Below are 288,358 nucleotides of genomic sequence, written 5' to 3'. Positions count from 1 at the left end.
CCAAGAAGTTGGGCTAAACTCTGTATTTTTGTGTCTAGAATTTCTTTTCAAGCTCTCTCAGGTTTTATGTGGATGTAGTTGTCCACGTTGATATCATTTTGTTGATGGAAGCTGCTTGTTCATTTCCTGGCCACCAAGACCTGAAATAATTACACAGAAACTATATTAATTACAGCATTGCTTGGCCAATAGTTTATGTTTCTTATTTGGTAACTCTTACATCATAAATTAACCCATTTCTGGTATTTTATATTTTACCACTAGGTTTGTAATTTACAAGTAAGGTTCCAGAGCATCTGTCTCCTTTAGCAGCTACATGGAATCTCTCTGACTCCTCCTTTAGCTCTGCTTGGAATTCCTGCCTTGTTCTATTCTGCCCTGCCATAGGCCCAAAGAAACTTCTTTATTAACCAATGGTAATAAAACATATTCACAGCATATAGAGGGGAATCTTACATCACTCCTCTTTATATATTTAATAAGATCTCTGAACCTAGAGCCCACCAATTTCAACTAGCATAGCTAGACAGCTTACCTACGGAACTCGGGTCTCTACCTCCCAGTGCTTGGATTATAGACAGCGGTCATATCAGCCTAGAATTTACAAGGATTGAAGGATCTAAACTCCAGTACTGATACTTGGATAGAGAGTTCTTTATCCATTAACCATCTCTCCCACCCTCCATATTTCTTTATATGGCATCCTCACAAAGTCTCATCTCACATACCCGAAGTCCTTCTCTTGCTACTCTGAATGTTTATCTTAATCTTGCTTTCTTTTGATCTCTTCCAAAGATCTCCCAGTTCACTTTTTTGGCGGTCATCCTCAGTCTGCTACTTTACATTTCCAACATTTTCATTTTCTATTATTTTATGTTTTAATCTCTGCTACTTCTTTTCCCCAAACTGGCTGGTAGCTTTGGTTATTTTTAACTGCACTATTTAACCCTTCTTGACTCACACTTTATTTAGAGAACACAGCCAGTAGTGTGGGGAATTCTCTTGTTGCTCTGCTGACTTTGACTTGTGGTGGAATGGTTGCTTGTGTGTTCTGTAATTTGGGGGCTGTGATCTCATATTTGGCAGAGTTTTGGCTGCAGGAATCCCATAAATCTGGTTTTAAGGCATTTTCCTCCAGAATTTCCTGGACCACAAGAAAAAAAAATATAACAAGATCATTCTTATGAATTCTCACAGCCACCTCCCCCTGAAGCCAGCTCAGCACTCACTTCAGACATTTTGTTTCTCTTGCTTTGTTTTTAACCATTGGGTGGATTTTCATACACCATTTTACAGAGAGTACACACCATGAGATTTTTGTGTGGGACAAGAATCTTAGGTTAAATCTCCGGCTGCAGGAATTGCTAATACCTCTGCCCCTTTTTCTTGTGGTTCTCAAGGAGAAGCCCTGTGCCTAACTGACCCTGGCAGCTCCTCGTAGGTTAGTAAGTACCCACCCAAAATGCCTATTTCAGGGTCTCTACGTTTCAGTTCATAGACTTTTCCAATCCTTGATTCCTAAAATCTGTACTAGGCGCTCAGAGTAGTGCTCATTCTGGTTGGTTTCACACTTTCGGGTTGTTTGGTTTGGGTTTTGGTTTGGGGGTAATTTCACAAGTGGAAATCTCCATAGCCATTTCCTCTACCTTCTTTGAAGAATGAATTGCAGGTTGACTCTGGCTCACATATTTGGGCAACCAAACTTTTTAGTAATTGCCATTTGTTAAATATGCAAGAACTTGTTTTGTATACAAAGATTGTGGGAAGGAGGAGAGGAAAGAAAGAGGAAGACAGTGAAAAGGAAGGAGGGAGGAAAGGAGGGAAGGACAGAGGGAGGGAAGGAGGGAGGAAAAGAGGAAGGAAGGGAGGGAGGGAAAGGAAGTGTTTGGCTATGCTAAACACTGGAATGGTTTTAATTTAATTTCTTGTTTCACTTTTCTTCAACCATGAGATGCATATGAGTGAGATCCATAGCTGTCAAGTTCCTCTCAGAATTAATACATCCCAGGGAATTCTTCGGGCAGACTCCAGTATTAATTATCTTGAACTAGGGCTGGAAGTGTGGATTAATGTAGAGCACTTGTTTATATGTGAGGCTATGGGTTTGGTCCCCAACACTGCAAAAAAAAAATCAAAATATAATCATAAAACTGTGGATATATTTTGTTAATAGTCTATGCTAACAACTAGGAACCGATTTAACTTTTTATTCCTAATGGTAATATATAACTCTAGATAGACTTAATTGGCCTTCCATTTAATAATTCATTTAGTGAAACATTAGAGGTGCAGATGAAATTTAACAAGAAAAAGGTAAAGACGTTAGATAAAATTAGGTTTTTGTAATAAAAAGCTGTGGATTTCTATTACTCAGATTGCTTCCAACACAAATCAGCTTGGCTCATTGAAAGATGAGAAACTTTGTCTAGCAGCTCCAAGCCTTCTCTACGTTTTCTGTCCACATTCCTCTGATTCATGCTTGCTGCACTCTGTCTGGACAGCCACATCCTTGTCTCTGAAATATATAGGGATTATCATCACATCTTCCTTTCTGATATGTTAAATATATAAATAAAAAGCCAGGCTTACCACAGAATTAACACCTAAAATGTTTGCCTTAGGGACTGTGGAATTTTTACCATACAGAACCCACACAAAAGCAAACTAAAGTTGATACGTTGTGCCCTACCCCACCGTCCAAACTCTTAGCAACATGGAGAAAGGGAATCAGGGTTTCCAGCCTCTCTCCGGTCTCCACAGCTGGCTTTGGGCTAGAATCCAGGTAGATGCTTGATGACAAGGATTGCCCTGCTCATAATCATCATTATCATCAAAACCCCTGCTATCAATTGAGCACATGCTTCTGCAGTGCAGTTTGGAGTCCTGAAATAACCCCAGCAATATTGTCATTGTCATGATTATCTTCCTTTTTATACATGAGAACGCTAGAATACATAATTCAATCAAGGTCACACCGACCATACATGGTGGCTTGCGTCACACTTTCGTAAACTCTTCTGTACAAGCAAAGCTTTGAAAGCTTTTCTACGCAGCGGAGAAGTTAGAAAAGCTTGTCACCCCTCTGGGTAGAACGACGCTGTGGGAACACAACTTAAGCAGGGTTCCACGCACAGCCGCTTCCCCTGGGTACAGAAGTGGAGGAGGCTGCCGTGGAGTCTACAATAGCATGCATGAGCCCACACATCTCTGCTTTCGAACCTTATGACCTTCCCAGCTTCTGTGACTCCAAGAAATGATCATTTAAAACCTTCTGGGTTTGCCCCTCAAGTCCTTAGGATTTCTCTTGTTTCCTTCCAGCCAATTCCAAGCAATTTGAACTTTCCTCTGTGGAGCATTGGTGTGGCTTGAGCTTTAGACTGCGATGGTTGATTTTAGCCATTTGCCACCGTCTGCTGTCAAAGACGGCCCACGGTGCATGGTGGAAGGAGAGAACCAGCTCCTGCGAGTTGTCCTCTGACCTCTTCAGACACACAAACACACACGGTAAGGAAACACATGTGAAGACAAATGCTTTAAGTAGTTCCCACAGTGCTCTCTTCACTACGCAAGCCACGCTAGTGGCAGGATCGGGAAAAGGGAGTACGGATGGTGCGGCTTCGCCTTTGCTACCATAGGCGCATGGTTTTACAGCAGGGCTATAACCAAGTAAGCCAGGCCTCCTATGCCCACCCTGGAGAAGCAACATGGCTGCCCAACAGCAGCCCTGCACAAGGGCTCACTAATGGAAACCCTGACAAATGGCAAAGCATAAGCAGCAATAGCAGGCACTGGGGTAATAATTTATTTTTAATGCCATGCTGTCTTTAACAGTGCAATTTCCTCCAGGGTGTTTGCTTTGAGATTGCAAGATAATTACATCTCAGAAACCAGGCTAATTACAGTTAACAGCCTGAAAACCAAAGGAACCCTCCCCTCAAAGCCCCCCCATTCTTATTTTCCACTAGACTACTACACAAATTCCAGTTAAGCCATGGAGCATCACTCAGGAAACCCATTTGACGAGCACTAAGAGGTCTTTTCCCCGTTCCTCATGGCACATGGATCACTCACAGTTGTGTGGAGGAGCAGGACCTGGTTGACATTGCCTTGGTGATTCAAATAAATAGTGATATGATCAAGAGAAATAATGACAAGAATTTCCCACCAAAAAGGAAGCCTGTGTCTAGGGGAAATCTGGGAGCAGGAGTGAGCAGGTGTTTGTGTGGCAGGGGTGAGGTTACCTGTGGTCTCCAGACACAGCTGAAAGGCGCTGTGGAATAAATAATCAACCAAATGGGGTCATGTATAGAACTAAGGACTGAAACCGATGTGAGAACTGATCCAGCCAGCTGCCATCAGTTCTTAATATTTAAAACCTAAACCGAGTTGTTATGGCTATGAGACCCTCAGAAATGACAGTGCCATGGCTTAGCCGGTCACTGAGAAAATATTCCCTATCCTTTCATAGACACTGAGCAGGGTTATACATGTAAATGTCCTGACAATATTTTTGTCATCTTTCCAATCCTAAATTGTAATGCACTCCCCAGACTGCTGTGGCATGGATATGGTTTGTCCTCCAGGGACGCATTTGCTGAGGTTGGGTGTACAGTGTGGCATGCTAAGGTCATAGAACATTTAAGAGAACAGGCCTAAAGGAAGGCAATTAGGTCAAGGGTGCCACTCTAGGAGGGATTGATGGAGGTCTTGAGGCATCAAGCTGTTTTAAGGGAGTCCTGACACCTCAGCTGAATCCTTCTTGCACACGTACCACTCACCTCTTTTACACATAATTCTGCCATGGTCATACACAAAACCCTCATCAGAGTCAACTAGATGCCAATGTCCTTCCCACAAGCCTATGAATGGAGCAAACCTCTTTGCTTGATAAAGTACCTTAACCCCTGGAGTTTTGTGATCGCCAGCTAAAACACTAAAACTAAACTCCACTGTGTCTTAGCTGAGATAAAGACTCTCTTCTGGGCTGTAGAGATTGATCAGTCAGCTAAATGTTTGCTTTGCAACTGTAAGGAGCACAGTCCTGCATGGTGCATGATAGGGAGGTGAAGCTCACTGGCCAGTTAGCCTAGCCTTCTGGTGAGATCCAGGCCAGGGAGAGACCCTGTCTCAAAACAACTCCCGAGGACCACCACCCAAGGTTGTCCTTTGACCTCCACATACATGCACACACACCTTATTACACACGCACTTTCACACACACAAATACACATCCATGAAGACTCTCTCCTCTGAATAGCACTTCTACTCCCAATACTCACAACTTTTTAATAATCTATTTCCTGATTTGCCCCAAGTTTCTGTTAGTTTTAAAATATGAATGTCAAACCCCACAACTGCCCTGGTTTACATGACATCTCATGCTAGTTTAGGGCTACATTTTCTTTACTTTTTCAATTTATTGTTTAATTTATTAGTGTGATTGTTTTGTCTACATGTATACCAGTATACCACTTGCATTCTTGGTACCCAAGGAAACCAGAAGAAGGCATCAGATCCTCTCAGACTGGTGTTACAGACAGTTGTGAGCTGCCGTGTGAGCACTGGGAATTGAACCCAGGTCCTCTGGAAGAGCAGCCAGTGCTCTTAACTACTGAGCCATCTCTCCAGCCCCAGAGCTTGTATTTTCTTTGGTCTGTTTGTTAGGGATGGGGAACCAAATTAGGAGAGAGAAGAGGAAATCCACATTCTGAACTTAATATGGAACCCATTCCTCTCCCTCTGATAACCGCAGAACTTTTCTACTGATGTTTGTTGCCAAATTCAAACCTCACTAAGCCCAGGCTTCTCTATCAGGTGCCTACAGAGCAGTTTTCCAGCTGCGCAGATCTCACCAGAAGCCCAGCAGAGTGGTCTGCCCATCAGCCTCCTTGCTAAAGGCTCCCAGTTGCTGATCATGTAAAGTCCCCTAGCAAATAGCAGTGACAACTCCCTGGTGATACCGCCTGATCATGCTCATTCTTTTAACAAACATGTCCTGATTGCTGAGGGATGGGAGGTTCCACCATCTTTGCTCCAGTTTACCTGGTTTTCCTCTCTTCTAGAAGAAAAACTCCTCATCTTGGCTGATGAGAACCCCCAGTGGGAGACACACATTGCACTAGTGGGCAGGATGCCCTTATTTTTACACTAAGTTGGGACCCCTTGCCTTCCTGCCTCAGACCCAGATAGCTCCTGGTGCTAGAGAAAGGTGAGCCACTCACTCTTGTTGATCATTCTCTGCTACTCCGAGAATTTCCTGGGAAATGGTCCATCTTTATCTGCTCTTCATCTCCACATAGCCATTCCTGACCATTATGGTCCTCCTAAGATTTGTGTGAAGGCTGATGAGAAGCCAAGGACAATGGCACTAGGTTTCGATCCTAACACATGAACTAGCTTTGTGGGTGCTTAGCCTGTTTAGACGCTCACCTTCCTGGACATAGATAGAAGACCTTCGTCTTCCCGCAGGGCAGAGAATTTGGACTGCTCTTCAATATCGAGAGGGAGCGGGAATGGTGTGGGGGGAGGAGAAGAGGAGTAGGGATAGGGGGAGGGGACTGGGGGAGGGGGCAATATTTGGGAGGAGGGGAGGGAAATGGGAAACGGGGAGCAGGTGGAAATTTTAATTAAAAAAAAATAAAAATAATAATAAAAAAAAGATTTGTGAGATTCTCTTTATCCTCCATTTTCCGAACCAGTTTTACCAGCCCTAAGTCAGCATTGCCATCCAGCACTCTTTCAATTTCAACTAACTTGTTATAAATTTAGCTTCCCTGTAAAGATTTTGCGGAGGTAGGGAAGCTAGACAGGATATAATTTGACTATCAAGCCAAAAAACCATCACAATAGCCAAAACCACTAAACAAACATCCTTCTCCAAAACTCATTGTCCCTTGTGTCTGATCCTTGACACAAAAAGATAAGAAGCCCCTTGAAGGGACTCATGAGCTAGAAGAACATTTTGCCTACCTTGCAAGTTAAAATTCCATCATCATTATCTTAAAGAAACTGTGTCTGCCATGAAAGAACATTTGAAATGAATTCTAGGATGTTTAAAAGGGATTTCATCACAAAACTTTGTAACAAGGAGGTCAGGGCGACTAAGTAACAAGTTATAGGGAGATTTTTGTTTTTTCAGATGGGCCTCAGAAAAAAAATGATTCACTTAAGAAGGGGAGACATTAAATGGGAAGATAAAGGAAGTGATTCTCCTACTAGCTGCAGCATCCACACACAGTTCTGGCCAATGAAACCCCCAACTGTGGGTTGACTGGTTTTTCTGTAAAAGTGCCAAGAGACTGCCCACAGCCAGGAGGCTCTTCCTTCCCCCACCACACACACACACACACACACCTCAGATAGGAGAGATGGGTTTGTTAGCGTCTATTATGGTCTCAAAGGCCAAGTTTCTACTTGAAGCTGCGAAGGAGAACACCGTGCTGGACAGTTAAAGCCGCTTTCTTCGTGAGAGTCTCCATGTCTCAGGCCTCATTCTCTTGAACAAGTTTAGGGCAGAGAAAGGGCAGGTTTGCTGTGTAACAAGAATACTGTTTCTGAATCGTCCTCATAAAGTTGGGTCAGCAGTCAACCACAGTTAGCCTGTACTTCCGTGAGCAGAGAAAATCCCATTACCGGGGTCTCTGCTGGTCACATAAAATGGGCAGGCCACAGTGGGAGGCTCAGGCTGAGCAGTTCCACGGCGACCTCACAAGGTTACGCTGAGAAAGGAAGAAAGCACAGAGTGAAATGCTGAGGCCGAATCTGAGTAGGATTAAATTTTAGTTGGTAGCAATAATGAGAAAGGAAGTAAATGCTTTGTGTAGAATTTTAAATACTTTCGAAATACTGTATTTGAAGTTGGATTTCTGTTCATCATCTAAATTAGACAATTTTAAATATTTTAACATATTTCAAATATGTTAAATATTTTTAAATATTTTAGACAATATCTAAACAATTTTAAATACAAAGCTGTGTTTCAGATGTGTCTCCTTCAGTCTGTGTGACTTACATCATATAATTTAATTAAAGCTTATCAAATAGTAGTTCATTTAAGCTGCAGGAAAAAAATGCAATAGAAAAATATAAAAGGCCTACACCCATTAAGCTCCAATGGGCTGGCAGATGATGTCCCTTTTAGGAATGGTCCAGGAACAATTTTAGGTGAGGAATAACCTTCCCTAATCATCTTTTCCCCCACGAATCGTCTTGAGTTCAGCTGTAATCCCCTAAAGAGACACTCAAGGCAAGCACACGGTGCCACGTGACTGCGGTGTGGTGCCGCTCTGCCCGCATCAGGTTTCGGCCTCCGTGCTGTCACTGGTGATTTTCTGTTTATGAATCCATTAGCTCAAAAATCCTGTTTTTCTGTAATTGGACCTCAGATGCACGGAATTGACTTCATCATAGGCCTTGATAGATGGCTCTCCTGTCACTGGTCAGTGCCTGGCTGCTTTTATTTAGTTATTTTTAATAAGTTATTAAGAATTCATGAGTGTATAATCCAAAAGCCAAAAGGACCTCCAGCCGGCCATATGCTCCCATCTGTCCCACTCCACCTGCCTGCCTCCTTTCCCCATTCCACACAAGCATCCTTTAGAATCTCAGGGTGATTCCCTCACTTTCCTCTGCATATAGCTTCACGTATTAAATATTAATATGTATACACATGTTCTACATTAGCATTTTAACTAAATTTTGGCATCACGCTTAAAGTAACATTTAGAGAAGTACTTTATTATAAGCATGATATTGTCTAGACTTATCCGTGTTGTTGGAACTTGTCTTGGTTTGCTTTGTTGGGGTTACTGTGACAGTCTGTAGAATGACTATGCTATCATTCATTCTCCGTGTCCTCGTGCTAGCTAGGCACTGCAGGCTGCTTATAGGTTTTTGCTATAGTAAACACTGCTGCTGGGTTATTGCCGTATGTGTTTCCATACATGCCCAGACTTTCTCTTGGGTGTGTACTAGGAAATAAATTGCTGGTTGGAGAAAGCATGAATCATCTGCTCCTGAACACAGCTGCAGACTCAACATCACATAATGTCACACTTTCCCAAGATTATTATATTCCTGGTTGGCATTGTCAAACACTTGTGCTTTTACCTAACTAAATAAATACATTAAACAACTGTCATTGCAGTTCTGATTTTCCTTTTCCTGGTCACTGTCAGGAGCCATGTCCCCCCAAAATTTACAGGAAGCACCGCCGTGAGGAGTTTTGCAGAGAGCCCCACTTCCCAATTGTATTGAGAATAGTTTTATTGACCAAGCCTATCCCACACTCAAATTAACTGTTAATAGAGAGCTATCTGTTAACGGAACCTGCCTCACATTCCAAACTATCTAGAGACCTAGGTGTGTCAACTTGTGACTTCCTGACCAAGGAATCGTGACCTGACCGATCGTAACCTCTTGGCCTACGTGATGGGCATGGACCACATGGCAAGATCCCGTGCCCCAGCCCCCCAAGCTCCTCATCCAGGGGCTATATAAACTGTAACCATGACTCTAATAAACGAAGGCTTCGACAAATATGCTTAGCCTCATTCCTCTTATCAGCCCATGTCTTTCAGGTGGTACCTCTCCGTGACCCTGGAATAACTGACCAGCCAGGCAGGTTACAGACCCTAGACAGAGTAACCCGTCAAGGCGGTCAACAGGTCACCAATGCTGTTGAATAACCCTTTACATGTACATTGGCTGTACAGTAAAGTTTTTTTTGCCTGTGTGTTCCTTCCACTTTTCTACTGGGTTGTGTGTGTGTGTGTTCTTAATAACTTAGAGGAGTTCTTTACAAATTTAATGTTAATCCTTCATAGTTCTGCATATTCTGAATACCTTTCCAAATTTAAACTTGCTCTCATTGTTTTTAGTATCATCAGATGGTCAATCGATTCTGAGTTGCTACTGGGGTAGGCAATGCCCCAACTTCACTCACTCTATGTAGATAATGGATAAGCAGTTTTTGGTGACTTTCTTCCTTATTGATCTGTCATCACTGATAAAGCATGCAGTTCTCTGTTCCTTTCATCTTTTTGCCTATCCCTGCACCAACCCATAATTTCTTTTGCTTCTATTTTTCAGAACTATTCTAACTACTTCTGGTTCTTTTCACCTCTTCCTAAAAAGTTTGAAATCATCCTAGAAAACACCAGTTTTCAAGTGTCTTGCGTCTATAGGTGAAATCAAAATCTGGGGGCTTTCTAAGATTTTTTCTTTAATTCCTTGAGAAGTTCATATGCATTTGCAATGAAATGTGATCGTATAAACCCTCCACTTCCAGCTCTCCCATATCCTCCCAACAGTTTCCCCACAGCTTATTTTTGCTTTTAGAAGCCACGAAGTCCCACTGCTGCTGTCCATATGTGCACAGGTGTGGGACCACCCACTGGAGCATGAGAAACCTGCCAGGGGCCACAGCCTCAAAGACTGATTCTTCCTTCCCCAGAAGCCTCTATTAATCACAAATTTCCTCTAAAGAGATCGCTCCTTGGATCGCTCCAGATGTATTACATTTGATCATTAGAATTTTATACACCTGCTTTCTCTTTAGTTTGCTTTATAGTTATATGGAGAAATGCAAGTGACATTGTTCTTGTGCCAAGCCACCATATTGAAGTCTCTTATTGCTTGTAATAATTTGTAGATAATTTGAATTTTCAGCATAAATTATCACTAACTGCAAACAATGACTGCTTTTATTACCTCCTTTCCCACTCTCATGCCTCTGATAGCCTCTTCTTGCCTTATTGAGCTGTCCGGAACCATCCATGTATGCTACAGAGGAATAACAATAGGGAGCATGTATCCTTCTTCTCCGAATTCTTCCTGCTCCAGCACACATTCTAGGTGGTCTCTTCATTTCTGTGACTTACTCCAAACAGTGTCTGAACTTATCCTGACATCTGTCTGCTGTGGCCTGGATCTATTGATCTTAACCCTTAACACTTTAAACCCCACCTGTCCTCTCATCATCTAGTCTCATCTCTCACCTGATGCCTTCCCTCCTTAATTTTATAACTAGGGATTGATGGAGGAAGGTCATTGGTTAAAAAATAAAGAAACTGCTTGGCCCTCATAGATTAGAACATAGGTGGGTGGAGTAAACAGAACAGAATGCTGGGAGGAAGAGGAAATGAGCTCAGACGCCATGCTCCCCTCTCCCGGGCAGATGCAGGGCAGCTCCTCTCAGAGGCAGACACAATGAAACAAGCCGCCAGGTCAGACATGCTGAATCTTTCCTGGTAAGACTGGTGCTACACAGATTATTAGAGATGGGTTGATCGGGATATGAGAATTAGCCAGTAAGGGCTAGAGCTAAAGGGCCAAGCAGTGTTTAAAAGAATACAGCTTGTGTGTTATTATTTTGGGGCATAAGCTAGCTGGGTGGCGGGAAGCCATGCAGGAGCCGGAAGCCAGGTCGGCTGAAACGCAGCCCACCGCAGCTCCCACTACAAGGGATGGTACCACCATGCGTACGATCCAAAGGAGAGAAAGGGAATCTTTTTGACCCTGTCTTTCCTACTGAGTGCCTTTTCCACCAAGCGTATTATTTCTGCTTCATTAATTTTTATTCAACCTCCTTTCCAGCCGTTCACTCACCCCCTCAGCTCTCATCTACCTTATTAACTATCATGGGTTCCTAAGCTATTAACGACATCCACTCTTGCCTACTACGTTCTCTTCCATACCCAGCCAGAACACTCTCCCTAAACCTCAAACCTGTCAGACTGAACCAATGTTAAAATTTCCTGAAGGTTCTCCAATAATGAAAGGGAAATCACGAGTCCATTTCACAAGGGCAAACATCTGCAGCTAGGCGTCTTGGCAAGGTCCCGTGGCCCTTCAGCTCTGTCTCCCGTTCTCCCTGCCCCAGCTCCATCCTCTGGTCACCTTGGGCCCTGGGAAGCTCGCATTCTCTCTTTGGAAGGCTTTTCTGTGTGCGGTCACTCCTCTTTTGCAACACTTTCCTGTCCCGCTGCCTTCCTTCCTGTGTAGACAGGCCTGCTTCAGCACTCAACCTCCAGATTGCCTTCTCCAGGAAGATTTCACTCTGCTGTGTTTAGTCTTTCCCGTTTCTCCCACTCCTTGAGAACAACAAGAGCCTTCATCCTGCTCCTGTGTGTAGCCCTAGAGGCCAGAGGGGGACATGACACAAAGTCAGAACAGGGGGAATGCTTTAGAAATCCGTAGCAAATTTGTGGTGACAGTCACCACGATTTCTGATCTCCATTGGTTGAAAATTATGTTTTGGGGGATTAAAGAGATGGCTTAGTAGTTAGCACTGGCTGTTCTTTCAGAGGCTGGAGTTCAATTCCCAGCACCCACTTGGCACCTCATGGCTGTAACTCCAGTCCCAGGGAATCCAGTGCCCTCTTCTGGCCTCCTCAGGCACTAGGCACACAGTCAAACATGCAAGCAAAGCAAACACAAAGTGAAGTAAAATAAAATTCTGCTTTACAAAGCTCTTCTTCATGGCTTGCTAATCCGTCCCTCACAGTACTTTGTTCACAACTCTCCGTGTCCTGTTGTCTTATCCACCAGCTGCCTGAAGGCTGGAGTCGTCCTCATCCATCTTGGAACTCTGACCACTGTATAACCAGAGCATAACCCAGCACTGGTGCCAGCCAGATACTCAGAGGGAATTCCCTCCTGGAACCACAACCGGCAGAGAGCGTGCTTTGGATTCTTTTGTGAGCAGATAATGTTCAACACAGTCGAGGCTCCTGCCAGCTTCTCCACCTGCACATTCTTCAGCCCCGCCTTTGCAGCAAAGCTTCAGTGTTACACCAGAAGCTTCCTAACAATGTCGTTCCTCTTACGGAAGTCACCACTGGCAAGCCCTCTTCGTCTTTCCATTCTGTGTGCTTCCTTGTCTATGACTGGGGCATTTTTTTTTTAAAGCGAGAAGCCTCGCTGTGGCATGGAGTCTGGATTTTCCTCTATTGAATATCACCCCACTCCTCCACAGCTGTTTGGAGTATCACACGCTGTCATTTAAATATTAATATTATGGGAACAGAAGAGGAGAAAGTCTTTCATCAGTTATGCAATGTTGAAGGAAATTGAGATTAACAAATGGTGACAAGCTCTAGAGAGGGAATAAAAGCTGAATGGCCCCGGACTATTTTCAGAAGTTGTTTGAGCAGTGAGTGTATCTTGTGGAAGGCCCCATGACTGTGATAGCTCTAAAGACCTGACTTCTACAGACAGATCTGAAGGGGTAGCTCAAACCTTGGCTTCCCCTCAGAGCACTTGTACTCCACATGTGCACATGTGGGGGAAACTTTGAAGGCAAGAAGCTGGGAAGTGTCTACAATTAGGTCTTCTTGATCGAATCTCAAATAACTACTGTCTAGAGGGATAGCAAGTTTGAGGCCTAAAAATAATCTTTTAATGTAGTACTGGGGATTGAATCCAGGGACTCGTGCATGCCTGCCAGCCCTGAGCTACATCCTCTAGACCTACATTTACTTAATTTTAAAATTTTTTCTTGAGAATTTCATACATACATGCTGCACTTAAGCCACTTCTTCCCATCCTTCACCCACTCCAACCCCGTTCACGTCCCCTCCCCACTCCTTTTCAAATCCATGACATCGTCTTTAAATATAATTGTCATTGTTAGGGTTACTATAGCTGGGACAAAGCAACACGACCAAAGCAACCTGGGAGGAAAGGATCTATTCAGCTTACACTTCCATATCCCTGCCCCTCATCAAAGGAAGTCAGGACCGGAACTCAAACCAGGCCAGAACCTGGAAGCAGGTGCTGTTGCAAAGGCCATGAAGGGGTGTTGCTTACTGGCTTACTCCGCATGGCTTACTCAGCCTGCTTTCTTATAGAACCCAGGGCCGCCAGACCAGGAATAGCACCACTCATAACATTCTGGGCCCTCCCTCGCCGATCACTAATTAAGAAAATGCCTTGTAGCCAGATAAGATGGAGGCATCTCGTCAGCTGAAGTTGCCCTCCTTTCAGATAACTCTAGATTGTATCATGTTGACAGCAAACTAACCAGCACGATAATATATTTATTTATTTTATTTGGGCTCTTAATTGCCAATAATAATTAATTACCTGTAATTCTTCATCTAGGACTAGGACTTTCTGAGATTCCCCCCCCCCATCCATACTGGAATGTCTACTGGCGTCACTGTGCAGTTCTTACTTAGGCGACTGTATTTTTACAATTTCGTGTATGCAGTGTCCCATCGTACACAGAAGTCATCATCTCACGGCAGATATCCCGGTCCTCTGGCTTATGATCTTCCTGGCCCCTCTTCCATGGCGTCCCCTGAGGGTTAGGTGTAAGGGTTGGTTGTAGATGTATCACTTGGGGGTGGGCACCCCACACTCAGTTGCCCTTTGCATTTTGACCATTTGTTGAGTTCTGCAATGGTCTCTATCTGCTGCAGAAAAGTGGTTTCTCTGATGAGACATGAGAGCTGCATTTATGAGTGGACACAGGGTAGGTGTTTAGAATGCAGCTAGAAACTACAGTGACTTGTGGAACTGGAAACCTTAGCTTTTTACATAATAAAATTGTGTAAATTTTTCACTTTTTCAGGGAGGTAAATGACACTGGCATGCCCCAGGTCATAGCTGGACTTGGCTCAGTTAACCTCAGAGGGAGGGGTCCCTGTATGTTCTGTCTAGGATTCTCACAACTTCTCCTCTGCTAAGATGTCAGTAAAAACAGAAGACAATGTACCACACACACACACAGCTCCCTGGACCAGCAGTATCGGCACCACCTGGGAACTCAGGATAGGAATTCTCAAGGTCCAGACCCAGTCTATGTACTCAGAAACTGGAGGTGACACCTCAGTAGATCCTGTGCAGTTTTTCAGAAAATTCTAATGCATCTTCAGGTTCAAGAATCATTGACTCTCAATCTTGGCTTCACAATTGTATCACCTGGAGAAATTCTCTTAAAAAACTAAAGCCAGAGTTCCATCCTCCAAGATTCTGACTGAACCGGCGTGGGTGAGAACACTGTGCTGATATGTGTTCAAAGTTTCCAGATGACTATAAGCACAGTTGGGTTAAGAGTTGTGGGTTTCGCTTTCATTTCTGATGGAGGAGGGTCATCTAATTACACGGAAACTCATTTCCTTCCTTCCTCCTTTTCATAATTAGTATATACATTTTGTAAAAACTGATACATGTATGCATGGTATTTTATCATTTTTTCCTACATCCCCTTATTTCTTGTCTTCCTCCCTCTATCCACTCCGAAATAGATACCCTCTACTTTGATGGTCCTTTACAAAAAAAAAATCTAGATTATACATATAAGAGAAAACATGCAATATTTTTCTTTCTGAGTCTGGCTTATGGCTTGACATGATTTTGTTCTTTATGGCTTAATAACACCCATAACATTTTTTATATATAATGTACTTTCTTTAACTACTCCTCTGTTGATTGAAATCCAGGCTGACTTCTCAACTTGGTTATTGTGAAGGTGCATGTGGTTCTGCCATTATGTCTGTGATAAGCTGATTTGGGTGCCTTCAGTTATATGCCCAGGAGTGGTAGAGTATGTTGACAGTAGTTTCTATCCTGCCCAGTCCCACAGCTGTTCAGTCCCAAAGAAACACACAGAGGTCTACATTAATTATAAACTGGTTGGCCTATTAGCTCAGGCTTCTTATTAACTGTTATATCTTACATCTTAACCCACAATTCTTGTCTGTTAGCCCATGGCTTGGGACCTTTTATCAGTGAGGCATTCTCATCTTGCATCCTCTGTGTCTAGGTGATGACATAAGAGCTAGCTAGCAATACACTTAAGTGATTGGCCAACTAGTGACTTAAATAATATAGTTTCTGTGTGATTATTTTGGGTCTAAGTAGCCAGGAACAAACAAGCCGCCGCCAACAACAAATTGGCACGCCAATGCGGTCAACTATATTCATGTAAAACCTGAGAAAGCTTAAAAGGGAATTCTAAACACAAAAAGACAGAGTTAAACATGACTTTTTGGTAGCAGCATTTTCTCTGGTGGTTCTGTTTGCTAGAAGCAAGCAGAGGCACAGTTCTTTTAAGAGAAGACTCCCTGACTCAGCTATAGCAACAAAAAACTGCATGGCTCCTTTAAGAAGGTTTTCTTGTTTGCCAGCAGGAATGGCTCTGACTCTTTCAGGAGGTCCAGCTACAGAGCATTTAAATGGGATCTGTGCATTGAGCCTATAATTCGTGATCCTAGAGAAGTTAAATAAGAAGGTGTACCCAAAGAAAAACATATAGGCATCCTCCTGGATATTAACCTTCATCAGGTGATGAAAGGAGACAGAGACAGAGACCCACATTGGAGCACCAAACTGAAATCCCAAGGTCCAAATCAGGAGCAGAAGGAGAGCGAGCACAAGCAAGGAACTCAGGACTGCGAGGGGTGCACTCACATACTGAGACAATGGGGATGATCTATCGGAAACTCACCAAGGCCAGCTGGCCTGGGTCTGAAAAAGCATGGGATAAAACTGGACTCGCTGAACATAGCGGACAATGAGGACTGCTGAGAAGTCAAGAACAATGGCACTGGGTTTTGATCCTACTGCACGTACTGACTTTGTGGGAGCCTAGGCAGTTTGGATGCTCACCTTACTAGACCTGGAAGGAGGTGGGAGGTCCTCGGACTTCCCACAGGGCAGGGAACCCTGACTGCTCTTTGGGCTGATGAGGGAGGGGGACTTGAATGGGGGAGGGGGAGGGAAATGGGAGGCGGTGGCGGGGAGGAGGCAGAAATCTTTAATAAATAAATAAATAAATAATAAATGGGGTCTGTGAGCAGAGTGCAACAACTTGCTTAATGGCAACATAGACCTGCTGTGTACCTAAAACTGGGGCAATGTGCATGGCTCTCAGAGGCAGTCTACCATGTTGGACTGTGCAGAGCAAACAGGCAGGGCCATGTTGTCCCTAGGCACGCACATTTAGCATAAAAAAAAGGGTGCTTCTGGTCAGAAAATAATTACAGATACACAGTAAAGACAAATTCAGATTTTAAAAAAGACCTCTAGATGGATCACAGTGTTGGATAAATGTACACAGGCTTGGGAGAGAGAAAAGGTATAAAGAGATATAAAAAGAAGAAAATCATTTTTAAAAAAACCAAAGCTTTAAAGATACAGAGTACAGACCGTCATAGGTTAAAAGAAGTAAAGAAAAATAAGCCACATAAAAATGGAATAAAAACAGAGTCTAGATTATGTATATTGTGTTTTCTTTGAATGTTTTGGCTGCAGAGAGACATTTGATTCTGGGGACTGCTATGCTAAACCAACATATGTGTTTAAAGGTTTTTGACTCCAAAATTTGAGTCTAAGGATATGTTGCTATGGAAAAGAGGTTCTTCTTTTGTTTCCACAGAAGATGAGAACCTATGGAATCCATCCAGACTAATGTGGTTTGATTAATCAAACCTCCCCCCCAAAAAGTCACAATAAAAACTCTCAAAAATACATCACCCAACAAAAAGCAGGAAACAGTTTGAAGAAAACTACGCCCAAATTCCAAATATTATTTATAAATGTTTGTTTACGTTTAAAAGAGGATATGCTATAGAGATGGATACTTTGCATTGGTATCTTGGTTTATTTGTACAAATTGTAGATCAATTTTGTTGCATGTATATTTCCCTTCTTGATTAAGGTATTATGTTTGTTCAGTTCGTTTAAAAATATATTGTATAATTATGAAATATAAGTTAATAGAGAGTCATCTATAATAGTCAAACTTGTAGTCATGTTAGTTAAGTTTTCTAAATGTACAGAAATGTATTTCAGATGGATAGATATTCTTCAGATCTTTCAAAGACTACTGAATATGGCATTTAAAAATTTTAAGAACTTAGGACTTTTCATGACATGAGACACATCTGCTCCTGACAACACCAATTACTTCAAGAGGAAGATGGGCATTGAAGAGGCTCCTTATGGGGTTTATTGGCCATTTGGGCAAGAAACTGCTCTTGCCTGGATTGTTTGATGAACTATACATGCAGGACCCACAGAAAAATGACTGCTAAAGTTGCCTAATATAGGCGAGACAATCCTTCAGGGTTCCTGCTTCATGAAAGAGTCTTCCAGACATTCTGCAGGACACAGAAGAAAGTGACTGACAAACTGCCAATATAGGCAGAACTGTCTTTGAAATTTCCTGCTTTGTGGAAAAGTCTGCTGGACATTATGGGCCTGTAGGCTGAAGATGGATGCTCCAATAATACAGAAGAACTTTGGATGACTGTCCAGGCAACAAAATATCTCTGTCAACTCTAGAGTTTTAGAAGTTGCTTACAATGAACTTCCTGTTTACTTAGGTAATATTATATCCTTCTGGAGTCTTTGATAGAGTTGAAGAATACAAAGTTATAATTATAGTTTTTCTTAGTTATGACAAAAAAAGTAGATATAAGTATTGTAGCTGTAATCTTGCTTGATACCTGTTTTTTTAATGTAATTTTACTATGTTAAAGTTAAAAACCTTCCCTTTTATTTAAACAGAAAAGGAGAAATGGTGTGGGAAGTCATTCTGTATATGTGTTGCTTTTATTGGCTAATGAATAAAGCTGTTTTGGCCAGTGGCTTAGCAGAATAGAGCTAGGTGGGAAAACTAAACTGAATGCTGGGAGAAGAAGGCAGGGTCGGAGAATCACCATGGAACCACCTGACAAGAAAGACATGAGCTGCCAGCCAGAACCTTGTCGGTAGGCCACAAGACTCATGGTAAAATATAAAATAATAAAAATGGGTTAACCAAAGATATAAGAGCTAGCTAGCAATATGCTTAAGTGATTGGCTAAACAGTATTGCAAATAATATGGGTTTTGTGTGATTATTTTGGGCTCGGGCAACTGGAACAAACAAGCAGCCTCCTGACTACAAGAGTAGAATCACATGGTAACTCTACGCTGATTTCCATAATGGTTGATCTGGTTTCTTTCACTACCAATAGTGTATAAGGCTTCCTTCTGCCCACATCCTCACCAGTATTTGTTGCTGTTTGCTTTCTTGATGAGATTCTGATTCTGATTTCTTACTCTGGGGATGGCAACAACCTTGGAAATAGACACTTGGTTTTCAGTCTTTTCTGGCCTGACTTTCACCATCTTAAGTCCTCACCCTCCATGCAGGGATTTATTCAGACCCAACAGCTCTCAAACTTTGACATACACACAAATCGCTGCAGACCATGTAAAAATGATTTGCAGAGCCTTGACACAGACCTGATTTATGGATTCGGAGCAGCCTAAGTATTTGCCTTTGTAACTATTTCCCAGGTGATGCAATGTGGAATATCCCTTTACACTGTGTGAATATGTGTCACTGTGATTTGGGTTAATAAATAAGCTGACTGGCCAATAGTTGGACAGCAGAAGTTAGGTGAGACTTGCAGACAAAAGAGAGCATGAAGAAGAAGGGACATCTCAAAGAATTGAGAGGAGACACAGAGAGATGAACTTGCCATACTAAGGTAACAAGTCACATGGCAGAGTATAGATAAGAAATATGGGTTAATTTAAAATGTAAGAGTTAGCTAGTAACAAGTCTGAGATATTAGTTGAGCATTTAGAGCTAATAATAAGTCTCAGCCTGGTTTTTTGGAGGTGGCTGCTTGGACACAGAGAAACTCTGCCTACAATGCCCCAGCTGCTGAGGCTTCTAACACAGGGTGCTCTAGCCTTGCTGTCTCAGGGAGCAGAGGAAACTGTCATAGCAATGAACTTGGCCTTCCAGGGCCTCCAACTCCTGTTTTATGGTGTTCCCTACTAATGACAGAAGCACTGTATGGTCATAATTGAAAGTGTGACTTCAGGGTACTGATAACAGTCTAATGAATTCTCTGTACCTTGTGACTCAGTGTCTTATTTGTGGAAGGTGGGGTAACACATGACTTCCCTGATGGGAATTCTGAAAGGGTGAGGTAAAATGGCATAGCAGCACAAGTAAAAGTGCCTAGCTAAAGGGGTCAAAAGCACTCACAATTAATTACAATCATAAAGACTTATAAGGAAACATAAGTTATAATTGCAGAGGAAAAACAGCTATAATTTATAGTGCCCTTCTTTCCTTAGACACCAATGCCTACGGTCCATGCAAACAGATGAGTGTAAGGGAAATACACTTTGTTATTTGTACTCAGAACCACTTGTCCCTTCTCTCCTCACAGAAATAAAAAAAAAGAGTAAGAGTTACTTACAAACTATGAGTCTGATAAAGGATGCTCCCTAGACATACCCTAAAACCGCAACATCTCCTGGAGGGCGAATGAGCACCACCCTAAATAGGTTGAAAGATCCATAGTACAGCCCTCAAGCCTAGTACAATTGAATCAGGAAACATTAAACTATTTCATGGTTTGCCACCACCCTCAAAATAGACAGCAAATTGTTTATCATGGATTAATGACTTCTGTCTCTTTTCAGTTTCTTATTACGTAATGAACCACTTAGATTTTTCCCCAAAATCACTCTGTCCTATAAAATTACAGTGCCTCCACCCACATTATATTCTCTACCTGGGTGCCTTTCCGCCCACTTATATCTACACCCAATAAAATCATGCTTATTTTTAAGATTCGCTCAGTCATATCTGTCTTTGAACCTCTTTTGTCTTCTGGTCCCACATCTCCAAGGAGCATTTTGTCATCCTGTATTTCATTTTTGTGCCATGTGACCCACTATCATGCTGGTAAGTGCCACATCCTACTGATTATTAACAGCCTCTCTCCACCACAGCACTGTGAGCCATGCCAAAAGCTGGGCCCTCACGCGGAGCACAGTGCCTAATATGTCATGGTTGAGGCCCCACGACTAAGTAAACCAGTGAAGGACAGAGGAGGAAGACACATCCAGGGGATTAGGAATCTGTGAACTGAAGCCAATTCCTGGAGGACCATGCAGAACCAGATCAGATGAGAACCAAGGCATGGTGCAGTAGAAGAAAGGTGTGGTCATACAGCTGATTCAGAAATCAGCTCGTGCGTGGGCCTTAGAGCTGGTGGCTGAAGATCAGCCAGAAAGCCTGACTGCCTGTATTAGTTAAATGATGGTCCTCAAAACGTTTTGATCTTAGAACTTCTTTAAGCCCTTAAAAATGATGCTTTTGAATATACGACCTACAACTTTCCATATTTACTGTATGAAACTGAAATGGAAAGAATTACTAATTGCTTCACTAATTCTAAAATTGCATGGAGCTTGGGAAATGGCTCAGTCATTAAAGTGCTTGCTGTACAAGCATGTGAATCTGAGTTCAGATCCCCAGCTTCCACATTCAAAACTGGACATGTGCCTCCGATCCCAACTGGTGTGGGCAGAGACAGGAGGATTCCCGGGACTTGCTGGCTGCCTAACCTAGCGTACTTGGTGAGCTCCAAGTCTAATGAGAGACCCTGTTTCAAAAGTTAAGATGAACAGCAATTGAGGATGATACCTGACATTGACCTCCAGTCTCCACAGGCATGCATACAGATGTGTGCGCATACACATGTGCACATACACACATATAAACATGTATCCACATATATACACAGAGATAACAAAATAATCATAAAACAAAAAGTATTTGAAATAATTTTACCTTCAAAAACACTTTTATTGAGAGGCACCACATTGCTTTGTGCCTCTACAAGGCTTTTCGGCGCCTGGCTTTGTAGGAAATGGCCATACTTTTGCAGTCCGTCTATGTCATCTCTGGAAATCTTAAGTATCCACTGGTAAACAAATGAGAGTGACAGGGAAAACAGACTTCTAACACGTTTATGAAAATAGTGCTGGCCTTGTGGACTCTGTGAAAAGGTGTCAGAGATTCCCCAGGGGTGGATCACACTTTGAGAACTGCTGGGTTAGATATAGGTCATCTGTGGTCACAGATACAGAAATGAATGAGTCTTGAAGAAGATAAATCTCTCTTCATGATTTGTAGAAGTAAGGAGAACCCCTCAGTCCCATCCTTATTTTATTCTTTCTGGTTATCCTATCATCCTGGTACACATGGTTCAAAAGGACAACCTGATCCGAAGTCACCTCTGCATCCCAGGCAACTGAGAGGAGAGAGCTCCTCTGATGGAGGAGGGTCATCTTTCTATCTGTTGCTTTCATTGGTTAATTAATAAAGAAACTGCTTGGCCTTAATAGGACAGAAAATTAAGTAGGTGGAGTAGGAAGCAAAAAAAGCGAGGAGGGAAGGGGCCACTTTTTTAAAGAGAGAGACCACACCCCAATGGGCTGGTATCTCAGCGGCTATTGGGTGGAGGAGCGGAAGGATCTCCCACAACCTCCTCCCTGAGGGGGAGATTTGGGCAAGCCAAAGCTTACCTCACCAGCTTCCAAGAGGTCAGAAGAGCCAGCCCTGGCAAGGAGTAAGACTCATACATGACGAGGTACATTTTCCGATGAGGCAGCTCACATTAGGAGCCACGGACAGGAACGAAAGCAATCACAGTGGAAGCGTATGATTTCAAAGGAAAGGTGCCAGACACCACCCAAAGCAAGGCTCTAATTAGGATAATGGCCAGACCCTCCCAATACAACTCGTGTGGATGCATAATCCCAGGCTTACCCTCACCAAGGCCTTGGTCCCAGCTACATCTTATGCCAGAGTCTCTTCTTGATTTCCTTATTCTAGGCACACTCAGCTCTTCAGCTTGTAGGACGCATCCTAGCATTTCTTGCCCCAGAGTCTTTGTATATGCTGCTCTACCCCCTAGAACACTCTTTCCCAACCACTGTCTCACCTATGCATTCTCACCTTTCAGGTCTGCGGGATAAATGAAGACCAGACAAAGGAGAAAAAAATTCATTTATTCCGAACCTGTTATAGCAAGGCAGCCACCGTTGCTTAGTTCTGGCAGACAGAGGCTGGCAGGGGAGGAAGGAGCCTTCATGGTGGGATAAAGGAAGACCTTGGCTCTGTCTCAAATGGAGACTGTTGCAGAGAGGCTAGCTGAATGGGCTGGACCACAGGAAGGATGCTAAGGGATTGGTTGGGGTACATGTTTGGTGTTCTCTATTTGATAGTAAATTGGAAGTAAGGAAAAAAATGGGAATGCTTTTAGCTACTAATTGAGTCCTGGTCATTGCTGGGCTTTCTAGGCTAGTGAGTAGAGAATGGGTCAGAGTTCTCTATATTGACCGTTTGTATACTCTGTCTCTCGGTGTTAGTTTGCAATATTTCCTCCTAGAAAGCAACTCCCAGATCAGAGCAGATCCTTCCAGCTCCCAGATGAGGATAGATCATTCCAGCTCCCAGGTAAGGGCAGATCTACCTATGTTATTCTTAGAACTACCTAAACTTCTTTCCTGGGCTTCAACCATTTGCCCAACAGACTACAAACACCACATGGATTGGAACTATTTTCTTCTTCGTTTCTTTCTTTCCTGGACCAAGTATAATGCAAAACATATAGTAAGGACTCAGTTAAAAAATAGTAGTGCATGGATAGAAGGATGATGCAGGTGGATGACAGGTTACAACAGCTATTGGATATTTGCAAACTGAGTGCAATGTTCTGCTACTGCTTTTCAACTAATAAATTTCTAGAACCCTCTACAAAGAGTAGCTGAGGGCTTATTTCTGCCTGCTGAGCCTGTATAGCATTTGAGGAGAGCTACTCACCAGGCAAAATAAGGTTCTGCTCTAGCTATGGACGACAGAGGTGTGAGCTGTTTCAAGTTTAGTCAATTCTCTCCTCGCAGGTCCAACCTGTCTGGGATTTGACATCTGCCTCAGAGTGTCATCCTGAGGTCCACTTCCTCCTAAACATGAATCACTGACAGTATCCTACAAAATATTCCACTGGGCTCTGGTGCTGCCCATTTAGCAAGAAGATTGCTTGTGCTCAAGTTCCAGCATAAACCTGCCAGCTGTAACATATCCTGCTGGTCTGACCCAATGATGACCCATAGCACTCTATGTCTGGGCTGTTTTCTTTTATTTTCCATCCTCTGAAGATTGTCAGAATTCTGCCTGGCTAAGCATTAAATCCATCTTTTCAGGGATCAATTGTCGTGACTGGCTGCAAAACCTGGAAATCCAATTAACTGCAAAATAAATAAAAAAAAAAATGAAAAATCCACCAAAGCTGTGGCCTGAGTCAGCTAGGAAATGTTCTGGATATTAAAACAAACAAGGAAAAACTTCAAATTCATTTGTCTTTTCTTCTTTTAAAAAAAAAAATCTTGTTGTTGATAAATTTAGCCTTGGTTCCAATTTTATCTTAGCCACAATTTGCTCAAATACAGATCTGTTGGGATGGCTAGCACTGCGCTAATTATACCCCGCAGCCTCTCTCCAGAGAGAAGCCAACTCGGCTAGGATTACCTTGCTACCATATGCAAAACTTTAGGCCCTCTCTCCCTTCATCTTTTTACACCACATGTGTTCTTAAAGGGACATAAATCTGCTCAAATGTTATGTGGGAAATATGAGTTATTTTGGCTCACTGGGACATTTTGAAAAGGACAGGGTTTTCATCGACTGTGAAAGGCTTTGTGCCGCACTGCCACTGAGGTCTGCCAATCTGAAAGCATCACAAATGGAGCCAATGGGCACTGGGCAGCCTTCCGGATGTCAAGCTATATCTAGAACCTCATGGTAGTGAACTGCACACCCAGCTACACCTCCATGCCTTGTCAGTGTTCCGGGAAGGACCCAAGCAGCCAGGCAACCTGAAGGTAAGAGAATGAGCCAGAGAAGGTACTAGAGGAAACATCTACTTGGGCTCCCAACAGTGCTGGACACATTTATTTCCTGTGGGTGTCCTAGGGAGGATAACGAAGGGGTTGAGAGGCCTGATCATCTAGGATAGCTTAGGACAACACAGCAGTAGGCAGGACTCACAGCTGGGATTTAAATTAGAGTTAGGACTCCTCTGGCCTCAGTCTTGAGTTGACTTCAGTTTCCTTATACAGAAAAGGAACAAAAAAAATAAAAAAAAAAAAACTTCCTTTGGGTTTCAGTGCCTCCAAGTCCAGGCTTAGTAAATAAGGGGAATTTTTATCATTATTTAAAAGATTTGTGGGAACAGGACGATGGTTCATTGGGTGAAAGAGCTTGCCACACAAGCCTGACAACCAGATATCAGAACCCCAGAGTGCACAAACCAGAAGTGGTGGCGTTCATCTGTAATCCCAACATGTCTAAGGCAAGATGGGAAACAAAGACCGAAAAATCTCTAGGGACTTAGTCCTGACAGTTGTCCTCCGACCTTCCCGTAGATTCTATAGCGCAGGTTCACATACACGAACACACACACACACAAGGTGGGAAGAATGTTCTTGCTTTAGTGAACTACAAACTAGTTCTCTTCTTCCTTTCATTCTGAGATCCTGCCCTGGGCATCACTGAATTTCCCAGCTCTGGTCATGACCGTCACACAGACAGGAGTTGGTCAGCCCATGCCACCATGAGAAAGAAGAAAACCAGGAGGTTAGTGCTTCTTGGCATTTCCTGTCAGAAAGAGGAAACGATGCAATGTTATTTAAAATATGATTCTTTGTATCCTGTCTCCAAATGTTCCTTGACTAGAAGATGAGATCAACAAATATGAGACGATCCCCTTGGCTTTCAAATAGGCCCATGTGGAGTGCTGAGTTTAAACCACAAATCATCCACTGGCTACTGATTTGGTTTTTCTAAGAATATTGCTTTGCTTTCGAAATTTATTTTTTAAAGTCTATGTACCCAGAAACAAAGCAAAAAGAAAACGATACAGGAAAGTGTAACCACTAGGGGCAGGATCATTAGTAACTACAGGATCTTTATGCTTATAATTTATAAGCTTGATGTCAGGGAAATAGAAAACACAGGGTTCAGTGTATCTCCTCTTCAAGGAAATTACTAGAAAACAACCCCATTGTGACACGTGAATAAATTCACCCCGTTAGGCTTCAGCCCAGAAGCCACATTATTTATTCAATTACCTATTGAACAGATAGTTCTTAGTTCTTGGGTAGTGAGTCTATTCCAAGCACTGTGCATAGCATTATGAAGACAGTGGTGCGTGCCACAGCCCAAAGCCTACCCCCTGAATCTATAGAAGACGATGCTTACATCCAGAGGTCATGAACACAGTGGGCTGATTCCATGGGAAGCACGGTTATTCAGAATAGTGTAGACACACATCTTGTTAACCTATGGCTGAGTCTTTTCATTTTCATCTAGCAGTGTTGGCATCAAGAAGGCAGCAGATGCCTGAGGCTCTTATCTTTCCAATCCCTCTTTCTTCTCCAAGGCAGGTAGTTACAAGTACCAAATAAGTTTCTATTCTCACTGTGGGGATTTTGGTTTAAAACTGTTTATTGATCAATAAAAAAAATAGGAAATCACAAAGTCATTGCCTGGAGAAGCTGTACTAGTAATTTTACAGCAGGCTAGATAGTAAGGAAAGATTACAAATGTTAGCAGGCGGGAGACCTAGCTCTTGCAGAAAACAAGTCAATCCTGACAGAAATCCAACCCACATCACTGACCTTGGAGAGTATGCACAAGGTCAGTGCCTGCACAAGGTCAATGACACAGTGAAGACATTATTGTGTTTCTGGTCCCAGTCTGTTTACTAGCTCTATGGAGAAGTGGACAGCTATCAGATGTATTCCCATATGTTTAAAAGTAATAAACTGTAAGCAACAGACATGATTCCTTAAAGGAATGCAAAGGAGGATGCACACAGGCTTTAGAATAACATTTTGAAATAGATTTTGAAGTTGGTTTCTAAAATAGAACCATCACTAGGATATACAGTTGCCACTGTAACTGTTTATATTAATAACTCTGAATCCACCCATCCTTGTACGCTCATACACGTAGGTGTGTATTGACAATATTCGTCCATTCTTTCAGTCATCCTTCCTTCCATCTGTTCACCAGGACCACTGTGGGTGTGAACACCCAGAGGACTGTCACTGCCTTTGTCTTTTTTCCTAGCCATGACCTCAACCTCACGGGGGAACACTCATCCTGATGCACCAGCTCCTTAACCCCTTTGCTTAGCTTTGTTTTCCTTAACCTTCTCTATATCCATCAGCCAGACCTACCTAAAATAACTGGGACAGATATATCCAATATTCTCTCCTGTCTACATGTACCCTTACCTACCTTTATTTTTTCACTATGACTTTGTTAGGCAATATGTTCTGGTCCTAAACAATCACCCAACCATATGTTGTGACATAAAAATTGACCTAAAGAGATGGCTCTTTAAGAGTAAGGGCACTGGCTGTTCTTCCAGAGGATGAGGGTTTGATACCCAGCAGCCACATGGTGACCCACAACCATCTGTAACTTCAGTTGCAGGGGATCCAATGCTCTCTTCCGACCTCTACAGGCACCAAGCACACACATAGTGCACAGACATTTATGCGGGCAAAACACCCACACACATACAACAATCATTTTTCATTTTTAAATGAAATTTGCCAAAAATATCATTGCCGTGTGGCTGTAACACATCTTTCCTTGCTTTATGGTCTTTACTTGTCACTGAGCTGTATCAGAACTGTAATGGTGTGACTCAGAGGATTTCCTTTCCCGGGGAAGATGGAGAAGCTAATAAACTCGGATCATCCTGGCCCAGCAACAGTAGCAAACCTGTGCTGCTTTCTGGGATACTGATTTTCACTTTTTGTAATAGGATGTCATTGATGTCTCTACAATTTTGTTTGTGTGTGAGTGTGTGCGCGCATGTGCGTGCACATAAGTTTGAAAACCACATCACACACAGCTAATCCTGAAAATGACACAGAAATAAAATCAAAATAATCCCGATTACACCGATAAATCTCACAAGGGATCAGCTCCAAGTTCCCAAGGAACATGCGCTTTGTCTAGAAGCGTAACAAGAAAGGCCTGAAGAAGACGCAGGCTAACGGTGGGAAGGCAATGAGTGCAACTACAGAGGTCATCACGGCCTTTGTGACGCCTAAGGTGGTGAAACTCAAGATGCCAAAGGGCCCCAACTGTAAGCTTTGCTGGCTTGCTTTCACTGAAACGCCCACTCTAACACTTGGAAGTGGATTTGTGGCTACACGGCCAAGGGTCCCAGGCTCAGACAATCAAAATCGAAGCCCAAATCAAGGCTGAGGTTGCAACTACACTTCAAACCCAGCCTCCTGCTCCAGCTCAGGCTCCCAGAGATGCCCGGGCCCCTGTGAAGGCCCCATAGAAAAGGTTTTTATCTGCCAATGTGAAGACATACAGATTGGTGTGGCAGGCATGCTTACATACTGCTTAGTGATGGGTGGAGTTCTGAGGTGTGTTTTCACACAGAGTAAGGTTGGGGTGGGAGAGACATAAAGTAGTTAATAGAATGCAAAGGGAAGGTCTAGCTACTGTCTACAGGAAGTACACTCTAGCTTTAAAGAAACACATAGGCTGAAAGGAAAGGAATGGGGAAAGACACTTCACATAATGGTAACCAGAACAAAGGGGGGTAGCTGTATTTACCTCAAGTAAAAAAAAAGTTCAAATCAAAACTAATCACAAGAGAAAGAAAGAACGTCTATAGTGATATATTGTCTACCTTGAGTATGTATCAAAGGAAGGCATTAAAAATGCAAGCCTTGATAGAACTGAAGGACGAATAGATATTAGGATAACAATAGATAACAACAGTAAGGTACTTACTTCAACACCCTACTTCCAATAAGGGTTATAACATCCTTTAGATATCAATTAAAAAAAAAGAGGGGCGCTGGGCGGTGGTGGCGCACGCCTTTAATCCCAGCACTCTGGAGGCAGAGGCAGGCGGATCTCTGGGAGTTCGAGACCAGCCTGGTCTACAAGAGCTAGGTCCAGGACAGGCACCAAAGCTACAGAGAAACCCTGTCTCGAAAAACAAAAACAAAAAAAAAAAAAAAAAAAGAGGGGCCGAACAGTCCTATAGACAATGAACTTAACAGATTTGAACATATTCCACCACACAGCAGAAGAATACACATTCTCCTGATTCACTCACTGAACATACTTCAGGACAGACCACGTATTAAGTCACAAAACAAGTGTTAAAGAAGACAGAGATCATTCCAAGTATCTTTCCAGATCACAACAGAGTGAAACTAGAAACCGACAGCCAACGGAAACCCGGAAACTTTACAAACATGAGTGAATTAAACAACACATTTGAGAACAACCACTGGGTCAAAGGGGAAATAAAGAATGAAATCAGAAAATGCATGGAGACCAATGAAAATGAAAACACATCGTTAAAAACCACAGGAGCAGTAAGGAAAAGGGTTGTTGCAGTAACTACCTACACACGTAAGCAAGTGTGCACACCCACACACACACTCTCTCTCATCTACATACACATAAACATGTGTGCACACTCCCCCCACTCTCTCTCATCCACCTACACACATAAGCATGTGCGCCCCCACACACCCACTCTCTCTCATCTACCTACACATAAGCACGTGTGCACACTCCCCCACTCTCTCTCTCATTCTCTCAAACATGGACTCAAACAACCTAACAATAAATTAAGGAAATTTTTTTTTAAAAGGGAAGAGTAAACTAAGGCTAAAGTTAGCAGGAAAAAAAAAAAGAAATCCTAAACAAATTAACAAAAACAGTAGAAAAAACAATGAAGTTAAAAGTTTTGGGGGGAATATAAACAAACTGACAAATATTTAACTAAACTAAGGGAAGAGAATCAAATGATGTCCCGAAAAAAGACATTATACCTGATGTAAATAGAATCATAAGAGAACAAAGCTATAAGCAAATAAATGGCATCAAACTGGATAGGCTAAAAGAAACTCAAGAGAAAAAAAAAATAAAACAAAACAGATACAAACTCATTCTACACGTCAGCATGACACCGCTGATAAAAAGCTGATGACGACTACGCGGACGTCTGGGTAAGTGGCAGATAGAGGCTGCCAGTGTGAGCTGGCAAAAGACAGACACAGAGGAAGAGCTTCCGCAGAAAGAAACCCACGAAGAAGGGATCAGAACAAGAAAGAGAGTAGGACGTGATGCGGAGGAGCTTCGGTGGTACAGCTCCCCGGAGGGGGAGAGGAAACAGTTGCTCCTAAGAGAAAGCCAGGCAGTCCTATGCTCAGGACAGGCCCGCAACCCCAGTGAGTCTCAAATCCAATTTGGGCTTTTGTGAGACCCTGTCTCCTCCAGCACTATGTGTCAAGCTATGTGCTTCAGAGAACAGCTGGGTGTCGTCCCGAGAGAAAAATCTATTGCCTAACACTCGAGTATCTCAGAAGCCTAAAATCAAGAAACATCCACAAGTCAAGGCATCTCTGTTCACTTGCCACATCCCCCACAGTGAGGGGAGTCCCAGACAGGCAGCTGCAGAGAGCAAGAACTCGAAGAAGAACAAATGCCACTGCCCCCTGTCACCACTTCCTGCAGCCATGGTCAGCCCCATGTTCTTCGACATTTCGGCTGATGGCAAGCCCTTAGCTGCATCTCCTCAGAGCTGCTTAAAGACAAAGTTCCAAAGGCAGCAGAAAACTGTTGTGCTCTGAGCATGGGAAAGAAAGGATTTGGATATAATTATTCATCCTTTCTCATAATCATTACAGATTCATGTGCCAGGGTGGTGACTTCACATACCATAATGACACTGGAGGCAGGTCCATCTTTGGGGAAATATTTGAGGATAAGAACTTCATCCTGAAGGGTACAGGTCCTGGCATATTGTTTATGGCCAGTGCTGGCCAAACATAAATGATTCCCACGTTTCTGTTTATTGTTTTTGTTTTTTATCTGCACTGCCAAAACGGAGTGGCTGGATGGCAAAATGTGGTCTTTGGGAAGGTGGAAAAGGGCATGAGCATCGTGGAGGCCATGGAGCATTTTGGGTCCAGGAACAAGACCAGAAAGAAGATCACCATTTCCAACTGTGGACAACTGGACAACTCTAATTCTTTCGACCTGTGAGCATCTTACCCACCAGACCATTGCTTCTGTAGCTCAGGAGAGCACCCCACCCCATTTACTCACAATACCTTATAATCTCTGCTCTCACTGAAGTCCTTTGGGTTCCATATTTTCCTCATTCACCTCCCAGTCTAGTTGGATTGTGGAGTTAAGTTTATGATTATGAATAAAACTAAATAAGAAAAGAAATTGAAGAAGAAACTAGGAGTTAGAAACATCTCCCATCTTTGTAGAGTGGTAGAATTAATACTGTAAAAATGTTTGAATCACAGAAAGAATTGATAATTCAATATAATTGCCACCAAAATCCCAATGACATTCTTCACACCAAAATCCCAGCAACATTCTTCACAGATGTAGAGAAAGAATCCTAAAATTCATATAGAAGCACAGAATACTCTAGAGAGCCGAAGTAATTCATAACAAAAAACAACTCTAGAAGTATCATAATACTTAACCTCAAGTTACATATAGAATCATAGAAATTTAAGAGCTCAGTCCATTGCTCCAAATTGGGTCTCTGTCTCTATCTCGATCCATCGCCAGATGAAGCTTCTAAGGTGATATGCAAGATATTCATCAGTATAGGATCGAGATAGAGACAGAGACCCAATTTGGAGCAACGGTCTGAGCTCTTAAGGTCCAAATGAGGAGCAGAAGGAGGGAGAACATGAGCAAGGAAGTCAGGACCACGAGGGGTGCACCCACCCACTGAGACAGTGGAACTGATCTATTGGGAGCTCACCAAGGCCAGCTGGACTGGGACTGAATAAGCATGGGATGAAACCGGACCCTCTGAACATGGCGGACAATGAAGGCTGATGAGAAGCCAAGGACAATGGCACTAGGTTTCGATCCTAATACGTGAACTGGCTTCGTGGGAGCTTAGCCTGTTTGGATGCTCACCTTCCTGGACCTAGATAGAAGTGGGAGGACCTTGGACTTCCCACAGGGCAGGGAATTTGGACTGCTGTTCAGTATCGAGAGGGAGGGGGAATGGAGTGGGGGGACGGGGAGAGGAGTAGGGAGAGGGGGAGGGGAGTGGGGGGAGGGGGCAATATGTGGGAGGAGGAAGAGGGAAATGGGAAACGGGGAGGAGGTAGAAATTTTAATTAAAAAAGAATAAAATAAATAAAAAAAAAGAAACATAGTAACAAAAACAGATGGTGCTAGCATAAAAACAGACCTGTAGGCCAGTGAAATAGAATAGAGGACCCAAAAATAAACCCACACAGCAACCAAAATTTTGGCAAAGCTGTCAAAAGCATACACTGGAGAAAATATGGCCTCTAAAACAAATGTGGAAGGGGCACACTCATCCATTGCTGGTGGGAAGGCAAACTTGTGCAACCACTTTGGAAATCAGTGTGGCAATTTCTCGGGAAATTTGGGATCAACCTACCCCAAGATCCAGTAATACCACTCTTGGGAATATACCCAAGAGATGACCTATCATATGACAAAAGTATCTGTTCAACTATGTTCATAGCAGCATTGTTTGTAATAGCCAGAACCTGGAAACAACCTAGATGCCCTTCAATGGAGGAATGGATGAAGAAAGTGTGGAATATATACATATTAGAGTACTACTCAGTAGTAAAAAACAATGACTTCTTGAATTTTGCATGCAAATGGATGGAAATAGAAAACACAATCCTGAGTGAGGTATCCCAGACCCAAAAAGAGGAACATGGGATGTACTCACTCATAATTGGTTTCTAGCCATAAATAAAGGACATTGAGCATATATTTCATGATTCCAGAGAAGCTAAATAAGAAAGTGAACCCAAAGAAAATCGTATAGTCAGCCGCCTGGATAGGGGAAGTAGACAAGATTGCCGGGCAAAAACTGGGAACTTGCGGGTGAGGTGGCATGGGGCTAAGGGGAAATGGGGTGAGAAACGTGAGAAGGGGAGGATGGGAGGAGCTTGGGGGATTGGGATGGTTGGGATATAGGAAGGGTAGATACGGGAGCAGCGAAGTATATATCCTAACTAAGGGAGCCATCATAGGGTTGGCAAGAGACTTGACTCTAGAGGGACTCGAAGGTGTCCAGGGAGATGTCCCCAGCTGGTACCTTGGGCAACTGAGGAGAGGGAACCTGAAATGACCCTATCCTATACTGATGAACATCTTACATATCACCTTAGAACCTTCATCTGGCGATGGATCGAGATAGAGACAGAGACTCAATTTGGAGCAACGGTCTGAGCTCTTAAGGTCCAAATGAGGAGCAGAAGGAGGGAGAACATGAGCAAGGAAGTCAAGACCACGAGGGGTGCACCCACCCACTGTGACAGTGGAACTGATCTATTGGGAGCCCACCAAGGCCAGCTGGACTGGGACTGAATAAGCATGGGATGAAACCGGACCCTCTGAACATGGCGGACAATGAAGGCTGATGAGAAGCCAAGGACAATGGCTCTAGGTTTCGATCCTAATACATGAACTGGCTTTGTGGGAGCCTAGCCTGTTTGAATGCTCACCTTCCTGGACCTAGATAGAAGTGGGAGGACCTTGGACTTCCCACAGGGCAGGGAATTTGGACTGTTGTCCAGTATCGAGAGGGAGGGGGAATGGAGTGGGGGGACGGGGAGAGGAGTAGGGAGAGGGGGAGGGGAGTGGGGGGAGGGGGCAATGTGTGGGAGGAGGAAGAGGGAAATGGGAAACGGGGAGGAGGTAGAAATTTTAATTAAAAAAGAATAAAATAAATAAAAAAAAGAAACAGTAACAAAAACAGATGGTGCTAGCATAAAAACAGACCTGTAGGCCAGTGAAATAGAATAGAGGACCCAAAAATAAACCCACACAGCAACCAAAATTTTGGCAAAGCTGTCAAAAGCATACACTGGAGAAAAGATGGCCTCTAAAACAAATGTGGATGAATGAAATGAGATCCACATCTCTCACCCTGAAAAAAAAAAAAACTATTAAAGTGGACCAAAAATTTTAATGTAATTTTAATTTTAATTGAAACTTTGAAAATGTTAAAGGAAAACCTAGGAAAAAGATTTCAACATTCAAACATAATCAAAGATCCCACAGCACCAGAATTGGCAAATACTATTCCATGAAACTAATGTACTTCTAAACTACACAATAAGAAACCACTGAAACACCTTACCCGAGCTAATAGGAGCCCACCAACTCTGGCCAGACAGGGAAGGAACCAGCATAGGACCAAGCTAGACCCTCTGAATAGGGGTAACAATTGTATGACTGGGGAAGACTGCAGAAACACTGGCAGTGGCACCAGGATTTGCCCCCTGATGCTTGTACTGGCTTTTGGAACCCATTCTCTTTGGATGGATACTTTGCTCAGCCTGGACATAGTGGGGAGGGCTTTGGTCCTTCCTCAGAACAATGTGCCTTGCCTTCTCTGGGGAGCGAGTACGGGGGCGGAGATGGGGGAAAGGTGGAAGGAAGGGGAGGATGGGAGGGAGTGGGAATTGGAGTTGGTAAGTAAAATTTAAAAAGATAGTTTGGTTTTTTTAAAAAAAAAAATAAATCTATTGATAAATAGATAGGTAAATAGATACCACCAGAATGAGGACAGCTTATAGAATGGAGAAAGTCCTCGCAAAGTACACATCAGAAGATGGTGTGATATCTAAGATACACAAAGAACTTCAAAGTTGAAGCACACATAAAAAATGAAATCATCTAACCAATAAATGGGCTAAATAATAATAGATAGTTCTTGAACGGAGAAATACTCATGACCAATACATACTGGGAAAGGTGCTCAGCATCCTTAGCCTTTGGGGAAACGCATACTGTCTCAGATTCCAACCCTCCCCAGTCAAAACCCCGTCACCAAGAAAGCAAATGACGAGAAATTGCTGAAGGAGGAAGAAGGAGCCCTATTCACTGCTGGTAAGAAAACAAACTCACATGGCTACTATGGAAACTGGTATGGAGGACCCTCAAAACCCTGAAAGTAGAACTAGCAAAGGGCCCAGTTATACCACTTTGGATGTGTATCTAAAGACTCCACACAGCACCCTATAGAGACATTTGCACATCTGTGTTTACTGCTGTACTAGTCACAATAGCCAGAGAATGGAATCCGTCTAGGAGTCCATCATCAGATGACTGGGTAAATAAAATGTAGAAACATACACAATGGAATTTATACATCTATAAAGAAAAATGAAATCATAAAAATTTGTGTAGAAAATGGATGCAACAAGAAATCACTATGTTAAGTGGATCTTGCATATGTAAGATCCATATGCAAGAAAAAATGTTGTATAAATCCATATACAAAACTTTATTTGTATATGGATTTATACTTGTGGGGGTCCCAACACTAGAATGGGGATCACAAGAAGGAGGAAATACAGATGGCAATGAATATGAGTAATAAGACAGCTCAAGATGTCTGACCGAGAAAAGAAAGGGAAGGGCCAGCAGGGAGGGAGAGTGGACCAGGGCAATGGCAAAGTGAACAAATGGGAACAAAGTACAATGACACACGTATATAAAGTCGCCATGGTGATACCTACTGCTTTAGATGTGAACCTAAAAAAATATTTTAAAAAATCTTTAAAAGATGCCACAGGATTAATTCCTAATAAATATAGATGCCAAAAAAATTCTCACCAAATGCTAATAAACCAAACCCAATAGCACACAAATAGAAGCATACATTGTTACCAAATGGGCTTTACACCTTGAATGCAGACACTTTTTATCATAAAAATGAAAAGTCACGTGAACCTTCCAACAGGTGTGAAACAAGTACAACATGAAGACAAACCAGAAACTGAAAGTCTCTCAGTGCCACAGAAGTCACTATGTGAAGACCCCACAGACACCAACAACAATGCCCCATGGGGGAAAACTGAGTATTTTCCCTAAGATCAGGACCAAGGCAAGTCAACTTTTATTCAATGGAATAGTAGTAGAAGTTTAGCCTCAGCAATTGATCAAGAAAAGGAAATAAAAGGGCACCCAAGCTGGAAAAGAAATAAAATGCTCCTGTTGACAGGCACGACAGACATTAAGTATAAAAAGACTCCATCTTTAAAAAAAAAAAAATGCCATGATGCTGCCAAGCACGGTGGTGCATACTTGTCCTCCCAATAGTTAGAGACTGAGGCAAAGAGGGTCCCAAATTCAAAGCCAACCCAGACTCTGCCAAAAAAGAAAAGGAGAATAAGAGAGGGTGCTAGAAGAAATTAATTAGCTAGAACTAAAAACATTACTTAATGAAGCTGCTGGACACAAAAATCAACACACAAAAACTGTGCTTCAATGCACTAACAATCATCTGCCTGAAACGGAAACCAAGAAAATTCCAAACCATCATCAAAAGGAAGACAATACTTAAAAATAAACTTAGCTAAGAGGTAGAATACTTGTGTAGTGAACGCACAAATGATGAAAGAAGACTCGGGCAGATGGGAAACACCCACCGCACATGTTGACAGCAGCTGTGAGGAGGAACATGGACGGAGAATGGTTGTCAACAGAGCCATCTCATGGGGAAACCAGTGACTTCATATGAGCTTTCCCCACATATACAAGCTCCCTTCTCACGTGCCTTACCCAGCCAGTCCCACAAAAGACACCATAAAGATGCAAGAGAAAATTGTCCTTTGACTGACATGCACTTCAGTAAAGAAACAGATCTTTAAAATATGGGTATATCTAAAAGAATGCCATTCTGCACTAAAAATAACTAATCTATTGACTGACGGTACAGAAAGCTATACAGGGCTAGGGGGATGGTTCAGTGAGTGAAGTGCTTGCCACACAAACAGCAGGACTAGAGCTTGGATCCCTGGAGCCCACATAAATGCCAGACAAGCATGGTGCCCATTTGCAATGTTGGTTCTTAAGAGACACAGGTGATTCCCCCAGGCAAGTTGAGTACCTGAACTGGGAAGCTCTGATACAAGCGAGAGACTCAGTCTCAGTTAATATGAAGAACAACAGGAGAACACACAGCAGATGTCAACTTCTGGCCTCCACACCATGACCATATGTACTACAGAGGGCGGGGGGATATTACTGAGAAAGAAACTAATCCACAAAGGCCACCTAATATATGGTTGTAACTCTATGACATTCTAGAAAAAGCAAAACTGTTCACAGGGGTTGCAAGGTAGAAGAAAAAGGAGGGACAACCAGGCAGAACACAGAGGGTATGTGTGGCTATTTCAGGATGCTTGAGTGTGGCTTACCTGACATGACAAATCGGTTGTGGATTTGACCACAAGTGGACCCTAATGTAAAGTACGAAGTGGGGGTTACAACAATGTGTCAATAAAGGTTCATCTATTGCAAACATTTGTCACTGGGGAGATGTCACTGGTGCAGAGGGTGGATGGGGGAGTGGCAGTGTCTAGGACACCTCTGTGTCTTCTCTACAGTTTTCCTATAAAGCAAAAACTGCCTTATTAAAAAAAAGTTTTTTCAAACTTCCGTTAAAAATGATGACATCATTCTCATTCTGATGTCTTTGACCATAGCTAGTGTTGATGAATTCCGGTCAAAGAACTAAAGAGTCTCAAGAAATTGGAAAAACACATAAAACTGAGGAAAATGCCTCTGACAGACTCCTGTGTGGCACAAGCCCTGGAGCCAACTGAGAAGTTCACCGTCCTCTGAAAAGTGACAGTCACCTTGTTCTCTAGTTCACTTCACAGACTCCTGTGGCTCCTTCCAGTCACAGCACTGAGAGGTTTAAAGGATGCAGCCGCCTTTTGCCAATCCTGGTGTGTCGTACGAGGCAGCATTTTCTCAAAGCATAGCCACTGTTTTCAGCCTCTGTCTTCCTTTCTCTTTACAGATCTCAAGTAGCTGGTGCCCATTGATTTGTCTGGGGTCACACACAGCCTGTTGAAGACAGTCTAAGAATGGTCACTAGAATCTCTTGACACATCTGTACTCTCCCATGAAACACATCTGGATCTAATAGGCAATAGCAAACATGACCTACTCGAGGGGCCTAAAGAATGCCACTCTTGGGATGGGCGAGATGGTTCAGAGGTTAAAAGCACTGGCTGTTCTTCCAGAGGTCCTGAGTTCAATTCCCAGAAACCACATGGTGGCTCACAACCATCTATAATGAGATCTGGGGCCCCTCTTTCGGAGTGCAGGCATACATGTGGGTAGAACATTGTATACATAACAAACACATCTTTTTAAAAATATTTAACACCTTAAAAAAATCACTCTCGACAAAGCAGCCTTCCAACTCCTCTCAGCATTGATTCCTACTTGGTGATTTACAGCAGTGAACTTGTTTTTCCCCGTCATTAAAGTAGCACTGGCTTGAGGAGCGAAAGGCTGATTTAAGGTCTCCACCTTTATAATCAAATCCTCATCTTGACCTGAGACCTCTTCCTGAAGGTATCTCTGTTGCCCACGGCAGGAAATTGTCTTTTCAGTTTGTGTCTTTTCATGTTTTTTACATAAGTCTTGAGCATCTCCTACAAAGAAAATTTTAAGATAATTGGTTTCAGAGCATCCAGGAGCCTTTTAATTACCCTCTGAAAGATGCTTAGACAACAGCTTGCCATTAGGTTAAACAGTGTCGGCATCTGCACCGCAAACACTCACAGGTTTATTACAGTTTGTCAGTCAACACTTGTTTTCAAATGCTTTCTACAAAGAGCCTCCTCTGGGCACGCTCTCCAGACCAGTGGACAAATCCCACCATGCCAACAGCAACACCGTCTTCTCTCCTCCCATTCCCCATCAGTGCTGAAGCCTGGAAAACTCAGATCACACCAGGAAACTGTAGAGCATCTTGTGATCTACAAGAGCCAATTATGCAATGATTATACAGCCAGATCCCCTGGCAGGCCCTCTCCTCTCTTCTGGAATCCAGTGTCTGGTCATTTTACTGCTCATTAGCCCCTTTTCCAGAGACTGAGCAAGGAAAACAACAGAAGATGGACTCCAAGCTCACCCATTTGTTCCCTGCTACCTGCTGTGGTTACAAGTTTACTGAGGAAGCAAACTAAAATTCTGAACTAATATGAAGTTTAAAGATTGCTTCTGAAGCTCATCTTTTTGTCTTTCCTCCTAAAATCGTCTGTAGAATGAAATGTACTGGCTGGGATTAGGCTAAGACAGTCACCATGGTCATGGTCAGAGGAAAATGATCACGACAGATGATTAAAGAAGGCTGACGGTGGGTCTCCTTTGTAAGAGTCCACTTTGCACGCAAGAGGTAAAAAGAAGACTGTCGTAGGATACAGCTCCACCACTCCTGGCATGTGCCCAAAGGACTCTGTAACCTGCCACGGAGATATTTGCACATCCGTGTTTATTGCTGCTCTATGCACAATGGCAAGAAAATGGAACCAGCCTAAATGCCCGTCAACAGATAAATGGATAATAAAAGTGTGGTGCATATACACAGTGGAATTTTAATCAGCTATTGAGAAAAATGAAATTATGGGACTGGAGAGATTGTTCAGTAGTTAAACTCATATACTGCTTTTGCGGAGGACCCAAATTCACTCCACAGCACCCATGTCTGGCCACTTATAACCACCTATAACTTCAGGGGGTCTATCTACCTCTAAGTCACATACCCACACAAACACAGACATGCTCACACAGACATATGTACACACAGAAACACACACATACACACATACACATACATGACTTTAAAAATATTAAAATAAAGGAAAAGTGAAAATTTTGGGAAAACGGAGAGAATTGTAAAGGATTATATAGTGAGTGAGCGACCAAGTCTCAGAAAAAAATCAATTTATCTCTCGTATACGGATCCTAACATTTAATATTTGTGTGTGTGGATGTGTCAGGAAGGGTTTGGGAGAATGGGTAAAGATTGTGTAACTAGATAGGAGACTGCAAGAGGGAACAGGAGTGCTGAGAAGGGGGGGCAAAGGTCACATGGGTGTGAAAGCTGAGGACAGAGGCACAAGGAAAGGAGGAGGGAAGAAGTGTTGGTGGAGAAAAAACAAATTAGCTATTTTTTAAAATTCCGTAGTAAAATCTAATTCTTCATAAGCTAAAAAATTTTCAAAATAAACAAATAATCACCCTAAATTTAGCCAGGTCAAGTATGCCATGCTTATATTCCTAGCCCTGCTTATAAAAGGCCATGCTTATACTTCTAGTCCTGGGGGACAGGGGATGAGGGCTGAGTGAGTGTCCGATGGAGGGGAGTCACAAATTCAAAGCCCTCCTGATCTACACAGCAAGATGTCGAAGGAAGGAAGGAGCCAATCCTCTCATACCACCTTACAGGTTTTTAATTAAATTATAAGATATGGTGTCTTATGTCTAGTGAAATATCAAACAGTTCCTGTGTTTATCTATGCCAATTGCAGAAGCCTCACTATAGAGAAAATCATACTTACAGAAATAATCTTAATAACGCTCTCAGGAAAGATGATTTCAATGGTGGAGAATTTACACAAGACACTAAGCAAACATTGCAGCAAGCTAACCCAGGTAGTTAAATAAACAATTAATACTGACCATGAAAGATAATCACGGGAAATGGAAGATAATCAAGAAATAGATGTTTGAGCTTTTCAAAACAGATATTTACTTACAAATAGGTATATGTATATATGTTGCATTTAAAGAAGTAGGCTGACTTTGTCTTCCTCTAGACAAAAGATTCTTGCTTCATGCTTTAATATTTGTTGGTTTATCCAGGTCATTATTTTAATATTTCATCTGAAAATTCTTTTTCCCTTAAGCGTGTACCTTTTCTATTATATCCTAGTATATATCCAAGGCTGAAAACTTTTACAGAAAGAATACAGTTCTAAGCTTAGAAAAACATGATAAGATGTATAATTTACTGTAATTCACTTTATTATCAAATTTGCAAGAATATAATAGCTAAGGCATGAAATGAGGTCTCTCCATACATGAGCTACAGGCTCAACCTCCTAAGCTGTCTTACTCAAAACTCAAGGACACATCATCCACAGAGCAGAAACAGACTGAACTGGAAGTCAGCTGGCTTCCAGCTCCGCCCTATCACCCTGTAGCCCTGAGACCTGGGCCAGTCGTTTCTGTTCTAAGACTTCTGCAACAAATGGTCGCTGCATCCCTCCAACTCTTCACTTGTCGTCTGTGGGGAAGAAAGAAAGAAGTTGTGCCAGCAGGGGAAAAGTCCAAATGAGCTAAAGAAACGCAAGCTCCAAGTTCAGTTGAGGATATGCGTGGCAGTACATGGCAGATCGCTGGCCAGATACCTCTAATTAGCAGGAGGGGTGGGGGAGGGCGTGCTCAGTCCGGGGGCTGTCACACAGAGCCGCTATTTCATGAATTTTATAATTCCACCTAGACACAGCTAAGCTCTGAAACCTCTTTTGTATGAGGGAAAAGATTTGTGAGCCAAAATGGCAATCTAATAACCTACCCAATAGGAGTAGATATTTATAGCATCTGAAGCACTCTTCGCTGCTATTTAGAGTGCCAACTCCTGTTATTAAGGTAACTAGAGCCCTGAACCAGTCAACAAAACGCTAGTCAGTGCATACAAAATTAGTTAGAGCTGAGCTGGTGCTGAGAGAGCAAGGAATCACATAGAAACTTCCAAGGTCAGACTAAAGAAAGTGGTTTATTTAAGTTGTGTTTAATTTTTAATTGTGTGTGTATGTATGTATGTATGTGTGTGTGTGTGTATGTATGTATACAGGTGCACTCAGATACTGTCTGAAAGGTATTGGATCCCTGGAGCTGGCGGCATAGGCAGTTATGAGCCGCCAACATAGGTGCTGGGAATCGAACTCAGGTCTTCTCCACCAGCACTCACTCTTAGTCACTGGGCCATCCCTCCAGACCAAGAAAGTGTTCTTACCCAAGGGTTTGAGGTATCAGCCTGGGCTTCAAGAGATCTGTAACCTTGTGAAAACTGTATGCAAAACTCCATAAGAACATGGTCGTCAGTGTTCTTCTAAGAAGAGTGTCCGTTCTTCAGCTTCTTGAGGAGTCTGTTTATCTCCTGATCACTTCAGAAATTCTAAGAAACACTGGAGAACCAAGGCAAGCTAGCAAAGGAGGGGTTAAAAGTATATCTGAAGAGTCAAATAAGAGCCAGAGCTGAGTCCCAGGGTAAATATAGGTAAGAATAGACAAGCTGTGGCCTGGTCCAGTCCACATGAGATGCTACTGCACTGATCCTCCAAGAGTCATGCCATAGGTCGGCCGCAATGACACAAGCGTCTCCAAGAGGCCTTGCCCACATGTAGAGTTCAAGGCCTGATAACCCCCAGGACAGAGCTCATGTAGCTCCTCCCTAAAGGTACAAACACTTCTCAGGCTTGCTCACATTCAGAAATAAGCATCCAGCGCAGTTCCAATTCACCCCAACGCAATGGAGCTCACAAACAACTCCCTTTAATTGAACACTGTTCTTCCATTTTGTCTTCTCTTGATTTTCCCATGGGCAGGGGAATACCTCACAAAGAGAAGATGAGTGTTGGCCCCAGGAAATCAATGGAAACACATCATAATTACTTCATGAATGGTTGATCCACTGGGCTAAGGTTTAATTCATTCAGATTAAATTAAATTTAAATTCCATTTTAATCAAAGGAGCTACATTTCCAGTAGTCAATAGACATGTGCAGCTAGTAGTTACTGTACTAGACAACATATTTATAGGGCATTTCCATCCTCACAGGAAGTTCTCATCTATATCATCCACCACTAAACTCTATGACATCAACAGTTTATAGCAAGGATTCAGAGAGAGTCCAAAGTGGGCAGGAATCATCTTAGAGACCGCTGTGGAGGAAGTGGGCCTCGGTCGAGTCTCCATGAATAAAAGCGAAGTTTGGAAAGATCATTTCATCCTGCAGCCACAGAAAGAACAGAGGTGAGAATCTGGCAAAGAAAGTGGGTACAGGCTTGGATGGAGCCTGATGCGTACATGTTCTCGGTGAATGCAGAATGCAGAAATGAAGGAATGAACACAAATCACTAGGGTGGAGGGATGAACAGATGCTAGTACAAAAGAGAATTATGAAGTTTGGACAAAGACAGCATAAAGATTTCAGTACCTGGCACAATGAAGTAGGTGTGACAATGACAGCTAGGAACACTCGCCATCTCTTATTTAATGTTTCCTGTGTTTCACACTCTGTATCAAGAGATTCATATAAATTATTAAATGTAAATTATTAAATGTACTCCTCATAGCACAAAGAGGTAATTATCTTTAGCTCTGTGATAGGAATGACAAAACCGGAGGCCTGGGGATGTTACTCACTACAGAGCACTTGCCTAGCATGCAAAAGGGTCAACACAGAGAGGACCGACAAAGGCTGTTATTTGTGGAATTTAGATAACATTCCCAGGTCACACAGCATGGCCATGGTAAACTGTGTCTAAAACCAGTGTCACAGTGTTTTGACTCTTGTTTTCATCTCTCCTGACTCTCCTCCAGCTAATTCTGTTTCTGAAGTGGTGTTTGCCTCTGCCCTTTGCAGAGTAGACCTGCTGTTTCCAAGGCATTTCCCCCATTTCGTCCCTTTACATTTTTCCAAGACTCCTAGCAGGGACTCCTAAAAAGTTAAGAATGCACAGTACAGTAAAAGCCAGAACATGGTAGGAAGAGGCGCAGGAACGACAGGAAATCACCAGTGGTATGAATAAAAGGTATGAAGGAAAGAGGCTGGTTTACTCAAGGCCTCAATGCTTCAATTGATGACTAAGTCTAAAGTTGTCTCCCCGGCTCTAGAGCGCCACCTGTCCTGACCCTGTGGGCTTCTGCCAGCTCTGTGGCTTCTCTCACTTCTCATTCCTTCAAGAAAACTGTTTGTAATCTTCTGTGGATTTGGGGTTCAGAGTTCATGCATATGGAACCCCCCGCTTTTAATCACAACCACAGTTCAGCTGACTGCTCATGTTGCACCTGTGACCACAGACTGGAACAAAGGATTCCACGGGAGAGAAGGAAGTCCACATGCTCGTCCATGCTGTTGTGCTGTTTCTATGAAAATAGAGTCGTTTATTAAACAAGCAAAGCCTACTAATTCATCTATAATATCATAGATAAAAATGGCTGCAGTGTTTAAAACAAGTTTTAAAGAAATACATGTACCTCGTTATTATCTTTACTGGTAATCGCTATTTGATTGGTCTAACCTCAGCATTTAATTTGCTCAACAATTAAACTAGAATCCAAACTGTGCCTCTCCCGAGAGTTAAAATTCTGTGTGGAGCTGACACTTGGTTCTTTCTCTAGGGCATTAGCAATCTCAACACCAACAAATAGTCCACGAGGTTCCTTTTTAGCTTTTCACAATTTCAGTTGCCTTCACATAGCTAGCTTATCAGGAAGAAGGTGGCCATGGCAGTCAGCATTCTAATTAACAGTCTCTCTGTCTAATCACTTTGCTATTCTACATGACAGAGACTGACCTTCTACCTCACCCCACTGCTGGCAGCCAAGAAGAGAATGTGACCAGAATCCAGCCATATGATATCTATGGATGGGATACATACATAGACTTACAATACACACACAATATACACATGCAATATACATGATACACACAACATATATATACACTTATAAAACACACATATATATACTATATATACACAATACACAAACACACACATCCAATACAAACCTACATATACATATAATGCACACATACATAATACACACAATACGCACATACATTACATACACATACAATACACATATACATAATTGTAGTAGGAGCTGCGGGCTGTGTTCCTGCCGCCCCAGCTCCTGGTAGCCTGGCTAGCTTATGCCCCAAAATAATTACACGGAAACTGTATTCTTTTAAACACTGCTTGGCCCATTAGTTTCAGCCTCTTATTGGCTAGCTCTTACATATTTATCTAACCCATTTCTAATATTCTGTATAGCACCATGAGATGGTGTCTTACCGGGAAAGATTCAGCATGTCTGACCTGGTGGCTTGCTTCATCGCGTCTGGCCCTGAGAGGAGCTGCCCTGCATCTCGTCTGCCCCTGAGAGGAGAGGAAATAGCATCTGCACTCACTTCCTCTTCCTCCCAGCATTCTGTCCTGTTTACTCTGCCTACCTAAATTCTGCCCTATCAGATGGGTCAAAGCAGTCTTTATTGACCAATGAAATCCCACATCACATAATATACACACAATACACATACAATAAACACAAGCATAAAAAGAGATACAATATACAAAACACACATATAATACACAAACATTCATACACAATACACACACTTATATATATAAACAATATACAATATCCTTATACATACAATACAAACACAAGACACATATAACACACATATAATATATACATGACACACACTTACATAAATACAATATACATATAATATACACATACAGTTTGCATACATACACATAAAATACACAAAAAAAATTTGCTTTTCTAGAAGGAAAGACATGATCTGACTCAGGGAAAGACCTTTTCCAAAGAACCACTTCGCCTTTCCATGATAGTGAGGTGATTGCCTACAGCTTGTTGCTTGTTTATTTAGTAAGTCCTGGACTTCACTTACCATCATTGCTCTGTCTGTCTCCAGATAAAGCAACATTTTGAGCCAAGGTTGGGAGCTTTCCTACAATACCTTTATTTTTGTAGGTTGTCAGATGTAAAACATCCTATAGCTATGTACAAAAATAGAGTCCAACTGTGTGCATCATGGGAATCTGTCTTCCCAAAATTCCATGAGGAACGTTGCTTTTCTCCCAGAAGCAGAACACATGGGATGATGCCAAATGCCAGCTAGTAACTGTGGGAGTGTTTGGAGGTGGAAATTATCATTTTGCAACCACTGGGGCAAAAACTGGTTCAAGTGTTAGGCAGCGATAGTTGCTCAATTCTGAAGGGGATGTTGATGAGGACCAGGGCAGGCATGTGGTCTGCAAGAGTCTCTTTAAAGGTGGGTGATTAAAACTAACATCACAATGAGAGGCAGCAGATTCTGCCTCCAGATGTGCCTCAAAGGTTAGGCCTGGAATGCATAACTTGCAGCTAAGCACGCAGAAACATCAGACAAACCCAAAATGAAGAGCATTCTTTAGGGAAGAAGTCGTCTTAACTTCTAAAAAACATGCCAACATCTTCAAAGACAAAGAAAATAAAAAGGTACAGAAATGTTCCAGATTTGCGAAGAGTAAAGAAACACAACACAGCAATGTCTGACATCAGACTGCATCCACGTCTGCAGCAGGGAAGAGTACAAAGGACATTATTGGGTCAACTGAAAAAAAAGAGGGGTTAGATCAAAGTGTTGTATCACTGTTCAACTTAATGAAACTGATAACTGTATTATGTTTTAAAGGTATCCTTATCCTTAGGAAATGTATCCTGAGGTATCTGGAGATAAAAGGCCATGGCATATAAAACAATCATTGAAACTGTTTGGAAGAAAAATGTGTGCATGTATGGATGTATTAGAGTGTGCAAGTACATGACACTGATAACAGTTACATGTTTAGCCAAGGTGGTGAGAAGAGAGTACAGGAGGGTTTCCCATGTCTCGTCTGCTCACCTTTTCTATGAGTTATTTCCAAAAACGTTTACAGCAACAACAATCCAACAGATAGAGACAAAGGGACAGACAGACAGGGTGGGAGGAGAAGGAAGGAGATAGGAGAGAGGGGAAAGGGGAGAGACTCCTCAAGGGCCGGGAGGACCAATCCAATCCCAGTCCTTTGCCAGTGGCTGCTCTGTGTCACTGGCCCCAGCCCTGCACTTCTGCAGTAAGAAGAATAGCCACAATCTCCATCATCCCTACCTTGGCATCAGCTTCTCTTCCCATCTTTTTTTTTTTTTTTTTTTTTTTTTTTTTTTTTTTTTTTTTTTTTTTTTTTTTTGGTTTTTCGAGACAGGGTTTCTCTGTAGCTTTGGTGCCTGTCCCGGAACTAGCTCTTGTAGACCAGGCTGGCCTCGAACTCCCAGAGATCCGCCTGCCTCTGCCTCCCGAGTGCTGGGATTAAAGGCGTGCGCCACCACCGCCCGGCTCTTCCCATCTTTTTAATAAGCTCCTTTAATAACTGTCTGAGACAAAAATGAACTTTTAAAAATTGTTGTCTTGAAGTAACTTCTGCTGCCAGAAACAGATGTGTCTCATTGTCATAAGTCCTAAGTTCTTAAAACGTTTTAAATGCCATATTCTGAATACCTATCTAACTGAAATATATCTCTATTCATCTAGAAAGTCTAACTAACATGACTTCAAGATTGACTATAAAGAAACTGCCTTGGCTTGTTTTAAAAAAAAAAAAAATGTTGTCTTAAAAAAAAAAGCACTCCATGGGAGAAAGAAACAGAGAACATGTACACACAGCACATTGAGATTACAAGTAAGTCTTCATCATTAAATTACCAGCGGCAGTCAAGGCAAGAACGTTGAGCAGGTGAAGTTCCTGGCCACCAAGCCTAACAACTGAGTTCGGTCCCCAGAACCCATGTAATTGAAAGAGAGAACCAGTTCCTGCAAGTTGTTCTCTGACTCCCACACACACATTTACATGCACACACCCATACATACATACTCACATGCATACACATACAAGCATGCACACACACACAGTAGGAAGAAATTGAGTTTCCAGAAGTTTGACGATATCACTCTGGCCAGTTTATTTATTGTGCTCACCTGAAGCTACCACCCCTCCAGTTTGCTTATTCTAACTCAGCATGTTTTCACCTTCTGTTCTCAGTAGTTTGAGCCTAGCTTCACAGACAACCATGAGACCTTCAGAGAAGGTACCATTAACCTCAAATTCACTCTACTTTATAAAAATGCTTCACATAAAAAAAAAATTTCTTTTCACTAAAAGTTGGGTGTCATCAGTGCTCATAACCGAGGCCTAGCTGCATAAGAACTGAGTGTCTATTATAACCTCTTAATGTAAGCTGATGGCACTTTTGCCTGATTCATGAATTGTGTAGGAATAAATGACTAGTTTGACTGATTATAGATAATTTTTATAGATAAATTCTAAGATTACTGAATTCAACTTATACTGTTTAATAACAAATCTTTCCAGGAGCTGGTGAAATAACCCAGACAGCATAGTGTTTGTTGAATGAGTGTAAGGTCCTGAGTTCAAATTCTTCTAATATCCACATAAAAAGTTGGGCACAGTGGCCCATGCCTATAATCCTTGCCCTGGAGAAATAAAATAGGGCAATTTCTGTGGCATCCTGATCCTACAGCCTAGCCAAATCAGTGAGCGCCAGGCTAATGCAAGCTCTGTTCAAAGTAAGATGGAGAGGTGGCCAATGGCTCAGCAGAGTAAAGTCAGGCAGGAAATCCAAACAGGGATGTCGAGAGAAAGTAGGCAGAGTCAATGAGATGCCATGTAGCCACCAGAGGAGACAGACGTGCCCCAGAACTTTACTGGTAAACCACCAGCCTCATGGCAAAATATAAAATAATAGAAATGGGTTCATTTAAGATATAAGAACTAGATAGCAAAACGCCTAAGTGATGGGCCAAGCAGTGATTTTATATAGTTTCTGAATGGTTTCTGGTCTGGGCGGCCGGTAATGAATGAGCAGCCTCAGCCAACAGAGAGTCATGGAAGAAAACACTTGCCATCAACCTATAGCCTACACACACACACACACACACACATGCATGCACACACACACATGCACACGCACACACACACACACACATCTTTCGTCTGTAAGCTTTAAACATGGGTATGCTACTGAACCAATAAGGTCCCATATGATGTGTGGAGGAGCCTACTGACCTCAGCCTATTGACATTACAGAGAAGAGAGGCACATCCAGGGACCAACAGTACCAACAGCAACCTGGTGACACTCCCGGAGTCAAGGATCACTTTTGCCCACTTGGACACATGTTCCTAAAGACACACTAGATAGTCACCCATCCCCTGACCCATAGGCACTGCCACACCCCCACATTCACCCACACCCATCCCTTCACCACCACTGCCAATGCCACAGTAAAGCTAGAGTGTGATGCCTATGACCAGGGAGAAGCTGTTCCCTCACAGAACTTCTCAGCCCCAGTCACGCATGCTGCTCAATCTTAGCTCCCTTCAACTCAGCCTTCTAAGATGTTATTTTTTCATCTTTAGTCCAAGCTTAGTTTGTGTTATAGTAACCTGAATAGGTGAAACAAACATATCCCTGGATAAAATAGTTCAAATACAAAAGAGGGATAGGCTCGCTCACAGAACAGAACAAGACAAGCATTCCTAGGCCAGCGCGTCTGTGTTGATTCAGGGATCTAGCCTCCTTCTAATCTGTGGCTACACTATCCTCTAACTCCCATGATCCTTGGCATCTAGTTGACAGAAAGGGCAAGACCAGACAGAGAAAAGGCCACCTGACCCTTACAGGCTCCCAGCTCAGAAAGGGTGCTGATTAGACATATTTTTATGATAAAGGATGAAATTGAGCCTCTTCCTTGGCTAGCTCCAAGTTGGTTGTAAGAAAAAAGTGAAAGTTACTACAAAATTCAAGCTGGGGAGATGGCTCAGTGGTTAAGAGCACTTGCTGCTGTTCCAGAAGACAGAGATTTAGTTCCCAGCACACACATGACAGCTTTTGACCATCTGTAACTCCAGTGTGAAGATCATCACCCTCTTCTAGCTTCCAAGGGCACCAAGCACACGTGTGGTGCATAGATACATGTGTAGGCAACACATTCATACACTGGAAACTAAAAGAAATAAATCTTTTTACTAAACACTACCTGAGCTAAAGTGATGGTTCAGCAGTTAAGAGCACTGACTTCTCTTCCAGAAAGCCTGGGTTTGGTTTCCAGCACTCATAGGGCAGTTCACAATCATGACTCCAGCCCCATGTGGTTTGATATCTTCTCCTGGCCTCTAAAGACTGCCAAGGATGCAGTTAGCATACATGCAAGCAAAACATTAAAAACATATAAAAATAAAGGTTTTTAAAAGATGCTGGATTGGGCAATGATTTTTCAGACATGACACCAAAACATGCATGATAAAGGAAAAATAAATAAGCCAACCTCCAATTTTCAAAACACATTTACTTATTTACTCTGTATGTGTGCATTTGTGTGTGCATGCATGTGTGTGTGTGGACACTCGTGCGTGTATGTGTGTGTGTGTGATATGACATGTGTGCTATGCCATTTATGTATTCAGAAAACGACTCTTGCAAGTAGACTCTACCACATGAGTTCCTGGGACCAAACTCAGGCATTAACCACTTTTACCCTCTCTCTGCCCTCCTCGCTGGTGTTGACCTCCAGAAAAAAAAAAAAAAAAAAAAAAAAAAAAAAACTGTTCTTCAAAGGACACCATCAAAACAGTATATAAGACAGCTTGGCATGGTAGGGTATGCCTGTAATCCTAGCACTTGAAAAGCACAGGTAGGCGTTTCCCCATGGTTAAGTCCAGCCTGGTCTACACAGAAAATTCTAAGCCATGTCTCAATACTAAAACCTACCTCAAACTCCCTAACCCCCAAAAAATTTAAAGAAAGAAGGAAATGATAAAACAACTCAAACATCATAGAAAAATATATGCAAATACCAATTCTAATAAGGAGCTTGTACCTACAACATACTAGGAACTCTTACAGCTTAACAGTGAAAAGGCTCAGGGCCAGGGGGATGGCTCAGTGGAGAAAGGAGCTTGCCACCAAGGCCGATGACCTGAGTTTGATCCATGACCTATATGATCAAGGCAGAGAACTAATTCTCACAAGCGGTGCGCACACACACACATACATACATGTAATAAAATTTTAATAAAGGCTAATAACCCAATTTCCAAATGGACAATGGATCTGCGCAGATCCTTTTCCAAAGAAGTTATGCAAAGATTGGGGCTTGGGATATGGCTCGGTGGGTGAAAAACAATTGTCATACAAATCTAGTGACCTGAGTTTGATCCTCAGAACCCATGTAAGAAGCCAGATGCATTGAAGTATTCCTGCAATCATGCTCAAACCAAACCCATTTCACTATTTTGGCTAGATCTTTTCTTTGAGGGGGACAGGGACTCACTGTGTTGTCCTAGTTAGCCTGAAACTCAGTATGTATCAGGGTGGTTTTGAACTCACCGAGACTCACTTACCTCTGGCCTCCAGATGCTAGGATGAAAGGCTTGCACCACCACATTCAGCATAAATCTTTTATTTAAAGTCATATAGATGGTATGTGAAGAACTATATCAAAATTTAAAAAAAATAAAGTAATAGCCCTTGGTGAGTTTCTGCTCTCGACAGAATTTAAATCCCTCTCATGCCTGTGGATACCCAATCCTCACTGTTCACAGTGATCTACAACTGTGCTTCTCCACGTGTGGGCCATGAAAGGCTACCACAAAACGCTCACAGCTCATTGCCTTGAGTGTCCTGTGTCTGTGCCTTTTGCCCACTGTGGGACCATGGGGATTTGTTAGCAAATTTCCAGGCCCTCTCCTACTAACTCAGGAACTGTGTGGGGTGAAGTCCAATAACACATATCTCAACAAGCTGTTCAGGTAGCCTGGATGCCACAGAGGAGTTAGAGTCATGGCCCACTTCTCCGGACAAAGAGAAATAGATCTGTCTCCCTAGGACCCGTTTGACTCTACAAACTCCTACCCTAGCTCCTTGCTCTGGATATTTAATGGCTCCTAATCTTCATTTTGAACTCATCTGTTCTTTTTATTCTTTCTCTACACAGGTAAGCCATGGCCTGCTTTGTATGTTGCTATTGACTCTTGCCTTCGTGATTTTTCTTCTCCATATTGTCAGCACGACAGAATGGATACCCCAATATTTGGGTTTGTATGGGAGTGCTAGTAGACCTTACTTCTTAGGGTTGGGGGACCTTGAACACATAAACATCCCAATCTCCAGAGTATGTATTTGACTCCAGAGTGCTATTGCCCTTTGGATATACAGGTTACTTTACTCTCTGGAGAAAGGATACTATTGTCAAGCCAGAATATGGGCATTTTGGACCTCTGCCTGAATATCTTGGTAATAACATCAAAAATTCATCTTCAGCTCGTAGTTCCTAACAGCATAAGACTCGTCACATCTCCAGAACTGTATGATTCCCCCAATCACTCACCATGCATGTATCCTTCCCATATGAACCTATGACATTCACCCTCGCCTACAGCTGTGCTCTCAACATGCCCAAGGAACAGCTAGGTTCATGGTCACCATGTGCTCATTGGAATTTTCCAAGAAATTCAAGAGCTCAGGCGGTTAACCTGGGGTCTCTGAGAATCAGTGGCTGAAACCAATAACCCTATGTTAAACAGTTCCAGCCCTATTCCCCCGCGAACAAATAAGACCTTTAAATGCTAGTGATAGGTCACTCGTGTGGCTTGTACCTAGAAAAATGGGTGACTTCGACCAGCCGTGTTAAATGTACAGGCATGCGAGTGTGTATAACATATCCAGAGACATGACGATAAATCTCTCTCTGGCTCCCTTCCTGCAGCAGCGAGCAGAACTGGAGGGAAACTTAACAACTGAAAACCCAGAGCTAAGTTATCAGAAAGCAAATTAAAGCTGCTGGGTATTTTTGTTGAAACATCTCTACCTCTGAAATCTAATTTCTTGCAACTTTCCATATAGGATCCTGTGTTGTATTATTTATAAGAAAATAATATTCTGCCCTCCCTTGACAGCATTTCTAGGCTGCAGAAACCACAGCAGCCATGGAGTAACAGAATAATTTTGGTAATGTTTCCATAGCTACCTTGCTTCGAAGTGAGGTTTATTCTGTTTTAAAATCTACTGACCTATTCACATCTGTATTTGAGGTATTTTCAACCTAATCCCTTACCTGCCTATTATTGTCTAATGTTCTTGTGATTTCTGTATTTAAGAGGCCCTAGATGCATAAATATGCTAAGCCTTCTAGTTACATGTAACAATATGATTTTCCCCCTATTCCTTTCCCATGTGTATTCATTCTCTTTCCCTGGCAATGCAGGCCAACCTGCCAGAGGTTTTTGGTAGTAAAGGCTGTTTAAGGTACACTGGTGCCCTCTTGTGGTCATTCTGGCTTTTTCTTCCCAGAAGGCTCTTCTGCTTTTTGCAAGAGGTTAAAAAAGAAAAGGTACCATAAAAACCCGTTCATTGCTCATGGCCTTGGGTGTCCTTGTGTCTCTGTCCTTTGCCCACTGCAGGCATGGGGTATGATGGTTGACTTCCTCTGGGTGGCATTGTTACACCCTGTTCGTTCCTCCAAAGCAGGCATCACTAATAAGGATTGCTGCTCTGGATTAGTCTTTGGAAAATGACCTGGAACACACCACAGGAAGAAGATGATGATGGACCAAAGGTCCCTCCTAACGACATGAAATGAAGAGAATCCATGGCACAAAGAAGCAAGGCTTCACTACAGCCGCGCGTAGCCTATCAAAACAGCATCAGGAACAAACACTTCCATGTGTCTTTTCAGTTCAGTGCTAGCCCAAAAATCAAAGCAGAGAGATCAATAGAAGTTTATTTAATTGCATGTGACTAATATTTATTCAATAAATAACTTTAAATGGGGTTAATGGCAGCTTTTGGGAGGGGGAAGCAGAAGGATCATGAGGTTAAGGCTATCCTGTGCTACAGAAAAATCCTGTCTCTAAAAGCCAAAAGGAAGAGGACAACAGAATACAATTCTAGCATTGTGGTAGAGGACTTTCTCTGGTGGTGAAATGTTCTGTGTCCATGTTACGCCACACAATAACCACTCAGCCGCGGCAGTGTCTTGGCTTCGGTTTCTGCTGCTGTGATAAAACACTGTGGCCAATAGCAAGCTGGGAAGAAAACGATTTGGTTTAATATTTCCACATCCATAGTCCATCACTGAGGGCAGCCAAGACAGGAACTCAGACAGGGCAGGAATCGGAAGGCAAGAGCTGAGGCAGCAGGCCATGCAAGAATGTTGCTTACTGACTTGCTCCTCATGGCTTGCTCAACCTGCTTTCTTACAGAATCCATGACCCCCAGCCCGGGGATGGGCCACACACAATGGGCTGAATTCTCGTCCATTAATCAATAATCAAGAAAACTCTCTACAGGCTAAGGCTGGCCTATAGCTTAATCCCACTGAGGCATTTTCTCATTAGGGTTCCCTCTTTTCAGATGACTCTAACCTATGTCAAGTTGCCATAAAATTAGCAAGCTCAAGTGACCCCCTTGTCAATTTGACACACAACACTTATTTTTAACATTTTCTTTTTTTCTCTCTTTTTTTTGTTCATTCCTGAGATCTTAGATTACTAAATATCACAAATATAAAACATATTACAAACTTAAAATTCCCAGTCTTTACTAATTAAAACACTTTAAAAGTTTAATCTCTTTTGAAAGGGATTAAAACTAAAAATAGTCTCTTTTAAAATCCAAAATCTCTCTTAAAATTTTAAAGTCAACTGTGGGCACATATAAAATCAAAAACAAGTTAACTATTTTTTTACTTCAAGAGAGAAGAACCAGGGCATGATCACATCTGAACAAAGCAAAAAACTCCAACAGTGTAAATAATTCAGTGTTCAATATCTGGGATTCACTCATGATTTTCTGGCCTCCTCCAAGGGCCTTGGGTCACCTCTCCAGCTCTGCCCTCTGCAGCACACATAGCTTGTCTTCAGACCGACCCCACTCCACTGCTGCTGCTGTTCTTGGGTGGTTGCCCGCTGGTACTGGCACCTCCAAAATGCTGAGATTTCTATGCAACTGGGCTGCACTTTTACCAGGAGTCTCTCCTGGGCTCTCTTCATGGTATAAAAGCTCAACTTTTCTCCACAATCCCTTCGGTCCTGGAGCTTCCACTGCTACCCCTTCACTGATGGCCTCTCCTGGCCTCTCACAGAGCCAAGCCTCAGATGCTCTCCATGACCCCTTCATGCCTTCAAAACCAGTTCTAGCCAGGTGACTCTTACACATGGCCAAGTTTGGATACCAGCATAAGCTGCAACCTTGGCCACCTCTGAACACAGTGTGAATGTGCTGACCCCAAGGAAACATCTCCCAGGCGATTTCACCTCAGTGATGCTGGCCTTTCCTTAATCAGTTCATTCTTTAGCTCCAACTGGCCATACACCACACCGTCTTCACACAATGGCCCAGTAGAGTCTTTGCTTCCCTCTGAAACTTCATAAGCCAGGCCTCCATCATCTGCATTGCTTTCAACACTCTTATCTTCTACACTTTTGTATAATAGCCCACTGAGCTCTCAACATTCAAGGGATGGCTTTTCTGGACCAAAGTTCAAAGTCCTTCCACAGTCCTCCCCAAAACAACATGGTCAGGTCTGTCCCAGAAATACTTCACTATCCTGGTACCAATTTGTGTCTTAGTTTGGGTTATCATTGCTATGATGAACCACCATGACTGAAAGCAAGTTGAGGAGGAGCAGGTTTATTTATTTAGCTTACACTTTAGTATCCATACTCCATCATGGAAGGAAGTCAGGACAGGAACTCAAACAGGACAGGGACCTGAAGACAAGAACTAATACAGAGACCATGGAGGGGTGCTGCTTACTGGCTTGCTCAGCCTGTTTTCTTATAGAACCCAGGACCACCAGATCAGAGACGGCCCCACCCAAAATGGTCTGGGCCCACTCACATCAGCTACTAATTAAGAAAATGCTCTACAGGCTTGCTTACAACCCAATCTCATGGAGGCATTTTCTCAGTTGAGGTTCCCTCCTCCCAGATGACTCTAGCCTATGTCAAGTTGACATAAAATTAGGTAGTACAGTAAGTTATTGAGCGGTGGAATATGGCAAGTGAAACTAAAGGATCAGATTTCTAATTTTATTTCATTTTTAATTAATATTAATTGGCTACATGTGGCAGCTAGACAGCCCAGGTCTGGGGAGACAGACAATCCCAGTACAATCAGGATCTTTAGCAAGGCCCTTGTGTTTCTCTCTGCCTTTAGATCCACCCTCTAACGTCTCCACATTCCGGCTCCACATCTGAGTTCCTCTTGTCTCCCACATGCCAGGCGTCACACGATTGAAACCCTAATGAAGTCAAAGACCAGATTCAGTGTCACACCCTAAAAACATGCCATCCAGCATCCCAAAAGATGATTTCAAAAGAACTTCTGAGTTCTTTCTTACACATGTCAAAACACCTCCGGGCTGCCTCGGGTCATGCATCCTGAGGGCCATGGCACTCAAATAAGAAATTCTCTTTCTTCTCCCATCACTTTCCTCCCACCCCACAGCCTCTCCGACACCTCTCATCCAAACAGCCTGGAAAACTTTTCACATCACCGGATGCCGAGTCTCTGGTCCTTCCTCCTTCTCCCTCCCCTTTTACTTCCCCATCTTTCTAACACCCTCAGCCTCTAGTTTCTGAGCCTCACTGTATAGAGAAGAGTCAGAAACAAAGTCCAGACAGTCTCTAGATGGCAGAGAGCGACAGCTGTGACTTTATAGACTCACCCACCTCTCACCCCAAAATATAAAAGGGTTCCCATTATTCATTCTCTCCTTCCCAAGCCTCTGTGTCTCCTCCATTTTTTTCTACAATAATTTCATAGTGAGGACCTTGGATCAGTATTCCACCACCAAGGAGCTCATCCCAAATGCAAATCTATACTCTCTGGGCAAAAGGCCCAGGAAAGTGTTACAATATACCCTCCTAGATGGATGCTTATTAAATTAAATGTTAGGGATCACTGATCTAACAGAGCTACTGCTGTCTTGTGCTTCCAGGGGTACTGTACTGCCAACTTGATTGGGCCCATCTACGTCTTCTAGGAGGTCAGGAAATTGGGATTGAGTAACAGGAGATGTTCTAGACAACGAGAAGTCAACATTCACACTTCATTCTAAGTACATTGGCTGGGCCAGTGTTTCACAAACTCCATGTCAGTCGTGACTTCTAAGGAAAACCAGAGTTTGGGACACCAGGCTGACTTCACCAGAGACACTGGGTGCTCTAGACTAAGGGAAGAAAGTATGCTTGGGAACCAGTAGCCGCAAGATTCCCCTTTTCATCATAGAAGAAGGAAGTGAGATCTTTTCATATCAGCCAACATTGGGTCTATCTTATTTGTACTTCAACTTTGAAAGGCCAGAGTCACTGGTTAAGTTATGGCCACAACCTACTGACAGTCTTGCCTGCCGCATAACAAACATACTAGAGGGGTACAGTTTCTAGTTCACACTGCAAACTGCCTAAGGGCTTTCTCCCCTGCCGCTGTGAACTCAGATGAGGAAGAATTTTGGTGTTGTGACAAAAAGCCACACCCAAACCGTTTTTCAGCTTCCAAACTCCAAGATCTCAGGTCTGTCTATATTCCATTACTTCATCCTGCTCCGTGTTAGTGCTAGTCTGGCCTTCCCTTCTCTTAGCAAAAGTATTGCTGACTGGGACAATTAGAGTGAGATTTCAAAATAGTACGAAGTCCAATATCCTGAAATCGCCCTGCACTGCTATGTCCCTTGGGTCTCTAGCAGACTGACTGTCGGACTACTCCTCCCAGTAAACACAGACAAGAGCGTATTTCCTGCTCAGTGCACCCAACATGGAAACTGCATCTGTGATCCACATTACGACATGGCCATCCCAGGGATTCAAGGCAGCCTTGCCCAGAAAAAGTTCACGCTAACTATAATCAGTATTGAAGATTCTCAAGTGGAAGCAACCCCCTTTGTGTCTTCCAGGCAGCCCGTCCTTAAATCATTTACAATATATTGTGTTTATATTACTATTCAGATCCAGTGGTTCTGTCTTCCGTATGATTTCTTCCATCATTCATGAGCATGCACAAGTATGCTTCTTACATCCTCAAATATACAAAAGCTTTTGCACACATCATTATAGAAGAACCTATTAGTTTGAGTACTTAGGAGTTACAAGCTCATAAGGTTAGTTTTTATGTAGGTTAGATTAAGTTTATTAGTTCTATTGTTAAAAGGTGCTACATTATTTACTAAAGCACAGTGTACTTCATCAATGACATACCATTAAATTCTATAGCGTATGTAGTGATCATATTCTAACAATTCTGTAAGTGTGTTATTTAAATCATTTGAAGTTATGTTATTAGATGCTTTTAAGTTTAGAAACAATTTCTTACCAGTGAAATTTTTTATCATTACAGTGTCCCTGTATTGGTATGTTTTTCTTAAATCTACTTTGGTTAGAATGTTTTCTAGCATGCTTTTAATTTCTCAACTATTTCTTTTATTTTTGAAATTATAATTACTTCAGTTCTCCCTTCCCTTTCCTCCTTCCAAACCCTCCCATATAACCATCCTTGCTCTTTCAAATTAATGATCTCTTTTTTCATTAATTATTGTTACTATATATATATATATTCCTAAATATAACCTGTTCACTCTGTATAATGTTACTTGTATATATGTTTTCAGTGCTGACCATTCTGTATTGGATAACCAACTGGTGTACTCTTCCCTAGGAAAGAGTATTTCTCCCATTGTTGGTATTCTTTCTTTCTTTGTATGAAGTTGAGATCTCAAGGACTTTCCCCTGTCCATGAAGGATGTCTGTGGTTGTTATTGCTCACTCATGTGTAGGTAGTCATGTTGGTGAGACTGTATGAGTATAGCTTCTAACATTCCTAGGAGACACAGTCTCACAACAAACTCATGATCCTCTGACTTAGTCTGTCCATCTCCTCTTCCAAAATGTTCCCTGAGCCTTGGATACAAGAGTTTTTGTAGATTTATCCATCGGGACTGGACTGTACAACACTACATTTTGATTTATTGTGAGTTTCTGTTTTGGTCTTCATTTGCTGCAAAGAGAAGTCCCTTGATGAAGGGTGGAGACTACACTTATCTGTAAGTATAAGGACAAATATTTAGAATGTAGTTAGGGATTATGCTGGCTTAGTAAAGTCGTGGATTTTCACCCACGACTTTACTAGCCTTGGATAGTTGGCTAGTTCCAGCACCAGGCATGATTTCCCTCCTGTTGAGAGTCATAAATTCAATCAGAGAGCTGTCAGTTATTGGCAAGGAACACAAGCCACTATTGCACCCTTACGACTATCATGTCACACTGGTTATTGTTGTGGTTCACAGGCATCATAGCTGGGTAGGACTGTTGCTTCCCTCCCTCCTTCGGAAGCTTGCATGGTACTTTCTGATACCATGAAAGCTAGTATTCAGGGATCTCTGGAGCCTGTGTCTGAAGTGTGTGGTATCTTCAGCAAGAGAAACTTACCTTCCAGCTCTAGGGAAGAGCCAAGGACAATAACAATAGTTTGTAACATTTGGGGAGTCTCTTGGGCAACCCTGGCCAACAACTCAAAAGAAGGCTTCTCAATGGAGAGTTGGGGTTTCTCTTAGGTGATCTTTAGCTCTCGGAAAGATCACTGTCAGCCCAGAGGGGAAACCTTCATTTAAACTGTACATGTATATTTATACACTGACTTATGTGGGTTTGAGATATTTTTAGGTCGACAATAAATAGTATGAATCCTTATTAATTTTTTAGACATTCTCACTGTTATTTTACCCTCCTCTTTCCTATTTCTGTATTTATCTCTCCCCCCCCAAATTAGAGCCTCCTCCATTTTTCCCACTTCCCCCTTGAGATCACTCCCTACCATTCCCTTTAAAAAATACTTCCTTGAGTTTTCCTATTTGCATTTTCATGTATCTATTAGTGATAACTCATCCAACATCCTTTTGCCTACAAGTATTGTTATTTTCCCTCATTATTTATTTTTAATTCACCTGGACCAAAAATTCCAAATTAATATTTGTAGACAAAAGTTTCTGTCCCACCCAATCACACAGTGATTCAATCCCAAATAAACACATAGAGGCTTCTATGAATTATAAACTCCTTGGCCTATTGCTCAGGCATATTATTAACTAGCTCTTATGACTTAAATTCACCCATAATTCTTGTCTGTGCTTAGCTTGGTACCTTTTCTCAGTAAGGCATTTTTTTTTATTTATTTATTAAAGATTTCTGCCTCCTCCTTGCCACCCCCTCCCATTTCCCTCCCTCTCCCCCAATCAAGTCCCCCTCCATCGTTCAGCCCGAAGAGCAATCAGGGTTCCCTGCCCTGTGGGAAGTCCAAAGACCACCCACCTCCATTCCGGTCTAGTAAGGTGAGCATCCAAACTGCCTAGGCTCCCACAAAGCCAGTGCGTGCAGTAGGATCAAAAACCCATTGCCTGGGGATGTTCTATCGGGAACTCACCAAGGCCAGCTGGCCGGGGACTGAAAAAGCATGGGACAAAACCGGTCTCGCTGAACATAATGGACAATGAGGACTACTGAGAACTGAAGAACAATGGCAATGGGTTCTTGATCCTATTGCATGTAATGGCTTTGTGGGAGCCCAGGTAGTTTGGATGCTCACCTTAATAGACCTGGATGGAGGTGGGTGGTCCTTGGACCTCCCACAGGGCAGAGAAACCTGCTGGCTCTTTGGGCTGAGGAGGAAGGAAGACTTGATTGGGGGAGGGGGAGGGAATGGGAGGTGGTGGCGGGGAAGAGGCAGAAATCTTTAATAATTAAATTAATTAATTAATAAAAAAAAAAAAAAAAAACCATTGCCATTGTTCTTGAGTTCTCAGTAGTCCTCATTGTCCGCATGTTCAGGGAGTCCGGTTTTATCCCATGCTTTTTCAGACCCAGGCCAGCTGGCCTTGGTGAGTTCCCGATAGAACATCCCCATTGTCTCAGTGTGTGGGTGCACCCCTCGCAGTCCTGAGTTTCTTGCTCGTGCTCTCTCTCCTTCTGCTCCTGATTTGGACCTTGAGATTTCAGTTCGGTGCTCCAATGTGGGTCTCTGTCTCTGTTTCCTTTCATCGCCTGATGAAGTTTAATATTCAGGAGGCTGCCTATATGTTTTTCTTTGGGTTCACCTTCTTATTTAGCTTCTCTAGGATCACGAATTATAGGCTCCATGTCCTTTATTTATGGCTAGAAACCAAATATGAGTGAGTACATCCCATGTTCCTCTTTTTGGGTCTGGCTCACCTCACTCAGGGTAGTGTTTTCTATTTCCGTCCATTTGCATGCAAAATTCAAGAAGTCATTGCTTTTACTGCTGAGTAGTACTCTAATATGTATATATTCCATACTTTCTTCATCCATTCTTCCATTGAAGGGCATCTAGGTTGTTTCCAGGTTCTGGCTATTACAAACAATGCTGCTATGAACATAGTTGAGCATATACTTTTGTTGTATGATAAGGCATCTCTTGGGTACATTCCCAAGAGTGGTATTGCTGGGTCCAGAGGTAGGTTGATCCCGAATTTCCTGAGAAACTGCCACACTGCTTTCCAAAGTAGTTGCACAAGTTTGCATTCCCACCAGCAATGGATGAGTGTACCCCTTTCTCCACAACCTCTCCAGCAAAGGCTATCATTGGTGTTTTTTATTTTAGCCATTCTGAGAGGTGTAAGATGGTATCTTAAAGTTGTCTTGATTTGCATTTCCCTGATCGCTAAGGAAGTTGAGCATGACCTTAAGTGTCTTTTGGCCATTTGAACTTCTTCTGTTGAGAATTCTCTGTTCATCTCAGTGCCCCATTTTATAATTGGGTTGATTGGCCTTTTACGGTCTAGTTTCTTGAGTTCTTTATATATTTTGGAGATCAGACCTTTGTCAGTTGCAGGGTTGGTGAAGATCTTCTCCCAGTCAGTGAGTTGCCTTTTTGTCTTAGTGACAGTGTCCTTTGCTTTACAGAAGCTTCTCAGTCTCAGGAGGTCCCATTTATTCAATGATGCCCTTAATGTCTGTGCTGCTGGGGTTATACGTAGGAAGTGATCTCCTGTGCCCATGTGTTGTAGAGTACTTCCCACTTTCTCTTCTGTCAGGTTCAGTGTGTTCGGACTGATATTGAGGTCTTTAATCCATTTGGACTTGAGTTTTGTGCATGGTGATAGATATGGATCTATTTTCATTCTTCTACAGATTGACATCCAGTTTTGCCAGCACAATTTGTTGAAGATGCTCTCTTTTTTCCATTGTATACTTTTAGCTCCTTTATCGAAAATCAGGTGTTCATAGGTTTGTGGGTTAAAGTCCGGGTCTTCTATTCGATTCCATTGGTCGACTTCTCTGTTTTTATGCCAATACCAAGCTATTTTCAACACTGAAGCTCTGTAATAAGAGTTTGAAGTCAGGGATGGTAATGCCTCCAGACGATCCTTTATTGTATAAGATTGTTTTGGCTATCCTGGGTTTTTTGTTTTTCCATATAAAGTTGATTATTGTCCTCTCCAGATCTGTGAAGAATTTTGATGGGATTTTGATGGGGATTGCATTGAATCTATAGATTGCTTTTGGTAGAATTGCCATTTTTACTGTGTTGATCCTCCCAATCCAAGAGGAAGGGAGATCCTTCCATTTTCTGGTGTCCTCTTCAATTTCTTTCTTCAAAGACTTAAAAGTCTTGTCAAATAGATCTTTCACCTCCTTGGTCAGAGTTACCCCAAGATATTTTATGTTATTTGTGGCTATCGTGAAAGGTGATGCTTCTCTGATTTCCCTCTCTGCTTCCTTATCCTTAGTGTATAGGAAGGCAACTGATTTTTTGGAGTTGATCTTGTATCCTGCCACATTACTAAAGGTGTTTATCAGCTGTAGGAGTTCATTGGTAGAGTTTTTGGGGTCGCTTGTGTATACTATCATATCATCTGCAAATAACGAAAGCTTAATTTCTTCCTTTCCAATACGAATCCCCTTGATCCCCTTTCAGTAAGGCATTTTCATCTTGCTTCCTCTATATCTGGCTGGTGACTGACTCTCTGCCTTTTCTCTTCCCAGAATTCTCCTACTCTGGTTCCCCGGCCAGTACTTCCTGCCTGGTTACTGACCAATTGGTGTTTTATTAAGCCAATATGAGTGACAAATCTTTACAGTGTACAAGAATATTATCCCACAGCATTACCCCCTTTTTCTTTTCAAAACAAAAACCCTGAATCTAATATTCTTTGTTTATTTTTTTCTGACCATGATCCATAACAACTTGTAACCAACACTCTAAACAAAGACAAGCATCCATAATCCATTATTTTGCAAATGTGGGCGTAGTTTTCTATGCTGCTTCCTGATGATTAGGGGTGCTGGAAATCTTATGGGGACCCAAAAAAAATTTAGGATATGGTCAAGTCCTGATCGTGAGGCTTGATCATCTTAGCCAATAGTCTTGAAGCTGTTCTGGATGTAGAACTCAGAGGAAACTGCAACAAATATTTAGTGTATTTTCAGCATTCCTATTGTGATAAAATACATATAAGATAAAATTTGTCATTTAGGCCATTCTTAATGCACAATTCAACAGCACTAAATGCATTTGAAACATTATATACCTCTCTGTTTCCAAAATTTTGCACTATTACAAACAGAAATTCTGTATCTATTGAATAACTACCCCAACTTATCCCTATTTGCTGATCATCTGTATTCTACCATCTGCCTCTATAAGTTGGCTTAATCTTGGAATCTCGTGTAGATGGAACTGTGAGAGAGAGAGAGAGAGAGAGAGAGAGAGAGAGAGAGAGAGAGAGAGTATGTTCTCCATGGCTGCTGTGGTAGTTTAAAAGAAAATGGCCCCCAAAGGGAGTAACACTATTAGGAGGTGTGGCCTTGTTGGAGTAGGTATGAGATTATTGGAGGAAGTGTGTTACTGTAGAAGCAGGCTTTGAGGTCTCATATACTGCTCAAGCCATGCCCAGTGAGTCGGACCACTTCCTGTTGCCTATGAGTCAAGATGCAAGAACTCTCAGTTCTTTTTCTAGCACCATGTCTGCCTGAATGCTTTGCTTCCTGCCATGATGATAATGGACTAAATCTCTGAACTTACTGTAAGCGAGCCACCACAATTAAATGTTTTTCCTTTATTAGAGTTGCCATGGCCATGGTGTCTTTTCACAACCATAGAAGCCCTAACTAAGAGAGTTGCTTTTATGATACTGTTTTCTCTTTAGCATTTTGCATTGTTGTGTGTCCAGGAATAAATTTCCCTTTTTCTTTAATCTGCTCACCTTGTGCTTCCTAAATCAAAGGGCTTCTATCTTTCATCAACACCAGAAAATTCTCAGCCATTACATCTTCAAATATTACTTTTCTACAAACCATCTTCCATTTTAGCCTTTGGATATCTCTTTTTTCTCCTATCATCTATCACTCTCTGTGTGTATCTTAAGTTCTTTTTCATGTTTCCTCTGTTTTCTCCGTGGCAGTGTTGAGTTCATTGATTTTTCTCTTATCTGCTGACTAATTTGATGTTTAGATCATCCATTAGATTGCTAGTTTCATTAACTACACTTGTTGTGATTCCTATAAAATATACGTGTTTCTGTTTTCGGTGTCTATCTTCCTAATGGTGTTTCATAAATTTCTCACATTCTTACTGGTTTTTTACGTAGTTGTTGGAAATTATTCAACAGATACTGCAGGAGCCTAGAGTATATCAGTAAATGAAGGTAAGACACAACTTCTATTGTCAGGAAGGTATCATTTAGTGAGGAAAAGTCATAGTATGTAAATTAGAACATAATAGGTATAGAATAGATATTTGGTTGATGTAGTGTGGGACAATTTAGAGAAAAACTCTGACTAAGCACAAGTAGGTCATACTAAGTTTTCAAGTGTTTATAGAGAATGGACTGGGTCTTAATCAGGAAGTCTTAGCCAGGTGGGCAGATAATGGGCAGACAGAATGAACACAGAGACTATGGGGGAAATGCATGTATAGAAATTATCAGGAATCAATTGGGTTCCTGTAGCTGAAGCTTGATGTTCTAAGCTGGATTGGGGGATACAGAGAGTCAGTGGGCAGCAGTGTAAGACCCAGGAAGCCCTGGGGAAACCCAGATAGTGTCAGGCACACAGTAAGGAACTAGCATAAGAAAGGGGACACAGAAGACCGTGTGTCCCACTGACACTGAAAACAGCACCACTGATGCTTCTGCTGAGCCAAGTCATCTGTAACAGAGGCATCTCTGTGCTACAGCGAGAAACACAAATGCCAGCCAGACTCAGAGAAAGACAGAGAATGCAAATGTCAGCTCTGGTCTGGACATTAAGAAAATATTGAACCCTGGCTGTCAACTTTTCCAGGACCTGACCTTTGGGATGCTCGTAGTAGTTGAAACTCCAAATCTCTGCCCATTATCATATTAAAATTGATATCAATGCACAGTGAGGAAAGAGAATGTCGGAGGACCACTGCAGCCTGACTGAGGTAGGGGTAGTAGAATCCTAAAGAGTTAGCTATCAGTGAATCCTAAAGAACCCGCTTACTTTCCCAAAGACTGACCAAGAGCAGGGCACTCTGAGGTACGACCTAGACTTTGTGACACTTTCTAGAGTCTAAGCATCTACAGCAGTTGGTCTTCATTGTCAACTTGACTAGAGTGAGAGACGTCTAGGACTAATGAAATGGACCTATGTGTCTGTGAGGGATTTCCAGTAAGGACTGATATGCAGCATATGGGATAAGAGTAACATCCTAAATATTTATGGTCCCTACCAATAGACTGTTGCAAAATATTCCTTCATGCTGTGTGAAGATATGTCACTCCTATTGGTTTAATAAAGATCTGGATGACCAATAGATAAACAGGAAGAGGCTAGGTGGGACTTCTGAGGACAGAGAGGTCCCATGGGAAGAAAAAAAGGGGGGAAGTTGCCAGCAGGACGCAGAGGAAGCAAGACATGCAGAAGGAGAGGTAAAGGCATGAGTCACGTGGCAACATGTAGATGAATAGAAATGGGATAAGCCTAAGCTATAGGCCAAGCTTTCATAATTAATAATAATTCTCAGTGTCATTTGTTGTGACCTGGCGGCCCAAAGAAAAATCTGCATACAGGCTGCCCTAATAGAAAAATAAGTAGGAGGAAGGTACGCAGCTCATGCCTGCATCCGTTACTGATGCCCTCCACTGGCAGAGTCCAGTTTCTTCATGCTTTCAATGCGGACTCCATACAAGTGACTTTCCAGAGAACTTCCAGGCTTACAGTGCTAGACTGGGGTTGCTGAGGCACCCTGCTTCCTTGAGAGAGAACTTGGCCCTCTGCGCATGGGCATCACCCAACTTCTAGTGTGTAAGCCAGTCCAGTGAGATCCCTCTACACACATTCTGTTGGTTCTGTTTCTCCAAAGAACAACCCAACAAGCTGAGGGAATTGTAAGGGGAAAATTGGTTCCATGCCCATTGCTTAAGAGATAAAACTACATGATCTTCCATGCCTGGAGCTCAAAGGTAATCTTAACCCAGTTACCTTGCTGGACTCCATTCTGGGAGCTTTTACATGCCGTAGGCACTATAGCTACACACATTCCAATGAGGAGGTGTTTTTCCTAGTCCTACTTAACAAATGAGGAAACAAGATCACAGACAGGTTAAGTAACTTCCCTCATGCCCTTACAGGAAATGACTGACAGGATTCCAGGCAAGGCAGTCACCTTAACAACTTGCACTTTGTGTGTGTGTGTGTGTGTGTGTGTGCGCACGCGCATGCGCACACACACACAATATTAAACTGAGGGCCTCACACATACTAGGCAATCACTTTACCACTAGCCTGCAACCCTAGCTTCCCTTTTACAAAATAGTTAAAGACAGAGTCTCAATAAGTTGTCCATACTGCCCTTCAGCTCATTCCATAGCTCAGGTAAGCCTTGATTCTAACGCCTTTCTGCCTCTGCCTCCCAAGCAGCTGAGATTACAAGCCTGCACACCAGGCTCAGCTCTCAGTCTATACTCAACCTCTATGCTCTGCTGCCTCCCAACAGTTCAGAAATGCTACTATAGACACATATGTTCCAGAAGGCACATCTCCCTGTCTAGAGAACTCCACCCAACCCCCTACACACACACACACACACACACAATCTTATGCTGTACAAAGTCAAGAGGAGCCAACCCAATCCTGCCCATGGATTCTCAGGAAAACTGTTCCCCCTGCTGCCACTCAATATGTCCAAACCTATAGCAAGCTAGTCATTCATTCACCTAAGAAGATCGAAAATTACACTGGATGGAGAACTATTGGATTCCAGTGCTCGGTTACATACATGCAGCAGTTCATAAAGGAAGCCTGATTTGCTAAGCTTGGTGATATGGTGAAAGGCCACATCCTAAGAGGATGCGTGCCTATTTATCTTCTCTTCACCAAGATGTCAGCTTCAGACTGCTTCTCTCTGCTCTCTCCATCTCTGTGACCTACTTCCTCTTCCTTCTGTCCTCTCTCCTCCGTCCCTGTTTCTCCCCTTTTCCATTGTCCTTCCACTTCTAGATTTTTCTCATGAGAGAAGAAAGCCCACTACATTGCCTCACATGTAGTGAGAAGGGGGAGGCATCGGATCTGGAATCCAACTCCCCAGATAGAAATGTCAACTCTCTAAGCTTCACTCCCTCTCCTCTAAGATGGAGATAATATGATGCTTTGTCTTCTGAGTTCATAAATATTTACTGACTAGCTAGGGTGTGCTGAGCACAGTGCTAGTGAACACTAATGACTATATGCCAACAATTGCATGGCGCTGTCTCTGCATATGGTGTGAGCATCTGCCCTTTCCCAGAGGGGGCTGCGAGCACTGCAATGAAACAGCGAGCACGGGCGTATAGAGCGAGAATATCGCTTGTACTTTCACCTCGTTGTCTCTTCCCTTTTTCTCACTCCATCTCCTTCCCTTCTTTGTTTTCATTTATTTATTTGTTTGTTCGTTTGTTTGAGTTTATTTTGGTTGGTTTTTGTGCCCCGAATTCTGGATTTTATTCAAGAGACTTACATAACCAGAAAATGTTCCAGTAAGTATTAAGGAGGGTAGGATCAACTTGGAAAATATGGAATAGATGAAACTTTAAGAAATTTCTAAAATAAATATTTAGGGCCTGCAGGATGGCTCAGTGGGTAAAGGCACTTGCTGCCAGGCTTGGCAACCAGTGTTTGAACCCATATGGTACAAGAAGAGAACTGATTCTGACCTCCATGTGAGACTCATATTAACATTTACACACAGGTGAGTGCGCGCACACACGCGCACACACACCTTTAAAATTAAACATTTGTTTGACATCTGTTGAGCATCCATCGCTAACAAATGCTACTCTAGGCACCGAGGATAATGTGACAAAAAGACACATCCCTACCTTCCAGGAACCCACATCTGAAGAGGAGACAGCTTCCAGCCTTGATGGGGAAGGACTATGTCAGGATTAGCAGATAGGAGAAGCTCTGAAGTCAACCTCAGCAGTCAGAGCAAGCTTTGAAGAAGGGACAAGGTCTGGGACAAATAGGAGTCACCCCACAGACACCTACCCACCCTCCACCCCCATTGGAGTGGAGGAGAATTCATTTCACCTGTAGTAATTTGAGTGTGAAATGCCCCTATCTGGCCCCCAGCTGGGAGGTGGTTTTGGAAGGTTGTGGAAACTTTAGGAAGTAGAGGCCCTACTGGAAGAAGCAGGTCACTCAAGGCAGGCCTGGAGATTTGGGAGCCTAGCTCCACTTCCTATCTGCCCTCCACTTCTTGGCCAGCTTCTACCCCTGCTGCCTTGCCTTCTCCACCACGGTGGTCTGAACACTTTCTTACACCGTTTTGTTCTTGATTTTGTTTTTTATCAGATACAGCAATGAGAAACAAACTTTTAAAAGTCCCTCAGAGCAACAGCATAAGATCAGCCACGAGGCACTAAAAGACTTTAGAGAAATATAGAGACATTATTTTAAATAGCCCAAATGCTGGTGTTCTGAAGATAGGGTGGCAGGCGGAGAGCCAGGGAGGAAGAATACAAGACGTACCGGATGGCGACGGTGTGATGAGATTGCACAAAGCATGGAAGAGGTCTTGAAGCATCAGAGAGAGACTGAAAATCGTTATAGAAGTTGATAAGAAATAGTCATTCAGTTGCCCGCTGGGGATGTGGGGTAAACCCAGCAATACGAATCAAAAGCCTTAAAAATGCTTGTCTCCTTAACCTCATAACTCGACCTTTGGAAACTGAGCCTAAGTGGAGACTTTTCATCTAAGGGTATCTACGAGACATTATTTTCAAGCGGCAAAAGCTGGAAAGAAGCCAAATTCCAACAGTGGGGTCATGGCTAAATGTAACAGGCTAACAAAGTGCAGAACCAATTACGGACATTCCTTCAAACAGCATTTAATGGTGGGGAAAGGTCCCCGATAAAATATGGAGTGTAAAGGATAGAACACAAATGCATTTCCGGTGGGATTCACTTTGTATTACAAATGTGTCTGTGCATATGAATGTGTGTATGTGCGCCCAGAAGAAAGGCTGGAAGGGAAAAACCACCAAAATCTCAGCGGTGGCAGAATTATAAGCAGTTGTTTTATTCCTGAAGCTCCTCTCCACAGTCTAAATTTATAATAAACAGTCTGTTCCAAATCTGTAGTAAACATTGTAAAAGAAAACGTTGACAGGCTGTTCTAAGAAATTGGGTCAAAGTTGGCTTTTTATTAATTATTATTATTATTATTATTATTATTATTCATGCTTTGCAAAATACTTCGCCAAATTCTGTTCTCTGACTAGGTATTTCAAAAAACCAAAAAAAAATTAAAAGCCTGTTTTACTAGCAACCCAAAATGTCTCAGGAGCAAACTATATTTTTAAGGCGTTAGTGACAGTCAGCTGCAGAGAACAGGTGTCAGGTAGACAGAGCAGGCCTGGCTCCCCCCCCCGCATCCCAGGAGCAGTTGAGCTCCCACCACTTTTGCTCTTTGCCCTTCCACCTTTGCTCTTACCTGCATCTACCTCTGAGAATGGGAAATCAGTACGACTGCCGATCTCATTCTACAATCTTCCATTAGCTCTCTTGTGCACTTTCTCTGTACCCTAGCACTAGAGAGTTTGGGGCTAGCACAGGCAAGGCCAGTAGTCCATTACACTTACCAAAACACTCCTGGAGTACAAGAGAGAAGAGCCCACAAAAAGGCATCTGCTAGGCCAGTGAAATGCTGGACAGCTGACAGAGGTGCTTGACACCAACCCTGACAACTTGAGTTCAAATCCCAGCACCCCAAGGTGGAAGGAGGGGACTGACAGCTGCAAAATGCCCTCTGACCTTCACGTGCACACCTTGGCATGTGTGTACAAAGACACAGGAGAGAGAGAGCAGGGAAGAGAGAGACAGAGAGGGTGGGAGGAGGGCAGAGGCAGGGAGAGGGGAAATCTTTCTAAAATAAAGGTTCAAAGCCCCATGTGTAAGGGTCTTTTATCTCCTCACTGTTCTGTGGGGCTGTTTTTGCAACAAATTGATTAAGAACATTGGTTCAGCCAACACATCCTGGCAGATAAGCATTCAGAGCCTCCTCTTCTCTGTGTTGGGATCTATGAAGCCTGAAATGCACTCTTGTGGGGAGAGACGGAAGAAACACAAAGACAGGGTTTATCATTTGCAAATATCGCACTGACTTTGCCATGCTGCAGGCACACACCTTCCATCTCTCCTTGTTCCAAATGTAGACAAGAAAAAAAACCCACACTTTTGCTTGTCTTTAGCCTTTTGTGTTCCACAAGCTCCAGCTTGTTCCGAACTTCAGCCTTACTGACACTTCTTGTGTTGTCTCAGGCCCCAAGCAGCCATTAATTCCTGGTGTTTTTGTCACTGTTAAGTAGGTCTTGTTTGCTATCGGGATTCTGCACCACACTGTATAGAGCCGAAAAGCCACACACCCTTTCTAACCCAGTTCCTGACGGCTTCCATAAGGAAATCCCTGTTTCCATATTTCTCCTATGCCCTCCTTGATACCTGACTTGATTGTTTTGTTAGATCGATTTCTCCCCAACTCTTCACATTTTGGGGTGGAATCTTTCAGTTAGGTAGGCGTTTTCCTGCCAAACTGGTCTTCCCAGATTGACTGCAAAGCCCAGGCAAATCGCTGCCAGAAGGGCTGGTATCAATCGCCACCATCTAGATAGAATCTTTGCTACCTAACAGGAGATAGAGCCAGCACTTCCATTTTCATTCCTCATTTTTCTTTACAAATGGCAGCCCTGAAAATGGAGTGTGCCTTGTTGATGGCCCCCTGCCCATCTTGTCTCTTAACCTTCCTTGTCTTTCATTTGGGCCTCCAGAGCCAGTAAAGACTTTCCCCCGGGTTCTGCTGCCTCTAGCTAGCTCTGCCTTTTTCATATGCAAATCTAAAGGGTGAGCATTGAGCGTTGATCAACAGTCAGTCGTGACACATCCTGGTAGACACGAGCCACATCTTGCTTGCCTGCTTGTTCCTGCGATGATACAGCCCTGTTCTCTCTGCATCAGGCTACTGGAGTTCTCCAGAAGGGAGTTGGTCACCAGCCTCAGTGACTCACCTCTGCCTCACTGGGTGGGAACAGCCTTGCTGGCTCCTGCCAGGGCTGAGAGCAACTGGCCAAGCTTCAGGAAAGTGGCTTAGTGTAGAGTGTCATGGCAGATGCAGGTCGTCCTACCAGGCCCATGGGAGAGATGACTCTCCTCTCCTAGCTATGCTTTGGTGGGGAGTCACTACTTTCCTCTCCGGACTCCTAAGGTGCTCGGGATGTGTTCACCTACTCTGCTCACCAGCTTTGCTTGTCTCTGCTCCTTGGTTTCTTCCCTACACTGGAAGCAACACGCTTGGATGTCCTTGCCTTATATCTGTGTGTGCCTGTAGCTTTAAGAGTAGAAAGTCAGTCACTGCTTGCTCTTTTAAATTTAAATCCCTCCCATGGAGAAGTTGCAGCAACCCTCCCTTCACATATCATTGGGTTTCGTTGAGTCACATGACCATCCATTATCCAACCCAGGACATGGGGAATCAGCATCCCCTTGGATTTATCAGGCTGAACTCTGGACAGAGGTTCTCAGTCCCTTGAAGGAGTAGGCTGTGGGCAAGAGATGGTAAGATGAATGCCCACATAAAAGTGGCACATTTGAGAAAGAGCAAGGCAGCAAAACGGATGCACTAGGAAAACAATCCATTGTGTGAGGCTAAGGTAAAGCAGACTTTCTAGCACTTATTCTAATGTTCAGTGAGGAAGGACAGAGGAATGGAGAAAAGCCAGGAGGCAGACACCAAATATTCTTTAATATAAGTCCTCTGGTGAGAACACACACACACACCTTTTTTGAATAAATTCTACTCAACCCATTAGTGGAACTCTGCATGACTGACTCCTCAATGTACTGGGCCCTGAGCCCTACTCGTTGTATCCCACCCTTACCCCCAGACACCTATATGGCCTATGGGAGATCCTTAAGGGACACCGCCTGTAGAGAGATGCCTTCTGTGTTCTCAAGTAAAAATGCTTATTAGGCTATTGTGGTGGATAAAGAAAGTACTTTAATAAGTCTAATAGCATTTGTGTAATTATTAATAGATTGGTTGGGCTCACTAAGCATTTGGAGGGATGCGTGAGACAAAAATTCCACAGGTTTGAGATTTAAAAATGAATGTTGGAAATCAAGATGTTATGACCCAGTAACACTCTTAAGAAACAATAAAATAAACTGAATGCTGAAAGTAAAATTTGGTCCTTCAAGTCTGGAGGTGTTTAAGGCAATAATTTTTTTACGACTGTAAAGTTCCACTATGTATATTATTGCATTTTATTTAGCCATTCCTCTAATGACAGATACTCAAGTTGGATCCAAAACTGTTCTGCGGTGGTGGTAGTCGGTTGGCTGGTTTGGGTTTTTTTTATTTATTTATTTACAAGATTTTTTAAAATACCAATCCAAATTCCCCCTCCCTCCCCTCCTCCCAGTCCCTCCACACTCCCTCCCACTCCACTCACCTCCACTCCTCAGAGAGGGTAAGACACATTGCCTTGTGGAAGGTCCAAGGCCCTCCCTACTATATCTAGACTGAGCAAGGTACACATCCAAAGAGAATAGGATCCCAAAAAGTCAGTACATGCAGTAGGGATAAATCCTGGTGCCACTGCCAAGGCAATAATTTTTGTAAAAACTCCTGAAAAAATAGTAAAATGTACACGTGCATCCAATGCAACAGACCTTCTTTCTAAAAATAGGACGTGAAGACTATGTCTTCCCTGGGAGAGGATGGGACCCTTTGGTCATATTTGAGTTTTAAATTCTCAGGTGCAGAAGCTGAAGAACATAACAGCAGAGATGGTTAGCATTGCCAGGCAGTGCAGCAGACAAAGCAGATGTGTGAAATGAGTTTGTGCCCTGCCCCTTCCCACAAACACACTCTACACAGTATTTGGAAAGACTTCCCTAACGTTTAAAATACTGTAGTTTCTAAAGAGTGTATCTGTGTTTGGTGACCTATGTTAACCATTTAACAAACATTTCCTAAGTATCTACTTTGTCCCAGGGGCTGCCTTGGTATCTGCTTAAATCTCCTATATAAATATGAATCAATAAATATTTGAGAACCATCTGAGGCAAGAATATGTTTTTCTACCCACACACTCTCTCTCAATAATGCTCATACCAGGGTCTTATGATTAGCTTTGTCTGTTTCTTTGCTTGTTTAAAAAAATGGATATCAGTAGGTTTCTAAATTTTGAATTTTCAGAAAAATTATAGCTTTTACAGACCTTAAGACAACCATCAGAGCTTCTGCAAAATGGTCAAATATATTTAACTAGAAAAAGGAAATGGCTATTTTAATCAAATATCCTTAGTTATTATAAAGAGAAAATATAAAATTATCTGTCATTTTTACTTATAAAAATGATTATGACAATGTTCGGTTATCTATTGATTGATATGATAAACTGGTGTTTTATTAACATATTACATGTGTTAAGAATTTCTTTGCAAACAATGTAAACCTGTTCCCATATGCTATCTGATCTATGCTTACAAATAAGCTTTGCTAAATTTCACTCTGCTTGGAAGCCTTTAATAAACTGAATTTTTTATCTTAAAGTTTAATCAGTTTGAATTATTTGCAGTTATAACTGTGTTGAGTGATTTGGTGGCCATAAGTTGAGCAAGGTTAGCTCTGAGTGAAACTGTTCTATGACGAATCTCATTGTTCAGTCACGTGAATAAGACAGGCAGAGATGATACACAGTGAGCAGAACTGTTTATCTTTGCCAGTACACAATGACCTCTTCTCTTTGAACACAGAAAACCTATAAAAAATGTCATTCTCTGGATGACTGTGGGTTCAGCTGTACAATCTTTTGCTATGTCAATCTAAGTAAATTAACATGGATTATTTAACAGTGGGATTTAGGGAGATCCGATCAGAATAAAATTGTGCTTTGGGGTGCTTGGTGTGAACTAACAGATTCCATTGCTGTGGCTGCACCTTTAACCATAGCTCTGGGAGTGCACAGTTGTTGTCTGGGAATGCGGTGTAGTGGGAATCTGAAAACCTGGTGGAAGAGTCTTCCTGTGATACCTTTGGAGAAGGGGAAATTGCAGTCTGATGGAGGGTGTGTTCGGATTACTCATGGAAGTAAGGAAATCCAAGAAAATGGATTGGATATAAAGGTCTGTGCACTTCCTGCCACATACTGTCTTGGCTTTGTGTGACCAAGCATTCAGCCCAGGTTCTAGGAAATATACATAGGTAATCAATCCATCCAACCCACCCATTCCCAGTGACCCTAGACCAGTGATTCTCAACCTTCCTAATGCTGAGACCCTTTAATACAGTTCTTCATGTTGTGGTGAACCACTAACCATAAAATTATTTCATTGCTATTTTATAACTGTAATTTTGTTACTGTTATGAATCATAATGCAAATATCTGATATGCAAGATATCTGATATGCAACCCCAAATGGGTTGCAACCCATAAGTTGAGAACTGCTGCCCTAGACTCAATTGAATAATACGTTGAGGTAGCTTTTAGATTGCAGATAACTTTCATTTTGCTCTTTCCTCCTTAGCTTGTATGTTTCCTTCCCTCCTCAGTAGTGGTTCTCAACCTTCCTAATGCTGCTGCAACCCTTTAATACAGTTTCTTGTTGGGGGGGGGGGGGACCTGCTTGTTGGTTCTCAACCACTCATCCCTGAAATAAACACACAGAAACTACATTATTTAAAACACTGCTTTGCCTATTAGCTCTAACTTCTTACATTTTTATTTAACCCATTTCTAGTAATCTGTATAATGCCACATGGCTGTGGCTTACCCAATAAAGTTCCATCTAGCTCCAGCAGGGTTACATGACTTCTCTCTCATCTCTGCCTTATTTCTCCCAGCATTCAGTTTAGTTTTCCCCGCCTACCTAAGTGCTGTCCTGCTATAGGTCCAAAGCAGTTTCTTTATCCATTAATGATGATCACAGCATACAGAGAGGCATCCCTCATTACGCCTTTTCTGTTTAAATAAAAAAGGAAGATTTTAACTTTAACATAGTAAAATTACGTATAACAAAACAGTTATCAAGTAAGAATTATTGTTACAGTATTTATATCTACTTTATATTTTTTCATAAATAAGAAAATCTATAACTATAAATTCTTCAACTCCATCAAAGACTCCGGAAGGATATAATATTACCTAAGTAAACAGGAAGTGCATTATAAACAACTTCCAAAACTCTAGAATTGACAAAGACATCTTGCTGCCTGGATAGTCACCCAAAGTTCTTCTGTATCGTTGGGGCATCCATCTTCAGCCTACTGGACCATAGTGTCCAACAGACTTTTCCATGAAACAGGAAATTTTAAAGACAGTACCAGGCAAGAACAGTTTCTTGTCCAAATGGCTAACAAACTCCATGAGGAACCTCTTCAATGCCCATCATCTTCTTGAAGTAATTGGTGCTACCAGGAGCAGATGTGTCTCATTGTCATGAAAAGTCCTAAGTTCTTAAAACATTTTAAATGCCATATTCTGTAGTCTTTGAAAGGTTTGAAGAATGCCTATCTAGCTGAAATATATCTAGAAAACCTAACATGACTACACACTTGACTATTATAGTTGATTATCTATTAACCTATATTTTTAAATTATACATAACATTTTCAAATGAGCTGGACAAGCACAATACCTTAATCAAGAACAGAAATATACATATAACAAAATTGACCTTAAATATGTATAATAAACCAAGATCCATACCAATGCAAATCTCTATAGCATATCCCCCCTTTAAATGTAAACAAACATTTATAAACAACATTTGGGAATTTGGGCGTAGTTCTCTAGACTACTTACTGCTGGTTGGGGAACTGTTAATCAGGTCTTTCATGGTGTATCCTGTGTGCTAGGTTCATCTTAGTCATTGGTTAAATGAAGTAATTTTTTGAGGGGTGTTCAAGTGGCATCCCACATCAGTTCTTCCTGTTGTAGGGACCCCCAATCATAAAATTATTTTTGTTACTACTTCATAACTGTAATTTTGCTACTGTTACAAATTGTAATGTATTTGTGTTTTCTGATGGTTTTAGGTGATCCCTGTGAAAGGGTCATTCCACCCCAAAGGGGTCATGACCCATAGGTTGAGAACTACTGTTCCACATCTTTCAAAACATGATGTGTAATGTCCCATTCCTCTGATCCTTTATAATTCATTTGAAAAGATAACCTTTCTTATCCATGCTCTGTCTGGTTATTGAGTATAACAGAACAAAGTAAAGATTCTGACTTTGGATTTGAATTCCAGTACATCTCATTTAATCTTGGACAAATTGCCTTCTGAATTGCCCTACTGGCAAAGTGATGATGATGATGATGAAGATGATGATGATGATGATGATGATGATGATGATGATGATGATGATGATATTCAGCAATAATATTGTTGTAAGGGAGCTCCATCCTCCAACAACCCTGCTTCACACTCCTATTCCAGCATCATGTCCCTCTGGCCCAGTGCTCAGGCAAAGACTCCCAGTTGTTGCTCATCTCTGATATTTGTTGATGCTCATACTTTCCTGCATAGGATTTTCAATATAAAAAAACAAAACTAGATAAATGTGTGATAGACTTCATAGTGAGGAAGTTTTGTCAAAGCTTAAAAGAATTGTAAGAAACAAAAAGGAATTCCCATATAAATATATACCCTAATAATATTCATATTCTAGCTGTCTTTATTCTTGACTATGAACCTGGCTGCTGTCCTCTCCTAAAATTCACAGGACTGTGCTAAACTTAAGTGGAAAGGCGATTCTAGACGATGTCGATACCTTTATTAGGAAAATGAATTTCTTCTCAGAAGTTCCAGCAAATTTCTGCCCACCTGGCATTGCCCAAAATTTTCACAAACACAACTGTCCTTCACTGCAATACAGCTGCAAGAGGACCAGTAACTTCCAGCCTCTAAAATGGAAGTGGTGGGAAGAAGGTAAGAACAGATATTGAGAGAGCCTTAGGATCTGCCACAAAGTCTCCATTTGTGAGCGGCAAGACTAGTTACCATTGTTGCTGTGGGGTCCAGGCAACAGTGAGTTTCACTAAGAAAGCCACTGCCTGCCCTGACTTGCAGGTAGACAAGCAGCTTTAATATCTAAGGATTCCAAACAACCACTAGGGGGGGAAATGAGGGTTAAGGTTAATTGCCAATTTAGCAAAATATAGAAAACACAGGGAGACAGGTCCCTGGGTATGTCTATGGGCAGTTACAGTGATTAGATTCTCTGAGACGGGAAGACATGCCTACTATAGGCAACACCTCTTTTTAGGCTGTGATTCTGGACTGTATCAAAAAGGGGATGTGAACTGAACAGAAGATTCATGCTCTCTGCTGTCTTGTTGTTGATGTCATGTGACTAGCTGCTTTAGGCTGCTGTCACCTTGACCTTCCTGCCATGATGGACCCTCTTGAACTATGAACCAGAGGAACCCTTTCTCCCTCAAGTTGCTTTAGCCGTGGTGCTCTGTCACAGAATCAGCGAAGCCAGAGAAGGCCTGTGCCTTGCAGGTCAGAGGAGAGCCACCATAGCCATGGTCTTGAGGAGGGCTTCTCTCAGTGCCCATACTTTTTATATATCTTTGTGCAGATGCTGTTGGTTGCCAGGTCCCTTTCTTCATAGCTAACAGAAACCATAGTTTAATTCTGGCAGCCACATTCCCAGAACCCATGGATGCATCGCATTCGAGCAAAGCTCTCTGGACAAGGGATTAGTCTAGAGGAGGGCGACGTGATTCAGCCTTGGTGAGTAAGATGCACAAGGAGGAAGGGGAGAGGAAGTGCGTCAACGGGAATGAAAAGGCTTCTGCTGGATAAAAGCAGCCTTGTGAGAAGAAAGCGCTTTTGTTCCGGACTCACTTTCCTACCTTGGACGCGGTTAGGTGTGGATGCTGTGGTTGGAGTTATGGTTCTTTGGACTTGAATCAAGGTGATATAGCCCAAGGGCAAAAAGCAATTTTCTTCCCAAGTGATTGGCGCCTCCGATGCCATGGCAGAGTGGAAATAGAAGGAGATTAAGCCCTTGATGATTATGTCAAGTGAGTCAAAGCGTCACACCCCTAGGACTGCCTCCCTCTGGACTACGGCTGTGAGATGATCAGTTGCCCTGACTATTTAAACACGATGGGTGGAGTTGTTTGATACTTGCTACCGAAAGCATTTCTAACTGCTAGTCCATAAAAATCTGGCCAGAGGTCGGGGGTGGTGGCACATACCTATAACTCCAGCCCAGAAATATGGAAAAGGGGAGGATCTGGAGTTCAAGAGCAGCCTTGGCTTCAGAATGACTTTGAAGACAGCATGGACTACCGTGACATTGTTTCATAGATGAAGAAGGAAGAGAAAGAAAACAGAAAAGGATGGGGAAACAGATCAGGTGTTGAAACATTTGCCTTTGCAAACATGAAGACCTGAGTATGAGCCTAGAACCCAGGAAGAATGTCAGCACTCTCTCTCTCTCTCTCTCTCTCTCTCTCTCTCTCTCTCTCTCTCTCTCTCTCTCTTTTTCTTCCTCCCTCCCTCCCTTCCTCCCTTCCTTGCTTTTTTTTCCTAGACAGGGTTTTTCTGTGTAGTCCTGGCTGCTCTGGAACTCGCTCAGTAGACCAGACTGACCTCAAACTCAGAGATCTGCCTGCCTCTGCCTCTGCATGGATTAAAGGTATATAGCATCACAGCACATTCTTGTAACCCCAATGCTAGGAGACGAGACAAAAGGACCCCTGGGGCTTGATGGCAGGACAGTCTTACCTGGTTGGTAGGCTTGGTGAACTCTGGGTCTATGAGAGAGTCTGTGTAAAAGGATGTGGATAGCAATTCTGAAGTCCTCTGGCCTTCACACACAAGTATGCATGCAAACTGACATATATGTAGACTCACACAAACATACACATTATTTTTAATATCAGAACAGAGCAATGTTAGCTGGCTTATCCTTGAAAAAAGTAGCAAAGCATGCATAGAGACCTGGAGACAAAGTTATACGAAGTAATTTGAGAAGTTACATCTTTATCTCATACATTCTTCCTTTGTAGGAAGATGATGTATTTCTCTGTTATTTAAATATTTTTGTCCCTAAATTACTATTTATAAAGACTTATTCACATGTATGAGTATTTTTGCCTGCATATGTGTCTGTATACTATGTGCCTACCCAGCACCTGCAGAGACCAGAAGAAGGTGATAGATCTCCTAGAACTGGAGTTACGGGTAATTGTGAATCACAGTGTGGTGTTAGGAACAAACCTGGTTCTTCTTCAAGGGCAGCAAGTGCTCTTAACCTCTGTGCCCTCTCCAGTCCCACTTACTATTCAAACAACAATATAAGCTCTAATTAGTTCTCGTCAAATTTGTTCCTCAGTATTTCATGCTTGGGGCTATTGTCTCTTTCGAGATGGCAGGGTTCTTCCCAACAGATCTGTCTTCTTGTCATTCCACAATATCCTAAAAAATACAACACTTCGACCATCCTGCCCCCAACTCCAATTTCAAACTGTTCCTTCTCCACTCTGGGCAAAGAGCAACCACACTTAACCTCCCAGGTTCACAGGCCTTTGCTTGGACTGGTTTTTGGAGGTCATCCAACCTTTCTGAACAAGAAAAGGTAACATTTGGAAGCTAGCAAGCTTGAGGTTAAAACGTGTCATGTCAGCAATCGCTAAACAACAGCACATCAGATTAGGTCAAGAATTTGTGAGATGTTTGTGCCAAGTGAAATGTCAAAGCACAAAGTGTGTGAATGGGGGAAAAATGCCTCTGTGTCAGTCAAAATGTCATTCTGTCCTGCAGCAAGTAATTTATTCCTTTCTGTCTTTATCGTTCTTCTTGTTTCACGTGTACTAATGTTGCCTCTGAATAATTGAAATTAATAGTGGCATTATCGGTGGCTTAGGGTAAAAACCAAAGAGCTAATTTAAAATCACTCAGTCAATTTGAACTCATTTTGAAAATGGAAATTGTTAACCCAGCCTTAAAAATAAGCCATTACCTGATTGTCCAAAGCGTTTTCTACCACTGCAATTATTCGTCTGTTCATTTTTGTAATATGTATAGAAAAGACAGGAAAGAATGGACACATTTTTCAAATGCTGTACCCAAGGAAATTAGAAACATGATGGAAAAGTCAAGCCTTGGCTTGATGAATCCAGATAGCCCTCAATAAATGGCATTCCAATGGCTCATGGAGTTAATTATGAAGCAAAACTCCATAATGGTCATCCCCCTTTTCCCACTGGTTTTTATTTCAAAGCTGACAGCACTTTCCAGAAAAACAAAATGGCTCCTCCACAGCACGTGCTTTCTCTGACATCAGCTTTCTGTTGCATAGGCATGGCTAAAAATGGGGGAACGGGTCCTGTTCTTGATACTACAGTTGCCTGGTTTTAATAAACTGAAATCTTTCTTTGTAGACATCAGGGCAGTGGCTAGGGTAAGGCTAGCTGGACCCCAGAACACAACATTTAAGGAAGTACTTCTGCTGGGGGCTGGCCCAGAAGCTGCACAAACTCTAAAGGTTGGTGTTTCCATAAACGTTGTATGCCCAGCATCTCACTGGCTCCATTCTTGCCCTTGCCAATCATTCCTGACACCAGTAGAATTGAAATTGGAAAGTAGGAACACCTCTATGAATCTGCCCCGAAACTGGCTTCCTCGCCAATTATACTAATACCAATATCAGAACTTTTACAATAAAGATTTCTCTATTTGCTAAGATAAATTCTAATAGTTCAGAATGGGGTCGACTGTGAAAGAATCACATGGAAAACCCTGTTACAGTTTGGGCTTCAGTTTTTCGTTTGAAACTTTACTTCATCAATACAGAGAGGGCTGGACTGAGGAAAACTGAACAAGAAAATCACAATAATCTAGAATCCCAACTTACTAAAAAAAAATTAGAGCTATTTTCTAGTGGTGATGTCTTTCTCATCAGGCTTAAGGATATTCTTCTCAATGTCAGAACACATACGACAGAGTACAAACCAGACTATTCCTGTGTATCCACCACTTAACAATATAAACTATGCTCCTGCCCGTGTTCTCAGCAAACCCTGTGGGATCCTTCAAGAGAATTCTAGGGGTCAGAATATGGCTTGGCGTGCAAAATGCTTGTAGTTGGGTCCCTAGACCCATTTAAGAGCAGTGGATATCTGTAGTCCTCGCACTGGGGTATAGATGGAAGTTTCTGTCCTGCCCGGTTCCACAGTCGTTCAATCCCAAAAAAAAAAGACACACAAAGGTTTATATTAACTATAAACTGTTTGGCCTATTAGCTCAGTTTTATTATTAACTAGCTTTTCAAACTTAAATTAATCCATAATTCTTGTCTATGTTTAGACACACAGCTTGGTACCTTTTATCAGTAAGGCATTCTTATTTTGCTTCCTCTACATCTGACTGGTGACTACATCTCTACCTTTCCTCTTCCCAGAATTCTCCTAGTCTGGTTGCTCCGCCTACACTTCCTGCCTGGCTACTGGCCAATCAGCATTTTATTAAACCAATACAAGTGACAAATCTTTAAGTGTACAAGAGCATTATCCCACAATGTGGGGGAGGTAAAAACAGGTAGATCCTAGGGGCTTTCTGGCTAGCCAGTCTAGGCAGCAGTGAACCCCAGATTCAGTGAGAGATCCTGCAACATAAATCATACAAGGTAGAGGACAGGCAAGATGACTTTGTGGGTAAAGGTTCATGCTGCCAAGCCCGACAACCTGAGTTCAATCCCTGGGACTCACAAGGAGAGAACCAGCTCCTCTTGAAGTTGTCCTCTGATCTCCACATACCTGCACACACACACACATGTGCATGCACACACACACACAATAATAATAATAGTAAATAAATGCTTAACTTTAATTTTTTTAAAAATAAAGCAAGTCATAGAGAAAGACGATCAGTATTGACCTCTGCCTGATGATATGTGGCATATATGTGCACATGAACCACCCCCCAGCCTCACAGAGGTGAGAACACCTGCACACACACACACACACACACACACACACACACATATGTGTTCTGGGGATGATTTGGGGTAAAGGTGAGATGTCTTACAGGTGATGGACGGTGTTCAAGAGAAGAGTAATGTCAAGCGTTCTTATTGAAATGACTACATTAGAGGCTCAACAGTAGGAACGGTGAGCGAGGTGAGAATGGAGACAAAACCACACAAGAGGCTAGGAAGGGTTAGGCTTCGATGGTCTTTTCAATGTAATATAGTTGTGGTTAATGGCTTTAATTAATGTTTACTGAGTGCCTCCTGGTTATCACAAAGCCTCTATAATAACTTCAAGGATTGGGCTGGAGAGATGGCTCAGCACTTAAGAGCACTTGCTGAGTTTCATTTCAAGAACCTACTTCAGGTAGCCTCACCTATAAACTATAACTCCAGCTCCAGGAAGATCCAGGAAGCCTCCTAAGATACCCTCTGTCTCTCTCTCTCTCCCTCCCTCTCTCTTCTTCCCTCCCTCCCCACATTCATAATTAAAAATAAAATACATCTTTAAAAAAATAACCTCACTAGGAGGTGGTGGGGCATGCCTTTAATCCCAGCACTTGAGAGGCAAAGGTGGGCAGAGCTCTATGAGTTCGAGACCAGCCTAGTCTACAGAGTGAGTTCCAGGGCAGGCTCCAAAGCTACACAGAGAAACCCTGTCTCAAAAAGACAAACAAAAAAAAAAAAAACCAAAAAACAAAAAATCAAAATCAATCCATCAATAATCATCTCAACACCTGGAGACTGTCTTATTTCATCTCCATCACATATGACAAAAGGGTGGGTCTCAGAGCTGAAGGTCGATGACAGTAACGGATGCAGGATTCAAACTCAAGTCCCATGATCCCACAACCAGGCTCTTTCCCTGGGCCTGTAGCCATTCTTTTCAGCTGACTCACCTCCAGGTTTTCACCCATGACTTCCAGAGTTTGTATGGCTTACCCAGGAATTCTTAAGTTTCAATTTTCATTGTTTGAGCCTGAGACAGAAGTCTCATTCTGTGGCCAAAGGCTACAGTCCCCTGGGGAACAGGCCTCTTCTGGGCTAATGTCCCTTTGCAGGCTGAGACCAACACAATGTGGCAATTTCAGCAGCCTCTGTTGGCTTTGTTCGCTCCAAAGGGATAACCTTGCTGACCTGCTCCAGCAGCTAGCTTTGCCTTGCTATTGCAGATTTCCTTGAGAAATCCTATAGTCCAGACTAGAGAACTTATTGGTCGTTCACCATGCTGTAACTCTTTTTCCATTTAAGTAAAAAAGCAAGACCTAATACCCTATCCTTGTTTTTCCCAGCATGCTCTACTCTAAGACCAGAACTTTCTATCTCCGAGAGATGATTTATACAAGTGCCACAAGAAGAAAATAGAGACATAAACTTTTCCGCAGGATTAGTGGGATGGCTCAGCAAGTGAAAACTCTGTCCACCAATGCAGACAACCTCAGTTCAATCCTCAAGAGCCACATGGCAGAATGGGAGATCTGGGCAGTCTTCCGACCTTCACATGCATGGTGTACTCGAGAGCACATACTCATACATGTGCGCGCACACACACATACGCGCGTTCACACATCAATTATTATTTTTCTCATTTCCACCAAAAGTCAAAAGCCATGCATGTCTCTTTGGACCTGGAAGAATTTGCATGCTTTCTGCTTTGTAATGACTACTAGAGAGGAAAGGAATCTTCGATGCCCCAGTTGAGGAAAGAACAATGCAAGTGGGTATCATCACTGGCTCTTATCCTAGGCCGAGGTCATCACTGGCTCTTATCCTAGGCCAATGTCATCACTGACTCTCATTCTAGGCTGATGTCATCACTGACTCTCATCCTAGGCCGATGTCATCACTGACTCTCATCCTAGGCCGATGTCATCACTGACTCTCATCCTAGGTCATTGTCATCACTGACTCTCATCCTAGGCTGATGTCATCACTGACTATATCATCCTAGGCCAATTCTCTCCATCAGAACATTCTGCCATAAGTTCTAAACCTGCGCCTCCCAATTCAGTAGCCACTAGCCAATATGAATATTAAGCAACTAAAATGTAGCTAACATAACTAAAGGACAAAATTTCAAATTTATTCATTTTCAATTTAAGCCAGACGTGACTACTGGCTATCACATTAGACTGTGCAGACCTAAATGGTAAAACAGAAGCCTGCATCACTCATCTCTTTGACTAGAGTTACCAAATGTGCCCACAAATCATAATCATAAAGACCCTTGCCTGGTCAGATCTTCTTTGTATGTGCGGGGAGACCAGAGATTGACCCTGTCTTCCTCTAAGACTTCTCCACCTGTCTGTTTGAGACAGGATCTCTCACTGAACCTGGAGCTCACCAATTCAGCTAGACCAGCTTGTCAGAAAGCTCCAGAAATTCTTCTGCCCCCTCCACCCTGCCCCTGCCCTGAGGTCACCAACACTCACAGCACACCACTTGAATGGAGTTTGGAAACGCTACAGTCAGGACCTTGGGCCTGCACTAAGTCATCTCCCCAGTCCTGTCAGGCCCTCTTAAGGAAGAAGGAAAGGAAACAGTGAAGGCTTGGAGTGTAGCTCAGTTGGTAGAATGTTTGCCTAGCTGGCAGGAAGCCCTTGGATTGGGGGGCAGTGTCCAGATGTGGAGGCATTTCCTGTAATCCTAGTACTTGGGAGGTAAAGGCAGGAGGATCAGGAGTTCAACCTCAACCTTGGTCATCTGCCAGCCTGGATTGCATGAAACCCTGTCCCAAAAGAGAAAGAGGAGGTCTCCATTGTCTTCAGATAAAAGATAGAACGTCTTTGGAGTCATGTCTGATAATTTTGACACACTCTCAACAACTATGAAGACTAGACCAGCTCATATTTACCATCTTACTGTTTCTGTAAATCAGAAGTCTAAATATAGAGTAGCTCACCTGACTTCTCTACTTACAGTCCCACAAGGCCCAGGCCAAACTGTCCACTGGGCTGTGTTTCCTGGAGACTCTGAGATAGAATTTACTTCCCAGTTCCTTGTTATTGCAGTCTTTCTCTGGTCCTCGTACACTTCCTCACATCCTCAGAGCTCACGACTTTGCATGTGCCCTTCTCGTCTCTGATGTCCTCTGCAGCTAGGAAAATACTCTGCTTTAAGGGCTCAAGTAATTACATCGGACCCACTCAGAATCCATTTTAAGGTCAATTGATTAGTAACCTTAATTACATTTGCAAAGTCTCTTTCTCCCATTAGCATAATATAATTACCGGAGTAAAAGTCATGAGCCAAAATTCTGTCTATCATAACCCTTAGTCAAGAAGGAGAAGCAAGGCTGTAACCAGTAATTTTTGTGTCTTGACAAGAAAATAAAATGACTGTATTTGAAAGCAATTTTCAGAACTCTGTTTTCCATGTTCCAGAGTCCTGAGTCACGCGTCTCACTCCAACAAGAAATGGGTCTCTAAAAGGATGCTCAGGTTTCAGGCTGCTCTCCTTGGACCTTAGTCTTCACCAGGGCTCTCAGCAAAAGGCTTTCCCACCTCCCACCCCCTTGGAGAGCCTGTGCCATCACAGGGGACCCAACCAGCAAATCTGGCACTATTCTGGTTTAGCCAGCACTGGGTTAGATATTAAGTCCTGATAAGGGCAACCCAGCCTGGAGGCCATTAATTAATGAACAAACCTTGTGTGCAAACCTAACTACTCAGCTCCAGTTAGCAAATTCCAAGAAGAAAATGAAGTGGATGGAAAAATACTTCCTTCTAATGAGGTGAAAAGAAAAACCGAGTTTTCAAGGCCTAAACAAAGGGCTGCCTGTGTCTGCCGTCCTCCTATGAGAAACGAGGACGATAATGTTGAGGCGTGTGTTCCAAGAAAGAACAGAGAGAGGACCCATTGTTACCTGAAAGAGATTAAAAGAAGCCGATTCACTTTCCAGGAATAAGCGTACGGGTGGTCTGGGAATTTGTCGTGAGAAGAGTCGTCTCACAAGGACATGGTGTTGAGGACCCTGTTTTGTTTTGTTTTTTGTATTTTTTTTAAAAAAAAGTGTTTTCTTTCTCTGTCCTCTAGCTGAACTTTGTGCCTAAAGGGAAGAAGGTCAAGGGGAACAAGGGGCCCCAGTCCCAACTCTGCTCCCCTGCCGTCTTGAAAAAACAGGAGACCAAAAAGGCAGTGAATCCTTTGAGAAAAGGTCTAAGAATGTCGGCGTTGGGCAGGAAATCCAGTCCAAAAGAAATCTCACACACTTTGTCAAATGGCCTGGCTACATTAGCAGCAGCAAAGGGCCTTCCCCTGTATGCGGCTCAAAGTACCTCCTGCCATTAATCAGTTCTCCCAGGGCCCGGACGGGGAAACTGTACCCGGCTGCTAAGTCTGCCCGCAAGTACAGGCCAGAGATAAAGCAGAAAAGGCAAAGGCTGCTGGCACACGCTGAGAAAACTGGAGCCAATACAGTCAACACCTTGGTGGGGAACAAAAAGGCTCAGCTGGTGGTGATTGCCCACGGTGAAGACCCCATTGAGTTGGTGGTCTTCCTGCCTACCCTGTGTCGGAAGATGGGGGAAGGCCAGGCTGGGGCGGCTGGTCCGCAGAAAGACGTGCCCCCCTGCTGCCTTCACACAGGTTGACTGGGAAGACAAGGGTGCCCTGGCTGCGCTGGTGGAAGCTGTTTGGACCAATTAAGACAGATAAGGAGAGATCCTCAGCCCCTAGGGAGACAGTGTTCTGGGTCCTAAATCTGTGGCTCTCATTGCCAGGCTGAAAAAGGCAAAGGCAGAAGAACTTGCCCCTAAACTGGGTTAAATGTACACACTGCTAAGTTTTCTGTGCATAAATATAAATTACAAAAATTGAGAAGTAAAGAAAACCTTCTTCTACTCAACTCACTTTGGGTGGGTGGGGGGAACTACCTTGTTTAAGAAAATCTCTTGAAAAGTTAGGTAAGGAAGAGGTTAAGTTCTGAGACAAGGGGGGGGAGGTCCTAGAGAGATGGTTTAGTGCTTCGGACCCATATCAGACAGCTCACAGCCACCTGTAATCCTATAATGCCAGTTCCAGGTGATCCAACACCCTCCCCGGCTTCTGGGAGCCCCGGCTCCTGGGAGCCCCTGCACGTACAGAGATATACATAAATTAAAATAAATTTTAAAGAAGCAAGATAAGAAGGTGAACATGCTGATACATGGATGTCCAGAGTTCAGGCAAATTCAAGAATAGTCTGAGCTAGTGAGTCCATACATTAAAAAAAAAAAAAAAAAAAAAAAACTGGGGTGGGAGGAACATCAGCAGTCAGTGATCTACAACACGTCGCTGTTATGAGTAGCAATTTAGGAAGAAACCAAAAAGGAACCAAGTGCACATGGTATGGAAGAGAAGTCATGGAAAGCTGGAGATCAGAGCAGGGGTAACCAGGAAGACCAGCACCCCACAGTACTATGCATAAACCTGGGGACAGCACCATATTTCCTCCAGGGTGGGGCTTAAGCCAACCTTAGCATTTGCTATGGTGGCCAGGCGACCCCAGCTGCCTTCTGCTGAGTGCACCACTCGCTGATCCAGCATCCGTGCTGCTTTTCGTAGCATAATCTTTGTCACAGTTTATGTGACTTAATTTGTCCCAATTTTTCTAGAATGCATTCATAATTTTTCCCACTGTGGACCAAGTTCGAAGACTGGGTGATGGGCCTCTCACCCAGCACAGCATTGGGTGAGGTGTACTCCTCTTGGCAATCCCCAGCAGGTATCTTAGAGAAGCTTTATCAGCAGTCACGAGCCTTGTGGTTTGGATCTGATGTACACACCCCCAAATACTCGTAAATTGAAAGCCTGGTCTTCCGCTAGCAGAACCAATCAATGCAGTTCACAAAAAGCCTGAGGTGTATGCATTTCTCTTCCCTTTAATTCAGGTTTAATGATTCTAGTTTCCTTATTTGAGGTTGACTCGTGGTAAAGCACACTAAACAACTTGATAGCTGTGTCCCTGAGCAGAGGCCTCTTGTTGCTGACCAGATCATAACGTGGGCAGCACCTAGCTTCGGGCACTACCAGCACTCTCTCTGCATCCCTTATGCCAGCAGCCCAGACTCCTAAACTACTTAATATCTCTTTACCTACCTCTCTGCCTCGGCATTCTTTGCCTCCTTCCTAAGTGCTAGTCCCTCTGGGAGCCTGCCTTTTTCTCTAACCCACCCCTATCTCCCCTTAACACATCTTCCTATTCTTATAACCCTCTGCTGGCCCTCTGAAGTCTTCAACCATTTGTAAACTCCCTTCGTTTTATGCCATAAAACTCTTCCATGGATTCCTTTTTGCTCTGCCTTAAGCTCAACAGCATCTCGGTGAAGAAAACCGCCTTTCCAGGGATGTACTTCATGCATCCTCAGGCATCATGGGAATATCTAGGGCATATTTACATTCTGATTCCCGTCCTCAGTGTCCAAAGTCGTATTCTTCATTCACTCCAAGACCTTCTACTGTTCCAGCTGCTGTTTTAGCCACGGCTCCCACCACCCTCTCTCCGCCCCTCCTCCAGTCATTCCTGTGGTTTCATCCTGAATGTGACCATTACCCAGAACTGTGTCACCACTGCCAACTTAAACTCTAAAAGTCTACCAGAAACTGCTACCAGTTCTCTCTCTCTCTCTCTCTTTTAAAGGAATCAAACAAAGTTATGATTGGCGGTGAAAACCCGGGATCCAGCTACTTGAGAGACTGATACAGGATGCTCATACATAGTTCAAGATAGACTGAGTTCTATCGTAAGTTCCAGGCCAGTCTGAGCAATTTAATGAGGCCTTATCTTTAAAAAAAAATCTTTATGTTTTTAAAGAGCTGAGAATGTTACTCAGTGGCAGAACACTTGCCTAGAATACTTAAATTTAATCCCCACTAACAAAAAGAAAAGAAGGAAGAGGAGAAGTGGAGGAAAAAGAAAGAAAAGAAGTTGGAGCGATAACTTAATTGGTACAGTGCTTGCCATGCAAGTGTGAATAACTAAGCTTAATCCCGATGCCCACACAAAGTCTGGGTGTGGTGACAGCAAAGTAGCACGTACACAGTGCCTGGGAAAGGAAGACACGAGAATCCCGGGGCCTCACTGGCCAGTTGGCCTAGCCAAGTCAGTGAGAGACTGAAGGAGCAACACCCAAGATTTGCTTCTGGCTTGCGCATACACATGGCGGCCGGGGGGGGGAGGGGGGGCAAACACACAGACACAAAAGAAAGCAAACAAACTCTGACCTAGTTCTGAGCACTAATCTATGAGTATTCAGTTTGCATCCACCTCTCATTACCTTCCCCGCCTCGCCTACTTAGGCCTTACTTACTAAGTCAGTATTTTAACACTAACGTCTATCAACCCAGTTAAAGACAGCAACACCGGAGAATATGAAAGTTCATCTATAAGTGAAATACTAAAAGCAGCAAATGTTGTCCTACAAAAAGGAAACAGTAAGAGCACTATTGATATTATCCAACATTATCCATATAATCTTAAGATTTTCTGCCAAACTCTGACTAATATTTAATGACAGCTAAGTCTGAACAAAAGTATGCCGAATGCCTATAGATGAACTCTGCCTTTATTTAAAGAGCTAAAGATGTCTATTACCTTCTAGTTGGATTTGGACCACTGGAATATATCTTAGTGCCAAACTATCCAAAGCCACTTCCATCCAATATTCTCACGTGTCCTAGTCTGCTTTCTATTATTGTGATGATAACACTGAGAAAAACAGCTTGGTGTGGAAAGGGCTTATTTCATCTTACAGGTTACAGTCCACCATGAGGGAAGTCAGGCCGGAAACCAGAGGCAGGAGCTGAAGCAGAGGCCACAGAGGAAGGATACTTACTGGCTTGCTTCCAGGCTCATGGTCAACTACCTTTCTGCCCAAAGATGGCACTGTCCACAGTGAGCTGGACCTCCTACATAAATCAGCAATTTAAAAAAAAAATGCTCTCATGCAAACGGGCTGATCTGATGGAAGCAGTTTCTTATCTGAGGTTTCCTCTTCCTAAGCACGTCAAGTTGACAGCTAAGATTAGCCATTGCACAGTACCCAATACTTCAGCTCTCCATAAGAAACTCTGGCCACCGTCAAGTGCGCTTTGCTCTTGGGATAGCAGCCACCATTCTCTTCTTCCTTCTTCTTTTCCTCTTCCTCCTCCTCATAAACCATGACTCTTCGAAGTTGAGGTCCAGAATCTTATAAAAGATAAAATTCTTACTCATGATGGTGATGCACTCCTGCAATCCCTGAAGCAGGGAGATAATGAATTTGGGGCCAGCCTGGACTACACTGTGAGTAACAGGCTAGCTCGGACTACATAGAAAAACTCCCCTTACTCCTCCCCTCAAAAAGAAAAAAAAAAGACAACTGTCAGAAGTTTTCATTCAGCAAGAGTTAAGGAAATGGTTGCTAGGAAACTGTAAAACAAAACAAAACAGTAATGTAGGGTTAAAAATATTCCAGATAAGAAATGGTGAATCCAGAAGGGGATCAACAATAGAAGACAGAGATCTGAGGCAAATGCAACATCCTCAGCCCAGTTTTGAGGACCACAATTAAAGCCCACTTACAGAAATGGGTCAGAAGAGTGAGGGAGTGTGAATCAGAAGACATTCACTAAGGTACAGCAATATAGGAGCTTAAGTCAAGACTCAGGAAGCAAGACTGGTAGCATATCGATGTGTAAGGCAGGCCCCTTTGCAAGGCTTTCCCCACTTCATCCAGCAGGCCATCTGGGATGTCTGAGAGCTGGGCAACTGGCATGAGAAGCCGTGAGAGGGATTTGCTTACTCTCCGTTGGAGGATGGCCATGGTGAACCTGGCACCTCTGCTGGCAGTCAGAAAACAGTCAGGAATTTGTATCTAAATCCCACTGGTTTGTGGAACTGAAACTATAGATCTGTCAATCTTTCCTGGAAGAGGGTGTCACTAATGGGATCAGCTTTGACGGCATGTTCTGGCTAAAGCCACAAGTATATGTTTCACTAGTTGCCAATTTAATGGAAACTTGGTATATGCTAAATTCAGGGTTAGGTCCAGAGGTGTCAACGATAAATATAAGATGAAAATATTAACAAATATATATCCATGGCCTCTGTCCCCCTTTGTAAACACCCCCAAACTTTGAAGGAAGTTTCTGCCTGTATATTCCACATCCGGAGCTTTGCTATGCTGATTAGGAAAATGAATTAAACAGAGCACTGTAAGAAATCAAAGAGGATCATCTAATAAAGACGGGAGCCAGAGATGAGAGGGTAGGAGGGAGAGATGTGATGGAGGAGGGTCATCTTTCTATCTGCTGCTTTTATTGGTTAATTAATAAAGAAACTGCTTGGTCTTTGATAGGACAGAAAATTAGGTAGGTGGAGTAAACAGAACAGTATGCTGGGAGAAAGAAGCCAAGTCAGGCAGTCGCCATGATTCTCCCACCTGACACAGACGCAGGTTAAGATCTTCCCTGGTAAACCAGCTCGTGGTGCTACACAGAATATTAGAAATGGGTTAGATCAATATGTAAGAGCTAGCCAATAAGAGGCTGGAACTAATGGGCCAGGCAGTGTTTAAAAGAATACAGTTTCCGTGTAATTATTTGGGGTAACGCAGCCTACCGCTTCTTATTACAACAGAGATGATGGAAGATGAGCAAGCGAGTAAATGAAGCTGGCATAGGAATGTGAGGAAATTAGGAGCAGATGGGTCGATAAAGGACCTCAGCAGACAAACTAGTTTAAAAGGCCAGAACAGAGATAGAGAGATGGCTCAGCGGTTAAGAGCACGGGCTGCTCTTCCAGAGGACCAATGTTCAGTTCCCAGCACCTACATGGCAGCTCACAACTGTCTTTAATTCCATTTCCAGGGGTTATTCTGGCCACTATGCAGGGCATGCATGTTGTACACAGACAACACGCACACAACGCGTCCATGCACTTTAAAAAATAGTAAATTTAGCATTCTCTCTCTCTCTCTCTCTCTCTCTCTCTCTCTCACACACACACACACACACACACACACACACACACACTGAGAGAGAGAGAGAGAGAGAGAGAGAGAGAGAGAGAGAGAGAGAGAGAGAGAGAGAAATCATAATTTCTGCCCATGGTCTCCTGGAGAGACTTTGCAGCTGGGATCATGTGTCACTCTTGGGTGCCACATAATAAAGCTGGCCACAAGGTGGCCCAACGTTTGAAGGATTATAAAATAAGACACGATCCCTCCAGATGCCCAGAATCAGAGAGAGTAAATACATTTGACATGAAATAACATCATAAAATGCTTTAAGCGCTGTGGGGTGTAGAGGACACGGGTGGCAAATGAGAGATCACGCCCTGATTTGTCCCTAGTCAGGCAAAAGCCAGGTACTCTCAACAACGAGGTCAGAGGAGGTTAGGAGGGGGCTATATAGCCCCTGAGCTAATTACAGGGAGCCCTGAACAGGAAGAAGCAGAAAACCCAGTTTCTCTTCTCCAAACAAATTTTTACCACCTCTAATTCCCACCTGGACGTCAGACAACAGTCCACCGGGCCTACTGGAGCTTCCTGATCATTTGGTGAGGAAACACTAACTGTGTAGGGCACGGCTGCCTCTCTACTCGAACATTGCCTAAACAAAGGAAAATGTGTGTAGACTGAGCGTGTCAGTGTAAGAGAACACCGCGCCGAATCGTGTAAGCACAGAAAGAGAAAACGATGAATGCTAAATGAAGCCTGAAATTATATAAGTGAAATGCTAAGTCAGCCCCAGAGCCCTGCAAGATTACAGCTGCGGTTTGCGTTGAGTTTGCTACCCCCAGGCACAGGGAGGACCTAGAGTTTCCAAGCCCGGCTGAAGCAATCGCTTTGCTAGTGTGTGCCAGCCGAGTGACTCACTCCCAAACCTGTTTAATATGAAACAGCATTAGGAGACTGGATATAGCCTCAGGGAGATCAGCTGGTAACCAGCTCAGATTATAGCTACAATCCCTCAAATGTAGCCACTTACAACGCTTCTCTCCACATGTCTTCAGAAACGAACCGCACTGCGTCCAGGAAAGGGACTGTCCTTGAAGTCCACAGAACAGACTGCGGGCTCCCATTCGACAGCAATTTTTATAGAACTTAGATCAGCTTTGCCAGGAAATTGAGACAGTCGCTTTGCTCATAAAGTAGGGCAACGCCTCCCCTACCTAGCCCTTGAGGTAGTGTTGGGGACTGAGTGAAAGATGAGAAAAATGAGAGAGTGTTGCATGCTAGGTATCCTATTACCCATCCGCGCTGTAAATCTCTGTCTACACTTTATTGGGTTTAGAGGGGATTTCTTTACATGCAGGAATGAGGAAATCAACACAACATTTTGCTTCATACTTTAATAACAGCACGGGAAGAGCCAATTCAGCGGCTTATTGCAGACCTTAGTCATGCCAAGCAATAAACTGCAGTCCTCTCAATGAGGCGACATCTCCCTCCTCCGTGTTTTCTGGATCTATTAATTAGACCATGGCTGTTGTTTCCAGCCAGTGCTTTGAAGACAATGCTGTTTGGGAAGCGTATGCCGGGCTATTTCTCCCAGATGCAGTTGTAAACAAAAACAAACCAGGGGATTCTTCTTCTTCCTTCCACTTTTCTTTCTTCTGTTCATTCCTCCTCCCTTCTGTGTGTATGTATCTATTTATTCTCTATATCCCAGAGGAGTTAGAGTGAAGTAAGGGTGGCTTTTGCTTCAAGTAAAATAATCTTAGCAGACCACAAAAAAAAAAAGAAAAAGAAAAAAGAACCCTCAGACACCAACAAAATATTTTTAAATGACTGCAAAATCTCATGATGAACAAAATATCAACAGTCCATATAACAGTGATATCACGCAGAAACATATTAAAGATCAAAGCAAAAGAAAAATTGGCAATCCTACTCCTGCCTGTATTTAAAATGGCGGTGTTTTGTTCACCGTGGACTTTTGAGTTCACTTTGTATATCATAAGTAGCATCGTTTTTCTTTCTTATCATCTGATATTACAGCTTGCTGTGGTATTGGCAGTGCCTTGAACTTGGTTAAATGCTGTGCGTGTGGTATGAGACAAGCATGGCTCCCAGGAGCAAAACGTCAACTTGACACTGAAGAAAGAAACTGAAGACACTAGAAGCTGGAAACACCTCCCATGATTATGGATTGACAGAATTAATAGTGTGAAAATGGTTATTTTATGGAAATTAGTCTATAGAATCGATATAAGCACTATCAAATTTCCATTAGCATTCTTCATGGTAGCAGGAAAGCAGTCTCAAAATTCCCATGGAAGCACAAAAGATCCCAAATAGCCAAAATACTCTTAAGGAGAAAGATAATAGAAGAATGAAAAAAACCTGATTATACTACAAAATATACTATAGGGATATAGTAACTATACTACAGAAGCATAATAACAAAAACTGCATGGTGCTGGCCCAAATGCACATGAAGGCCAATGGAATAGAATAGGAGCTGAAAAGAGGCCCTAATAGTTGACAGCACCTACTGCTCTTGCAGAGGACACAAGTTCAGTTCCCAGCACTCACATCCAACAGCTCACAAGTGCCTGGAACTCCAGCTTCAGGGGACCTGATGCCTTCCAATCCCATCAGTCTCCTACATTCAGGTGCACATGACCCACACGTACACACAGAGAGAAAACAAATAATTGGAAAATAAATTTAAAAAAACAAAAAACAAAAATAAACTCACACAACTACAGTCACCTAATTTTGACTCTCTCTCTCCTTCTTTTCTTTAGACAAGGTCTCCTGTAGTTCTTGATGTCAACCGTGTAGCCGATAATGACCTGGAATTTCTCATCCCTCTACTCCCAAGTGTTGAGATTATAGACTTGCACTACCATACCTGGCTTTTATGAGTGCAGGGAATAGAACCCAGGATTTCACGCATGCCAGACAAAAACACTACCAGCTGAGCTCCAAACCTAACACTTTGTTCATCCTTTAGGTTATTTTGAGTCACAGTCTTGGTCTAGCAAGGCATAATCCCCCAAAACACTTTTAAAACTTTATACCTTCATTTAGTGGGAAATCTGCCCTTCATCATCTCAGGCCTGGAGTACTTTACAAGAAAGGGAGTGTGAGCCTCTGCTCTCTGTTCCCCCTTAGGGTCTTCCCCTTCCACTCATTACCTGCTGTTTTGATAACTATCAAAAAGTGAGGGGTTAGCAGGGAAAAGGCAAAGGGAGAGTCCAGTTCTTACCAGGCTTGGCGACATCACTTTCCTTTGCCAAGAAGATGATTAACAGAGAACCTTCATTTGTGGACACTGATGATGGCTCATCAGAACTTCCCTGGGAAGATGTTTGTCCCCATGGGATGGTGAGTTTGTGGCTGTTTATTATATAATAAAATACACTTTTATATGCTGTATGTACTCTAAAATCTCCAGTTTGTTTTATTTTACACAAGGTCTCATGTAGCCCAGGCTGGCCTTGAACTGGTTCTATAGCCAAGAATTCTGATCATCCTGCTTCCTTCTCCTGAGTGCTGGGATATAGGCAGGTGCCACTATGCCAGGATTTTGTGGTGTTTATGTAACTGAGCTTCAAACCTAGCCCTCTTCTAAACTTTTTAACTTGAGAAACAAGTGTAAGAGAAAACAAGGTTGAAAAATCCTTGTTGCACGTAAACAAATCCACACACACTGTCTCATTTTCTCCCTGTGTCTTTTTTACAACCAACCATTTCTGCTTTGCCCATCATGTTTTAAATCTCCATATATCAATAAAGATAAAAGTTTATCTGGATTGAGATCAGCTTCCTTGCCCTGTCACACGCTGGTTTATTTCTTACTCTTTCTGAATAAGCAGAGCAATAGCTCCGCCGGCTTGAACACAAATGACCCTGGCCAGAGTCCAGTCCACTCCTAGTCCCGAGAGACCGCGTTGAAAGAACTAGAACATCTCTGCGCTTGACCTCCAGGAGAGAAATCAACAAGAGTCCCACAGCGAGAAAGGCACTGTGAGAACAGCAGTGGCTCTCAAGGCAGAAAGCGGGTCTTGTTCTCACCACTGTTTGTTCTGCTGCACAGCCTGTCTCCGAGCTGGGCAACGGAGGGACAGAACACCCAACACCAGCTCAGCAGTTGTCCCATGCTAATAGAATAATCACCTTCACTGTTTAGTTTCCTGGTGCCAAAGACACATGCCTTGTAATTTTGAACATTCTTTTTTTCACAACACAGTTTTCGCTACTCAGCATTATGGGTAGAATTTATACGTGTGACTCTTGTTTTGGTAGAAATAGAAGACAAATTGAATTTTCATACAGTCAGATTCGGGATGCCTGAGGGAGACACTTTCCCAACATGAAAGACTTCAGGATCCTGAGGAGGACAGAACGATTAGTGAGAGATGATAGTCTTGTGACCACTGAGAAAAGCAGCTTAAGGGAGGAATGATTCATTGTTGTCACATGGTTCAGTTCAAGGTTGGGTAGCTCCATTGCTCTAAGCCTGAGGTGAAACAAATTATCTCAGCAGTAGAGGGAAAAGTGTGGCAAAGGCAACTCACCTCATGACTCTGAGAAACAGAGAGAGGGAGATGGGGCTAGGGCAAGAAAGACTCTTGAAATACACACCTTCGGAACCTACTGTCCCCTAATGAAGCCCCATTACCTCTTGACAGTCCGTGGGGGAAGGTAGCACCATGTGCTGGTATCCAGAGTGCTACCTTTTGGAGATCACGACTTCAACACATAAGCCTTTGGAGCAGCGGTCCTCAACCTTCCTTCAACTCTGCGACCCTTTAATACAGTTTCTCGTGTTGCAGTGACACCCCAACCATAAAATTATTTTCATTGCTACTTGATAACTATAATTTTGCTACTATTATTAATTGTAATGTAAATATCTGTTTTTTCCAGTGGTGCTAGATGTCCCCTCTAAAGAGGTTCTGACCCACAGGTTGAGAGCCACTGCTTTGAAGGGATCAGTTTTGTTGTTGTTATTTTTCCAAGACAGGATTTCTCTGTGTAACAGCCCTGGCTGTCCTGGAACTCTCTTTGTAGACTAGGCTGGCCTTACATTCCACCTGCCTCTGCCTCCCAAGTGCTGGGATTAAAGGTGTGCACCACCACCAGGTAGCTTGAAGGGACCTTTTTAATCTAAACCACAGCACAACAAAACACAGGGAAAAAAAGCCAATTGCAAAGTCAAGGACAGACTTCATATTGCACATATAACTTAAATTTTAAAGATGGTTAATCTCTATTTGTTGTGTATGGGTGCTTTGTTTTCATGTGTGTTTGTGCACCACATGCACAAAGCGCTCATAGAATCCAGAAGATGGTGTCTGATTCCCTGGGACTGGTACAGCAGGTTGTGAGTTGTCTTGTCCGTGTGTACTGGGAATTGAATGCGGGTTCTCTGGAAGCGCAGCTTAACTACTGGGTCATCTCTTCAGGCTCAACTCAACTTTTTAAAACATGGATTCTAATAGGACTTTTAAAACTAATCTCCATGTAGTTCAAGCACTAAATTAGTCACCATTCCTGTTTTCTTCTGTGGAACACACTAACTGGTGCCCAGCACACTCGGGGTCGTGTTTATAGGTATAGCTACTTCTCGAGTTGGTATTTTCTGTGACCTCCAGTTGAGTATAACACATAGCAAGAGTCAGTTTGTCTGAGACAAAACCTTCAGGTAGTAGGTGAGTTTGTTATGGAAGCTACCTGATTTAATCAAATATGTCACTGCCCATGAAATATGAGTATGGAAAATAGTTAAGGTTTCTAAGAAAATTAGGAGGAATGATTGGAAAGACTTGATAAAAATCAAAGTGCTTTTTTAAAAAAAAGTCTTAAACCAAAAGAGGATGATAGGAGAGACTGGTTCTGTTTTTCTATAGTACTGAAAAGTAACTATTGTTTATAACTATCTATGATATATCCCAAAATAACCAGGAGATCGTGAAAAGTTCAACACAGAAATGATTAATGGTTGAGGAGCTAGAAAGGCCTGTTACCCTGATTTGGTCACAGCATATGGTGTACATTTATTAAATGAGCATAATGCACCCCATTAAGATGAACAAATACCTCAATTTTTAAAAAATCAAGTGAACAAAATTTAGAAGCTGGCAGTGAGTGTACTTTAGTGGGAAAACATACTTGTTTAGCTTATGCGAGACCCCAGGTTACATCCCCAGAAACACATACATGAGGTGTGCTTGCGTCCAAACACACACACACACATACACACACACCCCAACTATGAAAGATTGCAAGGAGCAATGAAAATATATAATTAATCTACATTTATATTGTTTTGCAGGGGTTTAACGTTTCAGATCCATTTTGACCTAATATAGACTGGAAATTGTGTAACGCACATCATTAAAATGACGTATGCAGCACAGATATCTTGGAGTTCTAATTAACAGCCCTCATACCCAGAGAAAGAGTATGGCAGGGAAATTAATGCATATTTATGATTTCCAATCCTCTAACTTAAAATGTTAAACTATGTATGAGGTTCTCCACTCTAGCTCTATCGGCCAATCTGATGCAGGTGCTGAATAAGAGTGAAGGACTAACTCAAACCTAAAATTGAACATTTTTGTGTTGAGATTAAGAACAAGTTATGTTTTAATCATCTTGGCAATTTGCAGGTATTTTGTTTGACAGATGGGGCATCTCAAATGTTGAATTTAGACTTGTGATTTTGACTTGAAATATTTAAATAAATTTAATTGATGGTAGATTTGGGATTTAAATTTGAGCTATGTAAAAGTTGGATTGGTGCTGTTTATAAGCTGTGTTTGAATTTTCCAGAATTCTGAGGTACTGAATCTATAACTTTTGAGTTATTAGGTTTGTAAATAGAGTGCAAGTACCTAGGAATATTGACTTATTCGATTTGTAAAGTTGCTTGTTGAGTACATGAAAAGATAAATTGCATTTTAGTTATATTTGAGATCTAAAAATTCCATTAAGTTAGTAAATGTTTAGAGAATTTTTCATACTTGTAAGATAATAGTTCTATTAGAATGTTCTACTTATAAAAAGCAACAATTAAAAGTTAAGTTTATGAGCCGGGCGGTGGTGGCACACGCCTTTAATCCCAGCACTCGGGAGGCAGAGGCAGGCAGATCTCTGTGAGTTCGAGACCAGCCTGGTCTACAAGAGCTAGTACCAGGACAGGCTCCAAAATCACAGAGAAACCCTGTCTCGAAAAACCAAAAAAAAAAAAAAAAAAAAAGTTAAGTTTAGAAGCCTAATAAGATAGATTTTAAAGCTAGAGATCTTAAATAAATTTGACATTGACATCAAATAGGCAAAAATTGCTTTTTGTTTCTTTTTTTCTTGTACAAAATCCCTACCTCATACATTGGAAAACTCAGATGATGAAAGACTGCCTTGTCTCAAGTGAGGTTCTCATTCACAAAATACATCTCCTAACCCTTTAAAGAAAAACAAGTATTGTATTAAAAAAAATTATAGGGCCAGGTTGATGGTTCAGAGTAAAGGCATCTGCTGCCAAACCTGATGGCCTAAACTGGATCCCTAGGACCCTCATGATGGAAAGAGAGGATTAACTCCTACAGGTTGTCCTCTGACCATCACATGTATGCCGTGGTACACACGTATGTGTACATGCATGTACACACAGACACACACAAATAAATGTAAAGCAAAAAAAAATTATGAGGCAGAAGCAGGCAGATCTCTGTGAGTTCAAGGCCAGCCTGGTCTACAAGAGCTAGTTCCAGAACAGGCTCCAAAGCTACAGAGACACCCTGCCTCAAAAAAACAAAAATAATAATAATAATAAATTATTTTTTGAGACAGAACCTCTCTACACACCCCTGGCTGTCCTGGAACTCATTCTATAGACCAGACTTTGAACTCACAGAAATCCATCTGCCTCTGCCTCCCAAGTGCTGGGATTAAAGGTGTGCACCACTATGCCTGGCTAACAAAAAAATATGACTGTTTATTTGTGAGTGTATGCCTGTGTAAAATGTCCCTGTGTGTGTGCAGGTCCACCTGGCACTGTGTAAAGGCAAGGGGGCAACCTTGGTGCTGGTCCTCATTTTCCACCTCACTTAAGGCAGGTCATCACTAGTTTGCCGCTACACTATGTACTCCAGGATGGCTGACCTGCAAGCTTCTGGAAGATTCTACTGTCTCTGCTTCCCATCTCACTTTGGGAATTATAGGATTATAAGTGAACAGCACCGTATCTGGCTTTTCCCACATAAGCTTTAGGAATTAGACTCAAGTTTTAAGGCTTAAGCAAAAAGCACTTTCCCCCACTGAGCTATCTCCCTGGCCCACAGACATCTTAAATATGCATTTACCACATGACCACTGCTAAATACATACTCAGGAGACAGGAAAGCAGGTGCTCACACAGAGAGTGGACATGGTTGTTCATAGAAACCTTATTTGTAAACTAATCAAGTACTTGAAGCAACCCAAATATCCATTGGCAGGGGATAAATAAATTCTAGTATAGCCATCTAGTAGAATATTATTCAGCAATAAAAACATATGAAGGACTGGTACATGGATCAGAACGGAATAGATGATCCTGGAAAACATGCTACAGATATGAAAGAAACTAGACACAAAACATCTATTATATTGCTGCACTTATATGAGACGTCAGGACTGTTTAACAATGCCCAAGGTAAACGAGAGATTGCTTACAGATAGGAAGGGGTATGGGTAGCGATGAAAAACAAGTCAGTCAATAAGGAAATTTTTTCAGAGTGAAGAAATATTCTAGAAATAGTTTTGACGATGATGTTATAGTTCTGAATAAACCAAAACCATTACATTTTAAATGGGAAAATTATATGGTATGTGGATTATATTCAGTGAAGCCACTATGAAAAGCAGGCAAGGAAAGGAAGATGGAGGGAAATGAGGAGGGATGTTTTCGGCAAGGAAACAGCAGGTCTGGGAAGTTCTTGCACATGTATCTACCAACTGTACCCTGCTGTGATGCCTGGCTTCTTCACACGGTGCACTTCTGATTGACCCTAGTGCAGAGAGCATCCTCCAGTCTCAAAGGAGATAGAGAAGTGTAACCCAGCTTCCGTCTTGAGAGTTCACCCTAATCATAAGAAACACGGTCAACAGGAAAGGGAATTTAAGAGGAAAGATATGGGAATTAGAGGGAGCAGTTGGGGTGTTGTCGTTGGCCCAGGAAGAGAGATGAGACCGGCCTGAACTGAAGTTGTAGTAAGAGAAGCAGTGAGAAGGGAAGAAATTTAGGAAACAATTTGAATAAAAACTGAGCAGAATGTGAAGACTTTGTTGCACAGTGGAGATGAGGGAGCAGAAGGAATTAAGAATTTCTGGCTTAAATACTGAACAGAAAGCAGTAAGAATAGAGCTACCATATGATCAATAATCCCTCTGCCGGGTCCACATCCAAATGAAATGAAATCAGTACGTTGAAGAAATATATGAACGCGGGTGTTTATTGTAGTGCTAGTCACAAAAGCCAAAGAACTACGCATTAGGAACAAACCTAAGTACCCACCGACAGATGAATGTGTATATATATGGAATGGTACTCTATCATAAAAAGACTGAAACATTGTTATTTTGAACAACATGGGTAGAACTTGAAAATGATATGTTAAATTTAATGAGCCAGGCACAGAAAGACAAACCCCACATGATCTCACTCATCTGTGGACTCTAACAAAGTTGATCTCATAGAAGTTAAAGAGTATAATAGTTATGACTAGAGGCTGAGGAGAACGGAGGGTGGGGAAATACAGAGAGAACTTTTTCAGTGGGTACCATGTTACAGGTTGAGAGGAGAAACAAATCCTGTTTTTACACGGCACAGTAGGGCGACTGTCGTTAATGAGAATATGCTACATATTTTAAGGATGCTAGTGAGAAGGATTTTGAATGTTTTCACCATAAAGACATGAGAAAAATTAAGGATATAGATATATTTAACCTGAATGTGATGCTATATGTACGTTGGAAGCATGTATCAAAGCACTGCATGTAGCTAGCTGTGATGGCACACACCAGTGATGCCGGTAATGGTTGTCCAGAGGTGGGAGCAGAATAAATGGGAGCTACAGACACCCTTCACTACGTGGTGAGTGTGCCTCCCGGACTGTATGAGAACCTGTTTGAAACGCCAGACAGAGCAACAAAACCCAGCTCTTCCAAATGTAATCTGTTTTGTTGTTGTTGTTGTTGTTGTTTTGGTTTTTTTTTTTTTTTAATAAAAGTGTTCTAACTTAAGTCACGGAGTAGCTGATACCTTAGCCCAAAATGAGGAAGGAATTTACTATACAGAAAATAATCTATAAAAGCTATATTTTCAGTTTGAATCTAGTGAATGCATTCTGCACGTTGCAAACAAAAGTGAAAAAACAAAGAGCAAGTAGCAGATAGATACCATAATTCAACTAATAGTGTACAGCAGAATCTCCTGGGGTCTCTAGTTTCCAGTTGAGAGATTTTCAGGCAGGGCAGAGAGCTCCTCCCAGTTCAGAGCCCCCAGCCTCTCAGTCTGCCACGGCCATTTCTATAGCTTGGGATGAATAATATCTTTATATTCAGCAGGCTTTTTCTTTTAGGGCCACCAATCAGCTCCCAAATCATGACACGGAGAATTTTTATTAGTTATGAATGCTTGACCTAGCTTACGCTCGTATCTGGCTAGCTCTTTTAACTTAAATTAACCTGTTTCTCTTTATCTACCTTTTGCCTCCGGCCTTTTTGCCTTTCCTTCTGATTGTCTGACTTTCCTGCTTCCTCCAGTTTCTGGCCGGCACTTGCCCTTGCCCGGTTTCTGGCCCTGAGCACGTCCCTCTGATTCACCCTCATTCTGTTCTCTCCTCTCTTTCTCTCCTTGCTCATCTTGAGCCTAGATTTCTCCGCCCTATTCTCAGCGCCTGCCGGCTCCACTTATTCCTCTTGTGGCTAGCTATTGAATATTCAGCTATTTATTAGATAAATCAGGTGATTTAGGCAGGCATGGTGAAACAGCACCATATTTTTTTCATAAGTAAACAAATTCAGCAGAAACAAACTAACACACGTTTACACGGTTAAAGGAATAGTCCACAACATAAACAAATTGAGTACCATTCTTTTGAGGTCTGTGAAGAATTTTGCTGGGATTTTTGATGAGCATTGCATTGAATCTGTATATTGCTTTTGGTAAGATTGCCACTTTTACTATGTTAATTCTACCTACCCAAGAGCATGAAAGAGCTTTCCACTTTCTGGTGTCTTCTTCAATTTCTTTCTTCAAAGATTTAAAGTTCTTGTCATAAAAGTCTTCCACTTGTTTGGTTAGAGTTATTACGAGATATTTTATGCTATTTTGGGTTATTGTGAAGGGTGATGTTTCTCTGATTTCTTTCTCAGCCCATTTAGCATTTGTGTACAGGAGAACTACTGATTCTTTTGAGTTAAACTTGTATCCTGCTACATTACTGAAAGTGTTTACGAGTTGTAGAAGTTCCTTGGTAGAATTTTTGGGGTCGCTTATGTAAACTGTCATATCATCAGCAAACAGTGACACTTTGACTTTTTCTTTTCTGTTTGTATCCCCTTGATCTCCTTTTGTTTTCTTAGTGCTCTAGCTAGGACCTCAAGTATTGTATTGAATAGGTATGGAGAGAGTTGACAACCTTGTCTTGTTCCTATTTCAGTGAAATCGCTGTGAGTTTCCATTTAGTTTGATGTTGGCTATTGGCTTGCTGTATATTGCCTTTATTGTGTTTAGGTACATTCCTTGTATCCCTGCTCTCTCCAAGACCTTTATCATGAAGAGATGTTGTATTTTGTCAAAAGCTTTTTATGAGATGATCATATGGTTTTTATTTTTCAGTTTGTTTATATGGTGGATTACTTTAACAGATTTTTGTACGTTGAACCACCATCCCAGCATCTCTGGAATGAAGCAGACTTGATCATGGTTGATGATTTTTCTGATGTGTTCTTGGATTCGATTTGCCAGTATTTTATTGAGTATTTTTGCATCAATGTTCATGAGTGAGATTGGTATGTAATTTTCTTTCTTAGTAATATCTTTATGTGGTTTGTGTATCAGGGTAATTGTAGCCTCATAAAAAGAGTTTAGCAATGTTCCTTCTGTTTTTATTGTATGGAATAATTTGAGGAGTATTGGTATTAATTCTTCTTTGAAAATCTTGTACAATTCTGAGCTAAAACCATCTGATCCTAGGCTTGTATTTGGGACATAGATGTTCAGTATTGAGATTTCCTCTTCATGGATTTTTTTCCTGTGACAAATAAGAAATATCCTTCTTTGTCTCTTTTGATTGATTTTAGTTTGAAGTCTATTTTGTTAGATATTAGGATAGCTACACCAGCTTGTTTCTTAGGTCCATTTGACTGGAATTTTTTTCCCAACCCTTTACTCTGAAGCAATGTTTGTCTTTGAGGTTGAGATGTGTTTCTTGTATGCAACAGAAGGATGGATTCTGCTTAGTATCAAACTGTTAGCCTGTGTCCTTTTATAGGTGAGTTGAGTCCATTTATATTAATGACCAGTGATTGCTATCTCCTGTTAATTTAGTTTTCGTTGTTGGTGTTGTTAATTTGTGTGTTTTTTTCCCTTCTTTGAGATTTGCTGCTGTGAGATTGTCTGAGTTTTTGTTGATGTAGCCAACTTTCTTGGGTTGGAGTTTTCCTTCTAGAACTTTGTGTGGGAGGTTTGTGGCTAGATGTTGGTTAAATCTGGTTTTGTCATGGAATATCTTGTTTTGTCCTTCTATGGTGATTGAAAGTTTTGCTGGCTATAGTAGTCTGGGATGGCATCCTTAGTCTATTAATGTCTGCATAATGCTTGACCATGACCTTCTGGCTTTCATTGTCTCCACTGAGAAGTCAGGTGTAATTCTGATAGATCTGCCTTTATATGTTACTTGACCTTTTTCCTTTGCAGCTCTTAATATTCTTTCTTTATTCTGAATGTTTAGTGATTTAATTATTATATGGCGAGGGGACTTTTTTATCTAGTCTATTTGGTGTTCTGTATGCTTCTTACATCTTCATCAGCATATCTTTCTTTAGGATGGAAAAGTTTTCTTCTAAGATTTTATTAAACATATTCTCTGTGCTTTTGAGTTGAACTTCTCCTTCTTCTATACCTATTATTCTTGGGTTTGGTCTTTTCATGGTGTCACGTATTTCCTGGATATTTTGTGTTAAGTTTTTGTTAGATTTAATGTTTCCTTTGACTGATGAGACTATTTCCTGTATTGTATCTTCAGCGCTTAAGATTCTCTCTTCCATCTCTTGTATTCTGCTGTTTATGTTTGCATTTGTGGTTCCTGATCATTTTCTCATGATTTCTGTTTCTGTAATTCCCTCTGCTTGTGTTTTGTTTATTGTCTCTATTTTAGTTTTCAAGTCTTGAATAGTTTATTTCATATGTTTGATTGATTTTTCTTGGTTTTCTTTAAGGGATTTGCTGATGTCTTTCAATTTTTTGTTTGTCTTTTCCTCCATTTCTTTGAGGGAATTTCTCATTTCCTCTCTAAGAGTCTCAAACATTCTCCTAAAGTTATTTTTTAGGTCATTTTCTTCTGCTTCATCTATATTTGGTTGTTCAAGTCTTGCTGTTCTGGAGTCTCTAGATTTTACTGGTGTCGTGTTGCTCTTTGTGGTGTTGTGTGTGTTCTTACCTTATATACTCATCTTTTCCTCTAATTGATGTGGTTGGGGCTGTCTGTGACTCTGGTGATTAATCTTCTAGATGCCAGTGGATCCAAGGATCAGATGGTTGTTTTTCGTGGTACAGTCAGTGCCACAGTTCTAGTTATCCTGTTGGTCACTCCATGCTCCTGGAGATTGCTCAGCATTCTACTCCCCTCCACTCCCGTGGAGTTGGCTGTCTCAGGCCTGCTCTGGTCTAGGTTTCCAGCTCAGACCTGTTTCTGTAAATGTGCCTAGTCTGGATCTTCCCCTGTGGAGATCCCTGGTTTGGGGTAGGTCCTGTAAAGGTCTCTGGCTCTGATCTTCTCCCTTGAAGGTCCCTGACTCTGGTGTACCCAGACCCGCACAGGACCTGGCTCAGGCCTACTCCCTCTGGGGTCACAGACTCATTCCCAGACCTGCAGAGGTTTCTGGTTTCTGCCTACTCCATTGGAGGTCCCAGACCAACACCCAGACCCGCAGAGTTCCTGCCTCAGGCCTTGTTCCTTGAAGGTCCCAGACTCATGCCCAGACTTGCAGGGATCCTGGCTCAGGTCTACTCCCTTGAAGGTCCCAGATTCATGCCCAGACTCGCAATGGTATCTGGCTCTGGCCCACTAGCTCAGCAGTTGCTAGCCTGTATCTGCCCCTTTGGAGTTCACTGTCTCAGGTCTGCTCTGGCCTAAGTCGCTGACTCAGTCCTGCTTCAGCAAATGTCCCTGGTCTGGATCTGCTCCTGCTCCCATGGAGTTCACCATCCCAGGCCCCCTCTGGCCCAGGTTGCTGGCTCAGTCCTGCTCCTGTGGAGTTCCCTGCCTCAGGCCTGTTCTGGCCTAGGTCACTCATGTAACACATCATTACATAGTTAAATATTCCACAACACACGGCAGATAGAAAATATTTGGGAAAACAGCTTCTTTGCTGAGTGTAGTGGGTTTGAATGAAAATGGCCTCCACACACAGACTCAAATATTTTCATGCTTGGTCTCCAGTTGATAAACGGTTTAGGGTTACTACTGCTATGACAAGACACCATGACCAAAAGCAAGTTTGGGAAGAAAGGGCTTATTTGGTTTATACTTCCATATTACATAGTCCATCACTGAAGGAAGTCAGGACAGGAACTCAAATGGGGCAGGAAACAGGCAGCAGGAACTGATGCAGAGGCCATGGAGAAGTGCTGCTTCCTGGCTTGCTTCCCATGGTTTGCTCAACCTGCTTTCTTATAGAACCCACGACCATTAGCCCAGGGATGGCACCATCCACAATGGTTGGGCCCTCCCCCATCAATCACTAATTATGAAAATGTCATACAGGTTTGCCTACAGTCATATTTTTTATTTTATTTTATTTTATTTTATTTTATTTTATTTTATTTTATTTTGGTTTTTCGAGACAGGGTTTCTCTGTGGTTTTTGGAGCCTGTCCTGAAACTAGCTCTTGTAGACCAGGCTGGTCTTGAACTCACAGAGATTCGCCTGCCTCTGCCTCCCGAGTGCTGGGATTAAAGGCGTGCGCCACCACCGCCCGGCCTACAGTCATATCTTATGGAGCAATTTTCTTAATTGAAGTTCCCTCCTCTCAGATAACTTTTTCTTTTGTCAAGCTGACATAAAGATATCCAGCACACCAAGGCAACTCTTAAAATAAAGCATTTAATTGAGGGTTTGCTTACAGATTTAGAGGGTTAGTTCATGACCATCATAGCTGGAAGTCGACAGGCATGGTACTGTAGCTGTAGTTTTACATCCTATCTGGAGGCAGGAGGGAGAGAGAGAGAGACCAGACCTGGTGGCATGGGCTTTTGAAACATCAAAGCCTACCCCCAGTGACACACCTCCTCCAACAATGCCACACACCTAATCCAACAAGGCCATACCTAGTAATTCTTTCCAAACAGTTCATCAACTGGAGACCAAGCACGAAAATATTTGAGTCTGTGTGTGGAGGCCATTCTCATTCAAACCCACTACACTCAGCAAAGAAGCTGTTTTCCCAAATATTTTCTATCTGCCGTGTGTTGTGGAATATTTAACTAAGTAAAGATGTGTTATATGAGCGACCTAGGCTAGAGCAGGCCTTGGTCATGCTGTCTCTTCCCAGCAATAGAACAGTAACTAAGATACTGACTATAATCACACTTTCCCCATTATCTATTTGCTAAATAATATAGTATAACAACTATTTATATAGTGACTACATTAAAATAGCTATTATAACTAACTAGGTGTGATTTAAAGGATACAAAAGGACGTCCACAGTTATAGGAAAGTATTATAACTGCTTGTTCTTCTGCTTTTGTGAGTGGTGTACTCTCTTTGCCAAGAGAGTTTTGTCTTGCTGAGACATTCCCAAAAAAGTGCTATGGCACTTATTAAATACGATTTGAACATGAATAAATTTTAGAGATGGATCTTGAAACAAAACCCCAGAAGATACTAAGTATTTATACACGTGTAGGAGAAAGCCACTTGTTGGTTCCCAACTGCTCTCTGCTTGTTCATCCTGTCAGCCCAAAACTAAAATAACCACACAGGAGCTGTATTAATTAAATCACTGTTTGGCCTATTAGCTCTGGCTTCTTATTGGCTAACTCTTACATCTTAATTTAACCCATCTCCATTAATCTGTGTATCGCCACATGGCAGTGGCTTACTAGCTAAAGTTCCAGCATCCATGTCTGGTGGAGGTTCCATGGCTTCCCTCTCTCCACCCTCCTTCCCCCAGCATTCAGTCCAGTTTTCCCCGCCCACCTAAGCTCTGCCCTATCAACAGGCCAAGGCAGTTTCTTTATTCATTAATGGTAATCTCAGCACACATAGGGGACTCCCACATCATACATGTATATGATTTTCATCCCATTGGGAAGCCATGACTATTATCTATTCTAACATATTTTTGTTCGCATACCTCTCCCCTTAAGAACTCCTCTATGTAGACATGGCCAGTGATTTATAGTTGTCTCACATATTACTAATGTTCTTTTCATTTTCTTTAAGTGTTTCATTTTAGACAATTTCTAGAGATATGACTTGAAGTTCACAAATCTTTTTTGTTTAGCAATATTTAATTTTCCATTAGCCCAACTCAATTATTTTAAAGTAGAGTCTTACCATGTACTTAGACTGGCCTCGAGCTTACTATGTAGCCCAGAAAGGCCTTGAACTCACAGTAATTGTTCCACCTCTGCCTCCTGATTGCTGGGATAGATAGCAGGGATGCATCACCATGCCCAACTTTTCTTTTTGTGACCTTTTGCTATGTAGCCCATTCTAGCCTAGAACTCACAATACTCCAGTTTCTATCTGGGAGGCAATTAAAATTACAGGTGTGCACTGGCACAGCCAGTGCCAAGTCAGCATATTTTTATCTAAAACATTATAGTCTGCATCTATAAAAGTACATTTGGAGTCTTTGTTATGTCTCCTCTGACTCCAACTTTTTGAACATTTTCAATATAAAGCAACTGATTTCATGCCTTTGTCTGCTAATTCTGATATCTATGACAGTTTTGTATATGCTTTGATTTTCTCATTACAGATTATGTTTTCCTGTAACATCAAGCCTCTTGTTCTAGCAGTGCATGGAAAACAAAGGGGATAAAGGCATATGGTAAACATTCCAGTGATATTTTGTTTGTGTTTAAAAAAAAATAAAGCTTGCCTGAAAATCAGAGTACAGAGGCAAGCCACTACAGGCTGGAGAGTGGTAGCATGCATGTTTGATCTCAGCACTAGGGAGACAGAGGCAGAGGGATCTCTGTTAGTTCAAAGCCATCCTGAGCTACAGGAGAGTGAATCTGTCTAAAACAGAAACAGAACTCACACAAGGGTGATTCCAGCACTTGGGATCCTGCTCCTTTAATCCCAGCACTGGGCAGGTGGAGACAGGAGGGATATGGCTGGGCGGAGAGAGAAACACAAGGCAGGAGGAGACAGCAGCTCAGGGCAGTCTGAGGTTTGATGGAGACAGATACAGTCTGGAGATACAGTCAGAGGACAGGATCGTCCCTTTGGTCTGAGCACTGGTAGAGGTAAGAACTCTCCAGTGGCTGGCCACTTTGCTTTTCTGATCTTCAGCATTAACCCCTATCTCGAACTCTGGGTTTTTATTATTAAAACCAATTACAAATTCGTGTTACAAAACACCACATTACACAATTAGCAAACGTGGAACATGAAAAACTCCACAAAGTACCCATCTCTTTAACAGCATGTAAAATGCAAAGAGAAGAGCTGGAGGGATGGCAAAAAGATTAAGAGTGGATACTGCTCTTGTAAAGTACCTGAGTTTGGTCCCTAGGGCCCTCATTGGATGCTCACAACTACCTGTAACTCCTCTCTAAGGGAATTTGATTCCCTCTTCTGGACTCTTTGGGCTCTTGTATCCACATGCGCATTCTCACAACCAGACATATACATCTACACGTACTTTTCAAATCATTAAAATAAATGCAAGGAATGAAAAAGATTTAAGAGACTAGCCAAACGCTGGGGCTGGGGGTTTGGTTCCATGTGAGATGCTTGCTCAGCAGACACAAGCCCCTAGGTTCAATACCCACACTGATAAATCAGCACAGAACTAAAAATTTTTTAACGTAGAGAAAGAGATAGCAAAGCCAAATGCATTGTGAGGACTTTGCTTGAGTCCTGCATTTAAAAATAACTCATAAGACATTCATGGAAAATTTGAATGCTATGTCATATACCGTAATAATTTTATAATATTCCTTTAATATAGGTCTTATTACTTAATGATCATAATGAAATATTTACAGGTCAAATAATACTCTTATGATTTTCTTCCAAATAACCCAGGAAAGCAAAGAGGAATGTAAAGATGGAAAAAATTAGCCGTGGAATAGTAATTGTTAATCTGAGTAGGAGGTGCACAATGTTTCTTGTTCTTTCTGCATCAGAATTTTTTTATTTTATATATTTGCAAGAAAAATATTTGATATTTATCATTATTCCTGCTGGATATTTTTCATCATAAAATTGTTCAGATGCCCTCTTGCATGAGAAAATGTTTACTGCTCTCTCTCAACCCCAATGGAATTGTGTTCAAGACAATTCCTCTAACATCATAACAAATTACTCATTTGTTCTCAAATTTCTCCATTTCTTGACCATAAGCAAAAACTGTATGTTCTTTCTTATCCAGACACCTTCCAAAGAGTCTGGGGCCCAGTAATTTGTGGGGAGTTGACAATTCACCGAGCTACCCATGAGAGAGAAAATGGTTCCATTGTACTGAACCAAATTTCCAGGCATGAATTGGGTCCTTTTCTGGAATGGGGGTTTTATTTATCTACTTTCCTATTTATTGAGGCAGATTCTCAGGTAGCCCAGGCTGGCCTCCAATGTGCTAGGAGCCGTGGCCAGTCTTGAACTCCTTCCTGTTCTTAAGCCTTTGACCCAGAATTGCAGGCCTGCGCCTCCAGGCCAAGGAGGAACTGTGTCCTTCACATTCCACTGAGACCAGGTGGAAGAGAAAGGTGAATGCCCTGCCTGAGTCCTAAGGTAGAAGCTGGGAGGGAGGTGTTGAAGTCCTTTTGTGAGTCACGTTGTACTTTCTGTCCTTACTATCAGGAACTGTTCTGTGACCTTTGCCACCTCTCTTTGTCTTGCTCTGCCTTCCTCACAGGACTACTCTGACTCAGAGGAGAGACATTCAGTGTGGAAGGTCTTTTAAACTGGGAAGGTATAAAGTTGGGTGTGTAATGGTTTGTATTCTTTTTCTTCCAAGGCACCACAGACCATATTTTAGCTAATGGAAAGATTAACCTGGTGAAATGGTTCAGGAAAAAAAGCCTGTTTGGGGAAATTTTACATACATTTTTCTTTTAAGAACAAAAAATACTTCTTGTAATCAAGCTTACACATAGCTACAGAAGGTGGAACGATATACATGCTGTTCACTTGCACCATCTACACATAAATGTATAGTGGATGTATTCACATGTACACATAAGACACTTACTATGATGACTGGTGCCATGCTAAAAGCTGTTGACAGAAACAAAGGGACAAGCCATGTGCCCAGAGCCTGTCCTCGCAGCTGTCCTGTTCTTGGCTCTTCCTACATCTGACTCTTCATCTCTACCTGCATGTCACTCACACTGCTCATTCTCCTGACTGACCGACTTGTTTTTGTTATCTATATTCTTCTATAATGATTGACTTTGCAATTCAGAATTGAATGTCCAATTTTTTTGTCATTGAGCTGCGATACTCATGTAGACCAAGTTGGCTTCAAAGTAGCAATATAGCAAAGGATGACTTTGAACTTCTGATTCTCTTGCCTCCTCTACCTCTGTAGAGCTGGAATTACAGGCTTGTGTCAACTCTCCCAGTTTATGTGATTTTATGTGGTGGTAGGCACTACACAAACTGAGCTATGTCCCTAGTCCAGCCATCCATTTATTTCCCCGTTTTAGCAAAGGCGAACCTTGTTTATTATTTTAGCTAGGGTCAAAGGTTCAGGCATCAAGACTGCAAATGTTTCGGAACAATCCCATTAAGTTGTGCATTTGTTTTATGTAGTTTTGTTTATTTTAGCAATTTAAAATTTTATTTAACAATACGTTAAAAAAAATAAATACAAACTCTTTTTTCAAAACTCACACAGCTTGGGCTGAGCGAAAAAGAACGTGCAGGTGCGAGCCACCGCAAGGAGTGTAGACGGTAGTCTGGCTCACATAAAAGCCCAGAAGGGCAAGACAGTTAACGAAGAGGACAGTAAAAAGGGCAATAAAAACAATGATGGCCATCATAAAACGCATACTTTTAGCATGAAACTCCTTCGCCAAACAGGACGACTCGCCGTCTCCGTTATACAAAGCAGTGCACAGCGGCGGCTACAGCCGCCGCGGCTCTCCTGGCGCCCCTCAGGGTCCCCTTTCGCAGGGGGACCAGGCGCGGCCAGGTGGGCGGGGCAGCCCGGTGGGCGGGGCCGGTGGGCGGGGCCGAGGCGCTGGCGGGTGGCTGGGCGGCTGGGCGGGGCGCACTCAGGCCTGGGCTCCTCACGCGCGGCGAAAGCGGCCCAGACCCCGCGCTGCAGGAAGCCGGGGCGGTGTGTGGCGCGTCGCTTGAGAGGCGAGGCAGCCGCGGGAGGAGGAGCGGCGGGCACTGAAGTAGGTGCACGGACGCGGGGCGGTAGGCCAGCTCTCCGTCTGCGCCCCCGGCCCGCGGCGGGCTGGCGAGGCCGAGGGGCGGCGCGCGGAGGCCGGGGCGGGCGGGGCCGGGGGCGGGGACTGGCCTGGCCGCAGGGGCCGCGCGCGGTGCGGGGACTCCGGGTGGAGCACAGGCTCGCCGGAGGGCTCCCGGGGCCGGCGGCGGAGGTTAGCGCTGGCCCGAGTGTCCCGTCGAGAAGGCCGGGGGACAGGGTGACCGGCGCCTCCCACCTCGCGGGACGCCCGGCCCGGGAACTCGTTAACAGGAAAGCTTGGCAAGGCGGCAAATGCCAAGGTTCTGGAAGAACTGAGAGTCACGTCGTTCGGCGCTGAGGCTTTATTTTCCTTCCCCGCCCCCTGCCCGACCTCGGCCAGACTTGGCCAAAGAAGGATGTGTCACCCGTTCGGGGCTGCGGGCGGGATCTCAGCCACTCGGGGAACAGGGGCACCTGAAACAAAGGTAGAGGGCGGCCGAGTGGCTGAGCTGCGAGGGCCTCGGCGGCTCCCACGGTCGCGCCGGCCCGGCCGCCGCCTTGGAGGGGCGTTCTCCTTGGGGACCGCTCGATGGAAACCAGCTGGCCGGGCTTGGAGTTGATGTTGCCTCGGAACTGTGTAGTGCTCACATTATTTCCATTCCTCCCACTCTGATAAAGCCTAAAGAAATTTTATCCCTCTCGATGCTCTGCAAATGAGGAGGGGTGGTGGTGGGGGAGACAGATTACTGTTTGTAAATTATAAGACATTTTCTTTGTAGAAAATAGTTTGCAAACACAGAATAAATTCGTTAACACGCTAGCGAAGGGAATGCTTTGTAGTGCCTTTCAAAATCTAAGAAGAGTTCCTCCTCGAATCTTCATTTATGTACAAAACGTCCCCCGCCTCTTTGGTGCCAGGCATTTTTCTTTGTTCTTCTTTAGTGTCTGGCCTCAGTTTCTTGTAAACAGAGGATCAAGCCCAGGGACCCTAAAAATTGCCATACTAGGTCAGAGCATGGGCGTCCAGCTAAGCAGGCAGCAGGCTCGTGTTGTAGTAAAACACAGGGCTTTTTCCTTGGCACCGTTAAAAATTATCTCAATTTCCTTCACTAGTCTCCATTACTAAAAGCATTAAAAAAAAAAAAACCTACAGATGGCTTCTGATTTGCACGTGATTTATTTACGTTTATTGCATTCAAAAGGCTCTCTGGTCATTTCTGACACGCTTATGTCATGAAATACTGGGGGAGGGGGGACTTGGATCTTGTATGCAATCTGGAAGCTCGGATAAGGAATACAAAGTTTTGGTGCGTTTTGTTTGTTTGTTTTAATAGAAAGCCTTTGGAGAAGTCTTTACCAGGACCAATGTACTGTTATTGGATTCAGTGATAGCTTTAAACACTGAGAGCCTAAAGAGTAAACAGTTACTGCTTTACTTCCATGCATAAGATTTGCACATTGTAACTGTCACTATGCTTAGCATTCTACGAGCCGTCTGACTTTATCTTGGTCTGAATTCATCTGGCCATGAGGTTCAGCGAAACCAAGTATCCTGAGAGAAAGGAAGTTTTGCCTGAGCAGGAAGAGAATAAAGGGTTTGGGCGATTATGGAGTACAGGATATTTGAAGGTGATAAACTCAGAGACTCAGTTCTGATCAGGATAGTTCCGAGTGATCTGGCCTTTGTCAGCTTTCAACAAGTAACTCAAGCTTTTCATCTCTGACACTCTTCTTGACAGTCCTTTCAGTCACCACCTCCACCCCTGCAACAAAAGTAACAACAACAAAACCCCCGCCAGATCAAGGAGTAGGATTGACTTTTGAGTATTGCCTATCAGGGTTTCTCATCCATGGTACTATTGACATTTTACATCAGATAATACTTTGTTATAGAGGGCTAGCCTGTGCAATAGAGGATGGTTAGCCACGTTCCTGACTTAGAATCCTAGCTACTGATATAGTACTACACACATACTTAATGACAATCAGAAGCGCTTCTAGACCAGTGGTTCTCAACCTTCCCAATGCTGCGTCAGTTTAATACGGTTCCGCATGCTGTGGTGACCCCATAAAATTATTTCGTTGCTACTTCATAACTGTAATTTTGCAACTGTTGTGAATCGTAATATCTGTGTTTTCTGGTGTTCTTAGGTAACCCCTCTGAAAGGGTCATTCGGCCCCCAAGTTGAGAACCACTGTTCTAGACATTGCTAGATATCCCCCAGAAAGGGCCACGTTTTCCATAGTTGGAAACTACTATTGTAAACTGAATGCTACCTTAATCCCAGGACTGCTTTGTCCTTGTTTGCTGACTTTGTCTGCTTTCCTAACCTTAGGGCAAGAGAAGTCGCTCATTTTATATGTGGCAGCCTACTTTGCCAACTGGATGGCAGGTTAGGTCTAGGAAGGCAAAGATAAAAGCAACTGGTATGATATCTGCATTTCTAGTCTGTGTAGTCTAAAGAGGTAACTGGTGTAAACGTGTAATTATACAGTTATCTCATTACAGCTGTGTTAAATTCTGAAGGGCGAAGTACAGGTTTCCCTGAGTACCTAAAATGTTCATCTTGACCTAGTCTGGAAACTGAGGAGAGTTTCTTTGGGGGACGTAACATTTGCGATGGACTCAGAGGATAAGTACGGACTTGCTAAGTAAAGCTTGGGGGACAGTATTCTACACAGAAGGAAGAACTGTGAATCCTAAAAGAATATTTTTTTCTTGGGAACCCAGAAGCTAGTATGGCTGGAACTTGAAGAGTTAGGGGCAGAATGATATAAAACGAGTAGGGAAGTAGGTGGAAGCTCTCTGTTACTGATTGATTTCTCAGTCCAGCCGACCTCTAGACTCATGCAGGGACTTAAACCAACAGTGTTGGGCCCTTCTCCAGGTCCATTATATCACAGTATCTTCTGTTCAGCCACTATTTCCTCTATGCCTCTGAATAGATAGACAGTGGTAATAGTTTTGTTTACCATTCTGAACTTTTTCTTTTTTTGGATAGGTATCCTGTTTACACAAATGGTAACCCACTGTGCTCTGTTATTTTAATAGTCCCTTGGGAATTTATCCATTTTGATATATATGTTCTCCTATTGATGAGCATATAAATGTTTTCAATTTATTATAAAGAGCATTGTAAATATGCCAGTTCATATGTGTATGAGTATACTTGTGGAGTAAATTGATAGAAATAAGATTACTGGACCAAATATGTTTGTGAAAGAGCATCATATGGAAAAAATGATTTGAACAAGGTAGCTAAAACATTAAAAGATGATAACTGGGACTGGGATGATAGCAATAGAGCTAGAAAGAAATACATGTATGTATGAAATGTATTTAGGAGTCATGGTTGATAAAATTTAGAACAACAGTTCTCAACCTGTAGGTCAAGACCCTCTGGGTCTTCATATCAGATATCTTACATAGCAGATATTTAGATTACTATTAATAGTAGTAGCAAAATTACAGTATGAAATAGCAATGGAATAATTTTGTGATTGGGAGTCACCACAACATGAGGAACTGTATTTAAAGGGTCACAGCATTAGGACATTGAGAACCACTCGTTTAGAAGATAATGGCACAAATGTTAAGGGTTAAAAAGGAACCATCCTAGGATGAATTCCAGAGCACTAGTTTGCCCAAAACTGTGAATAGTGGAGTTGTTACCTGAAATAGAGGTCATCAAAAGGACAGGTTTTGAGGTGGACATAAGTAATCATTCTCATTGGGATGCTAACCTTTCATTTAAACATGCCATGTAAGAACTTGACAGTTCAGAACACATGGGGGAAAGCATAGAACTGGAGACATGCATTTTTAGGTTTAAGTTGAAGTGTATGGGTGAAATTGGTCATTGTAGAGGTTTCAAACCAACAGGCCAGCGTTGAATCTTGCCCGCAGATGTTTTACTTTGTACATGAGGTGGTTTCATCATTAATTTTGCTTTAGTTGCCAATATGTTTAAGTCAAGATTTTTGAAGAGAGAGAAAATGAATGACACGTTAAGCTCTTTCTTGTAAAGCAACAGTGATCAGAGGTTAAGTCCCAACTGGCCCCAGTCAGCCACACCCTAAAACTTATGCCTGCCCTGCTTTGCCTCTGCTTCTGTATTTTGCAAGTGAGTTTGTGTGCACATGTGGAAGTCAAAAGATAACCTTCAGGAGTTGGATATCCTTGTTGATGTAGGGTCTTTGTTGTTTTTCCTGTGCTGCCACCTCTAGGCTTGGTGGCCCATGAACTTTCTGGTGGTTTTCTCTGTCTCCATCTCCCATCTGACAGTAGGAGTGCTGGCACTGAACATGCATGTAGATGTTCCACACAGTTCTGAGGATCAAACTCAGGCTTGAGTACAAGTGCTTTACCAGCTGAACCAACTTGCTGACCTAATGCTGTATGATTTTGAATGTATGTATAATTCCTGGTCAAGGGAGAGTGTGATTTTCTTCTTGGATTTACATTGGAAACACTGAATAATTTTTTTAAAAAATACTAATGCTGGGGTTGAGGAGATAACTGCACAAGTATGAGGACCTGAATTGGAATCTCCAGTGTCCGTGTCAAAATCTATGCATGACAGTACAGTCATCAGTAACTCCAGTGCTGTGACAGAGACAGGAGGATCACTGGAGTTTGCTGGCCACTAGCCTGGCTCCAGGTTTAGTGAGAGACCCTGTTGACCTTTTCTGGCTTCTCTGTATAAACACGGACACACACACCAGCATGCATATGTGCACATGTACCAATATACTCCCCTGAACACATTTTTACACACACACATACACACTTTAAAAAAAAAAAACTTAATGCTGAGGTTCATCTGAGCAATTTGTTTGTATTTATTTGGTCTTAATTGCAGTGCTGGGTTTTTTGTTTTGTGTGTTTGTGTTGTGTGGTGGTAGTGGTGGTATTTTGGTTTTGTAGTCGGTGTCTAGCCAGGTGGCTCTGGATGGCCAGGTACTTGCTGTTGAAGTACTAGATGGCTTCTAAGTAGCAGTCTCTTTAGTGCTGGCAGCCTTGTCTAAATGCTCCTCAGATGATTCCACTGACTAGTGGAAAGAGAGCCACTGACCCAAGATTAGCAACAGAAGAGGGCTCAGAATTTTGGTGTTTCGTTGCTGATGTTGTTGTTGTTTTAGAATAAGATAATGAAAAGTAAATAGGAAGATACCATGAGGTGGCACCTTGCTTGATGTTAGATATGTGACAACTGAATACATACTATGGAGTTTCTGATTAAATTAGGCAAAAAAAGTTGGTTTGCATGTAGGCAAGTGCACTGTACTTAAATGAGATTTTTAAAAGTAAACTATACTTGCAGCTGGAGAGATGACTCAACACCCAGATGCCAGTTCATTATGACTCTAGTTCCAAGGGGTCCAATGCCCTCTTCTGGCCTCCACAGGCACCAGCACACACATGATTCAGGCAAAATACCCATACACATATAACAATAAATGAATAAAATATTTTAAAATAATAACCCATATTTGATCTTTGTTTTATATGTTTTCTTTAAAAGTTTAATTGTAGTACCCAAGCAGCGGTAGTACACATCTGTAATTCCAGCACTTGGGAGGACTGCCTGGTCTATGAAACAAATCCAGGACAACCAGAGTTGTTACACAGAGTAACCTTGTCTCAAAAAAAAAAAAAAAATCTAATTGTAGTTTAGGGTATGCCATAAAGGAAAAAAAAGATAGTACTTCCCCAAAGAAAAAGTAGTTAAGTGCACTGAAAATAATCTGTTGAACTTTGGAAGATGGACATCTTTGTCCTCAGCAAGAGCCATTCTGGAATGGAAAATGTAGAAACCAGATTGAAATAAGTACACCCTAAAAAAATAATGAATGTTCAAAATCATCTGTGTCTCCGTGCAGTGTGGATTGAACCCAGGGCTTTGCACATGCTCAGTGTTCTACCTCTGTGCTTTATTTCCAGCCTAGATCGACAAAGATTTCAAAAAGTTTATCTGAGAAGATGTGGAAAGGGAGGGGCTGGTATCTATGGCTATATAGCAGATACTCAGTATGTTGAGTACCCAAACACTTCTGACTTCTCAGAGAAGTAGCTAGACAGTCCCTGATCACTTGTCTCCCTGTTGTAGAGGGGGTTTTCTTTGCATTTTGTTTTGAAGACTGCTTTTCACTGATGAGGTATTTTTCTAGGCTGAAGACTCCTGAAGGACTTGTTTTAGATGTTAGTGATTTGGCTGTAAGTCTCTTGCTTATCTAGAAAGGCAAGAGTTTCTAAAGGCCAGTAGTGATCTGGGCTCCAGTAACCCTGACATCATCCTTCCATTCAAGCGATGAACAAAAACCAGATTGTTTGCATATTAAAAATGGAGTATTTGGCTGTGCTAGGAAATGTGTGTTTGTCAGATTCCCAGGAGCAGTTTTGCAGTATTTTTTTTCCAGTTAACTTGATATTAGAACTTGATTTTTCCAGTTACATACATATAAATATTTTCATTCTTTGAAATCATTATCATTGATGGGGTGGCTATAAATTGGAGGTGCAGGCCGGGCGGTGGTGGCGCACGCCTTTAATCCCAGCACTCGGGAGGCAGAGGCAGGCGGATCTCTGGGAGTTCGAGGCCAGCCTGGTCTACAAGAGCTAGTTCCAGGACAGGTGCCAAAGCTACAGAGAAACCCTGTCTCGAAAAATCAAAAAATAAATAAATAAATAAATTGGAGGTGCATGCCCTCGTTGAGATCAGAGAGAAAGAGAACTGAACACAGTTTGGTATCAAAAAGACTTGTGAAAACTGAGCATGATGGTGTAGGCTTTTGATCCCAGCACTTGGAAGAGGGAAGCAGGTAGATCTTTGTGATTTCAAGGTCTGCCTTGGTCTACACCAGTTCCAAGCCAGTCAGGGTGGAAGAGTGAGACTCTGTCCAGAAAGAAAGAATGGGAGGTGGGAGAGAATGTATAAATGTTGTACTGTGAGTATTCAGAGTCACTGTTTAAGACCCAGTAATGCCACTTTGGGTATATATCCAAAGGATGCTCAATCGTGCCTCGCCATAAGGACATGTGCTCAACTATACTCATAGCAGCATTGGTTGTCATAGCCAGAACCTGGAAATAACCTAAATGCCCCTCGACTGAAGAATGGATAAGGAAAATGTGGTACATTTACACAATGGAGTACTACACAGCAGAAAAAAACAACAGCTTGAATTTTGCTGGAAAATGGATGGAGCTAGAAACCATCATTTTGAGTGAGGTAACCCAGACACAGAAAGGCAATTATCACATGTACTCATTCATAAGTTGTTTTTAAACATAAAGCAAAGAAAACTAGCCTACAAATCACAATTCCAGTGAACTTAGACAATAATGAGGATACTAAGAGAGACTTACATAGATCTAATCTACATGGGAAGTAGAAAAAGACAAGATCTCCTGAGTAAATTGGGAGCATGGGGACCTTGGAGGAGGGTTGAAGGGGAGGAGAGAGGCAGGGAAGGGAACAGAGAAAAAATGTAGAGCTCAATAAAAATCAATAAGAAAAAAAGACTGGTTTTCATGCAAATGGATATACCCATTCTATTTCTTCTTCATTGGCGACCTTAGTCTGGCACGGGAGGTTTTAAAGGTCAGTTTTAATTCAGTGTGTCTAAGAGTTCCAGTCTTCACAAAAACATAACAAAACAAGCAAACAAAAGGCACAGAAAGCATAGAAAGTGGAAAATGCCAAAGATTATTAGTGAAAAATGGTGTTTATTCATTGAAAGCATAAACTTTATTACTGTACTCTTTTGCACATAGAAATAGTATCTTGTAGGGATGAGTCCCACAGCTCAGTTAGATGGATAGTATATATATGTGGGGGGGGGTGTATACCATATAGTATATATAAATACTACACACACACATATATATAGGATGGCAACATATATATGAAGCAAACATAGCTTCAGTATGATTTGTACCAAGAATCTATTATTAGAAAATAATTTTATTTAGAAATTTGTATGTACTTTTGCAGCAGTGAGAATTCTCACATAAAAACAGTGGTTAGGTACCATACCTGAAGGGTGAATAGCCATTGCTGATGCAGTTCTCCTGTGGTGTGTGGAGGAGCATGGGTGACTGGATGAGCTGAGTCCTTAGACTAAGTTCTCAGATGCAAGGCCTGAGTTGTAATTTTTTTTTTAAATTGAGGTGAAATTAATTATTTTAACTGGTGGTTTTCGCTAAATTCACAGAATTTGCAAATACCACATCTAATTCTTAGATATTTTCATCACCCACAAAAGAAACTCTGTATCCCACTAGGCAGTCATTCTCCATTCCTTTCTTTCCAAATTCCTGGCAACAACCATTTTTGCTTTCTATCCTAAACATTTCATAGAAACCTTTTGTGTGTGTGTGTGCGTGTGTGTGTGTGCATGTTCTTTCATTTAGTGTAATGTTTACAAGACTCATTACATGTCATAGTGTGTGTGTGTCAATACTTCATTTCTTTTTCTGGTTGAATTATGAATTTGCCACCCTTTGTTTGCATCAGTTGGTGGCATTTGGGTCATTTGTACTTTCTGGATCTTCTAAACTATGCTGTTAAGAGGATTTGTTTACAGGTTTTGTTTAATACCTGTTTTCAGTTCATTGGTATTTAAAGGTAGAATAGAATTGCTGGACTATATAGTAATTCTTTTGTTTAAGGTGTTTGATTTGTGGTATTAAGGATTATTTTGAGGAGCTGGTGCATGCTAGGTAATAACTCTGAGTTAAATTGTCAGCCTTTGAGTTTTTTAAGGAACCACCAAACTGCCACACCAGTATCTGAAAATTCCCTGAATCCTCTCTAACACTCGTTATTCTGTGTTAGTTTCTTTGTTGTTGGCAGTGGTAGTCCTGTTGTTGCCATTGTTTTAAATTGTAGACATCTGCCCTACTGGATTCAAGTAGTCTCTCAGTATGGCTTTGATTTGCAGTTACATAATGACTTGATGGTATAGAACAGTTTCATATATTTCTTGGCTATTTGGTATTTTCTTTTTAAAAATTTCTATTGAAGAAAAATTTCTTTTGCCCATTTTTAAATTGTGTTGCCTTTTTGTTGTTGAAAAAATAAGAATTGATTATAGGGGCCTGGAGAGATAGCTCAGTGGTTAAAACACTTGGGGTGCAAGTACCCTAGTACTCATATAAGTTATAATTACAACCTTAGAGTGGAGACAGGATCCCCAGGACAAGCTGGTTATGAAGACTGACTACGTTGATGAGCTCTGAGTTTGAGTAAGAGATCCTACCTAAAAACAATGAGGTGGGGAGCTGGAGAGATGGCTCAGTGGTTAAGAGTACTTACTGCTCTTGCAGAGGACCCAGGTTCAGTTCCCAGCATCTACATCATAGCTCACAATCAACTGTAATTCTTGCCCTCTTTGCGTGCATGCGCTGCATATAAACTCATTCAGACAAGCACACATATACATAAATAAATTTATTTATACATAAATGAATAATTTAAAGAGAATAAATGAAAGATAAATTAAGGAAGATTCCCAGAAATAGCTTGAGGCCTTTGTATGCACACGGACACCTGTGTAAATGTGCTCACACACACAAGTAAAATGAAGAAAAAGGACAAAAGAGTTGATTATATATTCTAGATATTAGACCTTATCACATATGTGATTTGAAAATCTCCAATTTTGTGAGCTGCCCTTTCACTGTCTTGATGGTTGCCTTTGCGGAAAAGAACTTAGTTCATTTCTGTTGTCATTGTCTTTATGCTCTTGTCACCATCGAGATCACATTAATTTACCCCTATAGTTTTTTTTCTACGAGTATGTAATTTTAGTCTTTACATTTCAGTCTAACCATTTTGGCTTACTTTTGTATAGGAAGTGAGACCCCTCTTCATTCTTTTGCAAATGGATATCCTGGTGTCTGGTACTGTTTGTGGGAAGAGTTGTGTGGTGTTATGCACGTCTCATGCTGGCTTCATAGTCATTAAACAGGGGCCTCAGATATAGGAAGTCGTTGGAGAGATGATATTATATATCTAGAACTGAACATATATACTTAAAAGGGATTTGTCAAATCCTGTCCTTGTTCTCAAATTATGGGATGTAGTTGGACTTTCCTTTGGATTGGCAGCTCACAAAAAATGACACCAAGACTTATTATTAATTATGGAAGCTCGGCCTATAGCTTAGGCTTGTCCCACTAGCTCATAACTTAAATAAGGTGTACCCATTTATATTCGTCTACATTTTGCCTTGTGGCTTTTTAGCTCTCTTTCATCTTTCACCTCCTGTTTCCTCTCCATGTCCTCTGGTGTCTCTCTCACACCTAGATTCATCGCCTCCCTCTCTCTCTTCCCAGAAGTCCCATCTAACCTCTTCCTGCCTAGCTATTGATCATTCAACTCTTTATTAAACCAGTCAGAAGGCATCTTGGCAAAGACACATCTTCACAGTACAAAAAGATTGTTCCACAACATTGGGACATCTATTTTAGGTGTAAGGGTCTAAGAAGTTTTCAGTCATAGCAGTAAAGTAAAAGGCCAGATTTCTGTATTGAACCAAGAACCCTAATATTTTACTGTATTTTCTAGAAGCTGCTTCTTGATAAAATATCTGATGACTTCAGTCAATCAACAAATATTCACTTAGTAACTTGTATATGCCAGGTACTGTGTTTTTGTTTTTGTTTTGTTTTTTGGTATTGGAAATGCAGTACCTTGTGATACAAGGTACTGTATTCGCCAGAGTCTCATGACTCTGTCGAAATCTTTCTAACTCTTATCCCTTCCACAGTTATCCAATCAGTGACTCATTTTTTTTTCTTTTCTTACTAATTAGGCCTTGAATCTATACTAATTAGGACTCTTCTCCACTGATGTCCTCTTGCCAGACTAGTTCAACACTAACGTTCACATTGCTAACCAGTGAATGAATCAGTTCTCTGTCTTCCTTCAATAGCATCTTACACTGTTAGTTTTTTTGTTAATGCTTTCTTCACTAAACGTATAACACATTTCATCTTTACTTCCTCTTACCTTACTGAGGCTTTTTTTCACCTCAGCTTTCCCGCATAGTTTCTCATTATCTTTCTAACCTCTGAAAAGTTGAAGGCTACAGAGCTTTATTTCAAAACTACATTTCCAATAACCTATCCCATCTCAGTAAAAAGTAGCTTCATTATTCTAGAAGCCCAGGGCAAGAACCCTAAGTCACCTTTGATTCTCTTACATTTTATGTTCAATCTGTCATCTGTCTTGTTGAGTCTACGTTCAAAGTTTTGAGTCATTAGATTAAGTCACTTTCTACTATCTTCATTGTTTCTGCCTTGCTCAGACCAGTGATTCTCAACCTGTGGGTTGTGACACTTTGGGGTCACCTAAGACCATCAGAAAACATAGATATTGTATCATTAGTGCAAGGAGCAGGCCCACTTGTTCTTCCTGGCCGCGCGGCTAGATTAGCCCCAAAATAACCACACAGAAATTGTATTAATTAAATCACTGCTTGACCTTTTAGTTCTAGCCTCTCATTGGCTAACTCTCACATCTTGATTTAATCCATTTCTATTAATCTTTATATCGCCACATAGCAGTAGCTTACGGGGAAAGATTCAGCATGTCAGATTCTGGCGGCTCCATGGTGTCTCTCCTACTCCGCCTTTCTTCCTCCCAGCATTCAGTTCTGTCTCCCCCACCTGCCTAAGTTCTGCCCTATCAACTAGGCCAAGGCAGTTTCTTTATTAACCAATAAAAGCAACACAAAGACAGAAGGACCTCCTACACCATATTATGATTCATGACAGTAGCAAAATTACAGTTATGAAGTAGCAATGAAAATAATTTTATGGTTGGGGATCACCACATGACGAAGTGTTTTTATTAAAGAGTGGTAGCATCAAGAAGCTTGAGAACATTGCTCCAATACCCTCTTTTTCTTGATGTGTCCCTCCTCTTCTACAAACTGTTACTAACACAGGAACAAGAATTTTCAGTGCTCTGTGGAAAGTTAAATCCTCTCCTCCTAGGCTTTAGGCTAACCTTTAAGGACCACTAAGCCCCATCCCCTCCACCCCGATCACACACGCCTGTATTATTCTGACTTCATCTTCTATTCTCCTTTGTGGTTGTTTTTGACTGAGTCACAAATAACACCCTTTTCCCAACATGCCTTTGCATTCTCCCTAATAGGCTTTCTCTCTCATTTCCCTGGGATCTTTGTCCAAGTCCTCTTCTCCTAGAAGTTCCTCTCTTCTTCAGGTTGCTTCTCAGCACTCTAAGGACTCTGATGGTTATTCACTCTGCCCCACATCTGAGATGAGTGCCTGAGGTTATCACTCTTCTTGTTGTTTGTTTATTCTATTTTGGTTTGGGGTTTTGTTTTTCCTCCAATGACAGGGTCTCACTATGTAGCCCAGACTGGCCTGAAACTCAGTCACCTAAGTGCTAGGATTATAGGTGTGTGAATTTTCCTTATTTATTTACCAATCTTTAACTGTCATTTAACTGGATTTAAAAAATTAAAAACTTCCTATCTATGAGATCAAAACCTAAAAACCAAGATTAGTGGCTATGAGTGGAATATGCCATTAAAACTGTAGATAGCATAGCAGGGCACAGTTCTTTTTATTTGTAGTTCACAGGTGTATTCCCTATTTTGCAGTTGTGAGGACTGAGGCCCTGAATGCCATTGAGAGTAGTACTGATGTATTATTGCCATACTATGTCCTCCTATAAGCTCTATGGCTCGGGAGTTAGCATTTTGTCTCCTCTGAACTTGGTGCATCTTAACAACCTTAGTGCTTTTCTGGCAGATCTGGTTGGAACCCCATGGTGAGTACTCCTAAAGTAAATAGAGGCCCACACCACCGTGATGTGAGTATTAAAGGCAGGAGAGGGTCCGACGTAATAGGAAAATAATGTGTTGAGCAAGTTCAGAAACATCATCTGAGCCAGCATTTCTCCAAACCTGCAGGCTTCTATATGTGCCTTCTGGTGTGTTATAAAGAGGTTGCAGTATTTTCTCTTGATTTATTATATTTAAAAATAATTCATTATTTATTTAATTTTTCAATTTTTAATACATTTCCTTTTTGTGTGTGAGAGTGGGTAGATAGATTTGACTGTGTGCCTGTTAGGGGTTGTGGTATGTGCACATACAGCATCCAGTATATTATTGTTAATTCTGTAGTTACCCTCCCATGTGATAAAAGACTGGTTGGATATGCTTTCAAAACATCCTATTTATGTGCAGCATAAAAATATTTATTTATTTGTATTTTATATACTCATTCTTTATTATAAAAATGGCAGACTTTTTTTTTCTATTCTGTTGGACTTCTACCCCTTTGTGGTATTTTTAAGTTGTTAGTTTTGATATCAGATTTGCTTGTAGCACGAATTCTAATTGGTCGTAGTAATAAAAACCTGGAGTCAGATATTAGGGGGTGAAAACTGAAGGATCAGAAAAACAGAGCAATCAGCCACTAGTTCTTACCTCTAACAATGCTCAGACTAAAGGGACAATCCTGTCTCTATGAATCCTCAGACTGCTTCTGAGCTCACTCCTATCTCCACCTCCCTGGAGCTGATATTAAAGGAGTGAGATCCCAAGTATTGGGATCACCTTTGTGTGAGCTCTGTTTCTCTTTTAGACAGATTCAATCTCGTGTAGCCCAGGTGGTCTTGAACTCACAGAGATTTGTCTACCTCTGTCTCCTGAGTGCTGGGATTAAAGGCAAGTGCCACCACTGCCTGTCCTCTATGTCAAATAGTGAGTGGCTTAGCTCTGCACTCTGATCTTCAGGCAAGCTTTATTTGTTAGACTACAAACAGAATATCTACATTTGCTTATTTTGCTTTTATGAAACATTTTTATTGATCATATAATTCTTTTTCATTAGTTTATTAATTATACATGATAATGGTTTGGAGTTTTTTGTTTTTTGAGTTTTGGGTTTTATTTTGCTTTTTCAAGACAGGGTTTCTCTCTGTAACAGCCCTCGCTGTCCTGAAACTAGCTCTTTAGACCAGGGTGGCCTTGAACTCACAGAGATTCGCCTGTCTCTGCCTCCTGAGTGCTGGGATTAAAGATGTGTACCACCACCACCTGGCTTGGATTTTTTTATATTTACATCTATACATATAAACTATATTTCCATATTCATTCTCCCATTACCTTCTCATTATCCTCCCACACTCCCTGGCCCCCTTCCTCTCCCCAACTTACAATGTGTCACCTACTTTTATGTCTTTATTTGTGTGTGTCCTAATTAGTTAATGAGGGTTACATACATGAATATAAGACAGTTATTTACAGGAACATGGACATCTTAGCTGTGTCTACAACACTGAAGAAAGTGTATCCTCTTACCCTAGCAGATAGTAATTGCCAATAACTCATTAGGGAGGCTTGGGAACCTTGTGATTCCCCTCCCCATTTCTCCCTCTTGGTGGGCCCCATCTTGTACTGGTTGGTCTCTTGCAGGAAATTGCAGTTGCGGTGAGTTCATGTCATGCCAAAAAATAATATCCTACAATACTCTACTCCTTACTCCAGGTCTTACATTCTTTTTCCTCATTCTTATAGTGTTCCTTGAGCCTTGGAAGGACTGATACAGAGATTTCTCATTCAGCAATCACTAATGTTCAACACATTGACTAGTTAATCAATCTATATAATAACTGCCACCCATTGCAAAAAAAAAGGGGGGGCTTTTCTGACCAAAATTGAAAACAGCATTAATCACTAGGCATAAACCTGTTTAAAAACCAGGTAATTTGATAAATGCATGCCCATTTAGTAAAGTAGCAATAGTATCTTCCCACTGGGTTCTGTGACACCCCTGACCAAGAGTTTTTGACCAGGTTTATTGTACCAGCTATTGTTGATTACTTCCAGTAGAGCAGGCCTCTAATCTAATCAGAAGGTGATTAGTGATCCCAATAACAGCCATGCCACTAGTACACTAATGGACTTATCTTGTCAGCTAGATTGATAATGCAGCACAAAGGGTTTATTTAGTAAGACAGTTGATGACTTTCCTCCCATAACAATCTGCATGACACTTTCTATCACCATAAAAGCTAGCCAGGAGAGAAGAAGTTTCTAGCTCAGTTTCAGCTTCACTTTTCTATGTTCTGTGACCAAAGTGCAGTCTTACCATACTAGTAGTGGAATCTTTCCATCTTGCTCCAGTAGCAATGAAAACTAGTAGCAATAGCCTGTATTGTTTTAGGTGCAGAACTTTTTAAAGTGACTTTTTAATTAGTTGGTTTTATGCTATTAACATTAAAAAGATACTATTAAATTTCATTTTCATGCTGTGTACTGGCTGCATGTTGGGGATAAACTAGACTCTTTTTTATATACTTTTAGATATTTTCCAGACTGAAGTCTTTAACTCATTTGGAATTTATTTTTATGGATAGTGTGAATTCTGTGAATTCCCCAAATATTTATTTGGCTGTGTATTTTGAATAACTTCATAGTAGATAGTGTATCAATTACCAGTTACTAATTCCTCAAATATATGCATTGACTCTGATAATAACGGACTCTGATTAGTCCCATTTATTATTGTTTCTTTGCCATTGATATTTACTTGGTTTTAATTCCATGCTAGCTTATATGCACATATATTATATAATTAATGGTTTAAATTATTGTGCATGCTTGCTTATATATATATAATACAACTCTTGTTTATTCTCAACTTTCTTGCTCTCTAATTATTGACTATATTCTCTGTCTTCATGCCTCTTCCAGCATTTTGGGATGGGCTACATCATTGTCTCCTCTTTGACTTTTCCTGAAGTTGAACTTTGTTCTCCTTTCTGCCTTCCAATATGATCTTACTTACTATCATGTTTTCTCCAAATTGGATTCCATTGAATTTCAAAGTAAATTGAATATTTCTTGTTGGAATTACTGCTAGAGATGGTAATTCAAATGTTTTCTTTGAATGATTTTGTTTAATTTGGTGCTGACTACTCATTTTTCATTTTATTTTATTAGAGACAGAGCCTCATGTCGTCTAGACTAGCCTTTAACTTGTGTAGTGGAAAATGACCTTGAACTTCTGGTCCTCCTGCCTCCAACCTCCTAACTTCTGGTATTACAGATGTGTGCCACCACACCAGGTTTTCAACTCTTTCATTGGACTGGACCACAGGGGCCTCATGCATGCTACGTAGTGGTTTCTTGCTTCATCTGCTTCTGCTTCCCTAACCCATCACATTGCCTCCTGAATCCCATCACCCCCTCACAGAGAAACTACAGTACTGCTGCAAATACTTAATAAATACTTTATGAATAAATGGAAAATATTTCTAAGTTTTTTTTTCTGTTCAGTAACTTTTGACACTGAATCTTCATCCTTGAATTTGTTTTCTCCAAATTGAATTTCATATTTTACTCTTCCATTAAGTTTCTTTAAATTGTATTTTCTTACCCTGACATTTGCATTTTTTCACATTTAAAGCCTTGTGCCTTTTCCATTTCCCTCCTGTCGACTTAATCTCACAGGTCACTTGTTTTTATTTTTTTAAATTAAGCTTTATGCTTGGCCTTATGGCATGTTTTACATGGTGTTCTATTTCTGGATATGACTCTGCTTTTTCATGTGCCTTTAATTATGTCCTAGTCAGCTTTATTGTTGTACAAGCTCTTTGTTTTAATTATAATTACAAAGTTTGATAATGTAGTGTGACATTCAAAGAGCATTTAACATTATTCATCCTCTTAAAAGTCATAAGTTTTACCCCATTGATTTGTTATGATTTTATTTTATATAGCTGTTTTGTGTCATAACTTTACTTCTTAAAGACTTCATTTCAGACATTGTGAAAAATTAGAGTTTAAAAAGTTTGATCTAAGTTCTACCCATTGAAGTGCTCCGTTCCTGTGCATTTCTCTCCTCCTTCCTTCTTCCTATTAAGAGACATCAAGAAACCTGGAACTATAGCAGAGACTGATTCTTCATATTCATTTAGACTTAACACAGTGGTGGTGAAGGAGGAAAGGGTTGTAGACATTAGAAAGCTTTAGGTTCAAGTCAAAATTCTTAAATTTTCTCGATAATATGACCAAGTGTTGAATTTGAGGTTTTGGTTGTTTTGTTATTTTTATCTTGGCCTCAATATCCTTGTCTATTAGGTAATATGGCTTTATTGTTGGCATAAGAATTTAATTAGATGTTACATTTCGATTCTCAACCTAGTCCTAATATATTTGAGAACATTCATGTACCACATAATGATATTTTGGCCAACAGTAGACCACCACATACCCAATGTGGTCCTAAAAGATTATACTGGAGCTAAAAAAAAATCCTATTGCCTCATACACTATAGCTTTGGAAGAAAAAGAAGGAAAGGAAACTATATGTGAAGAAAAAAAGAACTGCAAAGGAAATTCACAGTGAGGGGTTTATTTAGACCTCAACATAATCCTTTTAAAGTTTGAAAATGGAACTGGAGAAATGAGTTGCAACAGAAAACCCAAGTTTAGTTCCCAGAACCCACATTAGGTGGCTCATAACCCCAGCTCCAGGGCATTTGACACATCTGCCTTCTGTGGACACATAATCTACCAGAAAACACATGGACACACATTTTAAAATAAAAATAGTAGAATCTCTCGCTCTTTTTTTTTTTTTTTTGAGTTTGAAAACAGCCAGACATTAGTGACAAACACCTTTGATCCAAACACTCAGGAGGCAGAGGCAGGCAGATCTCTGAGTTCAAGGCCAGCTTGGTCTACAGAGCAAGTTCCAGGACAGCCAGGGAAACACAGAGAAACCATGTCTCAAAAAACCAAAATAATAATAAATAAAATAAGATAAAGTTTGAAAACATGGATCCCCCCCCCCCAACACTGATAGATTTTTGTTACTAGGAGAATTCCTGAGGCACAGTCTACTTGCAAGCAAATCTGCTGTGGAAAGGGAAACTGCCACTCATGTTTGAATGCTTAGTCCCCACTGGAGGAACTGTTTGGGAAGGATTAGAAGGTATGGCCTTGTTGGAGCAAGTGTGGCACTTGGGACTGGCTTTAATGTTGCAAAAGACTCATACCATTTTCAGTGTGCTTTCTACCTCCTGCTTCTGGATAGAGATGTGAGCTCCTCCATATTTTCTCTCCCTCACTTTCTCTCTCCTGTTTTGTAATAGTTCTCTTTTACTTTCATACTATCTTTGTTTTTGTCTAGATTCCCTTTATAATAGACAGGAAGAACTTACCTTTCCAAGTCTAGCTTATTTTATTTGCCATTTCATTTCCATTCATTTTCCTTAAAAAGATATGATTTTGCTCATCTTTCTAGCTGTATAAATGAATGCCTCGTTGTATCAATTGAGATGGTCATGTGTTTTTATATATTATTCTGTTTATGTGGTATTATATTCATTAATCTGTATTTGTTGAACCTCTTTGTGTCTCTGGAATAAAACCAGTTTGATCATGATGATCTTTTTAATGAGTTATTGAATTTGATTTTTGAATATTGTGTCTATGTTCATCAAGGAAAATTAACTAAAGCTTCCCTTTTTATTAGTGTAGAGGATTCATAGGATGAGTTTTGGATGGTCACCCCTGTGTTTTGAAGCTCATTAGTGGTCTTTGAAGATCTGGTAAAAATAAACAGTGAATCTATCTAGACTTAAGCTAAGAAAATATTTTTATACAACTGTGCAGTGTGTCTGTAAGTTGAGTCTCATGAAAATTAAAAGTTCAAAAGGTAAATATGCTATAGAAGCTAAGGTTAATTTTTTTAATCGTTTTTTTAAATATAAATTTACTGTAGTCTAAGTATAGTCCTTATAAAGCCTACAGTCATGCCCTGAGGCTTCACATTCACTGACAGTTCTCTCATGACCATTGAGAGAAACTCTAGTCCTGAAATTCCATATGTGATAAGTGCCTCAGAGAATATATCTTTTTTGTTTGGATGTACATGTACTTACCACTATGTTCTATGTTACTTTTCTTACTGCTGTGACCAAATACTTGACAAGAAGCAACTTAAAAGAAGAATTTATTTGGGATTACAGTTTGTGATGATGTAGTCCATCATAGTAGGATGGATTACTATAAAAGGAAGGCATGATGGCAGGAACATGAGGAAGTTTTTACCATTGGGAAGCAGGGAGACATGAATGCTAGTACTCAGCTGGCTTTCTCCTCTTTATTTAGTTCGTAACTCCAGCCTCTGGAATAGTGCCACCTACATTCAGGGTGGGTCTTAACCTTTCTGGAAACACCCTGATAGGCATCCCTAGAGGTATGTGTATCAGGAGGAGCAGGCTGCTTATTGTCCTGGTCACCCGGCTACCTTAAACCTGAAATAATCACACAGAAACTGTGTTCATTTAAACACTGCCTGACCCATTAGCTCTAACTTCTTATTAGCCTATTCTCACATCTTAATTTAACCCATTTCTATTCATCTGTGTATCACCACATGACTGTGGCTTACCGACAAGATTCTAACAGCATCCATCTCTGGCAGGAGATCCATGGTGTCTGCCACTCTGCCCTTCTTTCCAGAATTCAGTTCTGTCTACTCCGCCTACCTAAGTTCTGTCCTGTCAACTAGGCCAAGGCAGTTTCTTTTTTCATTACCCAATGAAAGCAACACACAAACAGAAGAAACTCCTACACCAGATATGTTTCCATGTGATTCTAAGTTCGATCAAGTTGACAGCAAAGATTAGCTATCACATATTATAACTCCCAGCAATATTCAATACAGTAACAAAGTCTATAGGCTTATAGCCTTGGAGCCAGACTATATCATGTAACCTGAATATGTAGGTAAATCTACCATATAAATTTATACTAAGACATCTTTCTAGCCTCACTGGAAAGTTAAAAAATAAAAAAAGCCAGGTATGGTGGTGCATATCATTAATCCCAGTACTCAGAAGGCAGAGACAGGCAGACTGAGCTGGCCAGTCTATGTAGTGCGATCCTGTCTTAAAAACCAAAGCAACAGGCTGGAGAGATAACTCAGATTAAGAGAACTGGCTGCTCTTTCAGAAGTCCTGGGTTCAATTCCCAGCAATTACATGGTGGCTCATAGCCATCTGTGATGAGATCTGGTGCCGTCTTCTGACATGCAGACTTGCATGCAGGCAGAACTGTATACATAATAAATACATAAATCTTATTTTAAAAATAAATAAATAAAAGTCAAAGCAATAAGAACAATAAAGATGTAACTTCAGATGTAAATATTAAACTTTATTCTTAGATGGCTGATTAGGATGTGACCATGAGGAAAGGAGGCTCAGATAGGAAAGAGAACAGGATCAGTGTTACTATGTAGAAATAGTCAAGAAATGAAGAGGCCAGGATATCGGGTGAATTTTCTTTTTGGATGTTGAAATCAATAAGAATTATGACAGAAATAGTATTGGAGTGACAGTGAGCCAGAAGCTAAAATTACCAAGGAATTAAAAGGGTGACCTTGTAGAGCCATAAATATCTACAGTAGGAAAGGTAGTAGGGTAATGGAGCCTGATGATATGTGATTCAGAGCAGGGGATTTTTGTACAGGACAAAGGGAGAGTATTCTGTAATTAGCAGTATGGAATAAGAATGGCACTTGCCAGTCCTCCCTTACATTTGAGGAGTGTGGAAAGAAAAGAGTCCTCCTCTAAAAGGGCTAAAAAAGCTGTATCCTTACGGGGGTGTCCAGGAAGGTGGAGGGCATTGAAAGTTTCTGAGATGTGGTCAAGGATATGAAGATTTTGGTGCTAGCTGCCTATGAGTTCCATAGGCTCAGAAGAAGGATTAGAGTTTCAGGAGATATGAAAAGTACATTTAGAATCTATGTTCACTCATTACCATCTCTCTTTTGTATGGTATGCATTCTCATTTGTATTCTGTACTTTCTCATTTTAGGTATCTTTGAGTTCAGCTGCCCTGCATGGCTTAAATCATAGGGCCAATTAAATCCAATTCTTTGCCTGGTCCATATATATGGTGCATACACATATTTATATCATACTTTAAATCTATGATTATGACCTTAAGTTGACCTTTAATATTGCTTGGCAATCATACATTTCCTTCGTCACTTGCTATTGGTTTTACTTCCTCCAGGGTGACTGTTTATATCTTCACTCACTTATGGTCACTGTCTCCTTCCCACTTTTTACTTTGAATAGAAGTCCTTGTTTTTATTCCACTGAGTCAGAAAAGGCCTTTTCAGATCATAGCCACCATTACCCACTTGTAGTGCCATCCATGTAGTCTGCCTTTTCTCCTGTTACCGTGAAAGAACTAGTAGTTGGTCAGCAGCTTCCTCTTCTCCTGAGTCATTCCCTTCTGCATGAAAATATCCATTTTTTTCTCCCAGCTTAAAAATCAATACTTTACATTCACTTTCCCTTCTAAGTTTTGCTTTATTTTATATAAACTTCACAGAAAACATTTGAAGCAATTTTCTATATTTTAATGGTAATTTTTTTCTTTTCTTTCTCTCTCTCTCTCTTTTTTAAACTTATACCACCATATTTCTGTCCCCATAATTCCAGGAGTAGGGACAGAGTCTCACTTACCACTTAACAGCACTGATGTCTATCTGCCTCTGCCATTTCTCAGAACTTATCTAATGTTTTCACGAGTTCACTGGTTTCTCTTTGAAAGACCATCTCCGTTTGCCTTTTAGGATACTCATCAGTAGTTTAGAAGGATGTAAGAGTTTGCCTGATTTGTGTGCTGGTGCTTTCATTCTCGCTAAACATTTAAGTTAACCTACCATGGATTCATGAATATTAGAAGATATGAGTCATCTGAATCAGATAGGAACTAGGTTTATTACAATTTCTCTCTGCCTAGCCACTGTTCAGTCTCTTCTGCTGATTCCTCTTTCCCAAACTTTGTTGTTGTTGTTGTTTTTTTTAAAGAGATGGGGTCTCACTGTACAGTGCTGGTTGGTCTGGAATTCACTATACGTAGATCAAATTGGCCTTGAGCTCACAGAGATCCACCTGCCAGATCTCCAGCCCATAGTACTTCCTTAATCTATAGTCTCAGTTCTGTTTGGAGTTGGACACACTTACTTAAATATCTAATAGGCATCCTAAAACTGACATCCAGCATGGAACCCTTACCCTATATGCCACCACCATACCTCCTCCCACCAACAAATCTGTCCTTTCTGATGTTTTCCTAGCTTAATTAACATCTGTTCACATCTTCTAGTTGTTCAAGCAAAACAAAACATAGCATTTGAATTTTTTATTTTGTCTGTATTAGTATTTTGCCTGCATGTATATCTGTGTACCACATGCATGCCTGATATATAGAGGCCATAGGATGTTGGATCCTCTAGAACTGGAATTATAAACAATTATGAGCTTCCATGTGGGTGCTGGAAATTTGAACACAGGTCCTCAGAAAAAATCAGCCAGTGTGCTCTTAACTGCTGAGTCGCCTCTCCAGCCCTCAAAGCACATTTAAAAAAAAAAGAAAAAAAAAGAAAAAAGAAAGAAAGAAAGAAAAAACCTAAAGATTTATTCTTGACCTCCTTTCCCACAAAACCTGCACATCTGTCTCATTGCCTCTACTTTCAAAATACATCTAGAGTCTTGGCCTTTCTTTCACCTTTGTCTTCCGCTACCTGGTCCAGACCAACTTCATTCTTGCCTAGATTGTTCAAGAAACCCCTTTCTGGTCTCCTTTTTTTTTTTTTCTTTTACTGTTGTTCTTTATCATTTATTGTCATCATGATACCCAGATTGTCCTGTTTAAAAAGTGAGTGAAATCGTGTTCTTTCCCAGCACAGAGCTCTTCAGAAGCTTCCATCTCAGGGAGGAGTCATACTCTGAACACACTGGTCTATTACTCTTGTTAAAATAGTCACAACATGCACTTGACTTGTAAATCCTTTTCATCTGATGTTCTTTCTGCTTCCTTCCTCTTTAGCCTGCCCCTGACACACACATAACAGTTTTGTGATTCTGGGTTCACTGAAGAGAACTAGGCTGTGTTTTGTTCAGTCTTTATTGTATCTGTGTCCTTATAGTACTAGTTTCTTTCCTTAGGTTCTATATTTACCATCACTGGATATTAGATCTAAAAGACGAAGTATTTTTATAAGAAAATTCCGTAGAAGATACTATAATCAACGTATTACACTGTATGGGCCAGTACTTGTTGCCTGATTATCATTCTGTTAGTAAATGCCAAAGTTAATGATGTTAAGTGGTAACTTTCAGATCTTTCTGTTATGAATACGTTTTCCAATTTTGATTAACAAATGAACCAAAGGGTAAATGTGTTAGCACTTTAGCCACAGAATTAGTTTTTTCAAGTGAAACATTTTTCTGAAGCTCTCCTATTTACAAAGGTCAAAGCAGGAACTCTGATGAGCACAGTTCATAACCACAGAGCCCCCCAAATTCTTGAGGAAGCGGAGCCCCAATAAGGACACATATGGTTTTTAGTTTCCTAGTCACTTAAGAAGGACTCATTGAGCTTGTGTTAGGTGAGTCTGTCCAATACTTCCTTGGTAAGTAGTGATTGTGAGTGATCATTGAAACTTGTTTTTCCTGAAAGTCTATCCCTGATTTTCGTTGTCTAAGTTCTTTCTCTGACATTCTGTGTATTCTGTAGATGAAAGTGTTTTTTATTTTTTGTTTCTTTTTGTAAATTCTTCCTCATCTATAATACAAGATTTGGACATTATTCATGTATATCTAAAAGATTAAAATCTCCTGAGCTTCCATATTTTAATTCTTTTCTCCTTCAGAATATTTTGAAAGCCGCCACAGCAGAAGTTAGTTTGATTGTTTCCTTGCTGCTTTCTTCCTTTATTAAAATTATCTTTCTATCTACCTATTTATTTATTGTGTGTATGCACACTCATATGGGTGGGTACATGCAGGCATGTGTGATCAGGACAACTCCCTGAAGAGTTCTTCTGCCATCTTGGTGACTTAGAGCTCAAACTCAAGATATCAGGTCTACATGCAAGCACCTTTGCTTCTGCCAGTTCTTTCTTCATCTTATCTTACAGCTTATAGCATTCCTTAGCAGAGAATTTAATAAATTTAGCATGGCATATCCGTATAATGTGTATTAACTATATGTATAATATACTGGAGTTTCTATTGTGATAAAACTCCATAAACAAAAGCAACTTGGAAGGAAAGGGTTTATTTCAGCTTTTAACTCTCAGGTCGCTTTACATTTCTAAGGGAGGGAGGAGCTCGAGGCAGGAGCTGGAGCAGAAGCCATAGAGGAGTATTACTTTACTTACTGGCTTGCTCCCATGACTTGTTAAGCCTCCTTTCTTACACAACTCAGAACCACCTGTCTAGGGTAGGTCTGCCCACAGTAAGCTGGGCCCTACCACATGAGTCACCTAGACAGTACCCCTCAGACTTGTCTGCAGGCCAATTTTATGAATGTATTTTCTCAGTTAAATTCCCTCCTCCCAGATAAGTCTAGGTTTGTGTCAAACCAACAAATAAAAAAGCACATATGACCTTTGATCTTAGTTTTCATGTGAAGTAGTATTTTTATTAAATTGAGAAAAAGGTAATAAGTTGTAACATCACTTTTATTTAAAAATATGTACAAAACTCTTTGTGTCTGTTTATATGTATGCATAACCAGGATATTTGCAAGACAGGTGTGGTGGCACATGCCTGTAATCTCAACACTCCCAATATTTGGGAGCAAAAGAAAACTTTTGAGTTTTGAGGACAGCATGGGCTACATAATAAGCCCTTGTCACACACACACACACACACACAAACTTGTTTGTGAGACAGGGTCTCAATACCCATTGTTTAAAACAGAACCAGAAACAGAGCAGAACTTTGGTGTTTCATCTCCAACCCATATTCAAGGTAGTCTGAGGCTCCTCCCATACCATACTTCCGAATTACTTTATCATTCCACTCGAACAAAATTTCCTGATTTTTGCCTGCCTATTTCATTTCCTCTAGACTTGCCCACTTGGCTTTGAATACCTTCACTCTTCATTTGTACCAAAATGAACTTGTCAGGAAAGAAAAGGAAGCTATAAAAATTATTCCCTACTTGGTGGCCTGTAATCCAACAGTCTAGAAGCTGAGTGCTGAGCAGGAGGATAAGGTTGAGGCAGTCTGGAACATACAAAACTCCATTTCACAAACAAAAGAATAGTGCTGGCAAGGTGACTCCCTCTATAAAAAGTGCTTGCTGAGCAAGCCTGATGACATGAGTTTGGTCTATAGATACTATGGTGGAAGGAGAGAATCGACTCCTGGGAGGTGTCCTCTCATTCCATATGCTTTCCTTGACACTCCCTAGTTCTCTCTCTCTCTCTCTCTCTCTCTCACACACACACACACACACACACACACACACTATAATAATAATAATAATAACAACAACAACATTTAAAGAGAAATATTCCCCAAAAGGAACTATCATCAAGGTCCATTTAATATTTATTATATATATTAAGTGATTTGACATCTAGTCTTTTTTGTCTCATTTCCTTCATCACATAAATTCCTACAAATGGAGAAAAGCTGGTTTTTTTCTACAGTACTCTGAGCATTATATATACTAATGTAAATTAATATTTTTAAATCTACTTAATAAGTTCTTAGTGGCTGAGGGTATAATTCAGGAAAAATAAATCCCTTTTTACCTTATGACCAGAATTTGTGGTTGTAGAGGGATATTGAAAGGCAGGATTTAAAGATAAAATAATTGTGTTCCAATCTTGCCAATGAGTTTGTCGCTTACTCCCTGTTACATGGTCTTTCCTAGGAAGATGTGAACAATGTCTGTTCATCTCAGGTAGGACACCAACTGCAAACCAAAGACACAATTTCACACAACTTTAGTGAACCAATGAATGTATTGGGATTCCTTAAAAGAGCATAGTGATGGAGTACTTAGAGGAGTACTGGAGTATGGCCAAGCTCAGCGTGGACACTGACTCAAAAGTTGCATTGTTGGAATTCATTGTGGAACTCCTAGACATCTTGATAGGTTGTGAGTCTGCCTAACATGTTGCAGTCTCTTCTCTGGAGCAATTATCACTTTGGGGAGGGAGCTTGTGAATCCTCTAAGTTTAAAGAGTTTCCTGAGATCTGAAAGCTTTATTTTTGAGCCTTTTAAGTTTCATTCAAGTCCCAATCTCAAGAAGCCGTCCTCTGGGAGGGGATGTTTCGGTTTGGAAGAAATAACAGCACTCTGAGCTACCATCATTTATAACCTCATTTGTTTGCCTCTGGAGCTTACAGAGATCCTAACCCTGCTTGCTTAGCTCTGCTTCCCAAATTTTACTCTCCACAGTAGTTTACATAAAGTGATAGACCTTCTCTATAAACTGAATTCCCTTTCCTCAATCTAAAACTTGCAACAAGACTTTTGTGATGCCTGCCTAATCTAGCTTTACTCTGTGTCCAGACGGTGTTCAGAGGCACCTTCTGCTTTGTTCCCTGTCCTGCAGCCAGGTGCGTCTATTCTGCTCCAGGAATAGGCATGGCAGTCCCCATTTGGGGATGACTTCCTTGAACTACAGGTTAGGCATTCTCCTTTTCTTCCAGATTCCACTGTGAGAGGTGTGAGACAGTTCCATGGAGTCTGTAGTTGTGTATCTTGATAAGTATTTGATCTGTAGCTGTGCTTGTCACTTTAGAGCATAGTCATTCCTCTGAACTATTCAAATACCGAATGTTCAAGGCAACTGCTTTTACTATTTTACAATATGGAATAATAATTTTTTTAAAAAATAATAGTGATTCTCTATGGTGTGATTGGAGTTCAATCCAGGGTCTCACACATGTCAAGCAAATCCTCTACCACTGAGTTAGCTGTATCCCTAACTTTAATGTTTCTGTGTTTAAAACTGTAACAGTTTAACTCCAATTTTTCTTTAAAAATATGTGTATGGATATGCGCTAGGCATACACACAAGCTACATATATATATATAAATTAAAGTACAATTACATTATTTTCCCTCCTTCTACTCCTTCAGATAGATAGATAGATAGATAGATAGATAGATAGATAGATAGATAGATGGATGGATGGATGGATGGATGGATGGGTGGGTGGGTGGGTGGGTGGGTGGGTGGGTGGGTGGATAGGATAGATAGATAGATAGATAGATAGATAGATAGATAGATAGATAGATAGATAGATAGATAGATAGATGTCAGTCAGATAGATGTCAGTCAGTCTGTGTGCATGCCTATATATTGCCCACAAGGACCAGAAGAGGGCATCAGATCACCTGGAATTGTAGTCAAAGATCAACAATTGTGAGCCACTATATAGATGCTGGAAATTGAACCCAGGTCCAGTGGAAGAGCAACCAGTACTCTTAACCACAGAATTATATCTTTCTAACCCCTCAAATTTTCTTTTTGGAACAATTAGCTTTACAAATGGCATGCAATAAAAATGAATCACCAGTTTATTATGCTTACACATCAAAAAATATCTGATAAACAGTTTTTCCAAATTCAAACTAAAAAAATAAAATTCTGCTTTTCTCTTATTCTCTGGACCCCAGAGCCATCTTATACATTGTTTTCCCGAAAGAGGTGAAATCTCAATGAAGGAAATGGCTTGACCAGGTTATCAGATTGAGTTTGTATAGAAGCAGAAACTGGGCAAGGAGCCCTAGTGCTACTCACTTGGTGATTTTTATTCAGCCACACTCTTTTTCCAGTTTAATGCAGATAAGAGGGGTTATTTGCAGTTTTTAAAATTAAAACCTAATTATGTTATTTCCCCTCCTTCTATTCCATCAAGTACTCCCATATCCTGTCCTTACTCCCTCTCAAGTTCATGGCCTCTTTCTCTTGAGAGAGGAAGGGGAAAAGGGAGGGAGGAAGAGAGAGAGAAAGGGAGGGAAGAAGAGAGAGAGAAAATGCGTAACAGCCTTCTAAGTTTGTTTAGTGTTTCTTAAATGTATACATATATGCTTTCAGGACTAACCACTTGGTATTGGATAACCAATTCAGGGCTCATCCTTGGGGAAGACTAATTCTCTCAGCAATCGTCAATTGCCTGTGATTCTTTGTCTAGAGGTGTGGCCCTGCAAGAACTCCCCCTTCCAGGTTAGCATGCCTACTGGTGATAAGTGTAAGTTTTTGGTGGCATATACCTTTAATCCCAGCACCAGGGAGGCAGAGGCAGACTGATCTTTCTGAGTTTGAGGCCAGCCTGGTCTACAAAACATGTTTCAGGACAGCCAGGGCTACATGAAGAGACCCTGTCTCAAAACAACAACAAAAAGATAATAAATAGAACAGGAGAAAGTTTTTAAGTACTTCCTACCTCATGTATGCTCAAGTTAGGTCATCTGTTAAAATATTCTTATAATATTCTTTATATTTCTTTCATTGAAACATTTCTAAAGTCAAAATATTCTTTTATACTTCTATATACATTTCCTTAGAACATAAGAAAATTTCATGAAAATATTTTTCTTTTTCTATTTATTTTCTCAACTATTTAGAACTGAGTACAATGAACACCAGGTTCCTTCTCCTGTTTCACCAAGTAGGTCTATGATACCTATTTTGTATTCTTCCAAACTGTCCTCTTGGAAGCAGTTTCCATACTGAGTCATCAACCAAAATTCCCTTTATTTTCCAGGCAAAGCAATAGTTTTATTATTTTGAAATGACTCATTACTTCTGAGTCATCATACCTTCTGGATTTTAAAGGGTTTTAAAGGAAAATTTCTACAATTCTCTTCAGATCCTTCAGATGACCTATTTGAGTGACTTGTAAATTCAACCAATTCCAATATTTACAATTATGTTGTTCATTTTTTCTTGAACCCTTTCACTGACCGAGATAAACAATGGAATTTCTTTACCTCATATTCCAGATGTTTCCTGAAGTGGAACAATATGTGTAATGCCTTTCTCCATTTTTCCATCATAATGTTTATGGCCCTTAAGGTTTTATTAATATCCCATCTTTCTCTATGAAATAAAGCAGAAACATCCATAAAAGTTAAGTTTAGCTCTGTGTTCGTTGGTACACACAATCTTTGTGATTAAACATATTGCAAGAATAAATAGTCTCTATTCTTTAATTTTGTAACATAGTTGGCTAGTTCCTTACCTGCCCTTTGATAATTCATTCTTTCATCCATCCTGTTTTTTGTTTCATCTTTAATGACAAAATTTCTCTGTGGAAAAAGCCCTGGCTGTCCTGGAACTCACTCCATCGACTGTAGGCCACAAACCCAGAGATCTGCATGCCTCTGCCTCCTGAGTGCTAGGATTAAGGCATGAACCACCACTGCTAGCTCTTTCTCCTTTCTTTAGTCCCTCTCCCTGCATTCAGTGTTCCAGCATTCCTTAGAGTTTTTCTTGTCCTGTGTATACGCAATTTCATCTACTTTTGAGGCTTTAAAACTTTTATCCATCCTTTATCCCCAATCACCCCGATTCCCCCAGTTCCCCTCATCCTCTCCTTCACACTTTTCTCTTCCCATCTCCCCTCACCCCCATCCCACCCCACCCCCAAGATTCCAATTTTTTGCCCGGCAATCTTGTCTATTTCCCATAGCCGGGAGGATAACTATATGTTTTTCCTTGGGTTTACCCTCTTGTTTAGCTTCTTTAGGATCACAAATTATAGACTCAGTGGCCCCTATCCATGGCTAGAAACCAATTATGAGTGAGTACATCCCATGATCTTCTTTTTGGGTCTGGGTTACCTCACTCAGGATAGTATTTTCTATTTCCATCCATTTGCATGCAAAATTCGAGAAGTCATTGTTTTTTACCGCAGAGTAGTACTCTCATGTGTATATATTCCACACTTTCTTCATCCATTCTTCCATTGAAGGGCATCTAGGTTGCTTCCAGGTTCTGGCTATTACAAATAATGCTGCTATGAACATAGTTGAACAAATGCTTTTGTCATATGATAGGGCATCTCTTGGGTATATTCCCAAGAGTGGTATTGCTGGGTCCAGGGGTAGGTTGATCCCAATTTTTCTGAGAAACCGCCACACTGATTTCCAAAGTGGTTGCACAAGTTTGCATTCCCACCAGCAATGGATGAGGGTACCCCTTTCTCCACAACCTCTCCAGCAAAGACTATCCTTGGTGTTTTTGATTTTAGCCATTCTGACAGGTGTAAGATGATATCTCAAAGTTGTTTTGATTTGCATTTCTCTGATCGCTAAGGAGGTTGAGCATGACCTTAAGTATCTTTTGGCCATTTGAACTTCTTCTGTTGAGAATTCTCTGTTCATCTCAGTGCCCCATTTTTTAATTGGGTTAATTATCATTTTAAAGTCCAGTTTCTTGAGTTCTTTATATATTTTGGAGATCAGACCTTTGTCTGTTGCGGGGTTGGTGAAGATCTTCTCCCAGTCAGTAGACTGCCTTTTTGTCTTAATGACAGTGTCCTTTGCTTTACAGAGCTTCTCAGTTTCAGGAGGTCCCATTTATTCAATGTTGCCCTTAATGACTGTGCTGCTGGGGTTATACATAAGAAGCAATCTCCTGTGCCCATATGTTGTAGGGTACTCCCCATTTTCTCTTCTATCAGGTTCAGTGTGTTCAGATTGATATTGAGGTCTTTGATCCATTTGGACTTGAGTTTTGTGCATGGTGTTAGATATGGGTTTATTTTCATTCTTCTACAGGTTGACATCCAATTGTGCCAGCACCATTTGTTGAAGATGCTTTCTTTCTTCCATTGTATACTTTTAGCTCCTTTATCGAAAATGAGGTTGGATAGGGGAGCAGGGAAACTCATATCTTAGTTAAGGGAGCCACCTAAGGGTTGGCAAGAGACTTGAACTGGGAATGGCTACCAGGTGCCCAGGGCAATGTCCCCAGTTAGTTCCTTGGGGCACCTGAGGATAGGGAACCTGAAATGAACCTATCCTATAACCATACTGATGAATATCTTGCATATCACCATAGAACCTTCATCTAGCGATGGGTGGAGATAGAGACAGAGACCCACACTGGAGCACCGGACTGAGCTCCCAAGGTCCTAATGAGGAGCAGAAGGAGGGAGAACATGAACAAGGAAGTCAGGACCATGAGGGATGCACCCACCCACTGAGATAGTGGGGCCGATCTATTGGGAGCTCACCAAGGCCAGCTGGACTGTGACTGAAAAAGCATGGGATAAAACCGGACTCTCTGATCATGGCGGACAATGAGAGCTGACGAGGGGCCAAGGAGAATGGCACGGGGTTTTGATCCTACTTCATGTTCTGACTTTGTGGGAGCCTAGACAGTTTGGATGTTCACCTTCCTAGACCTGGATGGAGGGGGGAGGACCTTGGACTTTCCACAGGGCAGGGAACCCTGACTGCTCTTGGGATTGGAGAGGGAGGAGAAGAGGAGTGGGGGGAGGGGAAGAGGGATGGGAGGAGGGGGAGGGAAATGGGAGGTGGGGAGGAAGCGGGAAAATTTTTTTTTCAATAAAAAAAAAAAACTTTTATCCAGTAATTTCTCCAAAATCTTTATTTTCAACTCCTATCTCTTTGTTGCATCATGAATATCTCCTGAATGTATTATTGAAACAACCCACACCTGAAGCTGAATCCATTCTTCTTGCATCATTGACCTCAACTAGCCATAACACATAAGCAGGCCCAATCTCATCTTCACACTATTCTAAAATCCCATTTTAATTGCTAGAATTTGTTACAAATGCTATTTGGATATTTCTTATTTAAAGTATCAATTCTAAATGCTTTTCTATGATAATTTTTCTGTCTGTACCTACTCTTTAGAGTCAATCACTATTAACTTTTTCTTTACTATTGTAATTTATCTTCATGTTTCTAAGTACATCCCTTCTTCTAATTCATTTAAGTATTTAGTCTGAACTTCGGCTCTCACCATTTTGCCACATTAACAAAATAAGAACAAGGTTATATGTTCACAGTGAATACAAAAAATATATTTGACAAGTTTAGTTATACATAAAAAAATTTAAGCAGTATATATGGTTATTTGTTTTTATTTTCATCAAAGTTACCAACATAACTCAATGAGTACAAAATACTCTTTTCTTTTTATGGTACTGGGATATGATTTGCTAGACTTGTGTACTCACTGAGCATTGTATGCAGCTACACACCTAGACCCAGGGGTCAGTCTTTTGAACAAATGATATTGGCTGATGTTTAAACTCAACCTTATTAAAAATTAATTATATAAAAGTTCATTCAAAATGTGTCACATATCTAAACACAAAAGCTAAAACTATAAAACTACAACAAAAAGCTCAAAGAAGGGGCTATAGAGATGGTTCAGCAGTTAGAGCACTTGCTTCTCTTGCAGAAAACCTGGGTTCAGTTCCCAACACACACATGGCAGCTCATAACCAGCTGTAATTCCAGGTCTAGAGGATCTTATGCCCTTTTCTAGCCACTGCTAGTACTGCATACATATACATGCAAGCAAACTACTTGCACACATAGAATAAAATGGTTTTTTTAAGCTACAAGAAAGACTTTTATGAACATAGGAGTGGTAAATAACCTTAAGATACAGACTGATAAACTGTTAAAGAAAAATAGAATAACTGGATTGATAAAAATTAATGATATACCATATTCTCACCTGTAGGATCACTGCTAAACTTCTCAGTGTAGTCTGAGGATCCCTACCAGTAATTAATATGATCCTAACAGCAAAATCTTTCTCATCGCTACTTTATTAAAATATATTTATATCCAAGCCTCACTGTTGCAGATTACAATGAAATAGTCCCACACTATTTTATTGTTCCAACAGCACCTTACTTTTTTTTGTTTGTTTGTTTGTTTTTGTTTTTCTTTTTCGAGACAGGGTTTCTCTGTGGTTTTGAAGCCTGTCCTGGAACTAGCTCTTGTAGACCAGGCTGGTCTCGAACTCACAGAGATCCGCCTGCCTCTGCCTCCCAAGTGCTGGGATTAAAGGCATGCGCCACCACCACCCGGCAGCACCTTACTTTTTAAACCTTATCTTTTTTGTGAAAATGTATACAATCTTCTTTCTGCTTTGAGGTTTTCTTATCTTTGCTTATTTTGCTTAAAGTTGGGGAGCAGTTTTATTTTTGTTAGATTTTAAAAGAAATCTGTGAGATCCAGCAAGATAGCTCAGTGGCTAAGGTTACATACACCATAAACCTGACAATCTGAGTTCACTCCCCAGAACTTCTGTAAAGATGAAAGGAGAGAATCGACTCTATAAATTGATCTGGCTGCCCAGACAGCACACCCACACATCACATACACAGAGGACAACTTGTAGGAGTTAGTTGTCTGTCTTTCCACGGTATAAGTCCCAAGGATTGAATTCAGGCCCTTGAACTTAGTGGCAAACACCTTTACCTGATAAGCCACCTTGCAAGCCTTAGGTTTGTTTTTAGAGCAGTATCATGTAATCCAGGCTAGTCTCAACTTTACTGTGTAGTAAAGGCTAGTCTTGAACTCCTGAACTCCTGCTTCTACTTCCCAAGTATTAAAATTGCAGACATGAACCACTATGCCCAACTTCTCCTTGTTCCATTACTTTTCTATCTTTTTCTTTCTGTCCTCAAAACTCTGGGTTCCTCTGTTTAACCCAAAATTGTGAATGGTCCCTGTGTCCTCAGACCAGAGCTGTCCTCAGTTACATACTTACCCCCAGTAACTTCTCAGAGCTGTATCTCCACCCACAATCCTTCTGTTGACTGTGTTCACATTTTATTCAGTCATCACCTTTAGGTATTCAGTAGGTACCTCCCCATATACCACAGTAACAGTGAAACCAATTTTTATCTTTTCTACTCCCGCCCTTGTGTTAGAGCTCATGCTCTTCCTGTTATCTGCTGTGCTTCTCTCCCCTTGCCTCTTTAACAGTGAATTCCCTAAGAGTCATTATCATAACTTATTCAGCACCGTTCAGCACCGTTCTCCTAATGCCTGGTATCAAAAAGAATGTTTTATGAATAAATTAGAGCAATAACATTTATTAAGCATTTCCTTTGTCCTAGATGTTATAGCCTAACATATGTGAGATACCCTAATTATAATCCCTAGCATTGAAAAGATGGGAAATCACATGAATTTATTATAATAAATTACTAGGTAAATAAAAAGTAGTATGATACTAACTCAGCAGTAATAAGGGATATCTGTCATATTTGGTAATATGAGATATTGAGAGAAATTGATCTACATAGTTGTCCAGTTGTTTCTTTTTTTTTAAAGATTTATTTATTTATTATGTACACAGTGTTTAGCCTCCATGTATGCCAGAAGAGGATACCAGATCTCATTAGAGATGGTTGTGAGCCACCATGTGGTTGCTGGGAATTGAACTCAGGACCTCCAGAAGAACAGTCAGTGCTCTTAACCTCTGAGTCATCTCTCCAGCCCTGTCCAGTTGTTTCTTACACTATGATCCAAATAGTAAATTGCTGAGTTAAAATATGTGTTAGTGTACACATGCACTTTTTTAAAGGTTTTTTGTTTTTTGTTTTTGTTTTTTTTGTTTTTTTTTTTTGGTTTTTCGAGACAGGGTTTCTCTGTAGCTTTGGTGCCCGTCCCAGAACTAGCTCTTGTAGACCAGGCTGGCCTCGAACTCCCGAGTGCTGGGATTAAAGGCGTGCGCCACCACCGCCCGGCTTTTTTAAAGGTTTTAAGATTCATAGGGCCAAGATCTTTTTCAGAAAAATGACCAAATTATACTTCTGCTATTAGAGTAAGATAGATACCTTGCTTTCCTGGAAAGATACATTTCGTATGTTGATTTTTTGATAGATAAAAATATAGACATGTTAACCTGCACTTCCTTGATGACTGGTGAGCCACAACATTCCTTCATTTACTTCTGAGAAATTTTGTTATTGTTCATTAGTAAAGAATCCTGTTTTTCCTAGAAACAGTTGAATGATAGTTTAGGAAAGTATTCCAATAACATTAGGATTTCTGGTTGAGGTGTGTGGCTTTAGAAAGTAGTATGAGATGCTTCTGGGCAGGTGGGATAGCACAATTATGTATCTTGAATGTATTGGTAGATACACAAGAAACCCCAAATGGAGTGGCTGTATAGAAAACTGATAAAATCTAAATAGTTTCATAGTTCACAGTACTAGTATCACTTTCCTGGTTTTGATCATTGAACTGTAGTGATATAGTGAAGTGCACTGTTATTTGTAGTTGAACATTTCTCTCCCACCTGTCTGTTCCCAAGTAACTCATTCAGAGGCCTACTAGTATAAATGCTGGGGCAATAGCTCAGGCTTGTTACTAGCTAACTCTTACATTAAATTAACCCATATTTCTTATCTATGTTTTACCACATGGCTCATGGTTTATTACCTTCTTTTTCCTATGTCCTGCTTCCTCGGCAGCTGGCTAGTCTCTCCTCTAGACTCTGCCCTTCTCCTCTCTGTATTTAAGTTTGGCTTTCCTGCTTGACCTAATTCTGCCTTGCTATAGGCCAAAGCAGCTTCTTGATTAACCAATGAGGGGCATATATATTCATAGTATACAGAAGGGTTATCCTATAGCATTTTTCTCTTTCTATCTAATCAAAAAGGAAGTTTTCAACTTTAATATAGTAAAATTACAGATAGTAAAACATTTATCAAGTAAGAATTACAGATACAATATCTAGTCTATTTGTATTTGACAAAATTAAAGAAAATATTTAATTATCTAGCCTATCTTGGTAAGTTTAAAGTTTTATATCTAATTTACCTTCTTATCATAACTAAAAAAACTATAATTTTAACTAGTCTTCAACTCCATCAAAGAACCAAGAAGGAAATAATATTACCTGAATAAGCAGGAAGTGAAGCAAGTGCCTTCCCAAAATGCAAGAAATGACAGAAACAGCTGGCTGCCTGGACAGTCACCCAAAGTTCCTCTATAACATTGGGACAACCATCTTTGGCCTACAGGCCTAGCATATCTGACAGACTTTCCTGTGAAGCAGGGAATTTTGAAGAACTGTTCTACCTTGTCTTGGCAAAGCTCTGTTGTAGCATGAATTCTAATTGGTCTATTTAATAAAAATTTGAAGCCAGATAGAAGGGTAGAAACTTAAAGATCAGAGAGACAAGGTGCCAGCCACAGCCAGCTCTTACCTTGCTAACTCCTCAGCTGAAAAGAGCACTCGTGTCTCTTCCTGCCTTGTATTCCTTTCTCCACCCAGCCATACCACTTCCTGTCTGTCTGAACAGATATTCAGACTGCTTTGGTAACTAGTGGCTAGCTCTGCCCTCTGATCTTCAGGCAAGTTTTATTTGTTAGAACAGAAACAAATTATCACCACACTGGGCAATCGCCTTTCTTGTGTCCTGATGGTCCTGTTTGGACAGTTAACTGCCAGCAGTTGAGGCAAGGACAGTTTCTTTGCCCACATAGCTAGCTTTTGCTATAAAGAGAACAAACTCCATACGGAGTTTCTTTGATGCCCTTCATCTTCTCCAGAGTATATTGTCACTGCCAGGAGCAGACATGTCTCATTGTCATGAAAAATATAAGTTATGGGAGCATATTAAATGGCATATTCTGTAGGTCTTTGAAGTGTTTGAAGAATATCTATCTATTGGAAATATATCTCTGTATCTAGAAAACATAAGTAACATGACTGTAAGTTTGACTATTACAGATGACTAACTGTATTTTTGTAAATTTGTATTTTTAATTATACCTTATATTTTTAATTGGGCTTTAAAACCCAATACCTTAAGAAAGAGTATATATATTTACTCTTTCTTACATTTTCTATATACACACACACACACAATATTGTTGGAGGAAGGGTCACTTGTTCTTCCCAACCAGCCAGCTGCTTAGCCCTGAAATAATCACACAGAAACTGTATTAATTAAAATACTGCTTGGCCCATTAGCTCTAGCTTCTTATTGGATAACTCTTACATCTTAATTTAACCCATTTCTAATAATCTGTATATCACCACGAGGTCATGGCCTACCAGCAAAGATTCACCATGTCTATCTCTGGCTGTTCTCTGGCGTCTCTCTCACTACACTCTTCTTTCTCCCAGCATTCAGTCCAGTCCTCCCCGCCTATCTAAGCTCTGCCCTATCAGCAGGCCAAGGCAGTTTCTTTATTCATTAATGGTAATCATAGCACACAGAGGGGACTCCCACATCACCTCCCCTTTTCTGTTTAAATAATAAAAGGTTTTAACTTTAACATAGTAAAATTACATATAACAAACAGATATCAAGCAAGAATTACAGTTACAATATTTATATCTACTTTATCTTTTATCATAACTAAGAAAAACCATAACTGTAAATCCTTCAACTCCATAAAAGACTCCAGAAAAATATATTACTTAAGTTAACAGGAAGTGTATTGTAAGCAACTTCCAAAATTCTAGAATTAGCAGAGACATCTCACTGCCTGGACAGTCACCCAAAGTTCTTCTGTACCATTGGGGCATCCATCTTCAGCCTACAGGCCCATAGTATCCAGCAGACTTTTCCATGAAGCAGGAAATTTCAAAGATAGTTTCACCTATGCTGGCAGTTTGTCACATATTTCTGTGTTCTGCAGAATGTGTGCCAGACTCTTTCATGTAGCAGGAACCCTGAAGGACTATTTCACCTTTAGGCAAGTTCAGCAGTCATTTCTCTGTGGGTCCTACATGTCCAGTTAAGCAGTCCAGGCAATAGCAGTTTCTTGCCCAAATGGCTAATCAACTCCATTAGGAGCCTCTTCGATGCCCATCTTCCTCTTGAAGTAATTGGTGCTGACAGGAGCAGACATGTCTCATTGTCATGAAAAGTCCTAACTTAAAACATTTAAATGCCATATTCTCAAGGTCTCTGAAAGATTTGAAGAAGACCTAACTGAAATATGTCTCTATATATCTAGAAAACATGACTAACATGACTACAAGCTTGGCTATTATAGATGACTCTCTATTTACCTATATTTTTAAATTATACATTACATTTTAAAATAAGTTACACAATCACAATACCTTAATCAAGATCAGAAAAACATACACATATAACAAAATTCACCTTAAATTTGTATCAATAAACCAAGACCCATACCAATGCCAATTATTCATATCTATATCATATCCCCCTTCAAATGTAAACATATATTTATAGACAATATTTGGGAATATGGGCATAGTTATTTCCTCTCAACTGCTTCCTGATATATTGGGCGAAGTAATTTTTTGAGGGCATTTTGCAGGTGTTCATGGCGACCTTTCAGTAGCTCTTGTTCCGTGAAACCACACCAGCCTGGAAACAGTCCACAGGTTCTCATCCTCTGTGGAAACAAAAGAAGAACCTCTTAGACCCAAATTTGAAAGTCATGATACCTTTATAATATACACACTGGTTTAGCTTAGCAGCCCATACAATGAAATGTCTCTCTGTACTTAGCTCATTCACAGTCAAAAATTCAAAGATAACACAATAATATACATAATTCAGACTCTTTGTGAATTTTCCATTTTTACATGGCTTATTTTTCTTTACTCTTTTTAATCTATGACTGTCTGTACTCTGTCTCTTTAAAGCTTTTTTAAAAAATGATTTACTTCTTTTGCAACTCTCTATACTCTTTTTCTTCTCTCTCCCAGGCCTACATACATTTATCCAACACTGTGATCCATTTAGAGTTCTTTTATGTCTGAATATGTTCTTATTGTGTTATCTGTAATTCTTTACTGTCCTGAAGACCTTCTAAAATGATAAGCATCTTGGTTGCAGCTGCTCTGGATGCTGGCTCCACCTCTCTCCACTTTTGAAATGGTGGAAATACCATTACTGCCAGCTCTTGTAGGAGCCGCACTCAGCACTTTAACTCTGAGAGTGAGCGTGTAGCACATAAACCCTTTTTATCTGAATAATAGCTAAATCTACCCTGCAGTACACTATGCAGCCTCTGTGTATGGTGGCGGGAATCTGCTATGCTCTCCTGCCTGTGCAAACCTAGTAGATCTGATTCTACTGCCTGCCCAGACAGGGAGCACCAAGCCACAGGCATGGTCTTAGCTACTTTCCTCCCAACCCCAAGTGGGCACACAAACACCCGGGCCCACAAGTGCCATTCATATGCTCCCTAGCCAGAGTTCGTGCTGGCAGCATGGCCCAGGAAGCTGCATGGCTTTTTTTCCTGCTGCAGCTGAATCAGGAAAGGAGCCATGCCTCTGCCTACTTCTAGCAAACAGAGCCCAGCCAAGAAAATGCTGGTATTAAACCATGCTTGACTCTGTTCTTTTGTGTCCAGGATTCCCCTTCAAGCCCTCCTAGGTTCTATGTGGATTTTAGCTAGCCACGTTGGCACCAATCTGTTGACAAAGTTAACCTTAAATTTATATCAGTAAACTAAAATCCATACCAATGTAAAAGATTTTGAGATTAACAGTTGCTTTTTTTTTGGATTAAAGTAGATTCAATAACCTTTTTTCCATTGTAATAATCTACCTTTTTATCATTTCTATTGATATCCCCATTTCTTCTTTAGAAAGAGACTGACTATGACTGATAACAATTTATAACTAAAACCCCCTTAAGTGAAATCTGGGCATAATTCTCTAGACTACTTCCTGTTGGTTAGGGCTGCTAGTAATCTTATGGGACCCTGAGAAAATTTAGAATTATGGTCAAGTCCTAACTGGGGTATTTTGTGCGGCTGGTCCATCTCTACCAGCAGCTTCGAAGCTATTGTGAATGTCTATTGCAAGGAGAGAGGGCCTACTTATTTGTCCCAGCCGCCCAGCTAGCTTACACCCAAATTAATCATCTAGAAACTATATTAATTAAAACACTGCTTGGCCCATTAGCTCTAACTTCTTATTGGCTCTTACATCTCAGTTTAACCCATTTCTATTAATCTGTGTATCGCCACATGGCAGTAGCTTACCAGGTAAAATTCCCAGCATCTGTCTCCAGCAGATCCATGGCATCTTTCTCCTACTCCACCTTTCTTCCTCCCAGCATTCAGTTCTGTCTTCTCAGCCTACCTAAGTTCTGCCCTATCAACTCGGCCAAGACAGTTTCTTTACTCATTAACCAGTGAAAGCACCATACAAAAAAAAAAAGGAACTCCTACACCAGATGTCAGAACACGTGGGCCACCATTCCCTTGAATGAATCCACAGCCTTTTATTTTCTATGGAAATAAAAGCAGAACCTCTTTTCCAAAGTAACATATCTTTTGACTTCCACTTTGAAGTCAAGACATTTTCAAAATATACAGGTTGCTTTAATTCAGCAGCATCTATAACCAAATGTTTCCTAGCAGTTATTGTTCCTTTCTCAACAGTCAAAAACTTTAAAGACAACACAATACCTTACAGTCTCCAGACTCTCTGTGTATTTTCTATCCTTACATGGCTTCTTTCTTTTATATTACTTTACTCCCCTTTTAAGGACTTTTTTTTATTATTTTAAAACTGTATTTTTCTATAACATTTTCCAATTTTGTGGCATACAGATTTTTGTAGTAAGATCTAATGATTCTCTGAATTTCCTCTGAGTCTGTGGTTATGTCTCCCTTTTCGTTTCTGATTTTGTTAATTTGCGTATTCTCTCTCCGCCGTTTGATTAGTTTGGATAGGGGTTTATCAATCTTATTGATTTTCTCCATGAACCAGCTTTTTGTTTCATTGATTCTTTGGATTGTTTTCTGTGTTTCTATTTTGTTGATTTCAGCCCTCAATTTGATTATTTCCAGTCTTCTACTTCTCCTAGGTGAGTCTGCTTCTTTTTTTTCTAAAGCTTTCAGGTGGGCTATTAAGTCTCCAATGTGTGCTTTCTCTGTTTTCTTTAAGTGGGCACTTAATGCTATGAATTTTCCTCTTAGCACTGCTTTCATAGTGTCCCATAGGTTTGAGTATGTTGAGTCTTCGTTTTCATTGAATTCAAGAAAGACTTTAATTTCTTTCTTTATTTCTTCCTTGATCCAGGTGAGGTTCAGTAGTTGACTGTCCAGTTTCCATGAGTTCATAGGCTTTCTGGGGATAGCATTGTTGTTGAATTCTAACTTTAATCCATGGTGATCTGATAAGACACAGGTGGTTACCGATATTTTTTTGTAACTGTGTAAGTTTGCTTTGTTACCGAGTATGTGGTCTATTTTCGAGAAGGTTCCATGAGCTGCAGAGAAGAAGGTATATTCTTTACTGTATATACTTTTTCTCTTCTGTCTCAAGCCTATGCATCTTTTTAAATACATTATGCCCCTTTAGAGGCTCTTTTTGTCTGAATCTATTCTTATTGTGTACCCGTAACCTTTTCTGTCTGCATTAGCAAAAAAAATACTACTGTGTAACTTTAATCATGATGTGTTGGTGGCTGGATCCTCCCCCTTGGTTCCCTAAGAGGCTAATCTCATGTTAGAGCTACATGTACTGCCAACTCTGGAAGCCATGTTTACTGCCCCAACTCTGGGAAGTTTCTGCGTCAATCTGCCACTAAGTAGCATGTCACCTGCTGCTCATAAATACCATATGAGTGTTTGATAGTAAGGCCTCTCAAAAGAACTGCCTGTTTTTGCTTCTAGCACTGAGACAGGACACAACTCTTAAAGGAGCTGCACCTTTGCTCACTACCAGCAAATAAAGCCCACCCGAAAATATTTAGCTACCAAGAAGCCATACTTGACTCTATTCTTGTGTGTCTAGAATCCCATTTTAAGCTTTTGTCAGGTTTTACATGGAAATTCTGGCCCCATGTTGGAATGCCTTACGTAGCTGGACATTTCTCTCCCTCCTACCTGTTCCCAAATAACAACATAGAGGCTTAATATTACTTATAAACTCTTGGCCTATAGCTCAGTCTTATTACTAGCTGACTCTTAACACTTATATTAACCCATATATCTTATCTATGCTTCACCGTGTGGCTCATGGCTTATTACCTCATTTTTTTTATACATTCTACTTCCTCAGCAGCTGGCTGGCCTCTCCTCTAGACTCTGTCCTTTTCCTCTCTGTATTTTGAATTTGGCTTTCCTGCCTGACTTTATTCTGCCTTGCTATAGGCCAAGGCAGCTTCTTTATTAGTCAAAAAGAAGAATACATATTCACAGTGTGCAGAATGTTATCACACAGCAATTGTTACTGGAGAGACCTGGGCAGAGGAATTCACAGGCACTCCATGTACTATATTTTTCAACTCCTATATGTCCAAAATATTTTACAATTAAAAAAAATTAATTTAAATACAATTCAGTTCTTTTGTTATCTTTTGGGGACCAGTCTCAACAAAAATACCTCTTGCCAGGGTAGAGGCATGGGGATTTAGGAAATATTAGTAAAGAATATGAAGACACGAATGAAAATAATAAAACAGAGAAACATATAGAATAGTATTGGGATGGAGTTTCAGTGAGGAATTCACCCATGTTTAATTTCCAATTTTTTAAAATACCCCTGGCCTCAAGAGGTAGGAGTAAGACAAAAAAAAACTGCATTAACATGATACAAGGAAATGAACAGACCTGTTGAAGGTCACTGGCTACATCCATAGTTAAACATTATATTGCTAGAACAAAGCAAGTTAGGCTCTCACCTTAGGCCAAAACATTCTGTAAGCAAACCACTCCCTGAGTGGAATCCAGTGTTATCTCTTTAAGGGAACTGGAACTTAGTTGGATCTGTAGACTTTTGTTTGAGGTAGAAACATATATACTTCTCTATTCCTGAAATACAAGGTCTGGCTATTAGCCACACCTGTTGACAATAACCTTGAGAGAGCAGAACTCTCTGTTCTAAATCTTGGTGGGAACTTTGTTTGAGGTAGAAATACAATAATCTTGAAGGACTAGAGGTAAGTTCCAACTCTCTAGGTCAATGTGGAAATAGGCTCACATTTTTGAGCCTCTACAGTTTACCCTAACCACATTTGTATCTCCATGTGGCAAACTACAGGCATATCAGATAGTGTTAACTATTTCTATCAACTTAAGTTTTATTGGATAGCATATGTTTTTTATTTATTTCAAATTCTAGTATAACATAAATTCCTCCATGCTGCTTTATTAACCAGTTGTTTGGTTACAATTCAGGCCTAAGGAAAATATTTTGTCTTTTTTCCTGAAATTTCTCAAAAAAAAAAAATACCTGGGTGTTTTTGTTGTTGTTAGTTTAAAAACTAATCTGACATGTGTTTTAATAAATATTAGGCATTTAAACTTTCTAGTACTCATTTTTATTAATACAGATTCATTAATTTTATTAGAAAATAGTCCTGATGTATCCCATATAGTTATGCTATGGCTTCTCAGCATTATTAATTTACTTCCCTTTGTATCCTTATTCAACATTTTTTAAAAGTAATAGATTTATAGCTGGGTTATTTACTTTGAGTAGGACAGTTGTATAAGTTTGAGGCTAACTTGGGCTACATAGTACCAGGCCCGTCAGGGCTATATAGCAAGACCCTGTCTCAGTGCCCCTCAAAAAAATTTTAGGTTTCTAAAAAGGTATATCCATTCTTAATGCTTGATATTATTTCTTTTTTAATTTTGTTTTTATTTATGTGCATTGTGTGTCTGTGTAAGTATACGCCATGTGTGTACAGGTGCCCTCAAAGGCCAATAGATGGCATCATATTCCCTGGAACTGGAGACAGCTCACAGCTGTCTGATGTAGTTGCAGGGAACTGAATTCAGGTTCTCTGGAAGGACAGCAAGTGCTCTTAACAATTGAGTCATCTATCTTGGCCCAACTTGATACTATTTCTATGCTCGTTGTTTGGGTTGTTTGGGTTGTGTGTCTTTTGAAAACGTTATCCCTTCCATTGCTGTGTTTAACTTTTGTTCCATGATACTTTTATGGTTTGGGCTACTTGTAGTTTGTAGTTTTCCTTAGTTACGGGACACCTGTTACCTCTGTTAGTGTGAAGCTTCTTTCCATACCAACTCCATCCCATCTGAATACATCTAGTTTTATATACACCACTGGGAATGGTGAAGACAAACAAGCTGAGGATGAAGCAATGGTTGTTCAAACTCCATTCACGTAGCAACTAAATTAAAACATAGGGGTCAGGGTATGGTGGCAAACTCCTATAATCCCAGCACTTGAGAATGGAGGTCAGAGAACTGTTGCAAGTTGGAAAGTAGCCAGACGTAGTGAGACTCATTCAGATCCATCGGAAGAAAACCTTGAAGAGAAAGGTGATAGACTTTTAAAATTAACGTTTATATCTTCCAGGTGGAAATCCAAGAGTTATGATGAAAGCAGTGTTTCTTCCAAATCATAAATTTGCTATATTTGTATTCAAATCATAGGAAAATTTATCTTGAAGTTGACAGTTCAGCAGTTTATCTAGAATAAAATTAAAAGAATATTTAGAAGATAAAGAATAAGAAATTAGGGATATGAGTTGTATCTCCACTTTAATATTAATTATAATGTTATAATACTAGTACAAAAACAGTGACCTTATATGCAAAGAACCAGCAGTTAATACTGTAACCACTATGAAATTTCAAAGCAGGAAAAATTTCTTTGAGGACATGGTAATAAATGTCTGTAAGCCCAGCACCCAGGAGGCAAAGACTGGGGAGTTTGAGGCCAACATATACTACATAGTAAGACCCTGTCTCAGAACAATTATTCTTTTACATCATTTCTGTAGTCACTAAGTTTCTAATACCTAAGTAAGTAAAGGGTAATAATAGATAGCTTGCCCAAAATAAATGAAATAAATGAATAAGTACAATAATTGTATAGGATTAAAGAAATAAAATATGAACACATTTTTGTTTTTAAATGGGTAAAGATTTTTATTATTGAAATTCTGATAGTACTAGACATAATGGAACATGCCTTTAATGTCAACACTAAGAAGGCAGAGCAGGTATATTTCTGTGAGTTCAGTACCAGCCTGGTCTACATATCATGTTCCATGTTAGCCATGGCTACATAGTGACACCCTGTCTTAAAACAATCAACAATGATCCAGTGAAATTTATATTCTCCTTCACTGCTATATTTATCTTTCCTATCATTGCCTTAATGCACTGTTCTTGATTCATCCATATTACACATTTTGTGGTTCAGCAAATTGTGTTGGCTATACCTTTGAAATAGATACATCTAAACATCTGTTGCACTGTTACTATCTTGGTCCTAGATTCCCAGCATTCCTGCCTGGCCACTTGTGATCCTGTTTATTTTTGTTTCTTTCCTTGTCTTCTGTGTGCCTGAAAACAACATCTAAAATCATCAGTTTAAAATGTAACTCTCATTGCGTCATTTCTCCATTCACTATTTATCAGTTGTGCCCTGTGCTCTCAGAGTTAAACAATTCCATTAGAGAGAGCTATAGATCATGCATGATTAGGCTCCACCTGTCCTTTCAGACCTTACCTCATACTATTCTTACTTTCTCTTCTTCAGCCACATTAATCTCCTTATTCTTGTAGTAAATCAAATATGATCCCACCTCAGGACCTTTGCACTTAAGATTTAACTGCCACATGATTTACCTGGTAATACCTTTTTGGCCTGCTCCCTCTCCTTTTATAGGTCTTTGTTCAGATGTCAATAAGGTTGCCTCTGGTTTCTTTTTTTAAACACCTTTATATTTCTTCTGAATCCTTATCCTGCTTGATTTTCCCCATAATACATATCTAATGAATTATATGTTTATTTACATGTTACTCTTTTTCCAACTAGATTTTTCACCTCAGTAAGGGCAAGGCCATTATGTCATTCACTACTGTAACCCCCAGCACTTAGATTAGAAACAGCCAAGGACATAATAGGCGTTTTATATTTTGTGATTAAATGGCATTGGCAGAACATTTTTGGAAAGCTACTTCTATAGATTTTTTCCAAGCTGTTTTTTAAGTAAGAATAATTAAGGAAATCTTATGCACATGGTAAAAAAAGAGAAAAGGAAATGAACATGAAGCCGGGTCTGAGAATACCGAACCAAGAGCAATAATAAAGATTGCTTTTCTGTATGTTAGAACAGAGAAGATTATAGGAGAATAATTACCAACTGTAGAGGAACTTATAAAATTAGGAGTAGGTCCCAAGTGTTGACAGTCTTTGAGAAGAAACTAGGTTGATACAAGCAGAGAGTTGGTGCAGGAGAGCAGTAGAAAATATGGGGATAGGTGGCTTAGAAACATTTCAAGGGGCTTGAACATGTCAAGGGGCTTGAAAGTGGATCAAAAGACTAGTCTTGATCTATGAAGAGAACAATAGTTTTCATTCTTGAGCCATGAGGTTGAGACAACTGTCTATATATGAGCTTGTTACTGCCATATAAAAAAGCAAGAAGAGTAATATAGGAATTATCAGCTAGGCATATGCAAGAAGGCAGACTTGAGGTACTACTTCTAGTACTGAGTATAAAATGTGAGAAAGCAAAGTCCTATATTAATATCAGTAGCAAGTTCTGTGATGGAGTGTAGAGATCACTGATTTATTGCATGTGTTTAATTATTTTCTTCTTTTATTCTAGGTTTCTCTGTCATTCACAGAAAAATGGATCACTTAAGACTTTGGGATACTCAGTTATCACAATACTCCTGTACCACCAACTAAGATTTATGTGACAGTTTATGGCAATAAATTTTCATAATATAGAACCACTGAAGAATTAAAAGAAGATACTCCTTCATAAAATAATACTATAGTATCAAGTTACTAAATAAAACTAAAATGTATAATATTTAAATTATTAGACTTGCTAATATAAGCATACATGTGCAGCAGCTACTGTATACTGATAGTTACCAAACCTCAAATTTAAAGATTTCCCTTCATGGAAAAGTTGGTATATTTTGCAAGACGCCACTGAACATTATCATTAAATTTTTTTCAGCAAAGTATTATTTCAAGAATAATTTCTTAAAACAGAGTGTATCCTACCACTAAGTGAATTTGATATTATGGCAGCAACTTACAGACTTGTAGTTAGCACTGTGAACCATTACAGCAGTGTGCTGATAGACCGGCGTTTTGAGCAAGCCATACATTATTGCACTGGAACCTGCCACACCTTCACACATGGCGTAGACTGCATTGTGGTGCATCATAGTGTTTGTGCAGACCTCTTGCATATCCCTGTGTCTCAGTTCAAAGATGTGGATCTGAACTCTGTGTTTTTGCCCCATGACAATGGGCTTTCCTCAGCTGAAGACTATCACCATCAGGCCCTCACAGGCATACCCAGGGCCAAGAGAGCATCTACGTTTCAGAATACCTGTAACTTAAAGGACATCGCTGGAGAAGCAATCAGCTTTGCCAGTGGGAAAATAAAAGAATTTTCCCTTGAAAGACTCAGAAACTCAAACCATGCAGCTTATAAAAAAGGAAGGAAAGTTAAATCTGACTCATTTAATAGGAGGTCAGTTGATTTTGACTTACTCTGTGGCCATTATAATAATGATGGTACCTCTCCATCCTTTGGCTTACTCCGGAGTTCCTCAGTTGAGGAAAAATCTTTATCTCAAAGAAATTCGTTTGATACAAACCTGACTTCCATGCTTCTTCAGAACTTTTCTGAAGAAGACTTAGTTACTCAGATTTTGGAAAAACATAAAATAGATCATTTTTCTTCTGGGACAGACATAAAAATGTGCTTGGACATCTTACTGAAATGCTCTGAAGATTTGAAAAAATGTACAGACATCATAAAACAATGCATAAAGAAAAAGTCGGGAAATAATATCAATGAAGGAAGTGGCAATGATGCAATTTCTAACTCTGAAACTGTCTATATGAATGTAATGACAAGGCTAGCATGCTACCTAAGAAAGTTACCATTCGAATTTATGCAGTCTGGGAATAATGAAGCTGTAGATTTAACGGAACTTGTCAGCAGTATACCTAACTTACAATTGACTCCATTCTCCCCAATATATGGGACTGAACAGCCCCCTAAATATGAGGATGTTGTCCACCTCTCAGCCGTTGACTCCAGACAGTTTCATACTGTTGAATTGCAAGATAACAAGCATAGTTTTAAACAAACAGACATTGAAAAAGCCACTCCAGACAACACAAATTCCTTGTGTAGCTTGGAGGTAAACACTTCTGGAACTCTAAAACCTGTGCAAGTTCAATCACCATCATTAACCATGAATCCTTTAGAGAATGTCTCTTCTAGTAACTTAATGGAAACTCTTTATATTGAAGAAGAATCAGATGGAAAGAAGTCATTATTAGATAAAGAACAGAAAACAGAGAATAGACAAGGTCAGAATCCGCTAAAGGTAAATGAACATAAAGAATTTTTAGACCATGATACTCATCTTAAGAAACGTCCTACTTCAGTGCAAAATGAAATTGGTAAGGTATTTGAAAAGCCAACGATGGTTCATCCACCTAAGGAAGAATCTAAATTAGAAGTTCCTACCATAGAACTAAAAGACAAGAGACACTTTATGAACCCTAATAGTCAAGAAGAGATAGACAAACTGTTAATGGATTTGGAATCATTTTCACAGAAGATGGAAACCTCTCTTGGAGAACCACTTGCCAAGGGTGAAAGCGTCAGTTCATTAAATAGTCATAGTCATTTGACTGGTCAGATCCATGAAGATCTTGAGTCTAAACCTATAGACTCTTCACCTGCAGAAAAAGTCTCACCTTCCTGTCTAACAAGGATTATTGAAAACAATGGACACAAAATTGAGGAAGAAGACCGAGCCCTCTTACTTCGAATTCTGGAAAGCATCGAAGACTTTGCTCAAGAACTAGTTGATTGCAAGTCTGGCAGAGGGAGCCTATCACAAGAAAAGGAAATGATGCAGATTCTACAGGAAACCTTGACAACTTCCTCCCAGGCCAGTCCATCAGTCTGTAGGAGCTCTGTTGGTGAGAAAACCAAAGATAATGCTTCCGTTGTTTTGATTCAGCAGACGCCAGAGGTGATCAAGGTAAGATCCAAAAGTCATGAGTCCTTAGAATTCTCCAAATGCACATTTTGTTTGTAAAATGTATAAACAGAAACTAATTTTGTTAGCCATTTCAAGTTTTGTGCTAGGATGGTCTCAGTTCAGTCAAAAAGAAGCAAAGGATTTGAATTAGGCAGATTGTTTTCATCTGTCCTGTCCATGCACTTCACCTTCCTTCTAGGTTCTGTGACTAAAAGAAAGTCACTTAGCCTTAGTAACTATCCATATATATAAAGAATTAATACGCTCATGTAAAACATGAGCAGTGAAATATGACACTTATACAGAGTAGATAATTTAATATTAATCCTCATCTTTCCCAGGTAACCAAGAAACCAGTTCTTCACATATGTGCATTTTTCTGTAAGGAGCAAAATAGGGTACAAAAGGCAAGAGACCATGATTTTGTTTTTCTTTGGTTTGTTTTGTTTTGTTTTTCTAGACAGGGTTTCTCTGTGTAGCCCTGACTGTCCTGGAACTCTCTCTAAACCAGGCTGGCCTCAAATTTACAGAGATTCGCCTGCCTCTGCCTCCCAAGTGCTAGGATAAAGATGTGTGCCTTCACTGTCCCGCTAGAGTCTGATTCTTAAAGAGCTGAATATCTAGCTGATGAGACAAAACTAATGTTTCTGAACAGTATTTAAACATGCAAACAAAATACTGTCCATGCAGCAGGCCTTTGAAAAAAGCATGTGTGTGAGAGACTTGTTTTGCTGTGCAAGTAAGAAAAATTAAGAATCTAGAATCAAAGAGGTGTTGTCCAAAGGTTTTTCACTCTTCCCCTACTTACTATACTGATTGTGAATACTAGGAGGAAAACAGTAACCTAACCATTTATGTAGATGCATTTGTCAGTGAAGCAGGATTACTCTTTCTCAGAATGTCCAGGGGTTAGTAAGGGACACTTTGTCACCCATTTAAGGATTCTGTTTGATGAAGCCTCCATGTTCTTGATGTCCTGTCCTATTGCACAACCTAGAATATGCAGAATATGTAGCCTCTGAGTTCATTAAGAAGAAAAAAAGAATGGTGTTCTTATATGGTGTCCCAAATATGACAGACTTCAATTTGACTCATAAACTACTGCTACTGACCAAAAGTTCATGACAGTAAAAAGCACATCAATTGTTTGCTAAACTGATATCTACCATACAGTTTATAAATATCAGTGTGTATTCGTTCACAGATATAAAGCTAAATCAATAAAAATAAGTTATAAAATGCATGAGTTATTTTGAAATGCACAGAATCATACTAAAAATAGGAAGTGCAGGGATACAACAAATACAATGTTCAGAAAAATAGCTTTGGAGAAGGGGGAAATGTCCAGCCAGGGAAAATGGGCAGAAGGCCTCAGTAGTTTCCATAATGTCATCTTTCTGCTCTGGGTGATAAACATCTAGTAAGTAGTTTCTCAAGTTATTTATGCCATTTGTATATTCCTAAACATAAGGCAATTTTTAAAAGTTAAATTTTAGAGGTAGCACTTATATGGCTAAATCAAAAAATAAAGGCATAGTGGCTCATCCCTTTAATCCCAGTACTTGGGAGGCAGAGTCTGGTGAAATCTGTGAGTTCAGGACCAGCCTGATCTACATAATGAGTTCCAGAGATACATAGTGAGACCCTGTCCTGAAATGAATAAATAAGTAAATAAATAAATAGTTTAAGATTGGCCTCATTAAAATTTTTATTTGAGGGCAAGATGGGTCAGGGAGTCAAGGTACTTTCCATTCAAGGCTTAGTTCAATCCTTGAGACCCAGGGGAAGAAGAGAACTAACTCTTCAAGTTGTCCTCTGACACCTGCACACACGTGCCCACATGGACACATCATGCACACATGTACACAATAATAATATATATTTTTAAAGTATTAATTTTTCTTTTGTTTCTGAGACAAGGTCTCATTATTTAGCCTTGGCTGATGTGGAACTCACTATGTAAACCGTGCTGGCCTTGAACTCATAGATTCTACAAGCCTAAGCCTCCTGAGTGTTGGGATTACAGACCACACCCAGCAAGATTTTAATTTTAAATGTAAATGTATGTACACGTGAGTACAGTGCCTGCAGAAGCCAGAAGAGACTGTTGGCTCCCTTGGAGTAGAGTTACAGGCAGTTGTAAGCTGCCCAGTGTCAATGCTGGGCACCAAACGAGTCCTTTGGGACAGTGTATGCATTCTTAATTACTGAGCCATCTATCCATCCCAATATATAATTTTTAAAACTTCATTTGTTCTGGGCATTGTAGTTCAATTCCATAGTCTCAGAACTAAGGAGGTAGAAGCAGGAGAACCTTGAGTTCAAGGCCAATGTGAAACATAGTAAGTTGAAGACTAACCTGAACTACCTAAAAGACCCTGTCTCAAGAAGGCAAGGGTTACGGATACAGCTCAGGAATAGAGAACACTTGCCTATCATGGAATTCCCAACAGCAGTGGGGCATGGGGGAGATTATTTGACAGAACAAAAATGGTGAATTGTGATCAGGTGAATAATTTCTACCTGGTACACATTTATGGCCATTATTCTGTGCACATTTTTAGTTGCCAGAAACATTAAATTTTAAAGTTTAATAGTACATACTCAGTTATTAGATGATGGTTTTTCTCAGGTGTTCACTGAGTATGGAAACTCTGGATCTCATTTATTGATTCACAAATGTTGGTAATGTTAATTTTAGAGAAAAAGTCCAACTCAAAGTCCCAAGGGACCTGGTCTGTCTCCTGTTTACAGAATACAGTCCAAGAAATAACAGTGGTGAAGGTAGACAAGAAGTTTTATAAAAGTCCTGTGGCCATAGCAGGAAAAAGAGGGCAGTGACCTAAGACCTGTCTTCAGCGAGTTGACAGAGCTTTTACATTTCTAGAAAAGGGAACAGAGGCAAAGGTTAAAGGCTTTGTATAGCTGAGCAAATAAAGCAGTCTTGGGAAATCCCTGGTCAGATTGATCATTATCTCTAGGTGGTAACCTTTGCTTTTTAGTCACAGAGAAAGTTGCTGTTGTTTGTGGGGGTAGTTCTAGTTCTTCTCATAGGATATTTATCTATCAGATCATTTCCTCCTGGCATACAGGGTGATTGCAGGGAAGAAAAGCAAGGTAGAATTAGTTCTTTTGTATTTAGAGCAAAGACTGGAGATGTCCAGATACTACATCCAGTCTTAGTTATTCTTATTGGGTGTATTGAGGATAGGAGAGTATTAGCAGATTCAGACAGACATTCTTTAAATGGCTTTCACATCTATGTGCAGAGATGAGCAAGGATTTGACCCAACGGACTGGGAAGGAACAAGCATAGGACCAAACTAGTCCCTCTGAATGTGGTTGACAGTTGCATGGCTGGGGCAGACTGAGGGGCCACTGGCAGTGGCACCAGGATTTATTTAACCCTACTGCATGTACTGGCTTTTTGGGGTCCTATTCTCTTTGGATGTATACCTTACTTGGGAGGGCCTTGGACAAGGCAATGTGCCTTACCCTCTCTGAGGATTGGATGGGGGTGGGGTGGGAGGGGTGTGGAAGGGATGGGAGGAGGGGAGGGAGTGAAACATGGATTAGTATTTTTTTTAAATATAATAAATTTTAAAAAATTGACCCAAATATTAGGGTAGCAAAAGAAATAGGTGCAAAATAACACCAAATTGGTTTTTTTTTTTTTATCTTTCTTTGTGCCATTCACTCCCAAATGAAGAGTCAGTGACTTTAGCAAGCACAGCCTCTAAGCCCCTATAATAATCTCTTTAGTTAAATTTGGTCATCACTGGAGGGAAAACTGGATAAATTAATTATAAAAATTAAAAAATACGTCTTCATATTCAAGACAGTACTGATATGCTTAACATGTTATAAAGGATAAAATATGTATGTAGTAATCTCAGAATGCTAATGATATACTAAGAGCTACAGTTATTGTAAGCTAAGCCTGCTAAGACATTTGGATATATTTTCTCAATAATCTACCTACGGAGTGGAAAATGCCCACCTTTTCTGATGACCTATTATAATTTCTCACAACCATTATAACAGTTAGGGAATGGGTCCCTGATAATACTCTCAATCTTGTCAGTAGCTCCCTGATGACATTCTCAATCTCACTCAGCAGCTAACAGTTCCACACCAGGCATTGAATGAGTTTCCTAGGGTTTTGTTTACAAATGTGAACTGAAATCAGAATGTGATTTAAAATATAATCTCCCAACATTCTTTTAAATAAGTTCCTATATCAAAAATAGAATAAAATTTGATGATATTTCTACTTGTTAAAAGTTGAAAAATATTAATGAAAGTTAATTTAAAGGCCGGGCGGTGGTGGCTCACGCCTTTAATCCCAGCACTCGGGAGGCAGAGGCAGAGGCAGGCGGATCTCTGTGAGTTCGAGACCAGCCTGGTCTACAAGAGCTAGTTCTAGGACAGGCTCCAAAACCACAGAGAAAACTTGTCTGGAGAAACCAAAAAAAAAAAAAGAAAAGAAAAGAAAAGAAAGAAAGAAAGTTAATTTAAAGAAACAAATAATATGAGATGTTTTATATAGGAAGATTGCTCTGTGCAAGAGGCCATATCCCCTTGCTTTAGTGATTTGTCCTTTCTTATTTAATCTTTTCTTCCCATGAATTGTTTTAAGACAAAAATTGACTTCTTTTTTCTATGAAATGTCAGATAGTAAATGATTTAGGCTTTGTCATAAAATTAGTGTTATCTTTTTCTTTGTGTGTGTGTGTGTGTGTGTATGTATGTTTAAACCTTTAAAAATGTTAAAATAGGGCCTAGGGAGATGGTTCAGTTGGTAAGAGTGTTTTCTGTGCAAGCATGAGGACCTCAGTTCAAATCTCTAGCAGCTGCCTAAAAAGTCTGGCATGACAGTATATGTCTATAATCACAGTGTTGTGGAGCAGAGACTAGCATTAACCTGCTAGCCTCGTCAAAATGGTGGACTTAAGGTCTCTGAGGGACCCTGTCTCATGAGAATAAAGAGGGAGAGTAATAGAGTAAGACACTTGTCATCCTCCTGTGGCCTCTACATATGCTCACATGGAAACATGCCCCTGCATCCATGTGTACACCCAAGCAAACAGCATATATATATATACATATATACATATATATACATATATATATACATACATACATACACATACATACATATCACACACAGAAAATGTTAGACAAGTCTTAGACGCTTAAAAAAGCAGGCACTAAACCAGAGTTAGCCCATGGACCACAGTTTGCCAGCTCTTGTTTTCAGCAAATAGAAAAGTGACTTAGGTTTGTCCATTATCAGTTTTTACAGTATGTGTTTCAGATTTTTACATTAGTGGTTTTGGTTTGTAATAGGTTTTTCTGCCCACTTTTCCCCAAGAATAAGTTTCTCAACCACCACAGTAAGCCAAATCAAGCCAAACTGGAAAAATATAACAAAAGGTTTATTTGAGCAAAACAACTTGCAGGCAAGTTCTCCAGTCTGAGAGCTCAAGGCTGGAGAAGCTGTGCCCACAAATGAAAGCAAGGAAACTTTATAGGTTATAGGCGAGGGATGATGATTGCCACAAGCTGGGTTTGTGCCCAGGTATGGTCAAAAACTGAGTGCTTTAGGCAGGGACTTAGGCATAGACAACTTCAGGAGAGGAAGTCATAGTAGGCACCAAGAATGGCTTTTTTGGCACCTTTTCTTTGGAGACTCTGCATGAGCAGTATTTGGAGAGAGGCAGGAATGGGGCAGTCTGGAGGTTCCAACTGAACAGTTTGGTTTGCTTTGGTTATTCATTTTTGTTATTATTTGTTCACTTTAAGACATGATCTGTCTTAAATGCCTGCTGTTGCCCACACAGGCCTTGAACTTGCAGTCCCCTTTCACTGCTTCCCAGATAGTGGCAGCTATAGGTCTGTTGTGAGGCTTGGCTGCTTTAGTGCTTTCATTAGCATCTTGATCTTTCAGAAATTGTCTTAGAGACAGTGAAACCTGGTGTGGGAGGTCCTTCTGTCTATGTGTTGCTTTTATTGGTTAATGAATAAAGAATTGGCTTGGCCTATAGCTTGGGAGGAGGAAGGTGGAGTTAGAGGGACGTCATGGATCCATGGCCAGAGATAAATGTGCTGAAACTTTGCTGGTAAGCCATAACCTCATGGTGACATACAGATTACTAGAAATGGGATAAACTAAGATGTAAGAGTTAGCCAATAAGAAGTTAGAGCTAATGGGCCAAGCAGTGATTTAATTAATACAGTTTCTATGTGATTATTTCAGGGCTAAGCAGCCAGGAACTAACTGGTGGCCCCTCCTGCAACCAAAACCCATAGGATACCCCTCCTCACTATTTTCTCCTTTTTCCAGAAGTTTCTACTATTCTGAGATTGTTTATCTACTGTGTAAGCTTTTTTCTGCTTTGTTTTGTTTTGTTGGTCTGTTTATTTATTTTCTTGCACAAGCTAGGCAGACTCTTCTGATAAGCTATGTTCTGCTCCCTTGTTTTGTTTCAAGACAGTCTTGCTTTGTATCTCTGTCTGGTTTGGAACTTGCCATGCTCATGGCTTAGTCTCGTAAGTATTAAGATTATAGATATGTGCTGCCACAACTGGCCTTTGATTTCTTTTAAGAACTATTTTTAAATTATGTTCTTTTTGTTGTTCTTTTTGTTGTTTTAGACAGCTGAAAAACTACCAGTTACTGGAAACATTTTAATTAATGGGCATGTAGGCAGTATTTTTAAATGACACTAATGATGATACATGAAAAGAGACTTGACAGTATTGCATATCATTAATATTTTAATATGGATTCAAAATACTTTCCCAAGAGTATGTGTTGACTAGATAAAAATAAAATCCAAGCTGTTGTGGTGAGAGGAAGCCAAAAAGAAAATACTAAGAGGGTATTCAGAAACTGAATATTGACCTAGACCAAGGTCAAAAATCTAAAGCCCTTGGGCCAAATCTACCCTGCTGCTGCCAGGACCGTACCCACACCTGCTCATTAAATGATCTATGGCTGCTTTTGTGTTCCACCTGCTAATTTGAGTAGTTGTGATAGAGATCCTAAAGCCTAAATTTTTTTTTTTACTACATGGGCATTTGCAGAAATAGTTTTCTGACTCCTATCTAGGTAGAATTTCATACTAACTCAACAAAGCAGAGTTTGATAAGGCTCAGTGTCCTTTTTGTTTTGTTGAATTCACTGGAAGTTCTGGAAACATTATTAAAGATCAATAACAAAAACTACCTATGGATTATGATATCCAGCCAGCGTAGCATTGGACAGTTGCAAAGCGAGTAACACTGGTGCGGTGATGTTCTACCGCATCCCAGCAACCTTAGAGGCTGAGACAGGAGAACCACTTTTAAAAAGGAAGTTTTGACCAGAATAATAACAGATAGCTGTTTTCCCTAGTCATCTTTATCATGACTTATCTCTGAAAACTAGCTTTTTTTTCTTTGTTTTGTTGTTGTTCCATCCATCAACTTTACCTTTTCTTGTGTTTTAGGGAAACTTTCTCACGTAGTCATTGACTAACACATGACACTTGAGGATATGCTTTTCTATAAAGCCTGTATATGACAGGAAGTTACTGTAAGATCAAGAATAACTGATACATGCAGATTCAAATAAGTCAAATACAACTAAGAACAGCCTGTAGAGTAGGGAAAGAGTGATCCAGCTAAGGTCCCCCAAAATTCCATAATTATGAATGAATGGATTACTGTGCTGAGGCCATATTTTAATATGAGGAATATTGGAATACTTTTATAAAAATGAACACTAGAAAACTATATCACTTAGGTAATTCTCTCTCTCTTTCTCTTTCTCTATGTGTGTGGGGGGAGGGAGGTAGGGGTGTACATGTGTGTGTGGAGGTCAGAGGCCAGCATCTGGTATTTTCTTTTTAATCTCTTTCCTCCTTATTTTTGAGATGAGATTTCACTGAACCAGAAACTCTCTGATTAACTAGACTAGCTGGCTAATGAGTTTTAGGATCCACCTGTCTCCATCCCTACCTCTCCCCACACCTAGTGCTAGTATAGCAGACACAGCACCTTGTCCAATGTCCAGCTTTTATGTGAGTGCCGGAGATCTGAGCTCAGGTCCTCATGCTTTCACTAAGGTACTTCACTGGTAGAACTATCTTCCCAATGTCAGTAAATCATATTTTAATACTATCTGATTCCTACCAGCACATGACATTATAGTCATTTTGGGCCCCTTTAGTTTAAATGGGGTAATAGCATATTAATCATAACTCAAAAGTTAAGAAATAAAGCCTACCCTCTTTTTATAAACATTTGTTTTAATTTAATTTTAGTAAAAGTGTCAAAACTGTAAGTCTGACAACTTAACATGCCTAGATTAGAAAAGTGAATTGGGCTAGGAAGGTTTCTCAGTGGTTGTCTAGTGTGCCCATTCCTAGCACCAAAAGGAAAAATGGAGAGGGAAAGTACAAGCTAAAATCTTAACATTTTTTAATAATGAGTTTTAAAATTTGAAACTATTGTCAACATGTTGCCAAGCACAGATTTCAGTAATGTGGTAAAGATGATTTCTAGCTATCACATTAGTGTTGTTCCGTCACCCACTGTATGCCCACCTAGATCAGTAGCAGACTCTTAGGGGGCACTCGTGTGCTTGTTTGGTTTCTGCTGCTATAGTAAACTTGTGTGTGAAACCAACTGGGAAGGAAAGATATTTTTACATCTCGCATGTTAGAATACATCATCCAGGGAATCCAGGGAAGGAGCTCAAGCAGGAACCTGGAGCGGGAACTGAAGCAGAGGCCACAGGGGAATGCTGCCTACTGACATACTTTCCAGGGCTTGCTCAACCCACTTTCAGTATACAACCCAGGAACACTGTCCAAGGATGGCACTACCCACAGAGGACCGTTAATCAAGAAAATGCCCTACAAGCTTGATGAAAGCAGTTCTCAGCTGAGGGTCCCTCATACCAAGTGACTCTAGTTTGTGTGAAGTTGGCAAAATCTAACCTGCACAGCTCAGTAGATATTTGAGGTATTTATTGACAGTGTTCAACTTTTTTTTAGAGACTTTCTCTTAAAAAGTGTGTGTGGTGTGTATATATATATATATATATTATATTCTTGTAGTATTTTAATTTTTTTCTTAGAATCCTTTTAGAAAGGATTATCCCAAATGGCCTTCCTGACTAGAAGGCCTTGGCTGGTGTTATCTTGGCCTCCATAACTACAGTCAGCTGTGGCTAGTGAGTGATTGTAATTTTCATGTGAACAGAATAAGGACTTGACATATTTTGGCATAACACATTGTTGATAAGCAACAAACACCATTTTGGTGTGTGTGGGGGGGGATTCTTTTGGTGTGTGTATGTGTGTGTTTTCTTTTTCCAGACCCGGGCCTTGTGCCTTCTAAGTAAATATTTTACCTCTAAACCACAACTGCAGCTCCTAGCATAGCACATTTATATACAATACTGCTTGGCATTATTACATAAATCAAAATAAGTGATTTAGTTTTTCAGTCAATCTTCAAATTTTTTTAAGCAACCCATTCTTAAAACATTGCCCAGAGCTGACTCGTTCCAGAAACAATTAAGGTTATGTATCACTGTCTTCCTTTTCAAAGGGAGAAGGTCAGAGAATCCTAAGATTTAGAAATTGTTTTTAAAACAATTCCGCGTTTCAGACTGTAAGAGGGAATGTGCTGGGCTTCACATACAATTTTATTCTATTTTTCCTTACAAGTCATACCTTCCTTTGATGCACATTTCCTTCCTCCAAACTTAGAACTGCTCTCCTGGGTTCCATAGACCCTTTGATGACATAGGAAGGGAGCGTTTTTTCTTAGTTTAGATAGTGGAAGCTATTTCAGAAGAAATGCTATATTTTTAGGATCTTGGCAATAAAGCCATCCTCTCTCTTATATGCGTCTTCCAGGGAACCCACAAAGTTCCCACTCAGGAGCTTGTCCTTCCGTGTATCTTCCTCTAGTGGTTCTCAACCTTCCTAATGCCACATCCCTTTAATACAGTTGCTCATGTTGTGGTGGCTCCAACCATAAAGTTATGTTCATTGATACCTCATAACTGTAATTTTACTACTGTTACGGATTGTAATGTAAATCTCTGTGTTTCTGATGGTCTTAGGGGACCCCTGTGAAAGGGTCATACAATCCCCAAAGGGGTCGTGACCCACAATTTAAAAACCACTGCATCTAGAACAAGCATTTTGGGACCAGAGAAATAATCTTTCTGAACTTGAGATCATCTGTCTTGCTACATGAATGTTCACTACCACATTATTTATAGTAGCCCAAAAGTAGAATGACCTAAATGTCGAAACAATTGGCTGTTGTTTAACCATAAAAAGCAACAAAGTTCTGTTACATGCTACTACCTGGAAGGCCTTAGAAAGATGTAAAGTGAAAGAAACCGTCACAGAATTATCTCCCTTACCCAAGAATGCTTATTCGGGGGGGATGGTTCACAGGAAAGGAACTCCAGCCTTGGCAGCCAGATCTCAAAATAACAGCTGAAAAATCCCAGTCATGCTCACAACAGACAGCACTAGTCTCTTGTATCCTGTAGTCAAGATCACTTACGATTGTTGTCCTGGAGACTCACAGTAAGCACATAGGACAGCTAGGACTGCCTGTATCTTCAGACAGGATCCTCATGATGAGAGAAGATCTGGAGTGAAGACTGCTTATACTTAATCGTTCCCAGTAAAGAAGAGGCCTCTCTAACAACAGTGTTCTTAGGTGCTGTCCAGGTGCACTCCTTGTAAGACAGATTCTCAAATCCTTACTAAGACCAAGCAGCCAAATTCCATGCAAACACAAATAAGTAAAAAGCAAATAACTTCATGCTAGTCTGTCTCTGTCAGTAACTTATTGACCAGGTTTTTTCTGTACTCTTAAGGGACTGTGACCTGTGCTCTCTGATTTTTTTGTTATAAAACAGTTTTATAAATGAAAACTTGGAGCTTATTTCATCATCAGAGAACATACAGAAATGTTTCCTTAAGAACAAAGAGTAACTTTTCCTTGGGAGTTTTAAGAACATTTGCCTTCATTTTCAGTGGGGGTATTAGATAGGGCCTCATCATGTAGCCCTGGCTAACCCAGAACTCACAGAAGCATGCATATGCCTCACCAAGTGCTGAGTTTAAAGGCACTTGGCACCACACTCCACCAGCAATTGGACTTTAAACATTGCTCTAACCTTCAGAAACTTCAGAAACATACAAGAAGTAAATGAAATGTGTAAATATTTCTTGTCATTTATACTAATTCACCATTGTCCTAGGAAATAAAGTAAGAGGCCTAAGAAGTGCCTTCACATTATCTCTGTATTTATGTCCAAGTCAGCATCTGGTACATATGTCATAAAAATATTTGAATGAATGAAAAACTTAAAATTGAACTTGCCCTGGAGAATTTACACACCACTGAATTATTATTAGTTCATAAAATTTTACAAATATTAACTCTTTCACCTGAATGTGATTAAGTATGATAATCAGTAGAGAAGCATAAACCACCTTTGCATATATAAATGTATACCTTAAATATTTTAATTTTTTATATTTATTTATCATATATATATGAACTCACATTTTTAGTTTTGTTCTTTATAGTGCTTTATATTTTCTGAAAGTAAAAAACTGGTGAGATTAATTAAAAATAAATAGTGAAATATAAACGAGCAAAATAAAATGTTTTGATAATTATAAATATTAAAATGAGGATAATATTTAATATATAGTGAAATGCTGAGGTGTTTCTATTTCTTTAAAGCTACTCTGAGGAAAAAGTCTCCTAAGGGTGTACTGTTACTGCTCTCTGATCATCTTCTGTGGCCTGTTTGGTTAAATTTCATTCATTCATATATATCTGATATTTCTTTGTTAGTACGTTAAGTTGTTCCACTTTCTTAAAAACACTTTTGATGATAAATGTTCAAACTATATCCATAATCACTTCAAAAATTATGTTTAATATCTAAAATAGTCTGCTTTTAAAAACAAACAAATATTTCTGTAATTTATCATTTGAGAATGACCATTTCTGTCATATTTTGCTTGGAAAGATTTAGGGGTATGAAATATTTGCTTCCTCTTTAGATAATAAATAAAAAAACTATTGTTGAAATAATACTTTTAAATTTGAAGTTCAATTTGTTTTGTTTTTTAAAACAGTATCAAGCAGCGAAAGACAAAAATGCTCCACATAATCTTTTTCACCCTGGTTTGAGGGTAAAGTTTGTATATCAGCGCCCCTGTTCTGAGTTTCAGAAGTTGGCATTATCTGAGAAGTTGCTATTTTTATGTCCAGTTGTAATGTTTCTAATTGTGGTGCTGGGAGGAGTGGGCACTTTCTCTCCCAGAAGGCTCTGCATTCTAAACATGTTCAGGTCAGTTTCACATAACGCTACCAACAAGAAGCAGTAGGCCCTTTGCAGGCTGTGTTTCTAACCGGAATATTATGAGAAGGCACTGGGAGTCACAGGCTGTATTTGGGAACCAGCTGCATGTCAGGACAAGCATGGATTGTGGTCCCAGGAGGCTGAGAGAACACAATGATTAAATTTAATTTATTTGGAAGATAAGAAGAAAAAGTATCTACTGACAAGATTGACATTGTCTTCGGAAGTGAGCTGACTGCTTGGAAAGTAAACATTCACTTTTCAAAGATGATGATCAAGGAAACATCTTTGCGAAGGGACCCGGATTTAAGGGGAGAATTAGCTTTCCTAGCAAGGGGCTGTGACTTTGTTCTCCCATCACGGTTTAAGAAGCGACTGAAGTCATTTCAGCAGTCACAGGTTTGAAATTTGGGTGTTTCTTTTAAATATTTTAATTACTAATAAAATCACCCAGTAAACTAACACACAAATAATTTTATTACTTACTTGTAGTTGGTATTAGGTCAAGGAATTAATCTGTGTTCTCTGTTCAGCTATTTGCAGAAAGCTATTTGTAGAGGATTCCAGCAGGTTTAAAAATAGAGCTTCTGGGGCTGGAGTACAGTACTCACATTTTCACCCGGTAGGGAGGGAAACCTGTTTGCAGACAATAAATACAACTTAACAATTATTTACGAAGCATACTAGAAAATTGTAATTCCTGTAGAAACACAATTTGTAAGTTTAAGTAAGTAGATTGTATTACAATATAGTTATAATGAATGTTTATCTAAAAGAATATGGATCCTGATAATATTTATAAAAGCAGAGTATCTTTTACTTTATTTATTAGTGTGTGTGAATGATGTATGTAAACACACAGACCACAGCACATATGTAGAGATCAGAGAACAACTTTTTAAAGTCAGTTCTTGCTCCCACCTTTATGTAGGCCCTGGAGATTCAACTCTGGTTACCAGGCTTGTGAGGCAAGTGCCTTTATCCACTGAACCATCTTGCCAGCTCCCAGAGGTATTTTTAGATAAAGACAACAGTATATGTCTACAGTAACTGTGGACATGTAGATAATGAAGCATAACAATTTCTTCTAAATTTTAAACAAATGCCTTCCCTTAGCAAGCTGAGACTGATTGTTGGCTGAAGCGACTACAGAGTCTGTGCTTCATTGCTTATAATCTTAGGGCCAGTGTCTGTGTCATCACACAAGTTGCCTAAAATGGAATACAATACAAGTCAAGGACTGTACAAGTGCTAACAATCCAAATTCCAGCAAGGAACCATAATTTCGTAGTGATTCTGACCCAGAAAAACTTCAGATTTAGGGGTGAGGCTTGTGATTTGTTTTTCATGTGTCAAAATGTCAAATGTGTCAAAAATTGGAACTGTTATAGTGACAATATCAGCGACTGTTCAGAATCACTAAGTAAAAAATAAATAAAACAAAATTTTATGTCTCTTAAAAAAAAAAAAAGAATCACTAAGTAATGTAATGGTGCTGAAAACCTGAAATAGAGAATTGAGACACTTTTCCAATGTACTCTTTTTTATTACCAGTCCTATATTGGATCAAAACAGCTTTATTTAAAGTGAGGCTATATCAAACTTGCCAGCAAGTCAGGAAACAATTGCAAGTTTTTTACGTATGTTTGCAAAGTCAGTTTTATTATACTACTTTAAGGTTTAAAGTATGTGTCTCCCAATTACGCAATTGCAGGTAAATTGATAGAGCTGAAAGTTCAGAATAAATGCATATTTTATATTATTTTTCTTTATTAATCAATTAATTAATAAATACTTGTTTATTAGTAATTTGCTTTGTATTAAGAAGTACACACACACATAAAAGATAATAGTAGGTCATCAAATGTTTTCCCATTCAGTTAATTTTAGCAGTCAGTGTTTGTTCTGAATGTTGTGCTCATCTGTCGGTACAAATGCACAGTTAACACTGAAGGTCGTGCTCTAGACCTCAGCATGTGTCCATACTTACTGGCAGCAGTGGTCTTAATTCTAATGCCATAACTGCCCTGAAATTAAGCCTCACGTCACTGGATATCATACTGTTGAAAACACTTTCAAGAAACAAAATTTTGATGATTGAATTTTCTGCGCAAAATAACAGAATGGACGTGGCACTGATACACGGGTCTAGGTAGAGCCTCTGAAGATCTGCCCTATTTCAGAATTTCAAGAAAGCTTTCTAGTGCTGCTGATTCATATTTGCAGATTTAGCATTAAAAGCAAAGAAATGTTTGTTCAGACTAGATTGTCACTTTGCTAAATCAAGAGAAGTTTATAAACTTTGGATTGCTTTACAAGTGGACATGATTGTTTATTATTAAATCTAAAGGACTGTGCCAAATTATGCTTCATTTATAATCTTTTGAGAACCCCACTGTTTAGCTTTGTCACTCATTGCCTTTCACGAGGACAAATATGTGCTCAGCACTGTTTGGAACCGTTTATATATGTTGCATTCTATTATTTCTTTAAGTCCCCACAATCTTGCAAAAAATGGGAAATGTGATTTCTGTTTATTACTATAATTCTAAAAGATTAGGTAACACTCCTGCGGTCACAGACTTTTAAGCCATCACTGTTTACTGTTGTGTTTTTTATGTTCATTGGCCTCATTTCTTTCTGTGCTGCTCCTTCTTTGACTGTGGATTATATATGGGATCACTGTCCAAACATTAGGAATAGCAAGGTCATTGAATACTACCTTGTGTTCACAGTAAATTTAAAAAAAAAAAAAAAAAAAAAAAAAGCCGGGCGGTAGTGGCACACGCCTTTAATCCCAGCACTCGGGAGGCAGAGACAGGCGGATCTTTGTGAGTTCGAGACCAGCCTGGTCTACAAGAGCTAGTTCCAGGACAGGCTCCGTAGCTACAGAGAAACTCTGTCTCGAAAAACAAAACAAAAAAAAAACAACTTAGTTAGGTCTGGGGAGGTAGCTCAGTGGCAGAGAACCTGCCTACCAGTACTACCTCAAAACTACTACTCAATAACTATGTCTATCTTTCATACTTTATGTAGCATCTACTACATTGCCATGCTCGAACTCTTGTTAATTTAGAACCCTATAAGCCTTCATGAAATCTTTTTTTTTTTTAATTTATTTTGGTTTTTCGAGACAGGCTTTCTCAGTGTAGCCCTGGCTGTCCTGGAACTTTATCTGTAGACCAGGTTGGCCTAGAACTCAGATATCTGCCTACCTCTGCCTCTCAAGTGCTAGAATTAAAGGCACGCGCAAACAATGCCAGGCACCTTTTTTATTTTTTTCTGCTAGGAATCTTAGAATTGAATTTAGTCTTCATTGCTAAAAATAAACTCCTAAAAAGCGGTACATGTGGGTTTGGCGAGATGGCTCAGCAGTAGGAGCACTTGCTGCTCTTACAGAGGACATAGGTTAGATTCCTAATATACACATGGCAGCTCACAACCATCTATAACTCCAGTCCCTGTGGATCTAAAGCCCTCTTCCAACCTCCACAGCACCAAGCATGTACGTGGTGCACAGAAATACATTCAGGCAAACACTCATACACATTAAAAATAAATCTTTTAAAAAAACTGCACATGATAGCATACTGCTGTAATCCCAACACTTGAGTGATGGGGGCAGGAGAATACTGAGTACAAGGTCAACCTTGACTTTGTAGTTTATATAGTTAAGAGTTCAAGCCCAGCTTAGTCTACATTGAAACCCTATCTCAAAAAAAAAAAAATTGAGAGAAGGAAAAAACAAAAAACCCAAAAGCCAAAAAAAGCCCTCCTATCTGAATGATGGTACACCTCCCTTGACCTTTTCCTCGATCCTGAGTACCAAGTTCTCTGATGCCTTACCACGCCTCTTTTCCCTTTCCCTTCTAATATCCCATGGAGCACACTACAACAGGTACTTTTTGGGAAAAGGAAAGATATAAACTATAAATTAACATTTAATTAACTATCAAGACTGGTAATGATGAAGCTATCAACCATGGTTCTTGCCTATTAGAGGATACCAAATGAGTTAAATTTTTATCTTAGGGAAAATAACCCGCTATATCAGGGTCAGTGGCAAACAAATCAGCCAGAAGTTTTCTGAAGTGCTTGTCAAATACTGTCAGTAATTCTACTTTGGTAAAGTCAAACTAGAAAAGACATTTAAAATATCCCATATCCCAGATACATTTCAATATGTATATCTTCTTTTTTAAGAAAGAGTCTCTTGAAGCCCAGGCTGGCCTCCAGAGCAGACGATGGCCTTTAGCTGCTTCTAAGTGCCAGAACGACAAGCTTGTACACCACACCTGGTTTTATAAAGTACTGGGTATTGAATCCAGTGCCTCGTGTATGGGAGATAGTCAAGAACTCTACATACCCAGCCCCAATTCTATACATTTTAGAAGGCAGTATGGTCACCACCATACCACCAGTACAGATATTAGATGTATATTTTTAAAGAAATTATCATTTCTTCCATTTGGTGGAGGGCTGGAAATTCACAAAAAGACCAAGAACAGTTTTTTTTTTTCTCTGTAGCTTTGGAGCCTCTCCTAAAACTAGCTCTTGTAGACCAGGCTGGCCTCGAACTCACAGAGATCTGCCTGCCTCTGCCTCCTGGGTGCTAGGATTAAAGGCCACCACCAGCTGGCCCAAGAACAGTTTTCTAAAAGAGCCTAACTAGCAAAGTTCCAGCAGATTAAGAATACACCTTAACTGCACTGACTGTTCCAAAAAGCCATCTTTGCACTGTCCCTGGGTCTGCTCTGTGCTCACTGAAGCCACCTTCTCTGCCTGCTGGACTTAGCTGGCTGCTGCCACAGCTTCCCACCAAAGCCTCACCTACTATGTTGTATCACCGGCATGCCCCACCATGTCATATGTGTCCGTGGACACCAGCTCTGAGTCCACAGACAAAGACTTGAAGAAAATGAAGGAAGTTGTGGAGGAAGCAGTGAATGGAAGAGGTGCACCTGCCAATGGGAATACTAGTAAAGAAAGTATAGATGAAGAAGAGGAAGAAGATGATGGCAAGGCAGAGGATGGAAATAAAGATGAGGAAACTGAGAGTCCTGTGAGCAAGCATGTAGCTGAAGATAAAGGGGATAATGATGTTGACACCAAAAAGCAGAAGGTCATTGAGGATGACTAGACAGCAGAAAGGGAAAGCTAAGCTTAAGGCTACCAGAGTTTAAATGTGGTCACCTTTGAGTAGAACAGGCTCTCCTGCCTTTTGGGCAGTGCCACCTACAGATGACATGTACTTTTTACCTTCCCACCAAAACCACAGCATGAATTTACAACAGAGGAGCAACAAAAAAGAACCAAAACTTCCAAGGCCTTGTTTTTTTTTCTTAAAGATATTTCAAAGGGAAAATTTATATTTTTGATGTATGCTCTCTATTTTTTGTACATATTGTTAGGGGTCAGCCACTTTTAATGATTATGGGTGGCCAAACCAGCCTTCAGAGTGTTCTCTGTCCTATTATGACTTTATTTGTGCTGTGACAATTTCACTATATATTTTTTTCTGAAAGGAAAAAAAAGTTTGTAGCCAGAGTTAAGGGTTGGTGGCAGGGTGACACACACCTTTAATCTCAGCACTTGAGAGGCAAAGGCAGGTAGATCTCTGAGCTCCAGGACAGCCTGGTCTACAGAATAAGTCTCAGGACAGTAAGGGCTACACAGTGAAACCCTGTCTCAAAAAACAAAAGCAAAATTTTTTACCAAGCATTCCAGTAACTTTTTTTTTCTTTTGGTTTTTCAAGACAGGGTTTCTCTGTGGCTTTGAAGCCTGTCCTGGAACTAGCTCTGTAGACCAGGCTGGTCTCAAACTCACAGAGATCCGCCTGCCTCTGCCTCCCGAGTGCTGGGATTAAAGGCGTGCGCCACCATCGCCCAGCCTCCAGTAACTTTTTTGTGTGTATTTACTTAGCTGTACTATAAGTAGTTGGTTTTTATGAAATGGTTTTAAAAACCCAAAGATAAAAGGGTTTATTTTACTTAGTTGTTCTAACAACAGCAAGAAGAATACACTGATACTGTTCTAGCTGATATTGTTCTTTGATTATCTTGAAATACTTGGTAACTGATAGATGGAAAAATTTACTGTAGGATTTTTAAACCATAAATCTAGAATGGTAAAAATGTTAATTTTTAATATGTAAAACATTCCCTAGAAGCATGATTACTGTCCTCTAGAATACTCTAAAGCATGTCTATTTGCACATTCTTGTATTTACATACAACTTTTTATTGCTAATGAGGACTCTTGAAAAATATATACTGCTTAGAATTTTGTATCTTATAATCACATTTTTCTTCCAGATTCAAAATAAACCAGAAAAGAAGTCTGCATCACCACTTCCATCTGCAGCTGCCCTTCCAAGTAGTCCCCAGCCTGCCTCCCCTACTCCTCGTGTGAATGATGCTGTGACTGCACCGTTGTCCATAAACATTCCACAATTCTACTTCCCTGAAGGACTCCCAGACACCTGCAGTAACTATGAACAGATCCTAAGCAGAGTTGAAACTGCTTTCATGGATATTGAAGATCAGAAAGCAGATATTTATGAAATGGGAAAAATTGCAAAGGTAATATAATTGTTGAGTGAATGATTCCCTTTTGCTAGCAGTGCCAACAGTGTCCCTCTTCCCTGCCTCTTTGCTCTGACTTTAAAGACAGATTTTGGTTTTGGTCTTCTTATGAGGAAAAATTATTTAATCCTAATACATCTGTGGTCCTACTTCATAGAATTTTTTTTAACCTTGACTGACCTTGAACCCATTTTGTAGACTAGACTAACCTGAGAATTTAATTTAGCACTTTTACCAGGCTGTACTTTAAGAGGCTAAAGGTTATAGTGGCCTGAGAGGCACATGGAAGTAAGAAGGAGATCAAGGAATGCCTGAGAATCCATTTATACTTTCATGTAGAAGGAATAATTTTTTTTAATTTGTAAACTTTTATTCTTTGAGATAAAGCCCTGCCTTCTCCTCTTTGAATTTCATTGCCTCCAGAGTCAGATACCAGGGATACTTTCTAAAATTGTCTAATGCCTGTTTGGTGCATGAGCCAGGCTCTCTTGCCTGCTCATGAGTGTAGGTAGATTATACTGTCCTCTCTCTCCTTCATGATGGATTTCTTTTCCTACCAGTTTATCCAGCATCTACTTTAAAGACCTTCTTCTCATCCTGTTTGCAAAAGTGTACGTTCTAATCATGTTCCACCCACTTCCCTAACTGACCTTATTGAGCTGTGTTGCTGTTAAATGGATCACAACTAGAGAGATTTTTTTTAAAAAAAAACTGAAAAATATTTTTTCTTATTTCTTCACCCTCTCCCCATGTCAGAAATTACTTGATGTTTCTAATAAAAATTTCTATTACAGAAATAAGAACTTACCTATTTGCACTGTTTTATCTATGAGGAACGTAGTCCAACAAGAACTTAGCAGAAGTCATAGAACAAGTTCATGTGAGGAAACAGTTCCTCTCATTTCTAGCATGGTGCTGTTTCTATTTACATTATCTAGATGAGCATGCACCAAATAAGGCAACATCAGATAAATGGTCATCTAAATTAGAAGTTCTCTTTCTAGGGCATTGGGTTTCCTTCTATCCTGAGAGATAGCTGTTGTGTATTAGATGATAGACTGAAGATGCTAAATTCCCTGAGTAGGCTAAAGCTACAGATCTAAACATGAAACATAAAATTTAGCAAGAATGAGTGAAATATTCATTTGGAAGCAATTTGTTAAACCAAAACTCTAGAGACCAGGGTATCTGTAAAGAAAGGGTCTTGAAGCATTACAGATGCTAACCAGAAAAATAAAAAAATATGACCAGGTCCTGAGACAAGGTTCAGCAACTACCATAAGACGAGTTAGAAGCAGTTAGAAAGTGTCTACCAGATTAAAACTAAACGCATTTTTATAGACATTCCGGGAAATGATGTACACTTGTTGGCAGAGGCCACTTGTTCGTTTCCTGATCACCCACACTCAAAATAATCACACTGAAACTAAATTAACTATAACACTGCTTGGCCTATTAGCTTATGCATATTTCTAGCTAACTCTTACATTGTAAATTAACCCATTTCTATTAGTCTGTGTATCACCATGTGGCTATGGCTTCCCGGGTAAAGTTCCAGCATCTGTCTCCTCTGGCAGCTACATGGCATCTCACTGACTCTGCCTACTCTCTCTATATATCTTTTCCAACCTGACTATATTGTTAAGCCATTGACCGAAAGCAGCTTCTTTATTAACCAATGGTATTCACAGCATACAGAGAGGAATCTCACATCACCTCCACTTTTCTGTCTAAATAAAAAGGAAGGTTTTTACTTTAACATAGTAAAATTACATATAACAAAACAGTTATCAAGCAAGAATTACAGTTACAATATTTATATCTACTTTATCTTATATCATAACTAAGGAAAACTATAACTATAGCTGTCTATTCTTCAACTCCATCAAAGACTCCAGAAGGATATAATATTACCTAAGTAAACAGGAAGCGCATTGTAAGCAACTTCCAAAACTCTTAGAGTTGACAGAGACATCTTGCTACCTGGACAGTCACCCAAAGTTCTTCTGTAATGTGGCTTTCAATTCTCAGCACATAGGCCCATAGTATCTGGCAGGCTTTTCCATGAAGCAGGAAATTTCAAAGACAGTTCTACCTATATTAGAAGTTTGTCAGTCACTTTCTTCTGTGTCCTTCAGAATGTCTGGCAGACTCTTTCATGAAGCAGGAACCCAGAAGGACCATCTTACCTTTAGGCAAGTTCATCAGTCACTTTTCTGTGGGTCCATCATGTCCAGTTCATGCAGCATAACATCAAGCAGTCCAGGCAAGAACAGTTTCTTGCCCAGATGGCTAGCAAACGCCATAAGGAGCCTCTTTGATGCCCATCATCCTCTTGAAGTAGATTGGTGCTGGCAGGAGCAGATGTGTCTCATTGTCATGAAAAGTCCTAAGTTCTTAAAACATTTTAAATGCCATATTCTGAAGATCTCTGAAAGATCTGAAGAATATCTATCTGAAATACATCCCTGTACATCTAGAAAACCTAACATAACTACAAGCTTGACTATTATAGATGACTAAGCTTGACTATTATAGATGACTCTCTATTAACCTATATTTCTTAATTATACATCTATAATAGTCAAGCTTGTAGTTATGTTAGGTTTTCTAGAGTTGCACAAACACAATATGTTAATCAAGAGCAGAAATATATAACATAATTGATCTTAAATTTGTATCAATAAACCAAGATTCTGGTGGCGCACGCCTTTAATCCCAGCACTCGGGAGGCAGAGGCAGGCGGATCTCTGTGAGTTCGAGACCAACCTGGTCTACAGAGCTAGTTCCAGGACAGGCTCCAAAGCCACAGAGAAACCCTGTCTCGAAAAACCAAAATAAATAAATAAATAAATAAACCAAGATTCATGCCAATGCAAAGTATCCATCTCTATAGCATACCCTTTAAATGTAAAAAAAAAAAAAAACATTTATAAACAATATTTGGGAATTTGGGCATATTTCTCTCCAAACTACTTCACATTAACCTGGAAGGAATCCACAGGTTTCCATCTTCTGTGGAAAACAAAGCAGAACCTCTTTTCCAAAACAACATATCCTTAGACTCAAATTTTGAAGTCATGATACCTTTAAAATATATATATTGGTTTAGCTTAGCAGCCTGTACAATGAAATGTCTCTCTGTACTTAGTTCATTCACTGTCAAAAAATTCAAAGAAAACATAATATATATAATCCAGATTCTCTGTGTATTTTTCATCTTGATGTGGCTTATTATTATTATTATTATCTCCTTTAATCTATGACTGTCTGTACTCTGTCTCTTTAAAAACTTTGTTTTATTTTTTTCTGTACTCTTTTTCCCTCTCTCTCATAAGCCTACGTACATTTTTTAAACACAATGTGACCCATTCAGAGGTTTGTTTCTGTCTGAATCTGTCTTTATTGCATATCTGTAATTATTTCTGACCAGGAGTGCTTTAAAATGGTAAGCAGTGTGGTTGCGGCAACCCTGGGTGCTGGCTCCACCTCTTTCTGTCTTTCAATAAGGCAGAGGTACAATTACCGCCAGCTCTGAGACCGCCAGGTAGGAACCACACTCACCACTTTAACTCTGAGAAGTGTGCAACACATAAGCCCTTTTTATCTGAGTAAATGCTAAATCTGCTATGCAGTGTACTGCGTGGCCTGCCTGGAAGTATCTCTGTGTATGGCGATGGGAATCCGCCATGCTCTCCTGCCTGTGCACTCCTGGCTGACCTGATTCTGCTGCCTGCCCAGACAGGGAACAGTGAGCTGCGGGCATGGTCTCAGCTATTTACCTCCCGACTCTGAGTGGGCACAAAAGCATCCAGACCCAAAGTAGGTGGCAGGCATCAGCCCCAAACATTTCAAACCATGTTGGCATGCCATTCTGTTCATAGAGGCTGTTTGTTTGTTTCCTGGCTGCCCAGACCCAAACTAAGCACACAGAAACTGTATTAATTAAAACATTGCTTGACCTATTATCTTATACATATTTCTAGCTAGCCCTTATATCTTAAATTATCCCATTTCTATTAATCTGTGTGTCGCCATGTGGCTGTGGCTTACCCAGCAAAGTTCTGGTGTCTGTCTCCTTTAGTGGCTACATGATGTCTCACTGACTCCACCTATTCTCTCTATATATCTTTTCCAGCCTGGCTGTATTCTGTTAAGCTATTGGCCAAAAGCCGCTTCTTTATTCACAGCATACAGAGGTGAATCCCACATCATACACTGGCTATAGATAAGGAGGACAGGAGAGTGCAAAGCAGGGATAGGTTTGGGGCAGGAGGGTCATCTGGATTAGCTCAGTTAACAGTCAAAAAGTTTTTAAATAAACAGAGCTTATTTGTAAAACATAAACACACACTGGTCTTCATAATTAAATTTATTAGAATCTCTCAGAATTTTTTTATCAGATGTTCACCGCATAAGTGCCAAATGGTTGTTTTTTGTTTTTTTTTGTTTGTTTGTTTGTTTGGTTTTGGTTTTGGTTTTTCGAGACAGGGTTTCTCTGTGGCTTTGGAGCCTGTCCTGGAACTAGCTCTTGTAGACCAGGCTGGTCTCGAACTCACAGAGATTCACCTGCCTCTGCCTCCTGAGTGCTGGGATTAAAGGCATGCGCAATTTATAAGAGAGTTAATTTTCCTGGAATGCTTCAAATGGGCAGATAAGGAGAAATTATCTCTTATGGGGCTAGGGGACCCATGTCTAGCGACTATGGTGGTTTGAATAAGATGTCCCCCATAGTCTTGGGCATTTGAATATACTTAGTCTCCAATTGATGAAGCTGTTTAGAAGGTTTAGAGATGTGATCTTGTTGGAGGAAGTATGTCATTGGAGGTGAGTCTCAAGAGTATAAACCCTTGCATCATTCCTAGTTGACTCTCTCTACTTCTTGCTTGAGGTTCAAGATATATATTCTCCACTTCCTACCCTAGCCATCATGCATCCACTCTACCATCATGGACCCTTATTCCTCTGGAACCATAAGCCTAAATAAATTTTTCCTGTGAGTTGTCATGGCCATGGTGTTTTATATCACAGCAATAAAAAAGTAACTAATACAAAAACCTATCCCAGCGATGAGTACCTCACAGCCACAGGCCTGCAGCCTATCCTGTTATAAACAAAGATTCCTGGGATTTCCCTGTTCTTCTGAATATTCCCAACCCCTTAAGCCTGTTACCCTGTTCCTCACAGCCTACTGATATGGCCCTCGCACCCTGGTACTTCAGTAGCACTGTCCTGCTCCATAACTAACTGTCCTGCTATCCCTCCACAGATGCAATGAGAGGAAAGTAGAATGCCTATTGAGCCCATATTAGTCAAAGGACATAAAGACAGATTATAGTGAAGGCAGGGAAGGATCCTTTGGTGGTAGAAACCTAAGGAAGGACTTTACCAGCTATACAAAGTGAAGATCAATCCATACGTGGTATCATGGAGAGTTGCCTGTGTTGAAGCCAACACTGGAGGAATTATAAAAACAAGACTATTCTTTTCCTAAGCATTTAGTTAACTATTTATTGTTTATGTGACATAGTAGCCATTTTATATATGTATGTGTGTAGAGAGAGATTAATTTGATGATAACCCAAAATTTTGTTCTGAGAAGCCAAATCTTTGTGTTAATTGTTCCTAGACATTAACTGTCAGCTTAGATAGCAAGATATCCTGTCCATTCTGTTAAAGAGTTAAAACTACAATTGCATATAAAATGAGGGTATATGTATATTTTTACTTAAAAATTATTTTGAAGCCGGGCGGTGGTGGCGCACGCCTTTAATCCCAGCACTCGGGAGGCAGAGGCAGGCGGATCTCTGTGAGTTCGAGGCCAGCCTAGTCCACAAGAGCTAGTTCCAGGACAGGAACCAAAAAGCTACGGAGAAACCCTGTCTCAAAAATCCAAAAAACAAAACGAAACAAAAAAATTTATTTTGAGCAAGACATGATAGCACATGCCTGTGATCCCACCATTCAGGAAGTTTGAATGAGACAATCTTGACTTCAAATCCAATGTAAGCTACAAAGCAAAATCTTGTCTCAAAAATGAAGGTTATGATTATTTTCATTTGTTTTGCTTATATATTTTTTGTTCATTGAGATAGCTATAGGCCAAGCTGGATTTGAACTTGTTTTATTTTTTATGCTTTATCAGCTAATTTTATTTAATTTTGCCTCTTCATTCTTTAGTATTTATTTTATTTGTTTGGTGTGTGTGTGTGTGTGTGTGCGCGCGTGCACGCATGCACGTGCACCCACAAAAACTGAAAGAAGTGGGGCAGCAGTCTACCAAAGCTGGAGTTACAGGGGGTTTTAAGCAGCTGATGTGGGTGCTGGCAACCAAACAGGTCCTCTGAAAGAGCAGTTTGTTGCTTTGCCACAGAGCCAGCTCTCCAGACCTGCCTCTTTATTCTCAAACCACTTAATTTTAAAAATTTGTTTGTATCTTCCAGCTACCTAATTTTACTTAACTTAGCTTTTACTTGGCTCTAGTTTCTCAACACTTAACTAAATTATCTTTATTTCAACATTCTTTACTAAGTGTCTTCTTTTTGCCATGAGGTAGTCAACTCTGTCTCTAGCACTTACTGCCCATTGTCTTGCAGCAGGGTAATGTAGAAAAGGGAGAAGAGAGGCTGCCATTAAGGAACAGGGAGGGAGAAGAGTGTTGAGCAGTAAACGAATGTTTATGAATTCTTGAAGTTTATAAAAAACATTTGGAAGACCAGCTTGTGCTTGTAAGCCCCTCTTGGTACGCTTAAGTGTAGCTATAAAGACAGGAGTCAGTTTTTTAAGTGCATAAAAAACCATTTTTATAAAATCAGCCTCTGTTGGTATAGTTTAGCCTGCTCATCTTAGACCTCACACAGCCACAGAGAAGTTAATGTCCACTAATGTCTGGTTAAATTTTTAGTGTGTACTTTATAATTTTTTCACATGCCTTCAAGTGACGATGGGGAAAAAGTGAATAGAAAATAAAGCTAACAGGGTAGTGTAGGCATGGAAACTGAGCAATAGGAAGAAGCGTTTGTCAGAGACAAGCCACCATTAACATTGAAGAAAAGAATAAAACTCTTATCTGACATGCAGAGCCCTCCAGCTTCTCTCTTCTGGAGAGTATAGCACCATCTGGACTAATTATGTCCGTGACTTATAGGGGAGCACCTTTGTACTTACATCTCTCTTCTACAAAGTAGCATAAAAATAAAGACACCTACTCTCTTATACATGGGAAATCATGTGAATGCCCAATGAAATAATAGCCTTGAAACCACTTTAAAATACTGAAAGAACATGAAAAATATCAAATAATCCCTGTGTATATCAGAACCACCTTGCTTTTTGTTTGGGGGCCATTCTTAGATTAAACTATAGGTGTTAGTCGAGTTTTCTTTAATTACCACATTATTATTCTTGCTTCTTCTAAAGCTGTTTCCCAAATATATTTTCTATATCACTTGTCACCCATTTTCTTCCTTAAAAAAAATGAGTCTTCATACTGGTTAATTCTCTCCTGTGTTACTAAAAACCCCACTAGGTGCTCTCAGATTTATGTCACTTACTTTCCAGATTCTTACTGATCGACTGGCTCCCTTTACCCTAATTCATTTACTTTCAACAAATGCAGCCAACCATGTGTTTCCTTAAAATACCATAGTATAGGTCCAGAGCCTGGCCATCATTACATTATCCATTTTTTCCCTTTGACAGTTGTCTGCTAGGACCTGATACCTTCCTGCCACTAACACTCGGGTACTCAGGTACTATGAGAAAAGGATGACCTTTTCTAATCTATTTCAAAGCATTTTCATTGTTAAATTTTATCTTTGGGGTTTTGCCTTTGAATCATAATGAGTTCATGTCTTAATGTCTTGGTAACTTATACTATTCCTTTTGAACTGACATATCTGCACTTTAACAGCAGTTATAGGGAGGAAAACTCCTTTCCCTCCTCAATTTGCAGACCTGTGCTTTAACAGCAGTCATCTGGAGAAGATATTTTTCTTTCTCCCATTATTTACAGACAGGACTGTTTGATGCCTTTCTGTCTCATTATTTTCAGCTAGTAAATCAGGTTTTTTTTCTACTCTGTATTTTTTACTTAAAATTATTTTTCATGCAATATATTTTAATAATGTTTTCCCTCCTCCAACTCCTCCCAAATACCACCCCCAACATTATATGTGTGCACTCTCTCTCTTTGAAATAAATACATGCATATATACATACACAACAAAAACCAAAACAAACAACCAAAAGACCAATAAGACAAAAAAATGATAAAAAGAAACAAAATTCCCACCACAAAAACAATGGCGTTCATTTTGTGTTGACCAACTACTCCTGGGAATAGGGCTTGCCGTGAAGTGTGGTTGATATACCCAGTGACATTGAAGAAAACTGGTTTTCCATTGCCAGCAGGTATTAGTTGCAAATAGTTTCTTAGTTAGGGGTGGGATCCTGTGTCTACTTCCCCTCTCATTACTGGGACCCCATCTGGCTTGATCGTGTACAGGTCTTGTGTGTGTTGACACAGCTTCTGTGAGTTCAGATGTGCATCAGTTCTGTTGTGTCTAGAGACCCTGTTCCCTTGAAGTCATCCATCACCTCTGTCTCTTAAAATCTTTCTATTCTCTCCCCTATATAGATCCCTGAGCCTTGAGGAGTGCTTTGATGAAGACATCCCCTTTAGAACTGAGTGTTCCAAAGTCTCTCACTCTCTGCACATTGTCTGCTAGTATTAATTCCCATCTACTGCAAGAAACTTCCTTGATGAGGGTTGAGTGATACACTGATCTGTGGGTACAGCAATATGTCATTATGAATCATTTTATTGATATATTCCTTTAGAAGAATAGCAGTAGTTGGTTTGGGAGAAAAGATCTTAACCCAAGGGAATGAAAGTTGTTTAGTAATAGAAGTTGCCCTACAATACTGTTGATTACACAACTATGTAGTATCTATAACTGTATTAGTTCTTCCAAGGCTCAAGGAACATTAAGGGAAAAGGGCAGAAAGAGTGTAAGAGTCGGGTGATGGGGGAGGACAATAAACACTATCTTCTAGGCATGACATGGCCCTTGCACTGGAGATGGGAAGGGTTCATGGTGCCTGTGTAACCCTAGAGAACTCTAGGCTTTTGACAGATGCTAGAGGCAGGGGACGCATTTCTCTTATATACTGCATGGGATATACCTTTCATCTAAAAGTGTAGTTTAAGTAAAGTTTCTGTTTATTTTTAGTTTGTATGTCTTACATATATGTCAAATAATTCACTATTATTATGCCAAGGCTTATGAGACATTTTATATCCATTAATATTTGTTTACAAAATGGTGAGCACCAACCTTTGGTGCATATATATTTAGAACTGTTGTATCTTCTCACTATTTTTTTCTTTTTAGTAATATGTACTGGACATCTTTATCTCTTCTAACTTGGTTTGAAGTTGATGATGCACCAAATAACTGCATGTTATATACACACACTTATATATGTATACAATATATAAATCTTTATTGTATATATATGACACCAAATGCACACTGTTCACGTAAGGAAAAAAAAGTTGCCCTAGAAAAGGTGATAAGCATGCATCTCCTGGGAGGGCTTCAGCTGAAGTTGGCGACTCTCCTGATTCTTGAGCTCTTCTAATTCTGAAAAATTCATGATTGATTCCCATGGTTAGAGTTTCAAACTCTTTGGCAAGCCCCTTGTGTTTGACTTTTCTTTATATCCTGTTGCTGTAACAAAATGCTCTGCCCAGAAACAACTTGGGTAAGGAAGGGTTTATTTGGCTTAAACTTCCAAGTCACAGTTCATCATTGAACTATTCGGGGCAGGAATAAGCAAGCACTTAGAGGCAAGAACCATGAAGAATACTACTTGCTGTCTCCTTGTGTGGTCAGTGTTCATCTAGCTTCCTTAAACTATCCAAGATCACTTGCCTAAGGATAGTGCCATCCTCAGTAGGCTGGACCCTCCTTCATCAATTAATAATCAAGATAATCTCCCACAGACATGCCCACTGACCAATATGATTTAAGCAATTCTTTAATCAAGGCTTATTTCTCACATGACTCCAGACTGTCAGGTTAACAATTAAACCTAACTTTGTATCTGTGGCTCCCCCACAGCCAATAACCTGTCACTGAGGCTACCTAGGAGCATTTCCTTAGAACCCATTGTACAGGAAAAGAGGGACTTGGACTGGGTGAGGTGGATTTGTCAGTTTGCCTACCCAAAGTATCTTAATTTTTAAGCTATGTACCATAATAATCATAATTTCTGTAATAGACAAGAATCTCGTGGCTGCTAAGCTATACTATTTTTCATTCTTGACCTCTGTAGAAGTTTTCATCCTCTGGACTTAAGCAGTCTTAAATTCTGGTTGTAAGACGCTCTAGCCTGCAACATATCACTGAATTTCCTGGCAGGGTTGATTCTGCTGATCAGGCTGGCTAGTTATGTATCACTGCCCTTACTTGCTGCTCAGTGTTTGTCTCTCCTGGTTTCATTCTCAGTCAAAGGGGATGACCTTCCCAATATAGAAGGACTATTCAAGTAGCCATTGCTTTATTAGAACCACCACACTAGTTCTCAAAAAACCCTAAGTTCTATTCACTTGTAGAATAAACTTCATTGTTCCTACAGGCAACAGTCTCTTGTTTCTGTCTGTTCTGTTTTTACCACCCTTGGCTTGAACCCTGCTTTCCACATCTTCATCTCTAACATGAACTAGCAGCAGTCTTGGGATCTCCCAGGACAGACAGTGTCCAGCTAGGTATTCTTAAGGCTCCTGTGCAGAATTTCATACCAGAAACACTTCCCCTAAGCCCAAGGTAGATAGACATCTAGTCAACCTCCAAAGGAAAATCTTCCTTTTGCAGAACAGTGCTGTGCAGGGAAAGTATCTTTATCTTTTAACAAGGTGTGACCCCCCCCCCATCCTTCACAAAAGCCTAGACTGGAAACAACCTTTCTCTGTGTGTACAAAAATAGGAAGATTTGAAGTCTTTCTCTACTAATATTTATGTGTTCTTGATTATTGGAAATAAATTTTCCCTCTAAGAAAAAATTGGCAATTTAGTAAGAACTCTTTCTTAAAAGAGTAAATGGATAGTATTGAAGGATAGTTTTTTTTCTTTTTTTATTATTATTTTTATTCTTTTTTAATTAAAATTTCCACCTGTCCCCATTTCCCATTCCCCTCCCCCTCCTCCCAAATATTGCCCCCTCCCTCCACTTCCCTCCCCCTATCCCCACTCCTCTTCTCCTCCCCCCACTCCATTCCCCCTCCCTCTCGATACTGAAGAGCAGTACAAATTCCCTGCCCTGCGGGAAGACCAAGGTCCTCCCACTTCTATCTAGGTCCAGGAAGGTGATCATCCAAACAGGCTAAGCTCCCACAAAGCTAGTTCATGTATTAGGATCGAAACCTAGTGTAATGGTTAGCACTCTGGACTCTGAAGGATACTTTTTAATTAAAAAGCAGAACATTTTATTAGGAGAAATAAGCTGGTGCTTTTTAGGGTCTTGAAGTTTTATTCTAAGTTCTTACTAAGATTTTCATAGTGCATAGTTACTTGCATTATAGTTACCTTCAAACATAAATGAACGATAGCATTCTGTTTCTTACCTTTCATCTTTTACTTGAATTACAATCACTTAAATAGATTTGATAGCTGTTTCTTGCACAACCTAGAATTTTCAGAAGAGGAAACTATCAAATCGTGTGTGTGTGTGTGTGTGTGTGTGTGTGTGTGTGACACATTTAGGCATTTAGGTACAAGTGCCCTTAGAAGTCAGAGGTATTAGATAACCTTAGAGCTTGAGTTATAGACAGTTGTGGGCCACCTTTAAAGGTGCTGGGAGTTGCTCTCTAGCCCCATGCTAGAGCATTGTACTTCCTTAGCCAGTTAGCCATCTCTACAGTTCCTTTTCTAGTTTAGTTTTTTGTTTGTTGTTTTGTAAACCTGGCGTTTCATAACAATATGCAAGGAGAAATAAGGAAGTTGGTACTAGAGTGTTTTAATAGCAAATGACCTGGTAATAAAAGTGACTACATTTTCTGTTCAAGAAATGAAGGGTATATATAACCAGAAGTTTAGTCATTTCTTTCTAAAAGGTAGAAAAATATATTATGTAAAAGTGGCAGGGAGAGATGCTGATTTTCTTCAGCTACTGTTGGGAGGGGTAATTGATTAGGAAAAAGATAAACAGCTTTCCAGTTTCTGCACTGAACATGCAACCCTCTATTGTTCTGCTCTCCCTCCAGTTCCCTTCCCTCTCTCTCATTGACCCCAATAGCCCTTCTATCCACTGTTGCATGACAGGTAAAAGTTCATGTCTCTTCTCTTGGCATGTCATCCCTTCTCTTAGCTTACTCTGTATGTTTTTGTTTGCAGGTCTGTGGCTGTCCACTCTATTGGAAAGCCCCCATGTTCAGGGCTGCAGGAGGAGAGAAGACTGGATTTGTGACAGCACAGTCATTCATTGCCATGTGGAAAAAGTAAGTATGTGAGCAGTCATTCTGAGACTAGCAAAGAATTGTGTGGTCCTTATAAAAGGTATTTATCTTAATATCTTATTCATTTTCCTTGTGTCATATAGTTCAAAAAGGAAAATTCTATGATTCATTACTAATTATACCCACAAACCTTTGTCTTTTTTGCCTTTAAGTAATGACATGGGTGGTGACAAATTCCTTTAATAGCAGCACTGTGGAGGCAGAGGCAAACAGATCTGTGAGTTTGAAGCCAGCCTAGTCTGCATAGCTAGTTCTAAGCTAGCCAGGGCTACCTAGTAAGAACCTATCTCAAGAGTAGGGGGTAAGAGGGCTAGAGACTGCTTCTTTAGATGACCGTGGTTTGATTTCCAGCACTTGGTGACTTACAGTCACAGCAGTCTGTATTCTAGTTCCTGGGTATCCAGAGCCCTTTTCTGGCCTCCTCAGGCGGCAAGCATGCATGTGGTACATACAGACAAAAACCCCATACACATAATTTTAAAAAAATGCATCTTTAAACAGTAAATCAAATCTGCAGAGATACTTTTTAAGTAGCTACTAATTTGACAGTTTCTTTCTTAGTTTTACCTATAAAAGTAGAGACTTGGGATTTAAATCCAATAACAATAAGTAAATAAAGACTCTCCTTTATGGGCAGAACTATGTGTGTCACAAGAAAAGTACATCTGCAGGCTGGAGAGGTGGTTCTGTGGATAAGAGTGCAATTAGAAGGACTTGAGTTCAAATCCTAGGACCCACATAAAAGGACAGGCATGGCTGTGTGAACCTGTAACCCAAACATTATGAGATATAGAAACAGGAAGATCCGAGGACTCATTGGCCATTCAGCCTTGCAGAAACTTAAAGCTTGAGGTTCAATGACAGGCCCTATTTTAAAAAAATAAATAAATAAAGTGAAGAGGTAAAGAGGTAGAAAATGAATGTCCTTTAAACACCACAGCACACATGCACGTGTACCTGCACATCCCTGTGAATGCACCATTCACACACATACGCACACACCAGAATAAAGGTAAAAAAGAAAAATATAGTTACAGTCTTAAATAATAGAGTGGAAAATTATATCTGATTGATTTATCAAAATCACTAAATTCTTACAAATATTAACCATCACTTTTTTTGAGAACTGCAGTCAAAGAACAAAAGACTAGATTACTTATAAAATATTCTTGACTTTTAATATTCTGATAAATAATCTCAAATTCAAACCCAACTTTTTCTTTAAATCCCCTCCTTGGATGCTATTTGTAGATGGAAGCTTCTATCTTGTCAGGTTTTACAGCCATTCAGTCCCAAGGACACACACAGAGGCTTATATTAATTATAAACAATTTGGCCTCTTATCTCAGGCTTATTATTAACTAGCTCTTACAACTTAAATTAACCCATAATTCTTATCTATGTTTAGCCACATGGGTTGGTACCTTTTCTCAGTGAGGCATCTGAGATCTCATCTTTCTTCCTCTGCATCTGACTAGAGACTCTCTGCATTTCTTCTTCCCAGAATTCTCTTAGTCTGTTCACCCCACCTATACTTTCTGCCTAGCTACTGGTCAATCAGCATTTTATTAGTTAATACAAGTGACAAATCTTTAAAATGTACATGAGCATTATCCCACATCATTTCCCCTTTTTTCTTTTCAAAACAAGAACTCTGAATTTAATCTCCTTTGTTAAGCTTTTTTCTGACTATTATCTACAAAAACTTGTAACCAACACAAAGACAAATATCCATAATCTACTTTTGGGGAGTGTGGGCATAGTTTTCTAAGCTACTTCCTACTGGTTGGGGCACTGATAATCTTATGGGGATCAAAAGAAAATTTAGGATTATGATGAAGTCCTGACTGAAGTATTCTGTGGGCTGGATCATTTCAGTCAGCAGTCTTGAGGCTGTTCTGGATGTAGAACTCAGAGGAAACTACAACAGAGGTGCTCTGAAACGTTGGATCATCTGGGCCATCCATTCCCGTTGAAGACTTTTCAGGGGGTTTCCTTGATCATACCTTATTTTTCTTAATCCAGAATAAATCCACAGCCTCTCACTTCCTATGGAAACAAAAGCAAAACCTCTTTTGACATAAATTTTGAAGTCAAGGCATTTTCAAAATATATAGCTTGGAATAATCCAGCAACTTCTATAATCAAATAAACTTTTGATTTGATTATAGTAGCTTTTAGTAGCTGTTGCTCCATCCTCAGCAGTCAAACAATTCAAAGACAATACAGTAACATACAGGATCCATATTCTCTGTGTATTTTCCATCTTTATGTGGCTTTTTTTTTTACTCTTTCTTTTAGTTTTAATTTTTGGTTCTTTGAGACAGGATTTCTCTGTGTATCTTTGACTGTCCTGGATCTCGCTCTGCAGACCAGGCTGGCCTCAAACTCACAGAGATTCACCTGCTTCTGCCTCCCAAGTGCTGGGATTAAAGGCATGCACCCCCATCCCCAGATACTCTATTTCTTTTTTTTAAGGACTTTCTCTATCATTTTTCTTTCTCTCCCAAGCCTACATATATTTTTAAAGAGACCGTAAACCATTTTAGAAGGTTTTTTCCATCTGAATCTGTCTTTACTGTTTATCTCTATATTTTTCTGAGCATAGAGTCTTTAATCTGCTCAGCAGCCTGGTTAGGATTAAAGTTGCAGCTTTGGTGACTAGCTCCACCCCATTCTTTGACCTCCTGAGAGTCTAGCTTCATGGTGTAAATATTGGCAGGAACCGTGTTTATTGTCACAACTCTGCGGAGTTTCTAGGTCAATACCACCACCAAGAAGCATGCTGCTGGCTGCTCATAAACACCATTTGTTTGGTGGCCTGGCCTCTTAAAAGAGCCATGTGGTGTTTGCTGCTGAGGCTGAGTCAGGAAGCCTCTCTTAAAGGAGCCGTGCCTCTCTACTCACCACCAGCAAACAGAGCCTACTGGAGTAAAGATGGTTACCAAGAAGTTGCACTTGACTCTGTTCTCATCTGTCTAGAATCCTTTTTTATAAAGCTTTCTCAGGCTGTATGTGGAAATTCTTGCCCTACGTTTGGGTGCCAGCTATTAGATATTGTTTTGTTTTGTGGCAACATCTCATGTAGCCCAGATTGGGCTCACTAGGTAACCAGTGATGACTTAGACCTTCTGACTTTCCCTGCTTCCATTTCCCAAGTTCTGGGATTATGCACTGGGTGTATGCAGTGCTGGGGACTGAACCCAAGGCTTTGTGCTTGATAGGCAAACACTGTAATCTATGTTTAAACCCCAGGTGTCATTCCTTAAATCACTAACATTTAGGACAGTGCTTCTCCTAATGCTTCTCCAGCCTTCCTAATGCTGTAACCCTTTAATATGGTTCCTCGTGTTGTAGTGACCCCAACCATGGAATTATTTCATTACTACTTCATAACTATAATTTTAATACTGTTAAATTTGCGACCGTTAAATCACAGGTTGAGAGTCGCTGATTTAGGAGATCAGGGCCAATGTCTAAGTTAGGGCTGTTGCAATGAGACACCGTGACCAGAAAGCAAGTAGGGGAGGACAGGGTTTATTTGGCTACACTTCCACATTCCTGTTCATCATTAAAGGAAATCAGGACAAGAAGTCAAACAGAGCAGGAACCTGGAGGCAGGAGCTGATACAGATACCACGGAGGAGTGCTGCTTACTGGCTTGCTTCCCATAGCTTGCTCAGCTTGATTTCTTATAGAACCCAAGACCACCAGCCCCAGGGGTGACACCACCGCCATGGACTGGGTGTTTACCTACTGATCACTAATTGAGAAAATACTTTACAGCTATATCTTATAGAGGCATCTTCTCCATTGAGGTTCCCTCCTATTAGATAACTCTAGTTTGTGTGTGAAGTTGACATAATGTAGCACAAATAATAAAAATCCAGAGACAGATACTGGAATTCAACATGAAGATCAGAGAAGCAAAGCAGCCAAGCCAGTCAGAGCTCTTACCTCTCAGCAATCTTCAGACTGAAATCAAGCGAGTTCCTGTCTCATCCTGCCTTATATTCCTCTCTAGTCCTGGGATTAAGGGTGTGAGTCACCACCACCTGGATCTGTTTCTGCATTGATCTTGTGTAGGTTAGGGTGGCCTTGAACTCACAGAGATCCATCTGCCTCTGTCTCTCAAATCCTGAGATTAAAGATGTGTGACACAACTGGCTGGCCTATAGTGGCTTAGTTTGACTTTCTGGTCTTCAGGCAAGCTTTATTTATTAAACATAAATAAAATATCACTATAACATAAGACTAGCCAGCACAGCCAGTCTTTCCTTTCTACTGATAACCCTTCTTTATACAAGTCCTCACCCTTTCTGGCCTAAATACCCTTCATCCTAGTAAAATGGAGCTGCTGTCCTCTTACTATTTAAAATTCATGCATAATATGAGCAGAATTAAACATAGAGGTTCCTTCTAATCTCTTCATACTATCTGTGGTGGTTTGAAAGAAAGTGGCCCCCAAAGGGAGTAGCACTATTAAGAGGTGTGGCCTTATTGGAATAGGTGTAGTCTTGTTGAGGGAAGTGTGTTATTGTGGAGTCAGGCTTTGAGGTCTCATATATGCTAAAGCCACGTCCAGTATCTCAGTTTACTTCCTGTTTTCTGCGGGATCAAAATGTAGTTCCTTCTCTACTCTCAGTTCCTTCTCCAACACCATGTCTGCCTGCATGTCATCCACCATGAGGATAATGGACTAAATCTTTAAAATTGTAAGCTACCCAATTAAATGTTTTTTCCTTTATAAGAGTTGCCATGGTCTTGGTGTCTGTTCACAACAATAGAAACCCTTACTAACTCACTACACAAAGACTCTTAGTTGTACGATGTTTGAAAACAAAATGAGTGATTAGTAAAGGCATTATGCATTCCTAGTCTAAAAAATCTAACAGTAAATCACATCTTTCTTCATTATATTAGGACTGAAGTGATAAGGGTAAGACACTTCCAGTTAGTAAATTTCTTCAAAAAAGTACACCCAAGCCAAAGGATACAGTTGCTTCATGTTGTCCCAGTGGGGATTAGCATTGTTTTCTTGGATTGAGTTGTCCAAATACCAAGGAATATAAGAGCCCTAAGACAATCTATACCATCTGGATGACACTACAAAGTCACCCCACCTCTCCTATAGCAGAAAAAAATAGCCTGATAAAATGTAAGGAATATCCCTTTTTAAATGGGTTTAAGTAGAGGTAAAAGTAAGAGACTTCCTTGTAAGCTAGAAAGAAAGAAGGAAAAAAAAGTACTAATGAGCAAACATAAACTAACAGAGAAAAATCATTTGTCCTTGGGTGTTTCATTATTATTATTATTATTATTGTCGTTAAGAAAAATATTTTGAGAATATTAAACATTGTAGGCTGACACTTCTTTCCCGCCTGCCAGTTCCCAAATAACCAACTCAGAGGCTGAATATGAATTATAAATGCTCAGCCAATAGCTCGGGCTTATTACTAGCTAACTCTTACACTTTAATCCATAATTCTTATCTATACTTGGTAATATAATATCTCTTACCATATGACTTGGTACCTTTTTCAGTACAGCATTTTCATCTTCCTTCTCTGGGTTTGCCAGCAACTTTCTACTCTGCCCTTCCCAAAATTCTTCTAGTCTAGTTCTGGAGCTTAATCTCGTCCTTCCCAGTTATTGGCCATTTGGCTTTTTATTAGCTGAATGAAAGTAGTACATACTCATAGTGTATAAAAAGATTGTTCCACAGCAATACATGAGTACTATATTTATATCATTTCTACCTCTCCTCCCAACTACTGTGTCCCTCTCTGTGGTATTTTTGCATTCTAGAACAAGGAGCAAGAAAAGATCCTAAGGCCTGAATAGTAGGAACCTTACACCATGGTCTACATAGCAAGTTCCAGGCCCATCCAGGGCAATATAGTGAGACCCTGTCACAAGAGCAAACAAAGAAACATAGTGGGGAATTCATCTTGATATTTCCATTTCCCAATAGCAAAATCAAAATTTGAACTGAGAGGGATGATTTTGTTTTTAATCGGTATATAATAACAGTAGTAGAATTTAAGAACTTAAAATTTCTAGATGGTCTGGCTTCTCTTCAATGATCTTCCTTTATCCAGGTAGCTGCCTGGCCCTGAAAAGTTCTCATCTGGAACATGAACTGGGAGTTAAAAGAGTAAATAATTGACACAGCCCTTGCCAGAGGCATCTTTAGTCACTGAACTTATTATTGTTGGCAAAAAGATCACCTAGCAGCTAGGAAAACAGCAAGGTGTGAGCGTTACTAAGAGAAAGCTGTGGACAAGCTGGGGGATGAAAATAAATAGGAGATAGTCTAGTAAAAGAGACATTAGACCTAAACACAGGAAATAGATCTGCTGATATTTTTAATATTCTAGGACAGTATGAGAAGCTTAGACTGACTGTAGCAAAGGACAGCTAGTGTCCAGTTGGATTTGCATGCTTACTGTGAGAATCACAGCCAGTTTTTAGTTAAGACTGTCTCAGAGAGAGCGGACAGTTGTTCCATCGGGTAGAGCAGCACTGCGGCATGGCCACCGCAGCCATATCTCTTTATCGAAGTGAATCGCCGACTCTGGGGAAAAACAACTTCTGAAAAAAGTCAATGAACAAGAAGTCATGTGGGCGAGTCTGCAGGAAACTGCTCAGAGTTCCATCTCTGCTGTGGTTACCAGATGGTTTGGGTGCCCTCTAGTGGGAGTTCCTCTTAAAATGCCACTGAAAAGGCAGATTCTGTGAGAGAATGTAAGGAGACTAAGTGATTGATGGTTTGAGTCTCATCCCTAGGAAAGGAGCTTTAGTTTTTAACTTTTTTGCAAACTTCATCCTTCATATAAAGCAATTTGAGTTGCAAATACAGTATATTAAAATGTTTAAGCCATAATGGCTCATGCCTATAATCACAGCACTTTGGAGAAAGATTGCTATAAGCTCCTGTCTAGCCTGGGCTACAGTGTAAGATACTATTTCTTTAAAGTCCATAAATATTTAAGCACAAAGAATAATTGGCAGGTGATAATATAAAATTCAAACATTTTGGCATATACATATGCTTCCTGACTTGCTCCAATAATAAGCTCTATGTATAGAATTTTTAGAATTAAAATTAAATACAGAAGTCATGAACATAAGGAAATCATTTCCCTCCTGTCAGAATGCCTGTGGCTGGTTTTAGAATGAGCACCTTAAAATTTTCCCCTCCTTCTCTTCCCCTCTTATCCCTAGCCATTTTATATCTACACTCGGATATCTCTTGCCCTTAGAGTCAGGACAATTTTTAGGAGGAAGCCATAGCTCACATCCTTTTTTATGTGCCTTATGGAGTTTATCGGCCTAGAACATTAACAAAAAAATTGTAAATCACCTTTTCTGTTTCATGCTTTTGATTTAAAAAATGAAAGAATCCTGATGTGACTTTGGTCTTTTTAGACTTTTCTAAAAATCTGGTGCATTGCTTCCATGTTTGTTTAGTCACACAGTCCTTTTCTTAAAATACATAAAAATGTTCCTCTTTAAAAACCTCACCACTTTCTATTATTCCATCAATTTTCTAATCCTATGAGGTGATTTTTATTAGCACCCAGTGTACTAATCATCCCTTGTTATGTGTGTTTAACTTCTGGAGCCTTAAATATAGTCAGTAATGATAAGGACAGTAAATAAATAAATACAAATGTCTGACTTAGCTCAAAACAAACAAAATCAGTATGGTATTTGTTAGCTCACTAACATTTTGAGAGTCTTCTGGGTATAAGTCACTGAACCATGCTCTTTCTATATATAAAAAGACTATAACTACCCTCACTTTAGTTGTCAAAGAAAAATTTTAAAGCCAACAACACAGCAGCATATTTAAGTATAGTGAATAGAGAGATCAGAAAGGAGTTCAGTTGTAAAGAGATTTTTATAAGAGGTAGTTATTTAGCTAGGTCTTAAAGAAGAACAGAACAGCATGAGAGTGACGTAAAGACCAGACTGCATATGACTCAGGCCAGCTGCCTGGAGTGGAAGTTGGATTTAGCACAGTAGTAAGGTCGGTGATTAGGCATCCTCTAGAATAGTGAGGGCCTTAAATGCCCTGTGTAGACATTTAAGCTCGCGCATTTAAATGGTAGAGTACTGTACATTTTTTTAGTAAGGTGCTTGTGTAATCAGATTGGTTTAGAATTGTTGCACTGAAAGGTTAGATGAACACTGAAGCCCGTTGGAACCCTCCCTAGCAGTCTCACCCTGGGTCTGTAATGCCGGAGCTTATAGAGCACAGGGGAAACAGGAAGAAGCAGTTGTCCAGAACATTTCCAGGAAAATTTCTTCAGGACTCCAGTCTTCCTGGGTTTCTCTATTCCAGACACCTAGCAGTCTCAGCTAGAACCTTGGCGAGCATGATGAACTTCACCTTTCTTCTCACCCATGTGCTACAGAGCACCATAACTTCTCATTTCTACCAGATGTGCCCCTTTCTGTCTCCCATTTCCACTGTCCATGCTCAGACCCCTACAGCCTCACACTTGCTGTTTTTGAAAAACACATCTGACTATCTCACTGTCCGAGCTAAAATTCTTCTATTGAGCAAATTCTTGACCTAATACCAAAGAGGCCTTCTTAGATTTTATTTGCACTTATCCCCTCCTCTTACTAACTCTGAACTTTGTGTTGCCCAATGCTGTATGAATCTCACACCAGGCATCTGTGTGTGCTGCCCTCCTTATTGTAACCCCCTTCTTTTCTACTTCACTCTGCAGGAAATCTCATAGACCTCCTCTGTCCTTTCATGATACCTTGTTCTTGTTACTTAATATCATGACTGTTCCACAGTAGTATGATTCCACTGGTTACCAAAAACTGGACTGTACACTTCTCATAGGGAATAAAATTCTGTCTTATTTCCTTTTACCCAAGCTCATTCAAGGCCAGATGCAATACCTGACATATACTCGCCATTCAATAAATGACTAATGAAGGAAAATTAAAAAATTTGGAGTTAATTATTGGATATAGAGAATTAGAAATAGAAAAAATTAAATTACTTTAAGTTTTAAAACCCAGATAACTAAGACTGGTACCATAATACACATACACACACACACACACACACACACTCAGGAAAAGGACTAATAGTTTAGAAAGCTTTTAGACTTTGCTTTTTCAGTGTTTTGACTTTTCTGTCAGAGTATATGGACATACCCAGCAAATAGTTGGAGGGGAAGAATTCTAGAAACTTAGAAGACTTAACAGAGGACTGATTTTCTAAAGCTGTTCTTTTAAGTCAAAGTTTAAAAGCCCCCCATGGGGCTGGCCATGGATATGTCAGCCTAACAAGAATTTCCTGTTTCTATAATGCATAGTAGTCTGCCTGCAATATTTCTTTCTTTCTGCAGTATTTCTCAGAAATTCTTGTTCTAGATATCCTGTGCTAAACCGAATGGGCTTTCCCCACTAAGTATACTTAGTAACATATTTTGTCTATATTAGTTCATTTTACGCTGTGGTCTCAACTCAAAAACATTGTAGAAAGTTAGTTTACCATCCTGTAACTGAGATTTTATTAAGATACTACTTTGACAAAAATTAGAAGCATGAAAGCCATTGAAAAGGGAACATTTGGATAGAGGATAATTTATAGAAGAGTACATGCACAAAGCTTACCCTTTAATTCCAGCACTGAAAACAAAAAAGACAGAGAGTAGTTGATTCTGTTTGTTTGTTTGTTTGTTTGTTTTCAAGACAAGATTTCTCTTGGAGGCCTGGCTGTTCTAGAACTTCCTCTGTAGACCAGGCTAACCTTGAATTCAAAGATTCACCTGCCTCTGCCGCCTGAACGCTGGGATTGAAGGTGTGTACACACTCAGCCAAGCATTTGACTCTTAATCTAAGTACACTCAAGTCAAACTAAAATTACCAGCCTGTCAATGTGTAGGCATTGTATGTTCTGAATAACACACCTTCCTAACTAGTGCTTCTTTTGTAGGTTGCTAAATAACCATCATGATGATGCCTCTAAGTTCATCTGGCTCCTAGCAAAACCCAGCTGCAGCTATCTGGAACAGGAGGATTTTATTCCTTTACTTCAGGTGATATATATAGATATATAGATATATAGATTGGAGTTTACTTTTGGAGTTTGAAAGTGGGGGGTTGTTTGTTTGGCTGGTTGGCTAGATGGTTCTGGAGTTGTTTGTCCGTTTGTTAGTGACAGGATCTTACTGTATAGTCCCAGGCTAACATCAAACTTTTAATCTCAAAAGCTAGGATTAAGGTACACATCACCATGACTGGTAAGACATTTTTTCTTTTTTATTTTAAGATACAACTATAATACTATGTAAACAGAGCTACATATATCTAGAGGCCAGATTACTAAGAATGGTTTTTATAGTTGTTTTAGTAATGAAATCTTTTGTTAGACGAAATCTAAAACAGAACCCATAGTATAAAATAGACAAAACAGGGCTGCTTACACTGCATTTGGCCTTCTCCTTAGTCATTCACAGAAACCAGTGAAACATCTTATGAAACCTTAGAAATGGAAAAGATAGGGACTGCACTGATGGCTCAGAGGTTAAGAGCACTACTGGCTGCTCTTCCAGAGGTCCTAAGTTCAATTCCCAACACCCACATGGTGGTTCAGAGCTATTTATAATGAGATCTGATGCCCTCTTCTGGCATACAGGTAGAACACTATACATAATAAATAAATAAATCTTTAAAAAAGAAAGATAGCTTTGAAAATACTAATATCAACCATAGTTAAGAACCTATGAGGAACTGATAGCTGCTGGAAGAGAGAGAATCAGTTTTCTTAACAGCATGGCACTGAGTTTATCAACCATACTCCAGGGCAAGCCTCATGCTCAGAAATAGTTGGCCAACATAAAATGAACTCCATAGTGGTAGTGGTGGCAGTGGTAGGGTGTGTCTGTGTGTCTATGTGTGTGTTCTGGTTTTTTGTTTGGTTGGTTGTTTTTTAGTTTTTAGAGACAGGATTTCTCTGTGTAATGGCCCTAGCTATCCTGAAACTAGCTCGTGTAGACCATGCTGGCTTCAAACTCACAGAGATCCACCTGCCTCTGCCTCCCAAGTGCTGTCACATGGGATTAAAAGTGTGTGCCACCTCTCTGAGCATGGCGGACAATGAAGGCTGATGAGAAGCCAAGGACAATGGCACTAGGTTTCGATCCTAATACATGAACTGGCTTTGTGGGAGCTTAGCCTGTTTAGACGCTCACCTTCCTGGACGTAGATAGAAGACCTTCGTCTCCCCGCAGGGCAGAGAATTTGGACTGCTCTTCAGTATCGAGAGGGAGGGGGAATGGTGTGGGGGGTGGAGAAGAGGAGTGGGGATAGGGGGAGGGGAGTGGGGGGAGGGGGCAATATTTGGGAGGAGGGGAGGGAAATGGGAAACGGGGAGCAGGTGGAAATATTAATTAAAAAAGAATAAAAAAAAAGTGTGCGCCACCACCACCTGACTTGGTTTTGTTGTTGTTGTTTTAAGTGAGAAAAACATAAAGTTGGGCATCCAGGAGGAGCTAAAGGAGGGAAAGGTTATGATCATAAAATTAAAAATAAAGAATCTAGTGAGAAGCAAGAAATCAAAACAACTATAATGAACTCTGGAGTCTTCACTCAGGGTGTCTTGACTCTTTGATTAGAGCTCATCCAAAATGGTCCTCTAGTTTTTCCACTAGATCTATTTGTACATAAGATTAGAATAGGAAGAAGCTGTGCATGGTGGCGAATGCCAATGCCTTCCTGTAATCCTGGCTCTAGGAGCCTGAGCGAGAGAATGTCACCTATGCTACATAACATACCCAGATCTGTCTCAAGAAACCATTGAATGAGTGAATAATGGAATAAAAGAATGGAAACTTGAATCAAGCATGCTGAGGTCTGAAAGACAGTTTCCACCAGCCCATAAAGGTAGACAGGAACAGAGAGTGGGGGGAATGTACTCGTAGGGGAGAAAAAAAGAAACAAAGCCTGCCTGTGAGAGCACAGCAGCCTAGGAATGATTTAGGTTAAGGGCAGTGGGCCCTACTACTATCATCAGATTACAGGGAGATTAGTAATTTATATTATTTGCATAGGCTCTGTATTACTCTTCCAAAGTACTCACTCATGTGAAACAATTTTCACTAATGGAGCCAAATAAATGAAACAATAGTACACTTCTCATTTTTTCTTTTCTGTTTCTAAGATGTTAAAATCTGTTGTTTACAAATGTGTTTTCTACATGTAGAAAGGATATAGTTCAGATCTTTAAGAATAAATCTCAGAACTATAAATATCTTTGGGATGGAGCATTGGCCCAATGGTTAAGAGCACTGTTGCTCTTGAAGAGGACCTGGGTTTGATTCTCAGCACCCACATGATAGCTTCAACATCCTCTTCTGGCCTCTGTGAGCACCGGGCATGTGGTGCACAGACACAACACTCATAACACATAAAATAATAAAGAAATCTAAAAACAATTTTTTAAGAAGTTTTTCTTTTCTTTCACTTTTTGAAGTTTTTTAACATCAGCCCTTATATACTAGTCTGGAAGAAAATGTTAACTGAGGTTCCTTCGGCATGGAGCTGTACCACAGGTTGAATTTGAGGGCTATTATTGAAGTAGCAGTGATCCATGGCCATATCCTTCAAATCCAGAAATTCTCTGCTTCTGTTTTACAATAAATCACTCCCAGAATCTAAAAGAGAGAGAGAAAGTGTGTGTGTGTGTGTGTGTGTGTGTGTGTGTGTGTGTGTGTGTTGCGCGCGCATTCTAAGGGTACACTCTGTACTCATGGAAGCCAGAGGGTGACACCCTGCTCTTCACTCTCCACCTGATTCCTCTGAGACGGATCTCTCACTGAACCTGGAACTCAGTATCAGTGACCCTCCTGTCTTTGTCACCCATAGTGTTGGGGAAGATATTCAGCAAGGATCCAAATTTTTAGATAGGAGTATGTTCAAGAGATTATTGTGCAATTCACTGAATATAATCAATAACAATGTGTATTCTTTTTGTTTTGTTTTGAGATAAGATCTCACTATATAGTTCTAATTGTTCTGAAATTCACTCTGTAGACAAGACTGACCTTGAACTCAGAAATCCTCCTGCCTATGCCTCCCAAGTGCTTGGATTTGGTGTGTGCCACCATACCTGACTACAATGTATATTCTTGAAAATTCCCGAGAATAGGTTTTCAATGCTCTCACCACACATGAGAAAATGAGTATTATGACTGCTCAGGATTCTGAGAAAAAGTGATCACCGGGTGCTCAGCTCTAAATAGGACACTTATACCACACTATGTGAAGCCCAGAAAACATCACGGGCAAGGGAGCAGAAAAAATTAAGAGCTGGAAGACTGGGAGAAGGACTGTGAAGGGCTGTCATTTCATGACACAGCCCTTGCAAATATGGTCTAACTGCAGCTAGCATTGTTTGCACTGGGCACACACAAGACTGGGCCTGTCATCAGCAATGGTTCAGGGAGGGGGCTCATGGGACTATAACCTCTGCCCTAGTTTACTTCTCATTGATAAAACTCTAACCAAAAGCAACTTGAAAAGGAAAGGGTTTATTGGGACTTATATGTCCCAATTGCAGTCCATCACTGAGGAAAGTCAGGAAGGAATTATGGAGGAAAGCTGCTTATTGGCTTGCTCTCCATGGCTTCTTTTTTTTTTTTTTTGGATTTTCCGAGACAGGGTTTCTCCGTAGCTTTTTGGTTCCTGTCCTGGAACTAGCTCTTGTAGACCAGGCTGGCCTCGAACTCACAGAGATCCGCCTGTCTCTGCCTCCCGAGTGCTGGGATTAAAGGTGTGCGCCACCACCGCCCAGCTTCATCTTGCTATCTTAAACCACTCAAGATCACCTGACCAGCGGTGCTACCTCTCACAGTGAGTTGGGCCCTCCCACATTAATCATTAACCAAGAAAATGCTCCATAATCGTGCCTACAGGCCAATCTGATGGAGGCAGTTTCTCAGTTGAAATCCCTCTTCCCACAAATGTCTAGATTTGTATTGACAGAAACTAACCTGCATACTTTACCTGCTGAATTACTGGCTGCTGATAGACTCTAAAGAAGGGACAGTCATTTCATTTGGTAGTTGGTAGGCTTTGATGAGCCTACCAGACTTGCCGATAGTTCCAAACCTGTGATCACTCACAGAACCATGGTTGAAATAAGTGGATAACAAAACAAAAAGATATGAAAGTGAGAAAGGGACTTGGAGGGAGGAGCAAAGATGACGGGTAAAATGACCTTGAACTCTTGATTCTTCTGCCTTCTTCCCAAGGATTATAGACATGCACCACCACAGATGGGCTATGAGATGCTAGACATTGAACCAAGGATTTCATACATCCTAGGCACTCTACAAACTAAGCTATATAACCCACCCAATTCTTCAAAGTTTTTAACTATGAAAAATGTTTTATTGTTTTGCTTGTTTGGTTTTGTTTTTGAGGCAGGGTCTCCTTAAGTATATCTGGCTGGCCTGAAACTTACTATATAGGCCTCAAACTCAAAGAGATCTGCTAGTCTCTGCATCCTGAGTGCTATTCTTTAATCCATGATGTGTCATCATGCCCAGCTGCAATGTGTTTTTTGAGAAATGATTTTACAGTCTTATAGCTAAGACTGACTTCAAACTCACCATGGAACTTAAACTGTTTTGAACTCACAGTCCTTCTGCTGAAACTCCTGAGTGCTAGTATTAGAGGTATGTGTCACGCTGCCTAGTCTTGTTATGGAGATTTTGCACATACACAAATTGAGGGAAAAAAAATCTACTTGTCAACCTAGCACCAATATTGATCAAGAGCTAAAGAGACAGAGAATAGAAAATCAGTAGCATTTTTGCTAAATCAAAATCTTTTTTTGTTTTGTTTTGTTTTTGTCTTTATTTTGAGACAGTGTTTGACTATGTAGCCCTGGCTGGCCTGGAACTCCCCATGTAGACTAGAATGCCTTCAAATTCACAGAGATCTGCCTTCATCTGACTCTGGAGTGATAGGATTAAAGGCTTACATTGAAATCTTAGTGCTTGACAATATTAACAAAACAGGCCAACAACTAATTTAATCAAAGGAAAATGGGGTTGTACATATACACAACAGAATATTTTTTACCTGTAAAAGAAATTATATCATGACATTTGAAAAAACATAAAAGGACTTGAGATCATTAAGTGAAATAAGCCAGACTCAGACAAATCTTGTATGTTTTTTCTCATGTGGGTTCTAGGTTTAAATTTGTGTGTGTGTGTGCGTGCGTGCGTGCACACACACAAATACATGCATCACATGACATAAAAGAGTGTCATGAAAGTAGAAAGGAGGCTAGGAGGGAACTTACAGGATTCAGAGAAAGAAAGGATAACAAAATATATGTGATAGAAGGAAGGATTTTATTGAGAGAAAGGAACCAGCAACAGTGGTATACTTGTAGTTCTGCTTCTTCCTTGGGGTGGTCAGCCATCAGTCCATGAGGGTGGAAGGAGCAGACGCAGGGATCAGGGTTCAGATAGAGATAGCCATCTGGGATGTGACCTCAGTGAATCAGCTCAACTTGATTCCAGAGTATAGGAAATATATAACAATGGGAAGCCACAGGACAAACCTGAATTTGCATTAAGTGGCAGACTACTATCATGTAATAGCTGGATTAGTAGAAGCACAGCACTATCAAAATGGCTAGAGCATTTGCCTGATTACCATGTGGTCAGTAGGGGAAGAGCGTTTGCAGGGAACTGTGTAAAGGGTCATCCCTGAGATAAGTCAGGCATCCAGGCCTAGAGACAGCCTTCAGTAAATGCTAGGTAAAGAGCAGGAAGCCTCACTGAGGGAAGAGGGGAGTCTTCCATGTTGCCAAGCTTAAAGAAAGCTGCCAGACTATAGCAGACTGTAACATCTGACCAACATATACTCCCAACATACACTAACTTTAAAAATTAATTTTAAAAGAAGTAAGTACACTTTAAAATTTGTTTACTTGGGGCTGGAGAGATGGCTCAATGGTTAAGAGCATTGCCTGCTCTTCCAAAGGTCCTGAGTTCAATTCCCAGCAACCACATGGTGGCTCACAACCATCTATAATGAGGTCTGGTGCCCTTTTCTGGTCTGCAGACATACACACAGACAGAACATTGTATACATAATAAATAAATAAATAAATATTTAAAAAAAGAAAAAGTTTAAAATTTTTTTTGTTTACTTATTTTATGTGTATGAGTGCTTTGTCTGTATGTCTGTCCACCACATGTGTGCCTGGTGCCCATGGAGGCTAGAGGAGGGTGTTAGGTCCCCTGGGACTGTCGTTACAAATGGTTGTGAGCCACCATGTGGGTTTTGGGAATTGAACTCAGGTCATCTAGAAGATCAGCCAATGCTCTTAACCATTGGATCATCTCTCTGTCCCCAAATACATTTTCAAAAGACAAAATGAATAAAATGCTAATATTATCAAATAGCAAATGCCTACATTGAAGCAGAAGAAAACTTAAAGTCACAAAAGACTATTTTATAGTCGTGTGTGTCATTGTGGTAGTGGGCTTGGAACAGAGTAGCTGATGCTCTGCAGAGCAACATGCCCAAGTTCTGTCCTAATTACTGGAATGCATGCCTCACCCATGACTTCATCTGTGAGAAAGGCACACTGGGTGGTAGGTAGAACACAAATAGAATGTAAGGTGCAACTGTCTGACATGTAAGACTAAACTCAGAGTCGGACTGACACCAGTGACTACAATCCAACGAGGAAAGATACCTGCCACGCATTCTCCTCCTCCTCCCTGCAGGGACATGATCCCACCTCTCTCCCTGCAGGGACATGATCCCACCTCTCTCCCTGCAGGGACATGATCCCACCTCTCTCCCTGCAGGGACATGATCCCACCTCTCTCCAGTCTCCTCATTTTATCTTCACATTGGTGTGATGCCAGCACTCCACACGAGAAGCCTTCAGATGATGTCAGTGATAGGCCCTTCTCTTGATAATAAACTACTTCTCTAAAAGGAACCAATGCTAAGTGCTTCATAGGGGAAATTGATCAAATCTTCAGACTAGGTAGTCTAATGTTTTCTAAATCATTGCAGTATTAAAATGGATACTCTATAGGTTATTTCTGAAATGAACATCACTGATACCTAAGTCAGGTAACCACAGTACAAAGAAAACTACAAATAAATGCAATTTCATGATTAGTGATAAAAATGCTACCAAATAGAATATGCTATGACCCAGTGACATTTATCCCAGAAGATTCGGGGTTAGAGAGATGGCTCAGTGATGAAAAGCACTTGCTGAGGACCTAGATTCTGCTTTTTTCTGCAGTAGATGGCAATTATACAAAGATCCACAACTGGTCAGTGTGCAGAGCATAAAAGACTGTGGAATTCTCAGCTCTAAGTGGGACAAGGATCATTACAGAAGAGGGGCACAATGATTGTAAGAGCCAAAGAAAACAGAGTTTTTCAGATACGACAGGGACATTGCATGTGTGTGTCTGAATGCACAAGACCTGCACAAAATCAAGTGGACAAAAATCTCAGTATGGGTCAGGGAGGAGCTCATGAAGTCCTTACTGAGGAGCTATTGGCAATTGATGGCTGCTAAAGGAGGGGAAGTCAGTTTTCTTCAGGGATGTGGCCCTTGAGAAACTACCCATGCTCCAATAAATGGTCCTACACTCATGCACATGCATGCAGCACTAAGTGGACCTGGTGAGTTTTAAAAATGAAGACATGAAATGAAGAATGATGGGTAATAAGGAAAGAATTGGAAGGAAGGGAATGGGAGGATCCATTTGATCAAAGCCCATTGTAGATGTGTGTAAAATTCACAAACAAAAAAATTATTTTAAAAGACCAAAGGAACTATATACAAATAACATATTGAGTATGTTTATTTCTCACTGGTGTTAGTGGTTCTCTTGGTATAGTAGAATTGAACAAATAAGTAGCTACATTTTAGATGAGAGCCAGGTTTCTCACTTTTATAGTTACAAAGGAAAGAAGGAAGGTTTAAGTAAACTTTGTGGTATTGGATTGGAATCAGAGTTACTTGTTAATACACAGTATTTGATATATATTCATAAAGTTTCACAAAGGCACATACATGTATTTCCTAGTTATGCCTGCTAATAGAGTCTGAGAACCACGATGCTGAGTAATAGTGGACACACATAGTACCTAGGCTTCATTTCTAAAATTCTTCTCCAGTAAAATGGACTACAGATTCTTGGGGAGAAGGTAGATACATGGAAAAGGAAAATACAAGATGAACTTAAAGTGCAAAAGGACAGGGCAGTCAGACAGACACGGGCTCCTAAATGAAAAAGTTCCAGATAGCCAAAGCTAGATCAATTTGAGCCATAAAACTAATCATATATTGCCTGTGTGGTGCACTGGAAAGGGACACAGCATCGCTTCTATAGTATTTCTGATGAAAATGTCTGAAGAAAACTTGAAGAAGCTTCTACTTGAAGAAAACTTAAGACAAAACCAAACCAAGAGGCGTAATTTACCAGACTTCATTAAAAACACTGCACTCATGAAATACAGAAGGACCAAACAGAACAGAGACCAGAGAAACCATAAAGACTACATGCAGTAGACTAGAGGAACAGAATTGGGAAATGTTGAACTTTGAATAAGGTCTGTAGTTCAGTGCTATATAGATGTTTATTTCCTAGTTTTGATAATTGTTCTGTGATTTGTTACTGTCTCTGGAGTCTGGAAGAAAGGCATAGAGAATTTCCCTGCAATATTTTTCACAATTCATCTGAAAATTTAAAATTATTTCCAAATATACAAACCATAAGCAGTAAAATATAGATATGTCTGTAACCAGAGACTGCTCTTAATGTTTCCCGGCTGCCCATACACAAATAATCACACAAAAACTATATTAATTACAACACAGTTTGGCCAATGGCTCAAGAGTATTTCTAGATAGCTCTTACTTTTTAAGTTAGCCCATTTCTATTAATCTGTGTATCACCATGAGGCTGTGGCTTACCAGTAAGGGTCCATCCAGTCCTTCTCCTTTCGTAGCTACATGGTGTCTCTTGGACTCTGCCTACTCTATCTCTGTTCTGATTTCCTCCCTGGCTTTATGCTGCTAAGCCATTGGCCCCAAAATCTTTATTCCTCAACCAATAAAAGCAACATATATACAGCAGGACATCACACATCATATGCCTGTTTTGGTAGGTATTGTAGTTGCCTCTGGCTATTAATTTAGGAGGAACCTAGAAACTCTCTTTACAGTCTCTAAGGTCAAGGGTTCTTTAAAATTCCAGCTAGACAATAAAAAAAGTTTTATCTCATAATCTGCCATGAGAACAAGATAATGGATTTTAGGTAAACAAAATCTTAAATTGAAAACAATTTTTTCTGAATAATCTTTTTTCCTTTTGAAATATGGTCTCACTCTGTAGATCAGTCTTATCTCTTCTCACTTGTAGAAATGCAAGTATGCTAGCACACCTGGCTACAACTATTTTAATAAAAATTGATGGGCATTAACTTGACTTTGTGCTATTTTTCCCAAAAATTTGATGCCTATATATTAAGAAAGAAAATAATTTTCATTGGCTTGTCTCTGTCATTATTCTTAGTATACTCTACCAAGATCTGTAGGATAACTTTTCCTAACAGCCCTTAATGTGTTAGAATTACAGTACATACCTCTAAAACATTTGATTCACACATCACCAAATATAGCTAATTTAAAATTTTTTTTTTTTTTTTTTTTGGAAACCAGAACATTTATTTTATGACAGATTGAAATCCTCACGATGAACTGGATGCTGCAACAGCTGCCCTCTTGGGTTTAGGGGTTGTCCCTTCACGGAATCCATGTCTGAATCTTCGGTAGACAATTTTTAGGTGCCGCATCCGCCCAGTCCCGGTAGTGTTTCGTCTCTTAGCCTTGGCACTCCAGTTATACTTTCTCTTGCGCTTGGCCGGGTAGCCGCATTTGCCACAGGTAGATTTCTGAAGGTGGTAGGCCTTAGAGCCACAGCGGCGGCACAATGTGTGCATCTTGTTGCGACGCTTTCCGAAGGATGACGTTCCTTTCGTCATCTTGCTTCTGCCGCCGAGGCCAAAGAGCTAATTTAAAATTTTGTATTTAAGCATTTTGTGTGTGTAGAAAATCATGTATTGCCGCCGATTACAGTCCAGCCATGGCCAAGTCCAAGAACCACACCACACACAATCAGTCCCGGAAATGGCACAGAAATGGCATCAAGAAACCCCGGTCACAAAGATACGAATCTCTCAAGGGGGTTGACCCCAAGTTCCTGAGGAACATGCGCTTTGCCAAGAAGCACAACAAGAAAGGCCTGAAGAAGATGCAGGCAAATAATGCAAAGGCCATGAGCGCACGTGCGGAGGCCATCAAGGCCCTGGTGAAGCCCCAGGTGGTGAAGCCCAAGGTGCCAAAGGGCCCCAGCCGCAAACTCACCCGCCTGGCTTTAATTGCTCATCCCAAGCTTGGGAAGCGGATTAGAAGCTACATGGCCAGGGGTCGTAGGCTCCAAAAAACAAAGCTCAAGGTTCAAGCCAAGGCAGAGGCCTCAGCTGCAGCTCAGGCTCCCAAAGGTGCCCAGGCCCCTATGAAGGCCCCATAAAAAAGGTCTCAGTCTGCCAATGTGAAGACTGATGGACTGGTGTGAACACCTACACAGTATTTGCAGATGTTCAGGACCTTATGCTGTTTTTACAAATAAACTTGAGGCAAGTTCTGTTAAAAAAAAAAAAAAAAGAAGGAAAGAAAAGAAAATCATGTATTATAAACATGTTTAAATTTTCAGTGTACTGTACAGTATTCCAGAATAGAATATTTGCTCAACTATCTGCTTTTTCCACAAGAAGGAAAGGTTTCTGAAGAATTTTTTTAATGTTTATTAACATTGTTTTGATTTCAATCTTTTTAAGGATGTGGTAGATACACACCCTGGCCTCACCTTCCTGAAAGATGCTCCGGAATTCCATTCCCGCTATATCACCACGGTAAGATGAGTACTCATTTGTCATAATAAAACTGCTTAAGTCATCTCTTTATTGTTATTTACCATCCAGACTTTCACATTGTCGTACAGAAGGTAATTTGGGCTATAATGATTATTTTAAATGGAAAGAAGGTAAAAAGTAAAAATAAATGGGTAATGTTTTATTTATATTCATATCCTTTCATATGTGGGTCAATACTTAACAGAGGTCTGTGGTATAAAATTGCACTGATATTCTGTCTGGTATTATGAAACATATAATTACTCTTTTCTGAGACTTATTTTTATTTGTGTGGGTGTTTCACTTCCATGAGGGTCTGTGCTCATGTGCATGTGGTTCCTGAGGAAGCCAAAAGGGGATCAGATTCCCACTGGAGCTTCAAGAATGCTGTGAGCTGCCATGTAGATGCTAGGAATTGAACCTGGATCCTCTGGAAGAGCAGCCAGTGCTCTTAACCTCTAATCCACCTTTCTATCCAGTGTCTTTGCTCTTAGAAATGTTCATATTTGGTTGAGCTTTAGCATTTCCAAGTAATACTGAAAATAATTATTAACAGTTTATCTCCTCAAAAATGTGTTTCTAGACCCCTAACATTGTGTCTAGAGATAAGGAGATATATCTATATGTAAATAGAGAACAAACCATGTAGGAATCTAGAATAGCATGCACACAACTCCAGTTTGTGAGATGCTCGCACTCCTTGTTTCTGAAGTACAGTCTGATCTAGTGAGTCACAGGTAAATGTCATCATGAGTAAGAGGGTACAGGCCAGCAGTGGTGCCTCAGCCCAAATGGGTATTCAAAACACAAGCTCAAGGCACACTTCATACTCACAGACAGATTCAAGTGAGACAACCTTTGCCAATGGCTTACTTAGATAACAGCTCAACAGGGTAGTCTCCTCTAGGGAGAATTCTGTCATTTTGAGAGTATAGTTCTAATATAACAATTGGCTACTACATTATTTGAGTAGTTTCCTCTTGTCGAAATATCTTTCTTTGCTTTTCCATTGGTTTTCTTTTGATGCTAGAAAACTTTGAAAGATGTTGGCCAGTAAGAAAACTCAGCAGCTAGACAGTGATGCCTGCTTTTAAATCCAAGCACTAAGGAGGCAAAGGCTGGTGGATCTCTATGAATTTGAAAGCCATTCAAGTCTACAAAGCAAGTTCCAGGACTACATAGAAAGACACTGTTTCCAAAACAAACAAACAAACAAAAAAGGCTCAGCACCCTAGCCAGCAAGCCTAATGACCTGAGTTTGGTACCTGGAACAACATGGTGGAAAAAGAGAACCAACTCCCATAAGTTGTTCTCTGACCTCCGTACTCACACACCATGGCATGTGTGTACACGAAAGAGAGAGAGAGAGAGAGAGAGACAGAGAGACAGAGAGACAGAGAGACAGAGAGACAGAGACAGAGAGAGACAGAGACAGAGAGAGAGAGAAACAGAGAGACAGACAGAGACAGAGGCAGAGAGACAGAAACGGGGGGGGAGGGAGGGAAGGAAGGAAAGAGGGAAGATTAAATTTTAAAATAAAATGTAAGGGTTTTTTTCTGGAACTCACTGTGTAGACCAGGCTGATCTTGAACTCAGAGAAATCTGCCTGCCTCTGCCTCTCAGGTGCTGGGATTAAAGACATGCGCCCCACCCACCCAACTGTGGCAGGGTCTTTAAGTATGGGATTTTGTCATCTGCAAATAGAGAGTTTTATTTCTTTTCCTGGTTGTATCTCTTTTATATCTTTCTCTTTTCTTACTGCTCTAGCTAAGACTCAGAAAAGTGGAGGGAGTGAGCATCCTTGTCTTGTTCCAAATTTTAGAGAAAATGCTAGCATTTTTTCCTTTTAATATATAGTTTTTATTATTTTGAGGTATTTTCCATCTATTTCTAATTTCTCCAGGAGTTTTTTTGGTTTGGTTTTTTGTTTTATTTTTGTTTGGGAGGGGGGAGTTGTTTGTGTGTTTGTTTTTCAAGACAGGGTTTCTCTGTGTAACAGTCCTAGCTGTCCTGGAACTAGCTCTTGTAGACCAGGGTGGCCTCGAAAACACAGAGATCCACCTGCTTCTGCCTCCCTAGTGCTGGGATTAAAGGTGTGAGCCACCACCACTTGGCTCTCCAGTAGTTTTATCATTAAGGTATTTTCAACTCTGTCAAACTCCTTTTCTGTATCTATCAAGATGATCATGTGATTTCTGTCCTTTAGTATAGTTAAATGGTGCAATTACATTTATTGATTTACATATGTTGAACCAACCTTTCATTCCTAACCTTGCTTGCTAATATTAACTCTCTGCCCTCTGCCTCTCCTCACTGTGACTAGGAGGCCCATTTCTGCTTCGGGTGCTTTGCTCTTCCTCCTCCCCGACATAGAATGCTCTCCTACAGGTTTTCATTCATATCACACTGATTCACCCTCACTTCCAGATTCTTGCTTAGATAGCCCCAGATCACTTTCTGCTTCATTTTTCTTAACTCTTTTCTGACATTTAATTTTTTTGGTTATTGTCTATCTACTCTATATTATAAACTACATGAGAAAATGAACTTTATTTACCTATTTTATTTATCTGTCTCAGTACTCAAATATGATGCCACTTAACAGCCACACATTTAATATTTTATTAAGTAAGTAAAATAATTCTCTTTTTTAAAATTTTTCTTTTTTGAGACTAGACAGGTATTCTACAACTGAGCTACATACCTAATACTGTGAAATTATTCTTGCTTAAGGAGTCTACATTCATGAGATGGCTCAACAGGTAAAGGTACTTACCACTAAGTGGTAAGTGGACTTGAGTTCAGTCCCCCAGAAACCACATGGTAAAAGGACAGAACTCCTACAGGTTGTTCTCATCCTACGTACATGTGTGGGCACACAAGCATACATACACACCAAGTTTTTTAAATAATTCTACAGATCCAAAGGGAATTATTCAGTCTTGATTATTTGCTAGTCTGTAAACTCAGGGCACATTAACAGCATAACTGAAGTTTTTCAGTGTGTGAATATAATTTCAGCTATTTCAGAGGCTGAGGCAGAAGGATCTCAAGTTTGGGAGACCAGCCTGGGCCATGAAGTAAGGTCGTCTCCAAAAAAAAAAAAAAAGAAAGAAAAATCTTGAAAAGTGTTTTATTTTGAATTTATTATCAGAAAAGAACTTAATGAACAGAAAAGTGAAGAGATAAATATTCTTCATTCTTGCTAGTTTGCTATTTTTTGACATGCCTGAACCTATTGTAGTCAATGGTATTCCAGCAACTAGGACCCAAGAAGTTTGTGATTTTAAAGAAAAAAGCTACAAAATCCCATTTTTTTTTTAAGAAATCAGCTCAATAATTGTTGGACAAAAAAAAAAAAACACTAGTCACTCATGATACAGTTAGTTATCTCTGCTGTTACCATTTTCATGGTGTTTGCATATGATTGCTTACATGTTTATAATTTATTTATATTTTGCTGTTAATATTATGCTACTTTGTCTCCAATTTACAAGAATGAATCTATTGCTCAGAAGTAGGCATTAGACTGCAAAGTACTTATAACAATAATAGAGCAGTTTGAGACAGCAGCATGAACTGGAATATCAAGGCTCAATTGGAAATACAGAATGTGACTCTACCATACAGAGATACTGAATGACTGCTACTGTAGTAAGCTTATACCAGCCCCCCAAAAGAAGTGCAGAGAAGTACAATAATAAAGGGCTGGGAATGTGTGTGGCGCAGCAGTAAAGCACTTGTCTGGCATGCAGTGTCCCAGTGCCACAAATAGGTCAAAACAAAAATATAACAGTGAGTATCTAAAAGAAGAACTTTTCATTGCTTATCTGTTCTTTCGAGTGCTCTTTCCATTATGAATTCTAGTCAAATAATGTCATGAAGTAGCTGGAACTTTGATATTTTTTTAAAGTACAGTAAGTTTTTTCTAGAACAAATGCAACATAAGGTCTAGTATAAATTGTTTAATTGTATTCTTGGGCATGAAAGTGACCAAGCTAAAGAGAGCCTGCTCATAGCAAAAACAGTGAAGATCATAATTACATAAATCATGAAAGTCTGTGATACAGGAATATATATTTTATTTTGGTAACTGTTTTGTCAGTTGTTTTTAGACCAGAAAGAACATCAACTAAGTAAGAAATTACTCTATAAATAAGCCTATATTCTTTATTTCCTGAACATTACCAATGGAAAAAAGCCTTTTGATAGTGAGTGAAAGTGAAAATATGAAATACTAGTAAATTACAGCCTTTGGATTGCAGTTTTGTGTGTTGGTGAATAAATGCTCTACTTATGCATGCCAACATATGCCAGCTTTTGAAAAAGCAGGCGGCCCGTTTAAGTTTTTGAAGTGAGCAATAAGCCTTCTAAGACTTCCTCATGGCACTGGCATCATCTGAGTTATTCTGAGGCTCACGCAGATGGTGTCTCGCCTGCCCTGCATCTATCACTTAGGCTGGAGTGGCTAAGCTGTGCCGTTGCTACTTCTCACCACCAAGAACTTTTAAACCCGTTCCCCTTTTCTCTTGACAGAGAAAGAAATCACATTTTTAGAAAATTTTTAGTTTTCCAAGTTATTTAGAAAGACATTGAAGAAATTTCATAGCCATAACAATGAAAGAATAAATTGGTGATCCATTCACTATGCCTTTCCAGGTAGAAGAGCCAGGCTCCTATTGTTTGAGTGTGTCTATCTGCACTCATCACCTATAGTTAGAATTCTTTGTTAATTTATGTCTGTATTTAATCTGCTTTCAAAACTAGCATGTAATAGAGTCAAACATTTCCTTTTGGCCTATATTGTGAATTAGTTTTCATTTTTACATATATAAAGAAGGGAAACTGACATATGATTCAACTTGTATGTCAGGTTGACTAGATCTGGTGGGAGATTGTTTCATTCCTCTCACTGGCAGTAAATAATGATTCTTGTTATTTTCTTATATTTTAAAATGTTAAATAGCAAGCATGATGGAGAGCTGCTATATGCTTTCACCACTAGATGGTAGCCCTACTTCAATGATGAAAAATGCAGACTCCATAATGGGGAAACAAATAAATGTGTTATGAAGTTGAGCCTCAGAATATGGAGACTGGGAAATGGAAGATACAAATGCAATATTTTACTTTGCTAAAGAAGCCACTTAGCAAAGGCTCACAACAGAGCACACCTAACAAATGTATGGTTTATTTTATTTTACATGTATGAGTATTTTGCTTGCATGTGTGTATGTTTATCACATGCCTGCCTGGTGCCACAGAGGTCAGAAGAGGGCATCAGATCCCCTGGATCAGATGGTTGGGAGCCACCATGTGGGTGCTGGAAACCAAACTTAGGTCTTCTACAAGAGCAACAAGTGCTCTTAATCACTGATCTATCTCTCCATCGCATAAAACATGAAAGTTTTAAATTCTGCCAAAAGGTAGAAAAGAGGCTGGAAAAAATGGTTCCACAGATTAAAAACTCTTCTAGAGAACCAGAGTTTGGCCCTAGCACCCACATGGACAACTCAAAACTACATGTAACTCCCAACCTGGTCTACAAGAGCTAGTTCCAGGAGAGGCTCCAAAGCTACAGAGAAACCCTGCATCGAAAAACCAAAGAAAAAAAAAAACTACATGTAACTCCAGCTCCAGGGGAATGTGATGCCCTCTTCTGGACTCCATGGACACCCACTTACATATAGGTGCTTCTGATCACATTTAACATAAACATACATATTTTACAAAAATTTTAAAAAGTAGGAGAAAAAATAATGCAAAGTTTTATAATATTATATTTTGCTTTCATAAATGATATATTTGAGTAGAATACATACTTTAAATTAATAATAATAAAAATAATCTAAACCAAGAAATAAATTTACATTGGGTAGTGGTAGTGCACGCCTTTAATCCCAGCACTCGGAAGGCAGAGGCAGGTGGATCTCTGTAAATTTGCGACTAGCCTAGTAGTCTACAAGAGCTAGTTCCAGGACAGGCTCCAAAGCTACAGAGGAACCCTGTCTCGGAAAAAAAAAAAAAAAAGAAGGGAAGGAAAGGAGGGATGGAATGGAAATTTACACAAAACTCTAATGCTACTGAACAAGAAAATTTTGATGTGTATATTGAAATTGACTTTGAGGGACAGCAAGATGGTTCAGCAGGTAAAGGCAACTGCCACCAAGCCTCATGACCTGAATTCAGTTCCTAAAATGACAAAGTGGAAAGGACCAAATTCCAAAAGTTGTCCTCTGGCCTCCATACTTATGCCATGGCACACATACATGCACAAGCACACACATATCATACACACGATGGATGGATGGATACGTGGCTGGGTGGGTGGCTGGGTGGATGGATGGATGGATAGATGGATAGATAGATTTAAATTTTTTTAGGAATTGCCAGAAGTAGTAATACACACCTTTAATCTCAGCACTCAGGAGGCAAAAGCAAGTGGATCTCTGAGTTTGAGGCTAGCCTGGTCTACATATTGAGTTCGCTAGCTAGGGATACATAGTGAGAACCTGGTGAGGGGGATGGTAGTTGTTTCTTTTCTTCTTTCTTTCTTTCTTTCTTTCTTTCTTTTTTAAGAAATTGACTCTGAAAGAGAGTGTGGTGTTTTATAAATGTTTTTTTCTTTGTTTTATTGGAGACAGGGTCTTACTGTATAACCCAGGCTAGCCTAGAACTTACTATGTAGGTCAGAGGCCTCTAATTTGTGATCCTTCTGCCTCTGCTGGGATTACAGGCATGTATCACCATGCCAAGTAAAATGAGATTCTTAGGGTTCATTTCCACATCAAATTTCTGTTCTGTACTGAGAGTCCTTTTTTTTTTTCTTTTTAAATGACTTGACTTTTAATGTCAAGCTTATGGAGAGGATACTACACAGAATAAGACACATCTTTTAGGACTAGAGAGATTGTACAGTGGTTAAAAGAACTTACTACTCTTGCAAAAGAGCTAAGTTTGGTTCCCAGTAACTTTGTAATGACTGACAAGAACCTGTAACTCCAGTTCCAGGGGATCTGAAGCCCTCTTCTGGCCTCTAAGAGCACTTGTATGCATGCAGTGCATATAAACTCATAACAACAAATAAATAACATGTATCCTCATTCATCAAGAACCTCTGAATCTGAATGCTTAGGAACAATGGAGAAATTAAGCACCAGCTACTTCTGGCTTCTACCTAATGCATCAGTCCTGTCCACTTCAGCCTAAGAACTTGACAAAAAGTAATTTCATGACTTCATACAAACCCATTGCTTTATATGGAGTTAATTTTGGAAAGTCTCTCTTATATTGTAGTATTTGATGAGTATAAGGGCTCTTAGTGGTTCTAATTCTGTCCTCTGCTCCAACTGCTGCTTCTACCCAGTAGTTAGCCGTTCAGATTGTGATGACAACTTCACTCCAGTCTTGTTTTCCTTAGATTCAGCTTTTGCTACATAAGTAATGTCTCTATTGTTCACTTTTATATTTTCTACATATTTATGTATCACAGACAAAAATACTGATTTGCAGGAATATTAAAAGTCATTTTATTGCTATATTCCTTTAGCAGAATAATAGTAGTAGGTTTCCCCATGCCCACGGACGATCTAGGCTCAGGTCGTGGCTGCTTTAGCAGTGTCAGGTCTGGGTTCCATCTCACAGTGTGGGCTTTCAAAGCCCAATTAAAAGGTGGTTGGTTGCCAGGCAGTGGTGGTGCATGCCTTTAATCCCAGCACTTGGGAGGCAGAAGTGGGTGGATCTCTATGAGTTGGAGGCAAGCCATATCTACAGAGTGATTTCCAAGACAGCCAGAGTTGTTATAAGAGAAACCGTTTCAAATAAAAAAAAAAAAAAAAAAAAAAAAGAATAAAAGAACAGTGGTTGGTTACTTTGGTAACATTTGTGCCACTATTGCTATATCTTCCAGGCAAGTCACTGTTACAGGTAACCAGGGTTTGTAGCTAGAAAATATTGATGATTACCTTTTCCCTCTGGTAGCATGCAGAGTATATTCCCATACCATGAATTCCAGTAGGAGTGAAGCTTCTAGTTAGCATCAGCTTTACCTCTCTGTATTCAATGACATACATAAATATGTCTTCAGCAATGGGGCTTACTTACTATTAGGTTGCAGAGAGTAGCCAATACCTTTGACAATAATCTATAATATTTGGGGTTTCCATGGGACCAAGGTCTCAACAAGATGTAACTCAATTCTGGCACTGAAGGTTTATTTAACTTGGTAACATAAGATATCCAGTTGGGGCAGGCATTGTCTCCACTATTATTTGGTGACTCCATTTAGATTTATTTCATATATGTATATATTTTAGAACATTTCTACAGTAATAAGTTCCCATATGGAATTTGATTATTTCTTGCATTCTGCTCTTTTAGGGTATTATTTCTTCTTGTTGTTTCAGGGCTTTCATGTGTGTCACTGAGTTACTGAGATTTCTCCAGTTCACATAGACACTTAATGCTGTGAACATGCCTCTTAAAACTGCCTTCATTGTGTCTGATAGGCTTGAGTACATCGTGCTTGCATTTTCATTCAATCCTTAAAAGTTTTTAATTTCCTTCTTGAGTTCTGTCTTGACCCATTTTTTCATTCAGTAATGAGTTGTTCAGTTTTCATACATTTGTACACTCTGTGTTGTTTCTGTTATTGATATCCAGCTTTAACCCATGGTAGTCAGGAAGAAGGCTGGATGTTACTTCAATTTTCTTATATCTGTTGAGACTTGTTTCATGTCCAAGTATGTCAGTTTTGGAGAACACTCCATCAGCTGCTGAGAATAAAGTATATTCTTCTGTATTTGGGTGAAATAGTCTATAAATGTCTACTGTGTCCCATTGATTTATGACATTATTTAGCCCCAGCATTTCTCTGTTTCATTTGTGTCTGGATAATTTGCATGACATTTTTAATGGAAAGAGCTGGGTATTAAAGTTACCCACTATCACTATGTAAAGGTCTATATGTGATTTCTAGCTGTAGTAGTGCTTCTTTTATGAACTTGAGTACCCTTGTGTTTGGTGTAGAAATGTTTAGAATTGCAATGTCATCTTGATATCTCCCCTTTAATGAGTATGTAGTGTCCTTTCCTATCTCTTTTGATTAGTTTTGGCTAGAAGTCTATTTTGTTAGATATTAAAATGGTCATACCTGTTTGCTTCTTGTGCTGGGAGCTAGTCATCTGGAGTATGATGTCTGAAGAGTTTCTTGATGTCGATATGTGGTCTTGTCTTTGTTGGATAAGTGTTATATACTTTGGTTGTTGTTGCCCTCTCTGGATCCAAGGCAAGTGTGGTGGCTGTGGGTCCCTGGTAGAGAATTTCTGAGAACACCAGGTGACAGAAGGTATAGAGATGAGCTAGGAGGAAAGGCTGAGAGGGTTTGGGTGAAAAAACTAGTCTGGGCAATTTCAAACTACATATGTAGAGTTAGAATACACAGTTCTATTTTTTACTCAGAATTGCAATTGGTATCAAAAGTTGTTACTTAAATTAGTGTAATACAAATAATAAGAACCCAGAGACAAATATTAGGGTTCAACCTGAAGATCAGAGAAGCAGAGCAGCCAACTACTAGCGAGCGAGCTCTTACCTCTATGAAATCTTCAGACTGAAAGAGAGCAAGTTCCTGTCTCATCCTACCTTATATTCCTCTCCAGTGCTGGGATTAAAGGCATGCACTACCACCGCCCAGCCTCTATGGCTAACTAGTATGGCTGCTGGGATTAAAGGTGTGTGCCACTACTGCCTGGCATGTATGGCTGACTAGTATGGTTGCTTTGCACTGACCTCCAAGCAAACTTTATTTATTAAAACACAAATGATATGCCACTATAAATTAATTTGATATATTCATAATCTTGCCTTAGATAGGGTAATAGGTTTTCTGTCCCCCAATAATAGGTTTCTCCGCCAGTGCAGTAAGCCAGATCAAGGAGAACTAAAAAAGTATAGCAGGTTTATTTGAACAAAGCAACTCCCAGGTGGCTTCTCCAGTCCCAGAGATTGAGGCCAGAGAAGTCACATGCCCAAACTAAAGCAGGGAGATTATACAGACTGTAGACAAAGGGTGATGATGTGCCTAACACAAGCTGGGTTTGTGCCCAAGTCTGCTCAAAAGCTTGGGCTGCTGGCAGCAATAGTGGAGGAAGTTGTTATAGTCCCCAGGAATGAGGAACTGGACTTTTTGGCACCTTTTTTTAATGCTGTAGATTTCTCTGAGAAGGTGCAGTTTGGAAAATAAAAGAAAGGAATGGGGCTTTCTATATCATGCAGGGGCGAGCTGGAGCTTCCAGCCAAACACAGATTAATAGACATCTGAACTGTTTTTAATTTCCTTTCTGTTTTTGTTTTCCTTTTGGAACCAGGTTGTTCAGAGGATATTCTACACAGTCAACAGATCTTGGAGTGGAAAAATTACTTCAACAGAGATAAGGAAAAGCAACTTTTTACAAGTATGTTTGTCATAAAGATACATAAAGAACAATTTTATAATTTTACTTTACTTAAATTTATTTTTTCTTATTCTATTGCAAAACACCGACTATCACTGCTTCCAGGATGTAAGCACTTATCAATTACCCGTGTGGTGGGGAGGGGCTGCTAAGGTAAAATAATATGGGATTTCTGCCTGAAGGCATACAATATGAAACAAAAACACAAATGTGCTTCCACACCTGAACTGATAGATATGCCTAGAAGGTGCAGAGGAAGCCTCAGAAGGATCAGCATGTGGTCTTCATCTTGGTGAATATCAGAAGTTTACCAGGATAAAATAGCAATGGAAAGGGGCTTCCAGTAGCAGCAGTAACTCAAGCCAAAGCCAGAGACAGAAAGTGTCCTTGTGTTCAAGAACTTCTGACCAGTGAAGGTGTCAACAAGGTGGGAAAACTGGGCTTACCAAAGAAATGAAAGTATGTGGACTTGATTCCTCGGTAATGACTCTACCTTGTTGCTGCTGGAAATACTACATCTTATTCAGTTATTTTATCAAAAAAATGATTGACCACTAGTGGGAGCCTTTTACTGAGGTAATCTTGATACCTCATTGTTTATGCTTCTATAAATGTAAAGAAATTGGAATGGTTCACACATTTGAAAGAAAAAATATATATTTTAAATGGATCATACCAAATGAAGCTTATACTGATAACAGTCCCTTATTACTCTATATTCGCCCTATCTTCATCTCCATATGAAAAGACTGGAGACCTAGAAAAATAGCAATCCATAATGGATAGACAAATAATTTTATTATTCTAAAATAGTAGTTCTCAACCTTAGAAGCTGAACAACCCTTTCATGAGAGTTGCATATCAGATATTATGATTCATAACAATTGCAAAATTAGTTATGAAGCAACAACAAAAATAGTTTCATGGTTGGGAGTAATCACAACATAAGAACTACATTAAAGAGTCACAGCATTAGGAAGGTTGTGAATTACTGTTTAAAATGAACAGTCATCATCACAATCATTGTTGATATTTATTGAAAATCTGGTACCTGCCTGGGCTATTAGTAGGTATTATAAAATGGATTAAGAAGGTAGAAATTTTCTTTAAAACTCAAAATGTTAGCTGGGCGTTGGTGGCGCATGCCTTTAATCCCAGCACTCAGGAGGCAGAGGCAGGCGGTTCTCTGGGAGTTCGAGACCAGCGTGGTCTACAAGAGCTAGTTCCAGGACAGGCTCCAAAACCATAGAGAAACCCTGTCTCGAAAAAAAAAAAAAAAAAAAAAAAACAACTCAAAATGTTTTTTTCCTTTTTTATTTTATGGGTATTGGTATTTTGTCTACATGTATGTCTGTGTGAAGATGCTGGATCCCCTGGGAACTAGAGTTACAGACAGTTGTGAGCTGCTATGTGGGTGCTGGGAATTAATTGAACCAGGTTCTCTCGAAGAGCAGCCATGACTCTTAATCACTGAGCCATCTCTCAAGCCTATCCCTCTTTGGTTTTTTAAGACAGGATTTCTCTGTGTAACACTTGCTGTCCTGGAACTCACTCTGTAGACCAGGCTGGCCTCCAACTCATAGAGATCCACCTGCCTCTGCTTCCCAAGTACCAAAGTGAAGGTATGCATCACCACCACCCAGCAATTTCTCACATTCTTTTTTTTCTTTTTCTTTTTTATAAATTATGTTTATTGTTAGCATTCTATTTATTCATCTTTGTTTTTGAGTCAGAATATTTTTTATTTTTATTTTATGATCATTAGCGTTTTGCCTACATATATCTCTTTGAGGGTGTCAGAAGCCCTGAAACTGGAGTTACAGACAGTTGTTAGCTGCCACGTTGGTGCTGGGAATTGAACCTGGATCCTCTCAAAGAGCAGCTAGTGCTCTTAACAGCTGAGCCATCTCTCCAGCCCCAATTTCTCACATTCTTAATGCATATATGGATATACAGTGCATGCATACCTGTTACCAAGGAGATCAGAAGAAGGTGTTGGATCCCATGGAACTGGGTCATGAATCATTGTGAGCTACCATGTGGGACTGAGAACTGAACCAGATCCTCTCTGCAAGAGCAGTTAAGTGCTCTTAACCCGAGCCAACTTTGCAGCCTTCATATCGTTGTGATTTTAATAAATTCTTTTTGTAATAATATAACTGGAGACAAGCATAGTTGAGTAACTTGCATAGAAGCACACAGCTAGCTAGTAGGTTGCAGAACTGAGAGTAGAATTCAGATGTTCTGTTTCTGCAGAGTAACTTATTTTCCCCTCTTCCTTTATTTCCTTGTCCATTTCCTTATTCTTCCACTGAGTCCATGAACAAATGCTCAAAATATTCTAACTTATGAATATATTTAGAGTAAAAAATAAGCAAAAATTGGTTTATCTCTTCACACAACATTTCATGGACTTTCCCATAGAAAGAACTCATACATGTGTATTCTTAAATTTTATTCATTTATCTTTTTATGTGTATAAATGTTTTGTCTGTATGCAATGTGTGCTCTCAGAAGCCAGAAAAGGGTGTCAGGTCCCCTAGGGCTGGAATTATAGAGGGTTGTGAGCCATCATGTGAGTACTGGAAATTGAACCCAGGTCCTCTGGAAGAACAGCCAGTGCACTTAACCACTGAGTCATCTCTCCAGCCCCTGTAATCTTATTTTATGTATGTAGTATATAGTTTAGTTTTCTGAGACTCCTATATAGAGATGTTTAAATTAGTTAATTTTTTTATTGGGAGTGCGGGTCACATAGAAATGTTGCTGTTAGCAAGTTTGCCAGAGTTGATTCTCTCCTCCCACCATGTGGTCTCAGGTCAAATTCAGGTCATCATTCTTGGCAACAGTGCCTTTACCCTCTAAGCCATTCTTCTGGCCCTTAGTGGGGAAGATACTTACTACCCTATAAATTTGGTTGGGTTTTCTTTTTTTTTTTTTTCTCATTGTTTTTACATGATCGATTTTTTTATATTTTATTTTTTAAAAAAAAAACTATCTTTTCTTATTTTACATGCCAAATTCATTTCTCTCTCCCCTCCTCCTACTCCCTCCATCCTTCCCCCTTCTCACCCTCTTACCTCACCCCACCCCCCACTCCCCTCATCCCCCCACCCTCCCATCCCCACCCCCACCCGCCCCCGCCCCATCTACTCCTCAGAGAGGATAAGGCTTCCCATGGAGAGTCAACAAAATCCAGCACATTGCTTTGAGGCAAAACCAAGGCTCTCCCCACTATATCTAGGCTGAGCAAGGTATCCATCCAGAGATACTGGGTTCCAAAAAGCCAGAACAAGCAGTGGTCTTACTGCCAGTGACTCCACAGTCTGCCCCAGCCATACAACTGTCACCCACATTCAGAGGGCCTAGTTTGATCCTATGCTGGTTCCCTCGCTGTCAGGTGGGAGTTGGAAAACTTCCATTAGCTCAGGTGAGCTGTTTCAGCGGTATCCCTCCCCATCATGGCCTTGACCTTTTTGCTTATATTCTCACTCCTCTCTCTCTCTTCAACTGGACTTTGGGAGCTCAGCCCAATGCTCCACTGTGGTTCTCTGCATCTGTTTCCGTCAGTTGCTGGATGAAGATTCTATGGTGACATTTAAGATAGTCATCAATCTGACTACAGGGTAAGGCCAGTTCAGGCACCCTCTCTACTATTGCTTAAGGTCCTAGCTGGGATCATCCTTGTGGATTCCTGGGAATTTCTCTAGTGCTAGGCTTCTTGCTAGTCCCACAATGGCTCCCTCAGTAAAGATCTCTTTCCTTGTTCTCTGTTTGTCCTCCCCACATCTTGACCACCCCACTCCCTCTAGTTCTCTTTCCCCTTTCCCCTTCTGCCTTCCCTTCTCTCCCCATCCCCACGCTCCCAGTTTTCTCAGAAGATCTTGTCTATTTCCCCTTCCCAGGGGGATCTATGTATGTTTCTCTTAGGATTCTCATTGTTACTTAGCTTCTCTGGGGTTGTGGACTAGGCTCTTTATCCTTTGCTTTACAGCTAGTAATCACCTATGAGTGGGTGCATCTTTCTTGGTCTGGGTTACCTCACTCAGTGTGGTTTTTTCTAATTCCAACCATTTGCATGCAAATTTCAAGATATCATTGTTTTTTACTGCTGAGTAGTACTCCATTGTGTAAATAAATTTTCTTTATCCATTCTTCAGTTTAGGGGCATCTAGGTCGTTTCCAGGTTCTGGCTATTAAGAATAATGCTGCTATGAACATAGCTGAACAAATGTCCTTGTAGTATGGTTGAGCATCCTTTGGGTATATGCCCAAGAGTAGTATTGCTGGGTCCTGCAATTGATTCCCAACTTCTGAAAAACCACCATACTGATTTCCAGAATGGTTGTACAAGTTTGCATTCCTACCAGCAATGGATGCGTGTTCCCGTTCCCCTTACTCCACATCCTCGCCAGCATAAGCTATTATTGGTGTTTTGTATCTTAGCCATTCTGACAGGTATAAAATGGTATCTCAGAGTTGTTTTGATTTGCATTTCCCTGATGGCTAAGAATGTTAAACATTTTCTTCGCCGGGCGGTGGTGGCGCACGCCTTTAATCCCAGCACTTGGGAGGCAGAGGTAGGCGGATCTCTGTGAGTTCGAGACCAGCCTGGTCTACAAGAGCTAGTTCCAGGACAGGCTCCATAGCCACAGAGAAACCCTGTCTCGAAAAACCAAAAAAAAAAAAAAAAACAAAAAAAAAAACATTTTCTTAAGTGTCTTTTGGTCATATGAAATTCTTCTGTTGAGAATTCTCTGTTTAGTTCTATACCCCATTTTTTGACTGGATTATTTGATATTTTGATGTCTAATTTCTTGAGTTCTTTATATATTTTGAAGACCAGTCCTCTGTCTGATGTGGGGTTGGTGAAGATCTTTTCCCACTTCAGTAGGCTGTGCTTTTGTCTTACTGACTGTGTCCTTTGCTTTACAGCTTTTCGGTTTCAAGAGGTCCCATTTATTTATTGTTACTCTCAGTGTCTGTACTACTGGGATTATATTTAGGAAGTGGTCTCCTGTGCCCATGCATTGGAAGCTGCTTCCCACTTTCACTTATATCAGGTTCTGAGTGGTTGGATTTATATTGAGGTCTTTGAGCCATTTGGACTTGAGTTTTGTGCATAGGAATAGGTATGAATCTATTTGCATTCTTCTACATGCTGATATCCAGTTATGCCAGCACCATTTGTTGAAGACACTTTCTTTTTTTAACTGTATAATTTTTGCTTCTATGTCAAAAATCAGGTGTTCATAGGTGTGTGGATTAATATTTGAGTCTTTGATTTGACTATTGGTCAACCTGGGTGTTTTTTTTTGTTTTTTGTTTTTTTGGTTTTTCAACACAGGGTTTCTCTGTGGTTTTGGAGCCTGTCCTGGAACTAGCTCTTGTAGACCAGGCTGGTCTCGAACTCACAGAGATCCGCCTGCCTCTGCCTCCCGAGTGCTGGGATTAAAGGCGTGCGCCACCACCGCCCGGCTGGTCAACCTGTTTTTATGACAATATCAAGCTGTTTTCATTACTGTAGCTCTATAGTAGAGCTTGATGTCAGGGATGGTGATGCCTCCAGAAGTTCCTTTATTGTACAGGATTGTTTTGACTATTCTGAGTTTTTTGTTTTTCCATATGAAATTGAGTATTATTCTTTTGAGGTCTGTGAAGTATTGTGTTTGGATTTTGATGGGGATTGCACTGAATCTGTAGATTGCTTTTGGTAGAATTACCATTTTTATTATGTTGGTCCTATCTATCCAAGAGCATAGGAGATCTTTCGATTTTCTGATGTCTTCAGTTTCTTTCTTCAAAGACTTAAAGTTCTTGTCAAACAGGTCTTTCACTTGTTTGGTTAGTGTTACTCCAAGATATTTTACGTTATTTGTAGCTATTGTGAATGGTGATGTTTCTCTGATTTCTTTCTCAGCTTCTTTATCATTTGTATATAGGAGGGCTGCTGATTTTTTTGAGTTGATCTTGTATCTTGCCACATCACTGAAGGTATTTATCAACTATAGAAGTTCCCTGGTGGAATTTTGGGGGTAACTTATATATACAATCATATCATCTGAAAACAGTGAAAGTTTGACTTCTTCCTTTGCAATTGTATCTCCTTGATCTCCTTTTGTTGTGTTGTCTTACTGCTCTAGCTAGAACTTCAAGAACTATGTTGAATAGATATGGAGAAAGTGAACAGCCTTGTCTTGTTCCTGATTTTAGTAGAATCACTTTGAGTTTCTCTCCATTTAATTTGATGTTGGCTTGCTGTATATAGCTTTTATTATATTTAGATATGTTCCTTTTTATCATGAAGGGGTGTTGAATTTTGTCAAATGCTTTTTCAGCATCTAATGAAATAATCATGTTTTTTTTCTTTCAGTTTATTTATAGTGGATTAGATAATAGATTTTCATATGTTGAACCATCCCTGCTTGTCTGGAATGACGCCGACTATATCATGGTGGATGGTTTTTTATGTGTTCTTGGATTCGATTTGCCAGTATTTTATTGAGTATATTTGTATCAGTGTTCATGAGGGAGATTGGTTTGTAATTCTCTTTCCTGGTTGAGACTTTATGTGGTTTCGGTATCAGGGTAACTGTAGCCTCATAAAGAGTGGCAATTTTCCTTTGGTTTCTATTATGTGGGACAATTTGAGGAGTATAAATATTAGCTCTTCTTTGCAGTTCTGGTAGAATTTTGTGCTAAAACCATGGGGCACTGGGCTTTTTTGGTTAGAAGGCTTTTGATGATGCTTCTTTGTGGGTTATAGGTCTATATAAATTGTTCACCTGGTCTTGATTTAATTTTGGTATGTGGTACCTATCCAGAAAATTGTCCATTTCTTTTGCATTTTCCAATTTTGTGGAGTACTGGTTTTTGTAGTATGACCTAGTGATTCTCTGGATTTCCTCAGTGTCTGTTGCTATGTCCCCCTTTTCATTTCTGATTTTGTTAATTTGGATGTTCTCTCTCTGCTTTTTGGTTAATTTAGATAAGGGTTTGTCTATCTTGTTGATTTTTTTTTTCAAAGGACCAGCTCTTTGGTTCATTAAAAATATCTTGAGATTCCTTCCTTTTCTGTCCATCGATATACTGCATGATTATATATTATAATTGATTATATATTCCTCTATTGAGGCTTAGGGCACTTTTATATTTTCTCTATTACAAGGATGTAGTGAACATCCTTATATCTTACTCTTCTGTGCATATGAATAAGAATTTCTCTAGAATAGACTACTAAAGGAAAAAATTCTGGATCTTTGCTAAATCTTATTAACCCTTAAAAATGCTACTCATTGTTTTCATTACATGTTTACTAACTAGGAAGCAGAAGAAGACCTGAGCGAGTGAGCTCCTGAGTGGATGACAGCCTGTGGAGGACTCCAAGGCCAGTTAGCCCATGGGAAATTGGCAAAAGCTTTAACCATGTGAACTAGGCTCAAGAAAAATGGCAAAGCTTTTCTTGAGGCCAAGTATGTGTGTTTATGGATGATTAATCAGTGTGTGCCAAGACTAGCAACTGTGACTTCCACCTCCTGGATATTTACAGCCTGATACTGCTCACCTACAGAGACTTCCCGCTAAGAATAGCTAAACCTCAACCGCCAACCTATGTTGTACCTACTAAACATGTAAGGTTCCAGGCTAGTGCTAGAGAACCCCACCTGATCCCAGCTTTACTTGTGTGTGCCTGTTTTGTTTCTCTGCCAGTCTTCATTTCCTTGTTAGGGAACCCATGCAGAGCAGGATGGCAACCAACAACAGGAGTTAATTTACACTTAATACCAGATCGTGGTTTTCTTTTGTATTTATGAAGGCTATAAATTTAATTTTTGCTTACTTCATAATTTTTCAATAAACAGATTTATATAACTTAATGGTTTTTTCAATTTATAAAATTGTTTCCTATTGTATACATTTAAAAAATAATTTATCAGAGTAGTATTCTTTTTTTTTTTTTTTGCTTAAAAATTTCCACCTCCTCCCATTTCACTCCCCCTCCCTCCTCCCCCTCCCTCTCCAGTCCAAAGACCAGTCAGGGTTCCCTGCCCTGTGGGAAGTCCAAGGTCCTCCCCTCTCCATCCAGGTCTAGGAAGGCGAGCATCCCACAAAGACTAGGCTCCCACAAAGCCAGTACATGCAGTAGGATCAAAACCCAGTGCCATTGTCAGCCCTCCTTGTCCGACACGTTCAGAGAGTCCAGTTTGATCACATGCTCCACTAGTCCCAGTCCAGCTTGCTTTGGTGATAATCCTCTTTGTCCTTTATGTTTTCTGCCTTGAATTCTACTTTATTTCCAGTTAGTATTGTTGGCTATTTTTCTTTTTATTAACAGTTAGCTACTATGTTTGTCTGTTTTTTATAAGCCTCTTTTATGGACATTTTTTTAACTTTTTATTACATTTGTTTGTGGTGTGTGAGGGCAGGTGGAGGTCAGAAGTCAGGAATCTGTTATCTCTTTGCACAGTGTAGGCTCTGGTATCAAAGTCAATTCATCAGGCTTAGTATTAGTAGCAAGTACCCCTGCTGAGCCATCTCATCAGCCCTATTAGACATGTCTCTTATTGGGCAATATATATATATTAGTTTGAGAGATGTTTTTATAATATTTTAATAAGGAAATTTGGTCCATTTATATTTATTTTTTACCAAAAAAAAAAATCCGGGTAGTGATAATACATGCCTTTAGTCACAGCACTCGGGAGGTAGAGGCAGGTAGGATCTCTGCGAGTTTGAGGCCAGCCTGGTCTATAAAGAGAGTCCCAGAACAGCCAGGGCTACACAGAGAAACCTAGTGTCAAAAAAAAAAAAAAATGAAATCAGTCCTCTGTCAGATGTGGAATTGGTGAAGATCTTTTTCCCATTCTGTAGGCTGCCATTTTGTTTGTTGACCATGTCTTTTGCCTTACAGAAGCTTCTCAGTTTCAGGAGGTCCCATTTATCAATTGTTGCTCTCAGTGTCTGTGATACTGGAAGTATATTTAGGAAGTGGTTTCCTGTGCCCATGCATTGAAGGCTGCTTCTCACTTTCTCTTCTATGAGCTTCAATGTAGTTTGTTTTATGTTGAGGTCTTTGATCCATTTGGACTTAAGTTTTGTGCATAGATATGGATCTATTTGCATTTTTCTACATGTTGACATCTAGTTATGCCAGTACCATTTGTTAAAGATACTTTTTTTCCACTTTATAGTTTTAGCTTCTTTGTCAAAAATCAGGTGTTCATTGGTGTGTGGATTTATATCAGGGCCTTCAATTTGATTCCATTGTTTCACCTGTCTGTTTTTGTGCCAATTCCAAGTTGTTTTCATTACTATAGCTCTATATTAGAGCTTGAAATCAGGAATGGTGATGCCTCCAGAAGTTCTTTTATTGTACAGGATTGTTTTGGCTATCCTGGGTTTTTTTGTTTTTCCATATGAAGTTGAGTATTGTCCTTTTGGGGTCTTTGAAGACTTGTGCTTGGATTTTGATGGGGATTGCACTGAATCTGTAGATTGCTTTTGGTAAGATCGCCATTTTTACTATGTTAATCCTACCTATTCAAGAGCATAGGAGATCTTTAGATTCTGATGTCTTCTTCAATTTCTTTCTTCAAAGACTTAAAGTTCTTGTCTAACAGGTTTTTCACTTGTTTGGTTAGTGTTACCCCAAGATACCTTATGTTACTTGTGACTATTGTAAAGGGTGATATTTCTCTGATTTCTTTCTCAGCCCATTTATCATTTGTATATAGGAAGGCTACTAATTTTTTTGAGTTAATCTTGTATCCTGCTACGTTGTTGAAGGTGTTTATCAATTGTAGTAGTTCCCTGGTAGAATTTTTAGGATCACTTATGAATGCTATCTTCTCAGCAGCAAATAATGAAAGATTATTCAAAGAACTCAAGAAATTAGACATCAAAAGACCAAATAATCCAATTTAAAAATGGGGTATATCTAAACAGAAAACTCTCAATAGAAGAAAATCAAATGGCTGAAAGACACTTTAGGAAATGCTTAACATACTTACTCATCAGAGAAATGCAAATCAAAACTCTGAGATACCATCTTTACACCTGTCAGAATGGCCAAGATCAAAAATTCTGATGACAGCTTATGCTGGAGAAGATGTGGAACAAAAGGAACACTCCTCCATTGCTGGTGGGAGTGCAATCTTGTACAGCTGCTTCGGAAATCAGTATAACAGTTTCCCAGAAAATCAGGATTCAGTCTATCTCAAGACCAGCAATACCACTCTTGGGCATATAACAAAAGGATATCCACTCACACCACAAGGACATTTGCTCAACTATGTTCATAGCAGCATTGGTCATAGTAGTCAAACCTGAAAACAACCTAGATGCCCCACAACCGAAGAATGGAAAATGTGATACATTTACACAATGGAGTACTACACAGTGATAAAAAAAACAATGGCATCTTGAAATTTGCATGCAAATGGATGGAAGTAGAAAAAAAAACGTCCTGAGTGAGGTAACCCAGACCCAGAAAGACAAATATATGTACTCACTCATAAGTGGATAATAGACATTAAGCAAAGGACAACCAGCCTGCAGGCCACAACCCCAGAGAACCTAGGTAACAAAGAGGACCCTAAGAGACATATATGGATCCACCTAGAAAGGGGAAGAAAGACAAGAGCTCATGAGTAAATTTGGAGCATGGAGGGTAGAAGACGAGGGAGGAGGGTGAAGGGGAATGGGGGAAAATATATAGCACATTCCTGTCCAAACAATTAAAATGAAAAGGATTTTAATAAGGAAAGAGGGAAGGAAGGAGGGAGGGAGGAAGAAGGAAAGAAAGAAGAAAGAAAACACATACAAAATGTTCCTGGTTTGGTACCAAAAGCAAAATTCTAATTAATGAACAGATGTTTTCTAGACTCTAAAATAGCCACAGGTAGTTGTGCATCATTTAAAATTTGTTTCATTCATACCATTTCAGACCCTGGCCCTTTTGGAGGAAGAAGAAGATATAAACCAAATCACAGATTACTTCTCTTATGAACATTTCTATGTCATTTATTGTAAATTCTGGGAACTAGATGGTGATCATGACCTGTACATCAGCCAGGCTGATCTATCTCGATACAATGACCAGGGTGAGTAACTGATTCTAAAGATGCTAAAACTAACCCTTTTGTCAAAGTTGTATACATTGTCTCCCCTCATTATGAGAAATTCCCTTTCTTAAATTCTATTAGTAAAAGTCTCTGTATAGGGCCCATAATTTTTAAATGAGAATGGACAAAGATAAAATTTTTTATTTGTTCACTCTGTAGACCAGGCTGTCCTTGAACTAACAGAGAGCAGCCTACCTGTGCCCCTCCTGTGCTGGGGTTAAAGGTGTGCACCACCAACCCTAGTCAAAGGTCAGTTTTCAACCTTAAGAAGCCAGAGTTTTAAGACTACAGTTTTAAAGGTGGGAAGTCTTTGTACTAATTTGTATCATTATGATGACGAGTCTCAGGTCAGCCTTAGCTATGCACCTTCCTGTTAACCATGTTTGTGAGCCAGCCTGCAGAGGTCACACAACCCATGGGCTCTGAAGCCCTCTCCTGGACTTAATGCCATTGTTTCCAGATACTGTATGAACTCACTGGATTGATGTTAATGATATGGTGAGGGGGACATTAAAACACCACATTTTTGTCCACTCACCAAATTCTGCTCTAGAACATGGTCTTTAGTTTTAGAATAATAAACCTTCCAAAGCTAAAACAATCTTTTTTTTTTTTTTTTTTTTTTTTTTTTTTTTTTTTTTTTGGATTTTTCGAGACAGGGTTTCTCCATAGCTTTTGGTTCCTGTCTTGGAACTAGCTCTTGTAGACCAGGCTGGCCTCGAACTCACAGAGATCCGCCTGCCTCTGAGTTCTGGGATTAAAGGCGTGTGCCACCACTGCCCAGCAAACAATCTTTTTTAAAAGGCAGTAGGGAGCAGGAGTGTTGGCTCAGCAATTAAGAGCACTTTACTACTCTTGCAGAGAACCTTGAGCTCCATCCCCACCACCTACATCTCAGCTCACAAATGTCTGTAACTCCAGTGCCAGGGGATTTGGTCTCCATGGGCACCAGGCACTCATGTGATGCATGTACATACATATATACATATATATAATACATGCAGACAAAACACTCATACATAGAAAGTAAAAATAAATTGGCTTTAAAGATGTTAGTGTTAGAATTTAATATTTTTTGCAATTTCTATATAGCCTTCTTATTTGTCTCTAGTATAAAATATTCATTAGTCAAAGTTCAACTGTAGAGGCTTCTGTATATTGCCAGGCATGGCTTATCCTGACACACATATTTCTAATTTTCCTAGCCAAATTGACTCATCTTTATGTTGACTATACCTTACTCTAAAAAGAATAGATGCTGGGAGGTGCTAACCCTCTATTGAAATCCCTGGTAGTCCTTAAATTTTAGAGTGCATTCCATTGCCTGGGGTACTTGTTAAAAGAACAGGTCTAGAGATCTCTAGCCTTACCTTGCCTCTTCTCTCTCTCCCCTCCCTTCTTCGCCACTTCTCTCCCCCCCCCCTTTTTTGGCTATTTTGAATATAGAAAGGGATAGTGCTAATTTTCTAAGGTCTGTCATCAAAGACAAAACATACTGTCTGAAGATACAATTGTTACTGAGGATGTAGCTCAGTGGAAGGTTGCTTGACTAGCATGTGCAAAGCCCTGGGTTCAGTGCCCCAGTAGAACCAATAACAACAGCAACAGGCTGTAAATAAAGCCTATTGACAGTATTTCTTTTAAATATTGTATCTGAGCCTCTGTAGAATGGGAATGTAGGAAAAGCATGTTTATGGTGTGTCTTGGTAACTTTTATAAAGCTGCTCTGGAGTACTCGCCATCATCTTACATTGGTTCAGGAGCTGCACAATCCGTTTCCCTTGAATTGAATGCTAGGATAAAATTTGTCTTGCTTTAGAAAATTAGTTTTGTTTTATTGGATACCAAGATCAATACAAATTCTATGTATTTTTGTCTTAGCTGTCAGGATGTTCAGAATTAACTTAGAACTCAACTAGATAAATAACTAAATATATGTCAGGTCATTCATTTGCCTGATCTTTTTTTAAATTAGTGACTGATAATTTAAACCTACCTTATTTTTCTAAAAAGTATAAATTATGCATAAGTAAGAATTTATTCCTGCACAAATGAGGGTGGGGTCTTCAAGGTTCCACCCTTGACAGAGGAGATTTTGACTGTTGATCAGTACTGAGGAAGACTTACTCTCCTTTGGGTATTTTGCCCATACACACACGTGCATATGAGAAGATATGGACTCATGGGTTTAATGACCTAAAAATGGAGGCCATGGAATAGGGAGAGAGACAGACTAAGAGACATTGGCATTATAGAGAGGTAACTTATGGTGAATGGATAGGCTCAAAATACACTGTATAATTATATGAAATTTTCAATGAATAAGTTTTTTTTTATAGAATTTAGGGGTTGAGGATGTCACTGAGTTGACAGAGTGCTTGGCTAGCATATACAGGCCTGGGTTTGATTTCCAGTACCATGTAAACTGTGTACAGTGGTGCACACCTATAATCCCAGCTCTCAGTGGTAGAAGCAGGAAGATCAAAAGTTCAGGGTCATCCTCAGTTATATAGCAAAATAGTGTTCACCCTGGGATATATAAAATCCTGTCTCAAAAAAGAAAAGAATTTAACTGTTGATATTCTCACTGTGGAAGATTGTTAAATGACTCAGGGTTAGCTTTAGCAAATAAAAAAAATTTGTCAGGAATATTTCTAACTAACTAATTTTTATTTACATTTAGCTTCATCAAGTAGAATTATTGAAAGAATATTTTCAGGAGCAGTAACAAGGTATGAAAAATTTTTAAATTTGAATTTTATTTAGTGGGCTAACAATAAGTAATAGAAAGTGAAATAAAACAATTTGAGTTTCAAAATGAAATATACCATTGCGGCAGTCTCTCACTTTAGCAAAGCTTTCTGCATAATTTAGCGGGGCTATTAATCAAATTATATCTAAAAAGCATAAAATCATGGCCTAATAAAAAATATTAATTCCTTAATATTATTGCAATGGCAAAATATAAGTAACAATATCTAATTCCATTGATTATCAAATTAGAAACCTGGGCTAGACCTACTGGCATGGGCCTATAATCCCCATATACTTAGTAGGCTGAGGCAGGAGGTTCACAAACTGAAGCCTTCTTGGACCACACAGCCAGTTCAAAGTCTGCCTAGGCAATTTAATAAGACCTTTCAATAAAAGTAAGCTGGACATGGTGGCAGATGCCTTTAATCTCAACACTTTGGAGACATAAGCAAATGGACCCCGTCGGTTCACAACCATTCTGGCCTGTATATTGAGGTCCAGCCACTAAAGGCTACATACTGAGACCCTGTCTCATAAAAATTATTTAATTAGTTAATTAAATAACAAATTAAAAGTAAAAGGAAGGATAAGGATGTAACTCGGAGGTAGAGTACTTGCTTGCCTTGTATTAGGCTTTAAGTTCAAACTCTAACACCACAAAAGCAGCATAATTTTTTTCCATTTAGGCAAATACCTTCTAGTTGCACCTTGTAGGCCTTAGAAAATAAGACAGGCCTCAAAGGGGTTGCACTTTCTGAACTATCCAGCTTTATGAGTTTTTTTTTTAATTTAGTAAATTTCTAAACAGTGATGTTATTTTATTTCTTAATTGCTCAGGAAATTTCATAACCATGTTTTTTTTCAGAGGAAAGACAGTACAAAAAGAGGGAAGAATGAGCTATGCAGATTTTGTTTGGTTTTTGATTTCTGAGGAAGACAAACGGAACCCTACCAGGTAAGTTTTTGTTGTGTAAACACATGCACAAAGCTTAGAAAGAGCATGGTGTCTACCTAGTAAAGTGACCAGGCCTAGCCATAGCTCAGCATATAAAAATGTAGAGAATCTTACATTCAGCCCCAGCATCCTTGTGGTGGCTCACAAGCATTCTTAATTACAGCTCCAGAGGGCACCAGACACACACTGCTGCACATACATGTGTGCAGGCAAAACGCTCATACACATAAAGTAAAAATAAAATCTTCTTTAAGATAACAGGGGCTACAGAGATGACTTTGTGGTTTAAGAGCACCTCTTTCTCTTCTAGAGGCCTGAGTTCAATTCAACACTTAAGTCAGGTGGTTCACAACTGCCTGTAACTCCAGAGAAGACCCACTTCTGCTTCTAGCCTCTGCCATTATCTATACACACATGCATGTAAATAATAACTATTTTAAATTCATACATAGATATAACAAATACTACTAGATGGAGTTAAATAACATCATAAATAATTGTTATTAAACATTTACAAAACATTTCATCCATGCATTATAGAATATACATTCTTCTCAACAGCTTATAGTACTTTGTCTAAAATAGATTATATATTACTACATAAAGCAAGTCTGCATAAATATTGGAAAATTCAATTAACTTTTTGTATTCTATCTGACCACATAAAATATAGCTAGTAATTAATAGCAAGAGAAACTTTTAAAAAAAAACTCTTAAATTTGTGGAGATTAAACAATATTGGATGATGAGTGAGTCACTAAAGAAACAAAGAAGCCAAAAAACTTCCTAGAATTGGATAAAAATGAAAATACAACATACAAAAACCTATTGGATGTAAAAGGTCATCCCTAAAGGGACATTTATGGTTCCACGGGCCTTAAAAAAATAATAATAGATCTTAAGACCTTGGAGAGGTAAAAGCAGTAGATGGAAATAAACCATCAAGAGCAGGACAAAATTAATGACAGATGAAAAATACAAAAGATGGATGAAAGAATTATCTCTTTGAAAATAAAATTAATATTGAGAAAACCAAAGCAAAATTAGAAATTAAAAGAAACACATTACAATAGATACCACTGAAATTTAGAAAATTATAATGGCATAACTTAAAAAAACTTAACAGTTTTTTACTCCATTAAATAGAAAAGTCTAAAATTTAAGTGTATAGATTTTATATATATGTATATATATATATATATAAACTACCTATGTAAAGCCAAGATACTATAATATAAAAACATCTATGATAAACAATCAGATCAATTAAAAATGATAATAAAACCCTCAACAAAAAGTAGTCTAGTCCTGGGGCAGGAGAGATGGCTCAGAGGTTAAGAACACATACTGCAGAGGACCAGAGTTCAGTTCCCAGCACCATGTCATGTGGTTCACACTGCCTGTTCCTCCAGCTCCAGGGAACAATGCTTCTCATCTCCGTGGACTCCTGCACTTGCATGCACATATGCCTACACAGACACACATAAAACTGAGCACTTAGTTTTTGAAAATATACACCTAAAAATAATTATCTAAAAATCAAATAGCTCAGGTATAGATGGATTTGCTGCAGAATTCTACCAGACCTTTAAAGAACTAATACTCATCCTCAAATTATTGCATAAAGTGGAAAAAGAAAATACACTTCCTAGCTCTTTTTGTGAAATCACCATGCCCAGCCAAGACTATAAATTGTGTCTTTACAAATCTGAAGAATGCCGGGCAGTGGTGGTGCCAGCATTTGGGTGGCAAAGGCAGGTGGATCTTGTGAGTTGAAGGCCAGCCTGGTCTACAAAGCGAATTCTAGAACCACGAGGAGCTGTTACACAGAAAAACCCTGTTTTAAAAAAAAAAAAAAAAAACTGCAAGAAGGCAGGATGTGGTGAGCACACCTTTAGTCCCAGCTCTTGGGAGGCAGGCTGATCTCTCTGATTTCCAGGTCTGTCTGATCTACATGATTCCATATTAACCAGGACTATACAATGTGAGACACCCTCAAAATAAGGTAAAAACAAGGGTAAAAAAATCTGAAGGAAAAGCACTAATAATCTTTAATTCTAGAATTAGCCAAAATACCAAAGTAGAGGTTAGGAAAAGGAACCTTTTCCATATCCAAGATCTGAGTCAGGAGAGCCATGTCCTTGCTGTCCAGTTATTCAAGCAATAGCAGAATCATGTGAGCCTAGGAGTTAAAGGCCACCTTAGATTACATATTAATAACTTAATTAAAATAAGTAATTTTAAAGGAAAAAATAAATGCAAGATCAAAAAACATTATGGGCTGGAGAGATGGTTCACTTGGTAAATTGCTTGCCATGCCAGAATGAACTAACTTTTAGGGGTTAGACTAAGGTTAGGATTAGAGTTAGAGGGTTAGGGTTAAGGTTAGATCTTCATTTGATCTTCAGAATTCATGTTTTGTTTGTTTGTTTTAAAATAAAAGGCAGGTATGGCACACATTTGTGGTCCCAGTGCTGAGGAGATGGAGACAGGTAGACAGACCCCTGGGGCTCACTAGACAGCTACCATAGCCCATTTGGCTAGTGAGAGGCCCTGTTGAGAAGCAGGTGAGGAAGATCCCAGTGCTGACCTTAGCCTCCACATGCACACACACAGATACACAGAAAAACTTGCCTGCATGTCTCCTTTGTAGGATATTTCTAGATAAGGTGCCATGTCAAAGGATGGGGAAATGTGAGGTCCAAGAGACACACAGTGAAAGGAACTTCAAGATGAAATTGTGAACCAGGCATAGAGACCAAACAGACCATAGGAGAATCAGTCAGAAGAAACTACGTAAAGAAAATTCAGTTGTTAGAATAGCTGATGTGACTGAATGTGGATCTAAACAACTAGTAGAGATTTGATACAATAACAAGTTAGAAGGAATGTACTGTTTTTAACTCTGAATAATAAACAAGTTCACTGCATTAAGTGAATGGAAGTGATAAAGGCCAAAATCTCATTTCTTGTATAAAATTAGTACACAGTTCTGAAACAGAAAAATGGAGAGGAATGTGGGCTAGTGCTCTGAAAATACAAGATAAAAAGCAAAATGATTGGCCTTTGGAAATGACCAACTCTGGAATTTAAAAATAGAAGGAAGGGGCTGGAGAGATGGCTCAGCTGTTAAAAGCTAGGCTCACAACCAAAAATATAAAAATAGAAGGAAGAAGAGACCTTCCTTTTTTTTCCTTATATTTCTGATTGTGAGCCCTACCCTTTAGTAGCTGAGCCATCTCTACACCCCTCCATTGTTTCTTCTAACAAACCTTTATAACTAGGTATTGTAGACAGAGACTGCGCATTCATTTCCCAGCCGTGTGGACACGAATAATCACACAGAAACTATATTAATAACAACACTGTTTGGCCAATAGTTTATGCATATTTCTAGCTAACTCTTACATCTTAAATTAGCCCATTTCTATTAATCTATAAATCACCACAAGGCTGGGGCTTGCTTCTGGCTGGTGGCTGGCATTTTTCTCCTTTGACAGCTACATGGCATCTCCCTGACTCCACCTACTTTCTATATCTCTATTTAGATTTGCCACATTGGCCGAAACAGCTTCTTTGATAATCAATGGTAATAAAACATATTCATAGCATACAGAGGGGAATCCCACATCAAGGTATATTTGTAACAAACATGCAATAGTACTTGAATAAATAAAGAACCTCTATCAGTCCATGTTAATTTTCTTCTTTTACCTTCTAGCATTGAGTACTGGTTCCGCTGCATGGATGTGGATGGAGACGGTATACTTTCCATGTATGAGCTGGAGTACTTCTACGAAGAGCAGTGTGAACGAATGGAAGCCATGGGCATTGAGCCTTTGCCATTCCATGATCTGCTGTGCCAGATGCTTGACTTGGTGAAGCCAGCTAGTGATGGTAACACTGAATGAACAACACTTTGCTCTGTTCATCCTTTAACAAAATCACAGAGTTCTGTATTATCCTGATGTATTTAGCTTTCCAGAGTTGCCCTTACAGGCTTCCCAACTAAAGAATTTAAAGTTTCTCTCTCCTTGACTTTAAGTATCAAATCCACTATTTAAGAATTAGAACTTTCTAATACAGGCAGTGGTGGCACATGCCTTTAATCTCAGTACTCAGGAGGCAGAGGCAGGCGGATCACTGAATTCGAGGACAGCCTGATCTACAGAGTTGAGGTTCAGGACAGCCAGGGCTAGATAGTGAAACCCTGTCCAAAAAAAAAAAAAAAAAAAAAAAAAAAAAAAAATTGGAGTGGGTGGGGAAGAGAAGGAAGGAAAGAAAAGAAAAGAAAAATAGTATTTTCCATACAGAGGGAAAGCGCTGTGACTTGGAGTATGGATGTGAGGAGACCGTGGGGAGAAGAGGCATCGTGTCACAGTGCTGACGGTTGCACACCACCATGAGTGTGCTTAAAAGTCACTGGTGTGTACAAGTTAAAAATGACTCACCTTGATTTTTTAATGTGTTTTATAATAAAATGAACATACCCATGTACTTTTCAACATCAGTGAGGTTTTATGGTTTTTTTGTTTGTTTGTCAAAAGAGCTGTCAGTAAAATTTACAGGGCATATTGTTTTTCCAAAGGCAAAATAACTCTACGAGACCTGAAGAGGTGCAGAATGGCTCATATCTTCTATGACACTTTCTTTAACCTGGAGAAATACTTGGACCATGAACAAAGAGATCCTTTTGCAGTCCAGAAGGTAATGGTATACACTGAAATTGAACTTTCAGAGCTTGAATACCAAAGGCTGTATGCTGTGTATTAAATGCTCTGTGCATATAGGGATCTCTGTATTTAAAAAGATAACACCTAAAATGTTTCCTCAAAGAGATAATAAATTCTGTGAAACAGAAGGAGGGGGAGGGGAAAAGGGATGGAGAGAGAGAAAGAATATAAACAAAAGAATGAGAATTAATATAAAGACCTAAGAGCTGGAAGACAGATGAGCATCTGTGAGTTCAAGCCCAGCATGATCTACCTAACAAGTTCCAGGATGGCCAGAGCTACACAGAGAGACCTTGTCTCAAAGTAAATTCACAAATGAGTACTAAGAGCACATCTCACCCACAACCAATAGGCACGTCAGGTAACTTCTAACTCTAAGTCCTTGCTATCTATTAGATTATATTGCTGCATGTAATTGCATTCACATTAGAAAGATGTGTCCCAAACAGTAGTTTTGAAAAATTACATCAGTAACACATCTTAACAAGCTACACTGACCTTGATTTAATTGTGCTGTACACTTTGAAGATAGTGTGGTAAATAGCTTTACCCTTCTCAGTGACACCAGAACTTCTCCGTAATAGATAACTTCAGATAATTTAATACCTTTTTAAGTACTAATGATTCCTGTGTGAAGCTATCCGTTTTAAATCTTGTTCTGCATAAGAATAGAGACAAGTTCCTTTGCCATGAGCAAACATCTGTTAGACCGTCAGTAAACCGAGAGGAAGGAGACAATAGACTCAATAAAGGTCCTCTGACCTCCACACATGCACCATGACACACACACCTACTCAGGTAATAGACACACACACACACACACACACACACACACACAGTAACCACAAAGGGAATTTTTTTTTTAAGAATCATGAAGTTGAAGAGATGGCTCAGAGACCCCGTGGCAACTCACAACTGTCTTAACTTCAGCTTCAGAGGATCCAGTACCCTCTTCTGACCTTTACAGACACTGCATACACATGGTGCACATATGTACATGCAGGCAAAACAGTTATTTTTTTAAGAGAGAGAATCATGACCAAAATAATGTAAGCTTCTTAGTACACATAATTCTGTAATTTCAGGTGCAGATCACTGTGGGAGTGTTACCTTAGCCCCCCCTTTAATATGCTGGAACACTTTCAGATGGGTTTTTCAGCAATACACATTTAAGATGCCCTACGTCCAATTTTTGTCTTTATTCTAATTTCCTCCTTTTAATTAGGATGTTGAAAATGATGGCCCTGAGCCCTCCGACTGGGACAGATTTGCAGCTGAGGAGTATGAGGCTCTTGTCACAGAGGAGTCCGCCCAGGTGCAGCTCCAGGAAGGGTGAGTGCATCTCCTGATGGTTAAGGACTTTAACTGCCCATGCAGAATTCTAAAACTGCCTCAAAAATCCTTCTGTAGTTTTTCCACTTTTGACTAACATAAAAGAAATATGTCTGGTTTAGCTAGCTATGTTAACTTGGATGAGCACACTCCTGCAGTTTTCTCTTGCACTCCTCACTGATTTCCTGATACCCTGGCGTCCCTTTTCCTTTAATAAGTCACACCTTTCCTGGAATCCAAGATCACTGAGCACAACTCTGTTAACAGTCAGTTTGGTTAAAAGGGGGCTATAGAACTGAATCTCCCCTAAATAATAAATGAACCATGTGTTAAATGAACCTTTATCAGAAATAGTCAAAGGAAAATTCCACACATGGATCATACTAAGAGAGAAAGCTGTCCAAAAGTTTGGAACATTTCATCAGTTGTAACATTTTCTGGTTTTTCCATTATTTTCTATGACTTCAAAATTCTAATTTTTCCTTGTCTTTGTTTGGAATACAGACATGCTATACTATATCTAAAGAACTCAGGTCTGCATAGTTGCAGGGAAAATACCATCTTCTCAGTTTTTACAGTTTTCTAATATTCTACTGTATAGTTGGACCATTACTTTACAGTCTTCTATTGATATTTTATTTTTAACATTCCACTGTTACAGATTATAGTGTTTGACAAATCATCCAATATATATGTTGTTTAATATATAAGATGAATTCCTAGAACATACCAAGCAGATAAACATATCCAAACTAGGTTGTAGAGAGTCTACAAAGACATAAAAGGGTTTTATAGGAACCAAGCAATGATGGGTGCAGAGCCTCATGCTGAGCAGCAGTGGGGCAGCATTTCCATGTCGTGGCCTAAAGGGACAAGGACATGAAACACCAGAGCCAAAAAAAGTAGCTATGTGAAAAGGGAACCTGGGAAGATTTAGGATTTTGCAATCCTAGGCAACTCACCTGAAAGCAAGCTACTAGAAGCACAATCCAACCCTCTTCATATCCTCAGCAGCCTGGTGATGACACGTCTTGACCTCCAGAAGACCAGGGAGTGCCCTGATGTGGCCCATCAGGTTAGCCTCCTGAGCACAGAGAGAAAGGAAGGGTACACAGGAAATGTCCAGTCCAGGAGGTGATGTGAACTAGTCCTCCAGAGTTGCACCATTTCCTATTTTTCCATGATTCCCTTTGGGGAGACAGGGAGGCAAAGGTTGACTTTGAACTTGTTGATCCTCCTTGAACCTCTCCAATACTGGAGACCCTGTACCTAGCCCATGGTGTCTTCAGTATCTTTTTTGAAGGTATAAAGTATACCATAACCAACACCCATTTTTAAATATATAGATTATTTTTCTTTCTTTAGTCATAAAACTAAGGTTTCATATTTGAAGTTCTTTTGTAATAAAAATGTCCTGAGTGAGGTAGGGTCAGAAGCCAAATATATCCAGGGAATATTAATAATAACTGATTGCAGTTGTGCCTTATGAATTTACTGGGATGCAACAATGGTCAAAGGTCTGATTTGCCTCTTCTGTAGGGTAGTTTTGTTTACTTGTTTCTCCACCTTTTAAAATTACAAGTCATGTAATGACATGGCTGAACAGTTAAGAGCACTTGCTGGTCTTACAGAAGACCTGGGTTACATCCCAGCCACCAACATGGTTGCTCACCACAGTGTGTAGCTCCAGTTTCAGGGACCCAATGCCCTCTTCTGGCCTCCCAAATGCTCCAAACACACATAGCACACAGACAAATACAAACATAAAACACCATACACACAAAATAATAAAATAAAAAATTTAATTAAAAAATACAAATCATAACATGGAGGATGACACCCTTGCCTCCAATTGTGTTACAATAATGGAAAAAATAACAAATAATAAGAATTCAATCAATTTAAATATAAAAAATAAACCTAACCAAATAGAATAGTGGTTCTCCACCCCCTTTGAGGGGGTCAAACACCCCTTTCATAGAGGTCTCCTAAAACATCAAAAAACAGATATTTACATTATGATTTATAACAGTAGCAAAATTACAGTTATTAAGTAACGAAAATGATTTTATGGTTGGGGTCAGCACAACATGAGGAGCTCTACTAAAAAGAGTTGCAGCATGAGAAAGGTTGAGAACCACTGAACTAGAGAACTATAAAAGAATAAATTTTATGTAAATATTAACCGTAACAATTCAAAGGAGACACAGAAGGAAATACGTGTTTAATTAGCAAGTCTTAGCAGATACCCTAAAAAGCTACTAAGTCAAGCTAGAGGGAGAGTTAGATGTTAATTAAAATAAATACCTAGAACAGTGAAGCCAAATTCAAAACATTTTTATTCAGTCACAAAGCATACACACAAAAGCACAGACCATGTAGCATACACTAATGATGAACTAAATAAGGCAAATGTTTTTAGATCAATGAATGTAAAATGGGTGAAGTTTCTTCTTAAAATGATTCAGTTATAGAATAATAACCACCACCAAAAACAACAGTATTTTAGTAATAATTTAAAAACCCTTTTTAAAAGCTGTCTTGATATTACTAAGCTTAAGAGGCAAAAATAAAAATCAAAGGTGGGGATTGAAACCTATTATTTATAGACATAGTAAAGTAGTTCCTAATTCCTATTCCTAAACTAAAAATCTTTGTGAGTTTTGCCCATAAAGTATTCACAGAATACATATTAGGACACAAAGCATCCCAAAAAATAGCAATACAAACTACCTTCTGATTAAAAGAAGGGGGTCTAGCTGTATGCTGCAATTTTCAGCTTCCACACCATGTAAATAAGAGTTACAGATGGTACGGATGGTAGTGGCTCATGCCTGTGACCCTAGCATCCAACAGAGCTAGATCATGAGTTGGGGACAGCCTAGGATACATAGCAAGACTCTGGCAATGGAGGGTGATAAAAAAAAATCAGAAGCCACCCTAAAATAAGAAAGCTTTAGGAAGAAGAGAGAAAAGGATGAGAGCAAAGGAGCCAACAACTGAGGCTTTGTAACAGAATACACAGGGGCAATAGTTACAGATGGCTGGAGCAGCATTTAGTGATCCCTACCTGAATTTGACTAAAACCTAGAACAAGGAAGACACAAGAGGTCGCATTCACATAGGTCCAGTTCTGTATACCCCATCCTGTCCCTAAAAGAAAGACAAGAGCAAAGAATATGGGAACTTAGAGAAAGAAGAGCCACTGAAAGACACTTAGCAGCACAGAGCAGAGCAGACCATCCTCCCAACCCTTTTTGATGAAAACACCAGCGATCCCACTTGCCCCTTCCTAAGCAACCAGTAAAACAGAGGCAGCAGTCTATTCCCAGCTACAAAGACAAGTGAACAAATGCCAGACAGTTGAGAAATACCGATACAATACAAATGGAAGAAGTCAATTCAGAAATAAGAATAAGAAATCAAAATGAGTGCTCAGAGGAATGGCAAATGTGCTCCTAAAGCCTACAGCTAGTGTTTTAGAAATGGGGATGTAACTGTAAGGGTTTGTACACTGTGGTACACATTTGGAGATCAAAGGTCCACTCTCAGACATAGATTCTTGCCACTTGTGGATCCGGGGATCCAACGTAGGTAGACAGACTTGCAAGTAGGCTCTTTTACCACTGAGCCACCTCACAGCCCAAGGAAGAATGTTTTAATGAAAGCTGCAGCATAACGCCAAGTGGAATGGACACATTGAAAATATTATTTGTTATTTTACTGAAATGCTGGGCATTTTAAACACCTCTAGAAAACAACAGGAATATTTTCTAGAACTTTAGCTATTGAAGCAACAAAAAGATGCATGGAAGCAGGAATTAGCATTTTTTTTCTACCCCAGTTACAAATATTTCAGGTCTTATGGGTTCTGTTACAGTGTGCAGATAATAATATGAGCAAATGTTTGCACTGTATTCCAACAGATCTTTAAAAATAAACTAGAAGGTACTTATTGCATAGTGGTTCACATCACAAAATATCCCTGTGATTTTTCTTTGAAATTTAAAAAGGTAAACTTATTCTTAGCTCAGTTGTTCCAAAACAGGTGTGAAGATAGATTTGGCTCATCATGTAGTTTGCCAATCCCTACATGAGTGAATTCACTGTACAAAGAAATAAAAAACTGAAAAATCTTCAGTAAGAACGATAATTACCCACAGAGGAATGCAGAAAGAAATTAAACAACACTGTCTACTTTACTACCTGACAGACCAGCGTCAGAAAGGAGAAGTCTGTTCCGGCTCCATCCATCACGGGGGCAGAAACTAGAGGCAGCTGTTACTGAATCCCTGGTTGGGAAGCAGAGATAAATGCTGCTGCTCAACTCCTTTCTTCCTTGTACTCAGCCCAGCAGTGGTGACACCACACTGAGGACCGCTCTCCCCACCTCAATTAGCCAGGCATGCCTAGAGATGTGTCACTTCAAATTGGCAGTCAAACTTGACATCATAAATATCATTCAAGTACAACTATGAAAACAACTCTAGGGACTAGAGAGAAGGCCCGGTGGTTAAGAACACTTGCTGTTCTTTCAGAGAACCCCAATTCAGTTCCCAGCACCCACATAGCAGCTTACAATTGTGTGTAGTTCCAGGGGATCCAATGTGCTTTTCTGCCCTCCAAGGGTGCACACAGTAGTGCACTTTTATGTAAGCAAGACATTCATATAAATCTTTTTTAAAAAGAAAACTTCAGGGCTGGAGAGATGGCTCAGCGGTTAAGAGCACTTCCTACTGTGAGTTCAATTCCCAGCAACCATATGGTGGCTCACAACCATCTGTAGTAAGATCTGGTGTCCTCTTCTGGCCTGCAGAACACTGTATACATAATGAGTAAATAAATCTTTAAAAAAAAAAAAAAAACTTCACACAGAATTCCACTATTAAGAATGTGAGGTTCTGACAGCGCATTTCTAGAATTTCACAGATGCAAAGTGCTGCTCCTCAGAGAGCATTTCTAAAAGAAATGCCAGGTGGTACTCATCATGAAAGTCAGGGGACCTTCACATAGGAGCCAGTGAGATGCTCTGAGCTACTGTAGGCTGAGGGTGCAGCTCAGTGCTAGAGCAAGCACTTAACATGGACACAGCCCTAAACTTAGTCCCCAGAAACCTTCCCACCCCCCACAAAGGCAATGAAATATTTCAGTTACTTTCTGTTGCTGGGATAGAACACCATGACCAAAACCAACTTATAGAGGAGAAAGGAGTTTATTTTTTCTTATGGTTCCAAAGATCCATCATGGCAGGGAAGCATGAGGTCCAAGAGTTCAACATATGACCTTATGAGAGACAGTTTTTATTTGGTTATACACATAAAATAGTCTGTTAACTCCCAGAAAATAAAAGGAGGAAACTACAATAGTTGTAACTCAGATGGTATCTCTCAAAAAAAAAAAAAAAAAACAATCACTGTAGGAGCTCAGTGATTGAGAGTGCATACTGCTCCTGCAGAAACCTGAATTCAGTTTGAAGCACCATGTCAGGCAGTTGTGGCTTGCCTGAAACTGGCTGTGTAGGCCAGGCTGACCTTGAACTCAGAGATCTACTTGCTTCTGCTCTTCCAGTGCTGGTATAAAAGGTGTGCACCACCAAGTATTGCCTACACATTTTTTAAAAGATTTATTTATATGTGTGCATCTGTGTGTTTGTGTTTGTGTGAGTACCCAGAGAGACCAGAAAGTAGTGGTGTTAGATTCCTTAGAGCTGAAGTTAACAGGCTATGTGAGCCACCCAGTGCAGGTGCTGGGATCCAAACTCTAGCCCTAAATAAAGCAGTAAGTATTCTTAACCTTTGAGCCATCTCTCTAGCCCCTTTTTAATACTCCTCCAACTCTATTTTTGTAATCTCCTTTAAAGAAAAGAAAAAAATAGGTAGCATGTCTGAATACATAGTATGTTTGAATAAGCACAAGAGAAACCTATTATCAGTTAAAGATAAAATATAATTGGATCAAGCAAAAAAGAATTTCAAGTTGTGGTAGCACTAAGAAAAGTGCCAGTGTGCATGGAACAAAGAGGAGGCAGGGGATGCAGGCTAAGGGTCAAGGGAGGAGATGCAGTCACCAGCTGCTGTGAAATTCAACCAGTACATATGAGACGCTCTCATCACAAACCCCTCTTCTCATGTGGTGGGAGATAAGACTTACAGAGAACACATGTGGGTGCTGAAGTCTCTGGGGAGGAGAAGACAGCAGCCGCAGCCTGTACAGGAGTGCTAGAATGTCAGTGAGGACGGGGAAGGCCTGTTCTACACCTTACCAGCTACAGCCCAGGGCTTCATCTCATGAAGTACAGATGTCAGGATGAATAAATGTCACACAGAAATTGTCAGATTCTTATCAGAAAAAGGAAGAATGTTTGAGGCTTAGGAGCCACTGAGAGCTGGCCAAGTCACCAGCTGGGCGGGTTACCTGACTCCTCCAGCTCAGTGTCAGAAGATCCTGGTAGTCACTGTGAGGCTCAGAGATGGCACGGGCAAACAGTTGGCATCCAGCTACAGGGAATGGTAGCTATGACTATTCTGGGTAGAATTGGAGTCTGTAACATTACACACATGAAAATTTGGAGTTAGGCAATACTAAATTCAAATCTTTGTTTCGCTGCTTACTAGTGTGATCCTGGGTCTCCAAGCCTCAGTATCCCCTCCACAACGAAACCTCTGCCACACCAAGCTATTTTAAGATTTAAAGAACAATATGTATATAACTAAAGTCTTTTGGCCTGTTGTTTGTAATAAAAAGCAGTGGCTATTCTACAGCTTCTGTGACCATGGCCACACTTACTCAACCTCTACCAAAGGAGAGTTTTGTCAGCCGGAATCAGCAATCCCAGAGCACAGGGTGGCACCACTGACATTAAATACGTGCGATGGTGTTTGTAATATCTCCAACAGAACTTGGCATATGATGAAAACAGACAGACCTACCTGCTTATCTTAGCACTAGACTGTGGGCTTCTCAAAAGCAGAGAACCTTGTTTCAGTCTTGCATGTAACCCCAGCCCAGAACACACAGCCTTCCAAAAGGCACTCCAGATTCTTCCCCATTTAAGTCATAGGTTGCCTTTGTATCATGCTCTACCTCCGGCGTCAGTCAGCAGCCAGTAGGGACTCCGGTCCTAAGGCTGCATACACTGCAGATAAGCATGGCCTGAGGACGATGCTCAGAACTGAGAACAGCATGAAAGTCCAACCAATAGTGACCCACAAAGACCATGGTCCACCTGCACAAATGTAGATGAGTTTATAGTTAGCATCCTTGCATCCTCTACAACAAAATAAATTAGGATCCCAGCACCACACAATAAGACAAATGTTCCCAAAAATGCCTGTAACCCCAGTTCTGAACTGGGTTGCTGGCTTTTAGCCAAGGTGAGAAAACTGAGCCCCAGTTTCTGAGAGACTGCCTCACAGAAAGAAGTAGAAAGTAACAGAAGAGGACACTAACAGCCTTTTCTGGTTTTCACATACACAGGCATGGGCGCTCATAAACACGCACATACACCCAGAGAGCTACACATCCAAATTAAATATTGGGGGAGGGCAGCAAGATGAATCAGCAGGTAAAGGTGCTTGTTAAAATCTATAGACCTGAGTTTGATCCCCCAAACCTACATAAAGGTGAAGAGATCACTAAGCTGTCCTCGGGCCTCCACACGTGACTTCACACACACATACCCATCATGCACACACAATAAATAATTTTAAAAGCACCTTTGGGCCAGGAGGTGGTGGCACATGCCTTTAATACAAGCACTTGGGCAGCTCACAACCATCTATAACTCCAGTTCCAGGAATCTTGTGGCCTCTGTGGGCACTGGGCACACATAATAACATGCAGGCAAAGCACACATAAGATAATCTTTATTAAGTTTTCTGTTGTAAGTTTTTTGTTATTTTGTTGTTTTGGTTGTTGTTGGGTTTTTTTGTGGGTTCTTTTTGTTATTGTTTGAGGGAGGAGGGTTGTTTTCTTTTTCAAGACAGATTGTCTTTGTGTATCCCTGGCTGTCCTGGAACTTGCTATGTAGACCAAGCTGGCTTAACTGCCTACGCTTTCCAAGTGCTGGGATTAAAAGTGTGTGCCACCACCTCCCAGCTTTATTAAAAGTTCATAATTAAGAGAGATCAGCTTTCTGAGAAGAAAAGTAGGTTAGTAGACATTAGGAACTTTCACTGCATTTGTGTGTATGTAGGTGGGCATGTGCATGTCATGACACACACGTGGAGGTCAGAGGCCAGCCTATGAGTTAGTTGCCCCCTACTCTATGTCATAGGAATGGAACTCAGGTTGGCAGCAAGCACCTGTATCTGCTGAGTCATCTCACAGGCCTACATCAGGAAACTTGCTAAAGTTGGAACAAAAGATTTTCAAAAGAAACTAGATAAAGCTCCATGAATTAAATGTACAATTTTCAAAATATTTCATTTAATTGAATTTCAATAAAGGCTCAAGGTATGTTTTTAATTTAAAATACAAGATCAAACCCATTAACATTCAGTATGGAGAGAGGAGCTCTGCTTGATTGATGGCTTTTTTTTTCTTTTGCTTTTTTGTTGTTTTTGGTTTTTTTGTTTTGTTTTGTTTTGTTTTTTGAGACAGGGTTTCTCTGTAGCTTTGGGGCCTGTTCCGGAACTAGCTCTTGTAGACCAGGCTGGCCTCGAACTAACAGAGATCTGCCTGCTTCTGCCTCCCGGGTGCTGGGATTAAAGGCGTGCGCCACCACCACCCAGCTTGATTAGTGGCTTTTAAGTTAGAGGCATTAAGGGCATGCCTTCTGGTTGACCATGCTCCGCCAGGTGGCTCCACACCCATGAGTATAAGGGTAACACAGATTGATTAAAAAAAAAAAAAAAACCTGGAGCGATGGCTCAGCCATTATAGGCTAACATAGAGAGAGAGAGAGAGAGAGAGAGAGAGAGAGAGAGAGAGAGAGAGAGAGAGAGAGTGTGTGTGTGTGTGTGTGTGTGTGAACAACATGGAATGAATGGCATGAAATTAGGAGGTGGGATGATATGAAAGGAGTTGTGGGAGAACTGGGGGTAAGTATGATCAAAATACATTGTATGCATATATGAGATTCTCAAAGAAGGAAAATATATCAAAAAATAAATAAGCTAAACATGATGGCACACCTCTTTAATCCCATCACTCTAGAGGAATATGCAGGTGAAGCTCTTGTGAGTCCAAGGCCAGCCTGGTCTACATGGCTTTCAGGCTAGCCAGAGCTACATGGCAGGAACCTGTCTCAACAAAGGGGAGGTAGGGTGGGGAGCTAGGTCAGTTGGTAGAGTGCTTGTCTTCACGCACAAAGCTCCCCAAGTTCTAGACACAGTTTTATTGCATAAACTGGTTGTGGTAGCGCCTGCCTGCCATCCCAGTACTTAGAAGACAGAGGATAAAAATAGGATCCTGAGTGAGTTTAAAGCTACACGGGCTACATGAGAGACCCTGTCTCAAGAAAGTAAACCTGTAATTCATACTTCTACTTCTGGATTATAAAAGGTTCCACAGTAGGGAGCCCAGGTAGTTTGGATGCTCACCTTAATAGACCTGGATGGAGGTGGGTGGTCCTTGGACCTCCCACAGGGCAGAGAAACCTGCTTGCTCTTTGGGCTGAGGAGGAAGGAAGACTTGATTGGGGGAGGGGGAGGGAATGGGAGGTGGTGGCGGGGAAGAGGCAGAAATCTTTAATAATTAATTAATTAATAAAAAAATCAGCAAGAAAAAAAAAACAGAAAAAAAAAAAAAAAAAGGTTCCACAGTAAAGAACTAGTGGACATTTTAGTCCGTGCTTATACCCGCCATGTTTAAGATTTCCCACAGCAAGCCCTAAGTGAAATATTCTAGCCCTTTGCTTCTATGATTAGAATTTCAGAAATTTGGCTCAAACCACAACTCCTAGTTAACACCTGAAACTACATCCACTCCTTTGTATGTGCCAGCACCATCTCTGCTCACTCTAGGTAGTGATTCCATCCCAGGAATTTGCAAAACCAGCATAATACGTTTTTGCTCCAAAACTTGCTTTTGAGAGGGAAAGGGAAGTTTCTAAAATCAGGGGTGTTGCTAGAAGAATTGAACATTATCTGTCTTCATACTTTTGTACTAACAATATCCCTTAAAAAAGCTGTTTATTTTATACTTGTTTCTAGTGAATACTGGACTCTTGAGTATTCCGGCCAGCTTTTATCCTGACTCCGCTGCTCATTCAAAAATGGCTTAACGAGCTGGGCGGTGGTGGCGCAGGCCTTTAATCCCAGCACTTGAGAGGCAGAGGCAGGCGGATCTCTGTGAGTTCGAGACAGCCTGGTCTACAAGAGCTAGTTCCAGGACAGGCTCCAAAACCACAGAGAAACCCTGTCTCGAAAAAAAAAAAAAATGGCTTAACGAGGGGAGAGGCAGGGAGGAGAGCAGAGAAAAATGTAGAGCTCAATAAAAATCAATTAAAAGAACTAAAAAAAATGGCTTAATGATAACACCTCATAAAGTAAATAGGTTGGTTTTGGTTTTGTCCAAGACAGGGTTACTCTGTGAAACAGCCCTGGCTGTCCTGGCTTGACCACCTGCCTCTGCCTCCTGAGTACTGGGATTAAAGATAACCACCACCACACCTGGCTAAGTAATTGGGTTGTTTTTTTTGTTTTGTTTTGTTTTGTTTTGTTTTGTTTTGTTTTTAAATCAAGACAGGGTCTATGTAGCCCTGGCTGGCCTGGACTTCACTGTATAGATCAGGCTGGCCTCTAAATCCACCTGCCTCTGCTCTTTTTAAGTTTTGGATCAGACACTGACTCTGTCTGATCACAGACAGGTGCCTGTGGAGTCCAAAGGTATCAGATCTTCTGTAGGTGAAGTTACAGGTGGCCATGAGCCACCAAAATGGTGCTGGGAACCAAAGTCATGTCCTCTGCAAGAGTAGTAAACACCTATAACCAATGAGTTGCCTCTGAAGCCTGGAGAATCTTTTCAGTGACATCTCAGATAAACAAAATGAACACAATCTGCAAAAAGGAAGGGTTCATTGGGAACTGAAAGACACAATGGCGTTAAACCCCAGGGCTGTAACTCATCCCAAACATATCTGGATATAGCAGCAGCAAAGGGTCCATGCAGAAGTGAGACCAGGGAAGTCAGTCACTAGAAAACATTATTCAAACAAGAAAGCCGGGGCCTTGAACCAGTCACTAGCAGGAAAACAGCTATGTCCATAGGTACAGTGTGCTGAGCAACTGGCTGGATTCAGAAAGGGGAGGAAGGAAAAGGACATAATTGAGATATTGGGATTCTGGCTTCATGTGGCACATGGCTCACTGTTAACAGGGAGAAACAGATCAGCAGGAAAGTAAGTTCAGGCTTAAGTATGTGGTTACGCTCTAGTAGGCAGCTGGATCTATGGAGGCTTAGCAGCACACAGTTGCCCAGAAGTTCAAACAGTTTACCTCTTCAGCAGCACTGTGAAGCAGGCTGTGGACTAAAGTTCAGGCTTCAGCTGCACCAGTTTTAAGTTGGGTGATTCTATCCTTGGACTGTACTAACTAGATGGATCCTCCCGGCGGTGAGTCAAAGGTATCTCCAGGTGTTATCTAATGAGGTTTCCACAGCACTAACAAAAACAATTGTTATGGAACCATCCCTTTTGGTTTAGTTTGTTTCATAACCTTACCTGGCTGGCCTGGAACTCAGTATGCCCCATACCTGGCTTACATGGTGTTGGGGGGAAGAGGCTGGCTTTTTTTCACAAATATTCTTGCCCCCAATAGGGTTGTGTGTCACAATCATATTCTAAGCCCTAGTACTTCTCTATGAAAACAAGAGCTACATTTGGTAGTTTCTGATGTATCAGATTCTGAGCACCCCTGCCTGGTAGTCAGAAGCTCATAAGTCAAGAAAAGATGAGGTTTGGTAACATGTCCAAAGTCACACAGTAATCAGATGCAAATTAAAATCTGAATTTAAAATCTTGGCTCCATAACCCTCCATCAGGCCACCATAGCTCAAGGAGGCTGCTTACATTCGTTCCATGACATTGTATCCTAGCATCTGCTTCAAGCTCAGCAATAGTTCAACTAACTTACTGAATTGGTGTCATTTCTGACTTTAACTCTGAAAACACATCTTTTTCTGAGACCTATGCTGAAGTATTTTAAACACTAGCAGCTTGCACACAGAAAGTTAGGAACCAAAGAAAGAAAAATGTCTTCCTGTCACTTACCATTGCTAAAATTAACTCTGATACCACTCCATGCCCCATAAAGCACTGCTACTCTCATTGCCTCCTTACCTAGTACATTCCACCGCCACGGATGCCAAGGATGGAGAACAGTAGAAAGGAACAAACTGCAGTAACCAAGCTTGAGCATCACAAGCTAGAATCACAGGGAAGTTTTCCAAACATTAGGTAGGCTTTTTTTTAAAACCTCTATTCTCTACTCAATTTTTTTTTTGGGGGGGGGGGGTACGTGCTAGAAGTGGTTCAGTGGTTATGTATTCTTGTTGCCCTTGCAGGGAACCCAAGTTTAGTACCCAGCACCCACATGACACCTCACAACCATTTGTAATCCAGTTCCAGGGGATCCAATACCCTCTTCTCCATGGGCACACATACATTACATTCATGCAGGTCACACTTATACACATAAATATAAAAAAAATAATTTAGGGGGCTGGATACATGGCTCAAGGATAAAACAGTTCTCTAGTATGTGCAAGGTCCAAATAACAAGGCTACACCAATGAAGTGAAGTATTGTTAACATAAAACATAATGCAGATTGGGTGGCGGTGGTGGTGGTGGTGCTGCACAGCTTTCATCCCAGCACTTGGGAGGTGGAGGCAGGTGGATCTCAGTGAGTTCGAGGCCAGCTTGGTCTACAAAGTGAGTTCCAGGATAGCCAGGACTGTTAAACAAAGAAACCCTGTCTCAAAATAAAGGGGGGGGGGGCATAATTCAGTCGATGATCACATTTTTCTAGGCTCAAATTAGTATCAGGATATTTCAGTACCTCGGGGCAACCATCATTCACAGGAGACAGATATTGAATCTGGGAGTCATGGCATTTCAAAGCTTAAAGGGAACAATGAGAATTAGAGGAAAATCCACAAGCAGTCTTGAAGTCTGTAGCAGATACACTTGCACATCTAAATGTGTCAACAGGGCCCAAGGAGGGAGGCTGTAATACAGCAATCAGTGATAAAGTTCCCTCTGTAGAAATACCAGTGAGAACACTTAAAACTACTAATTCTGCTTTTGACAAATCCTAACATAGACTTGAGCTTTAGGGAGCAGGTAGAGGCTTCTCTAGACTAGAACCTCCTCAGAGCAGCTCACTGTGGGTAATCTGCCAGTTAGTTATGTGAAGGTGATTTTTAATCAGGCTGATCTTCCAAATCTTTGTATTGCTATATTGACGTGTATCCAGATGTTTATATTTCAAGAAAAAAAAAATCAACTACATTTGCTTTATCCTTTCAGTTCCTTTGAAGATTATGAAGCAGATGAACCTGTGTCTTCCTCTGAATTTGGAAACAAGGGTAATAAAATAGTAACATCGAGCCTTTCAGAGAAATGTGGAAAGCTTCAGTCAGTGGATGAAGAGTAGTTGCCAACATCTACACAGGAGGATGGTGTTGTGTGTAGAGATGTTCTAGTTTGCACACTGCTTTGTAAAGGCTTTGATTGCTCCAAGTGCACTAGAAACTAAAATGCTCTAAGTAATTCAGCACAGGAGACCCCTCCAGTTTGTCGCAAACCTTGTGCAGAGCTCTTCCTTGGAAGTCCATACTGTCATCACTTTCCAAAGTCTGCAGTCCGCACTCTACACCCCTCAGTGTATGGAGGCTCTCTTGGAAACAAGTCCAAGTTCTCTGCACAGAGAGAAGCTGCCTCGGTGGTGGCCAGCTTCCCTGGGGTCCCTCAGGCTCCTACCGAACCTAGAAAACTTCACTTGCAGAAAACTTGAGTCTAAAGTTCTGGAAGTTGGAAAAGGGCCTCTAAAATTGACTTTGTCCTAGTAACAAAAGCACTGCCAAACATCTCAGAGACTACTTATGTGTACTGGAGTTCAGGGACCTTTAACTTACCTGGTTTAATATAATTTCACCATGACCTGCCAAACTGCTAGTCACTTTACAGTCTCAGGTATTTTAACCACTAGGCCCTTCCAGCTCTGCTGGCAAGCTCAGCAGCCTCTGCATCTGAGGGTCTTGTACAAAATCTCAAGAAAACTCCTTAAAGTACAGAATCTGGCAATTAAGATAACATCTGTAACCAACTATTGTATGGTTATTAATCTACAGATTGGTTGATGATCCATCTTCATTTCTAGCAGGCATACTTGAAGACTTAAGGAATGTGACATACCATGGAAACTTCTCACTATACGTATTTCTTTCCCTTGAACACTAGAGTAAGCCAGAAGTGTGGAAAAGAAACTACTACACCACCAGATATTTCGTCCTCCTCACTGTCACCAAACTTGGAAGAAAACAATGATTCTCACCGTTTTTACTAAAGTGGTAAATCAAATATGCCACGGTGCAGCCAAATCCTACAGTGCTTATTGTTACCCTACATGCTGGGGGGAAATACTAAAAATAGGGTGGGCAGCTCTAAAATCACTGCAACTTTTTATTATCCATGTCTGTCAAAGTCAACAATTTGCCCTACCCCTTTTTTTGTTTTGAAAATCGTTTAAAGGATCAGAATAACCTCCCTTTTCTCTCTATGCTAGTACAAAAGCCCAGCACTGAAATAATCAAACCTTGGATGATGGTAGGCTAAACGTGGAGGAAAAAATTAAGAAATGTACATCAACTAAACTAGAAGTTAGCAAGCCCAGCAATCCTGCCTGTCACAGATCCTCCATATCTCCGGTTATTTTTACCTTCACGTCCACAACTAATCTCCCAGATGACCACTATAGAAACTGGTAACTATTGCAACTAACAGCTCACCCAGATAATTAAAGCCTAACAGTGACTAAGTTTGGAAAAAAAAAATTTTTTTTGAAGTGTGGTGGCACATGCCTAAAACTTCATGATATTTTGGTAGTTAAGGCAGGAGAGAGAATGCACTGTATACAATAGCCTAAACACACTGATAAATTTTGTTTACTATAATGCTAACACTCAGAGGAGACTGAGGCAGGGAGGATCGACAGTTCAAAGTTTAAGGCCATCCTAGGCTACAGTGAAACCCTGTCTTAAAAAGTTATGTGATTTTATCACCAGTCCCATCCAATCTTTAGCAGAAAAGGAAAACAACTATTTTTAATTTCAGATAAAAATGATAATGCTTGTGGTTTTTTAAGGCAATGTAAAGGATTTTATTAGCTATATGTTCTAAACTATTTGAGACTCACCAAAAAGCACAATATAAAATTCAATTTTATAATATCCCTTAACAGCTGTGAGCATAGGGCTGAGCTAGCTCTCACTAGCTGCACTGAAATCGTATGTAACTTGTACTTATCTGTGGTGCTGGGAATCAAAACCTAGAACTATCCACATGCTAAGAAGACACTCTGCCTTCAGCCTCCTTTTTAACTTATTTTGCTACCTTCTTTCTCCCTTACTGCAACTCTTCTTTCTACTTCCACCAGAGCCCATCAATACCACATAATTCAAGATACATTATTTAATCTGGGTTACTTACATGAATTATACTTTCAGGAATTACCTTATTACCAAACTGGAAGTTCAAGTTGTGAGAATACCCGAGACCTTGGAAAAGATGAATTATCATCTAAATCACTGGTTCTCAACCTTCCTATTGCTGCGACTATCCCTCATGTTGTGGTGACCCCCAACCATAAAGTTATTTTTGTTGCTACTTCACAACTGTAATTTTTCTATTATGAATCATAATATAAATATCTGATGTGCAGGATACCTGATATGTGACCCCCCCAAAGGGGTTGTGACCCACAGAATAAAAGGAGGGTGATTTCATAGCATAATTACCAAGAAAATAAAACTAATAAAATTCTGTATAGTTCCCTGTATCTTATGTTACTATATTGTTCAAAATGTTAAAGAAAAAAATACCCAAATTCTAATTTAGCTATTATTTGCTCAGCTTTGAAAGTGTTTGACTAGAGATGGTGCATGACTTGTTTTCCCCTTTTCACCAAACAAAATAAATCTGTCAAATGTATGAACTGTGTTCACTACACATTTTTGGTTTTAGATACAATTCAGTTTTATGCCTGTAAGCGAAGTTGAATTTTTGCAAGAACAACTCTCTGAAGCTTTGGGAATACTATAAAAAAAAGGTCTTGAGGGCTGGAGAGATGGCTCAGAGGTTAAGAGCATTGCCTGCTCTTCCAAAGGTCCTGAGTTCAATTCCCAGCAACCATATGGTGGCTCACAACCATCTGTAATGGGATCTGGTGCCCTCTTCTGGCCTGCAGGCATACAGACAGAATATTGTATACATAATAAATAAATATTTAAAAAAAAAAAGTCTTGAGTACTATCTCACTGAGAAGCATTCTCCTCTGAGATAAAAGGGTTCTCCAGGACCAAAAAGAACTTAAGCCTCATCCACATGTTAAAAAGCTGTATCACAGCAAGTTATTGGGTATCTAAAACAAAATCAAGATTAGGTTCAGATCCTACAGTCTTGCTTTATATCCTAAAAGCATTGTTACCTATGAGGAAATTCTACTCATTTATTTAACATTTTTACTTTTCAGTAGGGTTATTGTGGACAGACCCTTTACATCCTAGTGCTTCATGATGAAAATACACTCAATGAATCTAACCAAAAAGAAAAACTGTAATGACAAGAATAGAGTATTCAAGATATACCAATTTAAATGAAGTCTTGTTTTGTCTTGTTTAGTAACATCATATCCTGATATATAGCCAGTTCCTTCAATAAATCCTTAGTTAAGTCAGCATTTGTCTGCATTACTTTTAAAAACCATGTTATAAAGAAAAACATAAAACCAAGGCACTGTAAGTACGCTACCCCAAGCTAATACAGACAATTCAAAACATGCTATCCCAAACTCCTCAGTATTCTACAACATAGAATTAGAAAACTATCATTTATTGATAGACTCAAGGTGTGATACAGGTTTCCAAAAATGTGGCAGTGAGAATACCAGCATAAAAAAGAGAAACTTGTGCTAAAAACAACCTGAATTCATCATTGGCAATATTACATAACAACCAAGGTCCTCACATACTGATTTCCACTTTTGTCTCTATTGCCAACCTCCCATGCATCAAAATACAAAGCTAGATTATCAAATTTGGGGAGTAATGAGGTACTCCATGAATTTTAAGATCATTTTAGGAAAGTTTGGGAGATCTGCAAAATAAAGCCTAATTATCCATGTGTACAGTCTCATTTCTAGTCATTTTTGCAGTGATCATTAGTGAATAAAAAAACATATTTACATGATTATATAGCAGGGGTTCTGGTCCAACACAAACTGTTACAAACTTTAGGTAAATACATGGTTCATAAGACACTGCTACCACTTAAAGGATTTAAATAAATTCCAAAATTTGGTAAGCAAATAAAGACAAGACAACTAAGAAGCATTTTCCACCATTTACTCTTGTTATCAAAAATAGTTCAACTCTTCTTGCAAAACAAAAACAAAATCGTACATACTGGACACATACATCACATTTTTCTTCCTATGGCTTTAGCCCACCCCCGCCCCACCAAGAGACCAAAAAAATTTTTTTTGTTTTTTTTTTGTTTTTTAAAAAAAGCCCAATGACAACAACAAAACGACTACCTGACCACATTCACAGAAAATGACACCAGAATACACTACAAAACAGGAGGTGTCATCTGCTCTGTGTCCAAAGGATTCTCTCCGTGTCTTTATGAGGCGAGGAACCATCATTGAACATGCTGTGTGCCAAATCAAAACAACTCCAACACTCAGATCTCACCAGACGGTGAATGCAGTAGGAACTGGAACTTCCCTAGCAGTATTTCTCTTAAAATAAGCACTGCCAAAGCAGCGACTCTGAAATCACAAGGCTCTCTCTATACCTAGTCAGTCCTTGCTTACCTGGGCTGTGCTCTTTCAAGCGACTGACTAGACTTCCCTTCAACAGAATGTCTGTCTTCCCCATGAAGTTAACAGGAAGAAGTACATTAAACTCAAACACAGTTGTGCTTTACATGCAAAAGAGCATTCATTCTAAAGAAAATCCTCCGAGCTTTACACCTACCTAATGCACAGGCTTCATCAAAGGCATCTTTTATTAAGGCCTTGATAAAGAAGCCTTCATTATGAACAGCACCCTTTAAAAGAAAAAAACAAAGGAGTATATTCAAGGTAAAGCCTGTGGCAAATAAACAGGAAATAAAAATCAAAGAAGTCATCAATGGCAATAAGTATAATGCATAAATCTGGGAACATTTAGGGCATTATTCCAAAATTATTTTAAATAAAACCCAATTTTTAAATTCTTTTTATATTTTTAAAAATTATGTCATGAACTATATAAATTCAATTATGTTCAGAATAAAACAGCTCTTCACTTTATCAAATAGAACATTGCTCAAAGTGAAAGGACTTAGGATTTTCTCATAGAAGTGAGTCATAACTACAAAGGGGGCTGAACTTATAAATATTTAAAGCATAAACAGCTTAACATTTGTGGTCTGATAGAATTTATTTGTTCACTTTTTAAAAGACAGATTTCTTAAAACATTCTAATGAGGGGGAAATTTTCTTTCATAATACTGCTGATTTAAGAACTGCTACATACATGCCAGTAGCCAATTTCCATGATCAGAAATGGTATTATGTCAGCACAAAGGTCGAGCTGGACACATCAGCTTTTCACCAGGAGAAACGTCACTGCAGCATCTGAAGGCAGCACAAGGTCTCCTGATAAACTAATGGCTACTTTTCCAAAAAAAAATTAGCACAATCTTTATGGGCCGACTGGATACCACTTCCTTACATTTAATCATCAACTTTGATTATGCACAAAGCATGACCATAAACAATGAGGTTATTGTTATTTTCCTTGCCAAAGTTCATTTTGTATAAATCAGTTGCATCAGCATTTGTTCTCAAACTATGAGGTTCTGTAAGAACTAAGAACATATAGTTGTAGGGTTACTCCTCCATTATCTGCAAACTATTTCCCCGACACTAACACATATAACTTAGCAATGAAAACACTTGATACAAGTGATCTATATGCAGGAGCTCCGGCAAGTTAAACCAACAGAACCATAGCTGCCGTAAAACTGTAGCTATTTCCTACCAGGGGTAGGTTTCAAGACCCACTGATTTAACAGTCGAATCTCATATCTATAGCTTCATCCAAACTTTTATCATCACGTGTACTGGCAGCTAAAAATGTCGTTACTGGGGACCCTGTGACATTAATTACACTGGTGCTGGTACTTGCATTACGCACAGCAATGCTAGTCACATTAATGCCCAAAGTGAGCCTGGTCTGCTCCAAGGCCTTTTCTGGCACCGCAAATGCCTCCAGCTTCTTCTCCCCATTGGCCATATAGGAGTTTTGGCAGCCACGACATATACAATCTAAGCAGGCTTTCCGGTTAGAGTAGCAAGGGCAGCGTTGGCCGCGGCATGTAAGAACACTTGGATTTTGAGTAGCACGCCCACATTTACATCCTTTCTTTTCCTGGGGCTTTTTGTACACAGTCTTGGTAGGACTTCCTGGCATAAAATGATGACTAGCAATCTTTTCCTTTACTGTTTTGTCTTTTTTAAGAATACCTGGCTTAGATTTAGAGTGGGATTTCTTGGATCCATGTTCATGACTCTTTTTCATGCTTTTAGTAGATAAAAGTACAGTTTTGCTGATCTTGGGTGTCGTGCCTCCATTGGGAACAGTTGCTATAGGCTGAAGAGAGATCTTGCTTTCCCGTTTCACTGTCACTGGAGCAGATGCTCCCAGTGTTGGGCCTCGGATAATGGTAGAAATTGGAAGTGGCTGAACTTTCTCACTGTCACTTTCAGATCTGGATCTTTTGCGATTCAACTTTGCTACCTTCGGAGTTGCTGCTGTACATGATAACCCATGAAGTGTAGGGCTGGTAGACATGAAAACATTATGGCTAAGAGACTGGGAAGAAAGCTGCAAAAAAGGTCCATTAGATGATACAGTGGCTTCCAAGTTTGGCTGCAAATTAGGACAGCAAACCTCTGTATTTGAAACAGTTTCTAAACTCCGGAGTACTTCCTCAACACTCAGCAAAAGCGAGTCACCAGGTTTTATGTCTTCACTGAAACTACAGATATCAATACCTGTGGAGCATAAGTCAGTGGCTACTGTGTCACAGACAGGGGGGAGGCTGTCAGACAGATCCTCAGTTTTTATATCAACAGTATTACACACGTCAATTGTATTTGGATGTTCAGGTGAAGGGATATTTATACCAAATCTATCTATTGAAAGCCCATTGTAAGTGGGCAAACCATTGATAACAGAACTGCCGATAGCAATGCTGAGGGTGCTTTCAGACATTGGAGATAAACTAGCTTGAGGATCAGCTGTGGGCTCTGAGGTTGAAGGTAAAGGGGAATGTGTCAAACACAGAGTGAAGGATGAATCGGAAGGTTTCTCTGTCTCCTCACAGAACAATGATCCGTCATTAAGCAAAGCTAAAATATCAGAAGAACAGTCAACTGCTTCTATTATATCTCGCGCCAGTGTTGTCTGGGTTATATATTCACATAGTTTCTTGTAGCAGTTCACGAGGATGCTTAACTGCTTGTTTTCCTCAAACTGCTCATAGTCTTTGCACCAGCTACATGAAGGTTTCATCATCATTTTCTTGCCTTTACAAGTTTTGCAGACATAGTGTTGGCAGGTGGAGTTGGTAGGTGCAATAGGGTCTTGTAGCAAATGTCCTAAGAGGGAGGAGGAGGAAAACACAGATTTTAGTGAAACTAATTTACCGCTTCATATAATGGAGTTCAGCAATTATTCTCTTAAAACTGAAATTGGTTAAACTCTCTAGACCAAGAGGGGTGCATATACAGAGATAACTGAAGAATATCAACAGCTCTCTTCATTTCTGTAATACATTCTCCACTCTGTTATCTCAAACCAGTCTTCCTTGATTCTGGCCTTATCCACAAAATGTCACCACCAACCTTCTTATGGTATTCTCTCAAAGGTTATCAAGAAATAAAGTTTAGTGGCCAAATCATGAGGTGTGTAGTCTTAAAACCCCTGAAGCCTCAAAGTAATGCAACATAAGACAACTTATTGAATAATCAGTACAAATGTAATTTCAACCAGTTATTATAATATGTGAACCATAATTTTTTAAATTGTTTTTATTGAGCTATATTTTTCTCCACTCCCCTCCCAACCATAAACTTTTAAAACCAAATGTAGCTACAATGGGCGAGGGCTTCATTTATTAAAAGACAAAGAAGTTTTATTCAATTCAAATTCTTCACAAGGAATCAAAATGAGGGGAAACAGAAGTCAGACACAGTGGCACACTCCTTAAATCCCAGCACTCGGGAGGCAGAGACAGGTAGATCTCTGTGACTCCTAGGCCAGTCTGGAACAGTGAGTTACAGGGCAGCCAGGATTACATAGAGACCATGACTCAAAAGACGGGGGGGGGGGGGGGGGGGGGGGATGGAGGGGTTGCCACCATGCCTGGCTCAATACAAACTCTTTTCCAAGTTAACAACTTACCTCTACACACTCCTGTGGGCTGCTACATTTAATGGATTACAATAAAGAAAAAACGGAAGTAATGCTGCACTCTAATGACAGAATTCAAAAATAACTTTATGTAGTAAACCACAGGCATCCCAAGTGCAGCAACATATGAAAGAGAAGTGGGGCTGGGTAGTTGGCTCAACTAGTAAGAACACTGGCTAACTGCCAGGCAGTGGTGGCTTTTAATCCCAGCATTCAGGAGGCAGAGGCAGGTGGATCTCGGTGAGTTCGAGCTCAGCCTGGTCTATAGAGTGAGTTCCAGGACAGCCAGAGCTACACAGAGAAACCCTGTCTCCAAAATAAATAAAACCTGACTAACAACACGTGTGAGGCAAGCATGTGGACATGTACTCAAATCCCCAGAAACCACACACAAAAACTGGTTGTCGTGGCACACACCAGTACACAGCGAGGGTAGGATAGTAGGGAGGATCACTGGAGCTGACTGGCCCTAGCCCCAGGTTCAGTGAGATCTCATTTCAATGCTATAAAAGGCATGGTGATAGAGCAAGACACCTGCTGTCCTCTCCTTTAGCCTCTGCTCTGCACACGCAACCTGCACATGTGCATACACCACACACACAAGTAGTCTCCCAACTTGAGACAGCTACCAAATTATAAATGTCCTATAAATAAGAACAAGGGGTGAGTTAGTAGTGGTGCACACCTTTAATCCCAGCACTCAGAAGGCAGAGCAGGAGGATCTGTGAGTTTGAGGCCAGCCTGATCTACAGAGTGAGTTCCAGGACAGCCAGGACTACATAGAGAAACCCTGTCTCAAAAACCTAAGCTACCCTCAAAAAATAAATAAATAAATAAAAATAAAAATAAAATAAAAAAAAAAAACAAATAAGGGAACAAAGGTAGACTCAGTCCTTACGGTTCATTATACCCCTACAGAAGCAATTGTTTTTTAGCTCCCAATTCAAATGGTTCACAGCTGACCCAAAACAATTCATCTTCTAAATCATACAAAATTGAAAATCAAGAAGAAAATGAAATGTCCAAATGTTTTTCATATACCTAAAGTAAACTGTAAGCTAAAACACCATTAACAAAATTAGAAAGCATTTACTAAGTGAAAATAGGAACATAACACTTAGGAGAGACAGTCCAGACTGACTGGAGGGAAGTTGTTCTCTTTACAAGGGTCTGTCTGAACTGAGGCAGGCATGGCAGCACACACTTGTATCTTAGCTACCTAGGACACCAAAGCAGAGGGATAAATTAAAACCTGGGCAACACAGTCTCTCAATCTAAGTCTGCACCAGAAAACTGAGTCAGCCCCAAGCCCTTTCTCCTTTCACTGCACTAGGACAACAAAAGTTTAAGCAAGACAAAACAAATAAAGACCAGAAACGGACGGGGCAAAGAGCTCAATCTACAGCTCAAGATTAGTTTCTATTACAGAGCAAGACCTTGTTTCAAAAATAAATTTAACTTTATCAAGGAGGAAAAAAATAACAAAACCAGAAATAAAATTATCTCACCAGTGTCCTACAGAAATTTAAAGAGCTGAAAATACCTTCAACAACTTTTTGCCAACCAGGCAAATCCCCAGATAATGATAAACTGACACAAAAATTAAAAACCTGAATAGACAAAGCGCAAGTAACATTATAAAATAAAAACTGAAAATCCTAAGAAACGCTAAGGCAATCTGCTCATGGTTTTCAGTGTTATGTGTCTATCTGTGTGAGGTCCACATGAGGCGCTTTTGTCCCTCTCCCTCCACCCTCCCAGTGCTGGGTTAGACAGGTCTTCCTTGCCTGGCTTCCTACATGGGTACTGAGAATCCACACTTGGGCTCTCATGCCCAAGTATACTCAGAAGGCACTTTATCCACTCAGCCATCTCCCTTGACCCCTTCATTTTTATTTATTTTTTTGTTTTTTGGGTTTTTTTTTTGAGACAGGGTTTCTCTAGCTTTGGAGCCTGTCCTGGAACTCCCTTTATAGCCCAGGCTGGCCTCGAACTCCCAGAGATCCGCCTGCCTTTGCCTCCCGAGTGCTGGGATTAAAGGCGTACGCCACCACTGCCCGGCTTCATTTTTAATTTTTAAGTAACACCAAAAATCAGACAACAAAAAGTATTAAGACCCATGGTACTAAGGTCATCACAAAGACGAGATCACAATCACTAACAGACAGAAAAGAATCTGACATGCAACCCAAAACCTTTCCATGTCTAATATGTATTTCTAGAAAATTAAAAATAACCTTTTGTTAGGTTTTGTTTTTCAAGACAGGGTTATCTCTTTGTGGCCTCACTGTCCTGGAACTCACTCTGCAGAGCAGGCTGACGTTGAACTCACAGAAATCTGCCTGCCTCTGCCTCCCAAGTGCTGGGATTAAACTTCTTTAACCTACAGCAGACACATTTTTTCCACTGAAAGTTATTTGAGGGGAAGGAGAAGGCATTTGGCAGAGCTGAGAGAATCAAGGCACTCAGATTGAAAGATGGAAAACTAAAGGTTAGATTACGCCCACATCTATACCTAAAATCAATATGTAATTCCAAGAAAGTCACTCACAAGAACTTAGGAACAGTGAGTCTAGGAAGGCCATAACAAAATGCAATATGATAATTGCAAGTTGTGTTTCTCCGGATCAACTCTAAGTAATTTATATTTCCCAAAAACTTCTACTTAAAACTAATAAAAATGCATTTTAGATATTTAGGAAGAAAAACACTCAGAAATATTTACATACAGGTGAGATGTAAAAATGGCAAAATCACTTTAGAAAACAAAACAATTCGTTTCTTTTAAAAGTTAAATTAAGGGGCCGGAGAGATGGCTCAGAGGTTAGGAGCACTGACTGCTCTTCCAGAGGCCCTAGTGTTATTTTTCTTATCCAACACCATCTCTATGGCATCCAACAATCTCTATGGCATTTACTGAAACAATCTTAACTTATTTCCACATTTATTATAAACAATGATTTGATTACTAAAAGTGAAACACAGACAGAATGAACGATCAACTACTAGATACGGCCTTTACTAGGAAGGGAGAAGCAGATATAGGTGTTTCCCATAACTGGAGAGTAACTGCAGAAGGAAGAAGAATGAAGAAAGAGGATCGTCTCATCAAGACATAGAAGAGAGGTAGTTTGGCCTTACTGCTCACAAACCGGGGCTGCAGAGTCCTGCCTAGATTATCTATGACCCCAATTTCTGAAACTAATCTGAAATGCTTCATATAAGCATATGTGGTGGTCTGAATAAGAATAGCCCCCCACATATTTGAATGCTTAGTCATCAGGGAGTAGCACAACTTGAGAAGGATGAGGAGGTATGGCCTTATTGGGGGAAGTATATCACTACGGTTGAGCTCTGAGGTTTCAAAATCCCAAGCCAGACTGAGTGTCAGTCTCCCTCTGCCTATGGATCAGGATGTAGCTCTCAGCTCTTTCTCCAACACTATGCTTACCAGCCTCGTCTACATAGAATGTTCCAGAACAACTCAGGCTACACAAAGAAACCTTATCTTAAAAAATAAGCTCAGCTAAGAAAAAATTAATATGAGACCAGAGAATCCACTTAAAATTTTACTCTTGACATTCCAAAGGTCAGGTCTGTTTTAAATTTCTGATTAAGCAGCGTTTGGAATCTGTCAAACTCAGATCCATCCATCCAGTTTACTTTAATGGTTTACCACAAGGCAAAGAAATGCCTCAGAACATTAAATAAAAAGTAGTGCTATAACTAAGGTTTTTAGAAATTATTAGATCTCTAATCAAATAATCAAGCAGTGGTGCTCAAAATAGTAGCTTTAGACATCCCTAACCACAACCCTGTAACCGATTTTCTTTATAGATCTAACACAATCACAGTGTTAACAGAACAGAGTTTTACAATAAGGAAAGAAGGTGACAAATATACAAAAGTCACTAAAATTGGTGACTGAGTATTTTGATCACCAAGTTGGGGAGAGTGATGAACCTGTGATTCTCCTCCAATGGGTGGAGGGATTCTACAAAACCAAATTCAAAGTAATGTTGCTTATGTTTGTTTTTGTTGTTGCTGATGTTGTTATTTTTTGCTTTTCTCTGAGAAGGGATATGGTTGCTCTTCAATCTGAAGCGATCCTCAGGTTCCTGCCTTCTGTACGCTACCACATTAAGATACAAGTTATTACTTCTAAGTTCACTATTGCTTTAAACCACTAGGTACTATTAGATGAGAGACTAGGGATGGCTACACATATGCCAATCTGACCGGGATTAAGAACTAAGACAAAGAACAGTTCAACACTACAATTGTGCTTGTTACTGAAGCCAGAATGTCAACTATGACAAAATATTTTCTAATACTCAAGGCAATCATTTATAAGGTAAACCTCAAGAGGCAATTAATGGTATATATTTAAAAACCACTCATCACAGATTAAATGGATGATTTATAACTACTCAAGCCCTCAACAGATTCATAAACAAGTCATGCTTCATTTCAAATTCTAGCACAAATTAAAGGAGACTGCCAGATATCGTTTATCTTAATAACAAACAGGACTTCTATAGTGTTTGTAGATACTGAGCACTTTTGTAATATTTCATCATTTTCCTATTTTAGCAAAGCAATAATACTGTCCATTTAATTATTGACAATAAGACAATGCACACTAGTCCATTATGCACAATTAATCTGATCCACAACTGAACAATCACTCATTAAATTTAGAACCATATTTCGCAGGAGGTTTGCTTTACTGCCCTCTCTCTTGACTGTCTACGACAGTGTCTCACTGTGAAGCCCTGGCTGGCTTGGACATAGCTGAGGGCCAGGCTGACCTTGAACTCTAAAGTTAAAGGGGTGTATCCTGATTTTACTGCCCTCCCATAAATACATTAGCATCTGTAAAACATTATACTTGTGGAGAAATTTGGCTAATAGAATGCTGCTTCAACTTACTGAGCATATACCATTTTTATTAGATTTTTAACAAACAGTACTCCAACACAGCACCACTGTCATCCATCAGCTAAGTATCTGACTTAGTATCAAAGGACAAGGCCCCAGTACGTGCATTTTTACAAAAGGTTCCCAAATCCTAATAAGCATCAAATTCAGAAACCATTAATGACATAACCTTTTGTTTTTGTTAACATAGACGTCATCTTTCACAGTAACAAAAATTCCTGGAGATTTTTTTGATCAAGCCATCATAGAAATAGAAAATGTGATTAAATGCTTTTAAAGAAAAAAACTAGTCAGTGTATGCAAGACTATAATATAAAATTCAGTGTCAAAACACACAAATTGTGACTTTCCTCTATCTAACAAGAATATTGTTTTATCTAAATTATGCCTTTAAAAATGCATGGAAGCCGGGCGGTGGTGGCGCACGCCTTTAATCCCAGCACTCGGGAGGCAGAGACAGGCGGATCTTTGTGAGTTCGAGGCCAGCCTGGTCTACAAGAGCTAGTTCCAGGACAGGCTCCGTAGCTACAGAGAAACCCTGTCTCGAAAACCAAAAAAAAAAATAAAATAAAATAAAAAAATAAAAATGCATGGTAAAGGGGCTAATGGAAAAGGCTCAACAGTTTAAAGCTCTTGTTGCTCCTGCAGGATCTGGATTTGGATCCCAACAATCAAAAAAACAAACAAAAAAACAGCTTACAATAGTCTATAACCCAGTTCCATGGCAAATGATACACTCTTCTGACCTCATGGGCACCAGGAACACAAGCAGTGTACATACACACACGCAGGCAAATATATACGTCTTTTTTGTTAACATTTTGGGACTGAGAAGATGGCTCAGTAGGAGAGCTTGCCACACAATCATAAGGATTTGAGTCCAGGTCCCCAGCAAACACGTGCAGAAAAAAAAAATAAAAATGGGATGTTACAAGGTTAGAAATGAATATTGAAGGACTATAAAATGACTGGGGTTAGGGTGCACAATATAAAATTCACAAAGAATAAAAAAAAATGGGAAGGAGAAAAGTGTGCCACAATAAAGTTCTAACTTCAGCACTAAAGGACAGAGGCTCACTAGAGCTGGGCCAGCTAGCCTAACCAAAAGTGAGCAAACTCCCAGTCCAAATAGAAACTTGTCTCACGAGATTCAAGTTAAGGACAATAAAACAGAATACACAATGCCTTCCAACTTGGGCTACACAGTCTGTCTCTATAGGTTTCTAAAAAATAAGAGCCAAGCATAGTAGCATGCACTTACAATCTCATAAAACACAAGGGATCAGGTAATTTAGAACCAGTTTTAGTTAAATAATGAGTTTGAGACAATTTTTTTTTGGGGGGGGGGTGTAGTCCGGGCTGTCCTGGAACTCTCTCTCTTTAGACCAGACTGGCCTCAAACTCACAAAGAGCCTCCACCTCCCGAGTGCTGGTATTTAAGGTGTAAACCAACACTGCCAAGTGACAAATCTTGTCTGTAAATTTACAAACTCTTTTATAAACAGACTAAAATACATTTTATTAAAAAATCATGATATTTGGAATTGCTTTTACTAAAATAGTTACCATTTTATTACTATAGGCTTCAGAACTGTAAACACTTCAAATATTTAAATATCACCTGCAATCAGGTGATATTTATTCTTTTCAAAGTATGACTGTATACTAAGCAGCACTTTCCCCTCTTCAAGACATTAAGGTTTTATTACCAAAAGCATCTAGAAATTAATTATAATTCTTATCAAAATTCCAATGACATTTTTCACTAAACCATTTTTTAAAAACCCAACTACCAGAGGACACTGGAGGAACCACAATACTGAATTTCAAATTATACTGCAGAGCAACGGTAACAAAACAGCACAGTGCTGGCACAACAGACACACAGTCCAATGCGAACCAAAGGGCATCCATCAGTAAAGGCACAAGGATCTGAATGCTATTAACCAACTTTATGAAGCCAAAACAATACAGTGTTGTCTGGCTAACAGATGAGATTGACAAGCAGTTCTTTTTCTTATCCAAGTAACAAGGTTTCAGAAAATAATTCAGGTTCCAACATCAGAAAGGTTAGCATCTAGTGTTGAGTGTGTAAGAAGAGCTTTTCTACATTCTTCACTGTTCTGGATTACAAACCCAGCTATTTACAAGGTCTGTGGGGTAAGGTGCGGGGTGGGGAATTGTGATATTTTGTTTGTGTTCTGACAAATAAAGCTTGCTTGGAGTCAGAGGGCAGAGCTAGCCACTAGTTAACCAAAGAGGAGACAGGAAGTATGGGTGGGCAACCAAACTAAGGATGATGGGAAGGAGAAGAGCAGAGAGAAGTCCCAGCCAGAGGCAGAGGGAGCAGGAGATGAACATGCCATGCTAGTAAATATACTGTGATGTGGTGGAGCATAAATAAGAAATATAGGTTAACTTCAAATGTGTTAGCTAGTAACAAGCCTGAGCTATCAGCCTAGCATTTACAAGGAATATTAAGCCTCCGAGTTAATTATTTGGGAAGCAGTCTCCAAGTATTTAGAAATAAGCAGGCAGGAGAAAAACATCCAATTACAGGATATAGGTATGGTGTGGTAACAATGGCGGAGTGTGGCTAAGTACAAACAAGAGACTGTCAAGGAGAAGGGGGCCTTCAGACTCCAGCCAGTGATGCTTTATCATGAAGAAATGCTACTGTTGCATGGTCCAGAAGGTCCCGACAATGCTGACTTACATGTGAACTACATATTTTGAAATAATGACAATAAACATTACTTTTTTTGGTTAATAAGAGTGTCAAATTCATAATCAAATTTCTGTTCTGTCTTTAAAGACAGAGTTCTCAGTTGCCCAGACTAGTCCTGAAGTCTTGGATTCAAGTGACCTTTCTGTCTTAGCCTCCCCAGCAGCAGCTGGATCTAAAAGCACACACGTATTAGCATATCTCGACAGATTTCTGGTTGGTTTGTCTATTTTCACAGTGTCTTACTACACAACCAAGATGGTCTCAAATTTGAAATCCCCTGCCTCAGTCTCTGTAGAGCTGGAATTACGCATATGTAAACCCAGAGCAGGCTTCAAATTTCAGTTTCAATAAACTTCATTTTACAATACCCAGGAAAATGTAAATTCTTTATACAGACCACTAGAGCGAATCATCTCATGCAGTCCCACACCATAGGACCTTGGACACAAAAGTCCTTACTTAGCTGCTGCAGTAGTAACTCGAAGATGCTTCCTCTCTCAGAAAAGACAGAAACCTGCCTTCCAAAAGTCAAAGGGTAAATTTAACCAAAGGCTTTCTCTCCAAGAAAAACAATCTGATAATATTTACCTAAATAGCTGTATGGGAATTGGAACTCAGTGATGCCATGAAGGAAACCCCCAACAGGGCCCATGCCAACATTAACTATGAAGAAGACTCAAATTCATTCGATGGCCTCACCAATCTAGTCTCTTCTAATCTTGGATTTCTGTATTATATATGGCCAGAATCCCAAATTTCTATACCAGGCATGTTTTACTTCAAAGGACATGTTCAGCAAGTTTCCTAGATCCAAAATCTTTGGGGGAGGAGGATGTAAAGAGAAGGCTTAGCAGTTAAGACTGCTTGCTCCTCTTGCAAATAACCATTTTGTTCCTAGCACCCTCTTCAAACGGCACACAACGACTTCTTGAGGATCTGACTTCCTTTTCTGGCCTCTTCAGGTACCTACCCATGGACAGCACATATATACACATACACACACCTACAAGCAGAGAGAGACAGACAGAAAGTGAGACTGAGAGACAGAGACAGAAAGGAGGGAAATAAAAATAAATCTTAAAAAAAAATAAGTTAGATGCGGGCACTCAAGAGGCAGAGGCAGGCAAATCTTGAGCTCGAGGCCAGCCTGGTCTACAGAGCAAGTTCTAGGACAGCCAGGGCTATGCAGGAATAGGGAAGTGGTCTCACTATGTAGACCTGGCTACCTCTGCCTCCTGAGTGCTGGGATTGCAGATGTATGCCATCATGCAAGGTTCACACTTCAGTCGTAATTCCTAACCTTGGCTCCAATCTCCCCCAAGCCATCAGAGCTCTCTCTCAGCCTTCAGTAACATAATGCTCAAATCACTATACAACTTGTTTTTTCTTTCAAGGCAAGAGAGTTCCACATAGCCCAAGTTGGCTTTGAACTCTTTATAAGCTGAGGATGACCTTGAATGTCATTCTGATTCTCTGGGTGCATGTACAATTAACTGTGATCCAAGGATCAAATCAGTCTTCTCACATACTATGCAAGCACCCTTCAACTGAGCTACATACATATATCCCCACTTCATAACGGTCTTATGAGACATCCCACTATGTGGCCCAAGCTGGTTCCAAGCTCCTGGCCTCATGTGATGACTCCCCTGTCTTTCAGCCTCCCCAGTAGCTGAGACTACAAATGTGCATAACTGCACCTGCATCTCTCAATACTTCTAGTTGAGATGTCTTCATGGATCTAAAACCTAGTCTACCTAATGTCTCCCCAAACTCAAAGACCTTCCTTACTTCATTTCCACTATCAACTAAATTAACTTTGACCTCTTCCATTTTTCCCATGATGCTCTGACAATTCTTCAAGAGAACTCAGTACAACCTTTAAAGTATAGCCAAGGCTATACAAAGAAACCCTGTCTAGAGGAGACAAAAACAAAATCTCACATCAGGGTATAATTTAGTTGTCCCTTTTCTTAGAGCCTATGTTCCAAGATCCTTAGTAAATGTCAGAAAACAGTACAGTATACTAAATGATTTTTTCTATAAATACATACCAATAACTGTAATATACCATAATAAAAAGTGTATGAATGTGCACTCACACCCTCTCTCTCCAAGTGTGTTTCTAAACATTCTACTACCAGTGAAGGAATATATAAGCTTAGTACCCACAAGGCCGTTATTTAACTCCAGCATTAGTGCAACAAGGTGGCATACGCTTGTCCCAGCATCTGGGAAGCAAAGGAGCAGATTTCTGTCAATTCCAGGCCAGTCCAGTTTGTACATAGCAACTTCCAAGCCAGTTAGGGCTACACAGTGAGACTCTTGTCTCAAAAACGAATAAGCATGTTTTAAAACACCATTTAAAAAAACCCTCTTTTTTTTTCTCTTTTACACTTTAAATTAAAGGCTTTCATCTTTTCACTGAAAGGAAGTATTTTCTACTGTTTTCTTGAAAAAATCCAAATTGCTAGTGTCACTCCTCTTGAGCCCTTGTTAAGAAAAATAAGGGTTACCTGAGCATAAGCACTCACATAGTGAGTTTAATCATCAAGGCCATGAAGTAGTACAGGGTGGGTAGCACAGCAGTGCATGCTCTGGACAAAGGTCTACCCAGGGTAGGAAAAGAGTGAAGACAGAGTAGCCTGGCAGTGGGGGTGCACGCCTTTAAACCCAGCACTGGGGAGGCAGAGACTGGCAGATCTCTGTGGGTTCAAGGCCAGCCTGGTTTACAAAGGAAAACTCAACAAACAAAAAAAGAGTGAGACAGCACAAAGACCAATTTAATGCTTAGGGGGGGGGGGGTTTGTTTGTTTCTTGTTTTTCTCAGAATTTTCCTTTGATATTTTTAGGCTGTGGTTGACTACAGGTTACTGAAATAGTGGAAACTACAACTAGGAGAGAACTAATCCTTGAGGTATTTATATACCCTTGTTCATAATAATAACACTTTGAAATAGCCAAGAGACAGAAGCAACCCAAATGGATAAACAAAATACATATATACAACAGAATTATTCCTCAGCCTTAAAAGGGAAATAATGTCACATGACATGAGTTGGAGGAACCTAAAGACATTATGCCAAATTGGGTCTATGTAGCCTTGGCTATTCTCCAACTCTGAATCCTCCTGTTTCCTCTTCCCAAGTACTGGAATTACAGTCATGTGCTGTGGTGATATTTTGTTTGTGTTTTAACAAATAAAGTTTGCCTGAAGATCAGAGTGCAGATCTAAGCCACTAGAGGCTGGGCAGTGGTGGCACAGAGTTCACACAAAGGTAATCCTACTAGCACATGGGATCCCACACCTTTAATCCTAGCACTAGAGAGGTGGAGACAGGAGCTATATGGCTGAATACAAGGCAGGAGGAGACAGTCTGAGGCAACCATCTGAAGATGCAGTCAGTCTGAGGATGTAATCTTGGAAGGTAGTCTTGAGGAGAAGGTCGCCCCTTTAGCCTGAGCATTGGTAGAGATAGGAACTCTCTAGTGGCTGGCTGCTCTACTTCTCCTGCATCTGACTCTTCGTTTTTATTATTAATGCCAGCTAGAATTGGTGCTACAATGTGCCACCAAACTCAATGAAAATAGCACACTAATTATCAAAAGAACTGTTTAAGAAAAAAGATAAAAACAAAATGATAATATATATACAAATGGCCTTTAGTTTAGCTTCTTTCTAAAAAAATAAATTATAAAATAAGTCACTCATGGTTATATGTTCAAAAATACACATCAAAAGAAACCTGGTATTTATAAATTAATTTGCTCTGGCACAAAGCAAAGTATTTCTGCCCAAAGAGAATCAGAACTCTCGACCGGAAACAGATCTCCATCATCTCTCCTCCACTAAACCCAATGTGAGTCCACCATGGCTTTTACCAATAATGGAAAAACAAGCAAAATAAAAGCAATCCTTCATAAAGCTACACCTGTTCACTCCTCACAGCTATTTCTCATTCTCGGAGCACATTCGTCTATGTTAATGATGCAGAAAAGGTCTCTTTTCAATAACACAAGTACTCATCAGTTCAACAAATAATGTTTGATAGCAGTCAAATACAGAGGTACGATGGTGACTAAATCAGTAGACTCCCACCTACTCCACAGCACTAGGACTAAGAGAAGACAAGTGTTCAGGGGTGCAAGATGGCCCAACAGACACTGACAATCACACAGAAGTTTGGTAACTTAAAATTCAATCCTCCAGACCCCCATAAAGAAGAGAGCACCATCTCCACAGAGCTCCCCTCGGACCCCCATGCACATGTAGCATGCACTCACACTAAGTCCTTAACACAGAAAAATAAAAAGCACTGGTCACTATGTCACACTGTCATACGTCACTGGAAAATATTAATCTCCACTCTAGGCCCTTCCTGTAAAGTAAGAATTATGATACCTAAAAGGTAAGCCCAAACCACTACATTACCAGGACAGTATTTATGTGCCAGAGTGGACAACTGACCTAATATTTATAGGACTACAAATAGCTCCCACAATAATTTCAAGTTCTAACAGTCTAATTTGACTCTGATTATCAAACTTGTACGACTTAAGACTGACAACTTTACAAAAACCTAAAATCCACACAACATACTCAGAACAAAAGAACACAACTACCTGTAAAGCCAAGCTTACACTTAATATAAGACCTTAGAGCAGACACTTAAAAACAGTACTTCCTGTGATCTGGAAAGAATAGTAATTCTCTTTAAATATACAAAGTAACTTGAAAAGAAACGGTAACATTGCTAATAAACACTTCAAAGAACAATGACATAAAATCTGTAACCCAGTGAATATTTCTCATTTAATAAGACCGGAGTGCCTAGGCTCTTCCCTCATCATGGGCCATTAAGCACCCTGGGCCTGGAAAGCTAGCTCACTTAAGAGCACTGACTGCTCTTGCAGAGGAATTAGATTTGATTCCCAGCATCCAAAAGGCAGCTCTGTTCCAGAGGCTCTAACGCCCTCTCCTGGCCTCAGCAGACACTGAAAGCACACAGTGCAGATATATATGCTACTGTCAAAACACCCATACACAAAAAAAATCCCCCAAATTTCTTTTTATTTTATGTATGTATTGGTTTTGGTTTTTCAAGACAAGGTTTCTCTGTAGCTTTGGGGCCTGTCCCGGAACTAGCCCTTGTAGACCAGGCTGGCTTCAAACTCACAGAGATCCGCCTGCCTCTGCCTTCTGGCTTCAAAGTCACAGCAGGTCTTAGAAAGGGTGTTAATTGGGGGTGGCTTATAGGTTCAGAGGTTTAGTACATTATTGCCGTGGTAGGAAGCATGGTGGCCTCACAGACAGACAAGAGAAGTAGCTGAGTGTTCTACATCTGGATTGGCAGGCAACAGAAAGAGAAAAACTGAGCCTGGCTTGAGCTTTTGAAGCTTCAAAGGCCAGGCCAAGGCTGCAAGTCCTTATCCTCTCAAATAATGCCACTCCCTACAAATCTGTGGGGGCCATTTTCCATTCAAACTACCACACTACTGAATTGTGGTACACAAGTTGCTTTAAAATTTGCTTTAGTTTTCTTTATCTTTTTTTCTTAAATTCGAGTTATGTGTGGGCTTTTTTTTTTTTTTTTTTTTTTTTTTAAATTTTATCTTGTGCTTGAGTGCGCCAGGGGTGTGCAGGTGTCCTAGGAAATCAGAAGATGGCATTGGATCTTGTGGAACTGTGGTAAGAGTGTGTGCTGGGAGGTGCCTTTTCTTTTTTTGGTAGGTGGTGCTTTTAACTGGCGAGCTGTCTCTCCAACTCTGGTGAATGTTCTGCTTCTTTTCTTTTCTTTTTTTTTTTTTTGAGAGAGGATCTTACTATGTAGCCCTAGCTGGCCTGGAATTTCTGTGTAGACCAGGCTGACCTCACAAAGATCCACCTGCCTCTGCCTCTCAAGTGCTGGGATTAAAGGTGTGCACCACCACTGCCTGGTGAGGACAGTCGGTCTTTCTGTGCCTCTAGAGTGCTGGGATTAAAGGCATGTGCCACTGTGCTTAGCTGAGTTTTTAAGAATTTTTATTGTATGTGTGTTAGTTTTTGCCTGTGTTGATGTGTGTAGATCTAATATGTACTCCTGGAGCCCAGAATGTGTTGATGGCTCTCTTGCCACTGAAGTCACAGATGGTTCTGAGCTGCCCTGTACTTGTTATCTACTTAGCTCTCTCTTTAGCCCTGTCTTGAAACTGTTTTAAGAACAAGAACAAATCTACTGAAAGTCTTGGGCTGGTCCTTGCTAGGTGCTTGATATCCCACATTTTTTGGGGGGGTGGGGCTGTGTGGTGGCGGCACACATCTCTAATCCCAACACTAGAAGGCAGACACAGATGGATCTCATTCAGAAAAACCCTGTCTCAAAAAAACAAAAAAAAAAAACCAAAACAGAAAAACATAGTTGCTGTGGTCAGAGTCTCTTCACAGCAATAGAAACTCAGCCAGGCATGCCTTTTATCCAAGGCAGAGGCAGGCAGGCGGATCTCTTGAGTTCAAGCCCTACAAAGTTCCAGGGCAGCCAGTACTATACACAGAGAAACCCTGTCTTGAAAATCCAAAAAAAAAGTAGGGTGGTGGTGGCGCACACCTTTAATCCTAGCACTCAGGAGGCAGAGGCAGGCGGATCTCTGTGAGTTCGAGGCCAGCCTGGTCTACAGAACTAGTTCCAGGACAGGCTCCATAGCTACAGAGAAACCCTGTCTCAAAAAACGAAAGGGAGAAAGAGAAAGAGAGAGAAACAGAAAGACAGACAGAAAAGAAGAAATGAAATGAAACCCTAACTAAGACAAGAAGAAAAGTCAAGGAAAGAACACGCCAAATACATAGGGTTTTTACCTTCCCTTCCTTCCCTCCTCACTTCATTTCTCTGAGATGTTACATTTCATAGAGCAGGAAAGAGAGAAAGGAGCTACACAAAAATGTTTAATAATCAGTATTTTCCCTAAGAACTTTCTTACAAGCACCAGAAAACTAAGACGATTATAAAAACTGCATTGAAAGGAATGATAAAATACCATAACTACTAGAACAAAGGGTTACAGAAGTTCAGAAGACAAGAGAACTTTTTGCTGGCCTGAGAGCAAGGGAAAATTCACCAAAGGAAGTTAATGAGCTCTGGGACCATTACAGAAAATGAGCATTATCTTAAGGCAAAAGGAACTTTAGGAAAGCCAGGTCCTGGTGGTGCAGGACTGTGGTGCCAGGTATTCAAGAAGGCTGAGGAAGCAAGTCACTAGGTCAACAACACATCCTTAGGTTCAAGCCCCATAAGGAGAAGAAAGGGAAGAGAAGAAAAATATGAAAACCCATGTTTGTAAAGGTAAAAAACATCTATTTGGCTGGAATAGAAACACAGTTTGGGGGGAGAGGCTAACCACAAAATACAGAAAGGAGTACAGCAGACATCAGAGGACCTGGTGAAATTAAACATCCTATTTACAGCACCAAAACAGAATTAAACCTTTTACAAAATGTATTATTTTCATGAAATAAAACTGTCATGCATACTATTAATGAGTTTATGCTATTGAGCTAAGGGGAAAAAAAGTACAGGATTGTACCTCGTACAAAGATGAACAGTGCTGGAGTTGAAGTCAGGTCATTTCTTTCTCTAGAGAATCATGGGCTTGTGGGTGTTGGGAGAAAAAAACCTAGACCTATGTTCCTATTGCTGAAATGTCATTAAAGGCAACCCGCAAATCTTTTCCACAAAATGAAAAGGGAAGAAACTGGGTGGTGGTGCATGCCTTTTAATCCGGTTCATGCCTCTTAACCCAGCACTAGGGAGACAGAGGCAGGCAGATCTCTGTGAGTTCGAGGCCAGCCTGGTCTATAAGAACTATTTCCAGTTACAGGCACCAAAGCTACAGAGAAACCCTGTCTCGGAAAAACCAGAAAAGAAAAAAAAAAAAAAAAAGTAAAGGAGGCAAGAACCAAAGAGATAATCACAAAAGTCCCACAGTCATAAAATCTCGACTGTGTTGCCAAGGCTGAGCGAGTATTAAAATAAACAGACTACAGAGTTAGGCTTTTCTTAGATGTAACTTTGAGTCTGGAGAGATGGCTTAGCAGTTAAGAGCACTGACTGCTCTTCCAGAGGATTGAAGTTTGACTCCCAGCACCTACATGGCAATTCACAACACTCTGACCCAGAGGAGAGACACTCTCTTCTGGCCTCCCCAGACACAGTATACAGGTGGTGCATATACATACTTCAGACAAAACATCCATACATGTAAAAGTAATCTTTTAATGTAGTTTTATATTTAATGTGTTTTTTAAGCTTATGTTTAAATTAATAAGCCCATTTTTAATTAGACCACCACTACTATGAAGCTACTTTAAAAGTCCACCCAACTTGGTGGCACACACCAAGAAGCAATCCTTGTACTCAGAAGGCTGAGGCAGGAGGTTTCCAGTTTTGAGGCTAGACTAGATACATAATGAGATCCTGTCACAGAAAAATAAAGTAAGATTGTAGTTCATCAGTAGAATGCTTTTGCTTATCTAGCATGCTCAAAGTCCTGGTTCTACACTTAGCAATGCAAAAAATAAGATTCCAAAGTTCCAAACACCTAAGCACTATCTAAAATCGCCACTTCCTAGATCTTAGGCTCCACCCATCTAGAAAAGGGGGGGCTATAGTGCAAACTGATAATGGCTTCCCTTGTGGCCCTGTGGCTAGCTACCCTACTGACCTCTTGCCCCTACTTTACCAGGGCAACAAATTCACCTACACTCCTAAAAAACAAAGCTAGGAGTGTCAGTGGAGAAGTCAATCTTAGAAACACTCTATAAAGTAAACTCAGAAGCAGAGAGTGCTCTTCAATAGGCACCTGAGAACCAGCACCACCAAAAATTAAAAGTGAGACTGCAAAAAGGGAGGACCATTAAACCAAGCAAATTCTCCGTATGCTTCCCTTGGTTATCCTTCAACTGAAAGCCAATCAGAATCTAGCCCTAAGCCCTCATTTTACACAGCAAGACAGGAGACCTAAAGCAGTTAGGCGATTTTCCCTAAGTGACCAATAAAAGTACTCGTCATAACAGAGCTAAATCACTTGGTTTCTTAAATGAGATTAAGTACCTGACGAGCAGAAATCCAATCTTCACCCTTTCCATACCCTTCAGTGACCTGCCCTGAGCGATACGCAAAGGCTGGATGAATATCAGTTCTACCCATCAGTCATTACTATCCAGAAATTAACTCTTCCCCGTTTAAAGTGTCTCCACCCTTAACTTCGCACTGAACATGCAGATTAACAAACCTCAAATGAGCACATTAACTGGAGTGCACCATCAGTACCTTGCTTGTTGCTCTTTTATTAAACGTTTCCTGCTGTGTGTGCACTTTTGCTTTTTTTTTCCTTTAATAGGTGGAAGATTTATACGACCTCAAGAGAGACCGAGGATAACGGTTCTGGTTTTCAAGTGTCAACTACTTAGTTATTATATATGCCCAGTTAACACAAATGACTGGCCCTTTAAATACTTCCAATTAGACAATGTTTTTTCTCATTTCTTACAAATAATTCTTAAATGTCGTAACCATCAAGGGTTAATACCCTTTGAACAAAAACATCTAAAAATAATCCTCTGAAACCGGACATGGTTGTGCATGCTTGAAATACCGACGTTCGAGAGAGAGACACGAGAATCACAAGTTCGAAGTCAGCCCTAAGTTACATAGTGAGAACTTGTCTTTCATTAAAAAAAAAAAAAAAAAAACTCTGCCAACCCACCAGATATTAAAATGACAGAAAAACTAATCTTGGAAAAAAAAAAAAAAAACACCATGGGGGCTGGAGAGATGGTATAGTGGTTAAGAGCACTGACTGCTCTTCCAGAGGACCCAGGTTCAATTCCCAGCACCCACATGGTAGATAACAACTGTCTTTAACTCTACGATCTGGCAACCTCACACAGACATACATGCAGGCGAAACACCAATGTACATAAAATAAAATTTTTAAAAAAAGGAGTATCATCAGCTTCACTAGGTCACTGCTAACCTTCAAGACTGTTGTAGAGCCAGGGGCACTGAGGTGTCTGCCTGGAGGTGCAGCGAGATTACACCATTCACAATTATTTAACGGGTGCAAAAACGTTACATTGATATGTAACAATGTTCGACCACATTTTAACCACAGCAGTTTTCAATCCGTTTCTGCAGCAAAGGCTTTAGAAAAAAAGAAAAAGGCAGCATGCTGCTGGCATCTCAACCCCATTTAAGACATCACCACTTCATGTGTGACGCTGTCAAAGAAATTTTTAACTTAAAAAATAAACCACCACCAGAGAGATGGATTAAGACGAACGAATTAAACCGTTTTGAACGTTAAAGCCGCCGTCCAACGTGGCCGGGAAAGGTTCTCCCCCTTTCTGAAACGCCGGGCAAAAGTCCCTGGGCGAGTTTCAAAACTAATGACCGTACACTACGGCACAGTGGCACCGCTTACAGTGAACTACCGAGCCGGCCAACCGTTCGCGCTCCTACTGCCAAAGGGCCTCGAGAAAACAGGCAGGGAAAGGGGAACAATAAAGCGTCTCACCGCAAACACAGCAAGAGAGGGACTGTCGGAAGTAAGGCAAGAGCCTGTTAATCTCTGTAAACGCCTTGGGGTCTCCGGGGTCGTAGTTGAGCACTAGGCGGCTCGCGGAAATGTAGAGAGCAGTAGCATTCACGGGGTTCATTGCAGACACTTCGACACCAATGGCTCCCGGTGGAAAAGAAATTCCGGATCCAAGTTTGTAAGCAGCCGGGGAACAATGGCGAATTTACAACAATTCGGAAGAAATCTGAGCAGAACCGCTGGCCCAAGCAGCAACCAAAATCCGTGCAAGTTTGTGAAGCTGAAGCGACCCTCCCACACATGGGGCCTTGCCGCCCCTCCTCCGTCCCTGAGACTTGCAGCCCGAAGAGAGGGAGAAAAAAATAAAAAACTAGGGTTCGAGTTCGTCCTAGACAGCCGCGGCTTGGCTGCTCCGGCCGGGATCGGCGCTCGCTCTAGCCCCGCGGCTCGGAGGGCGGCCTGCGCTCGTGCAGCATGTCCGGCCGCGGAGGCCCCTCCTGATGGAGCTGGCGCGCACAGGAACGGGCCCGGTAGGGTCCAGTCGAGGCACTCTTCTCTCCGGCCGCTGGGCCCTTACTCCATCGCAGCCGGCGCGGAGGCAGCGGGACGACGAGGACTACCGCGCAGGCGTCGGCTTCCCGGGTTTAGTGCCAGCAGCTGCGGCGGCCGAGGTTGCTGCTGCTGCTGCTGCTGCTGCGGCGGGCGCGCGCCGCTGCCGTTCTCGCCATGCCGGACGCGGGACCCACGCTGCGCCTGGCGCGGCGGGCGGGAGGCTCCCGCCCGAAAGGGAGGCCCGGGAGGAAGTGCGCGCAGGCCCGCGGCGGCAGGAGGGGGCGGGGAACAGGCCCGGCAGGCAGCGGCGGCGCCCCTCGCTCCTCAGCCGCACACACTCGGGGTCACCAGCGCAAGCGCCGCCCCCTCACAGTCCGGCCATCTTTTCAGCCCGGCACCGACGACTCCTCCAAGCGCGACTGCCGCCGCCGCCTGCCCAGCCGCTCGGGCGAGCTCACCCCGCCAGGCCGCCGCCGCCGCCGCCGCCGCCCAGCGCGCACGACGAGGCCCGCTGCAGGCCCCTCCCTCGCGCCTGGCCGCCCTCACCCTGCCTTCACGCGCCGCTCTAGCTCGGTTGGGCCGGGGCTGCTGAGGCCGTGGCGGATGGTGCGGCGCGTCAGGCCCGCCCGGTAACGACGACCGTTACCCCAACGGGCAAAGACACTGTCATCCCCGAGACTCCCCCGCCGCCGTCGTCGCTAGCCCTCGCACGCATGCGCACAGCGCGCTCTCACCCCCTCCTCCCCCGCCCTTCCTTTCCCTCCGCTTCCCTTTTCCCCGGCTTCTCCTCTAAAAGCCCCCTCCACGCCCTCCCGGAGCTACCGGATCGCCCGGCGCATGCGCGGGCCCCCTCCCCCTCCCCCTCGACCCTACCGCCTTTCGCCCTGACGCGTGCGCTTTGACCGCCCACCCAGAAAACCGGATAAACACATTAGCCCGCTCTCGCCAGCCCCGCCCTGCCCCGCCGCCAGACCCCCCCCCAGCGCACTGCGCATGCCTGGCTCTCCACTTACGGCTCCTAGAACGGAGCGTGCTCGGTGCCAGCCGCTCACTTTCCTCTACCCTCCCCTCCCCCGGGTTGTGTGGGTTGCGATCTCGTCCCTCGCGTGGGCTGTCGTTCCCCCCCCACGTCGCGCCGTGTGCCTTTGGGCCCGGGGTCCCAGCGCGGACTCCCCACGTCTCGCCGACCGCGGGGGGGCAGGAAGCAGCCTAGCACGGCCGCCAGCCCCGCCTCCCCGCCTTCCTCCCGGAACCTAGCGGCGTGGCCGCCGTGGGCTAGCCGCGGGCCGGCAAGTTTTAAAGGCACTCCTTTAGGTCCTCAGCGAGACTTCCGTTGTGCGTGGACACAGCTCATGATGTGTGATCTTGTTCTGTGGAGTCTGAACGTATCCGAATCCTTCGTTGTGCTGCATTTAAAAAAAGAAAAGATTTTGCCTTTTTTGCAGAAGGGCTGAGGACACGGGTTATAAATAAAAGCTTAACTGAGCATGATTCTCCCCTCTCAAAATACAAATCCTTTTTTGGGTAGCACAATCAGAAATTGCTCTTAGGCACTTTTCGCACATAATAAATGCTGTACACGTTTACGTTTGCAAAGTGAAAATTATGACGTGCAAATTTTACATACGTGTACATATGGTATCCCAAAGTGCTAATTTTAGGGCCTGGCCCATAAGTTATCCAGGAAACCCATACCATTTGAAGACAATTCTGTTTTTATTTTTGTTTTGTTTTAGCAAAGCCTAACATAGTACCAGTAAGAGTCTAATTTCCTAATGTAGCAGCAGAGTAAGTAAAGCTGTGGAAAATGTATTTGGCAGTCACACATGGGAAACGATAAATGCTCTAAAATTAGCTCATTTTAAAGGCTCCATCTGCCTTTTCTTTTTACGATAGCTCTTTCTAAGGTCACTTTCAACTCAAACCGCTGTACAGTTCTATTTTTACTCCAGACTCTCAGGTCTTCTCCCACAGCACACAGGTTGCCTTCCTCCAAAGGAGAAACCTGAAGGGTAAACTAGCCAACCCTGCTCACATCAGGCAGCCTACCTAACTGAGCAGTCTAGGTAAGGGATTACCTGCAGGCATTCATTTTTCCCCTAACTGGATTTTAAAAATCGCTTGAGAGGCGCACACCCCAAATTAAGATTAATTCTATTGATGGTGTGTGTGAGTCAGAGCTAAACCCGTTCTTTTTTTAGTTTCTGAAACTGGTTGCAACTGGTAATAGATTCTAGCACTAAAGAGCAAGCCCTCTTGAACTGTACTCCTTTCTT

General features: G+C 40.5%; 4 protein-coding genes across 6 annotated transcripts; 2 read left to right on the top strand and 2 right to left on the bottom strand.

Moving 5' to 3' along the window:
• The first annotated feature begins 112,776 nt into the window (after positions 1 to 112,776).
• On the top strand, positions 112,777 to 262,496 carry Ppp2r3a (protein phosphatase 2 regulatory subunit B''alpha). Of its 3 annotated transcripts, XM_057768953.1 has the most exons (15): positions 112,777 to 112,896; positions 159,314 to 161,735; positions 180,454 to 180,720; positions 193,122 to 193,225; positions 203,214 to 203,316; positions 214,181 to 214,255; positions 224,623 to 224,709; positions 235,655 to 235,811; positions 238,516 to 238,564; positions 239,452 to 239,541; positions 243,263 to 243,438; positions 244,130 to 244,248; positions 245,500 to 245,606; positions 259,077 to 259,135; positions 260,010 to 262,496. In XM_057768953.1, the coding sequence occupies exons 2-15, from the start codon at positions 159,744 to 159,746 to the stop codon at positions 260,012 to 260,014; spliced, it is 3,390 nt and encodes a 1,129-aa protein (XP_057624936.1). In that variant the 5' UTR covers positions 112,777 to 112,896; positions 159,314 to 159,743; the 3' UTR covers positions 260,015 to 262,496. The 3 variants fall into 3 exon arrangements, with proteins under 3 accessions (XP_057624936.1, XP_057624935.1, XP_057624937.1); XM_057768952.1 differs by having other exon boundaries at positions 259,077 to 262,496; XM_057768954.1 differs by lacking the exons at positions 112,777 to 112,896; positions 159,314 to 161,735 and adding an exon at positions 174,143 to 174,537 and having other exon boundaries at positions 259,077 to 262,052.
• LOC130873917 (prothymosin alpha-like) lies at positions 179,000 to 179,278 on the top strand. The gene has a single exon (XM_057768957.1). The coding sequence runs from the start codon at positions 179,000 to 179,002 to the stop codon at positions 179,276 to 179,278; it is 279 nt and encodes a 92-aa protein (XP_057624940.1).
• On the bottom strand, positions 212,740 to 213,340 carry LOC130873916 (60S ribosomal protein L37-like). Its single transcript, XM_057768956.1, has one exon. The coding sequence runs from the start codon at positions 213,323 to 213,325 to the stop codon at positions 213,032 to 213,034; it is 294 nt and encodes a 97-aa protein (XP_057624939.1). The 5' UTR covers positions 213,326 to 213,340; the 3' UTR covers positions 212,740 to 213,031.
• A 141-nt stretch (positions 262,497 to 262,637) lies between the features above and the next one.
• On the bottom strand, positions 262,638 to 286,778 carry Msl2 (MSL complex subunit 2). Its single transcript, XM_057768955.1, has 2 exons — positions 285,510 to 286,778; positions 262,638 to 266,478 (listed from the first exon to the last, which is right to left on the bottom strand). Exons 1-2 carry the CDS (start codon positions 285,649 to 285,651, stop codon positions 264,884 to 264,886), a joined length of 1,737 nt encoding a protein of 578 aa, XP_057624938.1. The 5' UTR covers positions 285,652 to 286,778; the 3' UTR covers positions 262,638 to 264,883.
• Between the last annotated feature and the right edge of the window lie 1,580 nt (positions 286,779 to 288,358).

This window comes from Chionomys nivalis, chromosome 4 (genome assembly GCF_950005125.1).
Source record: "Chionomys nivalis chromosome 4, mChiNiv1.1, whole genome shotgun sequence".
NCBI classification, from domain to species: Eukaryota; Metazoa; Chordata; class Mammalia; order Rodentia; family Cricetidae; genus Chionomys; species Chionomys nivalis.
This window is presented reverse-complemented; position numbering and strand designations above follow the sequence as displayed.

Excerpts from the sequence above, each read along its gene's own strand:
- Msl2 (XM_057768955.1), bottom strand. The coding sequence starts at position 285,651 with ATGAACCCCGTGAATGCTACTGCTCTCTACATTTCCGCGAGCCGCCTA. Across the intron at positions 266,479-285,509 it reads CCTCTCTTGCTGTGTTTGCG|GACATTTGCTACAAGACCCT; the intron begins GTGAGACGCTTT and ends CCTCCCTCTTAG.
- Ppp2r3a (XM_057768952.1), top strand. The coding sequence starts at position 159,744 with ATGGCAGCAACTTACAGACTTGTAGTTAGCACTGTGAACCATTACAGC. Across the intron at positions 161,736-180,453 it reads AGACGCCAGAGGTGATCAAG|ATTCAAAATAAACCAGAAAA; the intron begins GTAAGATCCAAA and ends TTTTTCTTCCAG. Across the intron at positions 193,226-203,213 it reads TTCATTGCCATGTGGAAAAA|GTTGCTAAATAACCATCATG; the intron begins GTAAGTATGTGA and ends CTTCTTTTGTAG.
- LOC130873916 (XM_057768956.1), bottom strand. The coding sequence starts at position 213,325 with ATGACGAAAGGAACGTCATCCTTCGGAAAGCGTCGCAACAAGATGCAC.
- LOC130873917 (XM_057768957.1), top strand. The coding sequence starts at position 179,000 with ATGTCATATGTGTCCGTGGACACCAGCTCTGAGTCCACAGACAAAGAC.